General features: G+C 47.4%; 10 protein-coding genes and 2 long non-coding RNA genes across 24 annotated transcripts; 7 read left to right on the plus strand and 5 right to left on the minus strand.

Moving 5' to 3' along the window:
- Positions 1 to 16,537: 16,537 nt before the first annotated feature.
- HSD11B2 (hydroxysteroid 11-beta dehydrogenase 2) lies at positions 16,538 to 47,634 on the plus strand. Its single transcript, XM_081202338.1, has 5 exons — positions 16,538 to 17,154; positions 42,245 to 42,457; positions 42,990 to 43,175; positions 43,478 to 43,615; positions 44,642 to 47,634. The coding sequence occupies exons 1-5, from the start codon at positions 16,890 to 16,892 to the stop codon at positions 45,001 to 45,003; spliced, it is 1,164 nt and encodes a 387-aa protein (XP_081058464.1). The 5' UTR covers positions 16,538 to 16,889; the 3' UTR covers positions 45,004 to 47,634.
- An 899-nt stretch (positions 47,635 to 48,533) lies between these two features.
- ATP6V0D1 (ATPase H+ transporting V0 subunit d1) lies at positions 48,534 to 75,854 on the minus strand. The gene is made up of 8 exons (XM_081202339.1): positions 74,379 to 75,854; positions 60,462 to 60,633; positions 54,646 to 54,824; positions 54,192 to 54,271; positions 52,687 to 52,764; positions 51,957 to 52,133; positions 51,008 to 51,085; positions 48,534 to 49,911 (listed from the first exon to the last, which is right to left on the minus strand). The coding sequence occupies exons 1-8, from the start codon at positions 74,512 to 74,514 to the stop codon at positions 49,750 to 49,752; spliced, it is 1,062 nt and encodes a 353-aa protein (XP_081058465.1). The 5' UTR covers positions 74,515 to 75,854; the 3' UTR covers positions 48,534 to 49,749.
- Positions 75,855 to 76,723: 869 nt separating this feature from the next.
- On the minus strand, positions 76,724 to 86,044 carry AGRP (agouti related neuropeptide). 6 transcript variants are annotated; one of them, XM_081203432.1, is made up of 4 exons: positions 83,749 to 86,044; positions 79,258 to 79,436; positions 77,798 to 77,880; positions 76,724 to 77,003 (listed from the first exon to the last, which is right to left on the minus strand). In XM_081203432.1, the coding sequence occupies exons 2-4, from the start codon at positions 79,427 to 79,429 to the stop codon at positions 76,812 to 76,814; spliced, it is 447 nt and encodes a 148-aa protein (XP_081059558.1). In that variant the 5' UTR covers positions 79,430 to 79,436; positions 83,749 to 86,044; the 3' UTR covers positions 76,724 to 76,811. The 6 variants fall into 6 exon arrangements, with proteins under 6 accessions (XP_081059558.1, XP_081059559.1, XP_081059554.1 ...); XM_081203433.1 differs by having other exon boundaries at positions 84,952 to 86,043; XM_081203428.1 differs by having other exon boundaries at positions 83,610 to 86,043.
- Positions 86,045 to 88,236: 2,192 nt separating this feature from the next.
- Positions 88,237 to 105,091, plus strand: LOC308590720 (uncharacterized protein). Its single transcript, XM_081200886.1, has 6 exons — positions 88,237 to 89,048; positions 91,476 to 92,115; positions 99,793 to 99,934; positions 100,585 to 100,797; positions 101,485 to 101,622; positions 101,710 to 105,091. Exons 2-6 carry the CDS (start codon positions 91,524 to 91,526, stop codon positions 102,833 to 102,835), a joined length of 2,211 nt encoding a protein of 736 aa, XP_081057012.1. The 5' UTR covers positions 88,237 to 89,048; positions 91,476 to 91,523; the 3' UTR covers positions 102,836 to 105,091.
- A 719-nt stretch (positions 105,092 to 105,810) lies between these two features.
- Positions 105,811 to 121,019, plus strand: LCAT (lecithin-cholesterol acyltransferase). Of its 2 annotated transcripts, none has more exons than XM_081200855.1 (6): positions 105,811 to 105,902; positions 112,918 to 113,074; positions 113,936 to 114,051; positions 115,536 to 115,631; positions 117,070 to 117,294; positions 118,056 to 121,019. In XM_081200855.1, the coding sequence occupies exons 2-6, from the start codon at positions 112,980 to 112,982 to the stop codon at positions 118,658 to 118,660; spliced, it is 1,137 nt and encodes a 378-aa protein (XP_081056981.1). In that variant the 5' UTR covers positions 105,811 to 105,902; positions 112,918 to 112,979; the 3' UTR covers positions 118,661 to 121,019. The 2 variants fall into 2 exon arrangements, with proteins under 2 accessions (XP_081056981.1, XP_081056980.1); XM_081200854.1 differs by lacking the exon at positions 105,811 to 105,902 and adding an exon at positions 108,475 to 108,696.
- Positions 113,083 to 129,526, minus strand: LOC308590724. The gene is made up of 2 exons (XR_014009885.1): positions 129,251 to 129,526; positions 113,083 to 113,324 (listed from the first exon to the last, which is right to left on the minus strand). It is a non-coding gene; the product is annotated as an uncharacterized lncRNA (long non-coding RNA).
- MATCAP1 (microtubule associated tyrosine carboxypeptidase 1) lies at positions 128,238 to 138,378 on the plus strand. Of its 2 annotated transcripts, none has more exons than XM_081200853.1 (7): positions 128,238 to 128,378; positions 131,536 to 132,182; positions 133,528 to 133,671; positions 134,154 to 134,286; positions 135,419 to 135,724; positions 136,218 to 136,315; positions 136,843 to 138,378. In XM_081200853.1, exons 2-7 carry the CDS (start codon positions 131,607 to 131,609, stop codon positions 137,005 to 137,007), a joined length of 1,422 nt encoding a protein of 473 aa, XP_081056979.1. In that variant the 5' UTR covers positions 128,238 to 128,378; positions 131,536 to 131,606; the 3' UTR covers positions 137,008 to 138,378. The 2 variants fall into 2 exon arrangements, with proteins under 2 accessions (XP_081056979.1, XP_081056978.1); XM_081200852.1 differs by lacking the exon at positions 128,238 to 128,378 and adding an exon at positions 129,604 to 129,742.
- Positions 138,379 to 139,189: 811 nt separating this feature from the next.
- On the minus strand, positions 139,190 to 143,915 carry CIAO2B (cytosolic iron-sulfur assembly component 2B). Its single transcript, XM_081200884.1, has 5 exons — positions 143,677 to 143,915; positions 141,815 to 141,892; positions 140,835 to 140,960; positions 139,620 to 139,665; positions 139,190 to 139,412 (listed from the first exon to the last, which is right to left on the minus strand). The coding sequence occupies exons 1-5, from the start codon at positions 143,827 to 143,829 to the stop codon at positions 139,315 to 139,317; spliced, it is 501 nt and encodes a 166-aa protein (XP_081057010.1). The 5' UTR covers positions 143,830 to 143,915; the 3' UTR covers positions 139,190 to 139,314.
- A 2,732-nt stretch (positions 143,916 to 146,647) lies between these two features.
- LOC308591546 (uncharacterized protein) lies at positions 146,648 to 186,188 on the plus strand. Its single transcript, XM_081202313.1, has 25 exons — positions 146,648 to 146,764; positions 148,747 to 148,951; positions 149,847 to 149,985; positions 150,404 to 150,537; positions 150,738 to 150,891; positions 151,236 to 151,337; positions 152,625 to 152,732; positions 153,838 to 153,969; positions 154,300 to 154,380; positions 155,446 to 155,593; positions 158,827 to 158,976; positions 160,520 to 160,592; positions 160,707 to 160,882; positions 166,817 to 167,021; positions 168,184 to 168,313; positions 168,984 to 169,117; positions 169,796 to 169,949; positions 171,270 to 171,374; positions 173,013 to 173,129; positions 173,756 to 173,896; positions 174,144 to 174,224; positions 180,876 to 181,023; positions 182,696 to 182,848; positions 184,464 to 184,530; positions 185,920 to 186,188. Exons 1-25 carry the CDS (start codon positions 146,683 to 146,685, stop codon positions 186,104 to 186,106), a joined length of 3,306 nt encoding a protein of 1,101 aa, XP_081058439.1. The 5' UTR covers positions 146,648 to 146,682; the 3' UTR covers positions 186,107 to 186,188.
- Positions 186,189 to 201,171: 14,983 nt separating this feature from the next.
- LOC308591593 lies at positions 201,172 to 202,473 on the plus strand. The gene is made up of 2 exons (XR_014010198.1): positions 201,172 to 202,113; positions 202,324 to 202,473. It is a non-coding gene; the product is annotated as an uncharacterized lncRNA (long non-coding RNA).
- A 572-nt stretch (positions 202,474 to 203,045) lies between these two features.
- On the plus strand, positions 203,046 to 227,245 carry LOC308591594 (fatty acyl-CoA hydrolase precursor, medium chain-like). 3 transcript variants are annotated; one of them, XM_081202361.1, is made up of 15 exons: positions 203,046 to 203,220; positions 209,738 to 209,832; positions 212,209 to 212,413; positions 213,533 to 213,677; positions 214,218 to 214,351; positions 215,661 to 215,814; positions 217,334 to 217,438; positions 217,822 to 217,926; positions 218,457 to 218,492; positions 221,041 to 221,181; positions 221,274 to 221,354; positions 221,648 to 221,795; positions 223,340 to 223,471; positions 225,363 to 225,435; positions 226,905 to 227,245. In XM_081202361.1, the coding sequence occupies exons 2-15, from the start codon at positions 209,763 to 209,765 to the stop codon at positions 227,077 to 227,079; spliced, it is 1,704 nt and encodes a 567-aa protein (XP_081058487.1). In that variant the 5' UTR covers positions 203,046 to 203,220; positions 209,738 to 209,762; the 3' UTR covers positions 227,080 to 227,245. The 3 variants fall into 3 exon arrangements, with proteins under 3 accessions (XP_081058487.1, XP_081058485.1, XP_081058486.1); XM_081202359.1 differs by lacking the exon at positions 203,046 to 203,220 and adding an exon at positions 203,221 to 203,283; XM_081202360.1 differs by lacking the exon at positions 203,046 to 203,220 and adding an exon at positions 203,559 to 203,735.
- LOC308591595 (uncharacterized protein) lies at positions 217,548 to 232,833 on the minus strand. Of its 4 annotated transcripts, XM_081202362.1 has the most exons (4): positions 232,675 to 232,733; positions 231,868 to 232,046; positions 230,666 to 230,739; positions 217,548 to 217,959 (listed from the first exon to the last, which is right to left on the minus strand). In XM_081202362.1, exons 1-4 carry the CDS (start codon positions 232,680 to 232,682, stop codon positions 217,906 to 217,908), a joined length of 315 nt encoding a protein of 104 aa, XP_081058488.1. In that variant the 5' UTR covers positions 232,683 to 232,733; the 3' UTR covers positions 217,548 to 217,905. The 4 variants fall into 4 exon arrangements, 1 of the variants encoding a protein (XP_081058488.1); XR_014010200.1 differs by lacking the exons at positions 217,548 to 217,959; positions 230,666 to 230,739 and adding an exon at positions 231,368 to 231,436 and having other exon boundaries at positions 232,709 to 232,833; XR_014010199.1 differs by lacking the exons at positions 217,548 to 217,959; positions 231,868 to 232,046; positions 232,675 to 232,733 and adding an exon at positions 231,119 to 231,197 and having other exon boundaries at positions 230,491 to 230,739.
- Between the last annotated feature and the right edge of the window lie 343 nt (positions 232,834 to 233,176).

Here is a 233,176-nt window from a genome sequence, read left to right on the forward strand (position 1 = left end):
CCCACCACAAAGCAGCAAATCAGAAAGGGGGACCAGGAATGGCAAGGATGTCTCCTCCGCCCACCTGCTTGACGGCTGCTCCCTGCCCTGGAGGAGCTGCAGCCAGACGGGCTGGGGAGGGGTCTTTGGGGGAGAGTGGGGGCCAGTTCAGGCTCTGGCACTCCTAGGCAGGTGGTATGAAGGAGGAGCTGGAGCAAAAACAAAGGGGGAGGAAGACCCTGTCTGGTGGGGGTGCAGAGGGTGCAGTTCCTCCAACAAAAGTAACTCTTCTATCATCTGGCCCCCAACCAGAGAGAGCCTGCTGCTCCTCTGAGACTGGTGGGAGGTTTTATCATGTTTTTATGCCACACTGAATCTTCCTTTAGTTGATTGCTTTTTTTGCAGCAGACAGCGAACGCAGGATGAGCAGACAAGAGAAGAAGGACGAGGGGCCCTCTCTCCTGTTCCTTGTCTTCAACTGGCACCTGCTCCCCGAGCCGAGCTCTTGGGCTTATGCTGTTCTTTTCGTCGCATTTATTGAATTCATTCTCAGTGTTCTACCAAAGGCTCAGAACTGGAGCTGTCATCTGATTCAAGAAATATCATTAGTTAATCATATGATCTTTGTGCCTTATTACATTTGTATAAATAAAACCAAGCATTCTAACAGTACATTTCCCAGTTGCCTAAGATCCAGCATGTCTTACGGACAGGTTTCCAAGGTTCTGGCACAGGTCACATGCCCATATGACATCAATCATTCGAGCCCCCACCCCGATGAAGCAGCCCACTCTTCAGCTTGCCTGGCCAAATAAGCCACTTCAAAGAAACAAATTAATCAGGAGCTTCCATGACTCTCAAGGCAAATGACAGCTTAAGGCTGGAACCTTCTCATGCAGAGAGAATAAAAATGTCATTGCAGGAGAAACCTAGTGGGCGAGAGAGGCTGGGTTATGTCAGCCCATATAGCCAGGAGCAGGAACACAGAGGGAGGAGCTCACAACAACCCTGCAGTGTGGCCCTCTGTTGTTATCTGTTGCTGTTTTTTTTAAGGGAAAAATGGCTGAGGGGCTGTTAAGTAGCTTGTTGGTGAAACATGGGGAGAGCCATTCAGCTGGGTTGGTGGGTGGGTGGGTGTTTGCTGGTATGAACATTTTATTTTGCCTTTGGTTTTCAGCAATTTTTTTTGTTGCAATCTCTTTCCAAAGTACAAATAAAGCAAAATCATTTCAAGTTCCGCACCTCAAAGATATGAGATGATGTACAAACAGAGCCAAACATACAAACCACAAGCTAAATACATGCAAATAAAACTCAAAATTGCCAAACCAACAAAAATAGCAAATATACTAATGGCAACAGCAGGTGCGAGGGTTTCAGTGGGAATGATCTCGGGGATAAAAAGTCATTAGGGAGGCAGTTCAGGTGAGCACCTGTTCTCTGTATAGTAGGAACGCCATGAGTGAGTATGTTCGTGCCAAAGGCTCAAATCCGTTATGCTCAAAAAAGGAAAAGGGCAGTTCTTTGACCCATGCTGATAACATGGCAATAGTTATTATATAACTTCAGGCGCCAGGCGAAAACCTTTATAACCAGGCCTTCCTTGGGCTGATTAAACATTCTGTGACCTTTTATATGTGCTTGTAGGCGGATGGGTCATTATGTATTTTGTGTTTCCATTTTGTATTTTTTATGTTGTGAACTGTCCTGTGATCTTTGGATGATAATAACAGGTATAACAAAATAGGTACCCCAAAAGCTATTTTGAGCAATTAATTTATTCATGTGTGGGTGTTTGGAGCTTGTCATGCTCTTTCCCCTCAGGATCCCAGTCCCAAGTCCCACAGGTAGCCTTGCGCTCAGTGGAGAATTGCCAGCCTAACATCAGCTGCTGAGAGAGCTCCAGGAACAGAAGAGTTTGGCAATTCCTGAAGCTTGAGTTCCTTGCCTGGTTCAGGGTTCGCCTTCAAGGAGAGCAGGATTCCTGTGCCATTGACAGTTGGTGTGGCTTGCAGAAATTCAACAGGTTAACCCTTTTCTTTATGGAAACATGGTTATGGGGAAAGCTTCAGCTGTGGACATTCTGTCTGTCAGGCATTTTAATACTCATGGGTGGCTCTTGACTTGTGTTTTCCCAACCCTACCTCAAAAAAATCCAAACAGGTATCAAAGGTCGCCTGACCTGGTGCTGATTCTACTTCTAAATGTCCATTCATACATCTAAATTAGCCTATGCAAATTGTATGTATTACGGGTGCAGCAGAGGGTACAATCCTCATGCAAAGTACTGTGCTTAAAAAATATTGTCTCCCCCCCCCCAAAAAAAAAAAAATCCATGGAACAGGAATCCTATGAGCATACTTTTGCTCCATCAAAATGAGATGGAATCTCATTTCTCCTAGATTTGTTGGCGTCTCAAACCGGCTAAGCAGGGAAATGGCATTAGCTTCTCCTTATTGACCACTCAGTTGACTGGGAAGTTTATTCTTCTCAGGGAGAGGCAAGATACCAAACTCATTTTTGGGGGGAAGGGGTATGGATGAAGTCTAGGAGGAATTGTGAAAAGGGGATCCTGTGCCAAGCATCCTTGCCCACCCCCTTGCTGAATGGCTTTGTAGCCACTGGTTCTTTGCTGCTGGTGACCAAAGCTTTCTTTACCATCATAATGGCTAGAAGCTTGATTTTAAGGGGAACTGTCTCCCTCCAGAGGTTGTGGACACTCCTTCCTTGAAGGTTTTTAAGCAGAGGATGGATGGCCATCTGTCATGCTTCAGCTGAGATTACTCCTGCATTGCAGGGGGCTGGAAGATGACCCTTGGTGTCCCTTCCAGTTCTATGGGTCTAAGTGGAGATTCACTAGAACAGCCCTACTCAAAGTACTGGTCCATGGGCCTGTGTCAGACCAAAAACCAACAGTTGCTGGTCCATGGCAACTCCACCACATCCCAGGTTGGGTGGGATGCTTCAGGGACCAAATTTGATGCCAGTCACTGCCACATTGTATATGTGTATGGATATTCCTGCCTGCCATCCCCAACATCAGAGAGCTTGAGAAGCCCTGCTTTGGAATACACATGTGAGGGCAGCAGCAGCAGAAGAAGCAGCAGCAGGAGGAGGGATTTGGTCTTACCTAGAATGTGGTACGTGCAGAAGCCGAGGACGTGTGAGACTTTGACCTTGAGCAAGTGTTTCCAAGAGAAACAGCCGGAATGAGCTTTTTCCCCTTTGGCGTTTTAGTAAGTCTAACTGGTTTTGAGGATAACACTCTCCCCCCCCCCAACAGAGGGGCATGTTTTGTAAACAGCTGCTGGTGCCAAAAGAGGACGGCTGAAGGAGAGCAGAGCCTCCTCATGGGACATTTGTCAAAAAGGGGCAGAGAAGATGCTGGTGGAGGAGGAGACCTCTTGGGGCCGGATTAGTCTGCCTGAAGGAGGCAGCAGGGATGTGGGGAGGTGCATCCCAGGCACAGGGATGGGGTGGGGGGGACAAGGACCCTCCTGGCTGCTCACTGGCCTGTGTTGACCTTTTTCTTGGCACATGAAAAAACCAGGCCTGACTGGATCTGGGGAGGACAGTTTACACTCTGCACTAACATAGACATGCTGTATTTTGCACCCAAATAACTCCCCCCTTTGGTACCAAACAAAACTGCCTCTTGTATAGATTTGTTTATACTGCAACATTCCGGTGTTTGAACGATGGAGGGGAAAGGGGTGAGTGATACACTGTGTTGAACAGTGGGGCTATACGTGCAAAGCCTTCCCTGGGAGTAAGGCCCACTGAATCCAATGTGAATGACTCATGAGAAAAAGTGGTTAGGATTCAGGCAGATGGAGGCTTTGGCCCACCTCCAGAGAGCCGGAGGAAGTCTTGCTGAGTTCCATAGGACAGATTTTCCAGCTAATGGCATAAATAATTCTCCGGGTGAGAAACTTTGTTGGAGTTTGTAGATAATGAAGCTGGTTTGCGGCCCAGACAGCCAGAAAGTGCTGTAGACCAGGCTGAACTTCCCCTGGTGAAACAAACTGTGAATCAAACTGAAGGTCAGACAAAGGATTTCAAGGTGATTGAGTGAGCCTTGGAGTACTGGGTGCTGCAAAATGATTGGTCCAGTGGAGCCTGGGTATCCCGCAGCTCAGGGCAACATTCTAAAAGTGAAAAGCACCAAGGAATGCTCAAATGGAAAGTATAAACTGGCTGACCCAGTTAAAAAAAATGAAAAAGAGGCATAAAATGACCTGCACTTTGACACAGTGACAGAACGTCACACTTGCCAGAGTGGCGCTAGGCAGCACTGATTCCCACAGGTATTTCCCCATCACTGAGCCAGGGTGGTGGTTTGGAATCCCCCCCCCTTCAGGCAGCCCATTCCCCATTGATCTCCCTCCACACCCAGCCCACCCTAGAACTGGCTGACCTTGCAGCTCTTGAGCAGCCCAGATCATTAGGTTCACATGTGTTTGTGTATGTGTATGTGAAGGAGCTTTGTGTTCCTGTCTTCTATGTTTATATAGGGCTCTGTGCTTCTCCGTGTGTCTGTATGTGAGAGGTCCATTGCTGGTCCCTTGCCTGGAGCACACAAAAACCTGGAGGTGGCTTTGCTCCAGGGTGGTACAGAAGATTCTGAAGCTCTTTGAGCCTGGCCCATTCTCTCCATCCCCAACCTCACCTTCTCCTCCTGTTGCGAGTCTGTGAAAACATGGGCTGTTTCCATGTGTGATGCTAGAAAGCCTTTGTGAGTGTTTCTTCAGCCATTGGTGCTGCCACACAGAATTACAGTTGACATCAAAAGAGCCAAACTTCTTATTCTTATTCTTCTAGATAGACGATCAGTGATATAGAGCTGAGGTAAGGAACCTTCACTCCAGCAGCCAAATATGTTCCTCCAGGCATCTCGTCTGGCCCTTGAGACTCCTCTCAAGCCACACCTCTCAGCAGCCCTACTTCATGCCATTCTTGAGAGGTTTTGCCTGGGTGGAATATGCCCTTTGAAAGCTGATAACACTTCTTAGTTGCCTGAGTGGAGGATAGAGATGGGGAGAGTGGGTTTGAAAGTATACAAACATAAAATTTGCATTCATTTACTTGCTCACTTTTGCCTCGAGCCTCATCCACCCCTGGCATGTGGCCCTCAGAAAGTTGTCCTGATGGGAATGCAGCCCCAGGCCTGATCAAGTTTGCCCACCCTGCTACAGAAGAACAAGTCTTGTTGAAACAGAACCAGCATGGCTTCTGCAAGGGTAAGTTATCTGAGAGTGTCAACAAGCATATAGACCAAGGTGGTCCACTTTGACATTGTGTAAGACTTTCAAAAAGGTCCTTACCAAAGGCTCCCAGGTAAGCTTAGCAGTCATCGAATATGAGGCAAGGGCCTCTTGCAGATCATGAATTAGTTAAGTTGCAGGAAACAAAGAGTAGGAATAAATGGACAGTTCTGATGGTGAGATGGAGAAAGTAGGGTCCCCCAAGGATTGGTATTGGAATCTGTGCTTTTTAACTTGTTCATAAATGATCTAGAGTTAGGAGCGAGCAGTGAGCAGGTAGCCAGGTTTGCTGATGATACTAACTTTTCAAGGGTCATTAAAACAATAAGAGATTGTGAAGAGCTCCAAAGGGATCTCTCCAAACTGATTGAAAGGGCAGTAAAATGGCGAAGGTAATTCATTGTAAGCAAATGTCAAGTGATGCACACTGGGGCAAAAAATATTAATTTAAGACAGACACTCATGGGGTCTGAACTTGTGGTGACTGGCCAGGAATGGGAATTTAGGGGCATGGGCATGGGCAGGGGGCTAGTTGCCCTTCCCGAAATCAAGTAAATAAATAAAAATACTTAACTGACTGACCAATCGCATTGCAGATAGCTTGGTTCTGCCCCCCCCCCAAGTCCTGCTTCCCCCAACATAAATCCTGGCTACACCTATGTTTGGGGTCATTGTGGATATCTCTAATATGTTGACCTAGAGTGCGGTATTTGTGAGAAATGTGAATTTCATGCTAGGCATCATTCGGAAAGGAAGTGAAAACAGAACTGTTGATATAATACAAATTGATGATGCGACAGCATCTGGAATAATGTGCACTATACTTCAAAAAGGATACTGTAGAATTGGAAAAGTTCTATAAAAGGGCAACCAAAGTGAACAAGGAATGAATCCTCTATGAGGAATGATTGCAGCATTTTGGGATAAGATGATAGAGATGTATAGTATTATGCATAGTGTGGAGAAAAGGGAGAGGGTTTTTTGAATGTGGGAGAAACTGAAATAGCTGTCAAGTGAAGACATCTACATCCCCTGCACCTACCCTTAATAAACATTTTTACCACTTTTGCGAGCAGGTCTTCTGCCTCTAGAGAAGAAAGGGCCCCTTTTTGACGTGGCATTGCATTCTTAGATTCATAAAGGAGCCCAGAATATACCCAACACCCACTTATGAACTGGTGCACCTATGTTTGGGGGCATGACCCCCTTCCTTGGCGGTGCTGCTCTTTTACATCTCGCCTCGGCTAAAGTCAAGCCACTCTCAACTCCCTGGAGCTTTTCAGCATCACCACGCCCCAGAAAAACCACTCCGTCCAGTTTGCTGCCACTCAGCAAAGGTGCTGGTGTTTGGGCTGGTTGTGAAATATGTTTTTCTCGCCCACCCCCCTCTCCACGTCCACCCGCACTGCTACCACCAGCACTGCAAAATGGAGTTTGTTTTTGTTACAGAGTTGTGTGTGAGGACGGGGCAAACCTCACGTCCCAGTGCCTGGGTGGTCCTCCACTGCCCCAGGCTCCAAAGCCAGCACGTTGCCCTTCAGGAAGAGAAGGGAGCTGGGCCCTTGCAGCAGGGGCCCTGTGGCACAGCTCTGGCACACTGCCTTGCCAACGGGTGTTGATCCTGGCACACAGCGGAGTCTCTCCTAATCCCATGTGCCGCAGAGGACAGAGGGTCACGTTTTGGCACAGGTTGTGTTGTGAGCCCCAGGGTTTCTTAGATTGGGGCTGGTGTACCCACAGGCTATGAAATGGGCCTGGACACGTGGGTCTGGATGGCTCTCCCTTGATGAATTACTGGAAAGTGCTCTGAGTTTAAAAATGATGTCAACGTCTCTTCCCATGCAATTAGATCTGCCTGTGTTGCCTATTACTTACCGGGACTGGATATTAGGGGCAAGTGCCAGCCACACTACTTGGTTCAGACCCCAGTTCAGTGCTTTAGAAAAGAGCAAGATTTGGCCCAAGGTACTTCAGAGATCAAGGTCCGAATACAAATCCTGACCTGGAAAACGGGTGAAATTTGCAGGGATATTAGCCCCTGCTCGGTTGATAGTAACTGCCTGATTATAGTCAAATATGCCCACGGTTTTTATGTTGGACACCTTAAAGTTTTAGTAGGAAGTTTTAAAATGCTTTTAAATATTTTGCATTGTTGTTACTGCTTTTTGTTGTTTGCTGCTGTGAGAGGAAGTGCAGGCTCAAAAGCTAATTCTTAATCATTAATATTCATAATATCCCCCCCCAAAAAAAACCTCCTGTCTTTAACTTTTTTTATTTGTTGGCACGATTGAATGAAATTTGAAGGCATGGTTGCCCTTTCTGAGGGGGTGAATTGTGCCAACTTTCAGAAAGATGTTGGTAGCATTTTTTTCTGCAATGGCAACCTTACAAATTTGTAGTAAAAAAAAAATAAAAATTCCTTTAATCACCTGTGTTGTTTTATAGGCAATATGTATAAAAACAGCATAAACAAGAGACCTGTTCCTTGGTAAGAAACCTGCCAAATTACAGGCACCTCTTATACAGTGGTACTGTACTTTAGTACTTATACAGTATTTGGTACTTATACAGTGGCTTGGCTCCCAAACAAATCAGCTCCCAAACGCTGCAAACCAGAAGGAAGTGTTCCAGTTTGCTAACATTTTTCGGAAGCTGAACGTCCAATGCCTCTTCCACTTGAGTGCAGGAAGCTCCTGCAGCCAATCAGAAGCCGCTCCTTGGTTTTTGAACAGTTTCAGGAGTCGAACGGATTCTCGGAATGGATTAAGTTCAAGAACCAAGGTACCACTGTAGTTGACTTTTGGTGGGGAAGGTAGGGAGAACTAAAAGGCATTTAATGCTCTTTCTGTGGCTTTTGGGGCTATGATTTTATCAGGAAAAATTATATTGATTCATTGATCATTGATCTTCTGCACACACCTTCCAGGATAAAGGAAGCACCTCTCACCAGTTTCTAGACAGTTCCATGGATGGTCATCCCCTTTCCAGGAATAACTCTTTGGTGCTGGTTGTTACCTAATAAAATGGACTTCCAAATTTGGCTTTCAGACAGTTTCTGGTGGTGTCATTTATCAAGCAGTATTCTCTGTTGACTAGCAAATATTGCCAGAGTCCCAATGCCAGGGAATCAAGTGCCAGATAACCTTGTGTGCCAACTATCAAATTCTCAGATATACAGAAAGAAGTGTCATTGGATGCTGAATTATGAAATATGTAAAGGTAGACAGATTCTTGGAGAACTGTGTGTTTGATCCTTGACCTTCATGACAGATTAAGATTGACAAATCACAGAATCTCTGAGGGGCAGGGCATGTAGGCCACTTGGGAATTCAACACACACACACAAACATACATACTGATACTCAGCGCAAGAGGCGGGGACTGAAGCATCCATCCCCATCAGATCAAAGAGGGGCTGCCTAGCCTCTGCTTGAAGGCAGCCAACCAAGGAGAGCCTACATGTTCTCCCCCATGAAATTGGTGCCCATGTCCAACGGCTCTTCCCAGCAAGCAGTTCTGCCTAACGTTCAACCAACATCTACCCTTCAGCAGAGGCAGAGCTAGCTGCTCTGGCACCCAGAGCGGCACACATGCTGTGCACCTGGGGGTGAGCGGGGTGAGAGTCCCAGGGGGGGTGCTGCCCACAGCGAGTGGCAAGCATCCCAGGGGGGCACCGCCCATGGTGAGCGTCCCAGGGGGCAGGGCGACAATGTCAGCCCCCTCAGGGATGACATTTGGGGCAGACTGCACCTATCACACACCCCTTCCTCCACCAGTGCCCTTCAGCTCATGGGATCTAGACCCTGCCTTCCCTCTGGAGCAGCAGCAGCAGCAACAACAACAACAACAGAGAACAAGCCTTTTCCCTCTTTGATGTGATCTTCAGAGATTTGACAAGTTCAGTATGATCTATCTGGACAACTGAGTTCCTCAGTGCTTCACTGTGAAAAAGCATGTGCTCCATCCAGGCTCAAAGGAGCAAGCAGGGTACCCTTTCCAGAACAGAAAGCCACATATGGGATCATACAATTTCAATAATGAACATCCTCCTCCTCCTCTTCCTTCATCGTCTACATTTTTTTTTTGCAAAATATGCAGACACACACAGAGAGACATACCAGATCCATACACCACAGTACAAGGGGAAACATCCAGTTTACTAAGCAAGTAACTTCCTCCAAGGTCTGTTGTGATGGCCAACAGATTAGGAAGCAGAGAGTGGCAGATGGAATACCTATGGCAACATTTTCAGACCAAAGGGATGAGACCCAAGGAGTGGGGACTGGGGGCTGCAGTCACATGCTCAATTTGCATGTTTGTATTATTAGCCGCTTTGATTTGTTTGCAGAAAATAAAAAGTTCAAGTTCATAGAATCATAGAAGCGTAGAGTTGGATGGGATCCCAAGGGTCATCTGGTCTAAACCCCTGAAATGCAGGAATCTTAACTAAAGCATCCAAGTTGCACACTATGTCCACAGCATTCCCCTGATCCACCATGATTGTAACAGCATCACAAAAAGAAATGAGATTTGTCTGGCATGACTTGTTTTTGAGAAACCCATGTTGGGTCTTAGTAATCACAGGATCCTTTTCTAAGTACTCACATAGGTAAAGGTAAAGGGACCCCTGACCATTAGGTCCAGTCATGGCCGACTCTGGGGTTGCGGCGCTCATCTCGCTTTATTGGCCAAGGGAGCCCGCGTACAGCTTCTGGGTCATGTGGCCAGCATGACTAAGCTGCTTCTGGCGAACCAGAGCAGCACACGGAAACACCGTTTACCTTCCCGCCAGAGCGGTACCTATTTATCTACTTACACTTTGACGTGCTTTCGAACTGCTAGGTTGGCAGGAGCAGGGACCGAGCAACAGGAGCTCACCCCATCGCGGGGGTTCAAACTGCCGACCTTCTGATCGGCAAGTCCTAGGCTCTGTGGTTTAACCCAGAGCACCACCTGCGTCCCCTAAGTACTCACATACCAACTGTTTAATCATCTGTTCTAGGACCTTTCTTGGTATTGATGTCAAGCTGACTGGTTCTTCTTTCTCCCCTTTTTGAAGATGGGGGCAAGATTCGCCTACTTCCAGTCTGCAGGAACATCATCAGTTCTCCAAGAATCCTCATAGATTATAGGCAGAGGCTCTGAGATTACATCCGCAAGCTCCTTTAGTACCTTTGGATGCAGCTCGTCAGGCCCTGGAGATTTGAATTCATAGTAGCTATGTGCTCCCTTACCACCTCTTTTTCTATCTTGGGCTGCAGCTCCCACCTTGCATTGCTTATTTTGTTATCACCAGGTTGGGCACTGCTTTCCTTCTGAGTGAAGTAGGTGTTGAGCAGTTCTGCCTTCTCTTTGTCACCCAGTAGCAATTCTCCATCTTCTCCACGTAGAGGACCTAATACTTGCCTGTTTTTCCCCTGGCTTTGAACATAGCCGAATAAACCTGTTTTATTATTTTAACCTCTTAAGCTCATTTTGAGCTTTAGCCAGCCTGGCCTTCTCTCTGTAACTATTGGCTACTTGTGTATTCCCTTCCTTCGTGATCTCTCCTTTCTTCGTTTTCTTATACATGCCCTTCTTATTTCTCAGCTCATCTGTAAGTTCTTACACAGCCACACTTTTTTAAAGGTAATTCCCACTTTTCTTTCTTGTTGGAATTGTCTGCAGGACTTCCGGGTTAGCGCCTCCGGCAATGGCGGATTTCCTCTGATCGGGAGGAATCCGCTTCGTGGGAATTAGGGTCTGGACCGCCACGGCGAGGCGGAGACCCACCAAAAATCACAGGCGGGAGAAGCCTGTGGACATGGGATTCGGCTGGCACCTTTTGCGCCTCCCCTACTCGCGGGGAAACCCGGTTTCGGGGATCCGGAGCGACGTGGGGTGAACGGCGCAGTGCTTCGAATCGACTGCTCTTTTCACGGAGTGAAGCCGCATTGCTGTTGCCGGAGAGCGCTGACTTTTTCCTGTGGACAATTGGAGTAGAATGGAAAATTGGACTATGAAACATCTTAATTTGGCACCGAAGCAGGAAGGTCTAAACAGGAAGTCCGCCTTCCGCTTTTGTAAATAGATTGAAGCAAAGACATTGCAAGCTAAAGTCTGGAAAGTCATTTGTAAAGGACTAAATTTCCATCAGCTAAAACTACCAAACCCCCCTTGGAAGCAGGAGAAGAGGGGGGAAATCTTAGACTGTTTAAACCTGCAGGAGAGAGAGTAAAGAAAGATAAATTTCCACCGTCTTGAACCTGGGAACGGGGTGTCAGAGACAGACGCTTTGGGGAAGTTCATTGACTGTGAATAAAATGTTTGGTTTTTTTGACAGATAGTTAAAAAAGAGAAACATATTGATTCCAATGTTTCCTTTTGCATTTAAAAGGAACAAAATATCTGAAAAACGAAAGGAATTTTGTTGCTGGATCTGCTTTTAAAAAGACGGATGCAAACAGAAATTGTTTCCTCTAGAGGGAGCTTGTGAAACTTGCTGGAGTCGATCTGGGGAATTCTACAGCTGTAGAGATTAAAGATCGTGAGAACCAGACATTGACCTTGAACAAGAATGTGCCCAGAAGAAGCCTTAGTGCTTGATTTTTGCAAGACAAGCGCTTTACTGGAACAGCTACATGAGAAGATGGATTTGATGACTGTTGCAGTTAGCAATTTTGGACAAACAGTGAATACCTATATAGAAACCACTCAGGAACCAACCCAGGAATTTGCTTTGACAGGGCAAGTTGTGCAGAAGACAAAGGAGGAGGTTGTTGCTGAACCTCAAGTAATAGAAATGGAGAGAGCCGCGGCCTTGCAGGAACATAAGTTGTTGTTTCTGACGACTGAACCTGGAGAAAGTCAGATTTGGAGAGATGGAGTACTGTTTGGTTTGGAGATGGGAAGTTGGATAGATCCCCCTATGCAGGGATGTTTTGACTTTTGGGATCTGGTTTTGGGCCAGGGGGAGTTTGAAGTTGTGGGGGCCCTTAACTTTGGAGGGACTTTGAAACATGCCTTCAAATATCTTTTGGATTTCAGTGCTGACTATGGAGAATGGGCTGACCTGTCGAGAAGGGATAAAGATATTGTCAAGTTGGAGTCTCCCCGAGATCTACCCCTCAGTGAGAAAGGAAGGAAATTAAGAATAAGATCAGCAGAAGACAAAGTAAAGTGCAGGTATAAACATGAAGAAGACCTGCAGAAGGGACATGGAAAAGACTTAAGAGCCTCGGACAGAAGGTCACCAGGTTGATGGACTAGATGGAAGGGCTAGAAAGGACTGACAAAACCCGAGACCAGGAAGAAGAGACGATGGATGAAGATTGGAAGAAAGTTTAAAAATTCATTTAGAGAATTATTGTAAAATTAATGAGTGTTAGAAAAAATGTTGGAATGAAACTATTTGGCTTTAGTAGAAATGCTAAAAGGAATTATGTATAAATAAGTTTTAAGTTTTAAGCTTTAGGGCTTTTTATGGTAAGCTAAGGTTAAAATAAATTAAGGTAAATTAATGACAGAATATAGTGAAAGATGGAAAGGATTTGCTGAGATAATTAATAACTAGAATACAAAAAAGGGAGGTGTGAGGAGGTAGATGAAACAAGTTAACGAAAGATAAAGATTTGGGAATATTGGATTTGTTTTAAAAAAAATTGTTTGCTTTTGTTTTTGGTTTTGATGTATTGTGTGTTTTGTTTTTTCTTTTTTCCCCTTTTATTGACTTGTATTGTTTAATTCCTTTTTTGTCTATCTTTTTTCCTTTTCGTTTTTTTCTCTGTAATTTTAAATTCTCAATAAATATCATTTAAAAAAAAAAGGAATTGTCTGCATTTGGGCCTTCAATATTTCACCTTTAAGAAACTCCCATCCATGTTGGACTCCCTTCTATTTGAATATTGCTGACCATGGAATCTCACCCAGGAGCTCCTTACGCTTCTTGAAATTGGCCGGAGTGCAATTGCCTTGCCTGTGTATAATGAAACCCAACAGGGCACGATCACTTCCTCCCAGGTTTCTGAGTAGTTCCACTTCATCCATCAGTTCCTGTCGGTGAGGACCAGGACGAAGAGATATGACCCACTTGTTGCTTCTTCCACCTTCTGGGAAATGAAATTGCCAGTGAGGCAGTTGCGGGATTTATTGGACCTTACATTCTTAGAATCATAGAATTATAGATTTGGAAGGGACCATGAGGGTCATCTAGTTCAATCCCCTGCAGTGCAGGAATCTCCTAACAGATATCTCTGTGCAATATTCACTACTTGCTCCATTGACTTGATCATTTTGTGACTCCATCAGTTCTACCAGATGGTTAGCAATGGCTGAGAATAAAAGGTTGTCCAGTTTAAGCTGGTCTTGACTGCTTTGTTGTCCTCCTTCTTTTAGCTGTTACCTTTCTGCTGAAAGCTCCAATTAAGATGGCAAGGAGGATATTGAAGAATCATAAACATGCATGTATGATTTGAAGACTGTTGACTATCAATATTTGCAAAGGAAAATCAGTCTGGACGGGTGGAAGTGAAAGCACCTTCATGTCCCTGGACTGAGTGTCCAACCCTGCAGGGAACTTTTCTGGGTGTGAAGCAGGAGGGAGTGTGGAGGTTTTGTCCTAAGTATGAACTGGGGTATGAGTCATGTCCAACTTTTGTGTTGTAGGTTTCTTCTTTGTGACTTCTCCCCCAGACACAGTCCTCTGCTATGCGTGTCCTTGGTCTTTGAGGTGGTCAGGGATGTCTGTGTCTGGGGCAGGGACAGGAGTGGGACTGCCATCTCTGGGGTGGTAGATAGGGGAAGCTATAGAGGTGGCCAAAGGTATACAGGGGTGAGGAGAAGGGCTAGTTACATCAAAGCCCTTGCCCACTCTGCTGTGCCCACCGTGCTTCAGAAGCTGGAGACTCAATATTAACAATCCTGTCTAAGTTTGTCCTGGCCTACAGGTCAGGAAGAGACCTGAGTATCACTCTCTCCCAGTGAGTAGAGGACCTACTACTTGCTTGTTTTTCCTCTTGCTTTGAACATAGCTGAATAAACCTGTCCTGGGAGATGCAGCCTGGGAGCAATCTGAAAACTTGCCAGGCCTTGCATCACAGCAAGGTCTCCTGAGCTGGCCTTAGAAGGAACATTCCACACAGGCTACCCAAATGTTCTGCCTTGCAGGTCCTTAGGGCCATCACTCTACTGGTACCCAGGATGTGGTGCTCCCTCCCAACCTGAAAGATGGTTAGTTGGCCCCCTCGCTCCTAAATAAGCAGGACTTGTAATATCAGGGTATGAGGCTGCAGACACGTCATACATTTAAATCATACAACTCCCCCCCCCCCAAGAAACCTGGGACCTGTCACTTGTCAAAGGTACTGGGAACCCTGTGAGGGGTAAACTACAGTTCCCATGATTCTTTGGAGGAAACCATGTGCTTTAAACGTACAGTGTGTGCACCACCTGAGATGGCCAAACAACATTCTTTGGAAGAAGAATGTCACATTTCAGGACAGTTTTGCCTGTTTGCCTAGAAGCAGACTGCAAAAGGACTTGCCCGTCCTTCTAAGGCTTTCTGATCCAAGCAAGGAAGGTTGTGCCACGCATTTGGGAAACTGAGCAGATTGTAAAACTTTGGAGTCATGGGCCATCTTTGGGCAAGGACCTCTGCAGCATCCCAGGGAGTCTGTCCCCTGTGCTGCTAGAATGGCCACCTAGCTAGACAGAGCAATGACCTCTGGTAAACACATCCCATGACAATGGGGTCATTTTAATACCCCTGCCTGACGACCTCCAGTGGTTCAGATCAAGGGTATTGTCTGTAGCCTGATGCATGCACCAGAAACCTCAAGACTCAGTTATTACAATGTGCTCTATCTGGGGCTGCCCTCAGGCCTGGTCTGAAGGCTCCATCTGGTTCAAAACACTGCAGCTAGAATGTTGATATGGCCAGCACAGAACTTTCTCCAAAACTTGCACCGGCTGCCCAGAAGCTACTTGGCCAAACTCAAGGTTCTTGCCTTAATTTACAAGGCCCTTTAACCATTTGGGCCCAAGAGACCCAAAAGAAAAATCTTAAACGAGGAGCTTATAGGCACCCTGTGCAGCTCCCTTGGTGTCAAGCGACTGTCCGCAATCCCAGTTCCCATGGACTGCTCTGGCCTATCCCTGCACTGAAGAGGGGCCCTCATTTCTCTGACATCCCAGGTCTCCAGCTTGAACAGGTTGTTCCACTCACTCTGCACTGCAGGGCTGGGAGACCAGTGGGGACCCCCTTTAAAAGCCAGCAACCCCGCCCCCAGCCACCTCCTGCCTCATTAAACCCTGGCTCCATAGTTCCCATTGGATTCAGGTAGGAATGTCCTTTGATAACCTTTCTGCCAGCCTAAAAGACGAGACTTGAACTCGCAGCCACCTGCTGTGTTGAGGACTCCCCGCAGGCAGCAGCAGCCTCCGGGGGAAGTGCGGCTTCGGGCTTGACGAGGGGAAGGCTGCGCGACCTGGTGGCCGTTCCGGGAACAGCGCCTGGAAAGCTCCCTCCCGCTCCTGCCACCTGCTCGCCAGGAGGAAGCCCCGGAGGCGGCGAAGGCGAAGTTATTTCCAAGGGCGAGCCCCCTCCCTCCTTACCTCCCTGTTGCCCCAGTGATGCCCTGTAAGGGGAAGAGGACGAGGGGGCTCTGGGGTCCTCTTGAAGGTCTCAGGGAAAGGCCCAGGAGCACCTGTGGCTGAGGAGCCCAGGCTGTTCGGCAGGCCCCAGCAGGGACGCTTGGCTGGACGGGCTCCTCTGCCGGAGTCCCAGCGGGCGAGGTGGAGGCTCTTGTGTCCCGCGGCCTCCTTGCCAGAGCGGCGGGCGGACGGGCTGCCCACAAGGGAGGCAAGAAGCCAAGCCCCTGGCAGGCGGGCTTGGGACCTTCCTGGCGAGGCAGAGCGAAGGACTTTGCCGCTGGACTTTGCATTTGCAAGTTGCTGGGTATTTTTTGCTTGTTTGAACACTGGCTGGTAAGAATCCAAATATGTGTAGGCGGAGGGGGAGGAGCCCCTCCTGGCTTGCTGGAGGGCAGCACCAGCTGCTTGTGGGGCCCTGCTCCTGCCCAGCACCCCTTGTTAGGGGACAAGCCCACCGACGCCCAGCTGGCTGGCTCCCTCTCTCTCTGTCTCCTTCGGCGGAAAGGCCAGGGCGCCTCGCTCTCCGGAGGGGCCTCCCTGCAGCTCTCCAGCCCTGACAGGCCAGCCTCCTCAGGCAAGGCCGTGGCTGCTGCCCCACGGGGGCAAAAAGGCTCCAGCTGGAGAGAGGGAGGGGGTGGGAAGGATGGTAGGCAGGAGCCAGGCGGGGGAGGAGGGAGGTACCGGCCGGCTCCCGGCCCCCTTGCTTCTATCCTGGGGCCACCATGTGCGCCTCTGCCTGCTTGCGAGGGAGAGGGAGAAAGAGGGCGAGAGAGAGGGGAGCCTGCAACTTCTCCCATTGGCAGGGCCCGGGCAGCTCCTCCCCTTTCCCTTGCCTGCTGCTCTTTTATAAACCTGGTGCCGCTTTCGATCTCCCAGTCCTGCAGATGCACCCCGTGGGCCCTCCTGCACAGAGGCCTCCCCCGGCTGTCCCTCTGCCTTGCAAGCCCGGGGTTCCCCCTGCTTCCGCCCCTCGCGCAAGCTCCAGGCTCTCCTCCCGCCCGCCCGCCCTCCTAGGCTATGGAGCTGGGCTGGGCGTGCAGCTCCCTGCTGTGGCTGCTTTTCCTCTCCAGCCTGGCCGTCAAACTCCTGCGCGCTGACCTGTTGCTGACCCCCGGCCTGCTGCTCCAGGTGGGGCTCCTGGTCCTGCTGCAGAGCGTCAGCCGAGCCTTCCTGCCCCTGCCCCTGGGCACAGCTCTCACGGGCACCGCCTGCTGGCTTGTCTTGGCAGGGGCCACACAGAGGAAGAGGATCCCTGCGGTGGGGAGAGCCGTTCTCATCACAGGTGAGCCCAGTCAGCATCTCCGCAGGCTCTTGGCCACCCCGACACATGCTGGCTTCCCAGAATCGAGGGAATGGGAGGGAAGGAGGAACGTGCCATGCCCCTGGCCTGGCAGAACCTCTCCTGCTTTGGCTGATCCACAGAGCAGGAGGGGGACCTCCCTTGGACAGAGGCCTGTGGCATGGGGAGGCTTGTTCAGCATCTGGACCACAGGGCTGAGTCAAGGTGGCGAGAGTTCCAAAGTGAAGGGGCTGGTCTTCCTGTGCGGCTTCGCTTTCTTGCACAAGCCATTTCAGCGCCCTGCTTGCTGTGCAGGACGCCTTCCTGCAAATCACCTGCTCTCCGCCTTAGGCTTCCACAGGTGGATCTGTGGCTGGAGCTGGGCTTTGCTGTCCCTTCTTCAGGGGCCTGCTAGGTAGGGAAGACTCCTGGGCCAGGCAAAGCAGCCCAAGGACAGTGAGCATGCCACAATTGACTACCATGCAACTTAACATTTGCACTGTGTTCTATTTGTAAGGGAAATACAGAGAGTCGTTTCTGGGTCTTGTGTGTCAGGACTCAGCTTGAGAGGTTGTGCCTCATCACCAGGGAGCTCTGAGAAGTCAGTGATGCCAGTTTCCAGGAGCACTTTGTGAGGGATGGCTCTTTGTGTGGCAAAAGATGCTTCCAGCCCCTAGGGTACCCCCTGGAAGACCAGATGTCCTGCAGGAGCAGAGGACGGGGGTATCCCTGCTCTCTGAAAGGGGATGGAGTGGTGAACTGCCCCCCCCCCTCATCCCAGGTGTTGGAGAGGCCAAGGTCAATTTTATTCTTGAAGTAGTGATGAGGAGCCACTGGAGTCCCGTCCCATCCTGGGAAACCTCTTGCCTCCAGCAGACCTTGAGGGCATGGCAAGCATCTCTCTACCCCTACTTTCCTCCCTGTTCCAAGTTTTGGGGAATAGTTTAGAAGCCAGCCTGGCAGGTGTGAAGCATGTTGTTGTTCCCAAACCTTCCTGCCAGAAAGGCTAGTGAACTGAGGGTGGGCAGAGATCCACACCCCCCCTCCTGCCCCGCATTTGATTGAAGCAGCAATCTGAAACTTTTGCAGGTGAATGGCATCACAGTCCCTCTAGCTGAAATAGATGGAAGTCCCCAGCTGGTGCTCAATGGGAATTCCTCCCAAGGAAACCTGCAAAGGTTGGGCTTTGAATCAGCAGCAGAAGCGAAGGGTCTTTCCCCTTCTTGAGATTCTGGATCGGCCAGAAGAGGAGGGTGAAGAGAAGCCCTAGGGTGTCGGGAAGAACCAAGGCAGGGTTAGGTCAAGAAGATGGGCAGTGGGGCTGAGGCTAGCTCTGGGGGACATGCTGGTCAGCTGCACCATCTGCCTGCTAGAGCAATGCAAGGGCTCTTTGCAAAAGGGGTGGGGTGGGGAGGAAATTGGCCAGTCCTGCTGTGGAAATAGGGACAATTGGGATGAGGGCTCTTTGGGGTTTAGTGTCAAGTCTGTGATGGAGGAGAGGGGGCTGAGCAATATCTTGTGCCTAGTAGGGCAGGCAGTTTATAAAAAGAAAGGGATGTAGATGAGCCCCAAGTAGAGAACCCGCCTTGCAGGGACAGTGTTCCTGTCTGAATCCCGGATGGCAGATAGGGCTGAGAAGCACCCATCTCTGACTAAAACTGAGGAGCTGCTGCTGCTGCTGCTGGCAGTCAGTGTAGGCAAGACTGGCTTAATGGACTTGCCTAACTTGGAATTTGCAGTCCCTAACTGTGAAAAATGGGACCGTCTGCTTACATATCACATATGCTGGTGCCAGCCCCTGACAGTGTTGGCAGTGGGGATAAAAAGAAATCAACTAGTAGTCAAGTTGCTCATGGTGGGGGTGGGGACACAAGCTGCAGAGACAGTGCACCTCTGAGTACCAGGTATGTGGGAGCTACAGATACAAGGCGGTGAGCATCACCTTGATGCATTTTCTGCTTTGGAGCTTCTCTGAGGCACACAAGCAGCAATGCCGCTTATCTGCCCAGTAGCACCCCCCCCCCTTGGGGAAAGTGCTCTTTGTGGCACCTGAAAGACAAACACATTTGTCACGGCAGAAGCTTTTGGGAGCTAGAGATGCTTGAAGTGGTGTCCTGAGTGGTGCATGTCTGCATGTTTGAGTATACGCATGGTTGGTGGGGATTGTTAACAGTGAGGTCAGAAAGAAATGAAACGCAGAAAGTACAGATAGTGGTAATTACTGTATGAACAGGGTTCATTCACAGAAGTCTGCTGCATTGAAAACACTGACGTCCTGGCACTGGTGAGCCAATTAACGTACGTTGTGTGATAAGATTCCATAGTGCTGATACTGTCCACCAGTGATAACTTCTTGAAGAATTGTAATTCAGCGGTTTCACGTTGCAGAGTCGCCCTTTGAAGTCCATCACTGGCTTTTGAATATTGCCATTCCTGGTGTTAGATTTGCATGCTGATTTGTTTGTTCTGCGTAGAATGTGGAAGAGCATTGCCTCCCAAGACCTGTCGGGGGGGGGGGGGGCGTCATTGCCCAGCATGGGCTGTGGTTTCAGTTGGGAACTGTTTTTTTTCTTTTAGGTCTGCCTTGTAGTAGAAGATTCGTAGGTTACCAGGAGCCTTCACCACCTCCTCTCTTTTTTCACTCGGCTGAAACTGTGATGTTTAAGTGATTTGAAACAACACCTAAACAAACAGAGTCACTTTCCTGGTGGGCAGTGATGACCTCTGGACCTGCCCCAGGGGCTGATCTTGTCTGGCCCTTTGTGCCCATCTCTCAGTCTGTAATGTTTTGTTGTTGTGTGCTTGGGTACATTGATGATGAACGGACATGGTTATACCTTTGGGCTAAGCTCCCATTGTCTGCAGGGTATTGTTCCACCCAGAGCACACCACGATATCTGTTGTCACCAGTCAAGCCCTGCAATACATCTGTGTCTGTTTGGATTCTCTGGACACAGACTCGCACCAGGTGTTGTGTTCTCCGATGCTGGAGCACAGGGGCGGGGCGGACAAGCAAGACTGGAAGCTGGTCAAAGTTTGCTGGACCAGTTTGTAAAAAAAAAAAAATAAAAAAAAAAATCAGGCAGGCAGGATATAAATTTTATAAAATGAATAAATGTATAAGCTCCAGAGCCTGGAAGGGCCAACCCTGGGGCTGAAGACAGGCCCTCCTTCCTTTGTTCCATAGCTTTCTTCCCGGCACTTCCCGAGTGGTGATGTGGGTGGGAGACACCTGGTTCTTCCAGCTCATAGGAAGATGTCTTTGAGGGTCCAGGATCTAGCCCTATAGTCCCGGGGCTTCTGGAAGGTTTCTCTTGAGAGTTCTTGGCATTCCCTGGGGACAGGGAGGAAAGTGTTAGAAAGCTAACAGGAGAGCCTGTGATAGAGATAGGATTGACGATAACCAGGAATGAGCTTTCAAGATACATTTTTATTTTTCCACCAATGTCACTTGCTTCTGTTCTTCTCCTTTCCATGCTGACCTGTCACAGGCTTTAGATCCTCTCTGATCCTGTAGCAGCCTCTGCCCTTTTATGAAAAAGTTGGCAGTGGGGGGTACAGTTATAACCCAGTTCCACACACCAGGGAGGCCTCCTGTATCCAGGCTGGATGCTGGGCCCTTGTGCCCGGGTGAGCTCTCACAAGGAGAAGGAATTCCTACTGGCACTTGCTTCAGCAAGGTCCATGGGGTGGTGAGTGGGGGGTGGTTGGACGCAGCTGTTCAAGCCCTTCCGCTTGAGCCTCCCTGATGCAGAGTTCCTCGCTGGAGAGGGATTCCATACTCTGCTTGTTGCAAGTACTTTGCCTGCTGCCAGATTAGGGGTGGTCCCTTGGTCTTCCCTTGCTTTTTCATACCCCTCCTCAACCATCTTGCCAAAAATCTTGCATGTCAAAATCTGGGAGTTGCTTCTAGGTCACCTCTTTTTTCTTCCAACTCTTGCATCCTAGTTAGTCTTCCGTGCATCACTTGAGGAAACCCCCAGAGATCATTCTGTTTCCACATGCTTCCAAACATTTATTTGACCTGTTGCTGCCTTTGGTCCAACAGGTCTGGCAGGTTTTTGAAACCATCAAAGAATCTGTGCAACCTGTTTGACCAGAGGCAAAAGTAGGGTGGGCACGCAGACCACATGCAGTGATGCCTCTTTCAACCAGCCTTTCGCTTTTTGAAAAAACAACCCTCTGCCTGGGCTTCAGGTGGCCCCCTCACTTGCCAGGGGACTTCATCCAGTTCACTTGGGGTTGACTCAGTGAGCACAGCAGGAGTTACCCTGTCCTTCCCATGGCTTCCTCTTGCCTCAGAGCCTTCTCTACCCTCTGTGGTGGGGATGGAGAACTCAGGCTCCGAATGCCAAAGGGTGTCCAAATGTGAAAATAAACACTGTTCCTGCTGATGCATCAAATAACATTTCATGGGACACTTAAGATTGCTATGGGCCATGAAGGGACACGCAAATATTTGCTATATCTGAAGACCAAGAAGAAAAGAATGAGGGTACGCCGGGGTGTCTGGGTGTGGGTGCTGTTCTCAAATCCCAATTAAGTTTCCAGGGCTGTGTAAGCTGGCGTCATTTTTGTAAGCTGCTTTGGGTCCAATATTGATGGAGATAAGTAGGATATAAGTTGCTAAAATTTAAAATAAAATCAGAAACTAATGTTCGAAGCAGATCTTGTTTCACAGAAACAAAGTATGAACTCATGGCTAGCAACTAGCTCAGGTTCCAGAGCTTCCCTTTGTGAAAAGATTAGGATTTTGTAACATTCTTGGGTACAACAACACCCCACTTTTAGGGAGCCTCCTGGAGCCATGAAGAAGCAGTGGTGAGATAGCCTGATTCAGTCAGTCCCAGGTAGATGGAGGTCCCACAATCTCTCCTGTTTCCCCTTGAGCAGTGCAAGCTCTCCTTGCAGCTACCGCTGCGCTGGTGCTGCAAACAACTGAACAGGCCAGAGCCCTGGCTTGGCCTCCCTGTGTGTGTGTGTGTGTGTGTGTGTGTGTGTGTGCCTGCCTGCCAGTTATGGACAAGGAAGGAAGGAAGGAGCTGAGGCTGGGAAGAAGCCCCTTTTGACAAGGGGCCAGAGCCCAAGATAGTGTAAACCTGAACAAGTCACTCTTTGGAGCCATCAGCATCAGGACCAAAAGCCCTTCTTGTCTCAAAGAAGGATGGAGGCAGCTGGGAAGATCTTGAGATGCTTCTTGGTAAGTGAAGCATTCTGATGCCTCTTTTTGCACAGCCACCCACAGCCCACCAGCCCCTCAATCCCTCTGGCCCACAAAACCAGACAAAGGCTGGTTGGTGCTCACACCTTGAGGCTGACACTGAGAGGAGGGCTCGGCAGTGGCCCACCATGACGCAGCAAGCACAGTTTTCTCTGGAGAGTCAGCAGTTGGGGGAGAAGCTGCACATTTCATGGGAGAGCCACGAGGGGATCTCTTGGTCTTTTCATTCCAGTACGACTGCAAGTGTTGGTGTGCAGGCTCTGACTTTGATCGTATGCTTGCTGGTGGTGGGGATGCTTAACTCTTCCCTCATCAAAATTGCTCCCTTAGATCAGGTCTAAGTCCCATGGAGAGAAGATTGTATTTCTTCCTCCCACCCCCAGCAGCATTTTTTTGGGGGGGTGTCACATCAGGCATTCAGCCCCCCCCATAACTGCTCAATTAAACATGTCTGAGCCATCACCTCAAGAGAGTGGGGTGCCTTCCATGACTTAATGTGTCAGAGTTCAAGCCCCACATTTTCTGACCACCATGAGACACCAGTGATGGTTCCTTCGTCCTTCCTTCCTTCCTCCCCTCCCCTCCCCTCCCCTCCCCTTCACATCTGTGGCCTTTATTCCTGTCCCAGTGCAACTGAGGGAGATCAGCTGGGCCCCCTGGAAGGCAGGGAGGGGCACCCAGTCCAGGAGAGGCTGGGCTGACTTTGGGCAGGCTATCCGCCTGGGCGCTTGCATATCTTGGTCTCCTCTCTAGCCAGAGAGATGGAAATGAATTGTCATGAATACTGCCAGGGAGGAGGAGATCAGAGGCATTGTCTCTGCGTTATTCTATGCCAGGGCTGAGTGGCTCTCTCTTCTCCACTGCTCTGCTGGCAGGAGATGTTGACTGCATCCTTCACATGTGTGCATTGGGGTACGTCCCTCCACACATGAATACTTTCAGTTTTATGCCTCCAAAATCTGTCCCAGTGTTTCTGCACTGTTTCTAGTGTGTGGCTCACGGAGGATGTGCTCATGCTACGTGTGGCTGTCCCTGCCCTTCAGTTGGCACATCCCCACCCACCAGCAGTTCCAGAAACCTGAGGTTGCTTGTGGTCACGCATACAGGTACTTTGTTTACTTCTGCATGCAAACCTTTTTTTTTTAAAAAAAAAAAAAGTAATACAAGTTTCCTGATATGCCAGAGCAGTAGAAAAAAAAGAATGTGCCCGTCTGGCTTCGAGTCAGGCCAGAATTTGAAGCTACTCCTGTGAAAAGCCTGCCCCTTCCTTTCCTCCCCTTTTGCTTTTCCGTCTCTGGCACCTGCAAGGGCAGATTTTATTATTATTTTTCCATATTATTTTCAAGCGCAGTTCTGTGCAAGTGAGCTGCTTGAAAATAAAAATAACCACAAACATGACTTCAGCAACAACCGGTGAAAAAGGCAGGCTGCATCAATTCCTTTAGGCTGATGGAAGCATAATGGCAGGGGACATGTCAGCCACACATGCTGAGAAAAACACCCATCCACACAATGTACGTCCACAGTCCACAGTGGTTTTATATTGAATTTTCTACCCTAATCAGATTGGCTTAATTGGATGAGGAGAATTGTGTGTACATTACAAAATACTTACAACAACAGAGACACGAGCAGCTTCAAATGCATATAAATCTCCATTGTGGACAAGCCGAAAAGCCTATTATTATTATTATTTTGACAGGATGAGGTGTTCACTGCAAACTGGAATAAAGTGTGTGTTCAAATTACTACAGATGGCTGCTGTGTTCCATGGGCACTCCCTCCCCCACTTTGCATTTCCCCTGTCCAATGCTGGAGTTTTGCTTCTGATTCAGCTTTATGATGGAGCTACATGATAGCATCCAAAGGCAAGTCCAATTGAGAGTAAGAGGCTCCTTTCTCCTCCACTCTGGGAAGGAAATGATGGCTAGGAATGATGGCTGGGAGTCCTTGCCATTGCTGCCAGGGCTGAAATAGGAGCAAAACTGTGGCCAGCTGTACACAAAGAGGCTGTGAAGTCTTTCTGCTATCAAGGCTCCCTCTTGGAGCTGAGTATAATATTTGACTCTTTTACCCTGGCTTTAAATAGAAATTCTGGGCTGTGGTCCCCTCCAGCTCAAAGTTTGACCCATGTGGACCAGAGCCCAACATATCTGCACTTGTGAGTCCAATGGAGAAGATGTGGGGCCTGCCTGTCTTGGCTATTTGGAATGGAGATCTTGCAGTAGAAGAGTCACTTGGCTTTGCAACTTTCTCAACAGGGGCCCGAGCTTAGTTTCGCTCATACTTAGAAATGAGTTTTGAGTCACTTTAGGGAGACACCCAGGTTTTATTCTTGGCCTTTCCCATTCATGCTCAAGGACACTTTGGTTGAGAGAGCCCTCTTAGTTTTCAGCCACAGAAGGAACAGGTTAAAATTCCCATCATGGGTCAAGCCCACAGTGTGGTTACTGGTGGATGAAGAATTGATGTCACCAACAAATGTTCAAATCTTTCATCTTTTGGGTTGTAAGTTAGTCTGTGTTCTCATGCGCAATTCTGAGATGGTTTAGGAAAAACAGGACAAATTTGTCCAATTTGGGCAGTTTCTGTGGTCAACATGTTTCAGTTTAAAAATGGATGGTCCAAAACAGTGGTAAAATCAGTAAGTTCTAGGATCTGATGCCCCTGGGGTTCCATCAGAGCTTGCACTGCCCTGGTTCCCACCAAACTAAACTATGCTTGTAAGCTTCCTTTTAAATAGGCGCCTTGTTCTCGTTGCTTCATCAGGTTCAAGCTCTTGTTTGCTAACTACTGATGGAAGTGTTGCAGTGTTTGGTTAAGGAACTCTTACTTGAACTTCTGTTCTTTTGCGCTTCCTTTGTTTGTTTGAATTAAGCTTAGTCTATTGTAAAACTTTGCCTCTTTCTTTAATGTTCACGTGTATCGTTCGAGGGACCCAAATGGTGGCCAGGCCATCACTACATCTTGTGTGAGTATCAGTCCCACAGTTTAACTCTGTGCTGTGTGAAGCATTTTCTTTTCTCTGGCCTGGATCCTCCAAATTGAGCTCTGTTGGAAGTCCACAAGCTCTACTCTTAAGAGAGACAGAGGGAAACTTGCCTCTGTCCACTTTTTCAATGCCAGGGCTAATTCTATGCACCTCTGTTATCTTCACACTTACCTTTTCCACACTAAGAAACCCCAAACCTTTCCTCTATTCCCTCAAGAATCCCGTTGGTCCTTTGCTGAACCTTTTGCAGCTCTACAATATCCTTTTAGATGTGAGCTAACCAGAACTATACTTACACAGTCTTGCCAGTGTGGTCACTTAATAGATTGGTATACAGTAGTGGCATTATGATATCATCAGCTTTATTTTCAATTCCTTTCCCAGTGATCCCTAAGCATGGGTTTTAATGGCCAAGTTGTTCACCAGGGCCAGATGATTTAAGCACTGGCCCAACTGCACTGGCTGCCAGTTAGTTTCTGGGCCCAATTCAGAGTGTTGTTTTTGACCTATAAAGCAGCAGTACCTCAAGGACTGCCCCTCTCCATATGAACTGACCTGGACCATACAATAATAATCCAAGGCCTCTCTTTGTGTGCCCCCTCCATGATTGGCCCAAAGGGTGACAACACGAGAATGGGCATTTTCTGTGGTGGCTCCATGTTTGTGGAATGCCTTTCCCTAGGATGGCTCACTTGGCCCCTTCATTACATATCTTCAGATGCCAGGCCAAAACTTTCCTCTATAACCAGGCCTTTTAGAAGTGGGTGGGATGTTTTTAATGTATTTCTCATTCCTCTTGGTTTTAATGTACCGTACCTATGTGGGGTCTACTGTCTGTTTGTTTGCTTGTAAGTCACTTTGGGTTGCCCTGGGTACATACATACATACACGTTTTTCAAAGCTGCCACAAATCGGTCCAGCACCGTCACTGAGCTATCTGCTGTGACCCCAAGGTATCGTTGCTGGTCAGTCACTGCCAGTTCAAACTGCAGGGACATAGGTGTGAAATGAAGATACCTTTTTGCTCACTATACACTCATTCATTCATTCATTCATTCATTCATTCCCCACCTTTCACCCTAAGGTCCTACTTACATTGAATTGCATTTGTATTTTAATGCCCATTCAACTGGTTTGGATAAATCCTTCTGGAGCTCCTCAGAATCCTTCCCCTCCCCTGAACAAATTGATATTGTCAACAAACTTAGTTACCTAAGTGCTCATTCCTCACTCTAGCTCATTTATGAACAAATTACCATAGACCTCTACTACTCAAAGCACAATGATTCAATACTGATCATTGGGAGGCTCCACTTCCTACATCCCTCCATTCAGAAAGCTATTCACTTATTCCTACTCTTCACTTCCTGTTCTTTAATCGCTTACTGATCCAGAAGAGGTCCTGCCCTCATGACTGCTAAGCTTACTCAGGAGTCTTGGGTGAGGTCTTTGTTGAACTGCTCACCTCTAACTATATGCTTGTTGACACTCTCAAAGAGCTCCCAGTGAGTTAGTGAGACAGGAGCCCAGGGCAGCAAATGTTTCTCTGATTAAAGAGCAAAAATCAAATAAAAATATATTTAAAACTATTTTAAACACCTAAAAACAATAAAATGCAAACAAAAACAAATAAATCAAATTGAAGAACAGATGTAACCAAATCATGTGTCAGTGGGACAGCCCACTGTAACAAATGTTTTCAGCATATATTGTACATTGTTGGTGTCTGCCTAATATCAATAGGCAGGGAGTTCCAAAGCAGAGGTTTTGCTACCCTCAAGGAATGACTCCTTACAAACGTGGGATGGATATTGTGTGAGACTTTTAAGATATATTGCCTGGTTTTAATGGGGGAAGGCTGGAGGGTGCTGAGAACTGGATGGGAGAAAAGCAAGACTTCATTCCTCTTGGCCCAGCACTTGTCTCTCCAATGGAGAAAGATAGAGTGTTGTTTGTTTGTCACAGAGGAAGGAGTGAAGGTGCTGAATGTTGTCAAAAATAAAGCGCTTCAGCATTTTCTAGTGCTAAACAGAGGGGTGAAAAAAAGTGCTTCCCAAATGTTCTAATTAATAAAATAATAAAAATCTAGGCTTTTTAGTCTCTGTGGGAAAATGTGGAGGTATCCATGTTTTCTTTTTACCTTTTCAGCCCTGCCCAAATTTGTTAAAGCTCTTTTCAAGTGTCCTGCAGCCTGAGACTTTCTCTGCTGAGCTGCTGGGAGTTATAGCCCAAAGCCTCTGGGGATTGGCTGGTATCTGCCCCCCCCCCCATAAAAACCCCACTGTCTTCTCTGGGTGAATAGGGGGCTTGTCTATCTTCTCCCCCAAATGTACTGTTGAGAGTAAAGCCTCTGTTTCCACTTAAGAGTAGCAGGATCCACCCAGGGCTGCTTGGGTAAGATTTGCTTATCAATGGAGCATTTTAGTGTTAATGTTATTGTTTATACTTTTCCCTCATTTTTTACAAGGTATCTCAAAGTGAGTTACAAAATATTAAAATACAGAACAGCTCCCTGCTCCTACTGCCATCCCTTCCACTGGGATAGAGTTCGGCTTCCTCTTCTGTGTTGGTGCATCTTTCATGGACACCTGCCTTTCCTTTCTCCCTCATGAGCATGTTTAAAAATTAAACTTTCAGAAGCAATTCTACATTTAAAAAACCACACACACCAGATTATTGAGCTCCAGCAAATCACAATCATGAAATCGTATATAAATATAGTCCTTCCAATTAATAAGATAACTTATAAATAGTCGTGACATTTTCCAGAGACTATATCTTAAAGGTTTCCCAGCTATTTTCCTCCCAGTCGCCTCTGGGTGTTTGCTGCCTTGTTGTTCCAGGAGAAAGGAGGATCCCCAGTTAACACTGCCCATCCTTTCGCCTTCTTTCTCTGACTCTCAGCTACAGCATCATGCATGCTCCACCCTGTATTCAGACAAGCCAGCCATCTGTTCCTTCCATTCCTGGCATGTGCCCTCCCCTCCCCAGGCTGCAGCAGTGTATAGACAAAAAGTTGTATCTAGTCTTTCATGAAGATTGGTGTCTTTAAAGTACCCAGATGGAATAATCCAAAGGAAATCCATTGGAAACGTGAGAAGACAAACATGTTATTTCCTTGCTTATTTTTACTTCTTTAGAGGCAAAATGCCCCCGACATTCCTTGACATCCCTATCCTTCCAATTCCTCTGTCCAAAGTCTCTCCTCCCTGTTGCCTCCTGAGGGCTGACCCCTACCCCTTCGTACCCATCTCTCCAATGCCTCTCACCCAGCCAGAGCAGCCCACTCCCTCCCTTCTCCTTTCAGCCAGGGTAAGAATGGCATTGACTTGCGGAAAACCCTGTGCAAATTTCAGCAGAGTGTAGCTGTGTGTCTCCTGTGTCTGTGAAGCAGTCTTTGAAGTGGTGGTGGTGGAGGGGCTCCCCAAGGTCTGTCGCTCTCCAGCTAACGCCAGGTTGTCTCTCTTCATGTGTAGATGGGCCCCCCCCCACCTGTGCAAGGTGAGAAGCTGGAGCCAAACAGCCCGGCAGCATCAGCACAAGGAAGCTGGAAGGTAAAGTGGAAGCTCTTTTGTGCAGCCTCTTCTCTTGGAGAGCCCCGGATGGCTTTGTCCTCCTCCTGCCTCTGCCAAATAGCTCTCTATAGTCAAGACCATTTGTGGCTTCTGGCTTGTGCTGTTGATGGCCTGGAAGGAGGGGATCTTGGGGAAGAAGCCTCAGGAAAAAGCAAGAGGGGAAATCGTAAGAGCAACATCAACAACAATAGTGACCAGCCTTTATCTTGTGCTGGTGAGCGTTCAGTGCGCTTCAAGCATATGAGCACACACTTAGTTTCTCAGCCACAGGGTACAGAGCTGAGGCTGACAGGAATTTCCTTTCTCGGCTTGCTTAGGAGAGCTAGCATTGGATCCAGGGACTTGTGCCACCAGCTGCCATTCCGAGTTACTGCTACCTCTGCTGTGTGCTGCTAGGTCTCTGCCTCACTTGTAGAGTTGGAGAGGGCAGGGCACGTCAGGGCTTGGCCTGCACCTCTGCAAGCATCACTAGTGCACCCACCACCTGACACTGCATGGCTCAGGGGCGCCTAAAAACACTTGCAGTGCCTGGTGGGGAAAGTCCACCACTGTCGATTTCAGGAAAAAATATTCCCGCCTTGCTCTTCTGGAGCTGGTCTGTTGGCTCTGTGTTGGAGCAGGGGGCATCCGCTTGCTTCCTATTGAGACACCTCAGGACCTGCCTTAAAGGTTGTTATAGGGCTCCACTGCTTGAAAGCACTAGGCAAATGTGAAGTGTTGTTACAATGCCACCCAAGTTTAGCTTTAGTTGCCTGCCTCGGGAAGGTTGTGCAGGGCTCACCCACTCTGGGGGGGGGCAATGGGCGCATTTGGGGTGCTGAGGGAGTGCTGTGGGCACCAGGGGTGGCATGGCTGTTGTGGGGAGGAGTGTGTGCATGGCATCACACACAACGGCTGCCACATCTTGCAGGAGATGAGGCAGAGAATGGTGTGAGACTGCCACTTTGGACTCTGGTATAGGAGGGAGGGAATAGGATGCAAGAAGGAGAGGAAAAGCACCTCCAACAGCTACCACTGCACTTGCCCACAGGGAAAAGCTCTTTGCACCTCTCCTCTGTTGAGAACGGAGCAGAGGGAGGGTGCCCAGTCCTGGTATCCAGTGAAAAGCTGGCATGTTTAAGGGGGTATGAGAGGCTGAGGGGGGTATTGTACATTTCTGAGGGGATATTTTCTGAGCCCATTCACAGGCACCGTATGATGTATTGAATGGCACACTGGCACCCCTGGGTGTCATTTTGATGACCCCTGCCTTAGGGTGAAGAAGTACCAGGACTAAATAAATAAGGGGCAGCCCAAAGGCCACTTCTCCAGAAGAGCTGCTGTTCTGAAGTCTCAAGTGGTATCCTTGACTTGGTGCTTTCTATCCCTTCTAGAAAGATAGAAGGAATTCATGGTCCTTTATGGGCAGACTGCCAAGCTGGCAGTGACATCTGTCTGTAGCTATTGACCTATAAGGGCTGTTGCTGAGATGGGTTCACCTGTTCATCGCTTGGACTGGAAATACTTTTTGGAGTGCCACTCTGAGGCTAGCATCCCCAGCAGGATTGCACAGGTATTTCAGATCATTGCATAGGACAGCTGCTGGGCTGGTAAAACGGCTTTAGGACTAGACACCCAAACATCACCTCTGGTTTGGCGTGAGGTGCTTTTTCCCTGAGAAAGGCAAGCAGTGGTCCTCATTTGACCTATTGGCAGGAGTTAGACATGTGGGGAGATTTGCAGTTTTTTGTTCCCCACCTGTAAGACTTGGAGCCACCTTAATGCTTGTTTGCACTTCTAAATGCCCAGCCCCCAGTGGTGGGGCTTATGGGCTCCCCTAAAATTCATTGAGGAGAGAAGCAGAAGGAGAAGTTCCAGACCAAGAAGAGGGCAACGGAGGGAGGGAATCTGCTTTGCTCTGACCTGCAGCTAACCCTGGGCAGGAAGCGGCTTTCTGCTGACTAATCCAAGGCATCTTTGAGCCCGCTCTGGACTTGCTCACTGGTCAGCCTTTCCCTGCACATGCTCATAGGAGCTTTGTTCCTATGATTGACCCTGTGACAGGCATCAAGACCACGCAGGTTGCTGGGCTGATGCCTGGCTTCCAGGCTGGACCCCAATCCTCTGTCAGGGATGTGTGCGCCGATAGTCAGAAGAGAAGGGCTCCCCACCACCAGAAGTCACAGGGGCTTCTCAAGTCTGTCCTCTACTTTGCGGATTAGCTGCCCAGGACAGCTCCTTAACAGGCATTGGCACTGCTGTGGCCCACAGCCAGCATCTGGTGCTCCAGGGCAAACTGGGCAACTTCCCGCGGCACTACACTTCGCATTAGCACCTGCAACCAATGCACAGCTTTGGCAACACTTCAGTTTCTTCATTAAGTGTAATATTCAAGAAATGTACTGCAATTTAGATGTAGGGCAATTTCTCAGTGTACCTGTGTCTGGAGAGGTTATTTTCAAAGTTGACATTTGATGAAAGAATTACCTGCTCTCTTTTGCATTGCAAGAATGCCCAGCATTGGGGGAGGTTTGGATTACAGTGATTTGATTAGGATGTTTCTTCCAAGGCGGCTTCCAAAAGTTCATTTCATTACACACGGTCCTGGAGCATCGACTCTTCCATGATTAATTGCTATGTCATTATTTATCAGTGAGCTCGCTGTCACCAATTCCCCATAGGTCCCTCCTAGCATGATATCACACAATATGCTTTTTAGGCTTGTTATTTATTTATTTGTTTATTATTTATTTTCTCTTTCTGTTGACGTGCTCTAGTAATGGGTGGCTTTAATTACTCTCACATGGATGGGGCAAATGTGTGTTCACTGGTCACTGCTGTCTCTTCCAAACGTTAGTTGTTTGCAAGAGCTGCATCTGGAAGGAGGAGCAGGTTGGGCTGGAAGATGGCTGGCTCCGGGGCTGCCTGGCAAGGGCCCATCCATCTGCCAGAGACACTTGGCATCTGCTCTTGGGTGTGGGAGGAAGACAAACAGCTGCCTTCATGCTTGAAATCAAGTTACTGTCCACAAAGCGGCTGTGTGGCCAGCTCCCAAATTGGATGAGGATGGGGATGATGGCAGTCTCTCCCCCCCCCCCCCCGCTGGAGATGCTGGATGGAGGAAGGCAAAAATGGGCCATCAAAGAGGCATTTCAGAGCCTCCGGGGATGTGATGTGGGAACACTGCTTCGGGGAAATGGTGGCACTCTTAATCTTGATCTGCGCGTGATGTTCTTTCTTACCTGCCTGGCCCTGAGAGTGTCTACGAAGGGGAAGGAGGCAGTTGCCTGGAAGCGTGTGTGTGCTCAAAAGGAAGCAAGAGCGACACTCTCTCTATTGTGGTTCTGGTGCCAGTAGATGCGCCTGCTCAAGCAGGTGGCCCTGGAATTGCCTCAAAGGAGCCCCAATGCTGCATGCCCTGCAGGTTTGGGGATCACTGCCCTCCCAGCAGGAGGAAGTAACCCCTCCAGTGGGCTCTCCTCCTGGGTGCTGGGCTCCAGGTCCCCAAAGTGTGAAAGGGGCCTTTGGAAGGGAAGGGGTGGCCTTGCACATTTCAGGCTCATGTTCATTGGAGATGGAAGGGTGTGCAGCTCATAGTCCCTTTCAGTAATGCAGCTAGAAGAGTTTAAGAGCTCAGAGTTCTCTTTTTTAAAAAAAACGGATAGTTCCACAATTTAAAATCCCTAAAAATCACATTCATTCTAGGATGAAATGGAGTTCGCTTTGGCTGTCCCAAACACATTTATTTTGGGATAAGCACCTTTTGGTTGTAGAAAAGGATAGCGTACCTTTAAACCTAAAACATTAATCTGCATAATCTGTAACCTTGCTTGTGCCTGGCTGGCCACCCTGAATACAGAAGGAGCCAGCGTTGCCCCCTAGGGAAGAGGGAAGAGCCAGCTGCATCTCTGGCCATCCGCCTTGGGGTGAGATCTGGACAAGGCAAACTCCTCCTCGCGCTTCTCCTTCCTGAGCTTCCTTTCTCTTCTCCCCCCACCCCGGGCACTACAGGTGAAGTTTATGACACGGCCTCAAACCGCCTGCAATCTGGCTTTCCTTCCGTGTTCTGCTCCGCTTATCTCTTCCATTCCGTGTCTTGGGGCAGGGCTTGTTCCTGATAAAGCTGCCTTTTGTGGGCATTAGATGAGCCTGCCCACACGCTGCGGTTATCTGCTCAGATAGGGAGCTGACTGAAACCTCAGCAGCGCAGCAGAGGTAGCAACAGCTTGGCCACCCTCTTTCCTAGGCAGGTCGCATCTCCTCTGCCTCTGCTGCTGCCTGGTGCTTGGAGGGAGGCCAGCTTCTCTGCGGGGGCTTCCCCACCAGCTTTCTGCCCTTCTTTGGTTCAGAGAAAAGTGTGATAAGTAGAGCAATGAAGCAGGAGGTGCCACGGCCTCTTTTGCTTTGAGGAGCAGGGTGGGGGGAGGTTCCTAACCCCCATCACAACCACCCCAGAAAAGTGGTATCAAACCTCTGGTTGGCCCTGTTGGTGGTAGCAGAGGAGCTTTGGGTGCTGCCTGGTTGGCACTGACCTGTGGCCTTCTTGTTGGTTGTGCACTGAACTCTGCACCTGAGTAGAAATTAGTACTTCCCATTTTCAGCACCCCAGCATGCCCTGCAGATACGTTGTGCTGTGCTCTGACGTGCCCTGACTCAAATGAAACTAATGGGTTGTTGTTTTTTCAAATTTCAGAGGTGCCTGTGCGACGCCAAAATTGGGCGCCCCCTGCCTCTCATGCGCCATTCTAAATGGTAGTTGTGGCGTCCCCTGCAACACCCAGTGTGACCAAAGACACTGAGCAACACTAAATCCACCTCTGGTTTAATTGTATGATGAAGTCCTTTCTTTTCTGTGTCCTGAATCTTTCAGTACGCAGCTTAGCTGGGATCTTGGGGTAAAGGATATAGACAAGAAATCTAACTAACTAACTAACTAACTGATGGCTACGCATTGCCATTACTATGAGAAAAATGGTATGTGTGGATTACTCCTTACTCTCTTTCTCCATACCCTGCATAACCACACATCTCCTTTTTTCTAAACTAAAAAGCCCCCAAAGGTTGTAGCCTTCCCTCGGGGGAGCTGCTCTGCCAGCCCCTTCATTTCACTCTTTTTCTGCCCCTTCTGCAGTACTGTTCTGCAGTATCCTTTTGAGGTGCACAAATTCCAAGATCTATCAACCCGGGCTTGGTACAGAACAAAACCCATTCAGATTGAAACCATTCTGAGCCCAGGGATGTGTACATAATCCCAGAACTAAATGGCACTTACGACCTTTCCACACAAAAGTCCACACCGGGCTTTCTTCTTTTTTTGGGGGGGGGGGCGGGGGTCATTATGAAAGAATTGGAACTCAGAAATCCTTACTGATCTTCAGGTCACCCAGAGATCTCCCTGTTGATCCTGATCCACCTTCTGTCTGCACCCCCACCCAAACCCCAGCCAGGCCTAACCTTATGACTTTTAAACTCCGTCTCCCTTGTTAGATTTAATCTTTCCTTTTGCCCTTCAGTCCTGACTGCTTTTTGCTGTCTGCCGTTTGGAAGTTGTATAAAAACTTCAAATGGGTTGAAGGATGGTGAGTTGCCTCCATTGCCTGATTATTTTCTCCAAATTGTGATACCCCCCTTTGCGATTTTCTAGTCCCCTTTTGCCCAGTGGGCAGATAGAGCGTGACCCGCCTGGCCTTCAGGATTGCCTAGGGAGGGAGGGCCACATTCCTCAAGTGCACCCCCCTGCCTGCCCTCCCATGTGGCTGATTTCCACACACTTAATTGCAGGGCCAGCATCACTTAAGCTAAGCTGAAGAAGCGCCAGGGTCTTGGCTGCATGACAAAAAGTGTAAAATCAGAGGATCAAACTGATTTCGCCAGGGAAGCAGGCTGTGCCGAAGGCTGGTGCGGTGGAAAGAGGACCCGTTGCTGCTGCTCCTTTGGCCCTGAGTTGTGCAAGTCCGCCTGTGTGTGCAGCACATTGGCTTCCCAGGCTGCCTCTTGGCCTGTCACTCAGTGTTAATGGTTAATGTTGCCATAAACCCGCTGTTGAGGTTTGTAATCTCTGGGAAGGGAAGCTATCAGCCAGCCATCAGAAGTGAAAAGAACAGTCTGTACCCTGCACAGGCAGGCGGTGGGTGGGGTGTTTATGGCCCTTCCTCGCTTCCTCTTTCAGCAGCGGTGGGGGAGAGAAAGAGCAGCTACTGGCTGCTGTCCCTGGGAAATGCAGAGAGGGGTTGTCACAAGGTCCCTTAACCTGACTCTGGGGCAGGACAAGATGTCCTCTCACCTGATCTGTTGCCAGGTGCTCCATCTGTACTCATGGGGTTTTTTGGGGGGGGGCAAAGCAGAGGGGCAGCTCCCCTCCCTCCAAGGTACTAAGATGAAAAGAAAGGACAGTCTTGTGTTCTACACACACACACACACACACACACACACACACACACACACACACACTTCTTTCTCATCTCAGGGTCTCCTCAGCCCGCTCCTCAGTTACTTGGCAAACAACTACCACTCTGCTCATCCCCATTTGCACACGAGGGTCCCAAAAGCTCTTGGACCCCATTCAGTATTTGTGCTCTGTTCCTCACCATTGTGGCCATGGTACAAGAGTTCAGGGTGGGGAGAGAAAGGGCAGTCTTCCTCCCACAACTCCAAGCCCCTGCTTTGTGTTCACCGCCTGATATAGGTGGAGCTACATTTGTGTGCATACTCAGCCTTGCCTCTGGCTGCTAACTTCCCCTCCTCGCTCTCTCCCTCTGCCAAAAGGTAAGCAGCATCTTCTCCAAACAGAGATCTGCTTTGTTGCCCATGGTGGCAGAGGTAGCAAGAATAAGAAGGATAACTGCAGTGAACCCTAAGTATAGCTGTTCTCGTGGTGGTTGGCTGGGTGCCCTAAAGGGAAGCCCAGAAGCAGGAGTAGAGCAGCCCTCTCCTCAATTGTGCTTCCAAGCACCTGGTATTCAGAGATGCACTGCCTCCAATATTGGAGGTAAAACATAGCTGAGGGATAGTTGCCATTGATAGTTTTCTTTTCTATGAATTTCTCTAATCCGCTTTAAAAGCCATCCAAGTTAGTGGTTGTCACTGCTTCCCGTGGGAACAAATCACATCATTTAACTGTGTGCTGCGTGAAAAACTACTTCCTTTTGTCCATCGTGAATCTTCAGCGTTATGAGAGAGGGAGGAAAACTTTTCTCTAGCCCCTTTCTCCATGCTGTGCATCATTTTATAAATTTGTATCATGTCTCCTCTTACTTGCCTCTTCTCTAAATGAAAAAGTCCCAAAAGCTGCAACCTTTCTTCATAGGGGAGTCTCTCCATCACCATGATTTTGGTTGCCCTTTTCCAAACTTTTTCCCGCTGTATGAAATCCCTTTTGAGGAGGTGACCAGCTCATGCACACAATATTTCAAATGTGATTGCACCATAAATTTATATAACAGCATAATGATATTGGCAGTTTTATTTTCAGTCCCTTTCCTAATGTTCCCCAGCATGGAATCTACCCTTTTCACAGCTGCCACACACTGGGTTGAGATCTTCACCAAGGTAACCATTATGCATCCCTCAATTGGGAGAACTGTTCATGTATTCCTACTCTCTGCTTCCCTAACCCTAAACCCGTAAATGTAGATATGAAATTAGGATTTTTTTGCCCCAATGTGCCTTACTTTACGCTTGCTTGCACTAAATTGCATTTGCCATTTTAACTCCCATTCACTCCCTTTTTGGAACTCTTTGCAATCCTTTAAGAAACGAACAAAAAACCCCAGACCCTGAACAATTTAGTATCATTAGCAAATTTGGCTACCTCGCTACTCACCCCTAACACTACACCCCTCCATTCAGAGAACTGTTCATTTATTCCTGCTCTCTGCTTTCTGTCACAGGAGTACCTCTCCTTTTTATTCCACAACTGCTTTGACTTTGTCAAAAGCTTTCTGAATGTCCAACTCTGTCAGTTGGATTTCTTGTCTATATGCCTGTTAACACCCACAAAGAACTTTTAATAGGTTAGTGAGTCAGGATTTCCCCATGCAAAGTTGTCCTCAGAAAGCCAGGAGGTCATTGCACCTCACACACCTGTGACTTCTGCCCACTAGGCAGATTAGTACCATAGTAAACATAGGACGGTTAGTGTAAAACTCTGGCAAACCCTCAAGCTGGCTTTCTGCCTGCATTCTAGAAATTTTGTAGTTTATTGAACTACAGTGGTACCTCAGGTTAAGTACTTAATTCGTTCCGGAGGTCCGTACTTAACCTGAAACTGTTCTTAACCTGAAGCACCACTTTAGCTAATGGGGGCCTCCTGCTGCCGCTGCGCCGCCAGAGCACAATTTCTGTTCTCATCCTGAAGCAAAGGTCTTAACCTGAAGCATTATTTCTGGGTTAGTGGAGTCTGTAACCTGAAGCGTATGTAACCTGAGGTACCACTGTACTTTATTAGAAGCTTAGGTTTTGCTTAGATCAAGGAGAGGAGGGGCAGAGTAGTGTGTCCACATTTGGCTGTTTCTCACACATTGCAGAGTTTCAGGATTTGGAATTCTAACAGCAAAACACACTTGCATGATTTTGTCACACTAGCACTTTTAATTCTTGCTTTGTTTGTGGGGAAATGCAGTTTGCCGTTCTTCAATTCTGAATTAATGAGCCCAAACAACATACAAATGCCTTTGGAAATCCTGACAGTGTGGACTTCAGCCCTGCAGTAATGGCTTATGGAGGCCACCCAACAGCCAGCCAGGCCAGTGTGTGTGTGTATGTGTGTGTGTGTCCCCGTCCGTCCTCCTGCGGTTTATGCCTGGACGTCATGACTGGGCTCCTGTGTGCAGCATAGGAAGGTGATGGACCCTCAGTGTCAAGGGGAGAAGTGATGAAGGCCCAGAGCACCTCCCCTAAAACAGGGAGCTGTGTTGATTGGCCCTTGGGTAGGTCTGGGCTTTTGCTGGGACCCCAGCAATGTCTGATTGTGATGATGAGAGGCGAGTTTGGGGTTGTGGTTTCTGGGCCCAACTTTTTATTAACTGGCAAAGTTAATGGAGCGGCAATCCAGAGCAGGGAAGTGGAGGAAGCTATTTTTAGAGTGCCTTTTTGTGCAACAAATCACAAGATAAACAGGCATTTTGTTCCCTTTTCTGTGTGAGCGCAAGGTATATAAACAGCAGATCCGTGACTGAATGAGTTGTAGAGCCAAGGTCCCATCCCCAGGTTGTGGGTGGAGCCACTAGCCAACACCTGAGCGGTGGCAGCAGCAGCAGTCAAGATAATGAGGCAGCAGAAAGGGCTGGAGAAGTGCCAAAGCTCCACCACCGCCAGTGGCGTAGCGTGGGTTGTCAGCACCCGGGGCAAGGCAAGTAATTTGCGCCCCCTAACCTGTGGATTTGCGCCCCCTAACCCCCAAATGTTGCGCCCGGTGCGGCCGGCCCCCCCTGCACCCCCCACGCTACGCCACTGACCACCACTAGCCCCTTCTCTCGCCCCCACCCCAACTGCAGCAACTGCCCTTCATTTTTCTGCATCCTATACTGGGAGAATCCCAGATTGTGATGGACTGCAGACCAAGCTACCGCATCTTGGGAACGCTGACTCCTGCCGTTGTGGCAGATTGACACAGGGGGTGACAAGAAAGGGGCAATTTCTGCCCCCTTCCTGTCATGCTTGCCATTGCCATTGCACAAGACCGGACATCCTGTGTCTTTCTCTAAAGGACAACCGTGTGTGCAAATTATAAAAGAAAAAAAATTAAAAGCTGCTGTGCCGAATGACCCATATGGTGAACTGTGGAGTAAAAGGGTGGATGTGCTGCTGCTGAAAATGCCTCATGCAAGGCAGTTCAATCCCTGGCAGTGTTTTGTGTCTCTGTGCTTGTTCTAGCATCTCCCAGCTACCTTCCTCCTCCCCACCTTTTTTCTGATCCTATGGTTGCTCTGTCCCCACTGCTGCCTCTCCTGTAGCAGAGGTCACATCTACCCTATGCATTTAAAAGCAAATGGTTTCCCTCATAGAATCCTGGGAACTGTAGTTTAAGGGTGCTGGGAATTGTAGCTCTGTGAAGGGTGAACTACAGTTCCCAGGACTCTTTTGGGAAACCAGGTGCTTTAAACGTATGGTGCGGTTGCAGCATTTTGAGTTTTCAGGCAGCATCTTCATGGCTTGCTGACACAACCTTTCAGTCGCAAATTCCTGCCTCCCTCACTACAGATTTATAGAATTTAGTTGTGCCCTGTGATAAAGATGAATGTGTTGCCAAGCATGTTGTTTTTGTTTCAAACATTGCAAATTTTGGATAAGATGGATTGTTTCAAGAAGTGGCAGAAAGAATTTCCAGATTTGTCTGGCAGGGCAAGAAGCCTCAAATAAAATTTAAGATATTAACTGATGCCAAAGAAAGAGGTGTATTTGCCCTGCCAGACCTGAAACTTTATTATGAATCAGCTGCTTTTTGCTGGCTGAGAGAATGGCTGCTTCTTGAAAACACTGACGTGTTGGATTTAGAAGGTTTCAACAATGCATTTGGCTGGCATGCATATTTGTGGTACGATAAGGTAAAAGCACATAAAGCGTTTAAAAATCATATTGTTAGAAAAGCATTGTTTAATGTTTGGATAAGATATAAGGATTTGTTAGAAAAGAAAACCCCAAGATGGTTGTCACCAATGGGAGCGAAGGCACAGAAAAAGCTCAATATGGAGGCCAAATGGCCAAAATATTGGGAAATTCTGGAACAAGATGGAGACAGAATAAAATTGCAGAGCTTTGAAAAATTGAAAAACAAAGTGCGAGATTGGCTCCATTATTACCAAATAATGAAGGCATACAATTTGGACAAAAAAGTTGGCTTCCAGGTGGAAAAATCAAAATTGGAAACAGAATTGCTAGATCCAAAAATCAAGAATTTGTCAAGAATGTATAACTTGCTGTTGAAATGGAACACTCAGGATGAAATGGTGAAATCAGCTATGATTAAATGGGCACAAGATGTTGGACATAACATAATGATGGCTGACTGGGAAAAGTTATGGACCACAGGTATGAAATTCACGGCATGTAATGCCTTAAGAGAAAATTTAATGAAAATGATTTATAGGTGGTACATGACACCAGTCAAGCTTGCAAAAATTTACCATTTGCCCGACAATAAATGTTGGAAATGTAATGAGACTGAGGGTACATTCTTTCACCTTTGGTGGACATGCCCAAGGATTAAGACATTCTGGGAGATGATTTATAACGAAATGAAAAATATATTTAAATATACCTTCCTGAAGAAACCAGAGGCCTTTCTCCTGGGCATGGTTGGCCAAATGGTGCCAAAGAAGGATAGAACTTTTTTTATGTATGCAACAACAGCAGCAAGAATACTTATTGCGAAGTATTGGAAGACACAAGATTTACCCACCCGGGAAGAATGGCAGATGAAGTTGATGGACTATATGGAACTGGCGGAAATGACTGGCAGAATCCGAGACCAGGGAGAAGAGTCGGTGGAAGAAGACTGGAAAAAGTTTAAAAACTATTTACAGAAATACTGTAAAATTAATGTTATAAGGAGCTAAGTATAAATAGATTATTAGAGTATTAAAGGAAAAAATAAGGTTAGAATGTGTCAAGATAATTATAGGATAGAAAACAGAGGAAGATGGAAAGGAATTGCTGAAACAATTAACAGAAGTGGAATACAAAAAGGGAGGTGTGAGGAGGTCGTTGAAATAAGTGAATGAAAGATAAGATATTGAAATTGTTTGATGTGTTTTAAACGGTTTTTGTTTTGTTTTGTTAGTTTAATGTGTTAGTGTTATGTAGTGTCTTTGTATTGTATTGTCTTTTTTGTGTTTAAATTGTTGGAAAAGTAATAAATATTTTATATATATATATATATAGATAGATAGATATATAGATAGATAGATAGATAGATAGATATATAGATAGATAGATAGATAGATAGATAGATAGATAGATATAGATATATATAGATATAGATATATAAAAATAAAATTTAGTTGTGCCTTTCCAAGCATCTCAGGGCAAAGATCCTGATGCACCTCCATCATCTTTACATTTGAACTCCCTCAAATTACAAAGAGCCTTGGAGGTCTTCCCTTTAGCGCAAAAGTCCTCAAAGTATGCACCAATGTGCTGTGAAAGCTCTGCTGAGTGGGGCTGTGACTCAGATACACCCATTAATCCAGCCTGTCAGTAACAAGGGCAGATTTGTCCCTCCCTCTTTCCTTTCTGTCTCGGGAGGCATTTTACTTTGATAACGAGTTTTCCTGCTCCGCCAACTAGAGCCCAGCATCCCTCACCACCACTTTTAAACACTTAGTTCATGGCAACATTAGCCATCTTGGCAATATCTGCTAATTGGGATAAAGCAGCTTTGATCTGATCCTCCAGGGGCTACAAGGTGGCTGCCAGTCTACTGTAAGCACTTTCTGTGTTTGCACATTTCATTATTCATTGACAGGAGACGAGTCCATTTCATATCTTTTAGCGTCACTCAGTTTATTCTTCCCTGATAGTTCAGCAGAACTTGACCCAGTATGAACCGCAGTGCTAATTTTGGGAATCTTTGTTTGCTTCCAGTTTTCCATCCACTGCATGACCTTTCCTTGGTAATGGTGATTTTTTGGAATGTCTGAGTTTTCCTGCTGTTCACCCTATGGCTTAGGAATAGAAAGGCAACATAAAAACAAGCAGCAGCAATTAATTAATTTATTATTATTATTATTATTATTATTATTATTATTATTATTATTATTAGGTAAAAAGGTAAAGGACCTCTGGACGGTTAGGTCCAGTCAAAGGCAAGTATGGGGTTGTGGTGCTCATCTCGCTTTTTAGGCCAAGGGAGCTGGGGTTTGTCCACAAACAGCTTTCTGGGTCATGTGGCCAGCATGACTAAATGCTTCTGGTGCAATGGAACACCGTGACGGAAGCCAGAGCACATAGAAACACTGTTTACCTTCCCGCCGCACCGGTACCTCCTTGCACTGGTATGCTTTTGAACTGCTAGGTGGGACAGAGCAACAGGAGCTCACTCCATCGTGCAGACTCGAACTGCTGACCTTCCGATAGGCAAGCCCAAGAGGCTCAGTGGTTTAGATCACAGCGCCAACCACTCCAAAAATATTAATAATAGTAATACTGATGGTAGTAGTAAAAAAAACAGTGCAGAAGTGTGTCTGGATTGTGCCTATTTAATCTTCTTGTCATAACAATGCTTGGAGGTAGATCATCTTTATTATTTATGTGCAGCCACTGGAGAACTGAGGCTAGGAGGTGGTCCGTTGTCCACCCTTGCCCACTCTTTCTTTTGTCATTTTCCAGGATGTGACACTGGCTTTGGAAAGGTGGCTGCTCATCACTTAGACACCTTGGGACTGACCGTCTATGCTAGTGTCCTGGATCTGAAGAGTCCTGGCGCAGAGGAGCTTCGGCAGAGCTGCTCGTCGCGCCTGACCCTGCTGGAAATGGACCTGACCAAAGCTGAGGACATCCAGAGAGTCTTGCAGTTCATCAAGGCTCAGACAGTGAGGACAGGTAACTAGAGTGTTGGCAATCAGAACAGAAGCAAGGTAGGTGTAGGATTCTCAGAGTCTCACCTTTGGGATTTGAAACAAAACATTCTGGGTTTCAAGGCTGGAACATGAAAGCGGGTGGTAAGCATAAATCTCAGAATCAGATTAGATAGTTGAGTGAATTTCTGAAAAAATCTTCAGTTTGTAGGCTGTCTCATATTAAAATGTAACAATCAAACAAACAATCTCCACACCAGCAGTTCTAGGGTACAGTTATATAGGGTATTTACCTATATGTTTTTGCAGGTGCAAAAACATTTTGAGAAAAGATGTCGGATGGTGGGTTTTTGCTTAATCCAGCAGCAGCAAAATGTCTTTGTTTGTCCACACACATGGGGAAAAGCAGCCATTTGCTAATTTATTTTTATATATACCACTGTATCATAAAAATAGGTCACAGTGGTTTACAATAATATAAAACCATGCAGCAGAACTGTAAAAATGGAAAGTAAAACAATTACATACATCAGCAAACCAGTTTCCTTGGCATGCAGGGCTCTGGGGCCTGGTGAACAACGCCGGCATCAACACCACCCTTGCGGATGCGGAGCTGACGCCTCTCCACGACTTCCGCAGCTGCATGGAGGTGAACTTCTTTGGCACTTTGGAGCTGACCCAGGGGCTGCTGCCTTTGCTGCGCTCCTCACAAGGAAGGATCATCACCATCAGCAGTCCAGCAGGTAAAGGGAAGGAGAAAACCTTCCATGGGATCTGGTTTCGCCAATGGGAAAGAGGGGGTGTGCCTTTGGGAGTTGGGCTGCCCTAGGAAGCTGCCTTCCCTAGGAAGTCAGGCCCATTGGTCCATTGAGCTCAGGACTACCTGTATACTGACTGGCAGATTCCACCGCTGGGGATTGAACTTGGGACATTCTGAGTGCAAAGCAGGTGCTCTACCAGTGACCTACAGCCCTTCCCTACTATTTGACCCTCCTGCAGTCAAGATGGGGGTAGAGAGTAACCCCTCCCTCCTCTCCTTCTGCAGGTAACATGCCGTTCCCCTGTTTATCTGGCTACGGGGCATCCAAAGCTGCTCTCAGCCTAGTCATGGACACTCTGCAGTATGAACTTGCACCCTGGGGGATCCAAGTGAGCGTCATCCTCCCAGGGTATTTCAAAACGGGTAAGAGAATGACTGGGACCGCTGGCAGTGCACAGGGTGGGTGAATGGGATAATGTGTCTTTTCCTTGTCCGCTGCTGAGGACCTGCTCTGTTTTGCAGGTTCCAAGGAAACTGAAATTATTGGGGGGGGGGGGGTCCAGGCGTAGCACAGCCTGGGTGTGGGGCTTCCCTTACTCTTTATGTGTGCAGTGAGGCTTCTAGAATACACCCAGCTAAGATTTCTTCCCCAGAGCTACCAAATCCAGGGAAAGAACCAAAGGAGTCTTTAGGGAAGGGAAACAGGAAGACAGAGCCAGGAGAGGCAGCTCCTCCAGCACCTCCATGAGTGTGGTAGAAGAGGTACCGAGTGCCAGAGTGCAGGATCCATCAGTGGGAATTTTGCACACCACAAGGAGCTGCCAGTTCATTCTCTTACAGATACATTTGCACTTGGAGGATTGGCTTTGACCCCTCTCTCTGAAGCCCTTACTGACAACCACTTTGAGATACTTAATATAATAGTAAATAGTCTATAAGCAAACTAAAATAAAAGTAAAAGAACAAATAAATGTCCCATCTGCCTTGTTGCTGTAACTTGGAGAGGCCCCTCCTGGGCATCACTTGGGGCTATCTCTCTCTTCTCTCCTCTCAATGCGTGATTCCTGCTTGTTGTGTCCCATCAACTGCTCCAACTGGCTCAATTTAACTGCTATTATTCATTTCATTCACAAGATCCAAATGGGAGGAGCAAGGAAACATGAGGAAATGCTGTCTTGTTGCTTGGCTCATGCTGTGGCTTTGGAAATTGTTCCAAACACTGCCCTTATTTTTTCAAGTTTCACTTCAGTCATAAGGACTAGAAACATGCCTTAAGTGGAAGCTGAGATTCTGGGGAGGCCAAATTTTGCACTAGATACCAAACTCCAGGATGAAGGAACTGTATAAGCTACATGGGCTACACCCAGCATGGCCTCCTCACCACCTACAAAATAGGTTCTAAGAAATCTCTTACTCCCCCCCCCCCCCCAACCTGTCTATTCTTTGCAGATGGTTCTTGTAATCATGCTTATTGGAAAGAAAGGAAGGCTCAGCTGCTGGCAGCTCTATCCCCTGAACTCCTGGAAGCCTATGGAGAAGAATACCTGGAAGACATCAACAGGCAGTTTCTTGCTTCCATGAAGTTTGCTGTGGAGGACCTCAGCTCAGTCGTGGAGAGCATCGTGGACGGCCTCCTGTCTACCAGGCCTCTGGTGAAATACTACCCGGGGAGAGGCCTGGGCCCCATGTACTTCATCCACCACTACCTGCCCCACACCGTCCGCAACCTCTTCCTCAAAGCCTTCTTCATCAACCCAAAGTTGCCCAGAGGGCGCCAGCCAAAGCCTTGCAACAGCCCCCGGAAACAGTGAAGGGCAGCTTGGCAGAGAAAGCACCTGGGAAAGACTTCAGGGCCCAGAGTAGCTGCTTAAGGTGTTTCTACTGAAAATGCACCAGCTCATTTGTGTCAGTGCAGGGAGAGGACAAGCTGCGGCCATTGCTGCTACCCAGCCAGTAATGCCTTTTTCCTAAGTGAGCATTAAAATTATAGGAAGATGGTGGGATAGGGACCCATTCGCTTCAATGAACAGAGTGCTGGAAAAGCCCTACTGAGACCAATGATTGTTGCATTTGGGGAAGGGGGGAGTTACCAGTGGCAAGTGAACCCCTCCCCCCCAATCCCTGGCTGGCTTTTCTCTCCCTCTTTGTGCCAAAGGAGATGGCTGCTGCTGCTGCTAACTGATAGTGAAAGGGCTTCACCATACCTCAGCTTTGTGATATACCTCTCTGTAAACTTCAGCTGAGCCAATGCCATGTCTCCTCACTGTACTGTGTCTTCTTCACTGCAAATAGCCAAAGGCCTTTCCAGCTTCTCAGTCTGTATGTAGCACCCCCACCCTCGGCACAAGCATGGTAATATTCATTAACAATAGTCACCACAGCAATCATGATCAAAATCAAAGTATTATAATTAAGAATCCATATCAGCCCATAATTGGTACCTATTTGAATCACTCAGTTCAATCAATAAAGTATTTTTTAATATTAAAAAAATGCACACCTAGTTTCTTAGCAGCTCTGGAAACAGTAGCCACAGAGTAAATAATACAAAACTGATTATCAATTAATAGCTTAATTTTATCCAAAATTAATAGCTTGTGTTTTATCCAAATACTGAGGCAGCATATGTTAACAAGGTTTTACTCCCTTGGATCCACATATAATGGGCAAAAAATAATGAGTTGTAATTTTAGATTGCCTGCATCCAAAAAAACCCCACCCTACCCCAGTTTTCATTGATTTCATTTATTCTGCTCCACAGTCTCAGGTGTAAAGCAGATCAGTTCACACACACACACACACACACACACACACAGAATGGTACCTCGGAAGTCAAAAGGTGTCCATTCCAGAAGTCCATTTGAATTCCAAAATGTTTGAAAACCAAGGTGTGGCTTCCGATTGGCTGAAGGAAGCTCCTGCAGCCAATTGGAAGCTGTGTTGGACATTCGGGTTCCAAAGAACGTTCACAAACCAGAACATTCACCTCTGGGTTTGCGGCGTTTGGTAGCCAAAACGTTCAAGTCGCAGGGTGTTTTGTCAACCAAGGTACGACTGTATCCCAAGATTTCCAAGTCTGATTTTACTCTACAGAATTTTGGCCCTACAGAATAGTAGGGCTAATAAGTCTCTACAGAGGGCAACTTCCAGGCACTTAGAAAGCCCACCAGCTGACCTCCTTTGCAACCAAAGAATTTTAGGAGCTGACAATTTGTCCTAGTAACTTATATTTTAACAGCTGCTAGTTCTCATTTCCAAGAACTTTTGTCAATACCTCTATGGATTGGGCCATTTATATTTCTGGGATCTGGGACCAAAAACTAATCTTAAAGGTGAACAATTAATGCCTAACTGCTCCATCCTAAAAAAGAACCAAATATAAGCAACATTAAAGCACAGCTTGTTTAAGGAGAATAATTCAAGGTTGTTTGGTCTAGAGCAAGATGAACACCTTTCATTCCACCAACGCAGGGAGGAAAAAAGAGGTGGCATGCCTGCAGCAATGTTGCTTACATAAAAATAAAAATTGGGCCAACTTGAAACCCTGCTTTACTGTGTCTGTATAAGGGTTCAGGCCGAACCCCATTTACCTGAGAGTAAGCCCCACTGAATTCAATAGGCCTTACTTCTGAGTAGACATGACTAGGATTGCCACCTTACTTGTGTCAAGATCCCATAATGGCCAGCCCTTACTTTTGTTGTAATATTACAGTGTAATAATAGCTGTATATGAGCCAAAGAAATATTTTGCTAATATTAGCTGTAGCCAAATTGCACCGTAGCCAGATCAAAGGTGAAGGTAAAACCTATGAAGGATGAAAATAACTGCTTATTTGGACCCTTGAGATAATGGGAGATTAAATGGTGTAATTTGTAGCCTGGTAAGGGTTCAAAGTATGTAGAACAGCATGTATGTACAAAGGGGCTTCTCTACATGTGTTCAACTGAAGGGGCTTGGAGCCTCTGCTCAGCTGGGGGCCATGTGAGAAGGCTGAAGAGGCCTGTGGCTGGAACTGCTTGCAGCAGCATCCAAGTATTCATCAGTAGTCACTGGTGTCTGCTCATTTGGAACATCAACCTTAAACGTTTGGGGACAAGAGGGGGAATCACCCAATTTCACAAACATGTTGCGTATTTGTGCAAATGAATGCAACACATTATAGAACGCTGCTTGTGTGGATCTTGTTAGTACCTCTCATTCCTGCGGCTGACCTCAAGGATGCTGGGTGTTTTCTTTTTTTGCTGCTGCAGCAAACCTGCTGTTCTTCTGTCCTCCAAGCCTCATCGCCATGCAGGAACTGAGCCAAAAAAGGCCTCCCCAAAGGGGGCCTCTCCTTGCCTCCAGAAGAGGGCAGGGACTCCCAGGCAGATGGCCTACAAATCTTGTCACGAAGAACAAGGTCACGATTGTCACTTGGAAATAAATTAAAATGGTTACTTCATACTTTGGTTGTGTATCTTGATGTCCTGGGGGAAACTCAGTGAGTCGGGTCATGTCAGAGAAAGTGCTTCGTTCCAGATGGTGGCAGAGGCAGACAGTGCACATCCAGGCAGTGTGCAGAAACCCCTGTCTCAGCTCAGGGGGGACCTGCTGCTGGCAACCTTACATAGGTCCTGGGGCTGCAGAGTAGTAGGGGCCTCGTGCAGGCTGGAGCCAAGTGGCCAAGCCAGATCCACCACCACCCCGGGGTTCCCTACCCCCTAGTCACACTCAGCCTATCCTTCACACAAATGCTATGAAACTTGTCTGGATCTCCTACGAGGAAGGCACGGGAAGAGATAAATAAAGATGTAACAAAACAAGCAGCTTCTTAACATACACAGGGCAGCAGGAAGCATCCACCCAGCCCTTCTGCATGTCCTGGCACTCCCTTCAGCCTTAGCCAGTGATGAAGACTTGGGTAATGCCACTTGCAGTCCCAAGACCTGGAGGGCTGCTGCTTCCTCAGCCTCACATTAATGTGGAGACACCACAGAACACATCACTTGTATTCTGCATTTGTATGGTGGGAGGCAGGCAGAAAGTAAAGTCAGCTGGCCCTCATGAGGTGTAAAGCAGCGGCTGCCTTGCTTCCCGCTGGCAGAGGTTCTATTCTCCTGTCCCCTGACCCACCAAAGAACCCCTGAGCATTGTGGGGGATTTTGCAGCATGTTTCCATGTGTCTGACCTCTGCTCCTCACAGCAATTCTGTGGATGTTTCGAGGCTTCTGATCCATCTGAAAAGTCCTGGGGCAGGGAGCACAACCACATCTCCCTGCTAGAAATTGCCAAGCATCTCAGACCCTGTCCGGGAAGGGGCTGCTTCTCAGAGGGCCAAGACAAACCAGCAGAGCGCTGCAATCATTTGGGGAAATAATTTATTGTCACAGTTTAACAGAAAGGTAATGAACAGCAAGCGAAACTCTTGAGGGGTCATATACCATGGAGCCAAGGCGACTCATTTGGAAGGAGAATTGAGACAGCCTCTTTCCATCCACACCGGCCAGAGAAAAGCCTCCCCACCCAGCAGCCACTTACTTTGCACATACAAAGGAACTGAGAGACAGCCCCCCATGAAAAGAGGCACAGCCCAGGAACACCTTCCCAAAGTGCTTGCTGGCTGCATGGGAAGGGCCGGGGGCTGGCAGGCTGGGTGAAGGAAGGGCAGCTTTTCTGCAGTGAAAGGGCTGAGACCTGTGCAACTCACAGCAAAAGGCCCATAGCCTGAAGAGGGGCAGGGGAAGACCCACCACAGAACCTGGGCTAGGGGAGCTCCCAGCTGAGGCCAAATGGTTGCTGCTCTTTAGGGGTCCTGGTCATTCTTCCAAGTGCAGGTGGGGAGGAGCCTTGCTTGCAAAACACCTCCAGGCAACTGGCTGGCCAAGCAAACTGCTCTGCCACTCGCAGAGAGGCATGTGCAGCCACAGATCTCGCTGCTTTGCCTAGTAAGTGGGCAGGATGCTCCAAAGCCAGCACCACAGGGAAGGAGGCTGTGCCAAATCCAGGGGACTGTCCCGGAAGCGGAAGTTCCACAAACATGCTTTAAACCCACTGAGTGGTTGTGGCTTCCTATCAAGAGCTGCTGTAATGGCAGAGCTCCAAGGGCTCCCCCAGCCCTGTGCCCTTTGCAGAGCTGGACTTCCCAAGACTTTCAGAGAGAAGAGCCAGGAGAGTAGAGTCGGCTGAAGGATGCAGTACAACGAAGCCTCAAGTTGTGCAAAGACAAGCAGATGCTCACAGTCGACACAACACAAACACATCTCTTCACTGCTCGCATGACATTGTGCTGGCCGACCAAAGTGTTGCATGAGGGCACAGCGTTCCTGCTGACCCTCAGAAACACCCAGAATCCCTCCTGTGGAGGACAGTAAACTTCTAGTAATACTGAATGATCTAGTCTGATCTACACAAAGCACATACAGTGACACGTTAATGAGGAAGGAGGCAGGGCCCCCCACGGCCCAGCAAGACCCCAAAGGCTCCTCCCGGTGGTCCCTCGGAAAGCTACATCCAGGTCTGGAACTTGGGGAAAGGGAGGCGAGGAACCTGTGGACTTGGCCGGGCAGGAGAGAAGGGCTTAGAAGATGGGGATGTAATTGTCTATCTTTGCCCGGTGGCGCTGGGCGATGCACTCCGCAATCCAGACGATGTTGCGGCACTCTTGCTCCTTCAGCTTCACAAAAGCATAGAAGACACCGAAGTGGAACTGGTTCAGGAAAGCCAGCTTGTTCAGCTTCACCTATTGAGAGCAGATACCAGGTGAGCAAACACAGTCCTGCCAGCCGCTCTTTCCGTGCAAGCATTTCACAGCAACACCCAGCCAGCTAGGAGGAAAGTCACACCACTCTCCCCTCTGGCTTGTGTGTGGAGAAAGGGGCCCACAGACAGGATCCAAGCTGGCCCCAGGAACCTGCTCTGTGTCTCTGCAAGTGGAAATTAGCTGGTGAGAAGAATACACAGTACAAAACACCCCTGGACACATTCACACCAGCTTAGTCGGATGGGCTAACAGAAGCCTCTCCTAGACATATGAGTGCTTGGCCACTGTCATCTGTGCTGCATGCTGGTTCATGCCTTGCCCAGGTTAGTACAACCCTCAGTGCTTGGGGCTGCTTTGAAGGACACTTGGGAAACTGCAGTTGGTGAAAGTAGGGCAGCAAAATTATGATCCTGGGACTGGGAGATGCATCATCTTTGCCAGCTATGCTGGTTCCCAGGCACAATTTCAAGGGCTGGTTTTGACCTAAAAAGCTCTCAGTGGATGAGGACCAGAGGAGGTGAGCAGCAAAGCCAGAGGGCTGTGGCTCCTCCACAGAGTGCTCAGGCTTCTGGGCTCCTTGGGGCTCCTTGTCAGCCCCACGGCCATTCATGCTTGTCTGACCTCAGCAAGTCAAGACAGAATAAATGCCTCCTTGGCATAACGGTGCCCTACCCACCAGACCTGTGGCATTCAGATAAGGCAGGGACCAGGCCCAGCAATCTCAGAGTGGCCTAGCCCTGGTTGGTATTGGTAGCGGCTGTTTCCTTCCACACTCTGACTCAGTTGGGGTGGGGGGAGAGGTGCTCCCTGCTGTCAGCTTCCTCTTGGCTGCCAAGGACAGTGCTAGCAGCTGCAAAGTAGCTGGCTGGCTTGGGACAAATGCATACAAGGCAGAAATAAATGCAACAATGGATGTGTTGGGGAAGCTTTCAAGAGAGACTCTTTGCTTGCCTCACGCTGGGGAAGTGAATCATCAGGGCAGAGAGTCTACAAACGCCCTGCCCACCGTGTTCACGGGGCTAGTCAAGCTTGTAGGGCAATCAAGGCACCTGATAAGCAAGGGAAGCCTGCTCACCTCATGCTCAAAGAATCGGTCCTCGAGAGTCTTGTCCCCTGGGTTGCTACCAGCTCCTTCAAACAGCAGCTTATATTCCTGTGGGGGAGAAAAGCCGTTACAAGACGAGTCAAGCAAGGGGACCAGCCTTTCGACAAGCATGAAATGAAACAAGCTCAGAATGCCATCACTGCTCCCTACTGGGGAGAGAAGAAAGTTGAAGGGAAGGTGGATCCTGGGGTGGGGTGTGTGACTTTAAAAAGCACAAGAAGTAGCAAGGCAGCAACACCGCCATGCATGAAGCAGCTGCAGGAAAAGGGAAAGAAGAGCCCTGCAGCTAAAGAGAGGGGGAGGGATAGAGAGGGAGGGAGGGAGGGAGGAACACACACTGAAAAGCATTTGAAAAATTAGCAAGTTTTGAAGGTCAAGAGCATTAGAAGTTGACACAAATATGGAGCTTTGATGGGGGGAGGTGTTGCTCCTCCATCAGTAGTGAAGGTTAAAGCACTAGGCTTGCTGGGGGGGCAGGCGTTGGATGCGAATTCCCCAGAGACACAATACTGCAGCTTGAAAGCTAGGAAAGTGCAGTACTAATGACAAAAGAAAGTGGACTTTTCAGACCCCCCACCCCTGGCAGAGAGTAGCCCCTGGGAAGGTCATGCTATAAGCTGCTCTGGTCTACCCTTTCATGGGATACAAGGAAGGAGGAGTGTGACAAAAATGTGGAGAGTGACACAAGGAGGGAGATTTATCCCCATTTTCAAAGCTCCAAAACGTTTTGGGTTAATAGCCTGATCACTGAAGCCACAGCCTGCTGCTGACAGCTAGGTACCCTTTGCCTATGGGTGAGGACTGAACAACCACGTGATTGCCCCAGAAACTAAACATGCCCACCCACCCCCAAATTCTACACTGTACATTGCCCTCCTCCTCCCCTGCCCTGGGCCCAGCTCAGAGGCAGGAAGCTTACAGGGTAGTAGTCAGCCACTGCCTTGACTTGCTCGTAGTCATCTGCCCTGGCCAGCTGAGCCAGGCCCTCTGGATAGAGCTTTCCACAGTGGGGGAAGAGCTTTGCGCGATCCTCCTTGGACAGCTCTGTGCCAAAGGAGTTGATGGTGATAATGAAGGCTCTTCGGTCAGCTTCAAACTGCAAGGAAAGAGATGGGCAGGTTAGCAGTGTTAGAAAGGGCGACAGGAGCCCAGCACCACCACTGCCCCCCCAAAGCGGGCGGCAGAGGCCAGCAAGTCCTCCAGGGCTCCCAGCAAGGCTGCATCCCCTCCTACCAACGTTTTGTCTGCAGGAAACAAGGGGCCAGATTCTATTCAAGGAAAACGTAAGAGTGTGATCTGACCAGCTTCTTTAAAAGTTTCTAATGTATCCTAAAGGGGGGCGGCAGCCATTTATTTGAAGGAAAGCAGCAAGGGATGGTGAGAGGAGGAAGAGTTCAACTCAAATATATCCCTGCTGTGGCCACATTAAGAGCCCTGGCAGCTTCTAGAAAAGGCTTCAGTTGCAACTTTGGCAGACCCCTACCAAAAGGGACAGCACAGCCTTTTGAAAGCACTGAAGTGGGAATTCTTGGCTGGGCTGTGGCAGAAGGCAGGAGAGACAGGCAATGCTCACTCCAGGGGCAGCGGGAGTGTCTCTGCTGGCTGGCCCCACACAAAACCAGGCAAGGGGGCTGCCAGCTGGCTCCTACCTCCAAGATGGGGCACATGGCATCAGCTGTTGTGCCACCCAGGATTTTGCAGAACTTGTAGAAGGACTCAAGGTAAGCCTGGGGGGAACCAAAGCCACACAAGAAGAGTCAGTGAGCCTGTCAGAGCCGCAGAAGAACACAGTCACGTCAACAAGAAGGAACAAGGGCTGCTCTGCACACAGGAGGTACCAAATGGTGAAGGTGCAACCAAGGAGAGGGACAGCTCCTTGGCCTCTGTCCTACCCCTGCTGTTTCATCAGTGTTTTTGAAGAAGAAATGCTGTAGGGACAGGAATCCAGAGCATCTTCCACCCAACCCAAGAGTTCATCCAGTGCAGAGACAAAATGGAAAAACCTCAGCAGCTGCTGCCTAACTTAAGTTACCCCAGTGCCTCCCTTACTTGCTACCTTTGTTGTTGTTCTGCGAACCTCAGACAGCCTCTTGGGGGATTCACTGCCCATCCTTGTGTCAATGCATGACACCCAGGACTCTCTGCTGTCTGTAAGGTCCCAAGCAGGAGCCCAGCAGTCCACACAGCCCCTTTGCTTGCTTGGATAGCAGCTCTCTGCAAACATCCTTTTCCTCACCTGCCCTTTAACACTCTGGGTGTCTCATGTAATCCTTGGCTCTCCCCCTGCAGACATGGATCTACCTGTAGCTAGTTAGGACCAGTGGGATCTAGGAGGGCAGCTGCAATCCAGACACCCTCTGTTGCCAGGCATGTGAGATGGAGCGATAGTCACGCAACCACAGCAGCATCACTGCCCCCCCCCGCAACATTTACACACCAAGAACAAATCTTCTGACTGCGGAGCAGACTGATCCACCTCAAACCAGCCGGTGCCAGCTGGAAGAGCTGTGGCAGGCAGGCTGCTCACAGCCCAGCAGGGACACGCCCTGAGGTTAGGTGCCAACCATTCCCCTCCACCCCACCTGGCTCCAGCCAACCGTGTTAGTGACTGTGTCAGGGCAGTGACAGTGCTGTACTAAAATCCTACAGGAAGGATAATCACTAATTCAGAAACAGCTTGGCATGCACCAAAGCTCAGTGACTCATTAACTTGGGGGGCTTGGAGACCCCCACCACCCCCACCAAGTCCTGCTAGGCAGAAGGAAGCACTGAGAGGAAGGGGCCTTGGGTGGGACAAATGGCCCTTTCTGTCAGCAAGGGCAGCTGCAAGTGGCTCTTGACTCAGCAGCAACAGCCAATCGGCCTGGCATTTATTTATTAATTACCATGCTCATAGTTTGCCCTTCATCTGAAAATCTCATGGCAAAAACACATAGAATTAAAACCAAAGTCGTCATCCCCTGAATATAATTGTCAATAACCTTAGATATAATAGAATTAAAACCAAACAGCAATATTCAATTGCATGCATGGAAAGCATCTGAAGCAAGAAAACTCCAAAAATGCATTTAATGGCCTCAGACAATCAGCATCAATTTACAAGGTTCTTATTTGAGGAAAGTAGCAACTGACTTCACTCTCTTTGAGTGCTTACCTTATAAAGTGTGTTCCGGATAATTTCAATATTCATTTCATCAAGGTCCTGCTCAGATATGCAGTCTTGGAAAAAGGCAGCTGTAAGGAAGGGAGAAGGGTGAGCCCAGCTGAAGGGCCAGGGAAGGAGAGCCACCTCCCACCCAGGCTCCCTGGCCAGCAGAGTTTCAAGTTCTGTGTGGTCAAGGCAAATCAGGAGGAGATCCTCCTCCTCTTCCACTGGCCCTCAAAGGTAAGGAGTCAGTGATTTTCACATTGAGCTTTCAAGTCAGTCAGTCAAAGAGCCCAGAAGGATTGCCGGCAGTTACCAAACTGTAGGCAATGGCTCATATTGTGTGTTAAAACACCACTACAGGAACCCTTCATGTCAAGAACCCCCAATAATTTTGGGTCTCCCTTTAAATACATTCCCCTGCGGAAGAGCAAAGCCCCTGAAACTGCAAACTCTTCCTCACCTAGGGGTGTGTCGACCAAAATGGCGTTGTACAGTTCGGCAGGGGTTTGGGCAATGTTCACCGCCTCCATCTGCTCAAAACTCCCCAGGGGGTGGCATTTGGGCACAAGCTCAGCAATGGAGCGTTGATGCAGTGTCCCAGTGATCAGGAGGATTACGTTGTCAATCATGTAGCTGTACCTGAAAGGAAGTAAAAAAGACAACTGCTATGACCAGCCAAGTGGGGAATATGAACTCTTTGCCTTCACTGAAGTAGACTTCACTGAGGCTTCATGGCTAGAGGTGGGGTGGGGGGCAAAACGGCAGACTGAAGACACGGGTATTGCAAAAGGGGGCTGCCTGCACCTGTTTAATTCCTTTTCATCTGCAAATTCAAGAGCAGTTTACAAGCGATTTCACATACACTATTGGTCCAATAATGAAATCAGGTATTGCAAATCCTATTATCAGAGTTGGAAAGGAACCTCAGAGGCCACCTACTTCATCAGAACCCTTCACTGGTGGCCATCCAGGCTCTGCCAAAATGCCTCTAAGGAAACAGAGCCCGTGCCCTTCTGTCCCAGGCAGCCTCTCCCCCCCCCCCGCCAAAACAGCTGTTTAGCCAAAAATCTCTTTCATGCCACTGTTCCGTTTGGCCCCAGCTGCTGCAGCAACAGACGTCAAACCTACTCTATCATCTATATGGCATCTCTCTAAAATATTTGAAGGTGGCTGTTGTGCCACATCTTCTCTGGACTAAACATACACGAATCTGCCAGCCTTTCCTCCTCATAGGACTTCCTCTCCATCTTTGTCACCCTTCACGAGTTTGTTGCTCTCCTTCTAAAAAGGCAGCACCCAAGAGGGAAAGTGGTCCAGGTTGGGGGGGGGTGTCTGGCTGAAGGAGAATGGAGGAGAGTGGTTCTAGGACTCCTAGGCTATATATATATAATGATTTTCAGTTTTATACATTTCAATAATTTTACAGTCATTTTAACATTTCAAAACTTGACTCCCTTCCCCCACTTTCTGTGGTTCCTTAAATTTATTTTTAATATTTTTAATATTTTATGCATATCCAAATTATCTTAATTTGTTCATTTATTCATCTACTTAAATATATACAGTGGTACCTCTAGTTACGAACTTAATTTGTTCTGGAGGTCCGTTCTTAACCTAAAACTGTTCTTAACTAGAGGCGTGCTTTCACTAACGGGGCCTCTTGCTGCTGCTGCGCTACCAGCACACAATTTCTGTTCTCATCCTGGGGCAAAGTTCTCAGCTTGAGGTAACTCTTCAAGGTTAGCGGAGTTTATAACCTGAAGCCTTTGTAACCTGAGGCATTTGTAACTCAAGGTACCACTGTACCTTGTAAAACTGCAGGTTATTACAATAATCCTGCCGATGTTTTTATCTGTTTACAGGTTTTTTTGTAGTAAAAAAAACTTTCTTCCTGCTGTGTTGCTCTGCCAGCTCATGCTTGGTTTGTGGTGTACTAAAACCCCGAGATCCTTCTGACAAATGCAAATCAGACAAAGAGGCCGCAATTCATTAGGACACAAGCCTGAAGCTCTTCAAGTAGATTTAAGTGGTCCTCGGGTCTGGCACTAATAAAGCTCAGCGAGGCCTGCCTACAGCACACAGAGCAGAACACGCCCAAACAGGAACATCAAAGTGTTTCTCAAAGCAGGGCCACTGCAGCACATAGTCCATCACCTTACAAATGCCTCCAGCACAAACGGAGCAGGCCTGCTGCTGAACGATGGAGTCAGCTGACCAAAGCAGAACGATCAAAGGCAGCAAGGAAATCAAACTGAGGCAGCTGCTCCTTCGCCTTGGATCACTGAGAACAAGGGATGATAAGAGGGAAGCTGGGAAATCGTCCCAGCCCACAAGTCAAAACACCCTGGCCAGATTCAGGAAGTGGTTTCCATCCTGCAGGTACACTTAATTCCTTCTCCTTCCTTGCAACATGCCTCAAACAACCCTTTCAGCAAAACTGCCAGGAGCTTGGGAGTGCTGGGAGGTGGCCAGCAGCCAGTTTGCACTGAGGAGAAGAACCAATAGTTGCAGGGAGGTGTTCCCTTTTGCATAGTGTTGTGCAACATGGCCAGCTGCCCAGGTGGCAGGAGCCAGCAGTGCTTCCACTGGTAAGATAGAGCATGGCAAGGCTCAGCCACAGCCAACACAGAAAGCCCCATAGAGAGGCTCTGACTAGCTTTGCACCATGAGCAAAACATGGAGCAGCTTGCAGGTTACTCTTGGATTGCCAACCCAGCCGAAGGACGTGCATCTTTCCCCACAAGATATGGTGTGTTTGCCACCAACATGGACAACTTTAAAATTGGGTGAGCCTCATCCTCTGTGAATGGTTACCAGCCAAGGTGGCTGTGCTCTATTGCAAGGCGAGAAAGTGTTGCTGATGTGCTCACATCCTACTTGCAGGCTTTCCCTTGGGACTTCTGCCTGGCCACTGTGAGAGCAGGAGGCTGAACTAGATAGCCACCCTTTGGCCTGATCCAGCTTCAGCGCTCTTGTTCATAGATATGGTCCTTCCCTATGCAAAATGAATTCCTTGCATGGAAATTCAGTAAAATGAACCCCCCTTGCAAGCTGAAGTGGTGCAGTCCAAACGCAGTCCCTGATCCCCTATTTAAGAGAGACGGAGGAGCAGAAGGGCAGAATCTTCCCTCCATCTATTAGGCTCCATGAGAATCTTTTCCCCTTGCTTTTTATTTCTAAGCAGTGAAGTCCTCATGGTTGGAAATGTCTGCTGCAGCAAAGAGGGGCAGGCAGAGCACCATGTGCCCAAAAGGGGTGCTGCTGCTACAATGCTGTAAAAAGCCTCCACTCCTATACCTAGTGCTGCTGCCTGCAGAAAACTGCCCTGCCACTGCCAAAGGGGAGGAGGAGGTGGCAGTATCCCACAGCAGCCTTTGTTGCAGGCACAGAGATGCCACACCGCTGGCTTAGATGTCACCTGGTACAGCGGTGCAGGAGATGCTCTGCTGCTCAATGCTGTAAACTTGGACCATTTTATAGGGTGTGTTGACTTTTTCAACTTTCAAATTCTAAAAGTGAGTGGTGCTAAAAAGTTGTAACATGACTTGGGAGTTCAAAATATATTTTGGCTAAATTAATATAATTTAGTTTTGTTTGGGAAGCAGAATGTGTATACAATTGCACAGAAATCATCAAAAAATGATTGCCAAGTACTTGCAGTTATATTACATATTAATGTTATCATTAATATTTGTTATTATTTAGCATTACCTAAAGGTAAAATTAAAATACTTTGGTTTTCCAAAAGCAGTTAATGTGCTTCTTCATCAAAAGTAGACTTACCAGGCTAAATGTTGTCCAATCAGAAAAATACCAGATTGGAATTCCTCAAGCTGCAAAGCGTGTTTTTCACTGAAGAAATTTGAAGAAATTAAGTTTGACCGCCTGAAATGACATGCCCTGCTGGGCCAAAGAGCCCCACCCAGAGGACAGACCAAGGTCTTTGGCAGAGGCACACAGGCCTCTCTCTAGTCAAGATCAACAGAGACGGGGGGGGGGGACTACTTCAGCATGGGAGGCTTGCATGTTCTCCATCTCCTCAGGAAGCCATAAAAAAACTTTTATCTGAGTGACATTTGTTTTACTAGGTCTTTCAAGGCAAGGCCACCATAAAAAAGGATTCCAAACAAGGCACCATCTCCTAGGAGCAAGCTCTTATAATCCCCGCTGGTAATTAAAAAACTGGATGGATCAAGACTGCACCAGAAGCACTCAAGAGTCAGCGCACTCAGCCAAATCCTGCAGCGGAAGCCAACAAGCAGACCGTGTTCTGAAGCCAGAGTGCACAATCACTCACACCAAGAGGCCCAGGAAAGGATCTCGCTTCTTTGCCACGCCCAAGGCAGGAGCGAGAGCATCAGGACCAGACTTCTAGACAGAACAGGCAATGTTTCCAAGCTTCTGCAGAGATGAGCTCCAGTTTTCTTCAGAGATGCTGAGACCAGGCTCAGGTTTTAGTATTTTTTTGGTCTAGCCTTAAGAGCAGACACTGGATCTTCTCACATTTCCAGCCTTGAACTATCCACCTGTAAAACTTTTTTAAGCAGTGGCTCCCAAATGTTTCCCCACCATGAACCACTTGAAAATTGCTGTGGGTCTTGGCAAACTATGCAATGATTCTTCTGCCTGCCTGGTTTTTAATTGTATTTTTATTGCTTCTTATGTTGTACTTTGCTGTATTCTACTTTTAAATTCCACAAACCTCCACCGGCAAGTGAACCTCACTGGTAGGCCACAGACCACAGTTAGCAAATAGCTCAGAACAAGAATTTCCCAAAATCAAGATCCAAGGAGGAGCAGAAGAAAGGCAAGTTCCCTCAAATTCTCTATCCCTTTCCCCGCCTAAGTTGTATACTTCACCCAGCCATCTTCTTCTTTCTCTCTGCCTACCCTGAAGAGCCTTTGGCCAATTCAGCAAGCTCTTTCTGGGCATTTGCCTAGGCAGACTGGACTCCTTAGAAAACAAAGCCACCAGAGCCACTTGCCAGCTGGCTCTTTTGATCCTGCTACATGTGGCTCTTGGTGTGCTTCAACACCCTTTTCAATATTTCAGCAGCTAAGCTGCCTCCGCAAAGCCACCTAGGTGATGAAAGAGCTTCTTTCTCCTCCATCTATGGAGGATGCACTATAGGCCCCTTTCCCTCCCTCCACAGGCATCTGTCATTGGTCAAAACATCTCTTTTGGATCATGGCTCATTAAGAAACCCAACAAGGTGTGAGATATTAATCACATATGCTAACCAGGCTTACAGAACAGCAAGTAGAAAGCAATGATCCAGTCAGTCCCTGAGAGGGAAAACCAGCTGTGAAAGACCCTCTTCCACCTTGAAGTAGCTTCCCTACTTTAATGTGGAAACCAAAATCTAAAGTGAAGCTAAAGGGTTGCTCCATTATTATTATTATTATTATTATTATTATATTATTATTATTATTATTATTATTATTATTATTATTATTATTATTATTATTATTAACCTGACCTTCACCATGAAGTCCGGGGGCAGTTACAACAATACAAAAATATGGTATTAAAATCAGTTAAAATAATTCACTATCAGAATAATATGGTGGATGCTAAGAAACAGGTCAGGTGTCAAAGGCTAGGATAAGGAGGTGTTTCTTCAGCATATGAGGAAAGGTAAGCAATGAAGGTACCACACACCGGGGGGGGGGGGATTCCACAGCTTAAGGACTGAAACAGAGAAGGTCCCCATTGAGGTCACCACTCCTTGAACTTCCAAGGGCACCAGAACTATCAGGAGAACTATCAGAAGGCATCATCTGCCAATCATAGCAACCAAGAGTTTCAATTAGCCATAACTGCACCTCGGATTAACTTCATTGGCTATGAGGGGAAAAGACAGCCCTTCAGGTATTAGGGGCCTTAGTTGCTTAGGGCTTTAAATACTCTCATGGGCACTCTGAATTGGACCAGGAATAAACTAGCAACCAATGCAGCTGTTTTAAATGTGGGGTGATGTGAATTGCAAATAGAACTCCAATCATTAATCTGGTTGCTGTGTTCTGGACCTGTTGAGCCATCTTCAAAGGCAGCCCCAGTTAGAGTACACAGCATTAATCTAGCCTCAGTTCCCAGAGCATGGACTACACTGTCCAGGATCACTGCTCATAAAACATTTTTTAAGCCAAGCTGATCGGGTCAGATTGCTTGGCAGGAGAGACCACAGAAGTCACACAGAAGTAGGGACAGACACTACAGCTTCTCAAGGGAACCAACACTTTGCCCCATTGCACGTGCCCGCTGCTGGCTCTTACGTGATGAAGTCCAGGAAGCTGGCCAAAGGTTCATAGGCGTGATTTCTCATGTGGCGGAACTCCACCACCATCTTCTCCTTCAGCTTGTCATCAATGACAGACACAGTGAGGGGAGAGGCTTCGTTTGCAAGGAAATTCCCATAGTCTGTGCTCTGGAGATGAAGCTTCAAATCTGGGGGGAGAAATGAAGGCAAGTGTCATGACTGACTGAAGCACTACAGAGAACAGACCAAGCAAGGCCAATGGTGATGGAAGAGGTTTTTCTAGAAAGGTGCCGCAGCAACACCTGCTGGGTAGAATGAGGTGGTTCTACTTGTCTAATCTGCTGAGCCTGCCAAGCACAGACCCAAGAACGTGAAAAGGCACAAGGCCATATTTTGCCCTAGAAATAAAACGAAGGACACCACATGCCCCATTGTTACCATATAGCAAGCCTTGTATTTTATGCCGTGGCCAGTGCTGTGGCTTTGCCAAAGACATGTGATAACAGCAACAAGCTTGGAAGTCTCTGTAAGGAACAGCGGGCTGGGGCTGGGAGTGGCAGTTGAGGCTGTAAACTTGCCAAGCAGCATTTTGGGCCTAGGAGAGGCAATAGAGAAGAAACAGGCTTCTCTGATCCCTTCTTCACTGGGCCAGCTGACCCATTCATTCCATTCTGCCACCAGGAAGCCTGACTGGCCTCCCAGTGCTATTCCACCGCACCCAACTGCCTGGGAAAGAACTGTGCAAATACTCAAGCACCCTGATGCAAGGCTTTCAAAGAAGCCAGTCAAAGTAACCAGCGCATTCAACTTCAGCTAGTTAGTACATCGTAAAAGAAATTATTTTAAGTACCTGAGGAGGCAGAAAGTAATCAATTTGTCCATTTCCCAGGAGACACTGACTATTTACCAGCCGGTGGTTATGAGACCATAAGTGGACCAGATGAGAGATGACCTGCTCATATGGCGAGTCATCAGTACAAAACACCAGAAATACCTTTGCCAAACAACTTTTCAAATAGAGGTCAACCAAGCAGTCATTTTAAGGTATATGGATCAGTTTTATTATGGATTTTTATTGTTTCATTCTTTTACTCCACTGCTTAGAAACGCTAGTGATTAAGTGATATTTAAATTCTAGTGTCAGCGAGAGGGAGAAAAACCTTTTTCTATCCACTTTCTCCATGCCATGCATCATTTTATAAACTTCAAGCATGTCACTTTTTACTTGCATTTTCTCTAAACTAAAAAGTCCTAACGGCTGTGACCTTGCCTCATATGAAAGTTGCTCCACCCCCATGATCATTCTGGTTGCCCTTTTCTGAATCTTTTCCAATTCCACAACTTGAGGTGAAGTGACCAGAACAGTGCACAGTATTCAAAGTGCAGCCACACTATAAATTTGTATAATGGTGATATAAAAGCAGTTTTAATTTTTATTCCTTTCCTAATGATCCTTGGCATGGAATTTGCCATTTTCACAGCTGCCTCACACTTGGCTATCCACTATGATCCCAAGCTCTTGTTCCTGGTCAGTCACAATCAGTTCATTCCTCCACTGGAAGAACTGTTCATTTATTCCTGCTCTCTGCTTCCTGCTTCTTAGCTGGTTTCTGATTCGCAAAAGAACCTCACTTCTCACTTCTCACTTCGTGACCGCTAAGCTTTCTCATGAGACTTGATTCATGAGACTTTGAAAGTCTATGCATACTATTTTGACTGGGTCATCTTAATCTATATGCTTATTGGCACTCTCAAAATAATTCAAATGTGTTAATGAGGCAGGGCTCACCCTTGCAGAAGCCATGCTGGTTCTGCTTCAGCAAAGGCTTATTCTTCTATATGCTTGCTTATTGTATATTTACTAACACTTTCCACCAGTTTTCTGGAAGAAACATTAAGCTAACTGGCCTAGTAATTTCCAGAATGCCACGTGGATCTCTCCAAAAATTGTTGTCATATTAGCCATTTTCCAGTCTTCAGATATGGAGTCTGATCTTAGCGACAAGTTACATGTTTTTGTTGGAAGATCAGCAATTTCAGTAAAGGTACAGAGGGACTTAGTGGACCAGTCAGGAATGGAGTGACATGAGGCCCAGGTTGACATGCTGCTGTAGCGGGAAGAGGAAGGTGGCAAGAAATAGTTCAACCCTGTGTCAAATCCACATGCACAGACATATTTTCTCTTTCACTCAAGACAAGTTTTGAGGAAAACAGGTGAAGCTTTCCCCCACCAGGGCATAGGCAAAGAGCAGGACCACTACCAGTCACAGATGTGGCCCACTGGCATACAACTACCTGCCCTGGAAAGGCACCTCTTATCTGCCAAGGAAAGGCTTCATGGTTCAGGCTCTGATAATCAGGCTTCTTTAGGTAAGGGCTCTAGCTCCATGGTCCCCAAAGGTCTCAGGTTCAATCCCTGGCAGCATCTCCAGAATGGGCTAGGTAAGGCTTCCATCTGAAACCGTGGAAAGCCTTTGCCGCCAGTCAGTGTACACAACAATAAAGCGAGATGGACCAGTGTTCTAACCTGGCATGAGACAGCACTCAGTGCAGGCTAAATACATCCAGTTATTTCAGCCTTGCTTCCCAAGACCGCCCTTCCAGCTTCACGCTATGCTTGCAGCTCTCTTACACTGACTAGCCCCCATCCCAGCTGTTCTGACAAAGACTCCAGCATGCAGGATGATCTGGTCATGCTCTACCCAAGTCTGTACCTTTTGGGCTCCACATAATTCCTTTATGCATCCCTACAGGCTGCCAGCCTCACCAGCCATGAAAGGCACAAGTTTAAACATGCTCTTTAAAGAGCCACTTGTGGCCCCAGCACAAAGGATTCTCCTTCCTTTCCTTTTCTGAGAGTTCACTTAACAGACCTTCCCTCGGGCAGTAAAGGGGCACAGAAGGGGTGGGGGGTGGGGAGAAGAAGAGACTGAATGGAACCAGATGGAAAACACCCGCCCAAATTGCTCCGAGTTTCTTGGAATCTAAAGAACTTCAAGGCTCTCGATGCCTCCAGGGAAACAGCAAGTTGCATAATCACAGCTCAACTTTATAGCAAGAACCAAGTAAAGGGGGAAGGAGAGAAATTGCATCCAAGGTCAAAAGGAGCAGTGCCTCTCTCTGAGTGAGGCGCAAAATGGGGGCCAGTCACATGCAAGACCAACCAAATCAAAGGCTGGTTTGGAGCGACTACTGCCTCTCATAGCAGCAGCTGGACAGCAGCCTCCATCTTATACCTGTGATAAGTTACTTAAATACAAAAGGTCAGAGCACCCAAGGCACGGGTCAAGGCACCCTCTTTTGCCAGGTCTGATCTAGCAATACAGACAACACAGCAATACAGTGAGACGCCAAAGGGTTATTCCACTCCACCCAAGTTATTTCAAAGCTCACTTGCAAGGCTGCAGGATGGCAGAAAAATCTCACTGATGCAGCAGCATCTTTTCAGGCAATAAAGTTGCAGGCTTGGAAACCACCCTTTCTGTGGTAAAATCTCAAGGTTCCTCAAGTTCCTGTTTTTCATTAAAAAAAAAAAGCCAAAGTAGCGTATTTGATCTTTGAGAAAAGGGGCCTAGAAACCGAGGCTAGTACACCCTCCCTACCTGCAGCAGATAACAGAGTGGCCACCCAGCCTCTCTGTCTGAAGACCTCTAAGCAAAGGAGAGCCCAGAATCTCTATAGGTTCCATGGTTGGACAGCTCCTACTGCCAATCCATTTCTCCTAATGTTCACCTGAAATGGACTCTTTTGCTTGTGCTCTCAGCACACTCAATCAAATCCTGCTCCTTTGGGCAGCAAAGGAAACTCCTTTACCCTCCTCTGCCTGGAAGCCCTTCAGGTATTTGAAGATGGTTATATCACGCTCCCCTCTAAGCTCCAGGCTAAATATGCCACATTCTTCCAACCTTTCCTCATCTCCAGATCAGCATCCAGCATCCTGCCCAGTGACCAATCTAGTGGCTCGGGCCTTGAGGGTTCTCACTCTATTTTGAGCACAAGCCTCTCTCTCTGCAGCTGTTAAGGAAGACCCAAACACAACACAGCTTCCTCAAAGGCACAAATCCCCCAAGCACTTTGCTTTGGCTACTGAGAGCTTGGGCAGATGGGGAGACAACCTCAGTGCCCGCAGTGGCACCAATTCTCAACAGGGCACATCAGGGACTTGATGCAGCTGAAGGACAGGCCCCCTTTCAGGCCACAGCCAGTCCAGCAGGTCCTCCTGCAGGACACTACTGGGGGGGGGGCAGGGAGAGAGAGCACCCAGGCCAGATCCAGCCCAAAAGCAATTTTTATCTGGCTTCCAATGGTCTACCAAATTTTACAAAGATGTGGTGAAAAGTTTGCCCACATTTCTACTTATAAAGAAGTTAAATTGCTTTATAGTTGCATGAGATGGTAGTCATGTGCAAAGGTGACATCTGCATGCCAAATGCCCTGGGAATTCCACGTTCCGTAATGACAAAGCCCACATCACTATACCTCACTGGTTTTATTACAGAATCAGACTGTCAGCAAGCATGACAACCCTTCCCCCAAGGAGCACAGAGTGGCTGGCCATCCCTCTTTAAGAAGATCCTCCCCCTTTGGCTGCCTGTCTTCATGGCTTCTATTCATCTGCAATGCTAATCTGACTTTTTTCAAAGGTTAATGGATTTCGGGCTGTTCCAAGGACAGAAAGGCCCAGCAATGATGGGCCAAGCCTGAGGGCAGACAAGGATGCAAACTTCAAGCTTGCTCTCTAGAAGAGGCGCCTTTAAGGGAGACAGCAAAGTCTCCAAATATGGGCAGCAGCTGCAGTTTGACCAAACAAATGAGAAACATGGGGACAAATGAGAAACCAACATGGGGTTGTTGGTTAGACCTGATTTGTTGGTGTGCACAACTGACAGCTGATCATCTACATACTCTGCTTCTAGTCTTATGCTTTTCATAGGAATAGCTCAGTTTTCCCATCCATTTCAGTGGTCAAAGTATGACTAAATTATTTTATGTTGTGTTTTCTGGCCCCTCCCTTCAATCATTCCTCAATCTCCTTCTGGGCCATGGAGGCTGGTATTTCTGTACCTGTCTGCATGCACTTTTTAACAAGAAATCACTGGAAGTGCACAAGAGCTGGGCAGTTGAGCATCCATTTCTATCTGACTGTGAAATAAGAAAACTGAGGTTCCATAAAATAAATGCATGTATGTAAGTGCATTAGACACATTCCCAAACACAGAAAACATAAACCAAACACTAATGTTCGAAAAGCCACACCGTCGCTTTCGGAAGTGGCCCTTTAAATGTGTCCTGCCCTATACCTAGCTGTCAAACATGCCAGCCACTAAGGGTGCTACAGCTGATACCTTGAAGTGACAGTATCTGCTTTTTTGGTTCACATGCTGTTTTGAGCCTTGAAAAGCACTTAGAGCTGAAGGAGGAAGTTGGAAGACTCATTCTCCTTCCCACTTCCTCCTTCAGCTCTATGTGCTTTTCAAGGCTCAGAACAGCACAGCACGTGAACAAAAAGCAGAAGGAACAGGATGGTAAGAGCAAAAGGGAAAGGGAGATTCATGGCAGGAAAACAGAGGGTCTGTGGGGGGGGGGGGAGAAAGTGAGATGCCACAGAAATCAAGGGAGATAATGGAGGAAGAGTTGTGTGGTGCATGAGTGAGTGAGGAGAGAGAATTGAGGGGAGTGTTAGAGGGCAGACAGAAGGTGCCTGCACACAGGCATGTACACACTTTTGAAAAGATGATCTTTTGAAACTGCATAATTTTTCCACAGGTTTCCACTATCAAATCACAAACATTTCTCTCCATTGACTGAATGAATCTGGTGCTTTCTATTACTGCTGTGGCGCAAAACCATGACTGATGTACAGATCCTGATAGATCCTCAATGTTTACAAGGTATCCACTCAAAATCTTAATCAAATCATAGGTCACCCTCTGCATCCAGATGTATTCTGCAATCTCAAGGGTATTGTTGTCATTCTCTTTAAAAATCATGAGGATCCACAAGGATTCAGGCACTGAAAAACTGAACACTTTTTCCTGTTTAAGCACAAAGAAACAGCAAATAAGCACACTGAGTTAAGAGAGGAAACTGTTAGTAACAAAACCAAGTGACTGGTGTTTTAACTGAAACTCCAAGCAGACCAGGAGCAGTAAGGATAATTACGAAGCAGGAGAGGGCAAATTAAGTGGAACCAGGGGAAACCTTATGGTGAACATGAAGCACAGAGCAAAGATCAAATCTACCACACACACACACACACACACACACACAAAGAGCATAGCACAATCCTGAGGAATCCATAGACTTACTGGGGAGTGCTCTGGGTCAAGCAAATGAGCAAAGGCATGCATTTCCTTTTGGGGGACACAAGAGGGCAGCATAATCCACTGTCCACCTCTGGAGAAACTTTAATTTGATGGGGGTGGGTCAAGGGGAAAAAGCTACAAATTCAAGAGGATCCATTTTAATTCTACTGGATCTGACTTTTACCCAGATTACATGGAAAAGCAGAGTTGTGCGTTCTTTGCCGGTAGAGGTGGGAGGGGGAAGGGAGAGAGCCAACCAGATGTGGCTGTTAGTGCTTATGGCATACTCTCAGCATTCAAAATGGACCCCCCAAAGATTGACGACTCCTTCACTTCTGCCTTGGCTCAGCCCCAGAACCACTGTTCAGTGTTGGTGTGGTGCAGAGGCTAGTGCTGGATTACATCTAGGAGATCCAGGTTCCAATCAATCATGAGGCTCACTGGGTGGCCTTCGGCTAGTTCATGTCTTGCAGCTTAATCTAATTCACAGGGGAGGAGGCTAGGCAGTTTGCAGGGGCTTTTTGTCCTTTGGAGGAATAACAGCTCAGAAATGTAGTAAACAGCAGCTGTGGACCATACAGTCCTTCAGACTGATCCCACAGTCCATCTCGATCCCACTGAATAACTACAGAGCCCCCACATATTAGGGGTCAAATGTTTTCCAGGCAGACCTGAGCCCACGACCCTACGGTAAATAAACAGCATGGAACCACCATGTTCAAAGGCATTATAGCCCCCAAAGGTCAGGTGCTGGGGCCAAACAGGAGGGGAGAGTTGCTGCTTACAAGCTTCTAGGAGTCATGCAGCAAGTGGGAACATGATGCTGCACTAGATAGAAGAAGGCGCATGGCTGTCCCAACAAATGCCAAGGAACATCCAGGTCAAAACAGCATAGCAGGCCATGGGAAAGGGCAAGAGCATACAATAAGCAAATTCTCAAACACTCTCATACAGCTTCCTGGAAAACAATGAAGATTCTGCAAACCAGCAGACATGCTTAACAGCACACAAGTTTTCATATATTTGGTTCTGGCAAACTGGAACCATATACTCAAAGGCAGGCAGATTCAAATGGAAAGTTTCTGACAAAGAAATGGCTCTTATGACGACCAACAGGGCCATAAATGCAGGGAACTCCCCCCTCCCCAATAACATAGGCATGGCCCTCCAGCTGTTTTGGGACTACAACTCCCATCATCCCTAGCTAACAGGACCAGTGGTCAGAGATGATGGGAACTGTAGTCCCAAAACAGCTGGAGGGCCAAGTTTGGCCATGCCTGCTATAACACATTGCAAAGTCAGACAGGAAAGAAAAGCCAGGCAGAGGCCTGGGGCACCACCTCATGGTGGTAGTGAGGAATTACAAGAGGCTGATCCCAGCAAGCAGGGAAATTAGAACACAAGCAAAGATGTGCAGAACTACTGGAAGAGAAGAAACCTCTAGAATGGTTTTAAACCTCTAGTCACAATCTACCCTTCCCCTGACTGCCAGAACAGTCATTCAATGTCATGTATTTATTACATTTCTAGACTGCCCTTCAAGCAAGGCATTGCAAAACAAAACAAAGAATCAACATAAGAATAATTAAAATGGCTAAAACAAATACATAAACATCTCCTCAAATGCTTGTGTGAAGAGATGTGTCTTCAGTAAACACCAAAGGAAACACCCCCTAACTTACAAAGGGTGGAAGTTCCGTAGCTGGGTGGGCCATGAAAGAGGAAGCCCTGTCATTGTGCAACAAGCCATGCCAATGGGCTAAACAGGGCTCCTTCCCCTGCCAATTACAGTCATACCTCAGGCTGAAGTATTTTCGGGTTGCACGCTTACTTCCAGGTTTCGTTGTTCGTGCATGTGCAGACGGTCAAAATGACGTCACACGCATGCGCAGAAGCAGCAAATTGGAACCCGTGCACCGCAGACGCAGGTTGCATTCACTTCTGGATGCGTGCAAGGCTCCAGAATGGATCCCGTTCACATCCAGAGGTACCACTGTATAAAGACATGGCTAGAAAAAAAGACAGGAAATTGGAGCTTCCTCCTTCAAGCAACCCCTTTTAGGGATTTGTAGGATCATTCCATTCAAGCATCTTGAATTGGCCTGGTAGCAAATAGGCAGGATTGCTATTAGAAGAGCCGTGCTTAACATTTTGAACTGAAGCTTTGAGACACATCATCTAGACAAGCAGCTCCCTGATCCCCTGACTTGAATCTCCCAACTTTTTGTTCTGTTTCCATGGATGTTTATACAGTGGTACCTCTGGTTACATACTTAATTCATTCCGGAAGTCCGTTCTTAACCTGAAGCACCACTTTAGCTAATGGGGCCTCCCGCTGCCGCCGCACGATTTCTGTTCTCATCCTGAAGCAAAGTTCTTAACCTGAGGTACTATTTCTGGGTTAGCGGAGTCTGTAACCTGAAGCGTATGTAACCTGAAGCATATGTAACCTGAGGTACCACTGTATATGTGTATGTTTATATATACAGGGAACTGTATTTTATAACTGGTTTTATAAATTGGTTTTATAACTGGTTTTGTCATTGGCTTTTATCAGTTTGTAAACCGCCTCAGTATTTCTTCTGGAAAGGAAAGGAGATATATAAATTATTTTAATTACTTAGTAATACCTAGACTAATGAGTAAAAACATATGTAATCACTAGCATTGTCAGTTCATCCTGTAAAGCCAAGGAGACGTCAATACCATCGCCCAAATGAGATGAAACTCATCCTCCTTTGGACACTAACAGATTGTGTCACCTGGGGCCCAATACTTAATGACCCACTTCCAGGGCAGGGGGACTTATCCAGAGGAGTGGCAAGAGGACTTTTTACACACACACACACACACACACACACACACACACACACAAGCACCTTGAACAGCCTCTTCCACTGAGAGCTCAAAGAGCCAGGAGAGACAGGCACTACCAAGCTATGAAGGACTCAAGGAAGAGCACAGGGGATGCTGCAGCTGCCCAATTTTACTACTCAAACTGCTTAGAGAATTTTTGCTGGAAAAGCAGCAAGTAAGTATTATTAATAAATGAGGTGGTTTTTTAAAAATCAACTGGTGTGAATTGAGTCTATTCAAAGTATGACAATTACTAGGTGTCATTTGCAGGACTGATTCCTTCCTTCCTCTTAAAAAGCATTCATTTTTTAATTAAAAAAAAAAAACGAGTAACAGAAGTAGCTTGTTCATTCAGCAGCCCAGGGCTCTTTTACATCTCCACCTCTTGCAATCCTCCACAGTGTGTCAGCCGATTACCCTCGAAAAAGAGAAAATGAAGGAACTCCTGTCAATATTATTCTCCATGTGCCAGGCGTGTGACCATATGGATGTTTACTCAGAAATAAGCCCTCCCAAGTTCAATGAGACTTACTCTCAGGTAAGTGTGTCTAGTCCTGCAGTCTACATTTGTTGAGTCCTTTATGTGTGGGATGAGCTTAGAGATCTACACTGGTTACCAATTTGCTACTGAGCCAAGTTCAAGGGGTTACTCTTAGTATACCAGCAGCAACCATTTTAGGAATGTTTGATAGGTATGCAACTGCGCTGAAGCCAGAAACGATACCAAAACAGGTAGAAACAGAACAGGGGCAGGATGGGTGTTTGCAGGCTTTTTCAATGCTGTTGGAAATATACATGATTTCACTTAAACGTATGGTGCCTTGGAACGTAATCCCCACATAAATTGGGAGCTGCCTTAGCACCTTGTAACTAGTTTACCTACCAGATCTCCTTACTCATATATGCCCAGTTGACAATATGTCAATTGTGGAATTGACACTATTACAGGTGCCACATAATATCCATTCCACATTTGTAAAAAATCTTTTTTTTTTAGTGTGGCAGCACCTAAAATTTGGAGCTTGCTGCCTACTGATATCAAGGAGTATTTGCTGTACTCTTTTCTGTACTTGCTAAAAACATTTTTCTTTAGACCAGCTTATCCAGACATAGATGCTGATGTGTTTTAACCTCTTCTATTGTTAATTTTGATTTTGCAAATTGTTTTTATTGATAATTTTAGTATTTCTGGCAAATCACTTTGAATTTTAGCCACAATTGAGCAGTAAATAAAATCTGGTAAAATAAAAGAATATTAATGAAGAAAACAGTTTCATCCTGCAAAACATTCTCTGAACTCAACTGAAAAAGCTGCCAAGACAATCTGGAAAACGCAGCACGAAATTTAACATATGATAAAAGGATGTTCAACTCAGGTGAAGAAATGTTGAATTTTGCTACTTATTTCCCCAGCTTACATTACCACTACTTCAAAAACTTCAGTCCTAAAGCAGACTTACTTGGAAAGAAATTGGGTTCATAATTCATTAGGAATTATGAACCCAATGGAGCTAACATTTAAGTGAATGAGCCAAAGCCTTTGGCCTTAGAAATGTGACAAGGCTTCCTATGACTCCCTTTCCATAAAGGAATTTGGGATTTTGCTCAGAGCCCCAAGAAGACTTGCTCCAGCCCTTATAGTCTGAAACACACTTTGGTGTCAGTTCCCACTTGCAGGGCTCTTGACAGCTGCCCTGCAATCTGGGAATTCCCTTCATTTAAAAATTTGACAAAGCTTGTTCTAGATTATCTTGCAAAAACACTCACTGATGACAAATTCCAGAGAGACAGACATGTTACATTACAAACACAAGAGTGCGTGCTGATATCATAAAGACCCCCCCAAAGTATTTCTATAGTGTGCTATCCAAAGATGTGCGGCCCAAAAATCTTTAAGTGGGGGAAAAGGAGGGGGGATGCAGAATCTTAATGCAAGTGCAGTTACTATTCACAAGGGCAGAAGCTGGTGACTGTGCTTGATGCTACCTTTGAACTTATGAGGCTCTAATTCTACAGAAACTTTCTGCTGCAATAAACATGTCAGCCTTTAAAGCATCACAAGTTGTGTGTGTTTTCAGGGGAAGCATGACTCTGTTTGTTCCGGCAGTTTTCTGTGGCTTTTGAAAGCAATGACCATGTGAACATATATAAGTTTGGAGTTGGCAGCACTGTTTTCCTGTCTTTCCGCTTGGACCTAGGCAGTCATTTCATAGCATCTATGCTTTGGGGTCCAGGAGGGTTCTCTCTCCTTACCCCACATTGCTTAATTAGGTGACATGACTGAATGAAGTCACCTGGGGACTTGGACTGCCGCATCATCAGTATTAATCACCAATACCCCAGCACCTTCACCTGCTCCAGGTTCCACTCAAAGTGTGTGCGTTTATTTTATTTTTTTAAAAAAAAATAAACGCAGGTGAAGGTGCTGGGGTATTGGTGATTAATACTGATGATGCGGCAGTCCAAGTCCCCAGGTGACTTCATTCAGTCATGTCACCTAATTAAGCAATGTGGGGTAAGGAGAGAGAACCCTCCTGGACCCCAAAGCATAGATGCTATGAAATGACTGCCTAGGTCCAAGCGGAAAGACAGGAAAACAGTGCTGCCAACTCCAAACTTATATATGTTCACATGGTCATTGCTTTCAAAAGCCACAGAAAACTGCCGGAACAAACAGAGTCATGCTTCCCCTGAAAACACACACAACTTGTGATGCTTTAAAGGCTGACATGTTTATTGCAGCAGAAAGTTTCTGTAGAATTAGAGCCTCATAAGTTCAAAGGTAGCATCAAGCACAGTCACCAGCTTCTGCCCTTGTGAATAGTAACTGCACTTGCATTAAGATTCTGCATCCCCCCTCCTTTTCCCCCACTTAAAGATTTTTGGGCAAAAAGCCCAGAATCAAATTTAAAATATTGACAGATGCTAAAGAAAGAGGGGGTTTTGCCCTGCCGGACTTGAAATTGTACTATGAGGCAGCAGCATTTTGCTGGCTGAAAGAATGGATGCTCCTCGAGAACACAGACATTTTAGATCTGGAAGGTTTCAATAATGCTTTTGGTTGGCATGCATATCTATGGTATGACAAAATCAATAGTGCCTTTAAAAATCACATTGTTAGAAAAGCATTGTTCAATGTTTGGATAAGATATAAAGATCTGTTGGAAAACAAAACCCCTAGATGGGTGTCACCAGTGGAGGCCAAGGCAGTGAAGAAACTCAATATGGAGGTCGGATGGCCGAAGTATTGGGAAATTTTGGAACAGGATGGAGATAAGTTCAAATTACAAAGTCATGAGAAATTGAAACATAAAGTACAAAATTGGTTTCAATATCATCAGATAATGGAATTTTTCAAACAGGACAGGAAAATTGGCTTCCAGGTGGAAAAATCAAAACTAGAAACTGAATTGTTAGAACCCAGTACTAAGAATTTATCTAGAATGTATAACTTGTTGCTGAAATGGAATACACAGGACGAAACAGTCAAATCGGCTATGATTAAGTGGGCACAGGATGTTGGTCATAACATTATGTCAGCTGACTGGGAATGGTTATGGAACACCGGTATCAAATTTACGGCATGTAATGCCTTAAAGGAAAATATTATGAAAATGGTTTACAGGTGGTACATGACCCCAGTCAAGCTGGCAAAAATTTATCATTTGCCCGATAACAAATGCTGGAAATGTAATGAGACTGAAGGCACTTTCTACCACCTTTGGTGGACATGCCCGAAGATTAAGGCTTTCTGGGAAATGATCTATAATGAAATGAAAAAGGTACTTAAATGTACTTTTCCTAAAAAACCAGAGGCCTTTCTCCTGGGCATTGTCGGCCAATTGGTGTCAAAGAGGGATAGAACTTTTTTTATGTATGCTACAACAGCAGCAAGAATACTTATCGCGAAGTATTGGAAGACACAAGATCTACCCACTCTGGAAGAATGGCAGATGAAAGTGATGGACTATATGACATTGGCCGAGATGACAGGCAGAATCCACGACCAACGAATAGAGACGGTGGAAGAAGAATGGAGAAAATTTAAAAGTTATCTTAAGGACTATTATAAACTTAATGAATGTTAAAGTGTTGTGGTTCTCAGAAACAAAGGGATACAGTGATACAAGGTCAGAATACGGAGAGGACTAAGATGACAGAGGTTGGAAAGTAACAATTGGGAGTTGCTATAAAATTATGGACATTGGGATGCAGAAAGGGGGGGTATGGGGAAGTCCGAGAAAAGAGGTTTATGAAAATAGGTGATGAAATTATACATGTATGTTTGTCCTTTTAAGTGTTTGTTTGTTTTCTAAAATTTTGTAAAAACAATAAAAATTTTATAAAAAAAAAAACAAAGTGTGTGCGTTTACCTTTAAAGTCCTTCATGGCCGGAACCTCAGCAAGGATAGAGCTATTTTTTTAAATCTGGTGAATCAAAGAACTTCATCATAGAACGCCACCACAAGGAAATCAAGCAAAACAACTTGCAGCTGAAGCAAGTCACCTCCAACGCGTCCCCACCCCCGCTCGCCCCCGCTTCTGCTCCAGGCTCGGCCAGTCTCCTGACTGAAGAAGCGGCCGTCCTGAGGATGAAGCGCGACCAGGCCAACCGAAACCTACCAGGAATGGCGGCGGGGCAAGGAGCAGGTAGCGGCCCGTGGTGTGGGCGGCTAGCTAAGAAGGGCCCGGAGCGGATCCCCGAGGAAAAGTCGCGCTAGGCGCCTCGCCCTCTGCACATGCTCAAGAACACCTCCCCCTCCCCAGCTGACCTTCGAGGCTCTCGCACTGGACGAGGTTGACATAGTCGGCCTGGCTGAGGACGCCGGCCTTGAAGCCTCGCACCAGGCCTTCCAGGTAGCCGCTGTCTACGTTGAAGTACAGCTCCGGGAAGCACGAGAGCAACATCGCGGCGGCGGCGGCGGACAAGGGAACCAGCCGGGCTCGGAGGAGGCTGAGGGGCCGCCGGAAGTGGGAGCAAAAGTCTCGTCTCTCACGTGATCCTGACGAAAACTCTGCTGCTTCCACGACTCCTAGAAAGGCCCGCCGGGGTGGTTTCCTGTTTCCTGTCAGACTCTCTTAAGCGCCCCCTCCCGGGTTGGAAATGAGGGTTGCCCATAGAAACCAATGGAGCGCTGCCATTGGGCAACAGAAGACCTCGGCAGCCGCCGGGGCGATTTCGGTGCTTCCAGGCCCTCATTTGTGTATCCAGGGCGTTAGTCAGCTATGGTTCTCCTCAGAGTAGACCCGCTGAGGTTAATGGACACGACTGTCTTGGGTCCGTTACTTTCAGGAGGACTTAGTGGGGGCCCGTGAGGAGTGCGCAAGCGCGGCTGCGGCTGGCGGCCCCTGGCCGACCCCGCACTTCCGACGACTTCGGCGCGAGGAGAGCCTCGCGGGGCCGTTTCTAGAGAGCAGGCCGGAGTGGCGGAGAAAGGCCTGCTGAGGCTGAGGCAAGGATGTCTCCTCTAGGAAGGCGCACGTCTATGGCTTGATGCCTAGAATGGCGCGGCTGCCCCCTGGCGGCCACATCGTACGCCCCTCCTCCCTCGGAGGTCCCTGGGCAGGTCCGGCTTCTCTGCGGCCCCGCAGACCAGCGGGTTGTTTGCTGAGAAAGCGGGAAAGGGACTCTCCCTGCCAGGACTGTCAAATGCCCCCAGCCCACTTGAGGACGCGGAATATGACTCAGCCTCGGTCCCAGGCACAAAATAGCGGGCCAGGCGCAGAAGCAGCCGGAGCTCGTTGCCATCAGCTAGCAATGCCTGGCATCGACGTTTCCTCAAGAGATAATCCGAGTCATCTTTGGAAATTGCTAAATAAACTGCGCTTTCTTTGTGGTGAGAAGTCCCAGAGCTCAGCGTTCCCCAACCCAAGTCCAGGCACTTGCTTTGGAAATTTAGCCACCTCCCCGTTTTACGCAAAATTCCCAGGTGGAGAATGGTTTCCCTCCTCACCCCCACGTTTCTTAAAGTATTTACACCCATCTCCTGTCTTTCTTCTTCCATTCTCCTTTCACACTAGACTTGTATGCCATCCTCCCTCCAAAAAGACCCTTCCAGTTTCTTTCATTCTTTTCTCCCCCCCCCCCTTTTCTATTTCTGTGGCCCCTGATCTGTTGCAGTGTTTTGTGTTGCAGTGTTTTGCAGGCTTGTCAAGAGAGATGCCTGATCTGTCACTGCTGTATTCTCCCCAACCCTGTGTGGTTCCCTCCAAAGTTCAGTGGGGACAAGCTGGTACCTTAATCTTACCCCTGTTACAAATTCCAGCTGTTATGCTAAAATTTTGAGCTGTTATTGGTTAATAAATACAACTACTGAAGTTCACATTCCTGCTGCTGCTTCCTGGTGTTGGGGCAGTCTTGTTGCAGAGTTTCTTCATCCAATGAGTGCCCTTCCTAAACCCATCAGGAGGGAGATCTCCCCACACACCTCAAACCTCTTTGTCTCTCAGCCATCTTCACAAGGGTTGGCACTGGCCCAACCAAAAGGCAATGGCACAGCTAAGGGAGCTGGCCAGACTGCTGGCTCCTGGCTCACTGTTTGTTGAACACTGCTCTAAACTTTGCCCCTTCCTGAGATGGTTTTTATCCATTGATATAGGACTAGTTCCTCCCTCCCTCCCCACTTCCTTCCTTTCATTGAAAGTGTCCACTGGTAGACCCAGCTGCTGAGTTTCACCTGCTGCTGAAAGTGCCCTGTTCATGTTCTGAGGCTACTTCAGAAGTATAACCATGCCACAAAATTCTATCCCACCATGGAGTGGGCTCCATGCCCTGGAAACCTTACCACCCAGGCATAATATATGTATACATTATTATTATTATTATTATTATTATTATTATTATTATTATTATTATTATCAGTAGTAGTATTTATTAATATAACACTTCATAACAAAAATGGGTTTCTAAGTGCTACCTACTCAGAAACCCTGAGATGGGGAACCCAGGTCTGTATGGCACAATAAGCCATCCCTTTCCCAATTTCAAGTACCCAAATATGCCAAGAATGGCTGGCTAAAGCTTTGGGTTTTAGGAGAATGCTGGAGAACTGTCATCTGCTGAGGTGATCAAGGCTTTTGGTTGTCTGTTTTTCTTTTGTAAGGAAAGAGAAGCTCGTGTTTTCGTCGCTCCTTTTTATTAAAATGGGTGAAAAGAACAGGCCCCCATTTTAACATAAGATAAGGGAGTGGCACCCTGATGAAGGCTAGTTCTTGCCACAGGGGAAAGTGTTGCTAAATTTCTTGCAAAAGCAATTGGCATTGAAGAAGCGGCAGTAGCAGGTGGCACATGGATCACAGCAGGGGAGCTTGTGCCCAAGGCAAGATTCCTGCAAGCGGACACATCTTCGAGGGGAACGCTCTTCCCTTCCCTGGGTCTGCAGGGCTGTCAGCAACATCTGCAAAGAGAGCAACGGGAAGGAATGAAGAGATCAGAGGTGCTTGGCAAGAACCACTTCTGCTGCCCTGAAGATGCACATTTGAAAAGAAAAACACACACATCCACCTATTTATGGCTTGGGTCTAGGCTGCACAGAAAGCAACCTGGCAGCAACCCGTTGGCCACAGTATATTAATCCAAACCTTGCTTTCCCATATATTGGTCAACAGCCTACCTGACGAAGACTCTGACTGATTGCTCTTCCTCCAGGTTTTGACTTAGAATACATGTATGACTATAAAACAAGTTATGACAACCTCAGCCTGCTCCTACTTGGAAGGAGCTTCTGGATCCATACATTTCAGGAGGATGGGGAAATGCCACCTCATTGGCTTGGTCCACCTGGAGTTGTTTGTTCTACTGGTATCATTATGGGATGTTTTCTGATCATGACATTGATCTAGCACAAATTGGGAAGGTTGACCAGTGTAAGGAAGAGGGGTGGATTATCCAGAGCTGCAGGATGCAATTGTACCAAATGTTCCTTTTGGAGGAAGGGCAGAGGATACTTTTAATAATAAATAAACTCTTCATCCTATGGCGTTGGTGGAGGACCCATAGCTCCATCACACACACCTTGCACAGGTAAGGTCCCAGATTCAATCATTTGGGATCTGGGATGCTTCTCTCTTGCAGAATGACTGCTAATGTGACTGCATGATCCTGGGCAAGATGGAGCGATGCCTTACTCAGTGTAGGGACACTTCTGATGTGCAAGCACAGTCAGGGAGCTTGTGGGAGGGTTTCAGTTACCTGCTGTGGCTCCATTGCGTTTGCTTCTAGCACAAGGTCATCTTGGGCAATTGGCATCTCCAGAGCAGCCAGGTGTTCAAAATCTGTGAAAGAAAAACAAAGGTGTAGAAGCTCCTTCACTGCCTTCCCGAAGCTGCTGTTCACAACTTCTGATCTATTCTCCCCAGAGGTGTCTAATTGGAGCCCATGTAAATGTCTTTTCAGCCATGACCAAAAACCCAAGCCTTTTAAATAATAATTTAGCTAATAAGATTGTTTTGCCTTTGGTGATTTGTTAAATTTTGTGTTCTTTGAGTGCTATTCAACTAAATTTTCCTCTGTAAAACTAGTGAACATGACTAAATTAGGTCCATTGATTTCAGTACATCTACTCTTGAGTAAAACTTAGCTGAGTACCACCACCCTTTGCCTCTTTTGCTCTTATCTGGCCTTGTCTTAATACTTCATTTAATGTCATTGTTATTGCTGTGGTGCATTGTTATTCCGTGAGCTGCCCAGATAACTTTTTGTTAGAGGGTGATTTATAAAATAATTAACTACGTGCATGAGATCAGTTGTGAATCTGGGTTTGCTTGATGGGTAAAGAGCCTGTCCACGAGAGCTCTTGGCATCTGTGGCTGGGCACAGCCTCCTTCCCTATACTGTACTCTCCCGCTGCTGGCTTGGGAAGCTACCATTAGCTAGAATCGACACTGTCCTGTAGTTTCCTGAGAAATACTGTGTTTCCCTCCGAAACAGCTTTGATCCATATGAAGACACTTGCACCCCTGTCTTCCCACCTGTGTGGACAGACAGCCGGCAACTTGTACAGTGCTGCCTCGCAAGACGAAAAGAATCCGTTCTGTGATTCTCTTCGTCTAGCGGTTTTTTCGTCTTGCGAAGCAAGCCCATTGACGGATTAGCGGATTAGCGCTATTAGCGGCTTTTAGCGGCTTATCAGCTTATCGGATCAGCTGATAAGCGGCTTAGCGGCTTAGGAAAAGGGGGGGGAGGAAAAAAACCCCGCAGGAACTCGCAAGACATTTTCGTCTTGCGAAGCAAGCCCAGAGGAGATTCGTTTTGCGAAGCACCTCCAAAACGGAAAACTCTTTCGTCTAGCGAGTTTTCCGTCTTGCGAGGCATTCGTCTTGCGGGGCACCATGTATAATGATGCACAGATGCTATTTGAAATGCAGGGGGTGGGGTTGAGGGTGGAATGACCTTACTGGGTTTGAAGCTGGTACGTAACATGAACACAGTGTTACTCACAAGCAGAGGGCTTGCAATACACGCTGCCTTAATCCAGGAACTCAAAAGTGTCAGGCCAAAGGAAACCACCCAGCGAAGGGGAAAGCACTCTGAGTTTCCCACACTCGGAAGACAAGAGGGTTTTCTTGCCCAGGGCCCCTCAACTACATTAGAGCTGTGTTGCATGTACAAAGGCTGCAGAGACAGGCAGAGGGGAAAGGAGAGAAACTGACCTGGGGGTCCCTCTTTGATCACCTGCAGAAGCCCTGGGTAGCTGGAGCGGCCTTCTTCGTCCAGCATGGAGGGGCCCCGCTCGGCCAGACGGCGGCTGTGGTTGGGGTTAGAGGCCAGGGTGGTGGGGATTTCTTGCAGGAGTCCTAAGGACAGCAGCAGGATCCTCAACATGGTCTCCCTGGATAACCAAGCAAGAAACAAGTGGTGGTGGGGAGGGAGAGGGCTGAGATGCTGGGCTGAGAGGTGGCCTAAATTGGGAATAACACAGGTGACGGCAAAGACCACCAACCTTTCTGGGGGGGCGTTCCATATCACACAAACCACACCATGCACACTGTATCCCCTTCCCCCCGCTCCCCAGCTTGTAGAGCTGGGCTCCCTCACAGGCTTTTCTGAAAGAGACCAAAGAGAGACCTTGCAAGGAGTTTGTCTATCCAGACTGAGAGCACCCCAGGACAGTCATCTCGAGGCTTGAAGCCCCTGCTGCATTCCGCTTCCCTTCCCTCAAAGCAATCAAGCCAGCTGCCTGCCCATCATCTTCTCCTCTTCCTTCTTTGCTCAGAGCAATCTCCCCAATTAACCCTCATAACAATCCTGTGAAGTAGGTTAGGCTGAGAGGGCAGACAGCTTGGCAAGTTCTGTGGCTAAGTGGGGATGTAAGGGAAGCTTGGTTTCCTCTATCAAGGGCAGCATTCAGGCACCCGCAAACCTTTGGAGCAGCTCAGTACAGAGATGTCTTCTTGAAATGGGTACACGGCGGACAAAGCCCTGTGGAAATACCCAAGCCCCCTGCAGACCCCAAAGGATAAGGTGTGCAGCAGCTGCTCCTCTTCCATGGCTCCCTTCCACTGCCCCCACCAAAGGGCTGCTCTGCTTAATGGGAGATGAACATACCACTTTCTTTGTGCAAAGCAACAAGTGCACACACACACACACACACACACACACACACACACACACACACACACATTCTCTGGGCCCTATCCTGTGGAATGTGCTGCTCAGCACATTTCACACTCAGTGAGTGGGAGAGGCAGAAAGTTACTGTACCTGACTCTTGCCGTCCGTCCGTCCGTTATCCTGATCGAGTGCTGTGGCTCTGCGGAGCTGCAAGTTGGCTAAGGGCTTTTATTAATCACACACGTAATTAATTGACTGGACCACATGACTGCAAACTAATGGGTGGGTGGGCTTCTGTGGAAGCATCACTTTGTGCATCTTCCTGCACGACTGAATTTTGTTGCTTCATAAGAAGATAAGAGCCTCAAAGCTGGATCAGGCCAAGCGGCTCATGCGGTTTGTAGCAACTGAAAGCATTACTGCCTCTGCCCATGGAGGCAGGCAAAACCATCATGGCTAGTAGCCATTGATAGCCTTATCTTCCTACATGAATTTGTCGACTTCTCTTCTAAAGCCATCCAAGTTGGTGGGCATCATTACATCCTGTGGGAGTGAGTTCCACGGGTGAACTGCTTTCTTTTATCTATTCTTAATCTTCCAACATTCAGCTTCATTGGATGGTTATGAGTTCTGTTGTTGATGATGATGATGATGTTTTCTCTAGCTAATTTCTCCACACCAGGCATAATTTTACACATTTCTGTCATGTCTCCTTTTACTTGCCATTTCTCTAAACCCCAAAGTCTCAAATGCTACAACATTTGTTCATAAGACTGTTGCTCTATCCTGTTGAACATTTTGGCTGCCTTTTCTGAACCTGTTCCAGCTCAACAGTATCCTTTTTGAGGTGAGGTGACCAGAACTACACACAGTATTTCAAATGTAGATTACACCCTTGATTATGATATTGGCAGTTTTATTTTCAATTCCTTTCCTAATGATCCCTAGCATGGAATTAGTCTTTTTCCACAGCTGCTGCACACTGGCTCAGCATATTTATCAAGATATCTAATATGATGCCAATGTCTTGTTCCTGGCCAGTCACTGCCAGTTCAGATCCCATGAGAGTTCATATGACATTATTATGATCCCAACATGCATGGTTTTAACTTGTTTACATTTAATTGCATTTGCCATTTTACTGCCTATTCACTCCATTTGGAGAGGTCTTTTTGGAACTCTTCACAATTTCTTTTTCTTTTAACGACACTGAACAATTTAGTATCATCAGCAAATTTGGCCACCTCACTGCTAACCCCTAATTCTAGATTGTTTATAAACAAGTGAAAAAACACAGGTCACAATATCAATCTTTGGAGGACTCCATTTCCTACATCTCTTCATTCAGAGTACTGTTCTTTTATTTCTACTCTCTGCATCGTGGCACTTTACCAATTCCTGATCCATAAGAGGAACTTTCGCCTTCCTTAGGGATCCAGCACCGTTCCCCTCTGAGTGGCACATACAACCAAGTTGATCTTTGAGAGCCCAGACCAGCTTTGTGTATCTGATTGGGGTGCCCATATTAAATATTTAAAATATTGGGGGCCATCCATCAGGGAGCAGAGGTCACCTCCTCACAAGGTCTGTGCAGCAGATATCTTAAACCTCTTCAGACCCAAGACCCACTTTTAACCCAAACATACATTTAGGGATCAATTATTTTACCATATGTCTGCTCCTGTTGCAACCCACCTTGGATCAGGTCACAACCCACTTGTGGGTCCTGACCTACCAGTTGAAGACCAGCGCTGCAGAGCTTTAAGGAAATAAAATTATACAAATAAAGCAAGTCTAAAGCACAATGCGGACAGGAGGGAAATTTAGGCTTTCACACAGCCCCGAACCCTATTTTTGGTTACCGCAGGCTGCAAAAATAGCATTGCTTCTTTGCTTAAAACTTTGGAAACTACAAACAAGTTTTGAGCTCCACTTTTAAGTATGGAGGTCTGGCTGGAAGAAACACTGTCCCTATCGGGCCAGAGCGTCTCCGAGATCTGGCGTTTAACATTAAGGACTATCAAAAAAACCGGCAGAGAGGAACTGAGAGAGAATTAAGAGCCTCGGACATGAGATCTCCAGGCTGATAGTAGATTAAGACTGATGGACATTTGTTGGGGATTGAAACCGGGAAAGGGGATGGGGTGGGGTTTGGGGATCCAAAGGGTGTATAATTATAACCTGTCTTTTTTCTTTTTATTCTGTTTTGTCATTAATATGAAAAGTGGGGAATTCGTGGAAGGGAATTTGGGTCGACTTTAGGAAAAGGAGTTAAGAATGAGCACTGATGTATAAACTTTGACGTTGTAAAACTGGTTTTTTAAATTGAAAAAAAGGTTAAAAAATTGGGGATAAGAACTTGCTGAATTAACAATTTGAATTGGAATATAAGTAGGGGAGGTGTGGGAAAGCCAGGGAAATATGTTACAGAAAATAAGGATCGTAAACTGTATATGTTTTTTTTTTGTTTTTTTGTTTTTTGTTTTTTTTTAATGGAAAATTCTCAATAAATATCTATTTACAAAAAAAAAAAAAAACTTTGGAAACTACTATTATACCTGATCATCCCCTCTTCATATTCCAGGAAACTGCCAAAGCCTTGAAAAAACCCTCTCCTCACCCCCCCCGCCCCCACCCCAGCAACAACTATAGCCCTGCTTTGTGCCCCCCCCATGCCCAATGTCCCCTGAGGACACCCCTGTTTTCTAAAGCTCATTAATGATTGTTTGTGCAGAAAGGAGAATCAAAACTGCACTTCCAATTAACTGAAAGCAGAGATGTTGTACTGAAAGCAGAGATGTTGTGTGTACTTTTGTAACCCAATAAAATCTTTAATAAAAACATTTAAAAAAGAAATAAAAGTAACTAACTGACCAATTACATTACAGATAACTCAGTTCTGCCCCTCCCTCAGCATAAAGAGTGCCCCCCCCCTTAAAATAAATCATGGCTATGCCCATGTCCCATAATGACAAATAAAGGCAGGAACATACGCACTGCTGCAAAACATTTATAGCTCCTCTGTATTAATGATTGTTTGTCTGAGAGGAAGAAGAGGATTCTGGGAAGAGATTAATGCCCTAATGAAGGAGGCAGCCCCAAACTGCCTTGAAAGCTTTTCAATCTGCAGAAGAAATGCCTGGCTGATGTGTGTCCCCCAACATTCAATAAAGGGATAACAACACAACCATTTCCAGGAAGCGAGGGGCCCACAGTAGGAAGAACACACGGTCAACAGAGCCTGCTCTCTCCCCCCCCCCCAATACAAGGGGCTGAAGGAGGTTCTCCTTCCAGATCAGTGTTCAGAGGTGGTGTGGTGTCCAGGGAAACAGCCTGAGTTCCTCAGCATCCTCTGAATACAGCTGCAACCACTGAGGTTTATGCACAGCCCAGCAAACAACAGACTATTCTGCATTCAGGGCTTTTGTGTGAAGGTGAGAGGGAGCCTTACTGTAAGGGAGGCAGAGTTGCTCAGATAGGAGGCTGCTCTATCCAGCACTGCGAACATCTCCTGCACACAAAAGTCAAATTGACAATGAACGGGAGGCCAATAACATTCCTCATGAGGTGTGTGTCTGGGGAGGACCGACCTTTAGATTTTTATATCAGGAACCAAAATATCTCTGGGCCAGTTCTGTTTGCGAGCCACTGTTTTCAGCCAGTAACCAGCCAAAGGGCAAAGAGGATTCTGGGAAGTTATTAGCATCATAGTGCAGGCAGCAGCTTCCTTTACGGCCCCCACCCCAACTGCTTTGAAAGCTTTTTAATCTGCAGGGGAAACCTCAGGCGTATGTTTTGCCCATGATGTGAAGGCGCTAAATGAAATCTCCTCTGTTCTGTACAGCCAATTCCAGGAAAGGATGAGCCCCAAATAGCAACAAAAGTGACTGACAAAGTGGTCAACAAAGCATGTTTTTCTGAAAACAGGAGAGCGTAAGGGGGAGTCAGGGGACAAACACAAACTCCCTCTTTCCATGGGGAGGGGAAAGGCGCCAATCAAAGTTTTTCCGCAATGCAGAAGGAGGCACTTGTGCCTGCCCTTCCTGCCTTGGCCTTTGATCCATTCATCCCAGTGGTTCTTGTTGCCAAGGAGAGTCCTAGTTTGGGGGTATCTTCATGGCCCCTCCGACCCATTTGGGGTCATGCTTCATGAAAATGATATTAGCACGAACTGCCAAACAGGGTGTCTTTCATAGCCTGGATCCATGCCTGGAAGCTTAAATCTACAAGTGGGCAAAGGTCGCAGGTGGCTTCTCTTGCAACTGCCCTGAGGGTGCCTGTCCTGCAGGACTCAGTGGGCCTGGCAGAATGGCAGCCTGGGCACCTGGGACAGAAGAAACTGTCACCACACCTGCAGAAACTCCACATCAACTCTGATCAGGGGGAAATTTATTTATGAGTGTGTTTAAGGCCTTCACTACACACACACACCAAAAATCAATACCTATAATAAAATAGCAACTCAGCAAAACCAGCCTTATTTCTCCTGGCAGAGTGCTTGGAGTGCTGGAGATGGATGTGTTGTAATACCTCCCTAAGAGTCAGGCTGTACTCCTGGAGCAGCTCCATGAGGCACACTCTGGCTTGAGGCAGCAGCTCCAAGTTACCTGTTGTGGCTCAGAGCAGATGGTGCTCTGCCTGGGCACCCAGAGAGCAATCTTCGTGAATGAGGGTGCTGTATGTGTAGCAAGTGTATGTAGGCAGGTATCCATTTGCCATGACCACCCCTGACATGATGTGGCTGAGGGGCAGCAGACCATTGTAGTCCCTCAGGCCCCCCAAAAGTTGCTTGCCCTTATTTAGAGGGAGAGAACCGGAAGGAAGGGCCCTTCAGTGGGGTGGGGAGCTGTTATGTACCAAGCTTGAATCCCAGAACAATAGGCAAGTAGGATCCTAGAATGCAACAACTGATTGGCTTGCAGGAAAAGACCAATCAGGCTCCAGGAGGGAAGCAGAATCAGCCAATCAGACGGGACTCATTGTGTAAACAATGTATATAAAAGCCTTTTGGGGTTTGGGGAGCAATTCAATCACTGTTTTACAAGCTGCAATAAAGAGCATGAAATCACTACAGGACTCCGAGTATATTTCAGGAGCACTTGGTTTTTTCTGCCTTGGGAACATTGGGGCAAATGAAGCTACCTCAGTAGACTGAGGAAATGACCCAGAAGGCAGGAAGTGCAGGCAGAATGTATGAGAGAGAGAGAGAGATGACAAATAAAACTATATGCAGGAGGAAGAAGAGGGGCTCAGCAGTTGATACAAGCTGCAGAAGATCCCTCTAAATCCTCTTTTGTTGCTCTCACCCACCCCTGCCGGAAAGAAGTTTTGCCAGGGGTTCAGTCTAGAGCAGTAGTAGGAACCACATTTTGTTTAGTTCTCCTGCACAATTCTTCCTTACAGAACAAGTTGCAACTGCTTTTTCTAATGAACATTTATTTTATTCACTCTTACTGGGCGGAAAATGTGGCAAAGTTAACCTGAGGAGCCAATATGAGTTGGTCAGCTCTCTGTGCCAGACATCACAATCCCCTCCCTGCATCCTCTTGTACCTTTGGCAGTGCTGAGTTGTGCTGCCCAGGCAAAGAAGCACCAGGGTTGCAAGGTGCTAGGCTGTCGTGGACTGGCTGGATGCAGATGAGTGGTAGGAGGCACCAGCTGGGGAACCCCCAAGGGAACCCCTAGGGCAGGGGTCAGCACCCTTTTCCAGCCGTGGGCCAGTCCACCATCCCTCAGACCATGTGGTGGGCTGGACTATATTTTTTTTTGGGGGGGGGGAATGAACAAATTCCTATGCCCCACAAATAACCCAGAGATGCATTTTAAATAAAAGCACACATTCTACTCATGTAAAAACCACGCCGATTCCCAGACCATCCACGGACCGGGTTGAGAAGGCAATCCAGCCCACGGGCCTTAGGTTGCCTACCCCTGCCCTAGGGGGAGAAGGCCAGAGCCAGGGGATTAGTGGCAGGTTGATGATTAGTGACCAGAGGAAGGAGCAGACGGGGAGCAGGAGGTGTCAGAAGCTGAAGAGGCAACAGGGTTTAGTGAGCAGGAGGAAGAAGCTGTGGCAGAGAGCAGTCCTGATTCAGAGGCTAGAGAGGAGGAGGGCCAGGAGATGGAGATGAGGCAGGCTGCTGAAGAGTCCAGGGAATCTCCCCCTCCTGCTACCGGCTCCCCTCTCCCCGGGTATCCCAGAACACACAGAGAAATGAAGAGGGCAGAGGAGAAATTGGTTGCGTGCAGACGCAGCCTCCAAATGCTTAGGAAATACCCTGGAGAGGAAGGGACTTAGGCAGCTGTAGGAAAGCGGGGACCTTCAGTCCTCACAACTGCCTCATTGGAGCAAGACCTACTGGGAAGAGTTGCTGGGATCACAAGGCCTGCACTGCTTTGGGTTCTTTGAATAAAGAGTTAACTTCACTGCCACCATTTTTTTTTTAATTGCTGACCCACATAGGCTGGCCTTTGAAGAAGACTGAGAGCTTTGAGAGAAGACAGGGGCCAGGGAAAGCTCAGCTGTTGGGTTCAGGGCATGTGATAACCACAACCAGCACTTCTCTGTGTGCACCATCTCCATCTGTCAGGCTCCTGCCCCCTGTCTCCTGTGCTTGCTCCTGCATTTTGCACATATTTAGTACCTGAGATTTTTGAACTGCCTTGAAAGGCAGTCCTACCCCAAGAATATTGCAGCAGTCAATCAAGTGAAGTCACAAAACAGTGGGTGAGGGTGATGTTTCTTTGTTGAGTTGCATTTGTTGAGTTGCATTTGCCCCAGAAAAGTTGAAAACCAATCACAACCATCAAAAATTACAAGTAATACAGCTGGAAAATGCTCCCATGGAATCCAAAACACATATTAAAAAGTATAACAACTAACTACACACAAATTCATCTGATCTCTAGTCTATGGAGAGCTAAAATGGTATCATAAAAGCTAAAACCACAAGACAGAGACATGATAAAAGCAGAAGCAAAACGCCACTATCAGCTTTGCACAAAGCTTACTGAAAATGTGAAAGAATTCCCTGGGTGGACAGAAAAGTCTTGCCAGGTGCCAAAAAAGCCACCAGCAGAAGCACCAAAAGCCTCCTTAGGGAAAACGTTCCATCACAGGGGTGGGGGCTAATGCTGAGAAGAGCCTCCTCCCTCCCTCCCAGCCCCTCTCCTCTGCACTTCAGATTGAGGTGCACTTGGAGGAGGCACTGTTGAGGATCTTGGGGCTTGATGGGAAGCAATGGGTGTTTTTTTCAACACCAAGGCCTGCAGCCAGGATACTTGTGAGGTCCTCATGCTCCAGGGTATATCAAGTCAGGCGTAACTGATTATATATAGAAAGGCAGGTGCTATAATTCTGCTCCTCCAGGGCATACCACATATCACCAAGAGGTGGTCTAGCTTGTTCCAGATCATAGAAGCTAACCAAACCATCTTTGTTTTGGTTTTATGTGGCCTCAGTTTATATTATGTCATATTCATATCTCTGTTTTCATATGATTGTGAATTGATAGCACATTTGTCACATATTTTGCGCGCTGCAGGCTGAGAAGCTCTGAGGCAGCCCAACCCTCTCCAAACCTAGAGGGTTCCCAAGTTTAACTTAATGTAGTGGACGGATCCTGCCCACCTCCCTCTCTGCATTCATAACAGTTTCCACCATGTAAACACAGACTCCAGTTCTTATAATGAACCACATAAAAAAATAGATTTTATTTTGCCCTTGTGCTGAGTGCATTCCCATACCACCCAAGTCTTTAGAATAATCATACATAATACTGCATTGGGGAGGAAGAGGACTTGTAGAATCCATGCAATCTCACACATGAGGTTGTTGGCCACAATCCATCAGTATCATGCAGCTTCTTGGGAAATAAAGCGCTCCTCTCAAACCAGCTGCCATCTGATTTGAAAACCCAAGAGGCAGTGAAGCAGAGGTGTGTACATGTCAAGCGGCGGCGGCACATGCGCCGATGACAAGTTTGCTGAAGGGTAAAATGCAGCTCCTGGGATCTGCAGTTCAAATTAGGGCCACAATGTGTGTGTGTGTGTGTTGGGGGGGGGGACCAGTAGCTGCAGGGACTCCCTCCTTCCTCCCTTTCCCTGGGACTACAGAATGGGGGAAGGAGGCAACCCAAATATAAGGGAAGCCCGAGGCGCTCTCGGTTCGGCTGGACTTTCGGAACTGGCGCTTTGCCCGCTCAGGATCTAAGCAAGGGGGTCCTGTGTCTAGCTCCAATGCCAAGGCCCCAGATGCCACCCGCAGGCCGCTCTAAATCAGCCCCTTCCCATCCTACGATTAGTCCGTGGGGAGCCTGGGAAGGTTCACAAGCAAGACCCCCTGCGAGACCCTCCCCCAAAGTGTTGCTTGGGCCACCAAGCGCTCTCCAATGGCTTCTACTACGTTTCTGAGACGTTGGCGCAACAGATCGACAAAATATGGTTTTGCCATGCCTCTGAGCATGTGCCGATTCGCATTTGAAACTCAAATCCCATCTGGACTGGGGATGGAGGGCTTTGCTTCTTTGCGGTGCCCTGTGCGCCTGTAACCATCTGCGTGCCCTCCTACGAGGGATGATGTTGATCCTCAGCCGCCCCCCCCCCCCGCCCCGGGGCCTGTTTGCAAGCTGGCAGGCGAGCTGAGCGGAGCCCGGAGAAGAGATGCGCGCGCGGGAGCGGGGGCGCTGCGGCCGCTGTTGCTCTCCTCCCTCTTCCTTCCGCTCTCTTGCTCCGCGGCTGCTCTGGCTCGGCTCCCCTCGCGTCTCGAGCCCCTTTAAGAAGCCGCCGCGGAGCTCCTTGACGTCACCCGCCGCCCGCGGAACTCCCGCCCGCCCCGAGGAGCACCAGCTGCAGTAGCAGCAGCAGGAGGAAGAGCCGCGTCGCCCGCCCGGTGAGTGGCTTCGAGGGCCTGTGGAGCAAAGCCTCTCCGGATAGACCCCCTCCTCCCACGTCCATCGCTCCGGCCCCTTTCAGATCCCCCCGATGCCCCCCCCCCGATCTTCAGTACGACCAGGAGCAGGCCGAAGCTGCAGCGGTGGCAGCAGCGCCCCCTCTCTGTTTGCCGGGCACCGACTACCCCGAGGCGGCGGGGACTTCTAAACTGGGGCCCCGAGAGCGACTCAGCCCCGGGCGGCGCCTCGGGAAGAGGGGCACTCTGCACGCGCTCAGGGGCACTCTGCGCACGGCCCATCCTGGCAGCTAGGGGGTGGGCAGCAACTCCGTCCCGCTCCTTGTCGCTGGGCAGGCGCCCCCCCCCCCCTCGCCATCCCCGCTATGGCCCTGCACAGCAAGTCCTGGGGCGGCCCCCACCAGAGCTTCCCCCCGCCCGCACGGCTTTTCTCCCGCCGCATGATCGTCCTGCAGCAGGCACAGGCAGATTTAGGGCGCCCGGAGGCGAGCCGGGCCATCGGGGTCCCCCTGGCTCCGGGTGCTGGGCAGCGGCTCCCCCAGGCGACCTGGATATGCTGCGGACCTTCCGCAAGCCGATCAACCCCCTCCCTCCCCCAATCAGGAGAGATAAAAATAAAAATCCACTTGCAAGAGAAAGACTAGTGTCCGCCCCCCGCAATCTTCTTATTCAAACAGCCCCTTGCCAAAATCACTTGGTTAGGATGCAGGAGGCTGGTGTCGCCGGCGGGTTAGACCTTGGCCGGGGACGCGCAGTGTCGCCGGGACCCCCCTTTCCGAGCTTGCAATGGGTCCGTCCCCGCCTGATTAAAAGCCAGCTGCTCTTAGGCCTCCTTGCGGGCGGTGGGGGGGAGGCGGATTTAATTTCTATCTTCTTTAGAGACGGGGTGACTGCGCCAAGGCCGAGGGAAGCCAGCCTGGAAAAAGGAGAAGAGAAACCCCAATCGGGTGCAAATCCCGGAACGACTCCCCAGGCTTTGCTCTCTCTCCCATCCTGTCATGGCTGCTGGTTGCAAGAAGGACCCTGTGATGGCTGCCCAGTTCCTGCTCAGCTGGGTTCAGGCCCTTGTGTTAACTTTTGAAGCCCTGCACAACGTAGGGCTGGGGTACTCCAGGGACATCCTGAGCCCTCTGATCCCAGCTCCCTGGCATCATTTGCAGGCGTGTTGTTGGCGTCTCCTGAGTTGGTCAGGCTTATCTGACAGCAAGTGAAATAGAGCCTGGAGTGCCAGGCTCTGCCGGGAGAGATTCCGCTGGTGCCCCTTTGGCTTCAGCCTTTAAATGCCTGCTGAAAAGTTTCCTATGATGCCAGGTTGCATTTGCAGGCTATTAAGAGCACCTCTTTCCATAATAAATACTTGGTCTTCGATTCTAAATTTTGTTTCAGTTCTGTAGTGATATTATTGTAAACTGCTTTGATTTTTCTTATGATACAGTGGTATATAAATATTTTATTTTTATATTTTTTTAATAAGGCTATTGCTTTAGTGGTGGTGGGGGAGCCAGGAACACTAAATGAGATCAACCAAGTGTTGCAAGGCCTGGTTGAGACAGTGAGGAACACCCTTTAGCTGTCAATTGGGGCCCTTTTAGGCTTTCTTTGTGATTTCATGCACAAATTTTACACAGTGGGTTTGTCTCCAGTCAGTTCATCATCCCCTTACCCTGGTTTGCTTGAGGAGTTTAAAAACAGCTTCCCATTGATCATTTGTCCTCCCCCAGCTTTCCAGTGCATCCCCCCCGTCACTTTCCAAACCACAGAAAGTCAAGATCCTTTCTTAAAGTGTTTGTTGTGCTCAGGTGACAGAGCTCTTGAATTCTCTTTCCTTGTATAAACTTCTCTTTCTGGTTTGTGCTTGGGTGTCTCCTGCAAAATACTGACCATCTGGCAGGCCCCTTACCATAGTAAGCAGCTGGATTAGCCTCATTGTTTAGGAAATGTATGTAAAGTGTCTGTGGGAAACATCTTAAAATCGGTCCTTTTTCTTACTGAAATACATATTCCTTTTTTAACTGTGGTGAGCATTTCTGTGTGGCAGGGCTGTCATCAAAAAAAAAGGATTGGTTCCAGAATGTATCGAGGTGGGGCAGTGGCATCACCGAAACAGTCTGAGGAAGCTGTATCAGCCCCTCAGATGAAGGCCAGGGTATGGCTTTTGCTGTCCCTCTCGCTGCCACTAGGCTTTTCAGCTGAAAGGTGCCAATGCCAATTCGAGTAGAAATGTGCAGATTCGTAAGGAACCTGTAAGGCTTGGCTTGCTTGCATGAGTCCTCTGGGCCAGGGCTCCTTTAGGATACGCTTTGCAGTCCCAAAATTCCTGAAAGCCTTTCCCTCCCATGTCGTGTGCTTGAAGAGGGCCATAGAGAAGGCTTCCCCTCCCTCCATTCACTCTGCGTCTTCTCTTTGCAGCCCCCACCTCCATGCCGAGACTCCTGTGAGGCAGAGGCTGTTGTGGACATGGCTGCCGGCGCCCGGGCTTTCTCGGAAGGGAAGATTGCTGGCCTCTATGACCTGGAGCGCACTTTGGGCAAGGGCCACTTTGCGGTGGTGAAGCTGGCCCGGCATGTCTTCACGGGGGAGCGGGTGGCTGTCAAGGTGATTGACAAGAGCAAGCTGGATGGTGGGGCGGCCGCTCACCTCCTGCAAGAGGTCCGCTGCATGAAGCTGGTGCAGCACCCCAACGTGGTCCGCCTGTACGAGGTCATCGACACCCACGCCAAGCTCTACCTCATCCTGGAGCTGGGCGACGGCGGGGATATGTTCGACCACATCATGCAGCATGAGGGAGGCCTGGGGGAGGAGAAGGCCAAGCACTACTTCGCCCAGATTGTCCACGCCATCTCCTACTGCCACCGCCTCCACGTGGTCCACCGGGACCTCAAGCCCGAGAACGTGGTCTTCTTCCAAGAGCAGGGCGTGGTGAAGCTCACAGACTTTGGCTTCAGCAACTGCTTCCAGCCAGGCACCATGCTAACCACCAGCTGTGGCTCCTTGGCCTACTCTGCCCCAGAGATCCTGCTGGGGGACGAATACGATGCTCCTGCTGTCGGTAAGAGCTGGGGGGGGGGCTCTGGTGGCCTTTCGAAGGGGGAAGAGTTGGCAAGAGGCAGAGAGGGACATCCTGAGACCTACTGCACATTATTTATTATTTTATTTGAAACTGGATAACCTGCTCTTTCGAAAAATATAGCAAGGCGGCTTACGGCATGTAAAATACACAAAACAGTCTATAAACATGTATAAAACATAATTAAAAGCATTGGTGAATGCTGGTTGGTTAAAAGAAAAACGTTTATTCTGAAGGCCTGCCCCAGCAATGCAGTTATCAAAAGACCGGAGAGAAAGCAGGGACAGTTTCTGCTATGCTTCCCCAGGTGTGGAGTTTCACAGGACAGGGCTTGCCACACAAAAGCATTGGTCCTTCGGGGAGACCAGATGACGTCATAAAAGGCCTAGAAGAATTGTAGAGTTGGAAGGGACTCTGAGGATTATGTAGTCCAACCCCCTGCAGTGCAGGAGTATGCAGCTCTCCCATACGGAAATTGAACCTGCAGCCTTGGTCTTACCAGCACCATGCTCTAACCAACTGAGCTATCCAGCCTTCTCTGGCTTGCCAACCTGCCCTCTGGTATGTTTTGGGCTAAAGGTTCCATCATCCCTGGTCATTGGCCATGCTGGCTGGGGTTGATGGGAGTAGTAGTCCAAAACACCTGATACCAGAGGCTGGAGCTATGCCACAACAGAGGGAGGCCTTCATGTCCTCCTTGTGGATTTGACAGAGAAAGCAAGAGGCCAAGCTGATTAAATGGCCCTTTGGTGTGATCCAGCAGGGCTCATATTTCGGCCTTGGATTATCATGAGCCTTTGACATATTAGGGTGGAGTTTAATCCAATGTCAGTAGTTGTGTTTGTGTAGGACATAAATATATTCTCTAAATGTGGCATTGCCCACACGGATTCCACAGTGGAACAACAACGCAGCAACATTTGTAGTATATCTGCAAGTTGTAATAGGAGAACTTGTGCTGCCCTCCCCAGATTTTGAAAAGGGCAGTCAGCCTTCAAAATATGGGCAACAGATAAAGGTTAGGAGGATAGAAGTTTCTGCCATGTTGTCACCATTTTGGTGGTTAATTCAACCTCTGTAAATGCATTTAGAGGAGAAGGTATGGATTATTTCAAAACAGAGAACAAACAGAACCCTCTTCCCCATTTTAAAAAAAAGGATTTTCACTATGGTGCATGATGCAATACCATCCAGAATGAATCTATGAATACTGAATAATGATCAGTCTTGCAAAAATTCAGGTCATTTTCTGATTCTCAAAAATCTCCAATGTTAATGAACAAACAACCCCCAGAGCCAAAGGAAGCAAAATGATGACAGTCTACAATGTAGGCCCAGGATGGTTTGGTGTTGTGGCCTTTACCCTTAAAGGGTGGGGGCAGGCATGGTGGGGGGGGGCTGCTGAAGGAAGTAATCACTCACCCATCCTGTTCTTTTCTGAGCCCTCCAACTTGGCTTGAGTCTCATGTTGGCAACAGGTAGCTTGACTCGGGTTCAACAATATCTGGCCATTCTTGGTGACTGCTTCCGTAGGATTGCAAGAGGAGGCGAGTGAGGGCCCAGCCAGGAATAAATGTCTGGTGTGAGTTGTGTGCCTGGCCAGACCCCCTCCCCACCTCCAAAGACTGCCTGAGCTAGAGAAGAGGCCTGGGCAGGGCAGGATGTGGTGAGTGAGAGGGAGGTGTGTGTGTGTGTGTGTGTGTGTGTGTGTGTGTGTGTGCCTGTTTGCTTGCCTGCTTAGAACTTTTGGTTGCGGCTGCTAGCAGGAAAGAGCAGAGCTTGTTGACAGGTGCAGAGCCTGCCTCCAGGCTGTGGCTTCTCCCAGCTGGCATCCCCATGGCCGCACCCTCCTGTGACCCAGAGCATGGGCTGCACAGCACAGGGCACTCAGGCCTGTTGGGCCTCACACCCTGTTGCTCAGCTGACCCTTGGCCTGCTGGTCTGCTGGTGGCCTTGCCCCATTAGCTGCTGCCCTTTTCATGCCATGCTGCTCCTTGGCATACAGGGCACCCTGGTAGCCTGCAGCAGAACAGTGTGTGTGTGTGTGTGTGTGTGTGTGTGTGTGTGTGTGTGTGTTTGTGTTTGTAGGGAGCCCTGTGAGTCACCTGTGGCATTTGCTTGGTTTTCTCTTACCATTCCTGTGGTGCTGTTCAGTAAATTGTGGAGGGGAGGGGGGGTTGGATTAGCTGCTTCTAGAAGGAGAGGGGGTGAGAGAGGCTGCTGTTCTGACTGCCTCTCCCACTCCTTGAACAGGGCTGGATTGTTGGCATTTTGCAGCCTTTCATAGACAGTTGTTGCCAGAGGGCCTGAGCACCCTCGCCTGCTTCCTTTGCTCCATCCTTCCTGCCCCCCTCCTCTTTTCCTTTGCCAAGGCAGCCGCTTGACCTGGGAAGTGAGAAATGGTGCTCTGGGAAGGAAGAGGTGAGGTCAGAGGGAAATGGGTGGGATTTCCTGCCTGCCCAGCAGAGTGTTGTTGTTTTTTTCTTCAATGGTCCCGGAGCCATGAGGAGGAGAATGGCCACTACTTCAGACAGCCAAGGATGGCTCTTTCAGGCTCTGGGAATAACGAGCTGAGTGCGTATGAGAGCCAGCCATTTCTGCAGCTTGCCAAACTGGTCCACTGACCAGGAGGCCAGAAGCCTTGAGAATGGGCTGGAAAATTAGAAAGGTTTCTGCAGCTTTGGGAAGCCTTTTTTCCCGTCCCCACCCTAACATTTCTACCATGCGTAAAACAAAAAGATGCTTGTTGAGCAGTGCAGTGTACAAAGGGAGCCCTCTGCCTAGGCAGACCCTAAACTGTGAAAGGTGACAGCTTCCTAGCCTGCAAGAGAGTTCATCCAGCAGCTTGAGGCCAGTGGGATCCCTAAAAGGCTTGAGGAGGATGCCATGGTGGGTTCCTGCTGTGCTCGTCTCCTCAAATGGGGCAACTGAGCCATTGAGCTACACTTGGTTTAGGTTTGAAAGAGGACATCAAGAACCATAGAGTTGGCGGCCCAAGACACCCTGCTGCCTCTGGCACCCTCCCATGCCACACACAGGATCTGCTCAGAGCGGCGGCAGCCGACTCTTCCTTCCACCTGTTCTCCACTGTGTAGGAGGGCAGCAGAGCTAGCTTACAAGGGTGCACAGAGAGCTCTGTCTGGATGGCACCCAAAGGGGATTGGCAAAAGTGGAGGCCTCAGGTGGAAGAGCCAGGGAGCTGCTGCTGCATCTGTGGCCCCACTCGCTCTGCCTAATGGGAAGCCTGGCCCAGTGAGAACAGGACTGGAACTGAATGGAGCTGCTTCTCTCATTGAGCCTATTGTGCTATTTGGAGCTGAGCCAGTGCAAGGTGCTCTAGGTTTCACCCTGCTGCCTCCAGGGGAGCTCATGGCCTTGCTAGTCCCTGGGCTTTGCAGGGGGTGTTTGTGAAGTGTGTGTGTGTGTTGGTTTTGCTGGCCGCAGTGCACATAAAGATCCCAGATATGACAACATGAAGGCAGTGGGGTTGATGTCTGTGTGAGCAGCGCCTGTTGCCTCTTCAACCATATACAAATCTTAATGCAAAGTTCCAAGAGGAACCAAAAGCTGAAATCGCAGCATCCTGCACCTTTGAGGCCATGTGCCTGTTCTGAGAACGTTGCAGATTTGCATCCACTTCCTCCTTCTTCCACCCTTTAGTTGAGGGCCCTGACTACGATACAGACAGCTGCAAGCCCTCCTGGCAGCTGAGAACTTTCTTTACGCCCCTGACTGCTGGGAGCCCAGCTACCCGTGAACAGCAACTTGCTGCTCTGCTCCTTAGAAGGAAAATGCTCTGTTTCAGAACAGCTGGTGTTCTCCTTCTCTGCCCCCGCCCCCTGTGCATGCATCACCCCACCCTCAAGTCCCCCAGTGGCTGATTTCTCCTCCCTGCTGCTCCCCCTCCTGGCCACCTGCAGCAATGAGGACCTTGACAGCATAGCAGCACCCCTTCGGCTGCTATTTATAAGCACCCTTGGAGCAGCGGCTGCTCCTCTATGCTGGCAGTCTGCTTCCTGCTTCCTGTCTCCTCTTAAAGCCGGCTGTGTAGGAGCCTGAGATAACCTCTCATTTTTCTTCACAGCCAAGCCGTCAAACTGAGGCAAATGTGTGGGCGAAGCAAGGCCTGGCTCCACAGTTCTCAGCAACTGGAGGGGGTGGGGGCTTTTTTCCTGGAGTCCCTGTGTCCTAGCTCAGTGTATGTGTGTGAAAGTGAGACAGATTGACACCTTGCCCCTTGTCAGTATCCCCTTTTAGAAGTGGCTTCCTCGCTTCCTGTATTGAAGGGACTTACAGCTGGTCCTGGGGCCCCAGCCCGTTGCTGGAGGGTGGAGGGAGTGGGCTGGAGTTGGGTTGACCAATGGGGTCATTGGTTTGTGGGCAAACAAGTCTTGCTTGCAGTAACAAGTGGTGGACGCACACACCCCGTCGGCTGTCCAAGGTCCACCTCATTCCCACCATGTGGCAACTGCAAATGTCAGCACATGCTGACAGGGATTTGAGAATAACTGTGGGAACCCACTTGCTGTAAGCAGCCTAGCCAGTTAAGAACAGGATGTGGTAGAGATGGGGAGGCCACTGGAGTCGCATGCCCCTCACACCCAAAGCCCCTCTCTTTATGGGCTCGTCCACACTTCTGCTTCTCCCATGCTTAGAAAGCATGGGTCCAAGCTGTTTCCCCCTTGTCCCACTCCTTTCCATTCTTTAAGTCTGCATCAGAGCATATGTCAATCTGGAGCAAACCCAAATTGCTGTTTGCTCCAACTGAGCACTAAAGAGTGGTTTTTCTGTGTGGAAAGCCACAGGAAAAAGAGGAACTGTGGACATGCCCTAAGTGACATGAGGAACAAGCCACACACAATATTTTGCTATCTCTCACCTGGGGGCAGCTTTTGCAGGCCACGTTCTTTGTTAAGCATTCGGTTTTAGTCTTGCATCAGCATTCCAGAGCACCCTTCTGCCTCACTGCAGGGAGGGGCTTCCCTAGTCCTAAACTACTTCTGGGGCACCATGGAGTGGCAGGGGCAGCCCTCTCCCTGCCTGCATCTCCCTTGCAAGTGCCAACATTCTGCTCCTGGAATAATTAGCCAGATAGCCAGCCTTCACACTGGTCTGGAAGGGAAAGATCATAGCTATGTTGTAGGGCCCTGAAGTCTGGGTGGGTGTGTCCATGTGCAGCCTCTCAGGCATCTGCTTTGAAGGGGGGCCTCTGGCTCTGCTGATTTCAGGGGCCCTTTCCTCCCCAGGGCCTAGCTCTGCAAAAGAAAGCAAGTCCCAGTGGTGGCGATGAGCACCTGTGATGACACCAAAGGGACCCCATGTCTGATAATAATGAATGATGATGATAGTTGCAATGAATGCACAGATAGTTGTGTGAATATTCATTCACCATTAAAAAAACCAAAAAACCCATACAATAATAAAAACCTGAGGAGGAGAAGCCTTTGCTTTCCAAGGACCTTCATGTGCCCTTCAGATGCTGCTGGTAGGAGGAGAGATGGCTCACCCCACAGCTGAAGGCTGTACAGTGAGGGTGGGTGTTTTTAATATTACAGCCACCTCTCCACCCTGAGATTTACACACACACACACACACACACACACACACACACACACACGAGAGAGAGAGAGAGAGAGAGAGACTGTTGCCCATTATTGTCTCTCTCCTTGTTGATTTGGGAAAGGGAAGTAAGAAGACTCTTTCAACAAGCATGGCAGTGCTACTCCTGCAACCTGTTCTGTTGAAACCAGGGAGTGTCCCAACAACACTCCTACTTCTGCGCACATCCCTCGCAGATCTCAGACCTGCCTGCAACTGTCAGTAGACAATCGCCCCGACTTTCTGTAGGATCCACCTAATGGCAGTGTGCTGTCAAGTGTGTTGTGGGGGGTGGGCTGAGTTTCAGTTCTCTTATAGCAGGACCCAACATTTCCTGTTCCTTCCACCACCCCCTCCCTAGTTTTTAAGCCTGGGTGCAGAGCTAGGGAGACCCAGGCACATACCATAGTTTCCTGGAGGTGTTGATAAAGTGGCACTTGCAAATTTGATGCAAATGCGTGCTATGAACTGTGCCCCAAGTAATTTAAATGCTTAGCAGTGCCCCCTAAAAGCCAGAACAACGGAGAGGGTTGCTGCAGTTGCAGTCTTTCTGGGTGGGATGGGGAACAGCTTTAGGCATATCGGGTGGGCATGCAAGGGTAAAATTGGAAAGGTCCCCTGGGTGGCCTTGGGGTCCTTTGACCCACTTGGGCAGAAGTGCCTAGCAGGAGGCGGAAGAAACAGCTCTTGCCAAGAGCTTGCCTGAGCCGATTATGCTCCAAAGGATTTGAGGCCCCCACCGCACTGCTTATCTCCTGGGCCATCTGTGCTCTGTCCCCTCCTTTCCTCTGCCTCCAAGAGCTTTGCCCGCCCCCCTCTCCAGGCTGCCTTCTTTCCCTGCCTTGTCCAGCCCTGCTGGGAGAGTCCAATTTGCTCTCATCTGCAGAGAACCCAAACCCAGGGCTCATCTTGGTGGTTCTTGAGTTGGGGGCAGGGGGCAAGAGACAATATCATCTGTGGCCCTCCAGACATTGTTGGGCTCCCCCTCCCTCCAGCCGGCATCCCAGCCATTCACCAGGATGGTGAGGAGTTGGAATCCAGCCAGGAAGGTGGGCTCTGGCTCTCAGGCCAAGAGGGCGATGGAAGGAGCCTTTTCCTGTTGCCTCCTCCACACATTTCACTGCTGCTTCCTTTTCCTCTCGTCTTCCTTGGCCCTGCACCTCCATCCCTCCCAAATCCAGGACAGCCAAGGTCCTTGGGCACCCCTCTCTCCTTTCCCCCATTTTTGGGGGGTTTGCAAATAACAGGCTTTTTTGCTTACGGTGTGCCGGTCCTTTTTTCATCTTAGTCCGGAGCTGGAAGGTATACATTATGCAGGATGAGGTGTAAGTAGGACTGCCCTTGGAGGCTGCAGCTGGTGCAGACGTTGGCAGCCAAGGGGCTTGTGGGGGCAAATGACCCCCTAGCATAAAACGCCTTGCTTGTGGGATTTGCACTGCCTGCCAAGCTGCTGCAAGGCCAAGTTCAAAGTGCTGGTCCCGCCCTATAAGGCCCCATGCAGCTCATCAAATGCTTGCAATTAATGTCACTTGTTGTTTGAGCTTGATCTCAGTGAGAAAATCAAAGAAAAGTTGGAAGGTTTTGGTTCAGGGCTGTGGGACTGAGGTGGGCAGGTGAACTTTGGGAATGCTCACCTGCATTTACGGCATTTATCCCCCACCTTCTTCCCTCCAGGGAGCTCATGGGGGTGTACTTGCTTTTCCTTTTCCGAATTCTGTCATCACGACAACCCTCTGAGGCAGTTTAGGCCGAGAGTGAGTGAGTGGCCCAAGGTCACCAAGGGAGCTTCATGGCTGAGAGGGGGCTTGAGCCTGGAACTCCCAGGTCCTAGTCTGACACTCGCAGGATCTCCATAGAACACTGAGTAGAGGTTGAGGAGAGGTTCTGATCCATCTCACGGTTCTGTGCCATTGAGGCCACCTGCCTTTTCCGCAGCAGCCTTAGTTTTACAAAGTGGTGCTGTGGTGGAAAGCCAAGAACTTGTTGGGAGTGCTTGTGTGCGGGTCTCTCTATTTCAGGCCAATGATCCCTGTTCCTCTCTTGCTTTCTGTCTTTCTCCAGATGTCTGGAGCCTGGGAGTCATCCTGTACATGCTGGTCTGTGGGCACCCGCCTTTCCAGGAAGCCAACGACAGCGAGACGCTGACCATGATCCTTGACTGTCGCTACGAGACCCCCCCTCATGTCTCCTCTGAGTGTGCAGAGTACGACCAGACCCCCCTCCCAACTCACTCCCCACACACCTGTCATGCACCCCACTTGCCCTCACCAGGTGTGGCAACCGGGTCGTGCACCTCCTTCCTCCCCTCCAGACAGAGAGAAGGCACCTGGGTTCCCTGCCCCAGATTGTAGCCCTGCCCCTTTGCTGACCCTGTGCCCTCCAGGCTCTGCCCAAAGCAGCATGGTTGTTGTAGAGTAGACCCTAGCGGGCATAAGGTTGGGGAAGAATGAGGGTTCTAGATCCTTCTGTCCTCACCCCCTCCCCCGGGACTGGGCCTGTTCCCTGTGGGGAATGGTGTGGGAGGTCAGGCAGGCATGCCTGAGATGGGACACAGTGCCCTTTCACATGCTCCTCCCTTTGTCCCAGGCTCCCTCTGTCCGTGGGGAAGAAAGGGGGGGGCTAAGGCTGACTGAGCTCCAGGCAGCAGCAGGCCCTGTAGGACCCGGCTGCCCCCGCTTAGAGACCAGCAATGACAAGAGTCACATGAACACATAGGGTGGGAAGAGATCTTGCCATGGGTTGGTGCTGCCTATCTGTGTGGGGTGGGGCTTCACAGGAGGGGGCAGGAAAGATGTGATATCTGAGGGCCTCCGCCTGACTTTGCCCCCCCCATACACCCCTTCTGTTGGACAGCCTGATCGCCCAGATGCTGCAGCGGGACCCCCAGAAGAGGGCCTCCTTGGAGCAGATTGAGAGCCATCCCTGGCTGCAAGGTGTGGACCCTTCCCCTGCCAGCCGCTCCCTCCTGCCTTTGACGTCGCACAGGCGGGTCTCGGAGGAAGAGCACGGCATCATCATCCAAGCCATGATGTGCGGCAACATTGCGGACCGAGAGACCATCCAGGAGTGAGTCTTCCAAGGGTGGGAGGAGCAATCTGAATTTCCATCCGACGGGGCTCTGGTTGGCTGGGAGGAAAGTGGTAGTGGTGGGGAGCAGGGAGAGAGGACTTACTTAGAAGTAAGTGCTTTGGGGGCTGCCTCCTCAGGCTAGCCCTGCCCTCTTTCCTAACCCCTCACCAGATGCTGTGGGCTGCTCTCCTCAAGAGTCATAAGGAAGGCTGCAACAGCCGTGATGCAGCAGTCCTCCTCATGTGGAGGACTTCTGCCCTGGAGCCACCTGCCTTCGCTCCTGGGTTGGGTCAGCTTTGGCTAGACTGAGGCCTTTCAGCATATTTGGACTACAGTTCCCATCAGACCCAGCCAGTGCTTGTCACTTCCAGCACCGCTGTGCTGGCTGGGGCTGATGGGAGTTGTAGTCCAAAACCTTGGAGGGCCTCAGGCTGGGATAGGCTGGTCCTCTTTGACCTGAAGCATCTCATTGGTTGAGACGAGCCTGTTGGCAGTGAGTGCCCTCTGAGCATTGGGGGTTTTCTGCCAGGAGAGGCTTTTGGCATCTTGCCTCTTTCGTCCTTCCTGGAGTTGAAGCTGCTTCCCCCTCCCCACCTCCTTTGCCCTTGTATCACCTCTACGTGCTCCTTGCAGGGTCCTCCGAGGGTCCTCTTGACTTCTGTCCCTTGCGTCCCTTGTGCACAGAGCCCTGGAGGCCAACCGCTACAACCACGTGACGGCCACCTACTTCCTGCTGGCTGAGAGGATCCTGCGGGAGAAGCAGGAGAAGCAGAGTCCTGGAGCCAGCCTGGCCTACAACCTGGCGCAGCATGTCCAGAGCAGGCAAGTCTTGGGCTTCTTGGGGCCGGGGTTTGCTTTGACCATTATCACAGCTTTCTGAGCACCTTCCCTTTTGCCTCTTTCTCTCAGGAGCTCCTTCAGCACTGTGGGGGACCCCGGCCAACCGCTGCCCACCGCAGGCAAAAGCCCTCAGCCACTGCCCACAACCAAGAGCGCCCTGGAGGCCTTTGCAGAGCATTCTGGGAAGTCCCTTCTGTCCTTCTCTGCGCTGGGGGAGGACGAGTCACCTTCCAGCTTCCACGGGTGCGGGCAGCCCATCAGAGCCCTGATCCGGCCCTCGCTCATCGAGACCCCCATTGCCAAGAGCACCCCCGCCCTGCAGCAGATTTCGGAGGAGGAAGAGGAGGAGGAGGAGGAAGAAGAGGGGAAGCCTGGCCTGTTCCGCAGGAGGACGTCTTCCCTGAACCAGGAGCAGATGAGTGACTTCCAGAGTGCCAAGGCTTCCTTGCTCTTCTGCCGGAGTCTTGCGTCCCACAACAAAACAGGGAAGGCTCTTGGCCCAGGATTCCCCAAGGCCCGTGGTGGCCCGGAGCCTCAAGGGCCTGAGGGTGGCCTCTCCCTGGCAGCGCCACAGAGGCCTTCATGCCCGCAAGGCGAACGGGAGGAAGGCACGGGCACTCAGGTGGGCAGCAGCCTCTGCCTGCCACAGGAGGTGGGCCCAGAAATGCCAGCAGAAGGAGGCCCAAGAGGCAGTTCTTGGATGGGCGGCGAGGAGAGGAGGAAGGGCAGTGCCATCTTTGAGGCAGTGGGCAAAAGGGAGCAGCCCCCAGGGAAGGAGGAAGAGGCCAACAACAACACCCCCCCAGGGAAAGGAGGCGCTGGAGAGGGGGAGGAAGAAAGACTCTTGAAGAAAGAGCACGGGCCACGGAATGACGATGAGACTCTGGCTCAGGGCAGCTGTGGCCAGAGAGCTGCTGGGATGAGCCCAGCCTCAGACCCGGAAGGCCAATTCCACAAAAGCCCTGAGATGGGACCAGCCCAGAGGCCGAAGCAGGACGGCCACCGGAACGGCAGTGGCAGTGAGGGCCTGGCAGACGTGATCAAGCTGGACCCTGCCAAGGGCAAGAACGCCAACCTGAAGGACCGGATCCTGCAGTTCCCACTCTGCGAGAAGGCCCTCGCGTTCCGGATGCGGCCCGCCTCCAAGGAGAGCCTTCTCTCTCTGGGACAGTTCAACTGTTGCCATGTCATCTGAGCCGTGCGTCTGCATCTGAAAGAGAGGGATGTGGGCTGAGGAGGGGGATGGCGGCGTTGGTGGAAAGGGCAAGCCCCCCAGCCAGAGGGCCTCGGGTCGCTCCATTCCCATCATCCTCTGCTCCCAGTGAACGGCTGCCACCATCCTGCCCACCCGCCTGCCTGCCTGCCTGAGAATTGCATTTTGACTCTTGCTCTGTATATCTGCTTGAATCGGGTGAACCAAATGGCTGCTCCTCTCCCTCTCCCCCCTTGTCCCAGCTGATGCTGTCCAAAGGCCACAGCCCCCCCCCCTTAGTTCACTGCATGCTGAACCTAAATCTCCACCCAAGACCAGGGTGTGGGTGTTTGTGTGCCCAGAGCTTCTCAACAGCAAATCGGCAGTTCCAATTCCGCTGGGAGCTCTGGGGCAGCTCATCTGGAGAGAGGCCAATGGGTCTATGGAGGCCTGTTTCCTCCTATGTCCCCCTGCTAGAGGCCAAGGGTGCCTGTCGCAGAGGCAAAACGGATGTCCCTGGTCCTAAAGCTGACAGAGGCGTTGTGGGTGGAGATTCTTTCAACCTCCTTTACAGTGGCCAAAGGGCAACCTTTCTCTCCCACCACCCCAGCAAGGCTCCCCACGTGAGTCTTGCCACGTGGGTCCCTGCAGGTTTACTTGTCCTAAACAGGTCAGCTTCAACGGCCGCCTTTCTTGTCCCTAAGGCCAACTCAGATGGAAGCCACGTTGCTCCCGGCCACCTTTGCTCTGCTTCCAAGCCCCGGCCACCAACTGCTGCTTGGCTGTGCCTGTCGAGGCATCCCAGATTGTGACTGTCTGAGCTGAGCTCCCGGATGCTGCTTCCCCTTCCTGCCAGGGAGGGACCAAAAAGCCAACTCTGGCCTGCATTTGCTAGTGGCTGCCTTTGCTTTAAGCTGACATGGCAAGCTTTGTAGTTGCAAAGGGGCAGCAGACCCAGGCCTGGACTCAAGCTCCTCTTCAGGTGCCCAGGGAAGGCTCCTGGCTGCCTCTTCTCCTCCCTGGGCTAGGAGTCCAACAGTGTTGGCTGGCCGAGGCTGCTTCTTCCCACCCCATCACCTCCCAGTCCAGCTCCGTTTTAGAATCAGAGCCAGGCTGCGGGGAGGTGCAGATCAAGCAGCAATCTGAGGTAAAAATTAGACACACACACCAAGTGGGGTAGGACAACTCCTGAGCACCAATGCCAAAAGCGGCTACTGATTTCACCACCTCTCCTGTGGGCCAGGTGACTGAGGTTGTGGCACTGCACCCATGGCAGGGCTGAGAGCGCCCCCCTCTTGGTCTTTCCTAACTGCTGGGTGTGGGTCCAGAAGGGGTGCTGATGGGGCTCTTGCTTTGCCTTTATGAAGGCATCCCTCTCCGTTAGCACTATCCATGTTGTTTTCGCCCTGCCCCTTATGGACTAGCTGCTTGGTTTGAGTCCCTTCTGGCCTGTGCATTGGAAGGAGCCCCTGCATCTGGCTGTGAACTGCCTGCCTCTTTCTGGCCAGTCCCCCTGGACCGCTTCCCGAGGAGCCGCATGCATTTCTCTTCCAAAGCATCCTAGCTCTGCCAAGCCTGAAGAGGTGAGGTTTTTATAGCAATTGAAATATTTTTTAAGAATAGTCTATTTTAATGTAACATAGAGAAGGCTCTGTATCCCTTTCCCCCGCAAGCCCAGGGGTTTCCCTGGGCAGCAAATGCACTTTTTAGGAGTCAACTAGCCATGCTCTTCTCCCTGCCTGTTCCTGCCCCCCCCGCCCCCGTTTGCCAGCAATGTTGCCCCTACTTACCTTCCCTTCTTTTTCTTCTGTCCTCCTGAAGGACTTTGCCAGTTTGGGTGGGCTGGATAAAGGAGGGCCAAAGGAGGAGGATGCCACCACAGAGGATGGCTCCTGGCCATGCTGGGAGGGACCTCTAGTGTGTGTGTGTGCGCGCGCGCATGTGTGCACATCATATACGCACCCCCTCCCCATTGCGTTCCTCCCTCCTTCCCCCCCTTGAAGTGCTGCCAATCCTCATCCGCCTCCCCATTTATGCCCTACACCAAAACCTCCATCTTCTCTCTGAAACTCTTCCAGGAAAATAAGCTTTCTGTGTATTATTATTATTATGTTATTATTGTTATTATTATCATCCTTCTTTCTTGCTGGCAAGAAATGAATTGGGGATTTGATTGCTGAGCTCCCGCTGGGTTCTGTATCAAGTGCACTGACTGGATCTAAGGCAGCAAGTGGAGTCCAATAAAATGGCTGTGCTGGACTCTGGAGCCGCCTGTGTGTTTCCTCCCTCAGGGGGACGTTGGGTGGGAATGGGTGTGAGCAGCAGGAGGAGGATTCCACTTCAATCCTGCCTTTTAGAGGGGCCCCTGTGGCTGTTTTACACCTTCAACATTGCTGCTGCCACAGGAGAGTTTGTGTCTCTGAATAGGACAAGGGACAGTGATGGAGGCGGCAATTCCACACCTTGCCTCTTACAAACACATGAAGCTGCCCTTCGCCAACATGGTGCCTTCCATACGTTTTGGGTTACAATTCGCAGCCAACACAGCCGCCCAAACATCTGGAGGGCAGCTGGCATTGGGAAGTTTGGACTAAATGGTGACCCTTTCTAAAGGTGGGACAGAATAAAGCAGCTGTGGCAGAGCCTCTTGGAAGCAAAAAGGCCTAGTGGCGCCTTTGAAGCCTGAGAGGTGGTTCCTCACGGCCTGAGCTTTTGTGGACAAGAGTCCCCTTCATCAGACCCACAAAGTGCTGTTCTCAGTTACCGGCTGTACAAATACGCACATTGTTCTAGAAAGGGAAAGCATGGAAATAGTGGGGGCAGGAGGCCATGAAAGGCGAGAGGCTTGTGAATTCATAGCCATCTGGCCTCACACTTTACCATTCTCTCTCTCATCCTCCCCTGCCAATTCTACATGCCAACTGAAGATATCCGAATCTGCCTCCCCAAAAGCCTCAGCCATATTTACTCTCTTAAGTCTGAGACGCCACAAAACAGAACTCTGTTTTATTTTTTACCGGAGGACAGATAAATTGGAAAGCTGGGTTAACCTGGGGTTACAAAACTGAAGGTAAAGGCTGGTGTCAGCTTATCAGAGTCACTTGGCAGCTCCCCCCTCTCCATGCTAGAGCCCTGGGGTGGGGGGTGAGGGCAGTAGCCTTGGCAGAGACCCAGGCCAAGTTTTTCTCTCGTGAGATTCAGAGCCCTTCTCTTGACTGCCACATTTCTCCAGCTTATGGGGGGTGGGGGGTGTATCCAAGTGCTGAGCTCTTTCAGACTCAGGAGTTGATTTTGGCTTCCCCGGTGGTTCTCAGTGCCTGCCTGGCTAACTCCTTCCAGCCCTAGAGGCCGAGCGGCTCCTCTCCTCTGGCACAGAGACCACACTGGCAGCTGTTGGTGTGCAGGGGCTGCTTTTAGTCAGGCCAGGCTGAGCCTTCTCATCCCAACACCTGTTTTATGTAAGGCTTAAGTCCTGCAACATCCAGGCATCTTCACCTGCTCCAAGATGGCACATCCTGGAAGTCACAACCCTGCTGGGACTTAACCCATTTTGCTGAAATGTTGCCCCTCCAACTAACCTGCTCTTGAAAACAGATGGATCAGAGCAGAGAGACTTGCAGGGGTTCATGGGGGGTGGGTGCTCTGAGAAGGGACCTAGGAAGGGCATAGAAGTTCCCCATTCCTGGTTCACTTTCATAACCTTCCAAGAAACAACAAAGGTGGCAAATGCCTTCCAGTACCTGATATTTAGAGCTTTGCTGCTTCTGGGCATGAAGTAATGGTGCTAGTTTAGTTACTATTCAGGTCCTGTTTTTCTGTTAAAAGGAATCAAAGCAGCTTGCAATAACAATATAAAAATAATGAAAACAGCCACTCTCCACTCCAATCTGCAAATGGCTGGCCAAAGGCAACAATGGGAAAGAACAAATGTCAGGAGGCACCACATTTGCCTATTATATAAACAATTGCCAGTCTTGGCCAGCCTAAGTTTCACAAGGGCTGGCCAGGTCTCACCAGTGCCCTTGACCCACACAGTTGCTGGAGGGGAGGCAGTGAGGCACATGCAGTCTAAGAGAGGTGTGCCAAGAGCCATCGCAAAGTTGCCAAATACGTTTGGGGCATGTGCAAAGTTTGCAGGCTGAGCAATCCTTCGCAGCCAGGCTGCAAGGGGTCTCCTATGCAGTCAGGCTGTGGAAGGTACTTTGCCTAAGGCCTCCTTGTCAGAGAGTACCATGCTGGGTTCAGTGCTCCGACTCTGTATGAGGCATCTGCACAAGCTGACATATAGCCAAAGGTAATACAGCTATCTGAGATTCTGTAACCTGCATAATAAAGTGGTAAGGTCACTATATTCCCTATACAGAGAGAGCCCAGAGTGGGGCACAACTCTGCCTGCTTTACATCCAGTTGTGTACTTTGCTCAGAGGTCAGTCTCTCTCTTTGTATTTCGCAGCATGTTAAACAGCCATGGTCAGGGCAGTCAGCACGTTGACTGACAGACTGTGTAGGGGGGCAAGTGGGGGGTGGGGGAGAGATGTGTGCTTGCTTTGAGGAGAAGCGGCCCCGTCAAGGGCACATACACTTCACTCAAGGGCACATACACTTCACTCAATTTTTATGAAGCTTTGAAGCCATTTGATTTAATACCAACAGTTCCTGCTTCATGCTCACACCAGTTGGTACTACCTAGCATGCACTGGGCTCAACTATAATGTTCCACTGAATTTCCACTGATACAAAAGTGCCACTGATTTTTTGATGTAGTATATCTATCTTTTGGGACGTGGGTAGCACTGTGGGTTAAAACCACAGAGCCTAGGACTTGCCGATCAGAAGGTCGGTGGTTTGAATCCCCGCGACAGGGTGAGCTCCCGTTGCTCGGTCCCTGCTCCTGCCAACCTAGCAGTTCAAAAGCACGTCAAAGTGCAAGTAGATAAATAGGTACCGCTCTGGCGGGAAGGTAAACGGCATTTCCGTGCGCTGCTCTGGTTTGCCAGAAGCGGAATAGTCATACTGGCCACATGACCTGGAAGCTGTATGCCGGCTCCCTCGGCCAATAAAGCGCCGCAACCCCAGAGTCGACGGCTGGACCTAATGGTCAGGGGTCCCTTTACCTTTACCTTTATATCTTTCTTTGTTTTCTGAGCCAGAGAGTGGTTATACATTGGTGTGGAGCAGATACTTGCAGCTGATTGCCCTGAACTGCCACAATATGCATAAGCTTCCTGCAAACAGATGTCCCATTTTTGGTTGGCTTTCGGCCTGCAGACAAACAGGGAGGAATGCAAAGCTTTCAGAAGGGGTCTTGCTGAAAGCTGCATTTGTGGCTCCAAGCTGTAGTCATATGGACAGGAATCTCTGGCATCAGATGGTTTTGATTACTCCGGAAAAGTCAATCAGTCAGTAAGATTTCCTCCTTACTTGAGGGTAGCTTTTTCAAATTCCAGCGCCAACCAAACCCCTTTGGGTGCCCTTTGATTGAGAACAAGGCCTTCAATACTGGGAGGACAAGTCATGTCTCCTCTCCCACCCATTCCTGGAATGGTTGAGGCCAAGAGGCCCAGGCAGCCCAATGGGGCTGCTCTGTGCACAGAATCTGCTAATGATTTCCCCACATCCCGCCCTCTCACCCTCCCTCCTACAAATAGTGTGCTCCAGCAGAAAGGCTGCTGCTTTCTAGACCAGAGGCAGTGGCTGGAGGGACAGAGCAGAGTCCAGAATGGGGAGCTCAGCTGGGGCTGCAATTGTCCTCTTTCTTGTCCTCTGGCAACCAGCAGATGCTTTCTGGCTTTTCAACGTGCTCTTCCCACCCAGTACCACCCCAGAAGCAGCTCTCTCCAACAACACTCCCCCTGTGGTGCTTGGTAAGTTGGCATGGGGCACATGACAAGGGGGGCAGTGTCAGTCCTGGGGCTGGGGAGGCTAGCTCCCCACTGCAGGCAAAGTGTTGGCATGGTGGGAGGGGTCGGTGGGATAGTTGAGGGCAGTCATTTGTGAACAGCCGGCTGATCAATGTTGGGCAGGCAGGTGTGAGGTTTGAGAAGAGTCTGTGTTGGGTTGCTTTGGCTGCGGTAGTGCCCCTTCCCCTGAGACATGGATGGCTGAGAAGATGCTAGTCAAAGCAGATGGATCTGTAGGGTCTGATTAAGCTCACAGCTAGGATAGTTCAGGGCCTGATATGCTCAGCTGGGATACCTAGAAGCGGATTGTGCAGTGCTGGGCTGCTGGCCTTTTCTGTGGTACGCATTGGTGTGCAAATAGGTCTGAGATAAAGATGAACGGTGATCAAAGTGATGTCACAGAACCACTGGTGGGATTCCCAGGGCTAGAGGAGAGCCATGCTATTCTTCCCCTTGGAGGAGTACCTTGGAGGAAAGGGCATGTCGGGGACACTTTCCCAGAGGAAAGGCTGCAAGCTCTCCTTTGTCCTCCCAGCATTTGACTGCACCTTGCCCGACACTCCTGTAAGATGCTTTAGGAGGAAGAAGAAGAAGAAGAAGAAGAAGAAGAAGAAGAAGAAGAATAGTAGTTTGGATTTGATATCCCACTTTATCACTACCCAAAGGAGTCTCAAAGCAGCTAACATTCTCCTTTCCCTTCCTCCCCCACAACAAACACTCTCTGTGAGGTGAGTGGGGCTGAGAGACCTCAAAGAAGTGTGACTAGCCCAAGGTCACCCAGCAGCTGCATGTTGAAGAGCGGAGACGCGAACCCGGTTCACCAGATTACGAGTCTACCGCTCTTAACCACTACACCACACAGGCCGGTAACCTCTCCATGAGTTCTGCATTGCCCTGCTTCTCCCTCATTGCCCCACATGAAGGAGGCCTTGGCAAGAGCGGGTGGGGCTGGATGAGATGGTCCATCTCATCTGATTGTGCCTGGAGGCAGATCTATCCCGTTTGCCTCTAACATGGAAGCTACAAGGTCACCTTGTAGCAACCCATTGACATGCATGCTTAGCAGGGTGATGGTCAAACTGGGAATAAACTCTGTTGGTTCACCTAGCTGCCTAACGGAGCTGAAGTGTGGCTGCTGGGTCTTGCTTAGAGTGAGGCAGTGTGCCTTGCCTGGCATCTTCTCCTTCTTGGCCTCCAAGTTAATCAAGCACAAACTCCTGAATGTGTCTAATTCCCCTTTCTGAGAGATCCAGCATTGTCATGCTTAGATAGACCAGGGAGAGCTGAGCAGAAGGACATCATGGGGTGGCAAGTTCCTTTCTGTCCATAGGTTGGGGTGGAAGACTGTAGAGCAGATTGCAGTGCTTCATCTTGGGTAGAGGGCGGGACCTAGGAAGGAAATTCTTATTTTATTTTTGCTGGTGGCTCTCTCCCTTCCTCCCGCTGCAGAAAAATCAGCACTTCCATAATGCAAGAGTTAAAGGCAGAGGACCTCCTCTGTCCTGTGTTGAATCTGGTGAGCAACCTTTGACTCCTGGCCCAAAAGTGGCCTCTCCATCCCATGTATGTGCACACCCACCCACCCACACCCTGGGAATCTCCTCCTGTCTCCGTCCCTTTTGATCCTGCATGGAATAATCTTGCATAGTATTTTGTCCCGCTGAATGGCCTTGACCGGACTTTGTTTTGTTTGCCTGGCGCTCTGAAAAAATGGTCTCTTTGACCAGAGAGCAAAAGTGATCTAAGTTGGTTCCTGTGTTCCTAGGAAAGGATGAGAAAAAAGGACCAGCACCAAGAGGTGTCTTTAAAGCATTATATAAGGCTATATAGGAAAGGCTGGGTTGAATCCCACAGCCCTGGCCTTGTCAAAACCTCTTTATGGCAGGACTCTGGTGATTAGACAGGGGGTGGGGAATGCTTTAAAGACACCTCCTGGTGCTTGCCCTTTTTTCTCATCCTTTCCTAGGAACACAGGAACCAACTTAGATCACTTTTGCTCTCTGGCCAAAGAGACCATTTTTTCAGAGCGCCAGACAAACAAAACAAAGTCCGGTCAAGGCCATTCAGTGGGAACTTTTATCATTTTAACTTGTATTCTGTATTTTTTTGCATTACTTTCTACTTTCCCCCTCTGAGGGCAATTTCCTCCTCCACTCTGAACCTAACCCCAGGGCCCTGACAGAATCTTCCTCCCAGATCTGATGCTCCTAACTTACAGAGAGCTGTTACATTTGGGGGCAGTAAAAATAGCACTCCACACCCACAGCTCAGAGTGGTACAGTCTTCTCTGCTGCACATGCTGGTGGAGAACATTACTCAAAGTGGCAGAAGCCTGGACTACACTACTTCTAGCTTCAGGTAGGAATGTTTGCTAGGCCAAAGGCAGCAACATCCGTCCCACAGTGTGGTCAATGGATTTAGCCATGACAATGCTGCCCTATCCTTTTTGGCTTGAGAGTTTCATTGTTTGCAGGCTTTTCACATATATGTGTGGGAGCTTTCAAAAATATGATACCCACCCCCATATGCCCTTAAAGTGGTACAGTATGGAATATGACCATCTTGTTCCGTCTGACGTGTGGACAGCAGGTTCTGAGACTCCAACTGGATGGCAGGTTCATTAAGGACAAGCATGGGCAAAATCACATTATTGCAACCCCCAGAGGTAAGGGACTCCAGATCCCACCAGAGCACCTGTTTCAGAGCATCTGTGGGAGGACCTTGCCAGTAGTCTAAAACACAAAGCAGCTCCCTTGGACTGAAATCTCACTCTGCCCTTTGGCAGAATCTACTAGGAGACTCTGTGGAAGCCACTCTTGGAGGAAGACAGGCATTCTGACCATGTGGGATCAACAGATATCTTTTTTACATTAAGGGGACACAGGACCCCCAAGCACACAAACAGGATTCCTCATGCCTTGCTTTTTGCAATAAGCACGTCGTCTCACAGGGTAACCTGTGGAAAGACTTGCCAGACTAAAGCATTCAACTAATGCTCAGGCAGGCTTTTCATCACCTGTATTTGCTACTTACTTGAGGTTGTGCGGTCCTTCAAGACCACTTGGCAGGGCTGCAGCTGCTGGGAATATCCTTACGTGTTAAGTTTTGAAAAGAAATTTGGTGGGATTTTATCATATATACAACAAATACATACACACAGGACAAGGTACAGCACAAAATTTAGCTTCCCTAATAGTCTTAAGTACTCAACAATTTAAGTCTTTTCCAGATATGCTGAGCTTTTTTGTAGTTGTACTATTATTTTGTTGTATTGCTTTGTTTGACTTACTTAATAAAAACAAAAACCATATTTTTTGCCATAGCAAAAAAAAAAGTTTTGAAAATAAATAAAAACAATTAAAATCAGTAAACAAGCTGATCTCAAGGCGCAGGCTGGCCACAGGAGGTGACAGAAACTTGCTCAGACCTCAAAGCAACTGGTTTCAGGTCTGCTTGTGCTTCTAGGACCCAGCATGGAGGCAAACTCGAGAATCCCCCTGTTCCAGTCAAAGGCACAGCCCAGAGGCTGAGATTCAGAAGGAATAAAGCAAAGGCTGGGAGGGGCTGGGAACCACCACCATCCTCATTCCTTGTGGCTTTTCCAAGATACCTGAGTGACATGAGTATCCTATAGGCATCGCACCTACTGCAAGATCCTCACGAAAAGACTCTCAACGGTGTCTTGCTTTTGTTGGGTGCTTTACAGCAGAAGGTGGCCAAAACATTGTACCCCCAGATGCTGTGAGCTGCAACTTCCATAGCCCCTGAGCCTTGGCCGTGCTAGCTGGGGTTGAAGAGTGTTGTAGTCCACAACATCTAGAAGGTGCATCATTGGCTGTCCCTGCCTAACAAGGACAGGAGCGCCTAGCAAGAAACTCTGCTCACCACACAAGCAAATGGCTGTACATTTTTGCTAGGAAAATGGTTGCCACCTTGTTTTGGTGGCCTAGCTCCTGTTCCCAAGGTATAAACAGGTGAAGCTTTGCCCACCATTTATATCCATGATGGGGAAAGCTTCATCAGTTCTAAATTCCCATGCACCAAGAGCAGGGCCTCTAGAAAATATAGCAACCCCCCATCCCACCCCACTCACATTCTTTCGTTGCTACAAAAGAACTGCAATCTCTCCAGGACTTTAGATGCACCACTAAGGCAGGCTGCCACTCCTCTTTCTCCACCTTTCAGTGCCTGGTTGCCTGGGAAACCAACTAGAGGCCAAGCTGGACAAGCCAGATGTGGTGAACTGGATGTGCTACCGCCAGACAGATGACTTCTTCACCATCTGGCTGAACCTCAACATGTTCCTGCCTCTTGGGGTTGACTGTTGGATTGACAATACCAAGTACGTTACTGGTTGAAGCCACTTTATAGCTTGTTATTCTGTGACTCCCTCATGTGAGGAGGGTCTGCGAAAACTGAGCCAAAACAGGGTGAGGGACGCTTCATCCATGGTGGAAGCCAGAAGTATGTAGAAGTACAAAGTAGCACAGGAAGGGGATGGGGACCTGGTGTGTCCCCCCCTTCCAGCTGTCATTGGGCTCCAACTCTCTTCCATCCCAGCAGCCAGCATGGCCAATGGTGGAGACTGTAGTCTGTTGGTTGCAAGAAAAAAAAATAGGTATAAAAAGAGTATTCCTAGATGCCAAGATCCCAACCTGGGGCAAATACTCATCAATGAGAAAACCACAGTCAAGATTTAAAATCACAAAACCAAGTAAAGTGTAAAAATATACACTGTTAGACCATTAAAATATGGGCCCTTGTGAGTTCCCTCTTGTCCTAGCATAGGACACCACATGTTTGGTAAGTTAAAAACTGATTTACTTTCAAACTCTTCAAAGGTCAGGTTCATGTGCTTTTCTATACATCAGTCAGAAAAGTTGCACAGGCAGTAAAACTTCGCTGTTACAAAGTGGTAAAAGTTATTTGTATAGGAACTCAAGAGTTGCTTGTGAGAGCCATGCCGTCTGAGCTCGGAGAAACCAGCTCAGACCTCCTCACACGTTGAACTTTTCAGGTAGACTGAAAGGAACAAAGGTTTGATCCCCTCGTTCCTTCCAAGGTGAGCTAGGTTGGCAGGACATAGTAATCATTACGATTTTTTTAAAAAAGTATTTTCTATGACATTTTAATAGCCAGGAATGAAAATCCCAGCATGGTGGTTGTATTTTGCTTTGCACCTGAATCTGCCTTCTGCCCACAGAGTGATCTACAACAGGACAACTCGGAGGGTGTCCAATGCCCCTGGAGTCCAAATCAGAGTCCCTGGGTTTGGCAAAACCCACACAGTGGAATACCTGGACAGGAGCAAACTGGCTGGTAGGAGGCATTGCTACCTGCAAATCAGTCATCTCTCTGGTGGAGGAAGGAAGTTTGCTGCTTCACTCTGTTTGGAGTTGTCTTGAGCCATGGGCATAGCCAAGGGGTGGCAGGGAGGGGCAGCTGCCCCCCATCAATAAAAATACATAGCAAACTGAGGTTCTGCACCCTTAACGAAAGGCCTGCCCCCCAACAAAAATCCTGGCTACACTTTTCCACCATGGGATTAAAATGAGGGCCCTACATGGCATGGCATGTCATAGAGAGCTGCCTTATCTAGCAGCAAGGCCCATTTCCAAGATACTTCTGCAGTGCTCAGAAGACAACAGGGAGCCTTGGGAAGCAAAGGTGGTTTTTCCTCCCCCCCCCCTTGGTTAGGGTCATCTTCCTTGCAATATCCTCCCCTGGTTGATTCCTGTCCAATTTGGTTCCGGGATTAGTAGCAAACAGATCTTGCTCCTCTTCCCCCTTGGAGTGATGGGCACTTCATGCCACTTCCTCACTTTCTTTTTACTTACTTACTTACTTTTTTTTTTTGTAGTAAAATGCATAGAAAACAATTAGTGAAAATCAGTACCGGTAATTACCACCCCCAGCAATGACTGGGAACAGACTTATTACTGAGTGAATGAAACGTGCCCACTTCTGACTCAAAGCTGCTTCGGAAGTGACATGGGGAAGTTGTTTCTGACTTAGGCTTGTTGTGGGTTTTTAGGGGGCATCTGATAGCTGGGAAAGGCTTCTCTTCCTCCTTGCTCATGATCTTTTGTGGCTTTCCCCATTCCTCTTCTTTAGAAAAAGGTATTCTGTGTGTGTCACTTTCAGTTTGTAATGTAGGCAGTGTTTTCTCCCCAGGGGATATTCAAGCTTACACAGTACCAGCACCTCTTCTTCTTCTTTGTTAAAAAGTGTGCCACTTACTGTAACAACTTCACAGTGAAACCGGCACCTATGTTTCTACAAAAAAAAGCACTGAATGTAGGCATGCAAGAAAGAGGACCTTCCAGAAATTTTTGATCCACCACCCACTCTGCCCAACCATTTCCCACTGTCCAGAATTTCCTTTTTGTAGGCGTTTACCAGAATACAAGAATCTTTAGCTGGGAAAAAACATGTATGTTTAGTGTTTCATTTTGGTTTCCCTACTTTCTTGAAGACATTTTTTTTAAAAGGGTGCAATTTCCGCCTTTTCCTGCTTTAACAACAACAAAAAGCTGCTCATTCCACACCTTAGGAAGTGGATATTGTGCCCATACCTGAGGTACCAGAGGGTTTTTTTCAGCCCGGGGGCGGCGAGTGTTACGGTATATATCGAGGAGTTGGCATCCTTACTCCTGCCTCCTAATGTGCTGGACCCAATGGGGCTTGGAGCAACCCAAGGAGTCCTCAGAGCAGGAAGTGGACCCCTCCAACAGGTCACCTATCCAGCCTTCCTCCCCTTACCCCCCTCCTGTTAACCTCTTCCTCTCTCCTCCTACCTCCAGGGTACATGCACACACTGGTGCAACACCTGGTCAACAATGGCTATGTGCGAGACCAAACTGTGCGCGCCGCCCCCTATGACTGGAGGATTGGGCCCGGTATGTACAAATGGGTAACTAGGGAGGGGGCTGTGAGGAGGACTCAGCTGGTGGGCCAAGGGGTGGGCCAAGGGGTGGGAAGCAGGAATGCTTTCCCCTGAAGCATAATGTTTGACGGACTATTGTATTTTAATATTTTGTTGGAAGCCGCCCAGAGTGGCTGGGGAAACCCAGCCAGATGGGCGGGGTATAAATAATAAATTGTTGTTGTTGTTGTTGTTGTTGTTGTTGTTGTTAGCAACCATGGAATGACAGTGAGCCCAAGGCAAGGAGAGAGGGGTGAAAGCAGCCTTCTTGAGTGGGGGGAGTCTAAATGCCCCCCCAACACACATACCTGTCGCTGTGTGGAAACAGCACAGAAGGAAAGGGCAACTATTTCCTTCCTTCGCCATCATAACAGCCCTGGTGCAAATCCCGCCTCCCATGGCTGATTTTTTTTAAAAAAACAGAATCCTAGAATTGTATTTTTTTAAAAAAGATATTTATTAAAAGTTTTTAAGATGTAACAAGAAAAAAGAAAAATAAACATACAAAATAAAAAACAGTTAAAAACACACATTAATTTTCAATAACATAACTTCCATACACTTATTTCCTCGGACCTCCTCATACCTCCCTTCTTTGTATTCCAGTTCAATTTGTTAGTTCAGCAAATCCTTACCATTAAACTTTTACCCATTTGTAAAACCTCTTTTTTTCATATCTCTTAAAGCATTACAGCTGGAAACTGCTTAGTTTCTATCCAACATCCTTCTAACATTCATTAATTTTACAATGTTTCTGTAAGTAGTCTTTGAATTTCTTCCAGTCTTCTTTCACTGACTCTTCAGAATCTTAGAATTGTAGAGTTGGAAGGGACCACAAAGGTCATCCAGTCCAATGTAGGAATATTTTTGCCCAACGTGGTGCTCAAACCCACAACCCTGAGATGAAGAGTCCCATGCGCTACCGACTGGAAGTCTGTAATGAGGTCTGGTCGTACATTCCACCTCCTCTGGCCGCTCAGCAGAGCGGAGGCTGCTTCAGGTTTGAGGGCCGGAGTCTCCACAATCTGCTTGGAACATACAAGAAAACAATATCTGGTGCTTCTGAAGCACCAGGCTTCCCTGACTAGTGGTCAGAGTTTGCAGACAGGAGAGCATGGCTTCTGGAGGACCTGAGCCTCTGCAACATCCTCATTTTAAAAACACACTGTTCAAGTCACACAACTGGCAAGGACTCGCGAGGAGGCCTTGCGCAAATCTCCACCTCTGACCTTCTGTGCATGCAGAATAGCTCGGGTTCAGTCCCCCATGGCAGTGTTTCCAAATAGGGCTGGGAAAAGATGCATCCCAGCCCCATCTGCTGCAACACCGTGGGGCAGCCTGGATAGCCACTGGGGTGGCCAGCAAGGCCATGTGGCTGGCCGGATCCAGCAACCCCAACTATGTCTCCACAGATCAGCAAGAGGAATACTTCTGCGACCTGCGCAGCCTTGTGGAGGAAATGCGTAAGACCTACCAGAAGCCTGTCTTCCTCATTGGACACAGCCTGGGAAACCTCAACATCCTCTATTTCCTCCTCCAGCAGTCCCAGGCCTGGAAAAGCCAGAACATCCGGGGCTTCATCTCTCTGGGGGCTCCTTGGGGGGGAGCAGTGAAGCCCATAAGAGTCCTGGCCTCAGGTGAGTTGCTTGCCAGCAGGTGAGGTGGGCCGGAATATCTGGTCCCTCCAGACTAAAAAAAAGGCTGTGTGCACCTCTTACTTGGGTGACCTGCCCTCCTCTTCCACTGTCTGGGGTTGCTGCCAGGCCCCTTGAGGCTCAGGGATGGCGGGTGGAGCTATCAAAATGGGGGTGGAGCTTAAATGCACTTTTAAAAAACAAAAATCCTCTCAGGCCTCTAGCACAGATTTACTGTCTTTTATTGCCTCCTGCTAAACTAATCTAGACATGAGTATCTCGGGGGGCGGGGTGCATCTCCCACTCTTTTTATTATTGCTGCTAAAAAAAAAGGAGATGGTTCTCTTTGGATTGTGTTGGGATTTCTCAGTGTTTTCCATAAAACTCAGTTGAGCTTTAAAGATGCAGAATGTACACAGCCGTAGTCTCTTTTTCCTGCTGTTTTCCAGATGTGTGCTGTTCAACTCCAATATACTTTGTTTATTGTGTGGTATGAAACATAAAAAGTCTAAAGCTATGTACGCACTATACCTTTAAAGCACATTTTAAGCTCCTTCTTTCCCTCAGAGAATCCTGGGCTCTGTAGTTTGCCCCTCACAGAGTTACAATCCTCAGCAACTTTAACAAACTACAATGCCCAGAATTCTTTGAAGTGGGAAACATGATTTGAATGTGTATTCAAGTCCATTTCCTGAGCTTTCTGGGAGATTGGTTGGGGGTCTATGCCAGTACTGCAGTTGATACCAAGCTGGTCTGCATTTCAGGTGATGAGCAGGGCATCCCCATTATGTCCAGCATCAAATTGCGTGAGGAGAAGCGCATGACCACAGCCAGCCCCTGGATGTTCCCAGACACAATAGCTTGGCCCGAGACCCATGCCTTCATCTCTACCCCCTCCTACAACTACACCTACCGGGACTACCAGCGCCTCTTCACTGACATTAACTTTGAGGATGGCTGGTACATGTGGAACGACACCAAGGACCTGCTGAAGGGGCTGCCTGCCCCAGGGGTCGAGGTGTATTGCATCTATGGCACGGGTTTCCCCACTGTGGAAACCTACATTTACAACGACCGCTTCCCCTATGAGGACCCCATTGACTTTGTGTATGGGGATGGGGATAACAGCGTTAGCCGCCGCAGCCTAGAGCTCTGCAAGCGATGGCATGGCCAGCAGGAACAGAAGGTCCACGTGGTGGAGATGCCGGGCGTGGAGCATCTCAACATGATCTTTGACAACCGCACCCTCAACTACATCAATGAAATCCTGCTGGGAAACTTTGGGGAAGCCACAGCTGCAGAAGATGAAGCAGGGAAAGGAGGAAGAGGCTTCTCAGAGACCCAACACAAAGACCAACAGGAGAAATGAAGGCCCTGTGCTGAGGAGATTGGGGTCACTTTATTCCTCCTGCATAGACAGGAAGCAGGATGACTCATGCGTGCCCCCCACCCCCCAAAGTCTACAGTGTTATGTGCAACACAGCTGGATGCAGAGGTGCCTTGCAGGATCCTGCCTCCCTGCTTGCTCTGAGAGGGAAAGACTCCTCCAAATTGCTCCTGCCAACAGATGCCTGGCAAATTTCCATCACTGGTGTGATTGTTGGGGCCTCTGAGAGTTCATGTTGCCCTAGCATGCTTTCAGTTTGGTAGGCAGGTGAACTAGCCCAGAGCTTTATTTACTCAATGCAAAAAGAGCAAGGAGTCCTGGAACACCTTGTAGACCAACACATTTTATTATGGCATATGCCTTCCTGGGCTGCAGCCCCTTCATTGTATGAATGGCGTTGTGGGTATATCTAGACATACACATCGTCAGACACATATTAAACACAAGAAGTATAGGCTGTATCAATTTTATTAAAGCTTAACAGGGCACCCGAGAAGGGTGGCAGCCAGAAGAAGAGGATGATGAGCTAATGCCAACATGTAAAGGCTTTGCCCAACAGTGGCTTCTGGCTTTGACTGCATCTTGCAGAAAGGGGTGGCAGCAAGAGGAGGGGAGAAAAATCCTCCCCATCTCCTCCAACTGCCCCCCCCCTCCGGAAGACTAAAGACAAAGCTGGAAGCCGCAGTTTTACACAGTCTTTATATCACGTTGGCTTTGGGCTTCTCTCATTCTCTGGTTGCCACCCCTTTCTGGCCTTGGCTCCCCAATGTTGGCTGTGGGGCAGATGGAGGGCAACTGCCCAGGTGCCCTCACCTCTGGCTGCACTGCCAAACATGGTGGTGATAAGGACATCCCTCTTCTTAGAGGACGTCCCTATGCTGTGCAGAACTTGGCCAGCTTCAAGGCCCCTGCCCTGGGCAGCCTCAGCACCCTGATCCCATAGACAAGCTGCATAGCATCAGCAACATGCTTAGCACACCCATGGCCACAGCCACTTCTGCCTGCAGTTTCCTCACTGGCCTGCCCCTCCTAAAGGAAGGGAAGGCCGTATCTAGGTACCCCAAGCCCCCAACCAAGCTGCCCAGCCGGCCTCCCAACTTATGGCCTGTAGTTATGCACGGTTAATCCTGGAGTGACCCTAGGCTCACCTATCCAGGTAAGGTAGATCCTGGTGAGGAAAAGGGGTGTGGGAGGTTATATGAAGGCAGGGATAATTGTTATAAAGGAAAGGCAGGATTCATTTTAACTAACTCTGTAATCCTGAAAATTTCCAAGAGAGAGCCCAATCACATTAGTGAGATAGGGTAGAACAGCATACTGCCCACGAGTGGAAAATATCTCTCCTTTATTACTTGGCAAGTTGCACAGCTAAGTTCTGCTGCAGTAAACAGGTTCTAGCCTAGGACTCATTGAAATGGGAAAGGAGACAAGCTAAAGTTGAACTTGTCCAGTTGGATTTATCTGATGTGTGGTGAATGAGGAGGCTAGGGGCTGGATCCTTCCACTTTCCATCTCCCAAGCCAACACTGCTTCCAGGAAGGTGCTGTTGGGGAAGGAAGGAAACCGGCACGGACGCTAAAAGTTTTAAGACAACTTTCACAGAGAGAGAGAAAAGTCCCCCCAAAGTGCTCCCAAATATAAAGCCCTCTCACTTGAAATATTTCCCCCTACTCTTGGTTCTCTCTTTGGTAACACCCCTGAATAATTTTAGTCCTCTGTTCCACCAATTCTGTATGGGAATAATAAATGCTGTACTGACCTATGAAAGGCTGTTGAAAGGATTTCTGAGATAATGTTTGTGAAAGCTCTATGAATGTATTTTGTTTTTTCTGTCTCATGCCTGACACTGGGGCTTTGGGGATGGCACAATTATTTGTTTTTAATTTAAAGAGGAGAAATGATTTTGGAATGATCACGGCACAGGCATTTTGATACTTTTTTTTAATTGTTTTTGGTTGCTTGGTGCTGATTTTTATCTTTTCCTTTCTGTGCTTGCTCTGCTTGGTTGCTTCATGTCAGTCAGTCTTTAGGATTCACAGCAGAAACCTATGCATACTTACTCAGAAGTTCATCTCACTATGTTCAGTTGGGCTTACTCAGGATTGCAGACTTAGCTGCATTCCCAGGGTCTCAGTAATCTCAAGATTGAGTATTGCATGTACCTTATCTCTGTCTGTACATATGTTAATGTGTGTACACTGCAAGGTGGTCATTTTGCATACTAAGCTACAATGGCTGGTTTTGAACCATATATTGTAAGACAAATGTTTTTTCCGACTATAGCTATTACAAATTTCATTTCATTTCATTTATCTGTTGGAGATAAAGGTATTGTACATTATCCCTTCCCTTGCACATTTTTCCCTCACAACAATCTGGTGACGTGGGTTAGGTTGAGAGGTTGCAAATGGCTCAAACTTACCTTGTGAACTTTACAAAGAAACTGGAATTTGAACCTGATACCTGAGTGTGTTGCTGTGTGCAATGGGTAGGCAGGGTGGGGAAAATGCTGAGTTTGTACAATGTTCCTTGATGTTTGAACTGGAATGCTAAAAGCAGGTAAACTCAAGTTCCAGAGGGAACAAAACAGTACAACTTGATTTTTGTGGGCTTCATTGTGTGTGGACTACAGAGTTGTGTTTAAAAGTCCAGAGCCTCCAAGTGTCTCTATTTTCCAGGGATGTTCCTGATTTAGAGAAGCTGTTCCGGTTTCTGATTTGATTCCGGAATGCCCCACTTTTCCTTAGGATGTCCCTGTTTTCATTGGATAAATGTTGGAGGGTATGGAGTTATCCAACCCCCAAGCTGTCGGAAGACAATCCTGTATAGGAAGTATTTATTTAAAGTGTTTAATGTTTTATTATGTTTTTATATATGTTTAAAGCTGCCCAGAGTGGCCGGGGCAACCCAGTAAGATATGTGAGGTATAAATAGTAAAATTATCATTATGGAATGGGACATCCCTATTTTCATCGGAGAAATGTTGGAGGGTATGAAAGTCTGGTTTTGTACTTTTTTCAGATAAAACCAAATTTCTTCCACACCATCGCCTCTGTGGGTGTAGGGGTGGGGGTGCCAATTCATGGTTCACCTCAGGTGCCCAAATGTCTTGGGCCAGCACTGTTCCAAAGCATTACTGCTTCCGATTGTGAAATTAAAGTATAGCAACCATTGCTAGTAGCCATTAATAACCTTCTCCTTTGTTGTCTGATAATCTTTTAAAGCCATACAAATAGCTAATATACTGCGGTGTCCAGACCAGACTAGGGCACAGGTGTCCAGGGTTCAAACCCCCTCTTGGCTATAAAGCTCAATGGGTGACCTTGGACCATGTTTCGAGCTCTCAGCCTAGCCTACCTCACAGGGATCTTGTGAGGATAATTTAGAGAGGGGAATTGCACCTTGTACACCACTTTGAGTTCCTCAGACGAAAGGTTGAGGTTTCATGTAATAATACAGTAAAACACCAAGAAATGCCTCTAGGTGCACAAGCATGTTTTTAAAAAGATGCCTTGAGGTGGCGAATGTGGGTGAGCACCCAGGCAGAGAAAGGAGGTAGTTCCATAATACAATGAAGCCCACAAACTCTAACATTTAAAATAACATCCAAACCACTGGAACCGATAAAATACAATAACCAAATGATGGACCACTAGCCATTCAACACCTGGGCAAACAGGTGAGTTTTAGGAGGTGCCAGAAACTGGATCAGAGTCATGTCCTGCCTTATTTCCTTCAATTCTCCAAAGGGGTGCAAAGTGGGGAGGATTTGGGGGAACTCTAAGGCGAGCCTAGATACAGCTGCCTAAGCCTCCTGCTTGGGGGTAAATGCAGGGGTGGGTCAGGGGCTTGGCAGCCGCCTGAAGTTGCCAAGTGGTGACATGGGCCTGGCAGAGAGAGCGTGCCTGGAGCCCAGAGCCCACTGGGTCCAGTCCTTGACCAGGCTCCTCGAAATGTGTGGCTGAAGGGCATCTACGGTAATCTGCAAGGAGGATGGAGAAGGAAGAGGTCCTGGCTTGCATTTGGAGTGCTTCCTCTTATTTCTTTGTTTCTCTTTCTCTTCCCACATCTACAATATCCACTGCTGGCTGAGGTCATGAAAGCTGTAATATAGCTCCTCCTGGGAGGCTCCTCAGGCGGGTGAATGGGACGGACCGCCCCCCCCCCCTTGTGGTGGCTGCCCTCCTGCTGTGAATCCAGTTGCGTAGATAGAAAGTGAATATTGGCAGAGAAAAAGAGGAGCCAACATGAAATCTTTTCTACAGGTGAAACTCGAAAAATTAAATAAAAGCTGAACAGAGGGCTCCAACTCCTTTTAAAAATTCCAATAGGAAAGAAATAAAAGATGACAAAGGAGGTTAACCTGGAGGTTAAATTACCCTTGCCTTGATGAACATTGCTGCTAAAGAAATTATGGGTGTGCAGCTGGTGAAAAAATGGCAGAGAGGAAGAGACTCTGTTTCTTTTTTCTCTTATACTTTACTAAGGGACCACAACTCACCGCTAGAGAGAGGAAATAAATTTAAGCACAGGGTGTTAGAACTGATGGCATTATGTCAGAAGGAATAATTCTGGAACTGCATTGGAAAGAAACTGTCTGGGTAAAGGAGGAGGGGGGGGAAGGGGCTGTGTTTATGCTTTTCTGTTTCAACAAGGGATTTACTCACCCCCTCCCAGAACAAGGAGAAATAAAGAATTCGAAATAAAGGCCCACAGGTTTGAGCAGGTAGAGGTGATAGCATTCATGAAAACAAGAAAGTCTTGGACTTGGTTCGAAAGGAAAAACTGAAATTCAGCAGAGCAATGTAGATGGGGGGGGGGGACTAACTCAGTGTTTTGAAGGAAGTTTGGTTTAACCCCCCCCCCCAACTCTCCCATGCGGGCTGGTTTCATTGACACTGTTTGCAGGAGGAGAATGCTTTTTGTTCAGTGTGCCAGATGGTTGTCCTTGGAAATAATGGGTGGTGAAGTGCAAATGCTGTGGTAAAAATATGGATTTTGACAACAACACAGTTCTGGAGAAGAAATGGACTTGGTGAAAGGAGAACAATGATGGAAAGGATGCATCCAGATTTACATACAAGCAAGATGAAAAGAAAGAAATAATACAGAGACAACAAGTAATGATTTAAGGTAGAGTGGCAAGGGGCAGAGTAACCTCATTTGTTTTGTTTTATTCTGCTTTGGGTTTTTTAAGGGAATTGACAAATAGACAGCTGAGGGAGATGGGGTAAGGGAGGACAAAAATGTAAATTAAAAATAATTTTGGATTTAAGATTAGATTCCATCAGAAATGGAATATGAATTGAAAATAAATAATGTATTATTAAAGCAGTAAATAGGGGACATTGACGATGGAGAGTAGGAGGTCAACTTAATGGAAAAATGTATTAAATTTGATGTATTTAGGTACTGATTTGTTAAAAAATTGGAAAATTATTATTTTTTTTTGGAAAAAAAGAGTTCTATTTCCCAAAGAAATCCACTCCCCAAAGGCGTAATACAAAGGTCATATTATACCACAAAAAGAGGAAATTTGAGCCCCTGACCTGTCAAAGTGTCTCTTTCACCTCTGGGGCCAACATTAGTGTATCTCTTTGCTATTACAATTAGTGTCTGTTCACATAGTCCTTTATTTATTAGTAGAAAGCCCTCTTTAGGTCTTTTGTTAGGTCTAGTATTGCCCATTGGGAGTTTGCTGGAAAGGTCAAGCATGTGCTGTCACATTCAGGGGATTGTGGCTGCCCCTGATCTGACCACCACAGCCACTCAGGACTACTTTGTATATGTCCCTGGGATCCTTGTTTTGGCTTTCATTTACAATCAAACCATTTTATTGAAACATTTACAGTGTTTCTCGTTCCTAAAAGAGAGTTTATAGGCCTTAATTAATAACATTATTAATTATGTGGGGGGTTATTGATTATTGGGATGGGTTATTGGTTTATATTTTGTTCCTGTTCTTGTCATGTATTTTGTGCTTTTATATTGCATTTTTATGTAGTCAGCGCCCTGAGATCTGTGGATTAAGGGTAGTATACACCTTTAAGAAATACATTTAATAATACTAACTTCCATGTTTCAAATGTGTGCCTTTTATTTTTTTATATACTCATATCGTTCATTCTTCATATTCAGCAGTAATATAGTGAATACTGCAAGTTCAGTTCCTGTCATATGGAAAATGATAGCTTAACATATACTCTATTAAGTGTTTTAGAACTTAGTTATTTCAGGTCTAATATATATTTTTTAATAAAATTTTTATTCAATTTTCACCATTTTTTTAAACAAACAGAACAACACAAACAAACACAAAAACAAATAACAAGTATAGTTTCATATCCTTGTTTTCTTATAACTTATTTCTCCGACTTCCCCATACCTCCCCTTTCTGCATCCCATTTTTTTAAAAAAAAATTTCAACAAATCCTTACTCTTAGTTTTATCTAATTTATAACCTCCTTTTTTCTTTAAACTTAACCCTTACAGCTGTTAACCACTTAATTTTTCAAACCAACATCATTCTAACATTCATTAATTTTACAATGTTTCTTAAGATAGTCCTTAAATTTCTTCCAATCCTCTTCCGCCGCCTCTTTTCCCTGGTCGCGGATTCTGCCAGACATTTCTGCTAATCCCATATAGTCTATCACCTTCATCTGCCATTCTTCCAAGGTGGGTAGATCCTGTGTCTTCCAATACTTTGCAATGAGTATTCTTGCTGCTGTTGTAGCATACATAAAGAATGTTCTGTCTTTCTTTAACACCAGTTGGCCGACAATGCCCAGGAGAAAGGCCTCTGGTTTCTTAGGGAAGGTATATTTAAATACCTTTTTCATTTCATTATATATTATTTCCCAGAAAGCCTTAATCTTTGGGCACGTCCACCAAAGGTGAAAGAATGTACCTTCAGTTTCTTTACATTTCCAGCATTTATTATCAGGCAAATGGTAGATTTTTGCAAGCTTGACTGGGGTCATGTACCACCTATAAATCATTTTCATAATATTTTCCTTTAAAGCATTACATGCTGTAAATTTCATACTGGTATTCCACAACTGTTCCCAGTCAGCTACTAACTTCCACAAGGTGCGTGTCTCTGCTTTTCCCCATGCTGTTTGATGGATGAGATGTCGGCAAGCTGTTCTGCAGAGCCAAGCCTGCTACTTACACAGTTTTTCCTATAGAGGCTGCTGTTTCCTACGGGGATTTAAAATTTAAAGGACTGGCATTTTATCAGTAGCGCTTTTTTCCGTTGTATGGGACTGTTTGTGCTTCTGTATCCTTGTAAACATGCACTTATCCACATGTGTTATATTTATGACACAGGGTTAATGAATGCCTGCCTTAATGATTCTATGGCTTGGATTGCTGTAAACAGTTTCAATGAATGTGTGTGTGCATGCACATGTGTATGAGACAACGCAGTATAAAAATAATTTTATGAATGAAGTGTCCCTCTCTTTTTCTCTCCCTTTCAGTCCACAGGGTGCCTGGAAGACCCTGAGGGCAAGCAGCTCCTCCCAAACGCTCTTCTTCCCAGGTCCCTCCACAAGCGAAGGTGGCAGCTAACACCAAAGCTGCCCCCCAAGAGAAGGAGCAGCTCTCATATCACCCCAATAGAAAGGGCAGCCCCCAAACCTTCCTCAAACCAAGAGAAGGGAGCAGCCTGCTCCCACTTCCTCCAACCCAAGATAGGGAGCAGCCCCCACCCTTTCTGCAGGAGAAGGGGCCACCCCACCCCACCCTTCCAAACCTTCCTTATCCCAAGAGTGGGGCAGCACCACCCCAGTCTGTCTGTGGGCACTTAGAAAAGGATGCTGTGATTACTAAGATCCAGCATGGGTTTCTCAAAGACAAGTCATGCCAGACAAATCTTGTTTCTTTTTTCAATGGAGTTACAAGCTTGGTGGATCAGGGGAATGCTGTGGACGTAGTGGATCTTGATTTCAGTCTGGCAGGACCTTGCATATTGAGGAGCATTCCTTCACATTAGCTGCCACCTGCCTACGCCCAACTTGGCCACTTCATCTACTGCTTGTGAAAAGGAGGCTGATGGAACACTAGCAGCATACCAGCCTCACTCCTGAGTCTCCCAACTGTGCCTCTCTGCCAGAGGTCTGAGCTGCTGCCTACAGGCAACACAGCCTTCTCTACCCCTCCTCAGGTGGTGTGGAGGAGGAGGCCTTTCCATAGTCAGCCCCAGTCCACTCAGCTCCTATACATGGAACTTTGGGGGGGGGGGACTGGCCTCTGACAGCAAATGCTTTGGGGGCTGACTCTACAGGCAAGTCTGCTGTTTTACCCATTTGATTGATTGATTGATTGATTGAATTTCTATGCCATTCTTCCTCTGAGGATCTCAGGACAGTGTACAATATAAAAACACAAAAATACATAACATAAATACATAATAAAATGGCAAAAGTTTGTTAAAATTAGCTGCAAAAGCTAATTTTTAAGAGAACACACTGCCAAACATTTGTGATACGTTAAATTCCCAGTCAGCTGGGGCAGCCCCTGCTTTGCACGTGGGGTCAGGCCTTTACAGGGACTAATTCTGAAAGGGTGTGAGGGAATCGGTTCTTTCTGTGTTTAGATTTGCTGTTGAAACTGAACTTCAACGCAGACAGAAAAACCCCCGCTTACAGCTGTGCTTTAGGGCAAAACCTGATCAAAAACCATGACAGTTTAAAATTAAACGGTGGAATGACCTGCAACGGCAGAAGTGAAAGCAGCTTGTTGTTGCTATTTATTGCTGCAGCTTAATGCCGCCGGCCCCCTCCCGCAGATCAGCTGAGAGCCGCTGAGCAGTGCCTTGGTTCTAATCCTCGCCAGCCGACCCTTCCAGCCTTGGCAAGGAAGGCACCAGAGAGCGCAGGCGCATTGAGGCAATGCAGAAGAGGACCATTACCTGCCCTGTCCCAAGCAGACAGAAGAAGAAAGCCTTTGTGCCCTCCGCACCCGCTTGAAGAAAGCCGAGTTGATTAAGCGCCTGGGTTTCAGTGGGTCAATGAATTAAAGGGCCTATTTATCTATTCATTTAAAATGTTTAAAGTTGGCGCATCACCCCTGAACACAATTTATTTTAAAAAAAATACCCAGCCATGAAACGCTCCCAAAAAGAAAAGGAGAAGCGAAACGAGGCGTTGGAGTGGGAGGAAGAGGGACCCCCCCATCCCACTCCACGGGCCGGCAGCTGCTGGGAGACAAAGGCGCACCGATGCCATCAGGTGATGCGCGCAATGGGGGGACTGGAGAGGCGGCCCTCCTTTCAGGTCCCTGGGGAGGGGGCAGAGCGCGCTTACCCGCCCCTTGCGACACGCCCAAGGCTTTCCCCCAAGCGCTGCCCTGGGCGGCCCTCCAAGGGCTTCCCGCAGCCTTGAGGGGAAGGGAGAGAGCAGCGCCTGCAGCCCCAGCCCGGTTCGGCTCCCGAAGGGCGGCGGACTCCTCCTGGTCCGGAGCGGGAGCCGCCCTGGCGCCGCCGCTTCTTCGGGGGTCGCTGGAGCCCGCCTGCCCGGGGAGGGGTCTGGCTGTGCGGGCGCGCCTTCCTCCGCAGCGCCACTGAGCATGCTCGAAGCCCTTGTCTGTCGGTCTGTCTCTCCCCACCCCCGTCGCCGCCCGCCCCGCAGACCCTCCCGCGCTTCCTCCGCCGAACCGACCAAGCGGGCCGAGGAGGAGGAGGGAGCGCAGCCGGGTAGGTACCGGGACGGCTACGGTGGGGTGAAGGAGGGGAACCCCCGGCGGGCGGGATCTCTGGCGGCGGGGCGGGGTTCCCAAGGACAAAAGGCGGTTCGGGGGCTCGCTTTACTTGGATAGCTGCGGGCCCACAAAGAGATCCCCTGCAAAGAAGTCTCGGGGAGCCTCCGAGGGACGAACCCCCCAGTGATCCTAACAACAGCCCTGCGAGGAGGGTCGGGCGCAGACAGAGCAGCTGGCCCAAGTCCACCTAGCGACCCACGTGCCTATTGCTGAGCAAGGCGTCTGAACCCGGTTTCTCTTCCCCCGGACCCCCGTCTGACTCTCGGGGCCTTGCTGAAATCCTGATCTTCAGGATCTCCCCAAAGGCAGCTTCAGCTCCGGGGTGTCGCCGGGCTTTTGTTTCTGCGTGGGGTCTTCCTGCAGGTGCTGCTATCCAGCTGCGGAGAATGTGTGGGAAACCCAACCTCCAGGATCTATTGTGTGATGGGGGAGAGCGTGCAATCTCGTGGTCCTGTCTGGTTGAACGGGAGGCTGACGGTGGATTCAGGGATCCCTCAGGCATGGAAACCTCACTAACAGTAGCCTCAAGGACCCTTGGTTTACATGTTCTTTCCCACCCGGCACAGATAATAAGGTCTGGCCTCCCCCATATCATAGACTAAGTCCTGACTGCCTGCCTGTCTCCTTGGAGATGCCCCAGCAGCTGTCCCAGCCCAAAGTGCTCCTTTTGGAGCACCCTTCAACCACCTGCTTCCCCTACTTGGAGATGAGGAGCCCTGGATTCCTGTTGAGACGCAAGGACAAGCAAACATCAGCTTGCTTATTTGCTCTGCCATAAATAAGGGGAGCAGATTTGGCAAGAGCTACCTTTGGGTCATGCTGGGCAAACCTGCGCCTGTTGAGCCCCTGCAATTCCTGTGGTCCCCAGGCCATTCGCAGAGCTGATGGGGCTCAATCTGGATGGGGCAGCTTCCCTTGCCTTGCTCCAGGGATGCTTCCTACATACAGATGCATTCCTAGGCTCCTTGTGCCCTTGGCAAGGAGCTGAATCGGCATCTTCGCCCTGCTCCCTTCAGTAATGCTTGAAGGTAGACTCTGCCTTCAGTTGTGGAATTGCACAGATGGTGCAAGTGGTGTGAGTTTGCTGTGCTGTGCTATGCTGGGGTTTCCAGTAGTCCTCCTGCCCCCCCCCCCACTTCCCTGCTTGCCTCCTGTCCATTATGATGACATAAGAATCTCCTCTCTGGATCAGACCAAGGCCTGCCCCAGCCAGTATTCTGTCTCCCAGAGCAGCCAGCCAGCCAGTCAGCCAAGTCTGCCTTTGAGAAGCTCAGGAGCAGCTAGCCCCTAAGATCTGAGGTATATTGCTCATGGACATGGAGACTCCATCCTTAGCTGTCCTGTTGAATAGTGGCTACTAGACCTGCCCATTCTGCCCTTTGACTTCACCCCTTGTCAGCCAGCTCTTTAAAGGTCCCTCTGGCTAGCCAGGTGCTCCTGGGAACCAGGGCTCAGAGATCCATTTTTGCTTTTTGCTCAATGGGGATTCCTTAAATCAGTTCCCTGTTGCATGCAGAAATCCTTCTTCCTCTTCCTCTCTACCATGGCCAAACATGCTCAGGGTGGGTGGCGCAGGCTCAGGGGCAGAGCACACAGTTGCCTTTCAGAAGGACCCTAGAAGCATCTTCAGATGGGAAGTATTGGTGGATCCTGACAGCTAAGCGTTGTAGCCAGTGTTAGTTCTACTCTGAGTAGAGTTTAGGGGGAGGAAGCCCAAAGCCAGGGAGGAAACTTAGAGCCCATTTTTCGTGCCAATAACCTGGCCATAGAACATGCAAAGTAGTCACTACAAGGGTGACTGAACACACACTGAGAGTCTCCTCCTGCTCCTCCTCACTGAGTAATGGCAGCCAAGCTTAGCACATCAGACTTTAGTAAGGACCTATGGTCCCACTTCATGTTTTCAGATAATGCAAAGCCTGTGGGGGTGCTTACTGGGTCACCATCCAGAGCTGCCTCTTGCGAGGAGAACAGGCAAAAAGAGAGATGTTGCTGGCAGCAGCAGCAGCAGCAGCAGCACCCTTCCGCCCCGCAGCTCGTGAAGTACGTGAGAGCAGACTTGCTGGCTCAGGTCGATGGTAGACATTCTAGTCTGGCATCCTGTCTTTACAGTGGCCATCCAGATGCGCCAAAGGGAAGAAACCCACAAGCAGGACCTGAGCACAATATCTGCACTCTCCCCTTCTGCAGCATTCAGAGGCATTACTGAGTCTGTCCAGGGAGGCAGGGCAGAGCCATTGTGGCTGTTGGCAGCCTTCTCCTGAATGAATCTGTCCAATCCTTTTTTTAAAAACCATTGAAGTTGGTGGCCGTTGCTGGGGCAGTGAGTTCCATCATTTCGCCGTGTTCTGCCTGAAGAAGTCCTTTCTTCTGACCGTCTGGAATCTTCCAACATTCAGCTTCATTGGAAGCCCATGGGGTCTAGTCTTAGGAGAGAAGGAGGAAAGCTTTTCTCTGTCCACTCTCCATGCCTTGCCTCATTCTAGAAACTTTGACCATGTCACTTCTTTTTCACCTTCTCTCTAAACTAAAAAGCCCCAGATGTGGCAAACTTTCCTCATAGCGGAGTCGCTCCATTCCGTTATAATTTTGGATGCCCTTTTCAAATTCTACAATATTCTTTTTGAAATGAGGTAGCCAGAAATGGGCACATTCTTCCATGTGAAGTTGCAACATAGATTTGTATAATGGCACTACAATATTAGCAGCTATATTTTCAATTCCTTTCCTAATGATCCCTAGCATGAAATTTGTGTTTTTCACAGCTGCTGCACACTGGGTCAACATGTTCACTGAGCTATCTGTTATGACCCCAAGGTCTCATTTCTGGTAAGACACCACCAGTTCAGACCCCATGAGTGCACTTGTGAAATCAACTGTCTTTTTGCACCAACTTTCATCACTTTGCCCTTGCTTTCACTTGCAACTGCATTAGCTGTTTTACAGCCCATTCATTCAGTTTGCAGAGGTCCTTGCGGAGCTCTTCAAATTCTCTTTTGGTTTTAACGACCCTGATCAAACTTAGCTACCCATTTTTTTGTGGAGAAGGGAATCTTAGCCTGAAGCCTGTGCCTCCTTTTCTTTGCTGCCAGGGCTTCCTCCGAGCAAAGAATCCTCCGAGCTGGCCTGATGACATCCCCTCAGAGGGCTGCCCCCAAACAAGATGGTGCTGGACTCGGGTCGGCAGTCCTTTCGGCGGCGGGAACAGCAGCCTGATGTCTTTGGTGCTGGCCTGCAGCAGCGGAGAAGCGGGAAGAAGGAGGCCTCTCGTCCCTATGAGGGGCTGCGGGTGCCTCCCTTCTTCTCTCCTTCCCTTTCTCTGGATTCAGACTCCTCCAGCCCGGGCCAGCGGGCGCCCCCCAAGACCAAGTGCCTCCAGAACCCAGAGCCCCAAGTGCCGCCCCCCGTGGGCCTCTGCCCTGCCTTCCAGAATCCCTGCAGCTGGATGTGCCGGAGCGAGAGCATCTGCGCAGTGAACCGGAGGGACCGCGCGCGGGGGCAGATCCGCAGTGCCGCCTCCCTGCCTCACCTCCCCAAAGCCAAGGCGGACAGGTGCATCGGGGCCAAGAGGAAAAGTCCCTGCCTGCTGGTGGCCCTGCGGCCGGTGAACGTTGACAAAGAGAGGGAGAAGTTCTTTGGGGCCTGCTACGCCTACAACCCCCAGTTTGAATACGCAGAGCCTGTCCCTGAAGCTGTGTTGGAGAAATACAAAGAGGCCTCTGGGCAGTTTATTTCACAGGTAAGAAAAGGTTCCTCTGCTCCCTTTGTCTTTGCCATTTTCTTCCAAATGGCTGTTCCTCCCTCCACAACCCTTTCCCTCTGCTCTGCCGCGAGGAGACTGAGCCAGCAAGTCTCTGCCTCCCAGAGGGAGGAAAGATGCTTTGGGTCTCAGCAGCAGGAGTGCAGCTGCACCCATCCTGGCATTATACTGTGTGCATCAGTAATCCTCACAATAACCCTGTAAGGAGCAGGGGGGCAAAATGTTTTGCAGGATCTAGAGGCTCGCCTACTTTGCTAGATTCTAGTTTGGCAAGGGGGTCCAAAGAAACTGAGTCAGACCACTGGAGGGAGAGAGCCTGCTCTGATCCTGGCACACATGAGCACATGCCCCACTCCCCCAACATCCAGGCAGTGCTTTACTGTGGTATGCCAGGACTCAGGGATCTAAGAGGATGAAGATTGAAACTTGGAAATCAGATGCTTCTTTCAGCAGCCCAGCAGCTCAGACTGGAGGGCTGAGACTAAGGGAATGATGGCAGTTTGAATTGGGCCTTCTGCTCACAGCTGGTGCTACCCTGTTTTGGGCTGAGCAATTCTTTCTACTTCTTCTTTCTGTGGTGGTGTTAGAACCTTTGAGTCCTCTTGTTAATTCTCACAACAGTCCTCTGAGGGAAGTTGTCCACAGTTGTCTTTTGCGGAGGGGAGCTGAAAGACATTTGCCAGGCTAGAATAAAACTTGACCAGCTCCTTCAGCTGCCAGACTTTGAGGAATCACAGAGGCTTGCTGCCTCTGGTTAGCCAGGTCTGCCTGCTGTGGAGCAACATGGCCTCAGTTCTCTGTGTTGATGGCTGGGCTGCTTAGGGCTTCTTAGCTGAGGCAGAGGAAGGGGTGATCTCATGATGGCAACCACCAGTCTTTCATGCTCTTCAGTTTGACTAATTGGTCTTACAGGACATAAATATCCAAGATAGTTTCTGGTTATCCAGGGAAATACATAATGGAGAAAAAGGCAAAACACATGCATATAGATTGTGCCTTTTAAAATAAGCTACAGGAACAATGGAATAACTAATGGACAGACATCTATTATTCAACTTGCTTTAGTTTTAATTCTTACAAAGTTAAAAAGTAGAATGAATCCAGGTTGCCAGCATCTGAAGGACAACTTCAGCTAGCTTGCGTTGGACCTCCTTTAACATTATTCATTAACCGTGAATACATCAGGAGTACTCTCTTCAGGAGTGAGTGGGGAATTCTTTCTTTGTATCTGGTAGCCAAAAAACATTTTTAAAACGTTGTTGTTGTTTTAAATAGAAAAAGCAGGCAGTTGTGGGTTGAAACTCACTTGCTGTGTGTGTTTCAGGCTATTGGAATCATTGATGCTGTGCTGGAGAAATATAGCACCTATGAGAACTTTGAGGCATCCAACGGAGGGAAGTTGCTCAGTAAATGCCAGATCTGGTCCATTGTCAGGAAGTACATGCAGAAGGAAGGCTGCTCTGGAGAGGTGAGTCCAATGCTGGCAAAAGACCTTCTGCATGATCCCAGGGAGGCACCCTGACAACCTTTTGCGCAGTGCCCTTGGAAACCCCAAAATCCTTCCTGCTCCAGGCAGTAATTGCTTGGGGTTGCATCCAGCCAGGATGGTGAGGGTGGGAAGCCACACCTGGGACTAGCCCTGGACTCTCCCCTAGAGATTGCATGGACTGACTGGAGTCCTGCCAGGAAGGGAAGCTGCATGGGAGCTCTGCGCTGCTCCTTGCCTGACCTACCTCCCAAGAGCTGTGCTGGGTTTCCTAAGCAGGCTCAGAATCTTGGGGGATAAATGCTGGGATGGTCTTGGTTGTCACATGCATGGATGGATGGATGGCCTGTGGTTTCCCTCTTCGGTTTCAAAGCTTGTTCTCCATCCTGGGCCCTGTGATGGGAACTCCCTCACAGCTCAATTCAGAGTGTAAATACAGGCCCTGCTCCCCAATCTTCTTCTAGGTGGTGGTTCAGCTGACCGAGGACCTGCTGTCTCAGGCAGTGATGATGGTGGAAAACAGCCGCCCAACTTTAGCCATCAACCTTTCTGGGGCTCGTCAGAACTGGCTGGAGGGCATGTTGCGCCATGAAATAGGTCAGGATCCGTGAAGAAGGAGCAAAGTTCTGGGACATTCCCCAACCCTCTGTGCCCTGGAAGGGCATTAAAGGAGCACGGGGTGGGAGGAGAGTGGAGAATGGTCTGCCAGGAGTTGGGACACCAGTTTTTCTCCCAAGGGAAGGATGTACCAGCTGGACTACCCAGCCCTGAACTCTGGCTGGATTGGGGAGAGGGCTAATAATTCTGTTTGGTGCCACAGAGACCTAGAATTCTGAAGAGCAGGAGGGTCTGGGTGCTGACTGGCAGGGGCCTAGTTGTCAAATTCTGTCTGGCTGTGAAAATAAAGAAGCTGCTTAATAATAAGTCAGGCTTTATCTAGTTTAATGAACTATCAGGGACCGTGCTGAGGAGGAATGGTGGAAGCCACCACCTCCACCTGCTCCTGCTCCAGAGCAGGAGGACAGTATAGATTTGGAACAGTGGTTTGCAGAGGGGCATAGTTCAGAAGGCAGAATCTGGGAAATACTGCATGGGGAACAGCTAGGAGAAGAAACACTGGAAGAGAGAGGGTTAACAGATTCATAGTCTCTGGACAGCATTCCTCCGCCCAGCTCAAGGTTGAAAAGAGCTCAGAACAGAAAGCTCAGAGGGCACAAGCTCAGATTACAAGACGTAGGAGTGACATAGATTAATAGGGATGGAGGGGGTGTAAGCCTTAATTAGGAGCACCACCATTTTGGGTTGACGCTTTCTTTTGTCCTTTGCTGTGTTTATTAAAGAAACTAACTGGTAAGAATTCATTTCGTTTGATCTCCTCGTTTATGGCCATAGGGGAGGAAGCTGATTCCCTGAAGCCTGACATAACACATTTTTAAGTGATTCATTTCATGGTTTTCAACTTTTCCAAGTTTTAAGGCTTTCTAATTTTTTGAGTTGTCATCCGATGCCGTAAAGGCATCAGGTGATGGGCAGGGAGTGGTCCCACTCACCTGATAGATCCAGTTCCCTACCCCTGGACATGCAGCCTAAAACCCAGGACGTGAGTCCTCTTTTGCACTGCGATTCATTGACCCAGTGAAGGACTGGGGAGTGGGGTGGGGGGCAAAGCTGAGGCAAGCCAGTTGTGAAGGAGGAGTAATGATGGGGAAATGCCTCTCCTCTGCCTTAGGCACCCACTACATCCGCGGGGTCAACAATGCCCACCAGCCGTGGCACAGCTCAGAAGGTCGCCAGCACTACGGCCTGAAGCCGGCGAATCCCACTGAGGAAGGCCTGGCCAGCCTGCACAGCGTCCTCTTCCGCAAGCAGCCCTTCCTGTGGAGGGCAGCACTTCTCTACTACACTGTCTACCGGGCCAGCCACATGTCCTTCTGTGAGCTCTTCCATGACCTGGAGCGCTACGTGCAGGACCCTGGGGTGCGCTGGGAATACTGTGTGCGGGCCAAGAGAGGCCAGACAGACACTTCCGAGCCAGGTAAGGGCCTTCGCATGGCGTGAGGATGCTCAATATTGGAGAGATGCAAATGTTCCCAGCCCTCAGGGGTCTGGAGGTTGGCCACTTGAGCAGCATTTGCTGAAATTCCGATTTAGGACCCCCTTGCTCAGTCCCCACCCTCCCACCCTTCACCATCATAAGAATGGCTGCCTGGGGGATGGTGTATATGTGACCTGCAAAGGACAGCTCCGCTCTTGGGCACTGATGTGCAGCAGGGCTGGTGCTGGGGGCTCTCCTGATTGATGGTGCCCTTCAGAATTAGATTCTGATACCCTGCAGAACACTAAAAAGAAGAAAATCCCAAAAGCACAAGGTGACTTCCTGCAAACCTCCACCCTTCCAGCCCTCAGGAAGTTCCCTGATTTTGGCAGTATTTGAATTTCTTGCCAGTATTTGGACGTCACTTTGAAAGGAAAAGCCTACCCAAAGTGTCCTGCTTATGCTGGATGTGTCAGTGGTTTTTCTCTTTCAGGGTGTTTCAGTAAAGATCAAGTGTACCTGGATGGAATTCTCCGGATCCTGAGACATCGACAAACCATCAACTTCCAGCTGCTGGCTGCCCTGGGGAAGGTAACAGCTCTGCCTGCTCTGTGGTCTTTCCCCCTCACCCCCCATGTGTGTGTATTGTGGGGGGCAGGTACCTTCACCTCCTCCATCTCATAGCCAAGAGGGCTTTCTTTGGCTTGGCTTCTGGTGTTTGCTCCAGTTGGAGGCAGGTGGATAGAGCAGGAAGAGACCAAGAAGGGAGGGAGGACAGCACAGTTGTCTAACAGTCCTCAACTAAGAAAACCCGATTTTTCCATCCAAGTGAGGCCCTCCAATTCATCTTGATCTTCCTCCAAAGGGCATAGAATGTCTATTCTCTCCCCGCTCCCCCTTTATCATTGTAACAAAATGGCTGTTTTTAACCCAAGAGGTACTAGGGAGTTCTGATTGTGAATCTCCCACAATGCATCTGGTTTGGCCCTCAGTAGGAGTCTCCACCAGACTGGCTCTCAGGTGAGGTAAATTTGGTCTGGTCTTGCAGCAATGATGATGATGATGATGTTTTTTGCTAACTTTCAGTTGCTCTTTTTTTTATAAATAAATAAATTCAGGTCTCCTACGAAGATGTGAGTAATCTTCAGAAATACGGGGTGCTGGAGAAGGCTCGAATCCCTCACTTCATGCAGGATCTAGAGAGGTACATGCAGCAGCTCAACCACATTGTCGCAACCAACTGTCTCAGTGACGAGGAACTGGAACAGCTGCTGCCAGAATGAGCCGGCCTTTGAGGGGGAAGAGGGAGGGAGGGAGAGGGCTATGGCTCCTCCAGCCTTTGCTGCTGTCACCCAAGACAGGCTGTGATGTAATCATGAACAGGCCCTTTGGGGGGTCTTCAAAGAAGTTGTTGTGTCAGATTGTGGTCCTGCTGAAAACAGTTTACTGGCTTACAGCCTACTATTTATTCTTTATTTATTGGGGTCTCTGGTTGAATATTAGGTGAATGAAGACTGGAATGAGGCAGCCTTCCCGCTATTCAAGGAGAAACATTTGCAGGTGGTCTGCTGAGTGTTCCAATCTGGAGCCATTTAAAGTAATTTCAAAATGTCTCAAGATACATGGAATGTGGCATGTTCCCCTTCTGCGGAGCAGGCTGGCAGTCATCACTTTTGACCCTGCTAAAACAAAAAGCCGGTGTGTTTGGTTCACCATTGAACCATTTGACTGAGAGCGAGCAGGCGCAGAGGTCACCAGCCACCGCAAGAACATGTCTTCCAGGGTTTGGCCGCCAAGAATTAGATACAGAACCCATTTACGCAAAGTTAGAAAATGTCTTCAGGTGTGTTTCATATCCATCTCAGTCAGCTTGCAGCTTTTCAGAAAAACTAGCTTTGTTGCATCAGACAGAGATCTTTCTTTCTTGGCCAGCATCTTTTGCTTCCAACTCGGCAGATGCCTTGGGAGCTCACAAGCCAGGCAATGAGCTGCACTCGACATCTCCTGAATTACTTTGAATGCAGCAGGACTCCACAGCCTTGAATGCAGGAAGCTGCTTTCTCTGAAAGACCTGCTGGTCCATGAGTAGACACAAGTAGCTCCGTCTAGTCCTTTGACAGAAGTTTTTGTCCAGTGTAAGCAGTTGTCTGTAGTTGGCATGTGCAGTGTGACAGGTGCTCTGGGGTTGCTTCAGCTGTGTTTTTGACAACCAAACATGTTTGTGCCCAAGGATTTGGGGGGAGGTGCAGAGAGAGACCGGTGGCCACCTGAGGCAGGAGGGAGGTGTGGGAGGGCAGGTAGCTTTAGCTTAGAAAAGGAAGTGTTTGATAAGCAAGGGCAGGTCCTTCATAAATGGAGCCAAGGACCTTGGTAGTGTTCCTCAAGCAAATAAAATGGGAGAATCTGAGGGAGGAGCAAAGGTGCACAGGGGCCACCTTGGGTGTCAGGTCTGAAGCTGTTGCTTTAACAGTCTCTTCTGGCATTAAGTGATAATATAAATTCGTATTAAAACAACCCCTTCCATCCTGCGATGCTACCTCAACTGGGGGGTGATGTTACCTGTGCTTCTACACTGTTTGTCAAAGCCATTTCCACTGCTGGGCTCCTTGGTGTAAAATGGATTTTGCTCCATTCAATAAAGACTCTCCTCTGCTTTTGTTGTGCTTAGCTGGGGAGGTTGGCAGAAATCTTCATGCACTGCCAAGCTCAAATCCTTGCTCAGACTGAAGTGGGAGGGTAACCTTTTTGCTCTCTGAATACTTTAGAAAGAGGTCACACGTGCCCGCCCCCCGCCTTGACTAATGAGAAGGGGCATCTCCCACCACACCCCATGCCATTCCCTTCACCAGTTTCTTCTAGCCCTCCAGTAAGCAACCAACAGTGGTACAACCCACCCCTTTCAATGTAAAGGGTCTTGGGCAATCCTGACCCCTGGTATCAAATCCTTCATACCCATGTAGATTTCACCCACCAGGCTGCCTCTGCAACTGCATTAATCCGAAGGCTAAACAGGAGCCATAGCCATCTCCATAAAATGTGGCAGGATGTGTCAATGCAGATGCAGGATGTCAGATACTGGCTATCATGTGCCCTTTTTGCCAAGGCTCTGGAAAACACACCTATCTGTCTACAGCTGCCTGTCCTCTTTCATAACGGACAAAATCTCCTTCTAAGTGCCCTCCCATTTCCTAAAAGATGGAAGCACATTTATAAAATAGGATTTTACTTGGTTGCAGGATTTTTCCCCACCTTGTTTTATAAGCCACCAAAAAACAGTAAGTTTTGTCTATGGGAATGTTTCTAAACCAGAAACATTCAGACCTTTATAAAATATTCAGCTTTGTAAGAGTGGTATTTTGATGTCCAGTCCTCAATTTATACTATATAAACATGTTCCTCAGTTTTCATGATTTACTTTTCAGATTCACATGTGTTTCTAATCCAATACTTTTAGACAAACTTAAGTAGGGAAAAGGGTATTGTCTTTATTTAAAAACAAAACAATCACAATTATTTTATTCACACACAGGTACAAGCTTTTAACAGCATCTCCTGCTTGTTCCCACCCCAACCCCACCCAGCATGCATTATCAGGGGCGCCCAGACAAACACTGATTCACCACTTCCAACAGGTGGTTGTTTTCCAAGGCAGCCGCCACTCTCTCTTTGTCAGCCAGTTGCTTGTTTACTGTGAAAAAGAGCCCCACAAGAGGAGTTAGTGAAGACATCCATCCATCCATCCTCCTCTGCTGTATAGCTCAAGGGCTAGGACCCCACCCAAAATATTCCAAGTGGTATTTGTACTCTTCCCTTCCAGCTTTGCTTCATAACAAATATAGAAGGGAATGTAAGTGACTTATTCTGAGGGGTATTTTGTGGTGAATTTCAAACGTACCTGCGTGCTCTGAGGCATGTGTTCCAGGGGTTATGTGGACATCCACCTGGGAGGAAGAAAAGAAGAAGCATCATTTGTGTCACCAAATAATGTTCCCCCAGGTTGAACCAACTGAAGGAATAATAAAATTATACTCCGCTAATCCAATTTTACCTTAATTTAATTTGGTTGCTCAGATACACACCATCACCAGTCCCCTCCCTTCCATTCTGTGTCTCATTGGTGAGGATGTGCTGTCACTTTGTCAGTTTCTTTGTTTCTAATTCCAACCCAAGAATTCTTCTAGTGGGATAAATACTCTGGCTGGGCAGAGTGCCTTGATCAAAAGCTTTGGAATGCCCCACCACCATTGGATATGAAGAGGCCACTAGGGAGCAGGAGTGGGAGGGGCTCAAACAACTGAAAGAAGGCATCTGATCAGTGGCGGGCAGCCAGGGACCCATTTCCTTATTGCTTTGAAAAAATGGCACTTGGTTTCCAGCATGTCAAATTCCAAAAATCAGCATGGGCTGCATGGGATCCTGCAATTGGTAGCCTCAGGTGCTTTAATAGAAACGAAGGGGAGAAGGAAAGGCCACATATCCCTTTGATGCCTAGCCTGTCAAGTGCCAAGATGAGCAAGAACTTCTGAAAATGGGAATCACTGGAAGCAAGTAAGGAGGAAATTCATGCTGCTTTCCAGGGTGCTGTAGCTGCTGCCTCTTGGGAGCCAAGCAGTGGTCTCACAAACAGGAGCTACTCCCCAAGGGCCAAGCCAGCTGTTTGTCTGGGGTCAGATCAAGTCTTCTGGCACCACTGGCTGTTTGAGTTTATATCTGCCATCCCCACCCCATCCCCTGCAACACCTTCACAGCACTCTAGAATGTCAAGCAGCACTTTGGGGTTCCCCTCGAAGGCTGATGACGCAGGTCATTGTTTTGTCTCCCACATTCGTCTTGGTTTTCAATGCTTTGAGGAGCTACAGGAACTTGCAGCTGCCACCACACTTTCTATCCCCTGCAGAATTCTAATTTCTGCTCATGGCTGGTGGGAGACAAGGAGTGAGCACTGCAGGTTTGCAATGGGGAATGCAGACACCGTAAAAGCAGAACTACCAGTGCAATTCTACTTCTAGCTGATCACACAAGATCAATGCCTCAAAGGCCCCTCATGTCCACCCTATGAAACGAAAACAGAATTTTTCCATCGCCCTTTTGGCCATTTACATCCACTCACCTTAAACCTTTCTGGGAGGGATCTGATCAGCTTCACTTTGACTGAAAGGCCAATTAATGTTGCCATGCTGCAGTGAGGAATGGTGGGGGTGAATTCCACTGAAACGGTGCTCTCAGCATCATTTACCTGTGAAAGACCCATCCCAACACAATCACAATTTTTTTTTAAGAGAGTCATAATTTAAACCAGATAAAATGCTGTTCTAATTGGAAAAAGAGCTAATTGGCTTGTCTCTTTGCATCTTACTAACTCTGCATTTGTACTTTGAGAATTAGACTCCTCTCAGTCTGAAGATGATGCCCAGGAATTCACAAAACCAAGCAACCTGGGGACAAATAGAAGAGAACACCTTCACCCCCAAATTGCTCCCCTTTATCACATACATAAGACAACAAGAACCCATCCACAGCATACGAATCAATATGGCTAACTTGACCCAACAATCCCACCCCCTCACAAATGCAAACAAACCTCACTGCAGCCAACTACAGACAGCCAACAACACCCTGGCCCTACCCCCACCCCTCTCACCACCAAGGAAATGTAATAAGTGAATAGAAAGAGAACCTACCCAGTTGACGCTGACACAAAACCCCACACTTACACTATATAAAATAATATAATGTCTGAGTCTGAGCCAAGGGCCACTGAGCTAACCAGGTGGTGGTGAGAAGATGGGAGGGGGCATCACCATAGGGCATGATGGTAGCAGCTTGGATAAGTCACACAGGTGCAGTTATATAAAAAGCCTCCTGGGGTGGGCAGTGAAATGGGGAATTTAAGAATTTAAGGCCAGGCAAAACTGGAAAGACACCTGTTCTTCCTTGAAGCTGCATCTCTCCCAAAGGATCTGTTTGTACCTGGTTTTCATGAATTTAAGCGACATGGGCTACAGCCTGTTCAGCTGGCCTCTGGCTCAAAAAGAGGCCATTTTTTCCTCTCCAGCTTGGAAAAGGCAGAGAAAGGCCAACAGCACTCACCTTGACTCGAACTTGTTCTACGACGTTTAGTTCTTCTAATGTTAAGGGATGCTCTGGGTCATTGATGGAACGAATGAGATGTAGAAAGTCAAGGAAAAACACTCCACCAGCAAATCACGACCAGGCACAAAGCAACAGGCCGTGTGGGGATGCAATTCTTCATTTAAGATGGGAGCTTCCCAAATGTTGCCCAACGAAGACAAACTGCTCAAGCCTTCCCAACAGCAACCAATGCAGAAAACAGGTTGGCCAATACCTCCTTAGAGACGCCAACTGCACACTATTAGAAAACATTTTTAGTCCAGGGGTGGGGACTCTATGGCCCTCCTTATGCTCTTGGATTCCCCACTCCCATCAGCCTGTCTGTTATTCTGTCCCTCACAGCTACAATAACCCTACCATTAAAATTATGAACTGGCCATTTCTTTGTCAGAGGGCAAACAGGCAAATTTAGCAGGGGATCAAATACTTTCCCCCTCACTGTATATCTACCTATTGTGGGGCTTCCACATCATGCAAGCTATCAATCCTACCCTGAAGAGCAGGAACTAGAGATGCTTGAGGAAATCAATCTGTGCTATTTCTAATACAAACCTGATACAGAGCTGCTCTGTGCCTAAAAAGTTTATTCTGTGAACCACCCTGGGACCCCGGGTATAGGGCAGTACAGTGGTACCTCTGGTTATGAACTTAACCCATTCCGGAGGTCCATTTGTAACTCGAAACTGTTCTTAACATGAAGTGCGCTTTCACTAATGGTGCCGGCACACAACTTCCACTCGCATCTCAGGCAAAGTTCACAACCGGGAGCATCTACTTCCGGGTTAGCGGCGCTCGTAACCCAAAGCACTTGTAAGGAGGGGGGTACATAACACGAGGTTCCACTGTATATTAATTCAATAAATAGTAATAATTTTTTAAAAGCCTGCTGAATTGGGCTAATGACCAATCTAGTCCATTCTCAATCATTTTGGTTACCTTTTTACAGACCATTTCCTGTACAATATCCTTTTGATGGTGAGGCAACCAGAATGTCACACAGCGTTCAAAGAGCAGTTGCATGGTATGATACCGGCAATTTTGTTTTCAATTCCTTTCCAAATGATCACACTCTCTTTTCATTTTAACAATCTTAAAAAATTAATGTTACCGGCAAACCTTGCCTCCTTGCTGCTAATCCATAATTCTAAATCATTTATAAACAACTTAAAAGAGCACAATCCCGACACTGATCCTTGAAGGGCTCCATTTTCAACATCTCCCCATTTGGAAAACTGTCCGTTTATTCCTACTCTTTCATTCCTGCAGCTTAAACAAGAGGACCTCTCCTACCATTCATTGACTGCTAAGCTTACGCAGGAGTCATTGGCGAGGGGCTTCATCAAAAGCTTTTTTGAAAATCCAAGTGCTCCATGTCAGCCAGATCACCTCTATCTACATGCTTGCTGACACCCTCAAAGAAATCTAAATAGGTTCATGAGGTAGGACTTGCCTCCTCCTGACAGATTGTAACTTACTCGACTCGAAAAACGCATCGAGGTGCGTTAAGAAAGGACTACTGTATATCGATGTGACTATTCAACCGACCTGCTTATTGAGTGAAGGCGTGTGAAAGTGACACGATCTGCGCACCCCAGACACAAACCCACCGCGCCTGCTGCCCCCAGAGCCCCACTCCGGGCTCCCAGGGCTCAGCCCCTCTTGCCCGGCTCCGCACCCACCTTCCCGACCCCAACCCAGGCGCCGCTGCAAGCCAGAGGCGTCACTTCCATGAGCCACTGGAGAAGCGCCGGGCCCGCCCCCTCCGCCCCAGGGAGACTTCCCCCTTGGCAGGCGAACCCCGGCTGGGCTCAGCTGAGGATATCGAAGATCTCGCGGTCGTCGATGGCGTCGGGCAGCTCGTCGTCCTCCTCGCGCGCCGTGACGGGCCGCTCGCCCTGGCGCCGGTAGATGAGCGGGTTCGCGTTTTCCAGGGCGCCGCCCGCCGGCGAGGCAGACGGATCTTGGCCCACCATGGCGACGGCGGCGGCACTCAGCCCACTAGACCGAGCGCCGTTGCCAAGCGCTTCTCCACACCGGAAGGACGCTGAGCGGAGGTGGCACCGGCATGACGCGCTTCCGGCATTTGGGTAACGCGCTCACTTGCGTCAGCTGCCTTAGCGCAGTGGAGCTAAGAATGCAGAAGAGCCCATCTCGCTGCCTTAAGCGGGAGCTTCCGGGGTCGCTTTGTTTCTAATTTTGCTTCTCCCCGCGGCAGAAGTGCGAGTTGCTGGGAGGAAACGCCTGTGTGTTCGTGCACTGACAGAAAGTAGCCTCTGAGCATATACAGACTTCTCTCCCCTTACCTTGGGCAACTGCCGCCTCTGCTTTCCTTGCGCGGTTTGATGGGTTCCCGGGAGGCCATCCAGTCGCACCTGCCTGTTCAATACAGGATTTTGCGGCTTCAGCCTCCCTGCCAGGAAGGCCACCCAGCAGGGTCCACTGTGAGAGTCGCAGGCTGAGGGTTACTAATGGAAAAAGTCCTCTCGGGGACTTACTTGAAAATAAAACCCCAAGGTGGTTGTCACCGATGGAAGCAAAGGTTCAGAAAAAGCTCAATATGGAGGCCAAATGGCCGAAATATTGGGAAATTTTGGAACAAGAAGAAGACAAATTGAAACTGCAGAGTTTGAGAAATTAAAAGATAAAGTGTGAGACTGGCTTCATTATTATCAGATAATGGAGGCATATAATTTGGACAAGAAAATTGGCTTCCAGGTGGAAAAATCAAAATTAGAAACAGAACTGTTAGAACCTAAAACTAAGATTTTGTCAAAGATGTATAACTTGCTGTTGAAATGGAATACTCAGGATGAAACGGTGAAATCTGCTATGATTAAATGGGCACAAGATGTTGGACATAACATTATGTTTGCTGACTGGGAACAGTTGTGGACCACAGGTATGAAATTTACGGCATGTAATGCCCTAAGAGAGAATATTATGAAAATGATATACAGGTGGTACATGACACCAGTCAAGCTTACAAAAATCTATCACTTGCCTAATAATAAATGTTGGAAATGTAAGGAAACTGAAGGTACATTCTTTCACCTTTGGTGGACGTGCCCAAGGATTAAGGCTTTCTGGGAGATGATATATAATGAAATGAAAAAGGTATTTAAATATACCTTCTTGAAGAAACCAGAGGCTTTTCTCCTGGGCATGGTCGGCCAACTGGTGCCAGAGAAGGATAGAACTTTCTTTATGTATGCCACAACAGCAGCAAGAATACTTATCGCAAAGTATTTGAAGACACAAGATCTACCCACCTTGGAAGAATGGCAGATGAAGGTGATGGACTATATGGAACTGGCAGAAATGACTGGCAGAATCCGAGACCAGGGAGAAGAGTCGGTGGAAGAAGATTGGAAAAAGTTTAAAGACTATTTACAGAAATATTGTAAAATTAATGAATGTTAGAATGATGTTGGATAGAAACTAAGTGGTTTATAGCTGTAATGTTATAAGGGAATATGAGAAAATGGACTATTAATAGGTAAAAATCCAATGTTACAATGTTTTAAGATTGAAGACTAGGATAAACAAAGAGGGGAGGGATTTGCTGAACTAACAAACTGAACTGGAATACAGAAAAGGGAGGCGTGAGGAGGTCCGGGAAATAAGCAAATGAAAGATAAGTCATTGAAAGATTGAATTGTTTTTAACTATTTTTATTTTGTATTTTTCTTTTTTCTTTTTCTATTTTGTAATATTCTGAAAATCTTAATAAATATCTTAAAAAAAAAAAAGTCCTCTCGGAGCCCCAAAAGTCACCGGGAAGGTGTGTGTGTGTGGGGGGGGGGGCTGCGCTGTGAAAGGGAAATGGGTGGAGGCCGAGGGCTGCATTTTCAGGCCGCATTTCCCACCCCGTGGAAAAAGCTACCAGCAGCAAGAAGGGGGAAAAATCTGTCGCTTCCCTCTCATGGGGCTACAATGTCCAGCTATAGAACTACAGTTCCCAGGAGAGCGGTTCTCAACCTGTGGGTCCCCAGATGTTGTTGGACTACAACTCCCATCATCCCTGAGCTCTGGCCTTGCTAGCTAGGGGTGATGGGAGTTGTAGTTCAACAACATCTGGGGACCCACAGGTTGAGAAAGGCTGCTAGGGAAGCTGTATGCTTTGGATCAGAGGTAGGCAACCTAAGGCCCGTGGGCCAGATACGGCCCAATCGCCTTCCCAATCTGGCCCGCGGACGGTCCGGGAATCAGCATATTTTTACATGAGGAGAATGTGTCCTTTTATTTAAAATGCATCTCTGGGTTATTTTGGGGGGCATAGAAATTCGTTCTCCCCCCCCCAAAAAAATATAGTCCGGCCCACCACATGCTCTGAGGGGTGGTTGACTGGCCCATGGCTGAAAAAGGTTGCTGACCCATGGTTTGGATGCCCTTTAAATGCATGACGTGGATCTGCCCTCATCAGTTAACATTTTACTTGGAGGGGAGGAGAGGGAGTGAGGGATTATCCTCCTAGGAGCCTTCCTCTCACCCTTCACAGAACCCAAAGGACCACCACATGTTCCTTCCCGCTCCTCTGGCAGGAATGCCAGCCAAAGAGGGCTCGAGCGGGGCACGGGCACCCTTTCCTGCTTTAGACTTTGCCCTTTCCATTGGTGCCAGCTGGTTCGGCAGCTTTTGTGTAACCTTTCCTCACATTACAGTTAATGATTCCCTTTTGTTGAAAAGTGAATCATTGGTCTGGTGTTATTATAGCTTGATGCTAGGTGTATCTGGACGTTTTCCCGGTTTTTCTTTGCAAGGGATGCTGATCTTTGTACCCTGCCCTGAAAGCATATAAAGGTGCAGCGGCCCAGGGGCAGTAAAGCATGATGGCATCAGCCCCATGGAGTGCCCTGTTCTGGGTTGCTGCAATTAGCACTGTTGGCTTCAGAATTCTTGAAGGCAAAGGTAAGGGGAGTGTTTCATTTTAACTGATAAAGAGTGAAATAGCCCCTTGCAATCCACTCTTGAGTAGAGTGAAGAGGAGCATCTCTGTCTGTGTCAGTCACCTCTTTACATTTTTCCAGTTACACCATTTTTGTATTATTATTCTAGTCTGTAGAAGATACAGTGACATTTCTCAGTAGTAGAACACCTGTCTTGCATGCAGAAGGCCCCAGCTTCAATCCCCAGTGGCATCTCTAGGTAGGGTTAGGAAAGACCCTGTCAGAAACTCCAGCAGGCCACTGGCAATCACAGACAGTTCTGAGCAAGATAGATCAATGGTCTGACTTGATCTAAGAGCATCATCTTCATGCGTTATTCAGAAATACAACTCAGAATTCACCAGCAGCTCCCTCCCACCCTTCACCCCTCTCTTGCAAAGAGCAGCCCATCTCATTCCTGTGTCTGACACTCTGCATAAGAGCACTTCAATTGCTTCAACTGCCACTCATCAGGGGGGGGGGGGAATGGTCGCTGGATTTAAAAAAGATTGGGGTGAGGGAGTTGTGTGTGTGTCTGAGAGAGAGAGAGAGGGAGAAGAGGGACTAGAAATTGATTCTGTGATGTGCTCTCTTACATTTCCTCTCTTACTTGGCAGTAAATCCCATTGTACTGTATCTGGAAAATGCATAGGGATGGGTTGGAGATGACAGTGGTAGGGTGAAGATTTACCAATAGGAGGTGAGGGCGGTGGAGAGGCAGGGAAAGGCAATTTGCATTGGTTGAAGACTTCCCCACCTCCTGATAGCTAAAGGCATCAAAACAAGTGATATCCCGCCACTTAACTGCATGTGCTGGCTTCAGGACCAAAGCCATTGGGGAGGTTCTATAGCATTTTATTTACACTATCCTCTGCACCGCATGTTCTTATAAGATTGCCAGTAGTACATGTGAAAAGGATCTAGAGTTTTAGTGGACCACAAGCTTAACATCAGTCAACAGTGTGATGTAGCTGCAAAATAACCTAGTGCTATTCTAGGGTGCATCAACAGGAGTATAGTGTACCAATCAAGGGAAGTAATAGTCCTGTTCTGTTCTACCTTGGTCAGACCACACCTGGAATACTGTGTCCAGTTTTTGGCACCACAATTTAAGAAGAGTATTGACAAGCTGGAATAAGTGCCGAGGAAGGCAATCAAGGGTCTGGAAACACAGCCTTATGAGGAACAGTTGAGGGAATTGGGTATTGGGTATGTTTAGCCTGGTAAGGAGGAAACAGAGAGAAGACATGATAGGCATCTTCAAATATCTAAAGGACTGTCACATGGAGGATAGAGCAAATTTGTTTTCTCCTGCTCCGGAGGCTAGGAACCAAACCAATGGCTCCAAATTAAAAGAAATAAGATTCTGACTCAACCTCAGGAAGATATTTCTCACAGTAAGCACTGTTCGACAGTGGAACAGACTCCCATGAGATGTGGTGCACTCTCATTCTTTGGAGGTTTTAAAGCAGAGGTTGGATGGCCATCTAGTTAATTTAGTTGAGATTCCTGCATTGCAGTGGGTTGGGCTAGATGACCCTCAGGTTCCCCTCCATCTCCACAAGTCCATGGTTTTTACCAGGTGACTGCAGGACTCCCTTTGGGATGATCCTCAGGGCTGTTGTCTGCAAGGTTCTTTCATAAAGCGGTGTATGACTTTTGTTTCTGGTTTATCTGTTTTTAAGCTCAGCGTTAAACAGAAAAAGCTGCCGACATTTAAAATGAAATCGTATATTTTTAAAAAGCTACAACCAGAGAAAACCCACTTTAACTCAAAGTGGTGATTGCAGAGGATGGCTGCTCTCATGTCCTTTGTGTGGAGGGAGAAGGGAGGCTGCTTTTGGCTTTGCACAGATCCTTTCTAGGGGAGGGGCGTGGTCAGGCCCAATGCTCTCTGCCCCCCTGGTTTTATAGAATTCTTTCACACATTTAAAAAAACTTTATTTGTCTGCACGCCTTGTGTAGGTCCAGAAGGCGCCCACCCAGAAGTGGCCACAAAATATGGACGGCTTCGAGGGACGCAAGCAAGTGTAAAGGGCACAGAGCGGCTGGTCGATGTCTTCCTGGGCATCCCCTTTGCAAAGCCTCCCACTGGCTCCTTGAGATTCTCCTCGCCTCAACCGCCTGAGTCATGGGATGGCGTGAGAGATGCTACCACGTACCCAGCGGTGTAAGAGAGATGCAGTTGGATCCTCTTGGCTGCACTGGGGAAATAAAAACCAGCAGAGAGGAATGTTTGAGGGGAGGTGCTGGGAACCACCAGCATGTGCTCATCATCACCTTTTGTTAAAGAATTTATTTATTTATTTTAAAGAAAGAAATCACTGGAAACAAAACAGGTCTAATTGCTGAAATAAAATTCTGTTTTAACTTAACACGGACACCACAGAAATTCCAGTATTTGCAACCTTAATGGTTCGGAGCAGTCCAGATGTTTCAGCAACCAGCCCTCAGCCATTGGAGGCTGAGAGCTCTTTCACTGTTAATCCTGCAACATTTTAGCTGCATTCAATAAATTCATAATTAATTATTTGACCATGTTAGACAAATAATTTGCAGTGATATTAATTCAATGCTAATGGGCTCCAAACTCAGGGTGGTTAATTATTTGAGAGAAGGCATGGAATATTATGTTCCAATAAGCTTGTGAAGGCTAATAGTCCCGTCACATTTGTAGCACATCTTTCCTAAGACATCTATATTCCCAGCATTTAGATCTATTAACAGAGGATATCCTGTTTTCAGACTAAAACAATTTATACTGAATTCCCTGAACAGAAAGGCTGAGTGGCCCTGCTCTGATTGACTGAAGCATTGTCATCCATTTTCTAAGATTAGAGTGTCAAGAAGACCCCTTTCTTGCTGCCCTTTTTAAAAAACAAAAAACTAAGAACAGATGATTAAGTCCACAGCTTTGCCAGTAAACCTTTAAACTGGCCAATGTCAGTTTCTCCCTGACGCCACCTCTCGTGACCTCTTGCAAATTATTATCTTTATATTTGAGCTAGTATGTTCACTCTGTTATTTCCAAAGTAATGCCGAGTGTGGGGGTGTCCTTTCCGCAGGTGCCCCCAGGATCTGGATATACTCAAAGGAATTCAGAAGAGATGGAAAGAAAAGCACCCGCCCTTCCGAAGTTCCGAGGACTGTTTGTATTTAAACATTTATACTCCCGCAGATTCCCCCAAGGCATCCAAGTTGCCAGTAAGCACATATTTTAAATGGACTGAAAGCAGTGTTGCAAAGCAAGGGGGCTGGCAGCAGATTCTGGGTTGATGGCAGTGGCTCTTGCCAATGTCATTTTACTCTGAAGACTCTTCTGCCTCTCATGTTCTTACAAAGGGCAATTTTGATTGGTTACGCCACATCCTTTCTTTAATTGTTCTGAATAAAATAAAATAAAAACTGGATAACTGCATCTTGAACTGCACGCAAAACTAAATGGTTGTCTGTTGTTGCAAAATTGCCTGACTACAATGATACAATACAGTGCATCTTCGCCATCCATTACAAAATAGTCTATATGTACAATTATTATGTGCTATTTATTTCAAAAACATTTTATGAAAAATGCTCTCTAGCGACCTTCTGGTCATTCCCTGCCGCCCCTGTTCTTTTGAAGGTGATGGTGTGGATTCACGGAGGGAACATGATATTTGGGGCAGCTTCCAGGTTTGATGGTTCCGCGCTAGCTGCCTACGAAGATGTGGTGGTGGTCATCCTTCAGTACAGGCTGGGCATTTTGGGGTTCTTCAGGTAAGAGGCTTTGGCTAAAGGTATTCCAGGGCCCTTTTCACTAGAGGGGTGTTGGGTTGACCTGTCGGGTCAGCTCTTCTCTCCACTTGTGCATCCGAAACCCCTCAGAAGGACCTGGCATTGACTCAAAGTGCCAACCTTTTCTCCGAAATCCACCCGAGCGCTGAGCTTGCTGCTCCTTGCCAACGCTTTCCTTTCAGCACAGGGGATGAGAGTGCTCGAGGGAACTGGGCCCTTTTGGACCAGGTGGCAGCTCTCCAGTGGATCCAGGAAAACATCGGAGCTTTTGGGGGCGATCCGGAATTGGTGACTCTCTTTGGTGTCTCTGCAGGATCCATGAGTGCTTCAGCCCATGTGAGTTCCAAAATGTTATATGGTGGGGGTTTCTATTATAGTAATAGACTGCTTAATTCTCAGGTGGACATTTTACAAAACATAAAATAATGATCTCTGACATACTCTCAAAGCTGTGGAAAGGATGGGTGGGGGTAGCAGTCATTGCTAACTTGCAGAACCCATGTAATCATGGTGCATAAAGTGGCCCTTTTTGCTCTGGCTACAGGAAAGATTAGGAAGAAGGAATTGGGTGCAATAGGTGTAAGTTCTATGGGGACTCAGAGGCCTAATTTGATGTTCAGCGCTTTTGTTAGGTCAGGGCATAATGTCTGTTGCCAATGGTGTCCTTTCTCCTCTGCCAGGTTATGTCTCCCTTGTCAAAGGGTTTATTCCACAGAGCCATCCTGGAGAGCGGTGTCTCACAGCTTCCTATAGTCTTCCAGAACAGGTCTAAGTCTGCTGAAGTAGGTTTGTTTGTTTGACCAGATGAGACCAAAATGTTTTCTGTCCCAAGGATGCTGGCTTTTTCTTTTCTTTTTTAAACATGGCCCAGGTAGCAAAAGTTGGGTGGAGTCCCCCAGTGTCATGAATGCAGGGCAGGGCAGGGCCGGCTCACATATGAGGTAGGCTGAGGCAACCGCCCCAGGCGGTGGAATCCCAAAAGGCGGTGCCCTGCAGGCGCCCTGTCCCCCTTGCTGCCTCCACCTCTGGCAGAAACGAAAAAGTGGCAACTTCCGGTGAGCTCTTGCCAAGATCTTACTGAAATCTCACAAGATCTCACCACAACCCACCACCACAGCTTCTCTCAGTGCCATGAGTGGAATTAGTAACAGGTAACAGGTGCGGCACAGGGCCAATCTGGAGTAAAACAAAAGGGCACCAGGTAGTAGCAATATGCACTCTTGCCCTTTAGAAATGGAGGTGTGAGGTATGTTGTGCTGCTTTCGGCTGAGGGAGAGGGACCACTCACATAGGTATGGTCCTGTTGCTATATGGACGGGAGGAGGCCTGCCATGGAGATGTGATTAAAATGGGTCCCTCAGCACCCTGACAGGGCCCTACTCCTATAGGGTGAGGATGGTGGGCTGTTCATGCCCACCATGAACCCAGATGGTTGGGCAATGGGCAGGCTGCTCCTAGGGGCCTGAAAATAACACACTGGGGAATTTTTAATGTGGGCATATTGGTCTTGGGGCCTACATGCTGAGGACAAGATGCACTGTAAAGACTCAAAACACCTGTTCCTTGGGGTCAGGGATAAAAGGACAGGCAAAACAATTGCTTTCTGTCACCAGAGCTCCAGCATTCTTAGGAACATATGGAGGGCACTGAAACCTGCTGAAGGCTGTTACTTCAGATCAGGGGACTGGGGTAGTCACCTAGAGAGGTTAAATAATACCCCAAAATGACATTTTTTCTCATTGGGGCCCCAAAGGTTCCATGGCAACACAGCAGGCTGGGCAGCCTTGAAACCCTTTCCATCAGGTTTCCTTGGCAACAAGATGAATGCATACTGGGGTCACAACTCACCCCAAAAGCCACGTTTAAGGCCAACACACCACAACAGTGCTTTCTGGTGGGATTCTAAAGCGACCCTCAAAAGGAGGTGGGAATTACAGTGAAAATGGGGGGGGGGCACTTGCCACTTTTTAGTTTGACAAATGGTGGACTCTCTGTTCTCCACCCTTTGAATGCTTAGTGTGCCAGAGATGGCAGCAGATAAGAGTTCCTGTCATTGTGTACATATACAGAAAATTGCCCGTATCTTTGGCTGTGAGATGACCACTTCAGCTGCCTTAGTCCACTGTCTCCGGCAGAAGAGTGAGCAGGAGCTGATCCATGCTGACCTTAGCAGGCAGGTAAGTGACATGAATGATCAGGAAAGAGCCTTGATGCCCTGCTCAGTTGTTTCTCCCCTCCCAGTGAGGGGAACCACCTAGAGTGCTCATTAAGACCTTCTGCTCCAAGTGTGTATTGCTGTTTATGAGGGCAAGGAGGAATGGACCAGCCTGTCTTATAGCTTCCTTTTTGTCCTAGTGTACAGTGGTACCTCTGGTTATGAACTTAATTCATTCCAGAGGTCTGTTCTTAACCTGAAACCATTCTTAACCTGAGGTACCACTTTAGCTAATGGGGCCTCCCACTGCCGCTGCGTGGCTGCCGTGCGATTTCTGTTTTCATCCTGAGGTAAAGTTATTAACCCAAGGTACTACTTTCAGGTTAGTGGAGTCTGTAACCCAAGGTACCACTGTAATATAAATACAGAATATAAAAAGTGCAGAAATTGGATTTAAATACATATTTGTGTACATGTTTAAATAGATCTTTTATTTGATCAGAATATTATTGATTTATTAATCTCAAGGCGATGTACAATAAAAACAACTAAAAACAGACAAAAACTGTGGAGCACATCAGTTTTCTTGGTGCTCTGGTGTCCTGCGTGCCTTGAAACAGGAGGGTTGGTGGCTAGAGCTCAGGCGGCATAAGACTTGGTCCAAACCTGACTGAAGAGAGTGAGGCTGCAGCATCGTGCCCACTAAACAGTTGGCAGAGAGATGGGGAGAATACAACTTTGCTTGTTCTTCTCAATCTCTTGGCGGCTTTCAATGCCATTAACCACAGCAGCCTTCAGGAGTCACTCAAGGAAGTGGGGTTTGGGGGCACTGTACTTCCTTGGTTCTGCTCATGGGAAGCTACTCATGGTTCCATCTTGTCCCCCATGCTATTGAACATCTATAAAGCTGCTGGGAGCTGTCATCAGGATTTTTGAAGGTGCTGCCAATAGGCAGGTGACACTCAGCTCTACCTCTCTGCTCCATCTGAATCAGGAGAGGCAACTGAGGTGCTAAGACAGGCTGAGCTCCTCATTCCTCCCGGACTATTTTGGCTTGGTCAGGGTGGAGGGTGGGGAGTGGTCCTGGGCCCTTCAGTTAAACACCTTCTTTCCTTCCCTTTGCTCAGGGCTTAGGGCCAGCTTTGGATGGTGTGTTTATGCCGAAGACCCCAGAGGAGATTCTGGCTGGGAGGGAGGTCAGTGCTGTGCCCCTCATGGTCGGAGTCACCAACCATGAATTTGGCTGGAATTCGCGTGTGGTAAGATCCCGCTAGCAAGGCCTTTTCATTCTGCCCCCCAAATGTCTGCATGAAATCCCTGTGACAAGAGGGGCCTCACAACTAGGCTATTAATTTAATGGTTGGTGGTGGTTTCTAAGCATAAACCTACTCCTTTAGACCCCAAAGGCTCATTAGATGTTCTCAAGCAGAAGTTCTTGGAGACGAATTGGTTCACTGTGGGCAATAATGGATCTCAACAAAGATGTTTTAATAATTAAATAACACGGACAAATGAACATTCCCAACCAAGAATTACTCTGAAGTTTCTCTCAAAGGCACAGATAACCCTTCTTTTCTCTTTTGATGCAGACTGGGACCCTGGAAGGGTTTAAGGACGTGGGAGACAGGGACAGAATCCGTACTACTTCAGAAGCAATCCTCCCCATTTTGGTAACTATTTATTTTGTTGATTTGCATCCTTTCTCTGAGAAACTTTGAGAATAAATTTTCTGCAGATAGGATTGATTAGGAGCACCACCCTGTAGATGTTTGCCTGGATGGGGCAACTCATGCCTAGACTGAGAGGTGACTGGTGATGGGGGGAGTTAGGATCCAGAGGAGTCCTCTCCTGACTTCATAGGGATGGAATGGGAGCTCTGGCATTAGCTCTGATGGTTGCTTGCAGGGTTGGCAGAGGAGGAGGAGAAGGGGGCAAGAGAGGGAACTAACCCCTGTCCCTCTCCTTCTCCTGAGGCCATTGGAAGCAGCTGCTTAGGGGGGGGGGGAAAGCTTCACAGCCCTCACATGTTCCCAGCCAGTGGCCTTCCCCAAAGCCCGCCAGATCATTCCTGACCCAATCCTGGGAGGGGGCCTTAGGACTTCTGCTTCAGTTCCATTCAGAAGAACATGGGTGTAGCAGTGGCAGAGTATGAGGGGGGAGAATAACCTTTTGACTCCCTTTCCCAAGGTAGGCTAGACATGATGCCCAAGGCCAGTTAGGCTTCCACCAGGACACCCTTCTTAGCCCCCTCTAACATGGAGGCAGTGCTTTCCAGAATCCCAAGGCAAATTTATCAGAAACAGAAATAGCATCCAGTTCATTTGTCCCGCCCCAGCGGCTGGCTTTTCTCGGTCAACCTGCTTCTTACACACTTGTAGCACAAATCAAGTAACAAAGGGCACGTTTGAGAAAGGAGGGGACCCCCCCCCTGCCCCAGCAATGGCCATTTCCCACCATCTCTTTTCTCACTGGAGAGCCAGTGTGGTGTAGTGGTTAAGAGCGGTAGACTCGTAATCTGGGGAACCGGGTTTGCGTCTCCGCTCCTCCACATGCAGCTGCTGGGTGACCTTGGGCCAGTCACACTTCTTTGAGGTCTCTCAGCCCACTCAACTCACAGAGTGTTTGTTGTGGGGGAGGAAGGGAAAGGAGAATGTTAGCCGCTTTGAGACTCCTTCGGGTAGTGATAAAGCGGGATATCAAATCCAAACTCTTCTCTTCTTCTTCTTCTCTCGCAGGGGATCCCACTTGAACTCCTGCCAATGGTACTTGATGAGTACCTTGGGGACACCAATGACCTGGATGAGCTCAGAGATGGGTTCTTGGACTTGATTGGAGATGTGTTCATTGTTATCCCATCCATAAAAACATTACGGTATCACAGAGGTAAAAAGAGTGTCCCCCGCCCCTGTCAGGTGTTACTTATAATAAAGTATCCTCTTGACATTAAAACACTTGTGACGCATGCCATTTGAGGCACACCATTTCCCTCAGAGAATCCCCAGAGCCAGACTGTGAGGTGTCTGGAGTTTGACTCCAAGAGACTCTCTGTGTAATTTCTCGAGTTCAGCTCTACGTGGAGGAAGGAACAAAATTATTTCCAGATGTCAAAGACTTTCAGGAATTTAGCGTGGGGAGCCTGGAGTCAGGGCTCTTGTGTGAGTTTGCAGTTTCCAAGTGCTGGCATGGCAAGCAAGCATTGTCTCCCCCTCTGCCACTTCAGTCATTTACACTGTAAACTCAGGACATCCATCCAGTGGGTCTGTAATTCCTTGCGTCTAAGATTTACATAAGCTGGCACCACAACTGCTTTGAGGGAGAAGACCAGATTCATCCATGTGAGTCAATAGGCAAGAGGGGTCACCCACTTTCAGTCAGCATTTTATCTGAGTAGTTCGGATGGGAGGGAGAATTAAATTGTTCTGGTTTAAATTGTACTATAAGGCACAATATCTGCTTCTGATACCAGATTTGCTTCTTGCCAAACCACTGATGGAACACATCATGTAGGCATTCTGCAGCTCATGAGTTGCATCACTGAAAGTTCAGAAGACAAATTTTACCTAAGTAACTGTAGGGATGCAGCAATTATTTCCTTCATCTGTATTGTCGAGGGCTCCTGTGATGATACCCCAGAATTGCAATCATTATTCTGTGTAGCTGCAATGAGAGTTCCTAGCTAAGTTTCCCCAGCTCCTGTGTGGTGTTTCTTTCCTAGTTAGAAGCTTTTTTTTTGCAACTATTTCTATTAACTATTTTAAGTCCTAGTCAGTTCTCAGCAACCTTTGGTTCTTGGCCTGGTTATAGCGTAGAGCTTTGCTTTCTGCGGCACGTGATTTATGTGAGCCCTTGAGCAGCGACCGAGCGAGCAATCACACCCAGAACCTTCTTCACAAGGCACATCCCCACCCCCATCGTTGGGGGTCACGCGGACTTCTGTGCTTACCAAAGGAGAGTACACTTGGCTGAGTTCAGTGCCAGCTTCTTTGATCCCTGGGCCGACAAGATGAGTAAATCATTCCTGAATTGGACTAAAGCCTGTGGGTGAAAAAGGCCAAGGTATGAACTTCCTCACCCATTAGCAGATACAGGCCTGGTCAAAGATGAAGGCTGACTGAGCCACTGGGAGCAGGTCCTGAAGAAGTCCCACTGGGAGTAACATGAGATTATGGTGCAAGGGCTGCACCCATCTCACAAGTGCCCGCATAACCCCCGTTGCATCTTTTCAGGGTTTCTCTTTTCAAATGCACTAAATCTGCAAGGTAGTTTTTCAAAGCCTTTGATTCATAGGCTTTGTATGTTTCTATGGATCTAGATAATGTTTTTGGGCAAATAGAAAGTGTGTTACAAGCTGATAGACAAAGCTCCTGAGAAGAGGGGCACAGGATCAAGTCCTTGGATCAACTGTGCCTATTTAGTCCATCTATGCCAGCAGTGGCTCTCTGGTGTCTGACGCTGAGAGGGTTTCCCCCTCTCCTCTCCTCTCCTCTCCTCTCCTCTCCTCTCCTCCCACCCTGATCCTTTTCACTGGAGGTGGGACCTCCAGCTCTTCTGCATGCAAGATAGGCCCCTGGTGTTGAGGTACGGACAGTCCAGCTTCTGTGCAGGGGTCATTGGTGGCATCTTTCTGAACCACCAAGCCAAACACATGCTCCTCCCTCCCCTGTTTGTCAACCTCTAGTCTTTGAGGGCTGCTGTCATCCAAGTGGGGTTGAAACTCATCCTGACAAGGGTTGGTCTTCAGATTCAGAGGAATGGTGCACAGTCTGCTCTGGACAGGGTTGCTGAGGGGAAAAAGCTGAGGGATTCTCCTGGATCCAACTTTGTCACAGGAGACTCAAGCGGCCTTCGTGGCTGCAGACCCTTTTGCCAACTGAAAGGGGTGATCAAAAGTACCGTATTTTTCGCTCTATAACACGCACCCGACCATAACACGCACATAGTTTTTAGAGGAGGAAAATCCATAGGCATGCCACCCGTAGGCATTTCCTCCATAACACGCACAGACATTTCCCCTTACTTTCTAGGAGGAAAAAAGTGAGTGTTATGGTGCAAAAAATACGGTATTTTGTTTTGGGGGGTCATTTCCGTGGGGATGGTGTGGAAACTCCCCCAAGGTCAGATGAGGATCAGAGTTGAAATCTTAGAACCTTAGTGGTGGGTGGCTTTACCTTTAAAAACAAACAGGCTAAGGATTTTTTTCTTTCCCCTTTTTCTAACAGCATGTCCCACAGGAGCACCCAGAAAAAGATTGTAACTAGTAGCACTGTTCCCTGGGGGGTTCTGGGATAGTGGGAAGGGAAGAATGGCTGCCCCTCTGAGCCAATGACCTTTGGAGACCTCTTGGAAACTTCAGTCGGTACAGATGTCAGCAGGCAGGATTTTGACTGGCCCAGAGGGCAGTAGCATGCTGCCCCTTCCAGAGGCAAAGTCATGAGGCCGCAGTGTGAGGAGGAGGCTGTGTGAGTGGACTGAAAGGAGCTGCTTTTGATCACGTGCCTGTAGGAAGGGTTGGCCCTACAGACTTCACAAGGCCAGGAAAATCCTCTCTGATATGTACTAGCTGCCAAGGATGACACATGAAGGAGCTGATCTTTCTGTTTTCCCCATAATCTATAAGTTCCCAGCATCATAGTGCCTTGTCATAATTACACACAGTTTTTGGAAGGCCTCTGGGCACCGGAGGAGGTTCTGCCTTCTCCCAGACCACAAACCATTGAGTTCTGTAAAGGTCTTTTCTAGGCACTTCTCTGGCTCCTCATTGGCAGAGGTGAAGTGGGTGAAAAAGGAAGGAGGGCATTCCAGCTGTGGCACCTCCACCTGTGGAATGTCGTCGACAGGGAAGCTGGACCGAGGGTGCCAACATGGTTTTCTTTTAGATGTGAAAGCCTGATAATTTCCCCTGGGGCTTTTTGAAGCAGAGAGTGCCTGGTGAGCTAAAAGGAAGCCTCTGGATCTTACCAGAAAGCCCCTCTGATTGTACAGGAGACCCTTCAGACCTGAATCGAAGGCTGCCCCCTCCCTAGCAGCTGAAAGGCAAAGGACAGGGAGCGACCGTGCTCAGGGAATGCACTGCCGCCTTCTCTCTCAGCCTCCGTCTCCTTTTGTTCCCTCTTTAGAGACCGGGGCTCCCACTTACTTCTTTGAGTACCAGCACCGTCCCAGTTTGTACCACGATACCAAGCCAGCCTATGTGAAAGCGGATCACGCAGACGAAGTTGGGTTCGTCTTTGGAGGGCCGTTTCTCACTGGTGACATTCGCCTGCATGGTAAAGAGCGGCTATCCCGTGACTCAGGACTCTCTTTTGGGGGAGGTTGCTGAAGGGCAGGGCAGCTTCCAGGCACAGGAGGCAGGCATGGCACCCCCTCCAAAGCCGGTTGGGTTTGCCGTCATCTGCGGTGCTGAAACCCTTTTGGCGTGACAGGGATTTGGTGCCTACAGATTACGCTAAGAATTGGCGGCAGAGGTGGACAGACTGATCACCTGCCCTGTTCGCTTTTCTAATTAACAGTTTGCATGTTGTTTTCTAGGAATATATAATACATTCAAAGTGAATTGAAACCAAAGGGTGATGTAGCAAGGCTCCCTTTGGGCGCAGAACATGGGAAGGGCCTGAGCGGTTCTCATAGGGGTGGCCCACTTTCTGGGGTTCTGCTAGGCACCTAACCAACAGTGGGGATGGAGGACAGCAGAAGCAGGAAGAAGCCACTCCCACCTGTGGTCAGTAGAGGGCGAACAAGGACCAGAAAATTCCCAAACCAGTTCACCTTTAACTGAGGGTGGGGGGGGGAGGATGGGGAGGGCACCTCCTTCTTTACTGTTAGACAAGAGAAGCTAGTAGGATACTGGCACTCATCCAAACTAGCCGCTCTCCCCCCCCCCCCGAAACCCAATCTTTACTGCCGAATTGGAGAAAACATCTCCGGATTGATGCCTGCTCCAATTTATTGCTAAAGAGCAGGTTTTCCTGGACAAGCGGGAACCTGCTCGGACCCACACATTCAAGGCACAGGACAAGTACAGCTATGGATGAGCCCTGGGCTGTGCTTCAAGGGAGGCTCCCACCTCCAGGCCTTCCCCATCTCTGCCTCTCTGGGAGGCAGCTTACCCCCTCACTTTCCCCCTCTGCCAAGTGTTTTGAGTGGCCTTTTCTCCTCCTGCAGTCCCCTTTGGGCATTTGGCCTGGGGCATGGCTCCGGCACAACCCCAGGACACCTGGCCTAGCACAACACTTCTGCAGCCTCTGCCTTGACATGGACAAATCTATATATTCATGTGAGGTTTCCCTGCCCATTTCAGAACAGAGCATCACCAGCCATGTGGCTCAGGGCTGTCAGGCAAGACTACACATTGAAACAGACCTTCTTCTTTGGAGATCACTTGTAGCTGAGTAAGATTGTCTTTCACGAACATAGGCTTAACAGTGAGTCTGTAAGTGGCTGTGAAGGCCAAGGTTTCCAGGCAGGTGTTGATCATGGACAGGGTTTGTAAACATGCCTTCCTTTAGCTTGTTTCTCCTTTTAGCCCTGAGTTCATGCTTCTTCAAAGTCCATGACACCTTTGGTAAAGGCTGTTCTCCAACTGGAGTGCTTGCAGATCACTACAAATGACAGGCACCTTTTCACGCACAAGCTTTCCTGCAGATATTCTGATGGATGCTGCAGCATGTGTGCCCCCCCGAACTCCCCCTGCCCCCCCACATTCTACTTCAGAGAATGAATTACTGAACTGGGTTGGGTAACCATTGGGAGTGGATTTGTATTTGCAGCGATCCCAGCTGTGTAATGAACTTCCCTCCCTCTATTCTTCAGGTGATGCCACGGAAGAGGAGAAAGTTCTTAGCAGAACCATGATGAAATATTGGGCTAACTTTGCTCGCAGCGGGTGAGTCATGGGCCACCGTGATAGTTATGGGGGTGTGGTGGGGCTGGCTGGAAGGCATGTGGGATGCCTTGGCAGACATGACAGAACATTGTCTGTTGTTGGTTCTGCTCCTAGAAACCCTAATGGAGAAGGTTTGGTAGAGTGGCCGGCCTATAACACCCAGGAGCAGTATCTAGAGATAAATCTGAAGCAGAAAGTCTCAATGAAGCTGAAAGAGAAAAAAGTGGAATTTTGGCTAAAGACTGTCCCTGAGAAGGTGGATGAGGCGAGAAGAAAACACACGGAATTGTAATTCACAAGCAGCTATGGACAATAAACAGAGCACCAAAATCACAAATGATAGTTACTTGTTAAAATATATTTTTCCACAAAACAAATACACCATATTTCTTTATTCTGAGCTGCAAAATGATGGAGAGTAGGTAATATAGAAAAATTAGTTAAACAAACATCTCTATCTTGTAAATTATGTTTATTCCTTTCCTGCAGGAGGTATGCACATTGTTACTAAGCCTAGATAAAAGTTACCTTTTGTTTTATGCAATGTTTACTTTCAGATCTTTGCATTGTCAAAAGTATACAGTAACAATAGTTCTGATTTACAAAACTTGAAAAATAATGATAAAAATGAATATAGTGTTACATTTAGACTTTCAGAATAAAAGGATGCCATTTTTTTGTCAGAAAAGTATCTGTTCCTTGGTCTTCCTTCAAAAGTTTCACCCTTCACAAAAGGCTCAAATAGGCTGATGGGGCAGCCTCTCGTTTTTTAAAGGGACAAATGCAAGAGATGCCCCCTCCCCCCGTTTTGGATCAGGACTGTGTGCGTGACCCATACCTCCATGTATCCCTGTTAGGCACCAACACACATGTACCAACAGAAACGTGATATTTCAAAATATTGGGCCTACAGTGACGGTGTACCACAGAAAGTTAGTAAAACACCCTGTTGCCCCAATATGGATAAAAACAAAAGACTGCTTATTATCACATAGTGCCAAAATAGTTGCACCTGTGCTGGGTGAAACTGCAAAAAAACAGCTACAGAAAATTAATTGGCTAGTCCGTTGAAAAGTGGAGCATGGACTCCATAAACACACCACCCTGTCCAGACTAACAGCTTACACCAACTCATTTCTATGGGCAGACTAAGTTGGGAGGTGAAGATCCCCCCCACTGGCATAGCGTGGGTTGCCAGCACCCGGGGCAAGGCAAATATCCCTGCACCACCAGCTGATAGGTTGGAACAAAGGGGAAATGGCACAGCGACCTACCCAAGTGGCAGTCACGGTGCCCCGTGAGTGTCAAGCATGGCAGAGAGCAGGACAGGGGATTGGTCAGGAGCAGGTATCTTTTTAAAGCCTGTGCAGAGCATGCCCTGGCACCCAGCCATCGCCCAAATCCGCTCCTCTGTTCGCCCATGCAAACATTGGGAGATTTTCTGTGCGAGGGGAAAGGTGCACTATTTTTTTATTACTATTATTTTTTTTCTTTTTGAAATTCTGTGTCCCTAAGAATTTTGCACCCAGGGCAACCGCTGCTGTGGCCCCACCCATGCTATGCCACTAGGTCTTCTGTTCCCATTTAAGGAGCAGGGAGGGGCGCTAAGGATGCAGAAGATGGACAGACAGGACAGACAACAGGAATGCACATGACCCATGTTTGGGCTGTGCAGGGGCAGAAAGGACTGTGAGACCTGGGAAATGAAGCAGGTAGAAAGCAACGGAAGGCTGCATGTGCTCAGAGGAAGCACTTTCCTCAATTAAAGACTTGTGACTGTGTGTTGGAGTTATTGGAAGTGCTAGGCATAAACCTTTACGAACCAGCCGCAGCCTGCAAATGTGGATTGTCCCCAAAAGCCGTGGTGATGGGTGGCCAAATGCAGGCACCCCTTTGCAGGTTGCCCTGAGCCCTGCATGGTGTGGTGCTCAGCCCCTGTGCTCTCCTCAAATCCTCCCAAAGAAGCAAAAAAACCACACAGATAATTAACCAGAAGGGAAACCAGGTGTCTAAGAGGGAATTTAGAGCTTCGCACCGGAATGAAGAAAGGCAACCAATGCAAGGAGAAGGGAAGTGTGGTGGAGAGAAGCCAGGGAGGGAAACAAGATGGCCCCAAAGAAGTCTGTTCTGGAGCATCCCATAGCAGTGGCTGGAAGACTTAAAGGGACGGTGACTTAAATAATTTGCTTCTTGAAGTGGGAGGGTTGCTGAAGAAAGGTGAGCCAGCTCAACACTTGGGCTGGAGGAGGGAAGCAAAAATTGGCATTCTAAGTGACCAGAGAGGCTAGATCTAGCATAGAAATGGGTTGAGGTTAGGGAATAGAAGTGAGGGCTGGGTGCAAAAACGGAAGAGGGAGGCTAAGGTCAGGCTGCACTGGACCCTGGTGCAAAACTGTAGTAGGGGGCCAAGAGAGCTCCAGGTGCAAATACAAGTGGAGAATCCAGAGCTGAAGAATTGCAAACAACTGTAGATTCCTGATAAGGACAGAGGTCGCTGATAAGGCGCACCTCCTACCCGACGCTGGGGCTAATGAATGGCCAAGGAGGGGCATGTACTTTTGTTGGTTGAGTGCAGAGCAGAGAAGAAAAGGCATTCGCAACCCTCCTTCCTTCCTTGTAGTCCTTCCTCCTATGGACTACAAACCAGCACAGCAGCCTGACTGCTAGCCTCAGTTGGGCACAGGGCCACCTGTAAGGGAAATAGCAATAGAATAGCAATAGAACAGCTGTACATTGCAGGTCCAGATGAAATTAACGAATTTGTTGGGTGGCATTGTTCCACTACAATGAAAGCAATTACTACTACTTCTATTACAATTATGAAGACACAACAGCATCTATAGTCACAGATCCATTTCAGACCCTGGGGACTTCCTATTCCTATGATTGCAGCTGCCTGGAAGAATAGTGCTAAAAACCTGCATATATCTATGCAGTGGTAGCTCGGGTTAAGAACTTACTTCATTCTGGAGGTCCGTTCTTAACCTGAAACTGTTCTTAACCCAAGGTACCACTTTAGCTAATGGGGTCTCCCACTGCTGCCACTGCGCAATTTCTGTTCTCGTCCTGAAGAAAAGTTCTTAACCCGAGGTACTATTTCTGGGTTAATGGAGTCTGTAACCTGAAGCGTCTATAACCTGAAGCGTCTGTAACCCGAGGTACCACAGTATAAAGCTGGGAATCCTTGCTAGCTAAAGGCATGAACAGACACTGGGTGGCATGAGAAGAATCCAAATAAAACTCAACCAGCTGGACAATGTGACCTAAATAATTTCTGTTTTAAAACCAAGCCTAAAGCTCAGCTGAAATGGATCTAGAAAGTCAGTGCAGTCCTGGAGAGCCGGGAGCTTGCTGGGAGCCTTGCCTGTGAAGGGAGTGTTTGCAACGAACCAGCCCAGGGTTGCTCCTGGGTCCAGGCCTTTTCTGCAGAGAGGTGAGCTTCAACACAGCCTCTTTGAGAGTTGCCAGGACCGCTCCCTCTTGCAGTGAGGAATTCTGTTTCCCTGTGTCAGATGTTGGAAGCGCTCTGTTTAGGCTGCATTGATAAGACCCAGTTGGACAGCTTCCGAACAGGCGGGCTTTTTGTTTGTTTGATTTATTTTGCCCTAGGGCGTAATGGAAAGGCAGTTCAATTTTCAGCCCTTATTTGGGCCCTTTCCCCCTTCACGTTTGGTGCTCCTTTCACCACACACCCTTAGCTGGCACTTCCTCCTCCCCCTTGGAGACCTTTGTGCTTTTGAAAGCAAAGCAACAAACTCTCTCAGGCAGGGAAGAACATGTCAGCTTCTGGCAAGAGTTGGCTGTTTGGAGTTCTGCTCTGTGGCCTGTCCATCGCTGGAACTGCAGCAGGGGGTAAATACAGCTTCTTTTGCTTACTGTGGGGAAGTTTAAGAAGACTCCTTTCAGGCAAAGGCTGCGCTGATGGGACCCATAGGCAGCAAACCTTGGCGTAGGTCCCCAAGAGTAAACCTCATTGAACACATAGTTCATGCTTCAATAGGGATTATGCTTCAATAGCCAACTAACTCTTTTTATTAGATTTGGAGGACAAAAGCAGGCAGGACAACTTTAGGTTAAGATGGATTAACAGTCTTGATTATTGTAGGGGAAATGGGATACCACCAAATGCATGCTATAGCTTTACACAATGCTTTGACAGAGGGAAAATGATATTGAAGTGGGTGAGTCAAGAGCTGTTGAAATTAAATATTTCATAGGAAACCTGCACTATTACAAATAAGACATGTGCATTATTAGCCAGGGTAATTGTATAGTTTGCCCCTTAATCTATCCTTTATAAATGCGTGTGTCCAAAAAAAAAAGAGTTGAATAACAAAAGAAGAAGAAAACATTTGGGGCAGAATTCCCCATATAGACTCCGCTGTTTTGTTTGAAGTTGTTTATGTATTATTGTTAAGAGTTAGAATTTATTTTAGAATTATGTATGTATTTGTTTATTCTTAATATATCTCAATTCTGCCTTCATCCAACACGTGAACGCAAGGGTGTACAAAAAAACACACACAAACGAATATCAAAACAATTACAAGAAATAAAAACAGCATTGTGGAAGCTGAGAAAATAATAGGCCAAACACTATTCAGCAAACTAAGACAATACAGTGAATTTAAAAAGCCTGGACAAATCAAAATATTTTGGCCTGGAATTGAAAAGCAGACTCGAGTACAATTGAACAAAGCAGGTTTCCAACGAGGGGTGGGCCGTGAGGGGCCATTTAGTTCACAGGGGACAGGGGCTGATCTGTGACTCCTGAGGTCCCATTCACACGTCTGGATGTCCTGTGCCTAGACAGCATAGGTCCAAGCAGTTTCCCCCTTGCCCTCCTTCTTTCCCAAGGAAACCCTGCTCTTTAGTGCTAAATTGGAACAAACGTCAATCTGGAGAAAACCCGAATTGCCGTTCACTAAAGAGCAGTTTTCTCCAGGGTGAGGGGAAGTGTGGCTAAGCCCTGAGTGGTCCTGCATTTTAATTCAGCCTCTGCTCCTTGGGCAGTTGCAAAAGTGTTCCTGGGGAAGTTGATGGTAACAATAAAGTACTAATAAAACACCTTCATTGAAAAAAAGTTGAAGTGCGTGTTAAGGATGAGTAGCAAACAAGTAATGGTGGCGGCAGCAGAATCTGAAGGCAAAAGAGCCACTAATTTAATAATCTCTTATTAGGAACACTTCAAACGATACGAACTACGTAAAACTTGTTATGCTGTGATCAGATCCACCTTCTCAGGGTTGGGGTTTGTCCAAAGAGCAGCCAGCCAGCCAGGACAAGGGGCAAGGCCGGAAAAGCTCACAATAGGCCTCGCCTTGTTCTTTGCACCCAGCTCCTGTGACTCCAAGGCATACGACTGCCTCTGAACATGGAGGCTCTGTAGAATTATGCAGCTCAACTCCTCACAACAGGGCAAATGGGGCTGGGGAGAGACATTAACCTCTGTGGGTACATTGCATCAGGACTTCCTCACATCCATCGTTTCCGTTCAAATGTGCTTCTACAGGGTGCTTTGGTGGGTTAGCACATGGGAATACCACAAAGCTGCTTATTACTCAATATCCTCCAAACAGGGGTGTCAACAGGATTTGACAGGACTGCTACACTGTATGGGGATTGAGGCCCCTGCATCGCCTCCTTCTGGCTTCTGCAATCTGTCGGCAAGAGCTGTTGTACATATATTAATTTAGTCTAACCTACATCGCAAGGCTGTTGCGAATGTAAAAAGAGGGAGGGAAAGAAAACGTACACAACCCTGGCCTCCTGGGAAGAAAAGCAAGATGCAAACACAGGATCAATGTAATTAGCTCCCACAGGAGGCAGCTGAAAGTCACCAACTTGGATGGCTTTAAAAGAGGAATAACACAAGAGGCGGGGCTTTTTCACAGGCAGCCCTCGTGTTGTGGAATGCTCTCCCAATTGGTAGTAGCATTCCATCTGTCCATCAAGACACCCCTTTTTAGGTGCAACTATTCCCCTGATCTCCTGACTTCCCATTCATTCTTAACCATTACGTTTTGCTGTTTCATGGGTTTGTTTATTAAGGATGTTTGTTTTCATTGCATTTGTGTTTGGCCATATTCTTAAAACTTGTTTTCTATTTGCAACCCCCTTATAAGTCTTTATGGCAAGTAAAATTAATGATGGGTGATGCTGTGAGAAGCGCCTCCTTGTTTGCAAGGCCGCCTGCCCCTGGTTTTCATGTTCATCTTTTGTAGGCCAAAGAAATGACCGTCCCGAAGTGGTTACCAAGTATGGGCCCTTGCAGGGCATGCTGGCCAGCGTGAAGGGCATCGACCAGCCTGTGAATGTCTTCCTTGGGATCCCTTTTGCCAAACCGCCGGTCGGAGCCCTGAGATTCTCCCCACCGCAACCGGCAGAAGCGTGGAGCCATGTGAGGGAGTCAACGTCTATCCCTCCCGCGTAAGAATGAGCCAAATGTGACTTTGCTGGACATCCTCCTTGGGCTAGATTAATATGAAGGTCCTTTTCCTGTCTTGCTTTTAGTTGGTAGCAAAATGGTTTTCAGACCCAACTCAAATCCTCTGCTGTAAGCAAGAAGAGTGCCATTTGGTACAAAAAGAACAGCTATGTTAATCTGTGTCCATTGGTAAAAACAATTCTCTCAGGTCAGAAAGGGGCAAAACCTGAAACATTGTCTGGATAACTCTAGCTTGCTTTAAGATAGGAAAGCTATTTGGGAGCACAGTTCTTTGGGAAGAAACAGGGTTATAGCTCTTTAAGTAAAGAAATGGGAAGATGCTCCCTGGCCCGCAAACCCGTCATGAGTCTATTGGAGGCAACAACAGCCTCCTCACGGCTCCATTCCAAGGGCTGGGGCAGTATCTGTCTTCCAAGCCAAAGGGACTTTGCACCTGTTTAATCCAGCATTCAGAGGGCACCCAATTTCCCCAAGGAACCGCCAGCCTCTGGAGCTGAGGGATAAGGAGGTTTTACTCTGTGTTGTTCACCTGCCCTCCTTTCAGGTGGTGGGGGTGATTGTGGGAGCAGCGCAAATTGGGCAGTCCACACAGTTTGCTTCTAGGCATCAGCAGTGCTGCTTAGGGGGTGTTTCCCCTATCACCACCACCCATGGAACTGAGAGCAGGGGCAAACATGTCCATCTTTAAGGCAGCAGGCGACAGAGGAGCTTCTGTGCAAAAGAACTGCAGTTCCAGCTTTTCCAGTCTGACCACATTGAATGCCCCAGGGCCTCTTTTCTGGTTAATGAGGAGCAGAGCACGCAAGGCTCTTGTCAAGCGATGAGTCAGTGGGAAACGCACACAGGAGCAGTGGCTACTGGAGACAAGCAGATCCATGAACTTCTGTCCTGCATGCAAATGTATTCTGGTCTACAACAATTTGGTTTCTCCCGAGTAATCCTGTGAATTGTAGCTTGAATTCTTACCTGGAGCCCCTGCCAGGCACACACTGGCTACATCTCTCCGGGTTCCTGAGAAGGCAGGTGGTGGTGAAAGCTGTTTAAATCTCTCACACACACCCCAACCATGAGCGTGACAGATAAGAGCTTCGCTCTCCTTACCGTCCTTTCACATCCTTTTCTTTCTTCTCATCTCTTTCAAAGGTGTCTGCAAGACTTGGAATGGCTGGCTGGCTTTAGCAAGATGCTGAATATGACGCTTCCCGACATAGCAGTGGCCGAAGATTGTCTTTACCTGAATGTTTATACCCCAGACACCAAGGCCAAATTGCCTGTAAGCAAACAAAGCCTTCCTTACGAGTATTGCCTCATGCTGCCTGCAAATGTGCAACCAGAAGTAGTGCAGGATCGGAGGCAGTTGCTCTTGAGGCCAGCAGGGCAGAGGACAGAAACAGCAACCCACAGTATTATGGGGCTGTTGCTCTCCCCCTTTAATTGCCCATGCTCCACTCGCACATGCACACAGGCTTCTTGCACCTTTCTTTCCACAGCTGGCAGACATGGAATGAAGAAAACAATCAGCAGCAACTCTTTACCTTCAGTCTGTAGTTCACTCTTCTTTGAGACATTCCCCCTCCTTTTCCTCAGCTTCACAGTCCAAGACCTTCAGCTGCCCATCCACTCCCTGGATCTCCTCAGCCACTCTGGATGCTCTGCATCTGGGCTTCTGGGTTCACCCCAACCCCTTGTAGAGTCTGATTCCCCATCCAATCTGAAACCATACTGGAACCTGCTTAGTAGCTTTGCAAATGTGGTAGCGGTTTTATTGCTGCAAAGGCATGGATTCTGCCTTTCAGCTGCTCCACTGGCTCCTGGTGCAAAGCACCCAACTTCTCTTGAAAGCTCTTTTAGTGCTGGCCCTGTTGCTCCATTAACACCAAGTTCATCTGTGCCAGGGATGTTGCTGTTATAACGAGTTCCTTTTATTTTGTGTATTTTCCCAGGTCATGGTCTGGATCCACGGAGGGGCTCTGATATTAGGTGGAGCTTTTATGAATGATGGATCAGCCTTGGCTGCTTATGAAAAGGTGGTAGTCGTTGCGATTCAGTACAGGCTGGGCCTCCCAGGATTCTTCAGGTGAGATAGTTTCTAACACTTGAAAAAACCGCACTAACTTAAAGGTACACAGGGCACATGCAATCTCTTTGGTGAAGATTAGATCTGCCTTTGCTTCTCTTGCTAGGAGTAATAAATAAAAAGCTTTGCAAGGAGAGGAAGGGAGGTGTAAAGAAAAGGGAAGAGGAAGGGAATCCAACTTGCTTCATCGCTGCATCTTCCTAATTTGCACCACGCAAAATAAGACACAACCAAAAGACCTGCTTCCCTTTGAAATTAGTATTTCTCCAAATTTTGTGATACAGTTATCCAACCAGAAAATGCATGTGGAAACCTATATTAGGGGAAATGTGGAAGAAAATGCATATATTAGTGAAAACAGCCTGCAAAGTTGAGAAGCTGGAAGTCCCAAGCAATAGGGTCCCGAAAGAAGGGCTGAATGAAAGGAAAAATGGGGCGACAGAGGAGACACATGAATGGCTGAAATGAGAAGGATCCTGGAGGAAATTCTCAATTTGCGCTACCTGGCTGCTGTTGCCCATTCCAGAGTGGTGGTTCTGAGGCAGAAGACTGCTCACTTCTCAGGTCAAACCTTCAGCTTATCTCCTTGCAGAGCAGAGATAGATCATTTTGGGGGTGGGGGGTGCATGTTAACCATCTAGTAGTTTCTCCATCGCTTGACTATTGCCTTTCTTTTAGCACTGGTAGCAGTGATGCCCGTGGAAACTGGGGATTGCTGGATCAAGTAGCTGCTCTCCAGTGGGTTCAGGAGAACATTGCACATTTTGGAGGAGATCCCAATTCTGTGACCATATTTGGAGAGTCTGCAGGAGCATTTAGTGTTGGTGCTCAGGTAGGGATCCACTAAATATGGAGATCGCAAAGGCTCTGAGGACTCTGCCAGAGATCTCTAAACTGGGGCTGGGAGGTGGGCAGAAGAAAGATCTGAATCCAGTTACAAATCACTTTTATGCTGTAGATCTCCAAGGATTTCTGGTTTAACAAGACCAACAACAAAGTGCTTCTTCCATATTAAAGGACACTACTGGCAAAACTAAGATAGTTTGGGGGAGAGAAGGGCATTTGTGTGGAAGGGCTGGAAGGGCCATTCAGCTCTAGTACTCAGACACAACAGCTGCCTTTGCAAGAAATGTTACATCTTCCACAAAATAGTCTGAAGCAAAGCAGGTTGGCTCCGAAACTCTGAACCTGCTCAGCTCAGGAGCTTCACTGGGCATTTGAGATCTGCCAAAGCTGCCTTCAGAGCCACCTGTGCCATGGAGACAGTGCTGGTGGGGGGAGCCCACACCCACCTTTGGGAGAATAGACTCTATTTAGGGCTTGCAAGGCTTTGTTTTCCACTTGTCATCCAATGGTGACAGTACTGTCTCCATTGACTTGCATGGAGAGAGGAGGGTGGTTACACCTGAAGCTTTGGAAAACCAAAACAAGGTTGTAGCTTGCATCCAAAGCAGTGAGTAAAGGTAAAATGCACACCCATTACACCCAGCACAGCCAGCTGTCCACTGAGATAATGCAAGGATTGTTCACACCTGAGCTTAATGTGCGTTTGAAGCTGTTTGCATTCCCATTTAAGTTCAGTCGTACCTTGGTTTTTGAACAGCTTAGTTCTCGAACGTTTGGGCTCCTGAACACTGCAAACCCTGAAGTGACTGTTCTGGTTTGTGAACTATTTTTGGAAGCCAAATGTCCAGTGCAGCTTCCGATTGGCTGCAGGAGCTTCCACGCTTTGGTTTTTGTACATTTTGGAAGTCGAACGGACTTCTGGAACGGATTCCGTTCGACTTCCAAAGTACGACTGTAATGCCCTACACAAGACATCCCCCTCAGACAGCTGCTCTCCTGCTGATATTTAGATTGAATTGACCCTGTGAATTTAGATTGCCCTGATCCAGGGATAATCCAGTAGGTTTTGAGAAATGTGACTCCACTCCACTTGAGATCGTGAATGCATTGCCTTGGATTTTGCTCCCAAATTTTAAAAAATGTATTTATGTATTTAATTATTACTTTTGAACTGCACAGAAAACTTTAGCTTGGGGACAATATGTAAATATTGAAAATAAATACAGTAAATGCCATATTAAAAGACACCTTTGATTTTGAATGCTTTGTTTTGTGTCTCTCACCTGCCCTTCTTCCTGTGCTGCAGCTTCTGTCCCCCTTGTCCAAGGGCTTGTTCCACAGGGCCATCTCTGAGAGTGGAGTCACTCAGCTTCCAGGCCTCATCACTAGCTGCCCAGAAGTCCTTGCTCAGGTGAGTCTGTTGTTGTTGTGCAGGGAGACAATACCCTTAAGAGCAATAGTCTGGTTCCCAACTGCTTTGGACTGTTCCAGGGAATGAAAGTTTGAGGATTGCAGCTTAAGCATCTCTCAGATATTAATCAAAACAGACTGATATAAGGGGTGAATCAAAGCCTTCAAAAAGATGGAAGAGAGACAGCCTCTGAGCATGAGCAGAGCTCTGTAGCCAAGGGGGCCCCATCTACTCCAGCATCCTGTTTTCACAGTGGCCAATCAGATGCCTAAGGAAAGCCTGCAATAATTTGCTGGGAGGGAACATGGAACTGTGATTTACAGTACAGTGGTACCTCTGGATGCCCCAGGCTAAGCAACTGGCTAAGCAACTGGCAGCTGGCCTACATATGTGACTTGTCAAGCAAGAGGAATGGACAGTAGAGGAAATGGCCAGAGATGCAGAGGGTTGTGGGATTTGATCAGAAATTATTGTCAATGAATTAAACCCAGTCAACACAATGCATTCATCATGGACACAATGGCTTGATGCATATTTTATAATTCCTCATGGTAATCCCACCTGACCCCACACTCTGTATATTTGCACCCCTACACTCCTCATCACTCAGCACAATATCTAACATTAGGGCTAAAATTAATAACACAAAAAATGCAATTTTGGGAAACGTCCAACTCATGGTCCTATCAGTAAGAACAGGAATCAGATATGGGGCGTTATGAGGGCAGCCTTCCCCCGGTTATGTAACTCCCCCCATGAAATCCGGCAGCCCTCCTCCACACATGACTTTATCTGCTTTCAGGAAACATGTTTACACCTTTTCTTTTTAAAAAAATCATGCAAGCTTCTGACCAAAAAGGTTTACACTGCTGGTTTTAACTGCTGCTTACAGTAAGTTTTAGTGTTGTTTTGAATTGGTGGTCTGGGGCCTCCTTGGGATGAAAGCAGGGGAGAAATGAAATGCATTTAAAAATGCTGTTATGCAGTTTCATTATTGAGCCACCCTGGCCCTTTGGAGAGGAAGGATGGGTTATAAACAGGAAATTATAAACAAGAAATAATAAGAATACTGTAAGTGAGGGTGGGGATTTAAAAGCAAAGATGTCGTCGTGCCATGCTTTGTTTCAACAGCACGTTGCCCGGTTTTGGTGTGTGTGTGTGTGTGTGTGACTGGCCCTGTGGCCTATCATGGATGCTTAAAAGATGTTGAAATTCCTTGTCCATGAAGACAGGGGTCCTTGTTTCAGGATGACAACCACCCTGAGACGAGTGACAGCCTTAAGCTCTGCTTCAAACAAGCCCATGGAAATGTCAGGCTGTTGTGATTGTTCACCGTCAATGTAGTGCCAATTGCTGTGTGGCGTAGTGGTTAAGAACAGTGGACTTGTAATCTGGTGAACTGGGTTCGCTTCCCCGCTCCTCCACATACAGCTGCTGGGTGACCTTGGGCTAGTCACACTTCTCTGAAGTCTCTCAGCCCCACTCACCTCACAGAGTGTATGTTGTGGGGGAGGAAGGGAATGGCGATTGTTAGCCGCTTTGAGACTCCTTAGGGTAGTGATAAAGCGGGATATCAAATCCAAACTCCTCCTCTTCTAATCTGTATTATTATTTTATTCTCCCCTCCTCCATCAAAAGTTCTCACATAAAATTGCAAAAGCCTCTGGCTGTGAGGCCAGCAGTTCCGCGCTGGTGCATTGCTTGAGGAGCAAAACAGAAGAAGAACTCAAAACCCTGAATACCAACTTGACCCTGGTGAGTCTGAAAACTTCAACGACATCCACATAATGTGATGCTCTTCCGCTCTGTTTTTGCTCTCCTTTGTTTATTTGGGTCGGGAGGTACATGGGCCACAAACTGTTGGAATCTTCCTAGATGAAAAAGATTTAAACATGAGGGAGTTTGCATTGTTATCCAAGGGGGCAACTATGCACACATGCCAAAAGCTTCGTTTGGACTAAGCCCACGCCTCTCCAGGGTCTTTCTGTTTGGCGATTCGTCATTTTGCCTCATACAAACACACATGTATTTTTCTCATTCCAAATCCTTCTTGGTCGGGTTTCAAGTATATTAACACTTTGGGGAAAGGCTACAGTTTAGTGGGAGAGAATTTGGCTTGCATGTGGAAGGTTCCAGATTTAATCCCAGCATCTCCAGGTTGGAGTGGGAAAGGCCCATGCCCAAAACCTTGGAGCGTGGCTACCAGTCAGTGGAGATAATATTGAGGTCAATATTGTGGTCTGGCTTGTAATAAGGCAGCTTCCTAGGTCCCTGCTTTTGGAATTGTCCAGTTTTGCTTCATTCTTGTTATACGTAACTTTTGCAGTTGTTTCTAGGGATCCAATACACATTAAAGAGAACTTTTCTTTAAAAACAAACAGGGATTCGGGATTATCCCCGCAGTAGTTGATGGAGAGTTCCTTCGAAAGGCACCCAAGGAACTACTGGCCTCAAAGGAACTCAACACTGTCCCATATCTATTAGGTTTGAATAATCACGAATACGGATGGGTTGTTCCTGCGGTAAGTTGCTCGCAATTTATTTTTGTACCCTGATGTGTGGCTGCAATAGAGTCTGGTGCTTTTGAATAATACTTTAAAAGCAAATGATGTTTGCTGCAACTCCCTGCCCCTCCTTCCCTTCTTCCTCATCCTCTTTATGGATTTACCATGTCTTTTGTGCCTTTACAAACTCAGCTAAAAGGAGTGAAGGCCAGGTTCCATATTCCTTGGATGATATTGAATGTGAAGTCTCTATTTAATTCCACAGGCAATGAACATCTCCGGCATAACTGAAGGCATGGATAAGGAGACCATCATTGCATTGTTTCAGCAGATAACCGCCTCCATGGTAAGAGAGAAGCCAACGAGCCCTACTTACTGAGCTTTCTACAAGCTCCAGTGTGTATGGGAAAGGGGAGATAACATAAAGAGGGGCAGAAGAAACACCTGCAAAACAGGGCTGGCCCCTTCCAAAGGCCTTTCCCTTCCAGCCCTTTGTGGTTTCATTTTTGCAGCCTTTAAAGCAGGGATTAAACATGCATCTAGGATCAAATGATCCACAACATCAGGTGCCAGTTACAGAAACAAGAACAAAAACTCTGGGTGTGGTGGCTGGGGGTTGGAGACCCTCCACACCTTTGCAGAGTGTGAGACCCACCCACAAGCAGCTGGTGGCAGTGGAGGAAAACCCAGAGGCCCCTTTGCTTTCTTTTGCAAACAGGCATCTCTGCTGCCGCTTTGCATGTCTTAAAGCAGGGGTGTCCAACAGGTCGATCCAGATCTACTTCCAAGTTTTGGTAGAGGTCTCTGGCCCCTCCTCTGCTTTTATGGAAACCAGGGAGGTGGGATTAAGTCTTCATCACTGGTTCCCCACCCCTTCCCTCCCTGTCAGGGGTGCATCATTTACACCCCTCCACAAATCCATCCATTCACACCTACACACACCCTTGACACAGACATTTAAAGCTGCCTTTCTCTTGCCTGTAGTAGATAGGTAGCCGTGTTGGTCTGCCATAGTCAAAATAAAAAAATTCCTTCCAGTAGCACCTTAAAGACCAACTAAGTTAGTTCTTGGTATGAGCTTTCGTGTGCATGCACACTTCTTCAGATACACTGAAACAGAAGTTGCCAGATCCTTCTATATAGTGAGAAGGTGGGGAGGGGTGTTACTCAGAAGGGAGGGTGCGAATGGGAGATTGGCAGATAGCTCTCTCAGCTATCTGCCAATCTCCCATTCGCACCCTCCCTTCTGAGTAACACCCCTCCCCACCTTCTCTTTTTTTAAAAAATTTTTTATTGGTTTTACAAAATTTTATAGAACAAACAAACACTTAAAAAGACAAACATACACGTATAATTTCATATCATAATTTCATAAACCTCTTTTCTGGGACTTCCCCATACCCCCCCTTTCTGCATCCCAATGTCCATAATTTTATAGCAACTCCCATTTGTTACTTTCCAACCTCTGTCATCTTAGTCATCTCTATATTCTGACCTTATATCACTGTATCCCTTTGTTCCTGAAAACCACAACACTCTAACATTCATTAAGTTTATAATAGTCCTTAAGATAACTGTCAGAGCTGCTTCAAGATCCTAGCTCACAGAGGATCACGCTAGCCAGCGGTCATTAAGTAAAAGTCTTTATTGAGTTACAGTTTCCATTCCCAAGCTGCTGCGTGCAACTCTACGTCTAATGGCTAGATCGGCGAAGCTCCGTCTGAGTCTCCGCCCCTTGTGCACCAACTTAATATCCTAGCCCTGCTCCACCTTTTCCGCCTGACTGCTCTCCTCTGGGTCCCTCTGCCCCCCGGGGTCTCTTCCTTCCGGGATTCTTCTGACGCCGACCCCCCGGAACTCCCTGTCTCCTTGCGCCGGGCTTTAGGACCTGGCTCCCTTTCCTGGCTGCCTACTGCGTCACTTTCCTGTGCATTTGAACTTGGCGTGCGCGCCCAACCTTCCACTTTCCTTCTGACCGTTTCTTCGCTCCCCGATGGAGGTGTGGCCACTCCTGACTCGTGCCCTCCCCCCTGTTGCGAGCTGCCAGCGCTTGATCTCTGGCGCTCTTCCTCTTCCCTGCTCTCTGGCTGTGACGCTGGTCCCGATTTCCAACTGCTCTCCTCGGAGTCCCCTCTGGCCCTATCTTCCTGGGGTGTCCCCCTAGGCTCCCCCCTTGCCCTGACCACTGGTGCTCCTTTCTGTGAATCTTCTGATTCACTGGAAAGACTCGGAGATCTCGGGTCGTCGTCATCACTCATCTTTTCTTCTGCCTCCTCCCCCTCGCTCTCTGTTTCCTCCCTTGCCCTTGCCTCTGCTCCTGAACCCCTGACAATAACTTTTAAATTTTCTCCATTCTTCTTCCGCCGTCTCTTTTCCTTGGTCACGGATTCTGCCTGTCATCTCGGCCAATGTCATATAGTCCATCACTTTCATCTGCCATTCTTCCAGAGTGGGTAGATCTTGTGTCTTCCAATACTTTGCGATGAGTATTCTTGCTGCTGTTGTAGCGTACATAAAAAAAGTTCTATCCCTCTTTGACACCAATTGGCCGACAATGCCCAAGAGAAAGGCCTCTGGTTTTTTAGGAAAAGTACATTTAAGTACCTTTTTCATTTCATTATAGATCATTTCCCAGAAAGCCTTAATCTTCGGGCATGTCCACCAAAGGTGGTAGAAGGTACCTTCAGTCTCTTTACATTTCCAACATTTGTTATCGGGCAAATGATAAATTTTTGCCAGCTTGACTGGGGTCATGTACCACCTATAAACCATTTTCATAATATTTTCCTTTAAGGCATTACATGCCGTGAATTTAATACCGGTGTTCCATAACCATTCCCAGTCAGCTGACATAATGTTATGACCAACATCCTGTGCCCACTTAATCATAGCCGATTTGACTGTTTCATCCTGTGTATTCCATTTCAGCAACAAGTTATACATTCTGGATAAATTCTTAGTATTGGGTTCTAACAATTCAGTCTCTAGTTTTGATTTTTCCATCTGAAAGCCAATTTTCCTGTCCTGTTTGAAAAACTCCATTATTTGATGGTATTGAAACCAATTTTGTACTTTATGTTTCAATTTCTCATGACTTTGTAATTTCAACTTATCTCCATCCTGTTCCAAAATTTCCCAATACTTCGGCCATCCGACCTCCATATTGAGTTTCTTCACTGCCTTGGCCTCCACTGGTGACACCCATCTAGGGGTTTTGTTTTCCAACAGATCTTTATAGCTTATCCAAACATTGAACAATGCTTTTCTAACAATGTGATTTTTAAAGGCACTATGCAGCTTGATTTTGTCATACCATAGATATGCATGCCAACCAAAAGCATTGTTAAAACCTTCCAGATCTAAAATGTCTGTGTTCTCGAGGAGCATCCATTCTTTCAGCCAGCAAAAAGCTGCTGCCTCATAGTACAATTTTAAGTCCGGCAGGGCAAAACCCCCTCTTTCTTTAGCGTCTGTCAGTATTTTAAATTTAATCCTGGGCTTTTTGCCCTGCCAGACAAATTTCGAAATATCTTTCTGCCACCTCTTGAAACATTCCATCTTATCAAGAATCTGCAAGGTCTGAAACAAAAATAACATTCTAGGCAATACATTCATTTTAATCACTGCAATTCGGCCTAACATTGACAATTTCAAATTTGACCATATTTCTAGATCTTTTTTAATCTCTGACCAACATTTTTCATAGTTATCCTTATACAAATTCGCATTTTTGGATGTCAGATAGACCCCTAGTGTGCTGGTCCCGGGGGTAAGGTACCGTGAGTGTAGCAGAGTCCACACGAAGCGGGGCGAGGTCCGATGCAGAAAGCCGGGCGGGGAACAGGAACGCTGGAACAGAAGGCTGAGCAGGTAACAGGAACACCGGATGGTCGGGAACAGGAGGCCGAGCAGGGAACAGGAGTACTGGATAGTCAGGAACAGGAAGCCGAGCAGGGAACAGGAGTACCGGTTAGTCAGGAACAGGAGGCCGAGCAAGGATCAGGATCACAGGAAGGTCCGAAGCCAACAACGACGTTGCTCCCGCAACCTGGGGCCGGGATGAGTGGGCTTTTATCCTCTTCTAAGGTCAGGGGCGGTCCCGACCCCCAGGAGCCCCGCCTACTCTGGCCTTAAGGCGAGCACTCCTCCTGGGGGCAACTAGTTCCCTTCGCCTCTCTGCCCTAAGCCTCTGCAGATCAGGAGAGGCCGAAGGGTTACTGGGCCCTGGAGGAGGCTCACCTGTGGCCACTGAGTCATCAGGCCCCTCTGGGGCCAGGAGGACTTCACCTGGGGCCAGCTCCTGCTGTACTGCCACAGGTGCAGGCTCTTCAGCCTCTAGGCCTTGCCCCAGTTCAGCCGGCCCTGGAGGCGGGGACTCCTGTGCAGGCTGGGATTCCTCTGTTTCATCCTCCGAATCGGAATCCCAGGCCATCACACCTAGGTATTTCACCTTCTTGACCACCGTCAACCCTGTCTCCTCTTGGAATTTCTCTTTTTCCATATCTGTTAAATTTTTCCCTAAAACTTTGGTTTTTTGCTTATTCAACTTAAATCCAGCTACCTGGCCAAACTGTTGGATTATTTCCAGGACCTTTTTTGTACTAGTGTTTGGCTCTTGCAAAGTCAGTACTAGGTCATCCGCAAATGCTCTTAACTTATACTGTTTAGCTCCGACCTGCACTCCTTTAACCTGCTGGTCATTCCTAATCATATTCAGCAACACCTCCAGAACTGAAATGAAAAGTAGTGGGGAAATTGGGCACCCCTGTCGTGTTCCTTTTTCTATCTTAAGTTCCTCAGTTACTACATTATTTACAATCAATTTAGCTTTTTGTTCAGAATATATTGCAGCCATACCATTCTCAAAACCTTGGCCTACCCCCATCCCATGAAGATTCTTTATCATAAAGCTCCAAGAAATATTGTCAAAGGCTTTCTCCGCGTCCACAAAAATCAGTACTGCTTTAGTATTTATATTCACCTCTAGCTTTTCCAAAATGTCTATTATATTCCTTACATTGTCTGCTAGGTGTCTTTTTGGGAGAAAGCCTGCTTGGTTCGTATGAATCTTCTCCATCAGCACTTTTTTAAATCTTTTTGCCAAAATGTCTGCAAAAATTTTGTAATCCACATTAAGTAGTGATATTGGGCGGTAGTTCTTCAGTTGAGTCTTTTCAGTCTCTGTCTTTGGTATGAGTGAAATATATGCTTCTTTCCACGATTCAGGTGCCTTTTTCCCCTCAAGGATCTCATTACAGACTTCTTTTAGTGGTTGAATCAACCATTCCTTCAGCGATTTGTAGTATCTTGAAGTCAATCCATCTGGTCCTGGAGATTTGCCCAGTTGCATATTCTGAATGGCAGCCTCTATCTCTTGTTCTGTTATTCTCTGGTTCAGATCCATCTTACTTTGATGAGAGATTTTTTGTAATCCATATTTATCAAGGAATTTGTCTATATCTTCTTCATTTTGCGGGCCTTGAGTATAAAGTTTTTTAAAATAACTCAAGAAGCAATTTCTAATTTCATTAGGTTTAGATATATTCTTTCCATCCACTTCTAGGCTTGTAACTGTATTTAGTTTCTGCCTTTTCTTCAATTGCCATGCCAGAAGTTTGCCACATTTATTTGCTGATTCAAATGTCTTTTGTTTCATCTGCTTTATCTTCCATTCAATCTCTTGGTTCATCAATTCCATATATTGTGTTTGATATAACTTAATCTCTCTTAAAATCTCCTGGGACTTTGGTTTTGCTCTTAATTTTTTCTCTCCTTCCTTTATCTTTTCCAAAATCTTTTCTTTTTTCTCATTTTGTTTTTTCCTCTTTATTGAGTTTTGTTGAATCAAGAAACCTCGCATCACCGCTTTGCTTGCGTCCCAGATCACTCTTTTCCCCACGTCAGCCCTCAAATTTATTTCAAAATAGTCTTTTAAAGTTTTTTGGGCCTTCATAAGGATCTCCTTGTCTCGAAAGAGGGTGTCATTCATTCTCCATCTAAATTGACCAGTTGTTGTAAGTTTCATTTCCATCTTCACGGCATTATGGTCGGAGCAAGTTTTTGGGCAGATTTCTACCTTCTTAATCTTTGGAGCCATACCACTAGTAATCCAAATTTGATCGATTCTGGTCCAGGTCATCATTGCTTGGGAGAAAAAGGTTCCCTCTCTCTCCAGAGGGTTCCTTGTTCTCCATATATCTATCAAGTCCATGTTTTCGGTCATTTCAAAAAAGGTCCTAGGAAGTCTCCCTTCCTTGGTAACTGTCAGTCTTTGTGCCTTGTCCATGTTGGTGGAGACCACACCGTTCATGTCTCCCATAATTATCATATTGTAATCCAAATAGTCCGTCAGAGTTTCATGAAGTCTCTTGAAGAAGTCAGATTTACCTTCATTTGGTGCATAGATTCCACCTTCTCACTATATAGAAGGATCTGGCAACTTCTGTTTCAGTGTATCTGAAGAAGTGTGCATGCACACGAAAGCTCATACCAAGAACTAACTTAGTTGGTCTTTAAGGTGCTACTGGAAGGAATTTTTTTATTTCTCTTGCCTCTCACCTTTTCTCCTCCCACATCCCTGAAATTGTTCCCATTCACATGAGTGGGATGCTTTCACTAACCCTGTTGTGCAAAGGTGCAATTGAGGAGAGGGTTGTTTTCTTCCCAGCTTCTCCCCAGCCCATTCCAATTCCTCTCTCCTTGCATGATAAATTAGCCTTGGGGAGGGGGAAAAACCTATTTTCCTCCAAGCCTAATTGCCATGTTTGGGGGCAGGAAGCAGATGTGTGGGTGCCGGATCCCAAAGCTTTGAGGGCTGTGAGTGGCCCACAAGCCAGAGGTTTCCTTTCCTTGTCATGTGTTGTCGCTGTTGTTTCCTGGAAGAGCCCAGCTGCTGCACCCATTTCCCTGGCGGCATTTGCTGGGCAATGGATGTCGCAGGAGGGGAAGTGGTTCCCATGGCCTTCTCTAATGTGGCTGCTCCCTCCTTTCCTTGCAGAATTTATCACCTGAGCCTCTGCAGATGGCACTGGATGAATACTTGGGAGACACCAAGGACCGTGTCAAGTTACGAGATCGCTTTCTGGACATGATGGGAGATATGGTCTTTGTTGCTCCTGCTGTTGAAATAGCTAGATATCACAGAGGTGAATTCACTTTTGAAATAACGGAATGACCACAGCAAAGCGTTATTTATCTATTTTATTTATTAGATTTATATTCCAACCTCCATCATAAGATCTCATTAGAAGCTCCATGATTGTCAAGAGGTGCTGGGTTCCAGTCTTGGAATCCAACCTGGATGAGAAAAAAATACTTGGGGGAAGGGGGAGGGAAGATGCTGCTGGTCCAGGGGGGTGGGTTCAGCCTGCCTCACCCTTTTGCTCTCCCCACTCCTCTGATCCTATCCCAGGTGGAGTAGGCATTTTATTTATGATAGATCAATTTCTAACCCCACTTTTCCACCCAGTGGAACCACATCAAAGTATGAAGTGAAATACAAAATAACATTCAAAACCATTAGACCCACACAGATAAAATGTCTTCCATGAAACCAGTGCTTTTTTTTCTAAAAATATGTTTAGGGGTACTCTCATTTTGACTCAAGAAAAGCACCATTTTATAGTTCAAATCGGGGAAAATAAATACAGTAAATGGGCTAAAGTACAAAGATTCACAAAATGTTTTGGGGTATGTGTCCCCCTGTGTCCACCCAGAAAAAAGCACTGCATGAAACTAATGCCACCATACAGTGGTACCTCAGGTTAAGTACTTAATTCGTTCTGGAGGTCCGTTCTTAACCTGAAACTGTTCTTAACCTGAAGCACCACTTTAGCTAATGGGGCCTCCTGCTGCCACTGCACCGCCAGAGCACGATTTCTGTTCTCATCCTGAAGCAAAGTTCTTAACCTGAAGCACTATTTCTGGGTTAGCGGAGTCTGTAACCTGAAGCGTATGTAACCTGAAGCGTATGTAACCAGAGGTACCACTTATAAGTTAACTTTGGAGACCAAAACCCTGTCGGATTCCCCCCCCCCCAATTTATTTACTGCATTTATATTCTACTCTCTTTTTTCTGCAAGGAGCTCAAGGTAGCACCCTCATTTAATCCCCATACAACAACCTTTTTGCTGTAGTTTAGGCTGAGAGGCAGTGACTAGCCAAGGTTATGCAGTTAGCTGCATGGGCAAGTGGGGATTTGAACCCGGATCTCGCAGGTTCTAGGTCCAACGTTCCACCCTCTGTGCCACACTAGCTTTGCTTGCTGATAGAAGGTCATCAGAGAATGGGCTGTGTGGGCTTCCTTTGGCCGAGATATTGAAAGTCCAGGAGCGGTCACTGAAAAGCCCCTTTCTTGAAATTTCTGCCAAATATACTTCTTCAGGTTTGTGGCACAGACAGAAGCTCTCTTTCTCTCCTCCTCTGTCCCGGATCTCAACACTCAAGCAGATTTGTATGACAGCAATCTTTTGGATATCCTGGTCCCAAGTCATGTACTGTCATAATGAACATTTTGACTTGTGCCCAGAGACGACTTCTAGACAGTGTGTCTCGCTCCCAATAGCTGGCAGTGACTAGCTGCCCAGGCATTCTGAGCCAGTTGCTATAGGAGTCCAAATTATAGCTGCTACTAAGACATGTGTCCCTGTGATGAGGTATATGGTGAACACATGATATTAACAAATGCATTGTGCATGCTAATGACTGTGATCATATGTGCTCTGTGGATCACAACCATCGTAATGTATGGTGTCCCAGTAATCACTGCAAACACTGATCTCTCTCTTTCCCCCCTCCCCCACCCACTTTTTGTTTCAGATTCTGGAGCTCCTGTCTACCTTTATGAATTCCAGCACCGGCCCAGTGCATTAAAAAACGCAAAGCCAGATTTTGTGAAGGCAGATCATGGTGATGAACTTGCCTTTGTATTTGGGGTACCATTCTTAGGCAGTGAGTCAGCCGCTTGGATGGGTAAGAATCTTATTGATGTTTTCTTCTGCTTTGCTTTTATAAGGCAGGGAAAGGTGCAGTTGCACAGGAGAAAGTCAATAAGGTCAGAAGGATTTCTTAAGGCTGGGCAAGACTGGCTTCTTTTGTAATGGAGATTATTGCCTCAATAGCTGGATCTTCCTTAAGTCTTCTGAAGGCGTAGGTGGCATAGCGTAGGGGGGGCTGCAATCGCCCTGGGTTCATTTTTCAGGGTGGGGCAAGCACTGCTCCTGCCCCTCCCTTAGCCAGGCTGGCACCGCTTTGTGAGACTAGGATCTGATATATCCCAGCCTTGCAAAGCCACTTGGGGAGGGCGGTGTGAGAAGGGAGCATGGCTGGTGTGCCTTTCTTATGCTGCCCTCCCCGGATTCGAGCCTTGCAAAGCCATTCTGGGAGTGCAGTGTGAGGACACAACAGGCATGCCACTAGGGACTGGTGTTGCTCCAGCAGTGACGAGGGCTGGCTGGATGAGCTAAGTGGGCTCCATTTGTTCTCTGTGTCTTGCCCCGATGGGAGCGCATGCAAACTGGGCACCATGGAGACACATGGCCTTTCCCACTTCTAGCTCAGGATAAGTGAGCAGGAAGGGGCAGAGTGTTGCAGCTCTGGAATGTGCCTTTTGGGGGTTTGCCTCACTCTGGAAGTCTGATGTGGGTTTTGCTTCTGGGGTGTTTAAACTGCTGCCTCCAGCTATGCTTAACCTGTATACATCTATAAAGAAACTCTAATATTATGAAATGGCCTCAGCGACTCCATGATAGCCATGTTCAAATATATAAAAGGATGTCACATAGAGGAGGGAGAAAGGTTGTTTTCTGCTGCTCCAGAGAAGCGGACACGGAGCAATGGATCCAAACTACAAGAAAGAAGATTCCACCTAAACATTAGGAAGAACTTCCTGACAGTAAGAGCTGTTCGACAGTGGAATTTGCTGCCAAGGAGTGTGGTGGAGTCTCCTACTTTGGAGGTCTTTAAGCAGAGGCTTGACAATCATATGTCAGGAGTGCTCTGATGGTGTTTCCTGCTTGGCAGGGGGTTGGACTCGATGGCCCTTGTGGTCTCTTCCAACTCTATGATTCTATGATTCTATGACCTCCTTCCAAAGGCAAACAAACTTGGGTGAGTGGAGCTGACCTGGAACTTCTCCCCACTTGGAGAAGCAGGCTGAATAAGAACATTATCAAGGATTAATTTAATCATTAACCAGCTTTAGCAGTTCACAGACTGCTGTTTAAATATGCCCATGGAATTTGATTTCAATATTTATCAGACTGCCCAGCCCCCCCCCCAAATGGGAACTGTAGTTTAAGGGTGCTGGGAACTGCAACTCTGTGGCATGCAAACTACAGTTCCCAGTGTTTGATAGTTGATATCTTTACTAAGCCACTCTGGGAATTTATCTGAAGGGTACTAGGAGTTTACGCCTGATAGGAAACAAAAACCATAAACAGATGAGGAAGCAAAACAAATTTTAAGCAAATGATAACACTGAAATACCTCTTTAAAGCTCTACTGATAGTCAATACCATAAATTCTACATGAATTACTACATGCTACATGACTAATACGTTCTTCCCCCTGTACTTCTCACATAAAGCGACAGAGGCCGAGAAAGAGCTCAGCAGAAAAATGATGAAATACTGGAGCAACTTTGCCCGAAATGGGTGAGATTCTTGGCTATTTCAAAACACTATGCCTCAGTGGTTGCAATATTTGCATTGTTATTAATAATTGCTATTATTTGATATCTATCATAAAGCATCTGTAGGTGTCTTACAAATACAAGGACACCAACAATCAAGTTTAACAATAAACTGCAATAACAGCAAAATTGTAATACAGAAGCAGCAATAATCTTGATAATCCTATTGTCTGAAATGCCTGGAAGAAGACGTACGTTCTGACCTGATGCTGAAAGGATGTAAATAAATGACAGCACCAGGAAGGCCTTGCTGGGGAGGGTGCAGCCAAAATGGCCCTCTCCCTTGTCACCACCTTCTTCATGGGTAGGCAAACTAAGGCCCGGGGCTGGATCCAGCCCAATCGCCTTCTAAATCCAGCCCGCGGACGGTCCGGGAATCAGTGTGTTTTTACATGAGTAGAATGTGTGCTCTTATTTAAAATGCATCTCTGGGTTATTTGTGGGGCATAGGAATCCGTTCTTTTTTTTCTTCAAAATCAAGTCCAGCCCCCCACAAGGTCTGAGGGACAGTGGACCAGCCCCCTGCTGAAAAAGTTTGCTGACCCCTATTCTAAACTTATCTTGGAGGGGAGACCCAGCGAAGGGTCTCAAACAATGAGCACAAGGTTTAAGAGGAGAGGCTTTAGGGCAGGGGTCGGCAGTGCTTACCTTGCCTGGGCTGGTTCACTGCTGCAGAGCCCCCTCTGTGGGCCAGATTGCAGGCGCACGATTTCCGGTGCCATGAAAGTGAGTCCCCATGCCGGTTTAGCGCAGCGCGCGGGGGCTCGCCGAGCGGGTGGCTCGGTTTGGGGGCGGCTCGTGGGCTGGTAAAACGACCCCTGTGGGCCGCTTGTGGTCCATGGGCCTTGGGTTGCTGACCCCTGCTTTAGGGCCTTGAGCCACATCAGGCTTTCCAGCTTAAAACTAAGACTTGGAATTGGTCCCGGAAACAGCCAGTGCGGCTATGCCAGAACAAGTGATGGGCTCAGACCACTTCGTTTCCCTCATCAGTCCTGCTGCCACATCCTACACCAGCTGCAGTTTTCGAGCTGTCTTGAAAGGCAGCCTCATGTATAGTGCATTGTTGTAATCGAAAGCAGAGATTGCTAGAGGATAGATTACCAAGGAACCACCCACTAACAGCGTCTCGTTGTTTCGGATTGAGCCTCATCCAGTCCGTCACCATGACCAGGCACCAGTTCAGCACACCAACCATCTCAGCGGCAGAAAGAGAGATGCATGCCATCAGTATACGGATGGCAATACGCTCCGAGATGCTCTATGGCCCCACTCAGTGGCTTTACGTACATGCCAAAAAGTACAAAACCAAAATGCTGAATAGGAACTGAATTCTCGGCTCTGTCTTTTTCAGGAATCCAAATGGCAAAGGTTTGGTGGAATGGCCTCAGTATGGTCTGAATGAAGAATATTTGGAATTAAACCTGGAGCAAAGGAAAGCAGAGAAGCTGAGGAAGAACAAGGTGGACTTCTGGTTAAAGACACTGCCTGAAAAAATGAAGGAAATGGCTGAAGGAAAGGAAAAACATGGGGAACTGTAACCAGTGGCCAAATTGCCCCAGCTTATTTTTGTTTGTTTTGAGAACAAACACTTTCCAACAAGAATTATTTCAGTCTGAAAAATGCATTTGTTCAACGCATGTTCTAACGCCGAAAATCTTAGCTATTATGAGATACTATTTATACAGCAGAAATGCCAGGTGATTCACATCAACAATTAGGAAATCCTGCCAATGATTTGAAGAGTAACGAGTTTATGCCCCAGTGCAGTTTAAGAATCCTGTGCATGGCTGCAACGCCTTGTTGATTAGTCAGATTAGGTCACTAATCTTAAAATTCTTCTCACGCAAATACTTGGCAAACAAGCACAGGCAGTTGGCATTATTTTAGGAGAAGCATTTCACCTTTTCTAAGATTGTGCCCACTTTGACAAGCTGACTTCCTCGCTGTTGGGTTTTAGATGAAAAATATAAATGGGGCAGGAAGTCACAGAAGGGAAATGTTCATGCCTAGCCCATGAGGGTGGGACAAGTGTCCTTCACAATTTACTCCCCCTTGGGAGGAGCTGCCGCCACCTCCCCCCTTTTCAAACACCTAGTGAAGAAATCCAAAGCTTGGCAGGTTGGATAGGAATCTAAATGGGGTGGGGGCTCTTTGCAAACTCTGACCTGTGGACAGGCAGCTCAAATTCAATCTGTAATCTGCAGTTGTTAACCTTGGAGCCTGTATAAAGGCAGCAGCATATAAAGCAAGCAGAGAGCACAGTTACACAGTACAAAAAAAATACAAACCAGTGCTTTTCCTAGCTAAGTCTTATAATAGGCTGACAGCCCCCTTTGATCAGGGAGGATCTTGAGGGCCTGATCCTGACCAGCTTCAGTTAAAAGCAAATGGAAAGTGAAACAGAAAGTCTGTCTCAAACTTTTCCTTATAAATATGGGCAAGGTTGGACAGGCAAAGGGATCAGTCTCTGATCAGAGAGAATTCCAAGGCAATGCATGCCAGTAGAGAACTGGGCTTTGCACCTGGTCAGGGAATATCTGCAAGAGTCTCTCTCTCTCTCTGGCCAGACGGTTCCATGTGTTTTGGCAACTGAACAACTCAGAGGCTCTATATGTTGGCTGGCTTTAGAGATTATGGGACAAAGGAAGCTGCCTCACGCTGTTGGCCAGACCATTGGCCCATCTAATTCAGTGATGTCAACACTGATTGGCAGCAGCTTTCCAGGGTCTGGCTTGAGTCTTCTTTCCCAGCCCTACCTGAAGATACCACTGGGGACGGGAAGCAAAGAACCTTCCACATTTTCCTGGATGGAAGAAAAGGATCCATGGGTTGCATGGTGTCGAGTGCCAGCTCGACATCTGAAGAAATCAGTCTCACACCAAGATAGGTTGAAGAAATATGGCTGCTCTGGCTCCTCTGGCTCCTCTAGAGCTACTGCAGCACAGCCTTTATTGTGTGAAGTCAGAAAGATACAAAATACAAGCAAAGCAACTTGTTCTCAGCCAACAGATAAGGGCCATCGTACTAGACCACGCGAGCGATCAGGCTATGTTAGTTGACCAATCATTTGGGACAGCACGAGCTATTCACGCGCTGTTCATGCTCCAAGGATGCTTTTAGCTATGAAATCACCCTGCAATAATAAGAACTTTGCTCATGCTCTCATGTACAAGCAATCATTTTCCCACATGCCCTCTTTTCTTGTTTATATTATAAGAGGGACCATTAATCAGAATCATATTCCCATTACCTAAGCGTTTATATTTTGCAACATAAATTCCCCTTGTAACCCCTATGGTGGGCCGTGGTCGATACCACCATGCAATACATTGGGAAATCAAAAAAAAAGCAAGCATTGAATACAACACACCATAATAAAACCAACAATACATGCAATTACAATCAAAAATAAATTTCTTAACCATAATCCATTAGGTAACCAAAAAAATAACCAATCCCATGGATCAAAACCTTCAGGTGGATTCAAAGGATTATGGGTTATCATTTGTTCCATGTAATCAATAATAGCGGAGATATTGGTCGATTGATCAGTTATATACATACAACAATGAGAATGAATTAAGGCATAAATTCCACCTTTAGAGGCAAAGATTACATTTAAAGCATAAAAAGTTTATAAAACAACTTCTCTTATTTCTGACATTTCTGTGTTAATCATTTTTAAAGTCAAGATAGTAGAATTAAACAAGGCTTCGGTCGAATTTGCCAATCTATGCAAATCACGGTAATTCATCCCTACACCTAAAGAGGGAAAAGGGATCTAGAAATGGCTGTTCCTGTATAATGAGAAATAGGTGATTATACTTCCCTTCTGTTACGCAAACGAACCTCTGGGAGCTTATCTATCAGGGGTATCAATATTCCTAGAGTGTAGGTTCCAGAAAAGGCAAAGGTGATTTCTTTGTAGGCCTTTGTGCCACAGAGTAACCATAAATCAGATTAAAGCAAACATGTAGATTTACTGCTCTTTCTCATCCAGTTGAACCAAACATAAAAATCTCTACACGCAGCCTGTTGGTCATAAGTCATGTAAGTTGTGACATTATTAACTGAGACTTTTGGCCTATCACTCATAGTGGTAATAAAAAAAAAATAAGAAGATCCATTAACATACTCATAGGTCCAATTACAATATGGATAATGACCTAAAATTTTTTTGCTATTATGATTAAAACGAAAACAATAAGGCACTATTTTTACAAGCGATAAAAAAAAACGGGGTGAACTTATACGATTATCCTTCATATTATTGCTAATCTTATATAAAGCATTTACAGGAATGCTAGAATACCACCACCAAAAAAAAGGTTCAAAGCTTTGAGAAGCTTTTTAAAATCATTTTTCTCAGCAGCAAAAAGGCACTAGCCAAGCATATTCCGCTTCAAGCATATTCCGCTTGCTGTAACTAAAAAAAGATTGCAACAAGGTCGAGAACAGAGCCCATTGTCTTTGCAGGCCTTGCTAAAGAACCATGTTGCAACTTGCTTTCTGTCCGGGAACCATGCCAAAGCACAAGAATGAAACAACTGGAACACACTGAAATCCCCTCACCCCCTCCCTTGCCAAGAGTCCACAATAGTTCCAAGACAGCCCTCTGTACATGCTCAGGGGAACACATCATAGGGCAGGACTCCTGAGGGAGGAGAAAAAAGGAAGAGATCTGGGGGGGGGGGGTAAAATCCAAGTGATGCCAATAAGGATGAGAATGGTAAATTATTCCAATGGCCACTTCCGAGCAACCTGTGTGATATTTCGTGGCTCGATTATTGGCATGTAAAAACCACAATCCAGAAGAAGTCACACAACCATTTCTGCAGATACAGGAGCCCATTTGCTGTAAATAAGTCTGATGTATTGCTCCTTGTACTGCTGAGCCAAAAGTCCAAGCCCAACGAAACATGGTGACACAGAGGCAGTGTCCACAGTGAGATGTACCTTAGAAAATGGAGCCAAAGAAGGCGTGTGGGTGACATCCATTTGCCAAATTGCCAGGGGATGCAGGCCTCTAGGGTTGACTGCATCAAAAGGAATGACTGTGGGAGATTTAGCGCATACCACGCACTGTGACACAATGTCTTGAGCTTGAGAAATGGGCAACGAAAAAGATTTCGCCAGAACTTTAGCATTTTGATGAAATACAGAATGACTTTCAAATGGGTCTGAAAACAATGAAAAAATACCATTCTTCAAAGCATGGTCTGCCCGGGCATTACCTACTGCCAAATACCCAGGGTGGTCAGTGTGAGATCTGAGATGGGCTACATAAAACTGACAAGTTCTAGCTTGTACCAAGTTCTGCAAAGTGGAAAACAATGTAAACAAATTTTGATCAATAGCAGGAGTGATATAAGACAATGGTAAGACATTCAAAAGATTATATACATAATGAGAATCCACAATGAGATTGAAAGGGATATTAGCAAACTGTTGAAATGCCAAAATTACAGCTGCCAATTCAGCACGTTGTGCTGAGGACTGCTCAGTAGTATACAAACTTTTCCATTCCCCCTCCTCTTCCCACACCACCACCCCTCTGGATTTGGTACCATCAGTGAACACAGTAAGGGCGGAGGGTAAGGGTAGGGGGGACAAAGCAGTTCGCAAGACATAACGTAGCCCTGTAAGGAAAGACAAACGAGGGTCTCTAGGAGGATTGTGAATGATATTTCCCAAGAAATCAGCAAAAGCTATTTGAGTAGAAACGGCTGTCATCATCAGATGCTTAAATTCTTCCTGGGAGAAGGGCAAATACTGCAAGTGATAATTGTGCCATGGAAAGAGAAGGAATCCTGTCCACCATACATCTGCGGAGATGGTTGTTCACAGTGGTTAGAGCCTCTTCCATTACAGAGGTGACTGCTGGATCCTTATGTCCTTTAAGGGCAGAAAATAGTGGAGACAAAGTGGAGGTGGGCAGGTCCAAATAACTCTTTATCCAATTCAGCTGTCCAAGAATTTGTTGTAAATCCACCAATCTAAGATAACCAGGAAACTGTAGTTGAGGCGTAACTGGAATGGCTGCAGATGCTGTCAGCTTGTGTCCCAGGTACGTAATGGGTAAAGTCCGCTGGATTTTTTCTTTAGCCACTGTCAATCCAACAGGTTTTATCCTTAGCAGGATTTTGGGACACGGTGGAGGACCAGGCCGTGGCTAAAAGATGAGCTTTGTGCGTCTCAGTGCCCACTGACTGGCAGGCTGTAAGGATATCAGCAATGGCTATATTTGATGTTGCCATTAGAGAGCGCAGCGCTTGCTTACGGTCCTCATTTGCTTTATCAAACGCAAGCTGGCGAACAATCGCTTCTTGTGCTGCCAGGTCCTGAACTTGCCGCTTGAAGGTATTATACAAGCGATCAACACATTGTCCATAGGGCTCTGCAGGGCCCTGTCTGATGCTGCCCAATTGGCCATTGTGCTCAGTCTTGTCATCAGGGACAGAGGCCAAAGCCTCTTGGGCTGTGGCTGTGGTGGCTGCCCAATACATAGGATCAAGGGCCAACTGTTGGGCAATGGTAAGAAAATTGCCTCCTCCCATCAGCCCATCGAGAACATCGGTTTGGGTCAGCATGACGGGGGCTGGGGGTGCAGGAGCAATCACAGGAAAGAGATTTGGAGTATCAGCATTAAAAGGCAGCAACGTAGCGGCGGCACTGAGAGATCTTTGAAGAGGAATGGTAGGAGTGGTGCCAGATGCCTTGGGTGGAGGAGGTGGAAGAGCGGTGGGTGCTGAATGCGAAGATTCTTGGAGAGGAGTAGTAACGGGAGGTGCAGGAAGCGAAGAATGCGGAGAATGCAGGGGAGGGAGGACAGGAGCCTTTGGTGGTGCATATACAGCAGAAGGCGGCAATGCTGGATATATCAAGGGAAAGTCGGCAGGCAAAGGAACAGATGCGGCAGCCAAAAGGAGATTGGCTGGAGTCAAACTTTGCTGTTGAGACTGAAGGTCAGCATCTGTGACGAGAAGGCTGTTGCTGGCCAAAAGAGATTTAAGGTCTTCAGAAAACTTTTTCTGTGGTGCTGATAGAGACGTCCCCATGATTGCAAGAGTTGCAAAAAGAGCAGGGAGCACTTACCGGAGGGATCCACATAGGATGAGTAGGCGCCTTTTAACCCTTTCCGGGCGGAGTAAGTGCTGATAAGTCCGTAACGTAGTCCAGAATCACGCACACGTGGTCCGAAAGAGACTGCCCCACAATGGCAGAAGAAAAGGGAGCACTCACCGGGATCCGAAGCGGATGAAAGACGCGTGGTGAGCGCTGAACGATGAGAAACAACGTGGAGTCCGAAGGTAGTCACACGGGGCACCAAATGTCGAGTGCCAGCTCGACATCTGAAGAAATCAGTCTCACACCAAGATAGGTTGAAGAAATATGGCTGCTCTGGCTCCTCTGGCTCCTCTAGAGCTACTGCAGCACAGCCTTTATTGTGTGAAGTCAGAAAGATACAAAATACAAGCAAAGCAACTTGTTCTCAGCCAACAGATAAGGGCCATCGTACTAGACCACGCGAGCGATCAGGCTATGTTAGTTGACCAATCATTTCGGACAGCACGAGCTATTCACGCGCTGTTCATGCTCCAAGGATGCTTTTAGCTATGAAATCACCCTGCAATAATAAGAACTTTGCTCATGCTCTCATGTACAAGCAATCATTTTCCCACAGCATGGGATTTATAAGGGGGAGAGATGGAAAGGGGTGTGGGTGACTTAGAGATCTCCTTGGTGTTCCTTGGCAAAATGAGCCACATTTCATGTGGAGGAGAGTTGCTGCCTTTGTTGTTCTTGCAAATTAACTAGGCTCCAACACTGCAAAGTGAGTTCTAAATTCAGTTTATATTGCTATAAAAGTTGTGTGTCTCCCCCTCTCTCAGCCGAGTGGTGGCAAAAGCCTATGGAGTTCCAGGCACTTGCCCAGGGTCTGTGGTCCTTTGGAGAATTGAGACACGGTGGAGACTGTTGTCGCTTTAAGAAATATGGTTTAGTCATCTATTTACACCTTCAGTCTGCATGGAAGGAGTCCAGATTTTACTGCATGGACATTTCAAGAGGAGCTTGTACCTCATAGCAGTGCAGCCCTAGAGTCCAAGGCATTGCTCCCTGCCAGCCAGCCAGCCTGCAGCCAGCCTGCCCAAGATGGATCCCACTCTTCTTCCTTCTTCCCAGCAATCCTTGCTTAAGAAAGACCCTCTTTTCCCGGTTACCTTATATTCAGTTACCCTTGCAACCTTCCAAACCCCAGTCTCTGCTCACACCTCAGGGCAATGTGGGAGGACAGTTCTCTTGCATTGCCAATGGCTCTCAATGGAGTTGTTTCTTAATGGCCCTAGCTTGGCCAGGTCGTTTTGCATAGGCTAGCCCAGGAATTCCTCTGCTTGTAGTTCTTTTTTTTAAAAAAAAATATTTATTAGTAGTTTTCAGAATTATAAAAAGAAAAAAAAACATTAAAAAGCAACACTGTAATAGACAAGAAAGGAAAAAAAGGGAAAAACACAAAAACCAATACAACAATACAGCAAAAAGATAAAAAGAAAAAAGAAAACAACACAAATCCCAGATTACATATCTAAAACTTCCATTTGCTTGTTTCATTGACTTCCTCACACCTCCCTTTTTGTATTCTAGTTTAATTAGTTATTTCAGCAAATTCTTTCCATCTTTCTCAATTTTTGTTAAAAAATTTATCCTAACCTAATTTAATCTAATAATTAACTCAACCAATCCTTTCCATCTTTCCCCATATTCTATTATTCACATTACCTTAATTAATTTAACCTTATCTTACCCTAAAACACCTTAAAGCTTGAATCTTAGTTATTAAATATACATTACTCCTAATATCATTTCTGCTAAAGTCATATAGTTTCATTTCAACATTTTCCCTAGTATTCATTAATTTTTAGCCAATTCCCCAAATAGAAAATTTTCTTTATAAAATTTCTTCCAATCTTCATCCAACGTCCCTTCTTCCTGGTCTCGGATCGTGTCAGTCCTTACTGTCCATTCCATCTAGTCCACCAACCTGGAAGCCTTATGTCCGAGGCCCTTAAGTCTCTTCCATGTCCCTTCTGCAATTCTTCTTCTTGTTGTTTATACTTGCCCTTTTCCATGTCTTTTGTTGGTCTCTTTCTTAGTTTCTTTCCTTTCTCATTGAGGGGTAGGCCTCTGGAGGATTCCAAGCCAAAATTGTCTCCATCTCCCTTCATCAAACCCACCCATTCCCCACAGTCCCACTCCCCACAATCCTCAATATAGTCCAAAAAGTATTTAAAAGCATATTCCAAGGTCTCTCCAACGTTGGGAACCTCCTCAACTCCAGACGCCCCCTGGCCCACTCCAACTTCAATGACAACGGCTCATACTCCTGTAGGGCCTCGGGACTCTCCATTTGTATTATTTGGGGTGCAACCGCATCCTCCTCCATTATCTTCTGCACTTGCCCAGTCAGTACAGATTCATGAGTTGGTCCCTGGATAATTTCTGTATCAATATTCCCTATTTGCCCACAGTTATTAACTGCAACAGTCAAATCCATTTTCTCATTCATCAAGTCCATCTTCTCATGCATCTGTTCCAGCAGGGCACTTGTCTTGCATAAGGCAAGCACCCATTCTTCTTTCCAACTCATCTTTAGTCAAGGTCAGAAAAGCCTGTTCCCACGGTCTTAATCTCACATCTGTTGAGCCCTCAAATGTACTGCAGCAACAATTTGACAAGCTCCCTCTAGAGGAGGCAATTTCTATTTGTATCCATTTTTTTTTAGGCAAGTCCAACAAAGGAAAATTACTTTCGTTTTTCAGATATTTTTCAGATATTTTGTTTCTTTAAAATGCAAAAGGCAACATTGGAATCAGCTTGTTTCTCTTCTTTAGCTATCTGTAAAAATATTCCATTGACAGTCAATGAACCTCTCCAACAATTTCTGTCTCTGACACCCCGTTCCCAGGTTAGAGACGGTGGAAACTTATCCTTCTTCACTCCCTCTCCTGCTAGGGTTGAACAAAGTCCCCCCCCTTTTCTCCTGCTTCCAAGGGGGTTTCAGTAATTCTAAATGAAGGAAATTTAGACTTTTTTGACAGCTTTCCAGGCTTTAGCTTACAAAGTTTTTGCTTTAGTCTATATACAAAAAGCGGAAGGCAGACTTCCTGTTTTGAACCTTCCCGCTTCGTTACCACATTAAGAAATTTCTTGATCCAATTTTCCGTTTCTACTCACGGGTACTTGTTTTAAATCCAATTGTCCACAGGAAAAAGTCAGCGCTCTCCGGCAATGGCTGTGCGGCTTCACTCCATGAAAGTAGCAGTCAGTTCGCAGCACCGCGCTTCTCACCCCACTTCGCTCCGGAGCCCCTAAATGGGATTCCCTGTGAGTAGGGGGGCGCTCCTGGCGCCCTGCCGAACCCCATGTTCCCAGGCTTCCTCCGCCTGGGATTTCTAGCGGGTCCCCACCTTCGCCGCGGCGGGAAGACCCAGTTTCCACGGAGCCCGTTCCTCCAAACAGAGGAACTCCGCCATTCACTGATGGCGCTGACCCGGAAGTCTCCTCTGCTTGTAGTTCTCCCACATAATCAACAACAACAACAACAACAAATCCGTTTATTGTGAGGACCATGCGTGTACACAAACATCGACACAACAATAGTAAAAAAATAATAATATTAAAATTCATTAGATACTATGCCAACAAAACCTTCATCCCACAAAATAGAAAGAGAGGGAAAACAAGCAACGAGTTAAACAGACGATGAAGGGGTCTTTGCATTGTCATCCATAAATCTTTCCCTGGCTTTCATGGTCTTCATCACAAAAACCGCTACCACATGGGTAATACGTGGGTTTGCATCAACTAACAAGAATTTTACTCTATCTTCAGGATTAGTTATAGAATTGGGTATAATTTGCAGCAATGCGTCTCTAAAGCCCGAGTAGATGGGGCAATAGAGGAGGTAATGTGTAAGATCCTCTTTAGTTTTCATAAGACAAGGACATAAACGATGTTCTACTGGGGTTTTTGTGAATCTGCCGGTCAGATATGCAGTTGGCAATGTTTGAAACCGTGCCATAGTGAAAGCTCTCCGAAGGGTTGGATCAGTGATCTCCGCCAAGTAGTTGGCACAGATTTTGACTGCTTTTACTCGGGGAAGCCAGTAGGAAAACCCAGAGTTTTTTATCTTTGTGGAGTCCAAGAAGGCGTCTTTTTCAAAGATCCATTCCCGAACTTTATCAGGGCTCCACAATTTGAGAGTATTAAACTCAGGTAGATTATATCTGGATAAGATATCTAGTAGGTTTTTATGCCAAGTAGTATTATTTTGTAATGATATAAAGGCTTGTTTAGCCAATAAGGTGTTCGGGGCATCTGTGAGGTTGGTGAAAAAACGCAGGAATCTTAAGTGAGCCCTGGCAGACACAGAGGGTAATCCTACTTCCACTCTTAGGAGAACTGCCGGAGTACTCTGAGGGAGGCCTAGAATTCTTCTGAGATAAAAATTTTGGAAGATTTCAAGCCATTCTATCAGCTTCTGATTCCATCCCCAGAGTTCTACTCCATATAACATCTGGGGAATCACTTTTCCAACAAAAGCTTTTAGTGCCGGGATCACCAGTTGCCCTCCCCTCGAGTAAAAAAAGCTGAGCAGAGCACCGATTGTCCTACGTGTTAGAAGGGCTACAGTCTTGAAGTGGGCAAGCCAGCTAGATGTAGCTTGGAAAGTGATACCAAGATATTTTAAAAAAAGACACTGTTCAATTTTGTGTTCATCTAAAGACCATCTAAATGTGTGGCGAGCTCTAGTAAATACCACAATTTTTGTTTTGTCATAATTTATCTTTAGAGAGTTTTGGGAACAATAAGCTGCGAGCCCCTCCAGCATGCTGTGTAGGCCCCTTTGAGTGAGTGCCATGACAGCCATGTCATCCGCATATAGCAATATATTCAGGTGTTTGCCTTCCAGGGCAGGAGCTGATGACTTATACTTTGCCATATGTTGAACAGTGTCGTTTATATAGAAATTAAAGAGGAACGGCGCTAACAAACAGCCCTGTTTAACCCCTTTCCCCAGTGGCATGGGTCAGTATAGTTGCCTGACATCCCAGTTCTGATTTTAACTGTGGTGTCTGAGTGTAACTCTCTAAGTATTTTGAGAAGTCGTCTATCAATATCTGTTTCATATAGTTTTTGCCATAATTTGTCCCTACAGATTGAATCAAAAGCGGATGTGAGATCTACAAAAGCCACAAAAAGTTTGCTCTTATGTACCTTTGTATACCGTATTTTTCGCTCTATAAGACGCACCAGACCATAAGACGCACCTAGTTTTTGGAGGAGGAAAACAAGAAAAAAAATATTCTGAATCTCAGAAGCCAGAACAACAAGAGGGATCGCTGAGCAGAGAAAGCAGCAATCCCTCTTGCTGTTCTGGCTCCTGGGATAGCTGCGCAGCCTGCATTCACTCCATAAGACGCACACACATTTCCCCTTACTTTTTAGGAAGGAAAAAGTGAGTCTTATAGAGCAAAAAATACGGTACTTATCTATCATTGTCTGTAGTACCAAACAATGGCCTGTTGTACTATGGCCCTTTCTAAACCCTTCCTGTTCCGGATTAAGCAAGTTAGAGTGGTCAGCCCAGTCAACCAGTTTATTTAGCAGGTAGCGAGCATAAAGTTTAGGAGACTTATGGGGCGATAGGTTGAGGGGTCTTGGGGGTCTCCCTTCTTATAGATGGGGGCTACCAGGCTCAGTTTCCAGTTTTCTGGGATTTTGCATGTATCATTTATTACCGTAAAAAGTTGGGCCAAAATAGCAGCCCACCACTGGGCATTTAGTTTAAACACCTCAGGAGGAATCACATCCTCACCGGGAGCTTTGCCATTCTTGAGTGTTTTAATTAGCTGTAAGCAAGACGAATGCCTCGCATGACGGAAAACCCGCTAGACGAAAGGGTTTTCCGTTTTGGAGGCGCTTCCCAAAACGAATTTCCCTATGGGCTTCCTTCGCAAGACGAAAGCCCATAGGGAAATCTCCGGGACAGCGGGGAAGCACAGCGCGTCTTCCCCACTGTCCTCGGACCTCCTCCGAAGGCTGGCGGCGGGAGGAGGGCTCTCCGCCCCACCGCCAGCCTTCGGAAGGCTGCTCCGAAGGCTGGCGGCGGGAGGAGGGCTCTCCGCCCCACCGCCAGCCTTCGGAAGGCTGCTCCGAAGGCTGGCGGTGGGGCGGAAAGACCTTCTCCCCGCGCCAGCCTTCGGAAGGCTCCTCCGAAGGCTGGCGGTGGGGCGGAAAGACCTTCTCCCCGCGCCAGCCTTCGGAAGGCTCCTCCGAAGGCTGGCGGTGGGGCGGAAAGACCTTCTCCCCGCGCCAGCCTTCGGATGGCTGTCCTGAAGACTTGCGGTGGGAAGAGGGTTTTCCTTCCCACCGCCAACATTCAGAATGCTGTTCTGAATGTTGGCGGTGGGGAGGAAAAATCCTCCCACCGCAAGCCCCGGGAAGAGAGGAGAAGTGCTGCGCCCCTTCCCCTCTGTTCCCGTACCTGTCCTGAAGGCTTGCGGTGGAGAGAAAAGCCCTTCTCCGCACCGTCAGCCTGGCAAGCGGTTTCCATAGGAACGCATTAATTGATTTTCAATGCATTCCTATGGGAAACCGTGCTTCGCAAGACGAAAAACTCGCAAGAAGAAAAAACTTGCGGAACGAATTAATTTCGTCTTGCGAGGCACCACTGTATTTTGTAATTTCCTAAGCAAAGATCTTAAAATCCTACAGTCTTTGTCGAACCAGGCCCTCGAATTGTTTTGTTGTTTGGGAGGATTGGAGTTCGTGAGTAGTGGGAAGAGCGACTCTGAGACCTGCTGAAATGTTGAAAAGGGGTCAGAATTAGATAAGATACACTGGTCTCTCAAGGCCAGTAAGTCTGATGAATGCAGGTGTTGTTTGATTTTAGATTCCAGGTCGCTGTTCCATTTACGCCTATGAAGGGCCAGAGTTGGAGGTGGGTCTGCACAGTGATTGCGGTATTGTGGATCCTCCAAACCACGGGGAATTAGTGAAATTGATATAGGAAGATGATCACTCTCAATTCTATTGAAAGTCCTGAAGCCCTGTGACCTCTCCAAAAGTTTTGGGGAGACCAAGATATAATCAATAACGCTCGCACCTCTAGGCCCAAGAAAAGAAAAAAAAACCCCAGACCTATCCATATGGGTACCATGCAAATTATACAAATTATGTTTGAAGGCAGTCTCCATTAATGTAATGCCTGCCTTATTCAAGACCTTATCTTCAGAGGACCAGGGAATAAACCAATCTGCCTCTGGCAGGAACTGAGATTTAGAGCAGTACGTATTAATGTCATTTCCTATCCTGGCGTTGAAATCACCTGCCAGCAGGATATCCATGCCAGGGAGTTCTAATTCAGCCTTCTCCAAACATAGCTCTAAATCTTCCCAGATTTGTAACGACTGGGGAGGGGTGCCTATGGGAGGGATATATATATTAAAGCAAAGGAAATCTCCTCCTTCACTACTAGAAATAAGTAAGATTTGTAAATTGTTGCTCTTCACCCACTGCTGTTGCCGGGCCTTGCACTTTAGCTTGGTAGAAACAAAAGTGACTAGCCCACCACTAGATCGGCCTCGGGAATTTGGTTTTATTGCAGGGGTAGCAAAGGCTTCGTATCCCTGTAAAGAAGGGACATGGAGATTTAAACACCATGTCTCCTGTAAACATATAATCTGAAATTTTGTAAGGAAATCCAGAAGGTCGACATCACCCTGCTTAGATAGCCATCCCGCCACATTCCAAGAAAGGATGTGGAAATAGGGTGATGGTGGAAATAGTGGCAGTCAATCTCTTTTCCGGTGGTTTGAGGCTCCTGAGCTGGGCTCCTCCTCTTTCTGCCCTGCTAGGTGGTTCCAGGTTTGAGGTCGCTTGTCCCTAGGTAGGTGTGATAACTTTAACTGGGGGGGCCATTAGGTTGATTTGGCCCAGAGGATCTTCGATGACACCATTACGAATATCATGATGTTCAGCTGATGTATCATAATGTTCAGCTGGTTTTTGCAGAGCAAGGGCTTTGCCGACCCGTTTAGGCTTTACAGGTAGCAGGTCAACAGCTGTATCTTGCGTCGGTACTGTTAGCGGATCGAAGTTTGACAGTTGCTGTGGATCTTGATTGCGTATTGGGCTTAGAATAATAGAGGCCTCCAATTCCGGCATTGAGGCATATGAGGACGAGAGCATTTCAGACTGGTCTTGCTTGGGTAGTCCAATGCCAGGCTCATAGCACGTAGAGACCAGGGTACCAAGCGGGGGGTGTAGGAAATCAATTAGGTCATTTGCGGGCAGACTTGCCACTCCCTGTGGGGTAATAGATCCCGGCTCCATTCCCCCGTCTATTTGTTCTTTATGGTGCACAGGCCCAGCATCACCACAGACAGCACCTATCTTGGTGCATAGCGGTGTACGGGTCAGATTAGTAAATACCCTTGTGAAAAAAATGTGCCATTTTCTTGTACGGTTTCTTAATTTTAGAATCTTTGCAACGAAATGGGCAGATCTAAAGTTAATAACCATACGTCTCATATAAGGTCCAGCAGGCAGCTACGAAATGTCCACGATATCTACGGGCCGTAGTGTCTGTCCCAGCAGTTGGGTCAGGGAATTTGCAACCGAGTATTTATCCGCCCATTTGTTATAATTCAAGGGGTGGTTTCCCACCAGTACTGCAAGTTTGCTGTTCTGGAGTTGCAAACTTGAGTTTTGTACTTGGTTGGGCAGGCATCTCACTTGTTTTTGTGCAAGGTTGGCCTGCACACTTGGGCAGGGGTGAGCGGAGTTTGCAATATTATTAAGCTGAGGAAGTGAGGGGGGGCAACTGGACAAGCCAAAAACTTTTTCAAGCTTCTTTTCAATCCCATCCAGCCTTTTATATAAGTTGGTGATGGTATGTGTTATCAACTCAGTCTGGCAAATTAGCAGTTCCAGTGCCTCTCGGTCCTTGTTTAACTGAGCTGGTGACTGGGATAATTCAGGTGAAGTTTTTTGCAGGGACTCAAGAGTCTGTTCCATCTGTTCCTTCCTGCACAGGCTCGAGGCTAGTTGTAGGCCATCCACAGTGCCGGCAGGCTCCTCATGAGTAATACTGGGAGCAAGGACCTCATAACTATTTGCTGTAGGGAAGTTTCTACAGATCTCATTTAGGTCATTGTCAGGCAAGAAATCCCTGATATTTGTCTTTTTTTGGCATTGCTCGTAGCTTCATTGGAATGCTGCCTGCAGTGTTTCTTCCCTCTCATGTCGGCAAGAAAATAGGGAGAAAATTTCTCAAAATTGCAGGGTCAGGGCAAGTTGTGCTGTTAATGAGCCCTACTCACTTTAACAGTCTTTATCTGCCGCGTTTTCTTGCAGATTTATGGGAGAAGTAGAAATAGTCTGAACCATAAAACCATAAAACTTCTAAAATAAACGCCTTAAGGTATCTTAGAGCCCTTAGAGCCCATCAAAGCAGATAGTAAAAACAAAGCTTTACCTAGCATAAGACAAGGCTGCCGTTCACGTCGCCATCTTGCCTCCTCCCTCTACCAATCCACATAATCAAAATCCTACCATTTATTAATTTCTGGGGTTTAGAGCCCCATCAAATCTATAACTATATTAATTTGTTCCAGTGAGCATATGGCTAGAACCATAGCAAAAGAATTAAACAAAAACCCCTGACAAATAGTGAAAATTGTAAATATTCGCTTTGAAAGAGTAAAACCATAATACAAAAGAAACTGTAAATTATTACATAAATAAGTGAAACAATTACAATGGCCGTACTGTGATCACTAAATTTGCCCAATTAAATTTAAAGCATAATCACATAGTCACAAAATCAAAACAGTGTACTTGATACAAAAAAGGAAGAAGTGTACATATACCCTACCAAAGTACAGTATTTTATGGAGTTTACCACACAGTTACTCAACAATGCAAAATGTTAGATTTTGGGTAAACTGTCCATGTCAAAGGATGGGTTCTCTTTTGTAGGAGTGCAAATATCCAGGGTGTGGGGTCAGGTGGGATTACTATGAGGAATTATAAACTATGCATCAAGCCATTGTGTCCACGATGAATGCATTGTGTTGACTGGGTTTAATTCATTGACAATAATTTCTGTCCAAATCCCACAACCCTCTGCATCTCTGGCCATTTCCTCTACTGCCCATTTATCTTGCTTGATAAGTCACGTATGCAGCCCAGTTGCTTTGCCAGGCATGCATCCTGGGCCATAAAGATAGTGGGCAAGTTTCTTTGATGTAGCTTTTCTGATAAGTTAATCTTAGGATGTTACTCTTAGGGCCCCGAAACAGGTCTCACCTGAAGGTGATAATGATCGCTGTCCTCCTGGCCATCCTTCTTATCATGTATATTGCCTGTTTATAACCTCACGGGTTGCCAAATGCACTCCTTTGTAGTTCTGTTTTGTTTACCCAGAAAAAGCTACTCTCCATTCTTCTGCCCCAACGTTACATTTCAAGCATAAAATAGAGTAAGATACAAATTGCACCAAATCAAAATGGACATCTGGAAATGACTCTAGAGGCTTTATTTCAGAAGGCGACTACTATGATAATGAAAAATTAATAGTATTTCAAGTTTAGCAGTGGAGATTTGATCCCTTGTTCGGTTTTATTCAAGCGGTTTTTGCCACTGCTTTGCCAAATAACTTGTTTTGCTGGCACATATGGTTCACTTATAGCTTTAGTAAAATGGGGGAAAACTGAAATATCACAGTAAAAGTAATTTTCCAATATATTTTAAAACTACACAGGCTTAGTTAGAACAGCCACACATTAACAGAGGCTTAAAATAAGATCTGCTATGATCACTAAATAGAACAAGCATAGAATTATTTGTACCGACTGCTTAAAAGTGCATAAGAAATTATAGGTGAAGAATGACTTTTCTAACACCCTGCTGTCATATGAACGAAAGCAGTAAGAATGTTTAGAGGCAGAAATGCAGTATAGGAAGACAAGTTTAACAAGAGTAAATTAGATGCAGGCGATAGATATCCCCAGTATTAGGGTAGACTTTGGGGATTTCTGCTGTCCCACAGCACATTCTTGAGTGTTTGCCCCGTGCTTCCTTGCTTCCTTCCACACTGGGTGGGGCAGGAGCCCATGTCATCCTGGGAGAAGATACTCTCTGGGCCACATGTGGTTGGTCCCCCCCCCCACCTCCATTTACTTATTCCCTCCACTCTGTTTTTGACTATTGATGCAAGTAAGAGTACCTCGCGGAAGAAGGAAGCAGAGGCAGGATCCAAAAGCATCTAGCAGAGGAGGATGCTGTTTTGCAAGCAGGGGTGTATGATTTGTGGTTGCCCAAAGCGAACTTTGAGGTGGGCACCCTCAATTCCTTTTTTTAAAAAATGAATTTATGACGTCAAGCTAAATGAGCTGATAAAAGGGAACCAGCAACAATCTTCACCGTGGAATGAAAAGCCAACTAATGAGGCTGCAGAACTACGGAAATCCAGGGAGGGAAACAGTCTCTGTGAAGTACCATTCATAAAGGAAGCCTAAGGGCAACCCGCCGCCCAGCCAATCACAAGCAGGCACTCTGCCGCTGTTCTTCTGAGCCTGAACTGCTAGTAAGTAGGTCCGTTTGCTAGCTGCGTGTTTGCAGGAGATGAGAGAGCACCTTGGAGGATGGTGTGAGTCCCTGGATTTAACTGAATAATACCTTTTATTTTTGCGCATTCTGGCAGAAGGGGGCAATTGGAGGGAGAGAAATGGCTCCTTGCCATGCCTGTGCGTTTGTTGGTGCTTTTGAAATAGACACATTGGAACACCCGGAATCACCTGTAACGTAGCAACCCTGTGCAAAAATACACGAACCGAGAGCAGGCGAGGAGGCTGCTGCTTCATTGAAGCGGAAACGGGCTCCGTGAGTGGGCGCGCAGGGCGCGTGGAAGGTTGCCAGGGCTCTAGGCGGACTTAAGATGCGGGCGGTGGTGGAGTCGTCTTGTACACAACCAAGGCGGGGAATTGCTGGCTTGCGTACCTTTGGCTTTGTGTTCTGGTTTCAGTGGTAACGTTAACCAGGGGAAATGCAGGATGGACATTGGGTCTGACCTACGAGAAGCGGCAGTTCCGTAAGGCTCAGGTGGGTCCTTTCGAGTCCGGGGGGCGGGCGGCGTTTCTTCTGTGAGGACAGATAGAGGGATTGCAGCTTTATCCCTACAAACTCAAAAGGCTGTGAGGCTGAGATGGCATTTTATCTCTCTACCTATTTCGCTCTGAACTTTGTCAGCGCTTCTAGGTTAGGGTTGGAAACTTCCTTCTCATGGAACTGTGAGCTCATCCACATTGGCGTGTGATGTGGATTTGAGGTTTAAATATTTCCGTGTCCAATTAATATAGAAACATAGACCATAAGGATCATCTAAGTGCAACCCCCCCCCGCCCCCGCAATGCAGGAATCTTTCACCCAACATGGGGCTCAAACTCACAACCCTAAGATTAAGAGTCTCATGCTCTACCAAGATATCTCTCAGTTTATTATTATCATTTCTTCACATCCAAGTGGCAGCCCTTATTTTACATCCACTAAATATGGATTTTCCCGATTCACAGATATTCTGAGAAGGGAAGAAAATCCAATATAAATCCACATATTACCCAACATTGGATCCACTAAAGAGTGTGGCTGGCTGGCTGTGGGTTGTTGGGTTTTTGTTACATGCGTGGTGACATTTTGCTTGGTGACATCTATCACTGCCACCCCCACCCATTTCTTGGTTGTTGATGGAAACATATTTGTTGTGTTTTTCTTCTTAAAGTAGCTCTTTTGTGCAGAACTGCTCTTGCACATAGCAACTGCATTAACATTTCAGCTTTATTTACCCTGGCAGCCTTACGTGATGGGAGGCTCCGAATCTTGGCCTGGCCAAGCCAGGCAAATCTGGTATACTGTATAAGGAAGCTGTATTTCAGTCATAATAATAATTGGAGTCAATCAGTGTCAATGGCCAAAAGTGGGATTAGCAGGTAGAATCATAGAGTCATAGAGTTGGAAGAGACCACAAGGGCCATCGAGTCCAACCCCCTGCCAAGCAGGAAACACCATCAGAGCACTCCTGACATATGGTTGTCAAGCCTCTGCTTAAAGACCTCCAAAGAAGGAGACTCCACCACACTCCTTGGCAGCAAATTCCACTGTCAAACAGCTCTTACTGTCAGGAAGTTCTTCCTAATGTTTAGGTGGAATCTTCTTTCTTGTAGTTTGGATCCATTGCTCCGTGTCCGCTTCTCTGGTGCCAGCAATTGATCAGTGGTGCCTGCAAAAATCTCTGCAGGATCAGCTCCACTCAGCAGATCCTTGCCAAAGGCACCTGCAAGCCCCCTTGGGCAGGGTTTCTTCCTTTGAGTTCCCCTTGAAGTTGGGTCAGCCAGCATTGTGGTCAGGTGAGTGGGAGGTCGGCAGCTGCACCTGCCTGCCAAGGGGGGCTCACAAGGGCTGGGATGGGAGCTCAGCCTGGCAGCCAGATCCTATTCCCTAGCTCTCCCCTACAGCTTCATTCAGAGGAGCTGCCAGTGGCAAAGTGCTGCCTGCTCCCTAAGAGTCATCCTAAGTCCAAGAGGAGCGGCTGGGGTGGGTTTGCTTCCACTACGGCCTGCGGACGAGCAAATCTGATGCTTTTGCATATCACTGTGTTTGTTTGGTGTGGAGAGGGCTTGTGTGGGCCTTGTGACTGACAGCACCTCTCCCCTCGTGTGCACCACATGGCAGCGCGTGCAAGCCACACGGGCTGTTAACAGCAAGCCTGTGTATTTGTGTAATGATCGCTGTTACTACCATTAAAAAATTATAAAGGAAACACTGCTTTGCTGCTTACAACGGTGAGTGCTTGCGCGCGCGCACACACACACACTACTCTTACGATGTGTGAATGTGAAACAGCCGCACATGCAGAGAGACACAGAAGAAATCAAAGAGAGACAGCGTGCTGTGATTGACAGATACACCACTTCAGCAGGTGCTGAACTTAAAGCCAAAGGTGTGTGTGGCAACAAGTGATACAGTAATGATAAAAGCCATCTTTATTGTGTGCTGCTTTCTGTGCTGTGTGGCCCCAGCACATGACACTCCAAGACAGTGACGGCAGCACGCACACAGAACCACTCTGTTTTAGAGGCTGTTTTCTATAGAAAAAGAGACCTGCTAAACTAAGTGTCTTCATTAAGGTAAATGGCTCTGGTCAAGTCTGTTAAGTATTTATTTGCAGGGGGCTGGTTGCTACAGAATTTACTAACTGGAGATGCTTCCAGAAAGGGGGCAGGTATGTCCTCCTCACCTGGCTGGAGGTTATCACATTGGTGAGCATCAGCGAATAGTCCCAGGTGACAGTCAAATCTTGAACTGGGCTAGTAAGAGACATGGGGTACTTCCAGTCTGTTGATATTTTGAGATGGTCTTCAGTCCCATACCAGCAGGTTCAGGTTGTGTGGTTAGAGTTGATTTGGTGTTCTTGCTTAATACACTTGCTCCCCACTCCAAAAACAAAGCAAAAACAAAAACCGTCACACTTATTTGTGATGACAGACCAGGCACACCTTCTTAATACAATATTGTACAGCCTCCCTGCAAGCAAATCAAAATGAATGCTCAACAAACAGATTGTCAGCAACCACAGAGACTGGGGCAGCGAAGAGGGGAGCTAGGAACCTCACAGGGGAGCAAGATCTCTTGGGAGTATTTGTGTTGTGAGCCCTTCCGTCTTATAGTCAGGCTGAATGTGCGGCTACATAAAATCATATATCGCAAAAAAAGACGCCACTGCCTCTAGTGACCTTTATTCTAAGGAAAACAAACCTGAGAAATGTGCTGGCACCCCTGAAATATCTCATAGCTTCACAATTGGGTGCATGTAACGTTTCAACTCTGGCAATAAAATACATCAATGCTAAATATATGTGCTTGGAACAAAGTTCTGCTTATTGCTACAGGATGTGTTTAGGACTGTTGCCTTGCTGTCCCATAATTCAGCTTTGCATTCAGTTCAGTGTGAAGGAGCCACATTACTCTGGCCAAGCTAAGTGTACTGTTGCCATTCTATCCAAAAGAGGAGTTCTGCGCAGACTCTTGATCTAAATTCAGTGGTCTAACAAAGTTTAGAGCCTTAGCAACAGAGCACTTTAGAAATGCTTTGCATGCATATCATCACGTTGCAATTCTTACAAACAACTGTGTAAGGTCAGTAAATACTTTCCCCTATTGCAGATTAGTTCAGGGGTGGCATTGCATAAAAGCCAGAAGTCAACTGACGGCAACTCAATCTGTGTTCCAAGAGTTCTGCTGGTGAATGAGCACAGTTCTGCATCGTGCAATTCCAGGGGTTAAAACCAGACAGTGTTCCAGAGTCCGGCCTCCCTTGACAGCCTCCCCCCCACCCCCTGCTTAATTTTTTTATTCAAAATTAAAACAAAACATATTATCCAGAAACATATCATCCTTATCCCCCCCCATTTTTCCTCCCTCCCCCCACCCTCCCACACAAAACCCACCCACCCTCACCCCCTCTGGCTTCCCTCAGTTCCAGTCTTTGATTTCTCTGAGAATGCTGTTTTCTGCATGTTACAAAGTTGTATAGATCCTCAAACTATTTAGCTGACTATTATCAATAAAAAGTTTGTGAATGTTTATTCAAAGCCAGCCAAGGAGTCCAGTTCACTTTGTTGCGTCTTCAAATACTTTGTAAAGGGTTCTCATTCATCTTTAAAGTCACAGTTATCCTTGTCCCGTAGCTTATATGTCAGTTTTGCCAGTTCTGCATAGTGCATCAGTTTTTCTTGCCACGATTCTTTACTTGGGGTTTCTTCAGTCTTCCATCCTTGTTCTATTAGAACTCTCATGGCCATTGTCGCATACATGAAGATGTTTTTCAGTTTTTTTGGCAAATGTATCCCTACAATCCCTAACAAAAATGCTTCAGGTTTTTAAACAAATGTTAAATGGAACATTTTCTTCTATTCGTTGTATATCATTTCCCAAAATTACATTACAATCCCACCACATATGATAAAATGTCCCCTCCTTTTCCTTACACTTCCAACATATATTTGAACTAGTTTTGTACATTTCCCCTAACTGCACTGGTGTTGTGTACCATCTGTACATCATCTTCATGTTTTTGGCAAGTATTTCCAAGACCAGGATAAACAATAATGGTGATAATGGGCATCTTTGTTTCGTTCCTTTTTGGATCTTACAATCATCCGTTATCACCTGATTTATAATTAATTTGGCTTTTTATTCTGAATAGATTGCTGCTATTCCTTTTAAAAACTTAGAGCCACTTCTGATTTGTTCTAACAGCTTTATCATGAATTTCCAAGAAACATTATCAAAAGCTTTTTCAGCATCTATAAACATCATTGCTGCTTTCTTTTCATTTTTAGCCTCCAAATATTCTATTATATTCAAAATATTCCTTACATTCTCCTTCATTTGTCTTCCTGGTAAAAACCCGGCTTGATCTTGATGTATATATTCATTTAATATTTTTTTAATCTATTAGCTAGAATATTTGCAAACAATTTGTAATTGTTATTTAACAAGAAGATAGCCCTACAGTTTTTAATTTGCAGCAAATCTGCGTCTTGTTTTGGAATTACTGTTATATAGGCCTGTTTCCATGTTTCTGGGATTTCGCCTGTGTTCAATATTTCATTCATAACATCTTTCAATGCGTTCACTAATTGTTCATTTAATTTCTTGTAATATTTTGCCGTAAAGCCATCCGGGCCTGGAGACTTGCCATTTTTAGAGTTTTTTATTGCCTCAAGTAATTCTTGCATTGTTATCTGGGAGTTAAGAATGTTCCTTTGTTCTTCTTTTAAATATGGCATATTGCTACTTCTGATGTACTCTTCTATCTTAAATGTTTTTTCTTTCCCTTGTCTATACAGCTCAGAAAAATATTTAACAAATCCTTCTCTTATTTCCTTCAGCTTGTCTGTGATTCTGCCATTTATGTTAATTTTTTTAATGGAGTTCCTTTGTTCACTTTTTTTCAACTGCCAGGCTAACAACTTCCCCGGTTTATTTGCGTGCTCAAAATATTTTTGTTTTACTCTTTTTATTTTCCAACTAATTTCCTCGTTTATAATCATTGAATATTGGGTTTGTAATGTTTTAATTGCCTATTTTACTGCCTCTTTATTTGCCTTGTTTGGCAGCTGTTTCTCCTTTTTCATATTTTCCTCTAATATTTCTTTTTTCTTTTTCTCTCTCAATTTCCTTTTAAATGAGTTTTGTTGTATAAAGAGTACTCTCATTACAGCCTTGCTTGCATCCCAGACCGTCTGTAACTTTGTTTGCCCTTGACTGTTTATTTCAAAATAATCTGTCAGGGTGTTTTTTGCTTTTTCAACAAATTTTTGATCATCTAATAAATCATCATTTAATCTCCATCGAAAAGAGATTTGGCTTTCTTTTTGTAGTTCCATAGTCAGGGAATTATGGTCTGAAAAGGTTCTGGGACTGATTTCAATTTTTTTGACTCTTGTTTCCAATTCTTTGGAAAGCCATACAGAATCTATTCTCGAGCTGCTATCATGTACATGGCTGTAAAAAGTATACTCTCTATCAAACATATATCTCATTCCAAAGATATCTATCAGCTTTAGATTTTGAGTCATGTCAAAAAAATTTTTGGCAGTTTACCTTCTTTGCTCTCTTTTTTCCTGGGTGATCTGTCTTTGTCTAAAGTTGGAACTCCATTTAAGTCTCCCATTAAAACAATCTTTTGATCTGCAAATTCAAGAAGTTCTGATTATAGTTTTTTGGGAAAAAAACTTTTTAGGTGCATAAATACCAACCAGTATCACTTTTTCTCCCTGGATTTTAATTTGTATTATTAAATTTCTGCCTTTTTCGTCCTTCTGAATCAATTTGGGTTCAAGTGCACCCCCTGCTTAATTATTAATGGCATTGCCAAAGGAGATGGAGCTGCTGCTGCTGGACCATCTCCAAGCCCCGTTCAAGGTTAATTGCAGGCCTTTCCTCTGCAACTGAACTCTCCTGGCATCAGATGTTACACAATCCTTACTGCTTATCTTTGCCAATGCCAACCTTTGCACTGAAAGGAGCTACTTGTGTTTCAGGCATCTGAGTGGGCTGAAGATTTCGATGGCTGGCCCAATGGCTTGGTTGCTCCCTCTGATCCTGGCCTCCTGGGCCACCGTTTTGACAGCTGAAGGTAGGATTTTAGATTTTTTATATATAAAAATTTATTCAAATTTGCAAACAAATAAAACAATTATCCATGCTTAGCTTTTGCCTGGATCTTTAATGCTCTGTGTCTGAGCATTTGTTTGTTTTCTTTCCCCCAAGATTTGTCCATGGGAACCCGCTCTTTACAGCTGAATTGGAGCAAATTCATGGTTTCCACAAATTGATGTTTGCTCCAATTCAGCTTTAAAGAGCAGGTTTTTGTGGAGAAAGTGGCAGGATGGGGGGAAAGGGCACTTGTACACGAAGCTTTAAATCATAGAATCTTAGAGTTGGAAGGGACCCCAAGGGTCATCTAGGTCATTTAAAACCTCCAAGGAAGGAGAGTCCACCACCTCTCGTGGGAGTCTGTTCCACTGCTGAACGGCTCTTACTGTCAGAAAGCTTTTCCAAATGCTTATTCGGAATCTCCTTTCTTGCAACCCGAAGCCATTGGTTTGAGTCCTACCCTCCAGAGCAGGTATGGTTCATGCCTAGAAAGAGTGGAGGAAAGGTACATGTGGAGAAGTCCTGCCAGCAGCTCATCAAGGCAGCTGGAGGTGAGGGTCAGGCAGTTTCCTAACTCCATCATCCCAGGCACCTTCTTCAGAAGTGGAAATGCTGCGGTGGGGGAAGGGTTTGAAGGTCCCTGGGCTGTGTGTAACTCCGCCCTTCACTGGGGCCTTGACTTGGGGGCAAGTGATGGCTCTGGTCTCTATTTCCCTCTAATGCCCATCCTTCTAGACCTCTGGCTTATTGAGCCAAACAATATTTCATCACCCAACAGGTCTCTCTGATCCCACAGCTTTCCCATTCAGCTGGAGCCTCAGGTCTAATATGGCATCATGGCTCCACCTGACAACTTGGAAAGCTTTGGAAGTGGGCATTTGGGGTTCCTGCCTCAGCTGCAAGGTTGCCCCACTTCCAGTTATGGCCTGTGAGGCACATTAAGCCCCCAAACCCAGGATTAGAGATGGTAGCAGAGGAGGACACTGAGGTGCAGAAGGGGAGCTTCACGCAGGCCAAGCTCACTTGGGGGAACTCAAACTGGGAACTCAGCTACACAGTTGCAAACAACAATAGAAAACAACGTTTTAAATGTGCTGTAAAGTGAAATATACAAATGTGACACTAGATGGTGAGAGTGAGCTGTGCAAAATTCTATGTATTTTTCAAAACTTTTTTTAAAAAGCATTTTCATGGCATTTTTTTATATGTGTGTAGATTCCACCTGGGATGTAACTCTGCCACCAAGACAAAACTTGCTAAACTGAGACAATTCTTGTTGTTTTGCATGCTGAAGCCCTAATAGGTTGCATTTACAATCGCGTTCATGCTGCCAAGTCACACAGTCTCTTCCCGCTGCTGTTGACGCCCAGGATTAAAATATGATCAAAAGGAACACAGAGGGAGGGAGGGGAAGTTACTAAGCAAATTGTGCAGAATAAAAGGGGAGGTAAAAGAGAAGGGGGGTGTACAATCCTCCTGCTGAGAAGGCGGAAGGGGAGCTGTGGGACTGTTGTTAAGAAAACACCCATGGAGAATACAAAACCAGTGCTCTGGTTGTGCAGGAAGATTCCATTGGAGGAAATAGTTCCCCGGAGGGAATCCCAGATAATTACACCATCTGCACTCAGTTCTCAGCCAGGAGGAATGAGAGGGAGAGAGAGAGATTGGGAAGTCCTGTGTGGGTACACATACTAAGCTTTCAGCAGCCAACAGTGTGATGAGGTGGAGGAAACGCAAACAGTGGTGTCCCCATTGACCAAGGCAGAGATATTAGTAAGAGAAGATTTATTTCAAAGACAGTGATTCTTGGATCAAGTTGAGTGTGGACAGGGGTGGGGTGGGGACTAGGGTGGCACACATGACATACTTTTAAAGCACATTTAAATCATGTTATTTCTCCCAAAGGAATCCCAAGAGTTGTTCTGCTGCTGGGAATTGTAGCTCCGTGAGTGGTCTCCCAACAACTCTCAGTACACTTAATAAAATATAGTTTCCAGGATTTTTGGGGGGGGCGGTGTAAATGTCTGGTGTGTACACAACCTAGGTGGCCATTGAGTCTTCCTCTAATTTATGATTTGATTAAGTAGTAAAAAGGTACATTAAGTCAGTCAAGGATATCCCCAAAGGAGAAGTTCTGCCCGGCTTGCGGAAAGCGGAGTTTGTGCTGCCTTTGGCCGCATATGGCCAGAGCAGCATTGCTTCAGGACTCCCAGGCTTTTCCAGATGTGAAATCTAACCCTGCTTCTGACACCGGAGAGCTGAATAGTTAGCATTTAGAAGCTTGGAATTCTGCAGCTTCTGTGCAGGAATAGCAATGGTTCTCTGACTCAGACATTTCTGTTCTATTCACACACAGGCCAAAATCCTTCTCCTCCACAAGTGCTTACCAAGAATGGGAAGCTCCAGGGCCAGCAGGTCCAAGTCAGTGGTGCTGAGAGAAAGGTGGATGTTTTCCTTGGAATCCCCTATGCAAAGCCACCTCTTGGGTCATTACGGTTTTCCCAACCGCAGCCAGCAGAACCTTGGAGCAATCTGAGAGATGCAACTTCCTACCCACCAATGTAAGTCAAGTGCAGGGGAAGTTGGGTCACCCCAAAAAAGTATTACCTGCTGTCATGGGATTGTTAGAAAAGTTGACCTAACAGAACTTGCTAACCAGGCTGTAATTTTCTGAATGCCCTCTGGATATGAAAATCCCCTTGATCAAAATTAGTGTTACTTTCGCCACTTTCTAGTCCTCAGATAATGGAGGTTCATCTGAGGAATAAATTACATATTTTTGTTAGAAGATCAGCAGTTGAGGTCTCTTGGGTGCATGCCATCCAGACCCCACAATTTCTTATCTTTTATTTTTTTTATTAGGTCTATCTAGACCAGGGGTAGTCAACCTTTTTATATCTAACGCCCACTAATGCATCTTTTCTTGATAGTAAAATTTCTTTACTGCCCACTAGTGCTGCAGTAACATGTGGTGTAGAACCCCCTACCGCCCACCTGGAATCCTGAAATGCCCACTAGAGGGCGGTAGGGACCAGGTTGCCTACCCCGATCTATAATATTCTAGACAGTGTGTGGCATCTGCAACCTTCATACCAAGCAGGCAGGTTACCATGCACTCTGCATGCCAATGAGAAATCTAAGTATTTATGTCCCTATTGATTGAATCACCCCCTACAAGGATCCCCCTGGCTTTCCCCCCAAGAAATTGTTCCCTTTTAAGACAGCATTTCCCTCTCCCCGCCCCCCCAAGTGATGCTTTGCTTCCCCAGGACGCGCGCCCCCCCTATCCTCCATGAAACAAACTAGCTTTTAAAACAAACTAGCTTTTAAATGGTTTTAAACTGACCTGAAAGCTGAAACTTGTGCCCCAGCAAAGGGAGGGCAACAGTCAGCTACTCAGAAGGCTTGTCTTAGAGGCTTGGTGGCCTTTGTTCAGCAGCACCACTTAAGGAAAAGACTATATCAGATCAGGCGGGGACAGGCTGCCGCCCTGGGTTTTAGTCCTTTGTTGGCATTCTCCAACAAAGCAGTTCACCAGAATTGCTTCCCTCCATGCATTAAGTCATGCAACACTTTGCTTCCTCTCTGTTCAGTTGGTGTTTGCTGACAGTCAAACATGAGAAGCTTTTTTCGCACTGTGTGTACTGAATTAGTTTATTTCTTTTATTTGCTTTGTCAAGGTGTCTGCAGGATCCGGAAGTGGGACAAATGCTGTCAGATATGTTTACTAACAAAAAGGAAAAGCTCTCTTTGAGTATTTCTGAGGATTGTCTGTACTTAAACATCTTCACCCCGGCTCGTTCTGACAAGAACAGCAAGTTACCAGTAAGCCATGTTCTTCTTCAGGGATTTTCACACCCTATTATGTGTCTTGGTCAAGCAGCCTGCCAAATGTAGTCCACATCTATATAAACATGCAAAGCCTTAAACAGCTCAGGATCCAACTACTGAAGGAATCAGAGAATCTTAGAGTTGGAAGGGTTCCAAGGGTCATCTAGTCCAACCCCCTGCAAGGCAAAAAAATCTCATCCATGACAGATAGCCATCCAACCTCTGCTTAAGAACCTCCAAGGAAGGAGAGTGGAAGTTGACCAGCTCTTACGGTCAGAAAGCTTTACCATAAACTTTCCTTTCCTGCAATATTGGTTTGAGTCCTACCGTCCGGAGTACGAGAAAGGAAGCTTGCTCCCTCCTCCATGTGGCAGCCCTTCAGATATTTGAAGATGGCGATCATATCTCAGTCTCCTCTTTTCCAGGCTAAACATACAAGTGAAGCATGACATCAAACCCACTCTGAACATTTTATCTGCCTCTGGTGGGGCAGGTAACCCAGCAGGAGCCCCAAATTCTATCTTTTGCTTTCAGGTGATGGTCTGGATCCATGGAGGAGGATTACTGGTGGGTGCTGCATCCACATACGATGGGTCTGCGTTAGCGGCTTTTGAAAACGTGGTGGTGGTGGCGATTCAATACCGGCTGGGCATTCTTGGTTTCTATAGGTAAGATGTTTGTCCCAAGCTCCTTCAAGACTGTGCCTGAAACGTGAGTGGAGCAGAAGGAAAGGTCCCCACCCGGGTGTTCCTCTCAGGGATTGGATGGACAGTCCCACAGGCCACCCTTGCTGCTTTCCTCCCTCATGGGGGACAGAATGCACTGCTTAGTGGCAACCAAAAGCTTTCCACAGTCAGTGCTGGAGCGCCACAGGGAAAACGGAGCCTGCCTTTCCCACTGCTGACAACACACTGGAGCCTCAAACTGGGATCCCTCTCCCTGGGGACAGGGCAGGAGGTAGGGCGAGCAGGCAAAGTGCCACACCATTGAGACCACATTGTGCATCATACCATCAAGTGACCACGGGTGGTGACCCTTTGCAGGTGGTGGCCAGTAGGAGGCTGCTGGAGGCTTCCAGGGCTGGATGGAGGGGCACAAAGGAGCTTGGACTGTGCTTTTTTAGGATTACAGCTTTCGTGTCCCTGTTCTGCTGTCACAACAAGCTGTGAAGTAGAAGAGGCAATAGACCTCTGGCCTGAGGCTAAGTGGGGATTTGAACCTGGATTTCAAGCCCAGGTCTCTAAGACTGGCTGTCAGTGACTGGGCAAGTGGAACTTCTATTCAGATACTCACATCTTCCGCAGCACCCCTTCCTCCCCTCCAGTGTGCATGTGGTCAAATCTAGACCCGTCCAGTGAGATATCATTGCTTCTGGAGAGGCTGCTTCATTTCAGGGTAACCAGATTAAAAGGAATTATTGCAGGGCATTTTCTCGTTGCATGCCCATGGGTAGGTTTTGTATTGTGGCTGCTTTTCAAAAAGTTAATCAGGTTTGGCAGATCTTCTGTCTATGCACCATGGGGGAGGATGCTGTGCTGAATCTACACCCACCCACCCCTCTCAGGCTAAGATTGGATTGCATTGTTCCTTGTCATGCCTGTCCTACCTCCAAGACCTCTTAACACCTGCATGCGGGCATAACATTTGAAACAGGGTCTCTGCAAGTAAAGATTCAATGCATATAAACACAAATTGCACTATGAATTTCTGGATGATATATGGGGTGTGGGTTGTGTTGCTCTGGCCCACAGAACATTACCTGAACTGGTTTAGTATTGGCAACAGATATTAGGACAGCCTTAGGACATTTGAAGGAACGAAAGTTTGTAGTTCAGCTAGGAGAATCTCTCCTTTTGATTTGCTTTTCGACAAAGTGAAAAGAAGGAATGTTGACTATTTCCTTTTGTAGATGTCTTTTTTTCTGAATCCCCAAATACCATCTGAGCCTATCATTTCTGTGCTTCTTTTTCATTCCAGTACTGGTGATGAGTTTGCACGTGGAAACTGGGGCCTCCTGGATCAAGTGGCAGCTCTCCAGTGGGTCCAAGAGAACATTGCAGCCTTTGGAGGAGATCCTGGATCAGTTACTATATTTGGAGAGTCCGCAGGTGGATTCAGTGTTTCTGCCCATGTAGGTTCATGGGGATCATAACATGTGCTATTTAATTTATGAATATTTATGATTTATTTGTTTATTTTTTGTTCATAGAATTTCCAGGCCTTCTATTGCAAGTGATTAGCTATAAAACTTAGCAAATATTACATTTGTTATATTGCTCCATAAACCTAAGATTAATAATGTGAAGAAACTATCCTGAAAACAACTCAAGAGAGTGCCTTAATTGAAACGTTGCATTTAAAAAAACTGGAATAGGAAAGCTTATAAAACAAAATGGGCAACTGATATTGAAGGCAATTTTTTTTTGCAAATTCATGTGACTCTGAAGCAGTTTAATTTGAGAATAAACTTATAGTTGATTTCTATTACTCAGATAGAAATTGGAAAAAAGCATATTTAACCTTCTAACAGTCAGTGGTTCTCTAACCAGCCCCACCCCCAGGCTCTGAACAGGCAGCCCTGTTTAGGGAGGCTTTTAATGTTTAATAGACTATTGTATTTTAATATTCTGTTGGAAGCCGCCCAGAGTAGCTGGGGAAACCCAGCCAGATGGGCAGAGTATAAACAACAACAACAACAACAACAACAACAACAACAACAACAACAACTAATAGTGAAATGTGAGGTGGGGTTCAAGGCCTGGCCCTTCTTATGAGGCAAGCTGGTGACAGCTGTTTCATACCCTCCAATATTTCTCCAGTGAAAATAGGGATGCCCCATTCCATAAAGATAATCTTACTAGGTAAACCTCACACATCTTCCTGGGTTGCCCCAACCACTCTGGGTAGCTTCCAACATGTATAAAAACACAATAAAACATTAAACATAAAAAACCCCTTCCCTTTACAGGATTGCCTTCAGATGGCTCAGGAGTCAAATAACTCCATACCCTCCAACATTTCTCCAATGAAAATAGGGACAGCCTAAGGAAAAGAGGGACATTCTGGGGTCAAATCGGAAACCGGGACGGCTTCTCTAAATCAGGGACGTCCCTGGAAAATAGGGACATTTGGAGGGTCTGCTGTTTGGGGTAACATTCAAAGGGCAACAAATGGTATCACATGCCAAGGAGGCTGTCTCTCTGGGGGAGACCATCCCTCCCTGCTTTAGTGGGGAACAATTGAACCTAGGCAGGTTTGAAGTGTGTCAGAATTGCTAATCATCCACATTAAGGGTCAAAGTAGCTAATGCACTGGTTTTCAAACTTCCTTTCGGCAGACCTTCAGAATATTGTAGTGGACTGCAGACCACTCACATAGTTAATGCAGGGCTCTGGCCCAGTGTGTTGGGGCCCACTGTTGCTCCCCTTAACTGAGGGTGTGCCATAGTTCTGCCACTCTCACCTGTGCCTGCACTTTGGAGGGATGAGGTCCAGGGTGAAGGCGGCATTACAGATCTTCTCGCTGAGGAGACCCTGAGGAAGTCCAGCAGCCCTCAAGAGGAATGCTTGGACATTGACACCCTTTTGGAAATAGGAGTGATATGGCAATGCCCTGACTGGGATGTCTGTTTTCCCTGCTTCCCTTCTCAGGTCGTATCTCCTCTGTCAAAAGGTTTGTTCCACAAAGCCATCTCTGAAAGTGGCGTTTCTGTCATGGACGCTCTCACAAAGGTTAATCCACAAAAGTTTGCAAAGGTCAGTGTGTGAAAATAGCCCTGATAATAATGGCTAGAATTGGCAAGGGAGGGCAGCTAGAGCTGAGCATGTGTGCTGGTCCAAGGAGCTGTGTTGCACTTTTTAAAACAAAAAAACCAAAACATGAAGTGGCCTGTTTCTTAGAGTGACATGCAACTGTCTCAGGGTTCTTACACCTGTCTCAGGATGTTGCCCCCCCCCCATGTGTTGCACACTTAGTTCCATGGCGTTGAAGCATTCTCCTCTGCCCTCCTCTGCTCCTTTTGTTTACACCTCGCTGTGTCCACACAAGTATTAAAAATATTTGTGCTTCTCCTGATGGAGCAGAACAGCCTGTTCTTTCTGACGCTCAGCCAGGACTGGTTTATTTCTCATGGTTGCAGAAAATTGCTGCGACTGCTGATTGTCCGACATCCAGCTCAGTTGAGATGATTCGTTGCCTCAAGGGAAAGACGGAGAACGAGATCCTACAGACGACTCTCAAGATGGTAAATGTGCTGCAATCTGATGCTGCCCTCTGCCTAGATAGGGAGATAAAAGTATTGATAGTGGTTAAGGAATCTCAGAGTGTAACTAAATGTAGAGATGTTGTTAATAATAATAATAATGGCACAATCATTTTTACCCCTCCTATCCCTGTTCCATCACTGCATGAGAATTGACTATGCTCAGTGGCCATGAAATGTTACCAGTTGGGAGGTGGAAAGCACTACAGGTAAGGGAGCAGGGAGAGAGTAGCATGCCCTGCGTGGGTGGAGCTCCTCACACCTTGGAGCCTGTCCAGCAGGCTGGCAGCACAAGCCCAGAAGAGAAGCTGCTCCTGCAAATGTCCCACTGGTTGTTTAATCTGCTTCCTTCCAAGGCAGTGTTCTTCTGGGGCTTTGCCCTCTTCTGCCCTGTGCACAGCTCTCATAGTTTTCCTGTGTGTAGGACAATTTCTCAGTGATTTATGTCTGCAGACCTTTAAATAGGAAAAAGACCATGTGACACCTGTCTTCTCCCCTTCCTGTAATTGCAGGATTTCACCACAATGCATCTTGGCTCAGAAGAAGAAGTGAGTAAATCAATGGGATGAGGATGGCCTGAGGGGAGGGAAGCAAGTGAAGAACACTTACCGTATTTTTCGCCCTATAAGACGCACTTTTTCCCCTCCAAAAATGAAGGGGAAATGTGGGTGCGTCTTATGGGGCGAATGCAGGCTTTCGCTGAAGCCTGGAGAGCGAGAGCGGTAGGTGCGCACCGACCCCTCTCGCTCTCCAGGCTTCGCGGATCTCTCCCCAAGCAGCTGGAACGTTCCCACTGCTTGGGGAGAGTTGCAGGCATCCCGAAGCCTGCAAGCGCTGATCCCAGCACGCGCAGGCTTCGCGGATCTCTCCCCAAGCAGCGGGAACGTTCCCACTGCTTGGGGAGAGTTGCCGGCATCCCGAAGCCTGCGCGCGCTGATCCCAGCACGTGCAGGCTTCGCGGATCTCTCCCCAAGCAGCGGGAACGTTCCCACTGCTTGGGGAGAGTTGCAGGCATCCCGAAGCCTGCGCGCGCTGATCCCAGCACGTGCAGGCTTCGCGGATCTCTCCCCAAGCAGCGGGAACGTTCCCACTGCTTGGGGAGAGTTGCCGGCATCCCAAAGCCTGCAAGCGCTGATCCCAGCACGTGCAGGCTTCGCGGATCTCTCCCCAAGCAGCGGGAACGTTCCCACTGCTTGGGGAGAGTTGCCGGCATCCCGAAGCCTGCAAGCGCTGATCCCAGCACGTGCAGGCTTCGCGGATCTCTCCCCAAGCAGCGGGAACGTTCCCACTGCTTGGGGAGAGTTGCAGGCATCCCGAAGCCTGCGCGCGCTGATCCCAGCACGCGCAGGCTTCGCGGATCTCTCCCCAAGCAGCGGGAACGTTCCCACTGCTTGGGGAGAGTTGCAGGCATCCCGAAGCCTGCAAGCGCTGATCCCAGCACGTGCAGGCTTCGCGGATCTCTCCCCAAGCAGCGGGAACGTTCCCACTGCTTGGGGAGAGTTGCAGGCATCCCGAAGCCTGCGCGCGCTGATCCCAGCACGCGCAGGCTTCGCGGATCTCTCCCCAAGCAGCGGGAACGTTCCCACTGCTTGGGGAGAGTTGCAGGCATCCCGAAGCCTGCGCGCGCTGATCCCAGCACGCGCAGGCTTCGCGGATCTCTCCCCAAGCAGCGGGAACGTTCCCACTGCTTGGGGAGAGTTGCAGGCATCCCGAAGCCTGCAAGCGCTGATCCCAGCACGTGCAGGCTTCGCGGATCTCTCCTCAAGCAGCGGGAACCACCGCTGGGCTCCCACGGCTTGCAGAGAGCTGCCTGTTTGGGGGCTGGGGTCGGGGGAAGCTCGGGCTGCCCCAGCCCCGCGCCTGGGGGGAAAATAATTTTTTCCCTTTATTTCCCCCCAAAAAAACTAGGTGCGTCTTATGGGCCGGAGCGTCTTATGGGGCGCAAAATACGGTACCATGAGAACAGGCACCAACAGAAGCCGACTGGGGGCAGCTCTAAGCCTGCTTCTTTTCCAAACTGCAGGCAAGAGTTCTGTGCGCCTCAGGATCCATAAATGGAATCTGGATGCACACTTTTATGTGGCTGGATGCCACCCACCCCCATCTGTGTAAAGATAAGAGTCATGTCCCTTCTGCATCTGCCCCCACCTACTATTGGCATTGGCTCTCAAGCTGAAAAAGACTCCCCAGCCCCATTTTATAAGATGTCCTGTAATCTTGTTGATGTTAAGTACCAGCATCCTAGTTCTTTTTTCTTTTTAATGGAACCAGACCTTTTTGTAATAATAATTATAATTTAATAATAATTTATTATTTATACACCGCCCATCTGGCTGAGTTTCCCCAGCCACTTTACAGGCGTGGCCTAATTTAAAATGTTCCCTGGTGCCCCCAAAATGGAAGCCACCCCTCCTGACATATCTGGCTCTCCTCTGTGCATTAATACCTCGGCTCCACCTGCCTAGCTGGCCCTGTGCATAGAACAGGGGGCGTTTCTGAGGAAGCAGCCTTGGGTTTGAACTTCCTACTTAGCAAGCTAAGCTTTGCTCCCACACATGGCTACCTCTCCCTGTGTCATTGATGCCAAAGGGCACCACTGAGAATTGCGACTCTGGGATAGATAAGCTACAGTTCCCAGGGATCTTTGGGACCGGGGAAATGTGCTTCTAAGATACGGGTGTATGTATGCAGCCTGAGATAGTCATCTTGTGCTATGTGATGCTGCAAAACCTTCACTTCTTGCCACTGATGGAGAGGTAGTCTTCTGCGGAAGACAAAGCCTAGGACAGGAGCTCCTAGTCCAGCTCCAGTCTCACAGAACAGCCCATGGAGCCCCACCCACCTGGCTAAACAGAGCCAGCCTGGTCAACCAGGGCTGGCCATTTTCTCATGTACTCTTCATGGCATTGACCCTTTGACCAGCAAGGGTGTGGGCCACAAACAGGCTTCACCACAAGAATGCCTCCTGCCTTTCAGAGCAAGAGAAAGAGCAGAACATCGGACATATTTATGTTAGGCATAAATGAAAGTTCCAGCCCTGAAGACCGAAGCAAAAGCAAATAACTGATTTTTTTATTTATTCTCCCCTCCCTCCAGCACACTATGTTCTACATTGCAAGTATTGATGGTGCATTTCTTCCAAAACACCCCAAGGACCTCCTTGAAGAGAAAAGGATTAATAATGTTCCATTCATCATAGGCGTCAATAACCATGAAGCAGGATGGATTATTCCTAGTGTAAGACATTGTGTGTGTGTATTTTCATGCACCTTTCTGGAGCCCCCTAGTGCTCAAATCTAGAACTAGGAGCTCTGCTTCTTCTCCTCTAGATGCTGCAGTTGCCGGATGCCACCAAGGGGCTTGACAGAGAGACGGTCACTCTTGTGCTGCGCAGCTCAGAGCAAATCTTGGTAAGGGGCTTTCTCAGACTGATTGACTTTCTAATGTCATTAGCTGTAGTTCCCCAAGTGAATTGTTGCTTGGGGTGGCAAGGAGGGGCATTTGGGAGATGCTTGATATCCACTGGCAGCTTTCTGGCTGTCTAAAGAACTCTTTTGAGCATCCTCATCAAGGGGATGGCAGGGAAGGGAAATTACAGGGTTCCCAGCAGAAGGGAATAATGTGGTTCAGTGTTGCCCTTGTCCTTGATCATGGGGGAAGCTACTGTTCAATAACTCTTCCTGCCTTTATCTGCCCATTGCAGGGTGTCGCTCCGGAGCACGTTCCTATAGTTGCCAATGAATATCTGAAGGATGTTAGCGACCCTGTACAGCTCAGGGACAAACTCCTCGAGCTGCTAGGAGATGTGGTATTTGTTGCTCCAGCCATCCTAACAGCGAAACTCCACAGAGGTCAGTTTGCTGTCAGAGTTGCTGCATCACAGGTGGCCTTGACTGGGCCAGTAGAAGTGAGCTAGCTGCTCACTAGGAATGAGGCATAAATTGGGTTTCATTGGGATTTTAACATGAACCTCACCAATTCACACTTTCTGAAACAAAAGTGAAACATAGCTAGCCTTCAAAATTAGCATTTCTCCCAATTTTGTGATGCAATTTCCCCACCAAATAGTGTGTGCATCTGGGGAAAGTTTGAAGAAAAAAAATCCGTATATTAGTGAATACACATAAAAATGCATTGTGTTAGGGAAAATTGCTTGCAAAAATTTGTTGTTAGGAGAAACTTGCACTAAAATGCTTGTGGGTTTTCATGAGGACTTCACACAAAAATTGCAAAAATGTGGAGCACCTTCCTCCTGAATTGATTCCCCCCTCCACCCAAGATGTCTCCACTCATGACAGCTGCAGATGCTGAGCCCAGGTTTGTTGGTGTGTGAAGCATTTATTTGCTTCCACCGCTGAGCTGCTGGCCTTTAGCATTAACTCTCTCAGAATGGCCATGCAAGCATTTGGTTGGGGTAGGGGGATGGAGATTACTTTCTACCAGGAACTCTGGTTTTCAGTTTGAAGTCTGGGAAATAGTGGGTATGCTAGTTGAGAGAATATCCCCTGGAACCTCCACATGGAAAGAAGTCAAGAGTATGGGTGAGTCCCAAGAGTTACTGAGCCCAAGGAAAGGTTTTTCTTTCTGGTTTTGTATATAACTTACCGGTATGTGCTCCAAACTCAAGGTCTGAATGCTATGAAGAGTTTTTAAGTGGAAATGAAAGCATTTTGACAGAGGCTTCACTTTCCTTGGATGCACACACACTATTTTTTTGGTCCCTGTTATGTACTGAAGTTCTCACCCTGGGCCAGCAGGGGGATACTGTAGATAGTTATGCAAATGAAGGATCGAAAGTGACGTACAGTGATTGCATAGTTTATATGCAAATGAAGGATCGAAAGTGACGTTCAGGGATTGGATAGTTTCAGAAAGTTGCAACAGTTACATTGTTCTGGAGCTCTATATATGCAGGCTGACTGAGCTCTTCAGTTCTGTTCTGTCCAGCTTACAAATAAAGAGCTGCTTTGGAAGAATCGCTATGTGGTCTGATATGTTCACCCACAACTTAACAGTCCCACTGTCACCTCTGGTTTTGGAAACAATTAAAAACTCTTCAAAGCCTCTTTCTCCCAAGAGATAAAGTGAAGTGAACACCTGCCCCACAAGCTGTGATCCCCCTTCAAACTGTCATCAACTCTCTGAAAAATGACTTCCGGTTCCAGTTCCAAAATCAAGAGTGGGCAATTAGAACTGGCTCACGGACTGAATCCAGAACTTTCCCCCCACAGCAGACCATTCTGGACCTAAATGAAAAGGTTTCTGTAAATAAATAAATTTAAGGTTTCCTCCTGTCTTCTTCCACCAGCTACTCACTCAACATGTTGCTTTATGTTTATTTTGGGTAATGTGCCAGAGAATGCCCCCTTCTAACAACATCTTTGGTTTTTTTCAGATGCTGGCTACCCAGCCTATGTGTATGAATTTCAGCACCGTCCAAGTTCATCCTTGGGCTTTAAACCGGACTATGTTAAAGCGGACCATGGTGATGAAATTTGCTTTGTCTTGGGGAAGCCTTTCTTAGCAGGTGAGGTGCTTCTGCTCTCTAAAACTTTTTACATTTTATTTTTAGCAATTAATGATATTTTGGTTTCGTCTGCAAATGATGGCCATGTAATCACATCTAAACAGGATGTTTAAACCTCCGGATTGCTGGTGGTCACAGAGGGGCTGTGGGTGGCTGCATTTTGAAGACTCTTAAATTGTTGTCCAAGGCAGATCCACATGCAATTTGTTAACAGCAGTCAGATTTTAAGGTTGTGAAGGTATGAGCCACTGTTGCCAATCCAACACTTCCCACCCCTCTCGCTTCTGGTCCTGGCATCCCAGCATTGATTGCATGAGTGACTCTCACTGAGCCTAAATGGCAAGAGGAGTGAAGTTATGGACAAATGCTGCAGGAGCTCCATTTTCACCAGGCAGTGAAGCTCTTTCGAAGCATGTCTCCCTAATCTATAGGACTCCTTAGTGAGTATCTTGTGACTCCAGCTGCAATCAAGCAGAACAAAAGTGACCTACACTATTGGCCAGAATTATGGAAACTTTTTGGGAAAAGTGTATTTCTGAGGTTTGATGGCTCATAACACCACTTTTGTTGAGTAATACCATAAAATTATATATCATTGGAAAGATAATTTAATGAAGAATGCAGCAAAGTTTGTTCAGTTATCTGTACTCTATCAAAAGTTATAGCCAAATAACCAGAAAAAGGAAGCACAACTTGCTTAGGCTGATATGCAGTAGCTTTCCTTCCTTTGAATGTAGCCAATGAGCATGTTAGGGAACTGGTGCCAGAGAAGGGGGAGAGAATGGGAACGTACCGGGAGAAAGCTCCTTTAAATAAGCAGCTGCTCTTCTTCGGAAGAGGAGGGTGACGAAGGGCTGTCAGGAGGTAATGAATCTGAGAGAGGGGAGGCACTTCCAGGACCAAGTCACTCTCGTCAGAGAGGAAGGAGGGGGGCCGGGCTTCGGAGGTGGTTATGCTGGTCAAAACCGAAAGCAGATCCAGTCGGGACAACTGACCCGCCATGATTGAGTCAAACTTTTGAACTGCTCTGTAAATAGCTTCAAAGAGGCAATAAACCCTGTAAATATGCCTGGATCCCCGGACTCTTATCTTCGCTAGCACTCACAACTCATTGCTGACAGAGCATGAGTGTTTAGCGAGCCAATCAGGTGTTATGAGCCATCAAACTTTGGAAATACACTTTTCCCAAAAGGTTTCCACAATTTTGGCCACTAGTGTATTAAGGGCTAGGTGACCTGTAGCAATGTATAGGAATTTTATATAACTCATTTTTTCTGTTGTCCCCATAAAGAGCCACTCTGTGTGTTATGAAGCTATTATTGTTACGCAAGAGAAACTGAATTATTTCTGTATGCAGGCAGAGCATAAGGAGGAAGGGTTCATAGCATTAACACTCTGCTTCCCCATTAGGTTTCCAAGAAGATCTCCAAAGCCTCGTCTTTGGTTTCACAGAGAGCAAGTAATCCTCCAGACCACCAGCCACCCAGTCCAATAACAATATTTTATATCGCTCCTTTGTTGTGATTTTTATTATTGTGATATTATTATTGTATTGCATTTTTGTATTTGGTATACATAGAAAAGGTAAAAAAGGTAAAGGACCCTTGGATGGTTAAGTCCAGTCAAAGGCGATTATGGGGTGTGGCGCTCATCTCACTTTCAGGCCAAGGGAGCCGGCATTGGTCCACAGCTTTCCGGGTCATGTGGCCAGCATGACTATACCGCTTCTGGGGCAGCGGAACACCATAGTTGTATCCAATGTGTGAAATTCAGCGAAGCTTTACTAAGAGTACACCCCCTGCAATTATTAATTTACTCTGAGTAAAAGTTGAAAACTATCCCATAATCTTTAAAAATGGCTTACATCTGTATTTTTGTCTCTTGTCTGCAGGTGATGCAACAGAGGAAGAGAAAAGACTGAGCAAAACGGTTATGAAATATTGGGCTAATTTTGCTCGCAGTGGGTGAGTAATAGAATAGAATGCTGATGTTGTGTTACTGTAGTATAGGCCTTTTGAACCAGTGGGTGCATTTTGAATTTTGAGAGAATGTTATGGGCACAAGTCACAAAATGGCTGCCATGAAGGTGTGGCCTAACACAAATGGCATAACACAAAATTAGACCACAGTCATGGCTCCTTTACTCTCTCTCTCACATACACTCCTCCAGGACAACCTATTGCTTAGCATGTGAAGCCAGCTATTTCCTGCTGGCCCTCATTGTGGAGATACAGCTGGTAAAGGCAGAATAACCCTGTTTTTTCCCTCCAGTGTCAATCCTACACTAAAGTCTAGGCTGCCATCAGATACCCATTTACCTGGGAGTAAGCTCCATTAAACACTTACTTTGAAGGAGACATATAAACCCTTGTACTGTAAGTGAAAATACAGCAAATTCTTAATGAGGGCCTGGCCTCCAGCTCCTGCAGAACAGGAGACATATCTCTGCCTCTTTGAAAAATTTTCACCATTTGAATTTGCCATTCTGGGTGAGGAATTATTTAACATTCACACACACTTACTCTGTAGTATTTGCAATAAAATAACTTCTAGGGAGGGCCGGCCACAGAAAAAACACATCCCGGTTGCTGGAGGAAAAGGAAATACAAACTACGGAGATTTCAAGGACCACTAGAAATACATAAGTGAAGAAAGCACACTAAAGGCAAGTGGACATTAGCAGCTGTTTAGGACCCTGGGGATCCTTACTGCATGGAGGTCAGACATCTCATTTATCAATCATAGGTCTGACTTCACTTGGCAGATTGAAGATGCCATGCTGGCTCATTTCAGACAAATTACTTAAAAGGATAGCTGCACATTTTGGTTGATGACTTCTTTTTTTGTAGGAAGGTCAGAGGCTACCTAAAAAAAAAAAAGATTGGAAGTTTGGAGTCCAGGGACTCCAACAAGAGTGTTTGCACATGAGGGCTGGTGGCCCCTGTCTTAGAAGATCACAGGATAAACATAAGCCAATAGTGAGATGCAATTGCTTTGAAAGCTAATGCAATCTTAGGCTTCATTGACAGAATCATGTCCAGATTGTTGAAAACCATATAGTCTAACCTGCATTAGCCAGGCAGCACCTGTAGTCTAGTGTCCAGCACTGGGCGCTACATTTTAAGGACATTGGCTGGCTGGAAGTTTTGGGGGTGAGTGACCAGGGTGGTGAGATATATGTTCTATAGGCTTAAGAATTTGTCCATGAAGCAAAACCCCTGACCTACAATCAGCGCCATAAAACATAGGTTTGCACAGCAATATAGGCAGGAGGGTGTAGTGGGAAGAGCAGGAGCCTGTTCAGTTGGCTTGTGTGCCTTGCGAGGAGGTCAGGGTCCTACTTCCAGTGAAATGACCCCAAATTGTCCCACCATCACCCACAAGAGTATATTTGGGAAAACAGGTCCTGATGGCCTCTTTTTATGTTTTCTAGGAACCCGAACGGTGCTGGCCTGGTGAACTGGCCCCGATACGATGCGGCTGAACAATATTTGGAAATAGGCTTAAAGCAGAAGCCGGCAAAGAAGCTGAAGGAGCAAGCAGTTAACTTTTGGACCAAGATTTTACCTGAAAAAATAGCTGAAAGCCAAAGGCGAACCGAATTATAAACCCTTAACCAGGCTCAGGTTGCTCCAACACAGGAGATGCTTTTTTGTTTCACTGGAAATGATTTCACAGAGAATTGTTATCCACAGTTTGACGTTTGGTCAGTTATTGTCCATTGTTCACCAATTTGTTGACCACTAACAAAATATAGATGGGGTTCTGATTACATTTGCAAGCTTCATAACTGAATGGCTTATTTTAGGCCCACAGGCCTGATGAAGCGTCCTCATTCTGCCCACAAGACCTTCCTTCCTTCCCTACAGCTCCATTAAGCATGATATGTCAGGTGCAGGGCAGGTAAAAGCCTGGGAGGGGAGGAGGTTCCCCAGCACAGCTGATTGGTGGAGCCCACGATCAGCTGATGTTTGGGTTTTGTTGAGCCTCTTGCAAAGCATTCCACAGAGTCAGCGTGTGGCAAGGGGCTTGCGAAGAAGGGCTCTTGCAAGAACAGTGCAGAGGTCCTCTATTCCCCTGGTATTGTCAGGTGACATCTGCCAAATGTGGCCTGCAAGGGGTGGGGGAGGTAACAATCCGGCCATGAATTATATGGGGGAGGGAGTGCTCTGTCCCATGAGCCTTTCCCAGCCCTACTTGGAGATTGCCAGGTATTGAACAAGGGATCTTCCTAGGTAGGAGTTGCATGAATGGTTTTTAAAATTTAGACAGCAGATTTGCATTGATGTTGGGGAGAGGGAGTAGGGTGGAGAAGACTTTAATCTTTTGTGCCTTGCTTCAGTGCCTATCTTGAGTGGGTCCCAAAGCGCCTGCTGTTTATTTAAAGGCTCCTTTCCCACACCTCCTGCTGCTGCTCAGTATTCAGCACATAGTCCCTTAGTGAAATGCAACACAATCAGGTCTCTCCCCAAAGCGTTTTCCAAAGACCTTCCATGCTGTTGTAAGAAGGCTTTTGAGCCCATTTGCACTCTCAGTCATCTCTCCTGTGCTGAAGGCCTGATGCACAACAAGAAGACAAGCAGCAGCACCAAGACCCATCAGACCTTTAGCTCAGGGAGATGACTGTTCAGAGTGCAAATGGGCTTTCAATGCATTAGAAATTTCAAAAATCTGCACGGACATCCCGCCTGGTCATCACTCTCCATCAGCTCCTGATACTGACTGTAATGTTAGAGGTACAGTGGCTGGTATGGGACCTCACCACCAGGGCCGTCTTTAGCAGATGTGGTGCTGGGGTGCAAATATCTGCCCAGCACCCCCAAATTACCAGAGATAGTGTTGGGGTGGCCATAGCTACGCACTTCCAGCCAGCCGGGGGGCCCACAACTCTCCCCCATGCTGCTGCGGGAGAGCAATCCCCGCAGAGGCTTGGGAGGGAAGCTGCACACCCACCAGCCTTATGGTTGATGGGGCACAGCTGGCGGGCGTGCAGGGAAAGGGGAGGTCGCCGGCAAAGCCGTGCAGCTCCCCCACTTGCTGGAATGTCCCTGAGAGGCTGGCGCCTGGCGTGACGCACCACTAAGCCCTATGGGAAAGACGGCTCTGCTCAGCTCTGCCTTGGGTGGGTGTGGCTGGGGGCTTAAACACTCCTCAGTAGCAGTCTGACTTCATCATCATCTTGTGGTGTCCAATTTTCCAGACAGCAAGGTTTGGCTTTTCCGTCTCCCTCTCCTCCTGCACAGAGTAAAGGAGGGGATTGCATCAGCAGTTCCACTGCCTGGAGTTTTTGCAGGGGACAGTTTGTATCCCCACTGCATGACAAGCTCTTCTGGTACCCAAGCTCTTCCTCTACAAATCACTCAGGCTTCGCACTTACTTGGGAGCAAGGCCTGTGGTGCTCAGTGGGACTACTCCCTGACCTGGCACAGTGGGGATGGAACCAACTCTCTGCCAAGGATTTCCCCCCATGCCACATCACAACTCTGGTCTACTTGAAGAAATAACAAAGACGAGTGCCTCTGAGCATATGGAAAGTGTGCCCTGTGTCAGGGAGAATCACTGCCAGCCCACACACCTCTGGAATAAGCAGACAAGCACCTTTCCCCGCTCCCTCTCCTGTGAGAAATTGCAGACTCAGTTTGTGCAAGGAGGGGAGGTGAGCCAAGGGTTGTGGGAAATATTTGGAGGCACGAATGATTTTTTTCTTCTATTCTTCCTGCCTCTGAAGTGTGAGATGCACCACTTCATACTTGGCAGGCCCTGCTCCCATCAGAAAAGGATTTTGCTTGGAGCCGAACAAAAGCGGCTACACCAAATGTGGCAGACAATTCAAGCCAGTCTCCATTTCCCCATGGGAAATCTCAAGGACATGGGGTGCTTGCTAGCAGTGGCCCAAAGGTGAGGCTACCATAGATGCGGCTCCCACCTTTACCCTGTCAGCTACATTCCAGCCAGGCCGAAAATCACCCCCCCTCCCCCCAGGTGGTTTCTTATCCCAGCTCAGGGAAGTGGTCCAGCCAGGCAAAGACCCTCAAACAGAGTGTGGCCGAGGGTCAGGGAGTCAATACTGGGGCTTTGGGGGGGGGTGTCTCTGAAAACCTCTGCAGAATAGCTTGCCAACATCTCATCCATCAAGCAGCAGAGGGCAAGGCGGAGACACTTTGTTGAGGTTACTATTTTTAATTATTTATTAAAATTGTTTACTGAATTAATCCACAGACTTTAGGGCGTTCACAACATAAAAATGCAACATAAAAGCACAAAATATGGCAGAACAAACTGGTAGAATACACAGAGTTAGCAAATATGACTGTGAAGAGAAGAAACCAAGACGAGACACAGGTAAGAGACGAGTGGAAAAACTCTGGAGAATATTTAAAGAGATATAACACTCAAATTAACTTACAAGTAGGAATAATTGTATGAGCAGCAGTTAACAACAATGAGGGAAACATATGGGAACAAATGGGGAACAAATGGAATAAAAGGATATGCAGCAAAATAAAGTTTAAATAGAATGCCACAGAGTGATGGACTGGGAAGTCCTAAGAGAAGTGACCTATAATGGAAAGTGTACGATGTATATACAAAAAAACTGGGAAATATACAAATACATATTTTTTTAAAAAAAAGCACAAAATACATGAAAAGAACAAAAAAAGTAACAAACCAATAACACATAGCTAACATAATTAATAATGTTACTAATTAAGGCCTATAAACTCTCTTTTTTGAATGCAAAACACTGCAAATTTTGAATAAAACCTTTTTATTTCAAAATACAGTGGTACCTTGGGATGCGAACGAGATCCATTCAGGAGCCCCGTTCGCATCCCGAAGTGAACATAACCTGTGTCTGCGGGTCACGTTTCAGCGCTTCTGTGCATGCGCGTGCGGCGAAACCCGGAAGTAATGCACTCTGTTACTTCCGGGTTGCCGCAGAGCACAACCCGAAAATGCCTAACCTGAAGCTTATTCATCCCGAGGTATGACTGTAAAGCTAAAACAAGTATCCTAGATGTGACACTTTTGAGTCGCAATGGGTTCTATTCCACCCCAAGGGCCACATACCCACATGGGAAACTTCTTGGGGCTGAGAGCTTTCAGAGGAGGAACTGGGACTGGAATACCCACCCTTATTTATTTGGCCTGCCAGGACACCCTCTCACACCCTCCCCCCAAAAGACTCCTCACCTTCAGCCTCTTGAGATTCCTTGAGATCTGCCCCATGAGGTCCATGATGGTCTGCATGCTTGGCCACTCCACCTCTGTTGAGACAGGGAATCCTCTCTATAAAAAGAGTCGGCCTTTGAAGTGCCACCAGGCTTTTTGCAGACAGGGAGCTGCTGCCCAGGGCGTTTCCTAGTCTTGCCTCTTTCAGTGCCCATGAGCTCCATGGGTGGTAGAGATGGCCCAAGCCAACTCTCTTCGCCGTGAGCGAAACAACCCCAATGAGTGAGGCGCTGATGCCCACCTTGGCCCTGTTTTCCGAGTCTAAATACCCATTGCAGAGCTGCTTAAACTCTACCGCAGGAAGGGAACCTCAGGGAGGTCAACCACCACCCAACCACCCCTCCCATCAACCAGGCACCCTTTCCCAGGCAAGGGGGCAGCAAGGAACCGTGGTGTTATGGCCTCCCTTCTTACTTTGGCCACGGGGTGGACAAGGAGGGTCTTGAGAGGAACAGCAGGGCTTAAGGGGGAGCTCTCCTTCCCAAGCAATTTACCGTATTTTTTGCACCACAACACTCACTTTTTTCCTCCTAGAAAGTAAGGGGAAATGTCTGTGCGTGTTATGGAGGAAATGCCTACGGGTGGCATGCCTACGGATTTTCCTCCTCTTAAAAACTACGTTCGTGTTATGGTCGGGTGCCTGTTATAGAGTGAAAAATACAGTAAGCCGCAGCCACTGCCCCTTTGGCTTCAGGAACACGACCAGGTCTTTGAGAAGCAGGACGTGAAGGCCTAAGACACACACACACACACACACACACAGAGAGAGAGAGAGAGAGAGAGAGAGGGGGGGGGGTTGTTGCTCACCTGCTCCACTTACCCCGAGGAGAATATCAGGGTGTCAGGCTGCAGAATCAGACCAAAGGTCCCACAGGTCAGAGGGACAAAGTATGCACGACCAAATCAGGCCCTTGCACCCATGTAGCCCATGTGCGTTTCAACTGCTAAGGCTCTACCTATTTTAGGGATCATGTTCTAAAACTGCTTGGTTCTTTTAATTTTTTTGAAAGATGCCTGAGGTCCCTTTGCTTGGTCTGTCTAGTTCAGCCTTGTCTCCTCTGGTCGGCAGCAGTGGCTCTCCAGCACTTTTAGACTCAAGAGACCCACAGCCCACAATGAGAGGTCACTTGAAAGAAGGGCAAAAGGCGGAGGGGAGGCCTTACCTGGAATTCCACGGCCAGCGGGTGGCTGCTGTTCTGCAGAGACCTGGCATCCAGCCAATTCTGGTAGGTGCCTAGTTGATGTTGGTTCTCCGCCTGCCTCAGCCCGCTCTTCATGCTCTGGAGGATTTCCTCGCACTGGTTGTGCGTCAGGCAAAGGCGCTGGTGCTCCCAGGTCAACCCTGAGTAAAGGAGGCACAGAGAGAGAGAGGGTGAGAGAGACAGCGGGACTGACAGGCTGCTGGCAAAGTTGGCTTTGTTTTATTAGTTTGAGACTCACAAGGTGATCACAGAACAACTAGGAACAAAGCAAACAAGTCTGAAAGGCAGATGAGCAGCAGCAGCCCATTTTTCTCCCAAAAATGCTATTTTTATTCCAAACAATCCCAATAGTTAATGACACACAATGCCTAAAAGACTGGTGAAAAGTCAGGTCTGTGCTAAAAGTCTCTGCTGTCTGGGGTTGATGGGAGGTGGGGAACAAATTCAAGATGCTGGAAATGCACCCAAGGAAGGGAGCACCCAAGGGTGCAGGTGTGAGTGCTACTGAAGGAAGGTGTGTATTTTAGGGCTGAGTGAAAAAGATCTCCCAGAATTCCCCATCCTATTTGTGGTTGGTGAAAATGGAGGTGGGGAGCATTCTCTTGAATATTTGGGATAGGGGAGATGGTAATTCTGCTGCAATTTGGATGGTGACAAAAAAGGAAACACAGGAAATTCTTGGGAAAACTCCCTGGGAAAATTGTTGGCTCATGTAACACCCAGCATGGGATTTAGAAAGCTCAAATAATCCAGGAGCATCTTTAAAACCTGGGCATGCCTCCGCTCTAGCCCGTGACTTTACCTTCTGTGCAACCAATACCACACTGTGGAACAAGAGGGTAGAAAACCGTTCTCTGGACCGACAAGTAAGCCAAATAAATTTCTCCAAAGGAGCAAGATAGTTCCCGTGTCAAAGGATCAAATGAAAACAGTTATTCAAAGAAGAGGTTTCCAAAGTCATTGGATCAGATGAAGACAGTTATTCAAAGGAGAAAGAGGTTTCTCTGAAGATGTCCACAAAGTCAACTAATCTGAAGGCTTTTCAACTGATCCAACAGACAGGGCTTCCAACTGACACAAGGATCATTTCAAACAATTCAAATGGCCTCCCTGGAAACAAAACATTCCACAGCCAGTTGTGAGGTCAGAGCCTGGCCAAGGACTGGACCCAGTGGGCTCTGGGCTCCAGGCATGCTCTCTCTGCCAGGCCCATGTCACCACTTGGCAACTTCAGGCGGCTGCCAAGTCCCTGACCCACCCCTGCATTTAC

Source organism: Podarcis bocagei, assembly GCF_964188305.1.
Source record: "Podarcis bocagei genome assembly, chromosome: 7".
Classification (NCBI taxonomy): domain Eukaryota; kingdom Metazoa; phylum Chordata; class Lepidosauria; order Squamata; family Lacertidae; genus Podarcis; species Podarcis bocagei.

Excerpts from the sequence above, each read along its gene's own strand:
- HSD11B2 (XM_081202338.1), top strand. The coding sequence starts at position 16,890 with ATGGAGCTGGGCTGGGCGTGCAGCTCCCTGCTGTGGCTGCTTTTCCTC. Across the intron at positions 42,458-42,989 it reads GGCTCAGACAGTGAGGACAG|GGCTCTGGGGCCTGGTGAAC; the intron begins GTAACTAGAGTG and ends CTTGGCATGCAG. Across the intron at positions 43,176-43,477 it reads CACCATCAGCAGTCCAGCAG|GTAACATGCCGTTCCCCTGT; the intron begins GTAAAGGGAAGG and ends CTCCTTCTGCAG.
- ATP6V0D1 (XM_081202339.1), bottom strand. The coding sequence starts at position 74,514 with ATGTTGCTCTCGTGCTTCCCGGAGCTGTACTTCAACGTAGACAGCGGC. Across the intron at positions 54,825-60,461 it reads AGCTTCCTGGACTTCATCAC|GTACAGCTACATGATTGACA; the intron begins GTAAGAGCCAGC and ends ACTTCCTTTCAG. Across the intron at positions 49,912-51,007 it reads ACCGATTCTTTGAGCATGAG|GTGAAGCTGAACAAGCTGGC; the intron begins GTGAGCAGGCTT and ends TGCTCTCAATAG.
- AGRP (XM_081203432.1), bottom strand. The coding sequence starts at position 79,429 with ATGTTGAGGATCCTGCTGCTGTCCTTAGGACTCCTGCAAGAAATCCCC. Across the intron at positions 77,881-79,257 it reads GATCAAAGAGGGACCCCCAG|ATTTTGAACACCTGGCTGCT; the intron begins GTCAGTTTCTCT and ends TTTCTTTCACAG. Across the intron at positions 77,004-77,797 it reads ACGCAATGGAGCCACAGCAG|ATGTTGCTGACAGCCCTGCA; the intron begins GTAACTGAAACC and ends CTCTCTTTGCAG.
- LOC308590720 (XM_081200886.1), top strand. The coding sequence starts at position 91,524 with ATGGCTGCCGGCGCCCGGGCTTTCTCGGAAGGGAAGATTGCTGGCCTC. Across the intron at positions 92,116-99,792 it reads ATACGATGCTCCTGCTGTCG|ATGTCTGGAGCCTGGGAGTC; the intron begins GTAAGAGCTGGG and ends GTCTTTCTCCAG. Across the intron at positions 101,623-101,709 it reads GCGCAGCATGTCCAGAGCAG|GAGCTCCTTCAGCACTGTGG; the intron begins GCAAGTCTTGGG and ends TCTTTCTCTCAG.
- LCAT (XM_081200854.1), top strand. The coding sequence starts at position 108,552 with ATGGGGAGCTCAGCTGGGGCTGCAATTGTCCTCTTTCTTGTCCTCTGG. Across the intron at positions 114,052-115,535 it reads GGACAGGAGCAAACTGGCTG|GGTACATGCACACACTGGTG; the intron begins GTAGGAGGCATT and ends TCCTACCTCCAG. Across the intron at positions 115,632-117,069 it reads TGACTGGAGGATTGGGCCCG|ATCAGCAAGAGGAATACTTC; the intron begins GTATGTACAAAT and ends ATGTCTCCACAG.
- MATCAP1 (XM_081200853.1), top strand. The coding sequence starts at position 131,607 with ATGGTGCTGGACTCGGGTCGGCAGTCCTTTCGGCGGCGGGAACAGCAG. Across the intron at positions 133,672-134,153 it reads AGGAAGGCTGCTCTGGAGAG|GTGGTGGTTCAGCTGACCGA; the intron begins GTGAGTCCAATG and ends ATCTTCTTCTAG. Across the intron at positions 134,287-135,418 it reads CATGTTGCGCCATGAAATAG|GCACCCACTACATCCGCGGG; the intron begins GTCAGGATCCGT and ends CCTCTGCCTTAG.
- CIAO2B (XM_081200884.1), bottom strand. The coding sequence starts at position 143,829 with ATGGTGGGCCAAGATCCGTCTGCCTCGCCGGCGGGCGGCGCCCTGGAA. Across the intron at positions 140,961-141,814 it reads TAGAACAAGTTCGAGTCAAG|GTAAATGATGCTGAGAGCAC; the intron begins GTGAGTGCTGTT and ends GGTCTTTCACAG. Across the intron at positions 139,413-139,619 it reads ACATGCCTCAGAGCACGCAG|TAAACAAGCAACTGGCTGAC; the intron begins GTACGTTTGAAA and ends TCTTTTTCACAG.
- LOC308591546 (XM_081202313.1), top strand. The coding sequence starts at position 146,683 with ATGATGGCATCAGCCCCATGGAGTGCCCTGTTCTGGGTTGCTGCAATT. Across the intron at positions 153,970-154,299 it reads TTGGCTGGAATTCGCGTGTG|ACTGGGACCCTGGAAGGGTT; the intron begins GTAAGATCCCGC and ends CTTTTGATGCAG. Across the intron at positions 173,897-174,143 it reads ACGGATGGGTTGTTCCTGCG|GCAATGAACATCTCCGGCAT; the intron begins GTAAGTTGCTCG and ends TTAATTCCACAG.
- LOC308591594 (XM_081202359.1), top strand. Across the intron at positions 214,352-215,660 it reads GGCATTCTTGGTTTCTATAG|TACTGGTGATGAGTTTGCAC; the intron begins GTAAGATGTTTG and ends TTTTCATTCCAG. Across the intron at positions 225,436-226,904 it reads GCTAATTTTGCTCGCAGTGG|GAACCCGAACGGTGCTGGCC; the intron begins GTGAGTAATAGA and ends TATGTTTTCTAG.
- LOC308591595 (XM_081202362.1), bottom strand. Across the intron at positions 230,740-231,867 it reads CGCTGGCCGTGGAATTCCAG|AGGTGGAGTGGCCAAGCATG; the intron begins GTAAGGCCTCCC and ends CTGTCTCAACAG. Across the intron at positions 217,960-230,665 it reads GGAATCTCAAGAGGCTGAAG|GCAGAGGGCAGCATCAGATT; the intron begins GTGAGGAGTCTT and ends CTCCCTATCTAG.